Source organism: Choloepus didactylus, chromosome 14 (assembly GCF_015220235.1).
Source record: "Choloepus didactylus isolate mChoDid1 chromosome 14, mChoDid1.pri, whole genome shotgun sequence".
NCBI lineage: Eukaryota > Metazoa > Chordata > Mammalia > Pilosa > Megalonychidae > Choloepus > Choloepus didactylus.
The window spans coordinates 87,152,499-87,396,291 of record NC_051320.1 but is presented as its reverse complement, the minus strand read 5'-3'; the positions used below and the strand labels follow the sequence as shown (position 1 = coordinate 87,396,291).

The following is a 243,793-nucleotide window of genomic DNA, read 5'->3' as shown; positions in this document are numbered from 1 at the left end:
GTATGGGCTTTTTTTCATAGCTTTTTAGCTATCATAACCTTCTTCATAACTTCCATTCCAAGGTTATCGATTGGGGGGTGGCATTTTTCAGCACTAGCCTGAGCCTAACCACTTAATGGGCATTTACCTGCCAAAGTGGCCCCACGATGCCGTGGTGATGTATCGGTGTTTACCACTCCTTAGCCTGCCATCTTTGGGATGCTATAATTTGCACCCACTTCCATTCTTTCAAACTGTGTGCATAAATTGATTTGTCATTAATATTTCATTTTTCATATTGCACTATTCCAACTTTACATAATTCAAATTCATATAAAACATGACCACATTATAAAGATCTTCAAGTCCAACAAACCTGACTTAAAACTTTGCCTCTACCACAATGTCACCTTGTCAATGTGCTTAGCTCTCAGAGCCTCGCTTTTCTGTTGTGTAGAACGGAAATAATAAGCCCCACTCATTACAGGATGAGGGTGGGGTGTCATTCTAAGGATAGGGGGCAGTGGGGGCAAAAACCTAGAGGCCTACACCCTGTTGGTGGTGGCAGGAGCAGGGAGGGCAGAACGACAAGAAAGGGGGCTGCAGAGGGCAGAAGGGGCAAATGGCGCAGACCTTGAGCCCCACAGTAAGGGAAGCCAGGGAAGATTCTAGCAGGCACAGTGGCATGGGCAGGTGCAGTCGTGGGAATGTAGACCCCTTGTGGACTCGGTCTCCAGGGGAAGGGAACTGTCTGAAATCCCTCACGCCCTCAATCATCCACAGCGAATAAAAGCCTCCTCCTGGGACCTGGGGGTCCCCGCCTCTAAGCGAGGGTCCAAGGATGTTCACAAACCCTGCAGCCGTCTCTGCCCAGGGGGTCCTGGGAGGTCCCGGGCACTGGGAAAGAGTCAGAGGCAGGGTTAGAGGTCACACCCTCTTATATGTCAGCCGTGAGACTTCAGGCACGTTTTCCTCTTTGGGCCTCAGTTTGATCCTCTGGAAAATGGAGACTGGTTATACTTGCCCAGCAAGATGCTTGTGAACATAAAATGACCCTATGATAAACAATCATGACTTGTATAATTGCTGGCTCATAAATGATATCAACAAATATTTGTGGTCTCATTTTGTCCTCCACACTGAAGAAAAGAAAAAGCCACATCAGATCCAGCTGGAAGAGATCTGGAGTTTGTCCTTTCTGGCCTCCACTCTAGAGACGAGGCAACTGTAGGATGGTGACTTGGAGGCAGAGGGTGCGGGTGTCTGGGATTCCTGATTCCCAACCCAGGGTCTTCCTGCCGTCCCTCCGCTGAATCTACTGTTCCCTGCAGCCCCACACTTGTCCCGGCATCCACCTCTCCTTCCTCTGTTCTCCTTTTGTGGAACTGTCCTTCACTCATCCACCCAAGTCCTGCTTACCCATTAGACCAGCTCAAGGAAGCTTCCCCACTCATCCCAAGGCCAGTGAGCTCTTCCTTCTGTGAGCCTTTGGCTTTTACATGCACGGAGGGAAAAGCACGGGCTTTGGAGCGCACCAGACGCAGCTCCTCATCCCAGCTCAGTCACTTAGTTTAGTGAACAGGAGGAAAGTCCTGTGTCTCCCTGACTCTGGTCTCATCTGTAAAACAATTGTAATACCTACCTCACGGGGTATTTGAGAGATTCCAGGAAACAACAGGTGGACACTGGATGTATAAGATGACTGTAGGTATGCAGAAATGGCCATTTTTCAATACACCCATCCATTTATGTTTTCAATTTCTTTCTATTCATTCTAATCATAGCCATTTATAGTGGTTTTCCATTTATAAAAAAGAAGAGTTTCCTTTGAATGTATTTACGTTTTTAAAAGTAGACTTCAAAATGCATATTAAGAAACCATAGTGCAGGAACGCGCCAGTGACTGCAGTTTGAGAAGCCCTGTGACGACAGTCCCCAGCCGCGCCAGCCCTGTGCTGGTGGTGACAGATTCCGGCTCCCATCGATTTGTCCCCATTCCCCCAGGCTGCATCCTCACACCCCACATGGGGAAATGCTGATGGAAGGTGGGGGTAGCACTACCCTCTCATCTTTGTCACCCGAGCAACATTTTCAAAGTGAGGTGTCTAGACCACCAGCTTCAAAACTAGCCGAAGAGCTTATTAGAAGTGTCTGTTTCTGATCCACTCCAGAGCAGCTGACTCCAACTTGTGCGAAGGCATGAGACTGGCATGTTTAGTGGGCCTGTGTCCCACATGATTTTGGTGTCAGTAATCCAGGGAAAACCATGGTCCTGCATTAAAAACTCCTTGTGGTTGGGGTCCTTTCATTGTGAGTATTTATTTCTACTAGTTCCCCCATCTCAAGAAACTGCCAGCAAGCATGCAATCTAAATAAAAACAGCATGCATCGTGTGCAAAGACAGCCTCAAGACAAGTCCCCAAATCTCTCCTTTCCCATCTGGAATGGCACTCTTAAAGCTCATCCACATGAAATACAGGGACCACGACTGTCTCGCCCTTAATTTTTCCAAGAGCTACCACATAGATCTGGCACAAAGTAAGTCCTAGAAAAATATGCATTGAACAGAACTGAAGGACACCCCACTTGCTCCCTGGGTGCCTTGGCTCAGCGAATGGGGGTAGCAGGACTAGCACCAACCCTGCTCTCCTTCCATTTCTTCTCGCTTACAGGGGGCCACGCTCTGGACACCCCACAACTTCCACAGGACCTGCCTCCAGGACTCGCAAAAAATATCAGTAAGGATCTTTGAACTTTTCTTAGGAAATCTAGCTGGGCAGAATATTGTCCAGGATATTGGCAGAGAAGATTACCCCTTTGGAATATACCCAAGAGCCACTTACTGCTCTGGCATTTGTAAGTAATGTGATTTAATTGGGACTAAAAAGTCTCTCCCTCAAGAGCCTCCTGTGGAGGCTGAGATCCAACCATTGGTCTCGCCTTTGAGACAAAACACTCAAAGCTGCTGAAAAAAGGCAAAGGTCAGCTGAAAGGGGAAACCAGAAGGAAGTAGATGTGCTGATTATGAGAGTCGATGTGGTCACTGTATGGCTTCAAGTGGAGCACTGAGCTTCCTAGAAGGCAGGGCAGAAAGGGAAAGAAGATGTATGGCAGTACTCTAGTCATAGAAGGAGGACATTTGCTCCTTAGGGGAGGGAATATTTTTCTGGTGATGGACTAGAGAGATTTCTCAGGTGGTCCCTTATATGGGCATCACAGAAGACCACAATGGGTCATTACTAGCTGTTGATGTCAGCCCTGGATCAAGGGCTGATTTCCAACCCTGAAAGAGAGGTGAGCTGAGTCAAATAAAGTATCTGTCCATGAGCCCAGGAAAGTAGATGATCAGGCTCTGCCCAGACTCAAATAACAGTTGCCCTCTCTAAGTTTCCTTTTTCTTCTTCCCAGATATCACATTCTTCAATGGGGTATTTAAAAATGTGGAAAGCATGGCTGAAATTTTTGGTAAGTTACATATGAAATGGCTTTTACCCACCAAGTATCAGGCCAGGGAGAGTGTGTAGAAAATCTAGGGAAACTACTAGAACCTTGGCCACTGCCCTCTGAGCTCCTGCCCACAGCCTCCCTGGCCAGTTCCAAGGTGACCTGAGTTCATACGAGAGGCATGGTGCTTTTTATTAGAGGGTAAATCGGGAGGTACCAAGCACCTTCATGTTCCTTGCTGCCTTTGTCCTGACCACAAATTGTCCAGGAAGGAGATGTTATCCCCATTTTACAGGAAAAGAAGCTGAGTCAAAGGGAGTTGGATGGCTTGCCCATAACCACACAGCTCTAAGAGAGAAATTCTCTTCTGAGTTCAAAACTCAGTCCTCTGCACCAAAGTAGTTTTATTTTCCCTCCCTGGCTAGTAACTATACTGACAATCACAAAGGGGCATCAAGTATTCAGTTTATCGTTTCTCAGTTACATATCTGTGATGCAACTATCAATTACAGGATAGCATGATGGTTCTTATCATTGATTACAGAAAGCACCCCCAAATAAGACTAAAATATGATTGGGATGAGCAAGGAGACACAGCCCTGCAGTTGGATTAGACTGTGCTGGACATAGGGCACCATTTAAAATGTATATGTGGTTCAGCACAGATGTGCTGTAAGTTTTTGAAAGAAAATACAAATTTATATAAACACAGTGTAAACCCTAAAGCAGCTTATTCCATTAGCACAGGATCATTTCTTTATTTTTCTGATCAGGACTTGCAGAAGCAAAACACGGAAAAGGGAGGGATGAATAGGTTGGAAGAAGCTAGAAGAATAATAAGGGGCAAAAGTCCTTGCAAGCTGCTGTCTTCTCTGGCTCCCTCTCTCGACCGTGTGGATTTTAAATCAGCATAGTGGAATCAACCTGCTTTGCACTTACAGGTGTTCCAGTTGGAAAGGCAGAGGGTGGGGAACCCAGACATCAGGTTTAAAGTCAGAAATCCTGGGTATCATTTTTTCACCGATTTTGTTTGTTCTGTGCTTTGGGATAGAGTGTTATCCTCTCTTAACTTCAGTTTTCTCACCTGTAAAATAGAGAGGACAGAATAACACAGATGCCTTGCAGGATTAATATAAGGCTTATGGGATAACAGACCAAGTGAAAGCTTTTTAAAGCATCATATGTGCTCTCAGTCTAAGCTATTATGATAATTTAAAGCACATAGTATGTCCTCAAAAATGTGTCTGTAACCCTTCTTCTGCTTTGGCGTATAGTTCTCTAGCACCAGGACTGTATCCCTTAGGACACATTCATAAACTAATAGTGACTTAAATAATAAAGACACTCAATTATCCTGAAGGCACCAGGATTAGTGCAGTGGCTCAACACAAGTATCAAACTCACCAGGCTTCTTCTGACTTCCTTCACAGTTACCCTGAGACTTGGGGTCTCATGGTTGCAAGGTGGCTGCTACAATTCCAGCCAGCACATCCTCATCCACACTTAACAAAGAAGAAGAAAACAAATTAAAAGGCTCTTCTTCTTCCATGTCTTTCTATTTTTATTAGGGAAAAAATCTTTACCAGAAGCTCCTAGCAGACTTTCCCTCAAGTTTTATTGGCCAGATATGGGTCACATTCTCAGCCTTAGACCAATCTCTAGCAAAGAAGCATGGGATTACCGTGACCAGCTGATACGTCCCTAGGGACTTGGAGAAGGCTCACCTTCCTTGAGTACTCTTCAGTGTTGTTGGTAAGGAAGAAAAGACAAAATGGCTGTTAGGTGGACAACCAACAGAGACCATGGCTTATAAACTTGCTTCCCTCCGATTGTCTAGACCAGCCCTGAGTGCACAGTAGGTGCTTAATAGGTTGATGACAGGTGGCCTGTCAGGCCCTGTAAGGGCAAAATTAGCCTGAGGTGCCCACCAGTGCCCTGCTCTCTCCCCTCCCCACAGACTGCCTGGGCCCCCACTTCATCTGGCTGCAGGCCGTCTTCACCAACTTCCCAGTGCTGCTCCAGTTTGTGAGTGGTCTGCGGTGTGTGGCTGGCCTCTGCCCCCGGGACTTTGAGGACTATGGCTGTGCCTGCAGGTTTGAGATGGAGGGGCTGCCGGTGGACGCCTCTGACGGGTGAGCCCACGGGAGGCCTGGGGGATGGTCTGGGCAGAGCACAGACGTGGAAAGCACCCTGGGGTGGGGGAGATGTCTTAATCCTACCACTCATGACTGGGGTGCCTGGTTTCTTCCTGCTTCAAATGGAATGCACTCAGTGATGTGCTCACCTTCTAGGGCAGTATCAGCGTCCTCTGTCATGTCACATATGCAAAGCTTCATTTTAGTGTTTCTCAAAGTGTGTATCCACATCTATCAGAACCACTTGGACACTTGTTAAAATGCAGATTCTTGGGGGCCATTGCACATCTATTGATGCAGAATGCCTTTAGGTGGAAACTGGGAGGGCTGGAATTTAAACAAGCTCCGCAGGTGGTTCTTGAGCATAAAATTGGGGAATTATGTTTTCATTCAGAGCAGTCCTGGTCACCAGGGGTAAAGCAGCTGTGAAGTTTTTGTTACATTTTTAGCAGACATGTACCAAATACCAATAGGGCACTCTACCAAAGATAAACAGAACACTATTGCTGCACCAAAGAAATGCATGTCTGGTGGGAAATACAGAGAAATAGAGGTAAAATATAAGTGGTCAATAAAGATGTGCAACCTCCCTACATACAAGGGAAATGCAAGTTAAAAAAATTCCACTTTTCACCATCAGATTGGCAATACAATTTAAAAGCGTAGAAGTGTCAAGTGTTAGCAAGCAGACAGCATATGGTTACTGGTGGTAGGAGGCTTAAGTGGGAAATTCCCCGGTTAGGGAGATTGGTGGTATCCATTAAAATTCTTGACATATTTCCTATGATCCAGCCATTCCAATTCTCTGCTCCTTACTGACTCTGTGACCAAGGCAATTTATGTAACTTCTTTGTGCTCTCATTTCTTCATCTGTAAAATGGATGTAATAATACTTACCCCATGGACTTGCTGTTGAAGACTAGATAACCAGGATCGGGTCAAAGGGATGGGGACTTCGCCTGCCTTAGCAAGTATCCAGGCATAGCAGAAACGGGTACAACAGGAACATTGTAGTAGCTGTAGTAGTAGCACCAGCAGCCGAGGAGGAAGCACAAGTAACAGCAGCAGTAACACCTGTAGCAGCCGTGGCGGCCGTAGTAACAGTAGTGGTAGGACGGTAGTAATCGTGGTAGTAACAGTCATACCAGTAGTACAGCTGTAGTAACAGTGGCAGCAGCGCTAGGAATAGCTGTAGTAGGCCTGTAGGAGTAATAGTAATGGTCGCCAAAGTAACAGCAGCAGCAGCAGCTGCCATGGTAACAGCAGTTGTAGGTGGTAGTTGTAGCACTGATAGTAACAGTAGTAGTTGCCGTGGTAACAGCAGCAGCAGTAGTGGTAATAGTTGTAGTAGGGATGTAGTAGTAGTAGTAGGAAGAGTAAGAGTAGTCATAATAATAGCAGCAGTGGTGGAGACAGGTTACACCTTAAGAAGCCCTTGGCCTCCCTTCACTGGTCAGTCCAAGCAAATGGTAAAATTGTGCCCCCTCCACTGGCGAACAGGGCTGGAGAAATGAGGTCCGCTGTCACCTGCAGCCAGCTGGGAGGAAATGGCCGAGGTTGGCAGCTGCCACATGAGATGTGGTTTGCTGCACAAATGGCCTTGGGCAGTAGCAGGAAGCGGCCTGAGATTTGGTGTCTAGATGAAAGCAGTACCTGCCTGATCTTGATCTTTTCAGAGCCTCCCCAGGCTGAGAGCCAGGGCCGTGTTGCTGGCTGGGGCAGTGTGGAGATGCTGTCCAAAGCATGTGAAATGGCAGGTGGCGTGTGTGTGTGTGCGTGTGCGTGTGTGTGTGTGCATGTATGCGTGTGCATGTATGCCCCGTGTATTTGAAACAGACCACTGCCAGGAACCATCAAGACAGCAGGGTGTTCAGGGCTGCTGGCTTCCCTCCTAACCGTAACCCAAGTTCTCCCCCAACCTTCCCTGCCCTGCCCCAGATGCTGCTTCAAGCACCGCAGGTGCCACGAGGAGGCCGCGGAGATGGGCTGCCTCCAAGACCCCGCCAAGCTCTCCACAGACATCAACTGCACCAGCAGGAGTATCACATGTGGTGAGCTTCTCCTGACACCCCGGGGTTCTGGGCTGAGAGATGACAGTTCAGGGGCCACAGGCCTGGGCAGGCTGAGGGCTCCCCGGGTCCATGTGGCCATTGCTGGACAGGTGCCTGTCCACCTCGGTCCCTCTCCTGGAGATGCATAGCAAATGTTTCTTGAATTGAAACAATCATTGATCAGTGGATCATTTGATTTGCCGTTTGCTACTTGTAGCAATCCCAGGAGCTTGAGAAAGACCGTTCGCTTCTTACGCATGGTGTAACCGGGGGGAAATTACCGACCCTCTCTGAACCTCAAAATGGGGAGGAGGAAACCCGCTTCACAGATTCATTAAGAGAACTAAATTAAACAATGTGTGTCAACCAGTTCACACAGCGGCCAGCCTGTGCTAAGAAATCCATGATGGAAGTGGAGGTTGAAGTAGTGATGGATGAAGGGGGCGGTTATGGTTGTTATCCACAAGAATCAGACACACAAGTTCCAATCTCAGCTCTCTGCTTTACTAGCTGTGTGGCTCCAGGTTACTTATTTCGTGTCTCTGGGCATTCTTGGCAGAAGCAGCAGACTAGGCAGAGGCACAGAAGAAGGAGGGAGTGTGGCATGTCGGGGGTCTGAAACCACAGCCATGCTTCATGAGCACCTACTATGTGCCCGAGCTTTTATACACACCCCCTTGGATCTTCCTAACAGCCCTGTTAGATAGGGATCATTATTCACATTTTTCAGACAAGAAATGTTCAGAGAGGTTAAGTAACTTGCCCTAAGTTCACCGCTGCTAAGCAGCAGGGCCAGGTTCTGAACCCAGGTTTGACTGACACCAAAATCCAGGTGACCTGGACTGGTTGGAGAGAGGAACGGTTTTGGATGTGAACTACTAGGTTAGGGGACACTGAAAGCATCATTCATTCATTCATTCATTCAATAGGCATGTGTTGGATTCCTCTGCCATGTGCAGGATGATCACCTAGGCATTGGAGCTATCCTAACCTTCTGGAATTTTCTCATGGTTGTCAAACACCAAAAACATATCTCTTTTAATGCTGTAGTATGTTAAGATAGTGACATAGATAAGAGCTATGAAGGAAAGTAAAGCAGGGAGAAGGGATAGGGAAGGCTGGGGCATGGGTGTTATTTAAATAGGATGGTCATGTCAAGCCTCCCTGAGATGAGGGTTGAGCAAAGGTGTAATAAAGAAGAGGAGGGAAGCGAGCCTGTGGGTGTATCTGGAGGAGAGCAAGGCAGCCAGAGGAAACAGCAGGCGGATGGGCCCTGAGGCTTAAGGGTGCCTGGTGTGTGTGAGAGACAAGGGGCCAGCGGGAACCCGGAGCAATGAGGGGGCTTGGAAGGGGATGAGGTCTGAGAAGGAATGATGAAGTGGGGTGGGGAGGCTCATGGGATGTTTCCTAGGCCACAGTGAGACACTGTAGGTTTTGCTCCGAGTTGGGAAATCATTGGAGGGCTCTGTGCATTAAAAAGACATGAATTGACTTGTGTTTTGAGGGGGTCTCTCTGGTTACTCAATGAGAATAGAGTGGGCAGGAAGGCAAGACGCAGGGAGACTCGTTGGTTGGCCAGAGGAGATGGCAGCCAGGCCCAGTTGGCAGGCGGAGACAGGAGGAAGCCATCAGACTCTAGCTCTTTTAAAAGTAGAGCTGATAGGATTGCCTGATGGGTGGGGGTGTGAGTGTGAGAGATAAGGAGCGGATGTGACTCCCAAGTTTCATCCTAAGCAAATGAGTGAGCCTGAAATTTCCCCTAAGTTGGCATGACTGGGGAGAGCAAGACAGCCAGAGGGTGGGGTTTGGGTGGGCAGATCAGGAGCTGAGTTTTGGGGTTTGCATCACCCCTTAGGGTTCCAAGTGAGTTCTTCCAGCGTGTTCTGCCCCTGCTCTCTGCAGAGTCCAGGGACACGTGTGAGCACCTCCTGTGTACCTGCGACAAGGCGGCCATCGAGTGCTTGGCTCGGGCCACCATCGGCTCTTCCCTCAACCATCTGGACGCCTCGTTCTGTCAGGCTCGGACTCCAGGTGGGGAGAACCGGGCCCCGTGTCCTCGGTGGGGTGGATGTTCCGGGACAGCAGCTGGCCTGGCACTCGTCATTGCTGTGTATCTTTGGATGCCGAGTCCAGCACCTTCTAACTTGCTCCCACTGCTCTGAACAGACTTTCCCAATGTGTTTGCTTTTCAGAGACAACCAGCGGGGAAGAGCTGACGACCTTTCTGCCCGGAGGTGAGGCCTCTTGGGGCAGCTGCTCTTACTCGGACCACAGGGCCCAGACTGGTGACAGAGCCGGGGCACACCTGCTCACCCGGCCAGGCTCACAGCAGCTGGGGTGATCTGTGGCCCCAGAAGTGCTCCTTTCTGAACTCAGCAGTGTCCCTATCTCCCCCTGGCCAGGAGACACAAATTACTTCGGCCCAATTCAGACATCCACAGTCAAATGGCCCCAGTGCCACCCCCATCCCTTGCCATGCAGACCAGTGTGGATTGGAGTAGGTGGGATATGAGCCCAAATCTTTCTCTCTCCTTCCTTCCTCTATAGTCCCAGGCCGGTGTTCTCTGCAACAGGGTGCCCAGGACTGGCACACTGACCGATGTCCCCCCTGGCTGGGGGGCTCCCAGCAGCCGGTCCCCTCCCCCAATCCCCTCCCCCTGCACCCTCAGAGTCTGCAGCAAAAGGGGCGGCCGGGGTCTGGGTGGAGGCTGTGGAAGAGGAGGCCATTTGCATGTGATATGGGCAGTGACAACTACCCGCTGAACTAAGCAAGTGATCATTCTAACTCCAGAATGTGGGTCTTCTTATGAAAAAGGCAGAAGTGAAGTTTTGCCTGCCATTCCTTATGCTTGTCATGCCTTCCCACAAATGCTCACTCTCACCCTTTGGATGCCTGGAGATGGGGAATTTGAGGTGCACCTCAGCAGAACACCCCATCTCCTGAGGCTGGGGTCTCTTTCCCAGAACTTGTTCTGCTGTGTTTACTAAAGAGGAAGATGAGGTGGCTATGTGTGCATGTGTGTGTGTGGGAGTGTGTGCACATGTGTGTATGGCTGTGTTTGAAGGTGTTGTATGTGTGCATGTGTGTGTTTATGTAAGAGTATCGGTGCATGCACGTGTGTGTGTGTGCATGCGTGTTTTGTATATGAGTGTATTGTGTGTGTGGATGCGTGTGTGGCTGTGCATGGGTGTGTGCATATGTGCTGTGTATGGGTGCGTGTATGCACGCACCCATCTGTGTGTGCATGTGCATGTGTCTCCACGTCTCTTCTGAGTCTGGTGCTCTTTTTCCTCCGCTGTCTTCCTCCCTCTTGAACAGAGGTCTTCTCCAGTTGCCACATCATCCTCATGGCTTCAGAACCTTGGGGTTTGCAGCCCTTGCAGGGATCAGCTGGTGTCTGCTTGTGTCCACCTTGCTCCCTGGAGCCCAGCCCGGGATGTGGGTCCCTCGGGAGCTGGACCTTGCTGAGCACCCCATGCGTGGGGAGGTGTGAGAGAGCAGAGGAACCTCAGACAGGAGGCACAGCTCTTCTCTGGCCTCCTTCCTCCCTCGGTCCTGCCTTCTCCAGCCTGGTCTCCTTTTGAACCCTTGGTGCGTAGTTTTCACTGGTCCCTCGCCCATTGCTATCAGGGCCTCTCTTTTTCCAGTGGTTCTCAAGAAGTCCACGGACACCAGCCTGATGGCCCTTTCAGGAGAAGGTGAGCAGAAGGGAGTTGGGTATGTCCTGAATATCCATTTCTTGTCCGTCATCTGCCTCCTTGCTGGAATTAATGCACCTAAAATGCCCCCCACCCAGGTTCGTTAAGGAACTGCCTGGAATATATTCCAGCCCTACCCCACGCTTCTCTGCATGCTCAGCTGTCCTCTTCTCTTCCCACCTCAGTAGGATTGCCAGATAAAATACAGGACACCAGTTAAAGCTGAATTTCAGATAAATAGCAAATACCAGTTTAGTTTAAGTATGTCCCAAGTAATGCATGAGAAATATTTATTCTAAGAACTTATTCATTGTTCAACTGAAATTCAAACTCTATTGGGCGACCTGTATCTATATTTGCTAAATCTGGCCATCTTACACGTCAGAGGGAAGAGGTCACACCCCTTGCGCTAAGGGGAGAAACCTAACTTTCCTGATGGGGCCAGAATTCAGTCTCCTTGAGGATGAAGGTCCACAATCACCTCCCTAGTAGCGTGCTACTGTGTCTTTCTGCTGCGGCCACAGGATAGAAACTGAGGCTCAGGGTGCAGCTCGCCCCTGGCTCACCTCCACTGGTCAAGGGCAGCTCATCTCCAGTGGCTCCCGGACAGCCCAGCCCTTGGGCTCCAGGTCTAGAGAGAAGAGGAAACACCCTCCCCTGACCCAGGCTCCTCCACGTTTCCTGCCCAAGCATTAGCCATTCCCAGGCTGAATGACAGCAGCAGCTGCCGGCCATGCAGCATAAACCCTCAGCCCCAAACTGGGGACAGGGTGTGCACTTTTGGGCCTCACCAGACCAACAGAAAATAATCCAGAATTGGTTCATTTTCCAAGGTTTCTGTTGCAGGAAGAAATTTTAGCCTTTATCTCTGGGAAAGATGTAGAGGAAAAAAGTTTCCTTGAGGATTTTGGAGTCTACATGGAGGCAGAGAATAGATGCACACACACCTTCACCCCCAACACACACACACACACACACACACACACACACGCCCTCTGGAGAGGGAGGTGGCCTGCAGGTGGGGCCAAAAATCATTCGCACAAGTGCAGGCAGGGAAAATTTGGGTGAAAAAGATAATAAGGTCTGTAACTGTCCTCACCATCAAGGAAAAAAAAAACAATTATGTGTTTTAGAGTCAGGCAAAATTGAGATCAAATCCTGGGTCTCCCATTTTTCAGCCCTGTGGCTTTCTTCCAAAGAAAGTGGCTTAAACACAGGCTCCATTTGTATGAAGCAGGGCTTAGCAAACTTTTTCTGTAAAGGGCCAGGTCACCTGGTCCCCATCTGAAGTCTCAGCTCTGCAGTTGTAGCACAAAAGCAGCCTGGGAGAATGCAGACATGAACAACTGTGGCTGTGTCCCAATAAAACTTTATTTATAAAAACAGGCTGAGCATTGGGCCCCTGGAAAGATAAGCTCACACCTGTCTTTCAGGGTGGTTTAAGGATTAAATGAGCGCAAGAATGGGAGGAATCTGGACCTGCATCTTCTTCTAGGAATTCTGATGTGGCTGCAAAAATCAGCACCCACCACCAAAAGTGTAGGCAGGACACTGGACTTAAAATTTATAATCTCATTGAATGCCCACACAACCCCGGGATATAATTGTTAAAACCTCCATTTTAAGATGGTAAATTGAGACTCGGAGAAAAGTTGTCCAAGATCTAGAGCTGAGGGGCAGGGCTGGGATTTGAGGCCATTTCTGATGCACCCTGATATTCTAGCCTCAGCTCCCCCCTGAGCTGCCGGCCCACGGGGGCTGCTCCACCCTGGGACACACCAGCCCGTCACCCTCCAAGAGGTTACTCGCTGGCCTCTCTGCCTAAACACGGGCCTGGCCTCGCCTGGCCCCTTTCTACCAAACGGGACCCAGCCGAGCACCTCCCGGCTGCTGAGGCGATGCCCTGGGCCACCTCTCTCCTTCCTGCGCCCCACACCTGTTGCATTTGCAAGTGACCCCTGCTGGGCCCAGGCAGGGTCGGTCATCGGAGGTGGGCTGTTTCTCTCCGCAGTGGCAGCTGAGGCGCGAGCTGAGGGGCTGACCACTCTCCCCAGGACAGGTAAGCAGAGGGCATTTCGGAAGGGGACAGCGTGGAATCCATGGGCGAAGGCCATCTAACTGTTTTGGTTCCGTTCCAGTGACAGAACCGGGCCAAGCTCGGGAAGGCGTGGAAGCTTCTGGGCCCACACCCCCTCCAGGTAAATGTGTGCAGGCTTCTCCTGCCTTTGCATATATTTATGCACTTACAAATTTATGAAATCAAGTGTATTCCCAAAGATTGTTGGGGAAAAGATGCCGAAAACCAAAATGGAAGAAACCATTGAAGCCAATTTACCTTTACCAAAAAAAAAGAAAAAAAGTAGATGAATGAAATTACAAGATCCATTATTAATGGACGCTTATAGGTAAAGAGGTTCATTTAGAAAAATACTGAAAACTATATTTAGATTTTTATTTAAATCACCCAAAATTCTATAATTTAAAGATAACCACTGTAAATAGTTGAAGATACTTTCTTCTAGTTTTTATTTCCCTCAAGCATATCTGTGGACATAAATAAAATGAATTTTAGATCATTTGATATCTATGGTTTTGCAATTTGCATTGCATCGCTTATGATTATGTTCCTACACCATTAAACATTTCTCTGCAGCATGATTTTTAGTGGCTTATATGGAAGCACATAATTTATTTGACCAATTATTTCTAACATTTTGTTATTATGAATAATAGATATGAACTTTCCTTACGCCCGTCCACTTCAGAATAATTTGGTAGGATTACTGCCCAGAGGCTACATTGCTGGATAAAGGACATAATCATTTTAGGGCCATTGATATGATGCCAAATTGCCCTAGAGAAAAAGGGAACCAATTTGTACTCATTGTATATTTCCATAGCCGATCCTGGGTACTACTATTTAAAAACAAGCAAACAAAAGAAACCTCTGACCATTTCAATAGGAAAAAAAAAAATGTCATCTCCTTTTTGTTCCTCTTCTCCTCTGATGAAAATTGAAAGTGTGGCTCTCAGAGCCTGAGCCAGTCTGGCTGGTCCCTCACCTCGGGACGCTTAGGCCAGGCCTGGCCAGAATTCCCGAATCATAACCAAATCTACTGTGGTAGGTGATCAGGGCCAGAAGCAGAGGCTATTGGCATTTGGGCCAACCTTGCCCCAGATGTCCTGTGACTTTACCAGAGGGGGAGGGGAGGGGGCAAGGGGAACCCGAATTGGCTCCAGAGGAACTTTCCCAAGTGGGAGATGGGCCCAGGTGAGGAGATTAATGCCCAGTGCCCTCCTCTAAGGAGAGTGCGGGTATCTCAACTTTAATTAGCACCGAGAATCCAGAAAGGTTTTCTATTAGGTGAGGGCTTCTTGAAGGAGACTCAGACTCAGCAGGGAGCAGGCTGTGGGCTCCTGGGGTGCTGCACCTGCCTGGAGAGCCCTCCAACTGGAGATTATAGTGGTTATCTTTATAGAATTTACACTCAATTAGGTGTAAGGACATTTCCGTGTTCAGCGAGCGATTCTAATGGCTACTATCAGGGGCTTCCTATTTGCTAAGCATTTAGCTAGAAGGATGATTCTGAATCCTGAAAGAGGTATTAGTCATATAATTTTACAAATGGATAAATTCAGATTTGGAGAACTTAAGTGATTTGCCCAAGGTCATACATCTAGGCTGTGGCTGAGCTCAAAATTCAAACTCAGTTTTCTTTATCACTAAAACTGTTCTTTCCACTCTCCTATGCTGTCTCGGTGAGTTTCTAGTGGTCTGGAGCATGGTAGAAAGAAGCTGGTTAACTGGTTTCTGTTGGTAGGATTAGAGATCTGGGTAGGTGGTTAAACTTAGGAGCCTGAGGTTACAGCAGGGCAAGAGGAGGTTGAAGACCAGCTGGATGAAGCAAACCAACATGGCGGGTTTGGGTGAAGACTGAAATTTGGTGGGCAAAAAGGCCCAAGCCTCAGCCAGCACCCTGGGCACTGAGCCTGCATCACCAGATGGGAGGCGCTGAGCCTACTAATGCTCTCCTTGTCTGGACCAGGCTGGGTTGGGGGTGTGGGGGCAGGTGGGACTGACACATGCAGAGCAAAGGAACATCCAAGGAGAGCAGGGAGATGAGGGAGAGGGACACAAGCCCAGATCCACATCACAGCCGGCTTTGCAAGCCCTGGCGAGGATTTTGCACGTAATTGTATGATGGGAAACTGCTGCAGTGTTATGGGCAAGGAAGTAGAGGGGGCTAAGTAGGAGTTTGCTTGTCTATATTATCATGTACCATGGGTTGACAATTTCTCTACCATCCTTTTTCTCTCTTTCCGGTGAGCACCATGAAGCCCTTTGCCCTTCCCATGTAAACCCGACCCAAACATCAGCCTGAGAGCCTGAGACAGTTCTCACCCACAAGGTGCCATCCAGATGGTCTAGTGTAGGCTACTGTCCATTTCAAGGTTATCGCGGAAACTTTAGAAAACCTTCTGTAGAGTTCCTGGATCCATGAGTTCCTGGATCTTGACATCTGCCAACCCCAGTTTGAGACCCACCACCCCAGAGGTTTGGCCTTCTGAACTATGTGTGCATTTGGCCTTGGTCATCTGTCCACGTGCAAGTCTACCCTTGAGCCACTTTTTGAATGTGGACCATAAAGTTGTGTGTTTTCAGGATCTGCCGAGATGGCTGCCACAGCTAAAGGTGAAACCATTACCCCTGCTGGTGTTAAACCACTGGGACAGAATGTGTCACCCCTTGAAGGTGGTCCTGAGGAGACAACTGGATCAGGTGAGCAGAAGCAGTTGGGCAGAGAAAGGTCCCTACTCGCCCAGCCTCGGGAGCCTTGCTGAAGCTCCAGACCACCCTAGGGCACTGGGACCTGTGGGGGTGTGACCAGCAGGTACCATCCCCCTTACCAGAGGGGTTCATGGAGGCCCAGAAGGAAGTGACTGGCCTCTGGCCTCTCAGCTATGGAGAGACTGGGCCTGGGAAAGGAAGCAGGGTCTTTTGACCCCCTGACCTTGTGTTCTCACCCTTCTTGCTGGCCCAGAAGGAAAGAACTTAGCATCATCCACACCATAGTTTACTGGAAAGAATGAATCACTTTAGTTGTAAGAATCCTCCCACTTGTCTATCCTCCCTCTGGATGGTTATTTAAAGGACCTGCACCCACTAGGAACCACAGGCAGTTGGGAGACAGACGAGGGCTTTGTTAGTGTCTGGGCAAGGCCTCCACATCACCACTGCAGAGCTTTGGAGAAAGCTGGAGTTGAAAGGGACAGAGAGGCTGGGCCAGGAACCCTATACAAGAACTTTCCCCACTAAATCTAAGGTGGTGGGGGGCACACAGTGGGCTTCAGCTTAACTTACCTTCAGATACAGGTCAAAGAGGAAGAGAAGGAGGAGGAGGAGGAGAAGGAGGAGGAGGAAGAGGAGAAGGAGGAGGAAGAAGAGGAGGCAGAGGAGGAGGAGGAGGAAGAGGTGGGGGTGGGGAGAGAAAATCACAGACCGGGTCTGCTCTGGAAGCCGAGCCCTACCTTGGTGAGCTCACCTGCTGGAACCAGAAAACCAAAGACAGGGGCCAGGACACCCCCTGGGATGCCAGGCCCGGCTAGGGTCTTGGGCAGCGCACAGTTCCTCTAGTCACTAGTAAAACGTGGTCCCAAGAGCATCTTTGGTTCTGACAATCCCATCCCTTAGGAAGATTTAAGGCTTCTGGGAAGGAGGTAGACATGTGGTGAGGAGAGATTTGCTCTCTGCAAAACAACTCGTTCCAGACATGGGGGCCTCCCAAAAACCCGTTTTCCAAGAAGACGGGAGCTGCTTCCCCTCGTGGCGTCCCTCGTGGCTTCGGCGCTCACCTGGAGCACCAGGCTCCCCTGGTGAAAGCTGCCCCGGCCTTCCTTGCTCCCCTGACAGTCACTGTTTCTAATCAGCCTGTGACAGGTTCACTTTCCTGCACCGGGGAAGTGGGGACAGCCCGCAGGTGATGCCGCAGCTTGGGCAGATGCTCTTCTGTCTCACGTCCCGGTGCCCAGAGGAATTCGAATCGTACGGCTGTCACTGCGGGCAAGAAGGACGAGGGGACCCAAGAGATGCCCTGGACAGGTACGGGTGGGGGGTGGCAGGGTGCCAATGCCGCCTGCAGTGAGACAGAAGCGCCCGCCTCTCCTTTTACTCGCTGCAGGCTGCACAGGGTGCCTGTTGGCTGCAATATCCCCTGCACCATCACCTCTAACTAGTTGAGCAGTTTATGGCACACTTTAGAATCATAAACCTGCTGACACGGTGAGAAGTCAACAATCTGCCCTCTGCTCTCCCAGGTGGAGAACCATTTATTTAGTGTCGGGGTTCCTGAGTCCAGAGAACCCAATGAAGTAAGTCACAGGCAAAGGATAAAAGTCTGGGCAGCAGCGGGCACTGGGTTCTGTTGAATCCCCTGGAAAGAAAGTGAGGGTGAGTTTAAAGGGGTGTCCTGACCACGGGCAAAACCGTGAAATTTGACCAGGCAGGCGGGTGAACTTGAAGACCAGAATGGCTTCCTTGACATCCACAAGGAAGAAACTGAACCACAGAAAGCCATAGGAGGAAAACCCTGACTAAGGAAGCGTTAGTGGAACTGATGTAATTTCCTATAAGGATATAGTTTCAAATTATGTATACTGTATCTTACGGACAATTTACATGATTTCGAGAGTATTATGATTATATATGATTTTTAATTTGCTCACTGACTTTAGATTCTAACTATTAGCTGTACGCCCCGCCAACCCCTGCCAAATGCACATATGATACAGTGTTGCTCTATAATAGCAGCTGAGTGGGCACTGCCCTTTGTAGCAGATCTGCCTTCCAGCCATTGGCTAATGTGAGCATGTGATGTGCATTGCTTCTACAATTGCTGGCAACACATACTTGGGTGAGCACAAGCACTATCAAAAATCCACAAGAGCCTATGACTGACCCCTGCCCAACTGTGGTCTGCAGGATACAGGGAGAGAGAGAGAGAGAGAGAGTTATAAAGGAGGGGAAGCAGTCGAAAGGGAGGACGTAGACAGCAAGCGTAGTCCCTGTTCAGCCGGAGCCATCACATACTTCCTAAGGATGGCTGTCGGTCTGGGGGTTACACTGGAGGTTGCAAGTCCATATCAGGCCAGACGAGATGTTGATGGGTTTAAAAAGCAAGGTATTGATTCATTCCCATACATGAGTCATAGCACCCTGCCCTATGCTAGACGCAGTTTTTATTTATGCTAAAGATAAATTCTCAGCTCTCTCTTAAGACTGGGGAGGAAGGGGGTGTGCCCTGTGGATGAAGGGATTGACTGCTCTACGATGTAAAAGGTTGGAGGGAAGAGGCTGCTGCTAGCCCACATGGAGCCTTTGTGTAAATTCAAAAAAGGTACCCCTTCCTCAAGACTGTATTTCCATCTGTTGGGAAATTGTTTGTAACAAATATGCAAATCGCCCACTTTTGCCAACAAACTCATAATAAAAACACAAGTTTTTGTTTTAAAAATAAAGATGCCTGCAGTCTGTTGCCTCCTTAGATGTGGCCCCTCTGTGCAGTGCGCAACCTGAACAACCATACCTGGTAGTACCTGATGTGGGTGTGAGTTAGACATATACGTGCTGGAAAGGAGGCATTGGCTTCTCTCACTACTGGAGGGAGTGTGGAGAAGCAGGTGCTGAGGGGGTTCCAGGGGCAGCTGGGAGCTCTGGGCAGTAAAGGATTTTCCTTGGTCTTAGGTGCTGTTTGTCCCATCACTGCTGCCTGGAGCAGGTGAGAAGGCTGGGCTGCCTGCTGGAGAGGCTCCCACAGATGTCAGTGGTGTGCGTGGATCACACACCCACGTGTAAGTATGTCAGCCCACACCGTGAACTCCCATTTTAGCACAATGGGAGTAGCTACACTTGTGTGATGCTTTCCCAAGCACTTTCTCACCTATAATGAGTTCAGATTATTATTGTTGTCACATGATCTGATCATGCCAGCTGTGACCCATCCTCTACTCCTCCCAACATCACAGAATCCAGGAACACTGATTTGTAGCTTGAACTCCTATTTAACTCCTTTGCTTTGCTACTAAACTCACCCAACTTCACTGAGCTTCAGTTTACCAGTCCTGTCCCTCCGGTGGCTATGACAACGAAGTACTGTACCAGACGCCAGGCTTCGGTTAAGAGACGAGAGCCTGGTCTGTGCTGTTTGGATGCTGAGCACAGGGTGGAAGGACAGCGTTGCTCTGGGGAAACGGGGCCTGTGTGTCTCTGTGCTCTGCTTGTGAAGCCCTGTTTGCTTTCCCCTCTTCCCTTCCTGTTGAAATGCAGCGTGCATATCTGGGGCTGAAGTGGAGGCCAGTTTAGGAGCGTCAGAGGGTCTGTGTGTGTGGTGGAAGAGAAATCTGATTGATGAATATTTCAAGGAAGGAGCAGAAGGAAAAATAAAATGGGTCAAATAAGGTTTGAAAAATGCAGATAACAAGGGTCATATTTGCAGAAAACTTCTCTATGTCTAAGCATGTCAAACACATTATTTCATTCAAGTCACACAGGCACTGTCCACTCTCACCCCCACTGCAGGAAACTTAAACATGAAAGAATAGGGTCGGGTTGCAAGATTTAGCAAACAGAAATACGTGCTGCCCAGTTCAGTTTGATTTTCAGATAAACAACAAATAAAATTTCATTATAAGTATGTCCCATTTAACAACTAAAAAAAAAGTATTTATTGTTTATCTGAAATTCAGATTTAACTGGGGCATCCTGTATTTTATCTGGCAACTTTAAAATAAGGTGGGCAAAAAGTCTTATTTCCATTTGACAAGACAAACTGTGGCCCAGAGAACAGTTCGGTCCAACAAGTATTTCCTGAGTGCTGATTTGGGAAATATTTGTGGACGACTTAGCTAGGTGTTCAGGGTCCAAGGGCTTTGCCATCAAGGTTTGGGAAAGGCAAAAACAGAGCTAGACAACTACAGTACAGTGTCATTACCACGTCATCTGCTATGACAGAAAGAATCACAGGGTGAGATTCAATGGGTGCCCACAGGAAACTAATTGATTTAGCCTGAGACTCAGGAAGGCTTTCTGGAGGAGGTGAGGAAGAGGTGTCAAGGGTTAACTAACCAGGAGATGAAAGTTGAGCATATTCCCAGTAGAGAGAGCTGCGTGTGCAGGACACTAAGAGGTTACACGAGGCGGGTGGAAGAAGGGCTGGGGGGCGGCCAGGCTGGTCTTGGAGCCATCGTCTCCTGCCGTCCCATGAAGTCTCATGTCTGTCTGCTCTTGCCCTCCAAGGCATGGGGCGGAGCCTGTGCGAGAAGCTGCTGTGCGCCTGTGACCAGATAGCAGCTGAGTGCATGGCCTCTGCCTTCTTTAACCAAAGCCTCAAGTCACCAAGCAGACAAGAGTGCCAGGGCAGCCAGACACCGTGTGAGGACAGCAGGCGCGGAGAGCCCTCGGCTTCTCTCCTTGGCTCTAGCTCTGAGGAGAATAGCGAAGAAGACGGGCCTGGCCCAGAGGACCTCGGAAGAGCCAGGAGCTTTCTGGGGAAAGCCCTTGATCCCGAGGGGACCAGGCCACTCCATGGAAGAAGATAGCTTCCTGGAGAAAATGGCAAGCACACCCTGTAGTTCTGCTCCACCTCTATCTTAACCTCTTTGGGCCTCAGTCTCCTCATCTGTCCAGTGGGGCTTTAGTAGAGAGGTTCAAAGGATGCAGAGGCACTGAGACCCAGGAAAACTTCAGTGTGATATGTTTGTCAGCTCACATTTGAATGTGCATTTGGTGAAGGCAGATGATGGGTACCCCTATACTTCCTGTAGTACATATGGAAGCTCAATAAATTTTCTAATCAGTTGTGTAGTTGTTCCAGTTTGCTAATGCTGCCATTATGCAAAATACCAGAAATGGACTGGCTTTTATAAAGGGGGTTTATTTGGTTACAAATTTACAGTCTGAAGGTCATGAAAATGTCCAAATTAAGGTAACAGCACAAGTTTACCTTCACTGAAGAACACTGATGGTGTTTGGAAAACCTCTGTTAGCTGGGAAGGCATGTGGCTGGTGTCTGTTGATACCAGGTTGTGCTCTAGCTCCTCTCTCAGTTCCTGTGCATTCTTCAAAATGCTGCTCTTTGGGTGTTCTGTTCTTTCTTATCTTCTCAGGGGCAACGTGTCAGCAAAAGTCTGTTTTCAAAGGCCATCTCCAAAATGTCTCTCTTGGCTGCAGCAGTGAGCTCCTTCTGTCTGAGCTCTTATAGGGCTGCAGCAAACTAATCAAGACCCATGCTGAAGGGGTGGGGCCACACCGCCATAGAAATAATCTAATCAAAAGTATTACCCACAGCTGGATGGGTCACATCTCCCTGCAAACAACCTAATCCAAAGATTCCAACCTAATCAACACCAATATGTCTGCCCTCACAAGATTACATTAAAGAACATGGTGTTTTGGGGGACATAATACATCCAAATCGGCACAGCAGTGTTTTCTAAAAAAAATGTCATAGATACTCGTGTATAAATAGACTGCAAAAGTAAGATGACCCAGACAATGGAGGAATGAATTTCTCAATTCCTTAATCACTAAAAGCTGCTTTTCCTTCTATTAAAAAAAGCAGAAGAGTTCACTTAATCAATCCTATGGGAACACCTGTGGGTCACCGATAGCTCACCAATGATGGAAGCCAAGAACTGAGATGTAGCTCTTCTATATGTGCCCTAAAGATATACTTGTCACCTTAGTCATTGGGAAAGTGGCCTCATGGCACAACTACCACCATGAAGAATCACTGGCCAACTTGCACTGGATTTGATTTTTAAAAGAAATAGGCTTTATCTCTATGGCTAGAAGCTTAGGGAATGCAAATGCCCAATGTAACATAGGCGGATTAATATTTAGTAATTGCAAAACACTGAAAGTATATCCATCCATCCACCCGTCCATCCAATAGCTACTGAACTCTTACTATGCACCAGGCAAAAGGCACTTTGGTACCGGAATTACCCTCAATATGTGATAGGGACACCACGTCTTTGGTTCACATAACATTTTCGTCTTGTAGTGACATGATATTGCATTCCTGTCTTGGTGCTTAGGAAGATAGGAAAGCAGAGCCTCCAAAAGCCCAGCATTTGCTGACTTTTTCATGGCATGAAAATCTCCTGAGTTGGCAACACCTTAAGAAATCAAGTCATGGTGCTGAGTCAATAGCTGTCATCCTTCCTACCTTCCAGGGAAATCACTGATGAGCTCCTTTTCATGAATAGAACACATTGGCATCTTTTCGACAATGTGACCTTAACTGACAGCCTTTGTTGGGGTTTTCCCAGAAGTGAACCCTGAGACAAGAACTTGAACACAAGTAGGTTATTTGGGGGATGAAGACAACACAATGAGGGGAGTGAAGAAATAAGACAGGAAAGGATATGCACTGATGAAGGGTGCATTATTGACATGATTGCCACAGTGGGTGATGAGCCTATGCAACTGGGGGGCTCTGAGAGCCAGCATAGGACACATGTTTCAGAGTCATCCCATTTGAGAGGAAAGGGAACTGGCGTACACAACACAGAGGATGGACAGATACAGAGAGAGATAAAGATACAAAGTAACTCCCGTCAGTCATCAGTTGAGGATTTCCCCAGGGAGGAGATTTCCTCTGGCTTGCTTCACAGGGGTGCAAAATGGGCTCCAGTGGCCAGAGAAAGCCTAAAGGCAAAGAAATGCAGGTGCTGGCAGTTGGCAGCCAGGGTGTCCTAAAATAGCGAGTGAGGCATGCCACTGATGGCATTGGCTGCAACTAATAAATTGCTTGCTGACTGGTTGCACCTCCCTCCCTTCTTTGAAGACAGCAGGCATTTATAAGCACCCATCCTTCACGGAAGTCAGCATACCAGGCATAGGAAATACAATGGTGAACTTCTCAGTTCTTGGGCATGTTCCTTGTGCCTCCACAGTGGCTTTTAGTTCGGGGAGAGCCACAGACATTATTTTGCATTTAGAAGCATTTGTGAAGTGCTCATGGGCAAGAGAAGTGAACAGCTAAGTCTGGAGGTTTAGAGGACAGGTTGCAAAGGAGGCCATGGTTAACTTGAATCTTGATTGATAAATATCCTAGTTCACGTAATGGGGATAATTATAGCATTTTTGTGAGGAGGAACCGAAAATAATGACTAAAAAGGCTGAGTGCAATGTTGGGCACATAGTAAATGCTCAATAAATGCTAACTATGGGCATCGTCATCACAGAGAAGGAAAGAATTCCCATGCATTTTACGGAGAGGATTCATCAGGCACAAAGAAAGAAAAAATGTGGAAGGACATTTTGAAAGGAACACAGAAGGTGAGACTGAAAGCTTTAAGAATTCTCTGTCATTCTATCCACTTCCTTCTACCTGAGTTTGCTGTCCCCACCACCTCCCCAGATTCAGCCATAATGACTGGGCCACATTTAATAGTGATTCAACTGGTTACCACATGTTCAAAAGGGCTCCAAGTGTTACATTCTCTCCTGCTTGCCTTTGCTTCCACTGTTTTTTTTTTTCCTTATGACCCAGCCCCCTTGTTTCCTTTCCTATCCTTTGTACTCATTCATTCATTGAATCAGTATTTATTTAGAGCCCATTATAAGCCAGGCATTGTTCTATGTACAGGGAATACAGACAACCATGAATATTACTCTCTTGGGGCTTTCAGTCTATAGGAAGAAGATTCATTCATTCAAGAAAGAAACAAATGTTGACGGAGCATCCACTAGGTTTTAGACCATTTTCTACATACAGAGCATATGACAACGACCCACTGAGCTGACATTCTAGTGTGTGTGTGTTTGTGTGTGGGGGGCAAGATAAATATGCAAAATATAGATTAGATGGTAATAATGTTATGGAGAAAATTTAAGCAGGGGGCAGGTATCAAGTTTTGGAGTATAGCAGGAGGGAAGGGGAAGAGGGCACAGTGTAAACAGAGTGGCCAGGGAAGGCCCCACTGGGACGCTGGAATCTGAGCAGACTTGGAAGCCAGCAGCGATTGGTCTGGGGTCCTCTCTGAGCAATGGCTGTTGAAGCTCAGGCCTGAGCGAGCCAGCCCTGAGAAGACAAGGGAGGAAATCCTCCAGGTAGAGACAAGGACATTTGTGAAGTCTCCAAGATAGGAAAGGGTTCAATGAGCTGAAGTCATAGTTGGGAGAGTGGCTGGGGCAGTGGGCTAGGAGGGGAGGTCAGGGAGACAGGAACAGGCCAAGTCACTAGGGCACGAGCAGCTTGGATCCCATTCCCTGGGCAATGGAAGGACACTGAAGAGTTTCACTGGCTGCTAGCTATAAGGGCAGCGTGAAGATCAGTTAGAAGGTGACACAGATGGGTGTAAGGCCTGGGATGGTGCAGAGGTGCTGAGGAAAGCTCCGATGCCATGTGGATTTTGAAGGTAGGATTTCCCGAAGGTCGGATATGGGAATGATTTTTCTAACACCAAGATCTGATCCAGAAACTCACTCTCCTCCTTAAAAGACTTTAATAGTTCCCCATTTTCTGCCAAAGATTAAAGACCAAACTCATTAGCAGGACACATTCAAGATTCTTCTGATCTGAACCAAACCAAAGGTACATTTTGATAGAAAGGGAGGCAGTGAGTTTTGTTCTCTATGGAATTAAGATGGGATTAGGCCCAGGCATTCAGCAGTCCTGCAATAGCAAGCCCCAACAGTGCTCTTAGATTCCTGGCATCCCTGCTATGGGTTGCACGCCCACCTCTGGCTTCTAGGCGCTTTGCTTCTAATGGCTGGCGCCTGCAGTTTTCTTTGGAGGTCTGTCCTTGGGCTACCACAGCCACTTCTCCCAATGCCTGGAGAGAAAGAAGAGTCTGGACATCCAGGGCAGCACTTAGCCAATGGTTAACTGCGGCCAGAATATCAAAGTCCAGCTCCTCTGCCTCAAATCAGAACAAACTCTGAGGTGTAATTATATTGCACAGCTCAGGCTGTTGATCAGGCTGAGGCTGGGAGTTTGCCTGCAATCACACCCGTGCTTGGCTTTCTCTCCTTCCTGGTCCTGCTTCCTACCTCCCCCCTCCACCCACTGGTTTCTCCTGGGGGCCTTTCCGTAACAAATCACTTGCTCACAAATCCTCATCTTAGGATTGGCTTCTGGGGAACCTGGCACTTGCCTTGCCTCAGTCATCCATCTCAAGTAAGGTTCCCAAGGAAGCTACTTACAAGGAACAATAATAAATAAATAGCAAAGGACCCCTGCATGACTTCCTGATGCCCCATTCTAAAGGCTGACTCATAAAAGCTAACCCAGCAAAAATGCCTGGAAGAGGGACCATCTCCCCTAAGCCAGCCACAAATATGGTGACCATCTGCTGCAGCTGCATGTCCTGGAGGAAAAAAACACCACCGAGCTGACCCATTTCGAGTTTATAGCCACAAAACCCCAAACGGATGCTTGCCTTTTCCTTGATAAGTACACTTTTCTGCTCTCCAAGATAAGTGATCCCTTTTCTTCTTAAACCTCCCTCTCCTCACCCTCATTCTTAGCTGATGACTGTTGACAACTGTGAAGAGTCAGATGTGTTACATGCAAATTAACAAGTTAGCCTGCCAGTTTCACGGATGGTGGCAGAAGACAGGAGACTCTTGAGCCAGAGACACAGGACTTTTTACAGCAGTAGCAGAGCCTGAACATCAGTGTTTACACTGCTTCCCTGAGCCCAGAGGCAATGTGAAGAGGGCCAGGTGACACCCACACACAAAGTGGGTTTCCTTACACACAACCATGAGTTTACGGAAATTAGATCTTTTATAATGGGCTATAAACCTGTCTTTTAGTCGGAAGAAGTTATTTTCATTTTTCTTCACAAGGATGCTTGCTCCCGGTTCCAAAGGGCGAGGCCATCTCTAGCTTTCAAAGGCAGCCAGTGTTTCAGCTCATGAGATGTGCAGAAATACAAGAGAACCAAGGAGAACTGTCTGGCAACTATGACCTCACCTACTGTTCCATTTAAAAAACAGAAGCTACCCACTGGGAATGCCTTCATCTTTCCAACATCAAAGCTACCAAATGACCTGCAGGGTCTTCCTTCTCCTTTTTGTTGAAAGGCCAACCCCTCCTCCTGTGCTCTGGATACAATGCCCTCTTGCCTTCTCCAGGGTTTGATTCTTGAAAATATTTCCCCCCTTATCCTACATCAACTTCTCCATCTCTTCTTTTTTATCATCTAATCAGCATGCAAACATAACATAAAATCTTTTATCTTTAAAAATTCTTCCCTACATTCCGCTCTAGATATTAGCTCATTTCTTCACTTATCTTTTCAACACAATTTCTAAAAACACTGTCTACACTATCATCCTTTCAATCTGGTAAACACCATCACTCAACAGAAACTGCTCCTGTCAAGGTTGCAAATGACCTGATGTTGCTTTAACCATCAAAGACGACTGTTCTCATCTTTTTTATTAATTCAATTTTACTGAGATATATTCACGAACCATACAAATCATCCACAGTGTACAATTGTTCACAGTACCATTATATAGTTGTGCATTCATCACAACCAATTTTTGAATATTTTCATTAACACACACACAAAAAAGAATAATAAAAATTAAAGTAAAAAAGAACATCCAAAATATCCCATCCCTCCATCCCTCCCCATTGTTCATTTACTTTTTGTCCTCATTTTTCTACTCATCTGTCCATACACCAGACAAAAGGAGTGGGAGCAAAAAGTTTTCACAATCACATGGTCACAGTGTAAGCTATATAATTATACAATCATCTTCAAGAATAAAGGCTACTGGATTGCAGTTCAACAGTTTCAGGAATTTCCTTCTAGCTATTCCAATACACTAAAAACTAAAAAAGAGGTATCTATATAATGCATAAGAATAATCTCCAGAATGAACTCTTGACCCTATTTGAAATCTCTCAGCCACTGAAACTTTGTTTCATTTCTCCTCCCTCTTTTGGTCTAAGGAGGCTCTCTCAATCCTATGATACCAGGGCCAAGTTCATTCCCGCTAGTCATGTCCCATGTTGCCACGTAGATTTACACCCCGGGAGTCCAGTTCCACATAGGGGGGAAGGCAGTGAGTTTACCTGCCAACTTGGCTTAGAGAGAGAGGCCACATCTGAGCAACAAAAGAGGTTCTCTGGGGTGGCTCTTAGACACAATTTTAAGCAGGTTTAGCCCCTCTTTTGCAGTAACAAGCTTCATAAGGGCAAGGTAAAATATCGAGGACTTGGCTTTCTAAATTGGTAATCCCCAATGCTTGTGAGAATATCAGTAATTCCCCAGGTGGGGGAGTTTAATATTTCCACATTTTCCCCCAGTCCCTCAAGGGGGCTTTGCAAATACTTTTTATTCTTTGCCCAATTACTCTGGGATGTATGGGAGCTTCACACTAACTTGTACAAACCAACCAGATTTCACTCCCTAGTCAAAATTCCATGTAATTATGGTGTTTGAATAAAGTAACCTTACAAGTTAAATTAAATAGTGTGTTACAAAAAATATAGATTTTGCACCTAATAAACATCTCTTCCTTCGGTCTCACACAGAAGTCGAAGTCTAAGTCTGCTGTTGTTATGTCTCGATTATGTTTCACCTCTCTTCTATTATGCCTTTCATTCCCATAAGTTCTGCCATTTGTTTTTTCAAGCTTACAAATTCTTCCTTATGGTCACCCAGTGTCTTCTTTATATCCGTCATCTCTTGTCACATGTTCTTTCAACTTGTTGACTGCATTTAGAAGATTTGTATGAACATCTTTAGTTAGTTGTTTCAACTCTTGAATCTCAGTTGAGGTGTTAATTTGTTCCTTTGACTGGGCCATATCCTTGTGTTTCCTGGTGGGGCTTCTGAGTTTTTGCTGTCTAGGCATCTGGTTTTCTTGATTAGTTTATTCTAGAGGTTGTTTTCTCTCTTTTGCCTTGGATTTCCTTTGATCTCTTTATTTCTTTGTTTCTCTCGCTGGCCAGTTGTCAGTATTCCCTTGCACTTTCGACTGTCCAGCAGATGGCCATGTTCAGCAACTTAATTGTCCTCAGAAGCTGCTTTGCCTCTGTGCACAGGCTGTGTCTACACAGGTGAGCTGAAACTGTGGGATTCCTATGCCCTCATTTTGCCAGACAAAATCTGGCTCAATGTGGAGCTCCACCTGTGGCAAAGTATTCCCGCCATCCCCAAGGCAAGGAAATGGCTGCCAGCTGCTATTTCCCTCAAGGGTGGGGGAAGGGTTTTCAGACCCAGGGCTGGAAATGCAGTCTCTATCCACATTTTCTCAGTCTCTTTGTCCCTCATGGACCTGGGCCTTGAAACAGCCTCCCCTATCCCCCAGTCTTCAGACACTAGGGGTATGTCTCACTGCTGGGGAAGATTTTAAAATCTGTATCCCTGGTGGGAAGGTTCCCGTCTGCTGATTCGTACCTTTCCTGCACTGAGCCTGAGAGAGGGGGAGGGGAGAGGACAGGATGGTCTGGGATGGAAGATTCCTACCTGGTATTTCTTCTCTTTCAATTCAGCATTTGCAGGGTCATTCTCCAGTCTGTATCCTCCTCCACAGTTTCAAACAATTCAGAATTGTCTTTTTTTCATTGACTCTCTGGAGAGGAGTTTTCAGTAGCTATTTATGTTGCCATGTTGATGACATCACTTCTGTCCTCATCTTTATCTCAGTATCATTCCACAGCTGACCACTCCTTCCTTCTTGAACCCTTCCCTCATCTGCAATGACTACACATTCTATGGATTTCCCTTCTACCACTTTGGTGACTCTTCTTCAGTCTCCTTTGCTTTTTCCTCCTTATTTATTGACCCTCTAATATGCCTTAACACTTCTTTTTTTAACTCTCTTTCTACGACCTACTGACAAGTGCCATATTCATAGCTTAAACTCACACCTCTTCCCTGATTCCAGGCTCGTATCTCCAAACGGTTACTTGCTTCTTCACTTGATAGTCTTTTGGCATCTGAAACTTGGCCAAAACAAAACCTTCGATTTCTAGCTTTATACATACTCTACCACTATGAGCTTGTTTTTTCCCCACTCTTCATATCTCGGTAAGCAACATAACCAACCATCAACTTGATCCAGCAGAAAACCTAGGCAGCATCCTTAATTTTTCTCCTATCTCCCCAATCTAAGCCATCAATAAATTCTCTAGGCTCTTCCTCTCTTGGTCTGCCTCTCCCCAGCAACACTCAGTCGCTCAGGGGCTGTGCATGAAGTAGGTACACAGTCCTGTACCTCTGTCAAGGAGAGCAGTATTTAGGTTAGGCGAGCCTGTATGAGAGCACCTTTCAAAGGGGTGTCAGGTAGTCATGCAGCCTGTAATAAAGTGCCAGTTTGACTTCTATTTACTTTTGCTTCTTGTTAACAGTGTCTAAAGAATCTCACTCTGGTTGGGTCACTGGGCCAAGCAGGATTCAGGCATTTTGGATTCCTGGTAATGCTCTTATTATAAAAAATTTTGTATTTACTTTTAACAAACTGCAGATTAGTTTGGATTCCAAAGGGCCTTGAATGTCTTTGCAAAGAAGTATGTGCTCCACCCCCCACCCTGCCTGAGACAATGGGGAACCATTAAAGGTTTTGAAGGAGAAGTGATCATGTATGTTTTAAGAGATGACTCTGATAGTGCTTAACTAAATCCAAACCTAAAAATTCACATTATTGGTCATGCTATCTCTCTCAATCCAATCGTGTTTGTGTGCCTTGAGTAAGCAATGAATATCAATCCTGCTTAGTTTTTCCTTCCTGAATCACCATTTTGCATTTCACTTATCTTCTCTAGGCCCATCTTGCTGGCCACAAAACAAAGGTAGAAGACAGTCCTATTCTGTTCCAGATAGGCCACAGTGAGTGGGGTCAGACTTGCTGACCTCTAAGGATTCTTCCAGTTCTGACATTTTATGATTTGGTGAAAATATTCTTCACAGCATAACTATAATGTGGACTGAATTTACTGAATCATAAACAGCTAGAGCTGGAAAGAATTTAAAGATGATATACTCCCAAAGATCACAGGATTCTGATGACAATTTATATGTTGTCATGACTGTTAGCTATGGTTCCAGTACTTCTTATGTATGTGAGAATGAATCTACCTGACATGATTTTTACTGAAGCATTTAAAAGGAAAAAAAATTTGTAACATGTACAGTGTAAATTTTCCCATTTTAACTATTTTTAAGTGTATCATCCAGTGGTATTAATTACATTCACAATGTTATGCTATCATCCCCATCATCAAAACTTTTTCGTAACTAAAAACAAAAACTCTGTAGCCATTAAGCAATAATCCTGATTTCTCCCTTCTCCCAGCCTTTGATAACCACTAAGCTACTTTCTGTCTCCTTGAATTTGCTTATATTAGGTATTTCATGTAAGTGGAATCATTTTAATATTTGTCATTTTGTGTCTAGGTTGTTTCACTCAACATGGTGTCTTCAAGGTTCATCTGCGTTGTAGTGTGCATCAGAACTTCATTCTTTTTATGGCTGAATAATATCCCATTGTATATATGGATCACATGTTGTTTATCCATTCAACTTGGGTCATTTTCAGCTTTTGGCTATTATGAATAATGCTACTATCAACAACGGTGTACAAGTATAGGTTTGAGGCCCTGCTTTCAATTTTGGGGGGTATATACCTAGAAGTGGAGTTGCTGGATCATATGTTTAACTTACTGAGGAACCATCAAATGGTTTTCTGCAGCAGTTGCACAGTTTACAATCCCACCAACAATGCACCAGGGTTCTTACACTTCAATCCTCATCAGCACTTTTTCCTGTTTTTGAAAAACAGCCATCCTAGTGGGTGTAAAGTCATAGCTCACTGAAAAGTACTTAATTTTTAACTATAGTAAATAATGAATAAATTTAGCTCAAAAAATGTAGTAATAGTTACTATTAAAATATACTTATACTAGCATTAATATGATGTTTGTTTTATTGCTTACATATGAATTGCACAAAGAACTTTTACATTTCAAAAAACCTTACTTCGTTACATTCATTACATTTATCATCATAAATAAGAAAAATTAGTTTTGTTTTCAGATGAGAAGAGAAGAAACATTTTGGGGAGAGAGAAATTAACTGCTGGTAAAACGTACTACTATTCTAGAAGAAAATGAATTCAGAAATATTAAGGAAATAATTACATATATTTGTGTATATTCAGATAAACTCCAGTGAAAATCAAATTCTATTTAAGCAGTCACAGACAACACAAATATGGGAGGAAAATTTAAATGTGAACTATTCAAGGTTGAGAAAAAAGTGAATGATATATAATAAATTCTATACTGCGAAAAGAGAATGACTTACAGTTTATTAAGGATTTTAAATATCTACAAAAATAAAGCAATACAGTGAACTTAACAAATCCTAATCTTCCAATATCCAAACTGGTTAAAATACAGTATACCTGTCTTTTACCTGCAGAATTACCTGCACCATGGAAGGAACAAATCAAAGAAAAAGTCCAATTCTCAAGAATCATTGTTAACAAGACCAGTTCAGGATACATAGAAATCTTCTGTGATTTAAAAGAAAACAACAAACAAACAACAATAAACCCCACTAAGCCTAAATCAACAGTTTGCAAAGAGACCAACAGAAAGGGGCGATAAACATTAATTTCAATGATTTTCCTTTACATGCAATACATGCAGTTTTAAATCTCGGAGAAAGAAGAAATTTTGTAGAGCTAAGTTTGTGTTTTTCATGAGTGCAAATGAATATATACCTTCTTTTCTTATACTATTAAATTATATATTTTTTCATACAAAAGCACACAGTGTTAATCTATAAAATGACATCCAAGTGGATGATGATTGTTTTTGCATGTTCCCCTGCTTAGATTTCTTAAAATGCAGTTAAAATTTAATACCTGCTCTAAACATACAGAAGAAAAAAGGGAAAAGAAAAAAAACATAAAACTTGGCCTGTTAAATGGTAAAACATTTTACCTGATCAAGTGAAGCTACAGTGTCAGCTGCAATATGGTGAGTAAATCCTCCACTGGTGACTACACTATCACACTGAAACAAAGTCTTGCTCATCCACATTTAATGAGCAGTCCAGGGTGGTTGGTGTCCTTGTATAAATCTAAGTGACTAGAATCTTTTTCATTGTTCAAGGAATGAGGGCACTTTGATTTAAATATTCAAAAATTTTCACATATGCTTGTTCTATTTCCTTACTATTTTCTGTTTCTAATAAAGGTGCCCAATAATCATAAACACAAGGTGATAACATCCTATTCTTCACTGCAATTTTTCAAACAAAAACAAAAACAAAAATGGAATTGCTTTAAGCTATAGTTTGTGATACGTATATTGTTTTATGTAAAAAGAAATCTGATTGGAAAAGATAGCAGAATTATAAAAAGGTGATTTTATAAAAGTGTCCGAAGAGAATTTTATGATTTTCAAAGAAAGCTGTTATTTCTTATCATGTCATGGAATTCACTAAAATGTACATAATTTTAAGAAACCACTATGGGTCTGTCAATGCATATGTAAATGTGCATGAAATCTGTGTAGTTTAAAGCAATAGAAGCTTAAACTGACAATCCTTAGCACACTTGATTGCTAAAACTACAGGCACTCTTTTCAAGTGTAATATAACTAATCCTAAACAGAGCTGCATACAAGTTACGGTTCAAATCTTACAAATTAAGTCTATTGGGGAATTTTTGACTACAAGGGTACAAAACAATGCACAATGTAAAAATGCATTTTAATGTGCTCTTAATTGAAATGTACAGACTCCTCACAGGTGAACTAGTAGGTGTTTAAATGTCTCTTTTTTTCCTATACTAAATATATATCTCATTTAATTAATGGTGCCACAACAAAATACTACTATAATTTCAAAGCATAGCCTATAAACTAATACATCTTAAGATGTAAAAAAATATTGCACAGTTCGGTACTCCTAGAGTAAGCTCTAAGCCTCTCAAGTAGAATAGTGAAACTCTCGGCAGGAGACACAGTATTACAACTGGATGCCTCAAGTATGGCGATTTTTAGGATCGTATTCTAGGAATACTATTCAATAGATATCTTCTTACTGTAAACAAGTTGAGGAATGCCAGTCATGTCATTATAGTAAATAGATGCCTATCACAACTCATCTAAAGCATGGGGACAAAAAGCCACAGAATAGTTTTGCAGCCCCATGATTAGTAATATATTGTACGTATTTGCTTTTGCAGACCAAAAACAAAAGCAATTCTATTTCCAAGCAGTTGTGTAGATGCTGAAGAAATACAGTGGTCACTTCATACATTTTTAACCCTTGCAAGGCTTAAATTTTTAAAAAAAATTACATGTCTTTGGGAAGTTTAAAATATACTGTTTAACAGTGGACCAATACATGTTCAACTTTAAAAACAACAGGAATCCCCAAAGAAATTAACATGGCAGAAATCTATCTTGAAAAGTAGTCTAAATAATATACAGTTCTAAAATTTCTATTATGGTATGCCGAGCATTTGGTTAAAGATAAGTTCCATCACTATTTCCAATATGTATGTTAATATGCATCAAGTAAACCCTGAAAACTCAGCTTGGCCTTAATTTTTAGGCTTTAAAACACTATGCTGAGGTCTTCATGAGCCATTCAGTACACACACAGATCTGGAAACTTCATCTCATAAACCGGGACAGACTGGTATTGGGCATGTCCAGAAGTAATGGCCAGTGTTCCTGACGGACTTGGAGGAGGACTGTAAAAGAAGAACAAGATACAGTCAACATTGTTGAGCATTCTACCAAGTACCTGCAAATGGCGAAGTAAGACTCAACTGAAGAGATCAATGTGATGTAGTTGCTAGCCAGCTACCAGGCTGTATGGGAAATAGATCGCAGTGGATATAAATGTGCTGAGCTGTTTTTAAGTCTAAAACAGACATTTCCCTTGGAATATAGGAATATAAATTTTATATAATGGAATTACACTATATCCATTCTAGTAAATTTCTTTGTTTCACTGTAGAAGAATCTTTCACATATATATACTACCCTTTTCGAGACACTGTGGTATAAAATCTTCCACATACACATACTCTACCTTTTTTGATGACATTGTGGTATTTATATGGAAATAGCATAATTGATTTAATATTCCATGGTTATTTAATCCAGATGACAAATTCAGGTTCATGCCCATTTTTCATTATTATAAATAATGCTCACACGTCTATTCTTGTAATACCTTATTTTATCCTGACTGTCTAACTTGATTTACAATCTTACAAATAGAATTTATGGGTCAAAGTGTATTCACAATTTTGACCTTGGCACATGCTGCCAGAATACCTGCAATTTATACTTTCAGCATTTGAGTGTACCCATTTTCTTAAACATATACATTCATACAGTGTTTCTATGTATCTTTCTAAACAAAGAGTAAAATTTTTTCATTTTGGTAAATGTGAAGTAGGAGTTCTCCTTCTCTCCCTTACTGCTCAATAATTTTAAGCAGTTGTCCAAACAAGATTTACTGAATATTTGCTCTTTTCCCTGAAAAGCTGAATGTCATCTTTACCACATATGCTTTCTATTTCCGAATTCTCCTCTATGCTACTTATCTGTAAACAAGCCCAAAGCTCTATCAAGTTTTCCTACCTAGCAAGGCAAACACTCCCTTGTTTTATTTTTCCACAGCACCCCCCCCCCACCTGTTCTTGTTGTGCATTCCTCCCCATTGCCTTTAGCATCATTTGTTCTAATATAAAAAATATTTGGTGAAGATTTTGACTAAACTATAAAGATTCATCTACAGACTAATATATTAATATAGAATGTAGACTAATCTATGGAGAATTGTCTCTATATTGACTTCCATCCAATATGACTTCCCACTTAATAGAAGTATTCTTAAGCATCTTTCAGGAATTTATAGTTATTTCTTTTAAGTCCTATATAGTTCTTTGAGTATGCTAGTATTTTATTGCCATATAATGAAAAACATGGCTGCTGTTGTCCTCAGTTTCTGAGGAAGCAACCTCTGAGAACTTACCTGATAGTTCATTGCAAACGAGATGACAGGGAGGGCCAGCTTGCAGTTTTTAGGTGGGGGCCAGCCCCACTAGAAAGACCAACCATGTGAGGTTGAGGCTTTGAACTGCACACTTCCTATCTGCCCACCTTTCCCAACCTCTGGGATTGGCTGCTGACTGAATTCAACCACATGGGCAGAGATGTCATCAATCACACCTATGCAATGAGATGCCATACAAACTTGGGAACTCAAAACCACTATGAGTTTCCATGACTGAGAAAATACCCTAACTGCTGTACCAGGAGGGTGACATGTTCTGGTTAAATTACCTAACTTTTTATGTGCCTCTGTTTCTATACTTTTAACAGAAGAATAATAATCACTAAGGTCTGTTGTAAATAATAAAGGAAAGAATGCACCTACCATCATATGTAGCCTGTCTTAAGCATTTAATAAGTATTAACTAATAGTAATAAGTGTTCAATAAATGTTAAATATTAGTAGTTTTACATCAATAGAACAGAATGTTATAACACTTATTCTAAAATATGAAATCTACATAGTTATGTTAGTGTGGCTAAATGTAACATGAGATGGTCCCTAGCAACATGTCATTTAAGAGCATGGGTCATGGATCTGAATTTTGGCTTTGCCACTCACTAGCTATATGACCTTCAGCATGTTACATTACTTCTCTAAGCCTTGGTGTCTTTACCTGGAACGTGAAAAAAATAGCATCTACCTATCTTTCAGGGTTGTGGTGAGGATTAGTAATAATAATAGACATAAAGCACATAGTGTAATATCAGCACACAGCAGACATTTAATATTACAACTAATAGGCGCCCAAGAAGTAAATGCCCATACCCACCAATATAAAATATCACATAATGGTAGTAATGGTGGGGGAAGAGCCTAGAATGAGAGGTAATATTAATGAAAATGTGTCTTGCATATGAAGTCAGAAAAAAGGCTGAAATGAAAAAGCAAGGGGATCTGGGCATCTACTTGTCTCTTCTTAGTTAAAGGATACTGGCGCTGAAATAAAACAGATTCAGTTCGTCATGTTAAAAATATAAAAATTACGGCTGATATTAAAAAAAAATCCATAAACACAGCTATCTTTGGCTCTTCGACTGTGTTGTTTTATACAAATGCCTGTTTCCACAGTGAAGTCAAAGTATGGATATGTGGAAGGTTTTCCCTGGAGTTTGCTTCTCCCTCCTTCGTGTACTGCAATACTTAATAACAAATAGACACAGAATAACCAAAGTTATGTTAAACACTATGCTTTATGGGGCATAAAAAACAGGACTCAAATGGGTAGGACTTAGGAAAGCTCAAAAAAGTTCAATAATTCTCATTACGGCCTTGGAGAGAACTGTGAGTTAAGCCATATTAAATTGTGGTTTTGTAGTCAAAACGGTCAAATATGGGCAATTTCCTGGTTAAATATAATATTAGAATGTAGGTCTTCCAAATTACCCAGATTTCCTTAAAGGACCATTATAAAGTTAATGAACAGTCTAAGGGAAGCTAGAAAAACCAGAAGACACCTGGACAAGAAATGGTACCAGTCTCCAGCTAGTAAACAGAATGGCTACTGAGATTAAAAAAAATCACCTATATGAGATGGTGTTTACCCTTAAAATGCCTAAATGAAAAGCACAATCAATCGAACATAATCAGCCAGTGTCTAATAGAGTTCTAATTGTTTCTATTTTGTTGTTGTTGTGTCATTGCTGTTGTAGTAACAAAACCTTTACCGTATGGTGAGTTCCAAAATCTGAGCAAGTCTATCATGAAGCAAATTTGCCTGTGAAGGAGATCAAAAAAAAAAAAATAATAATAAGTTAAGAAAGGATTTATTATTTTCTAAATACCTATATGAAATTATAAAATGTAATTTTAAAGGCAAGGAATTACTGTAACTATTCAGCTAATAGTACAGAATGCTGTCTCATGTATTGGAATTTTATATATATTTTTCCTCTCCTAGAATTTCACTGCTAAAATTAAACCAACCTAACACACACACACAATACCCACAGCAAAACACTGAAAACTACTGCAAAAAGATATCGAAGCCACAACAATCATCATTTACTTTTTGATCTGCCATTTTCATTAGCTTACATTATGCAAAGAAACTAGTGAGACTTCATTAGCTATGCCTTCAGTTTTTTCCTGTCAGATACATTTCCTTGTGTTTCATTAATTTGTCTAAAGCTTGGATCCTACCAACCAATTATCAAGAGACAGTTTCCACAAAATCAAACGCCACTCCAACCCCCTCACCATTTGTTCACTTACCTTGGATTCACACTGTGCTGCTATTTCTTCGAAAGGTGCTTTCTGGAATTTCTCTATCACAAGACGCCTCTTTTCTTTCTCTTGTTCTTCCATTCCACTGGTGTCTAAACAAATGTTTATAAAGGCAGGTTAAAAAGGTATAAAGAATTTTATAGAACTCTACCAATGACCATAAGAGCAAATGATCTACAAATAAAAAATAAAGACATTTTGCAATGCTAATTTCATGAGGTAAAAAGCAAAATGCATAACTTCCTCGAAATGTCTCACTTAAGGCTAGAAAGTACACACACACAATCTAAAGAGGTAAAATGACCAGCACAAGACCCTCTTATAAACCATCTCTCTTCCCCAAAAAAGCACCAGCACGATTAACTTCTTGCAAGTCAAACATCTTCAAGGTCCTTCGTGAAGGATGATTATTTTATTAACACTGGTGCTCTTGCAGATACGAGGTATTAAATGTTTGCTAACTCCATTTGATACTGAATGGAATAACTAAAGTACAGACAAGACAATTTGGGGCCATATTGTCCTAACCTTTTCAATTTATTTGCCACAATTTGAAAAGGGTTATTTTATCCTAAGATGATGTGTGACCTGGCCAAAGCTTGCGAGACAGTAAAACAATAAATGTCTAATACCATTAATATAATAACTGTGTCTGGTCACTTAAGAATATTGAAAGAAGGCTAATTTATGGCTTGCCGATTGACGGCTTACTAACTATAAAAACTCAGTGACTCTTCATGGTTTTACTTTGCTAGTCAAAAATTTCAAAGGAGGAAATGTATTAACATTCAAGGTTCCATAAATAAAGCTCTTTCAGCTAGTTAAAATGTAGGTAACAATTAGCTAGGTTTAATAAGTGGAAACAGCATGCAGGAAGGAAACTGGAATGATATTTTTCATTCCTTTTGAAACCATGGTAGGTAACACAGTTGAAGATTTTGTATATTCTGAATGACTATAATGCAGAATTATGATCATCTCCCTGTTGTTTACAAGCTTAAACATGCCAGGGATCAGCTAGGAAATACAAATCAGGCCATGTAAAAGCAGTAGGAGTAAGGTGACTTGAACAAGCTGAGGTATACATCCCTAGTGTTTAGGTATTCAAATTCGATTTCTGAAATAATACTTCCACCTAAATTTGGCCTGCAGGTAGCAAATTTGCTTTCCATGCATTAGACAAGCAGTTTTCAGACTTTTTGGTTTCAAGACTCCCTTACATTCTAAGAAATTATCAAGAAAACCAAGAGCTTTTGTTTCTATGTTATATCTACTAATATTTTCCATATTAGAATATAAAACTGAGAAACTTAAAAAAAGTATTTAATTCACTTAAAAATACATATTAACATTACATATTAATATAAATAACATTTAAGTTATTTAATTAATGAAAAAAAATCACATATTCTCCAAAAGAAAAAAAATAGCAAAGAGAGGGGATAATCCTTTATAATTTTGCAAATTTCCTTAATGTCTGGCTTAATAGAAGGCAACTGGATTATCCCATCTGCAAATGCATTCCGTCTGCTGCTATACGTCATTTTGGTTGAAGTATGTAAAAAAACCCCAGCCTCACAGATACGTACTGGAAGAGGAAAAAATTATTCTAATAGCCTTTTCCCATAATTATGGATACCCTTTTTTGATTCTTTTGTGGTAGTTTCTTAAAAGTTAGTTACAATATGGTATCTGAAATATTATTAATTAACTTTTTGTATTCTGTTAATGTCAAAATCCATTGGCCTGTTTTACACTTCGAATATATCTTTCAGCATGCATGATTCAGTAACATCACGCAATGGTCACTTGAAATACTGGTTCACTGACATACACAGAACTTCCAAATGTGCACTTCCGTGTTTTTGTGTGTGTGTGTGTGTGTGTATGTGTTAGTGGTGGTGTTTGTATCACCATTGATCATATTAGAAAAGTTTTTAAATTTTGGGAAACGGTCAAATCCACAGTGGCGATATAAGTTCCAAAATTCCAATTTTTGTTCGAAATCATTAATTTTATCACTGACAGCAAACACTTTTTTTTTCTTTCTTGAAGTCACAGTCTCATTTAATTTTTGAGAAAATGTCTGCCAAATATCATAGGTTTTCCATTAATGCTTTTTTTAAAAAAAGTAAAAATGGCATTATATATAAAAAACGACAAGGTTAGCTTGTGGCTCAAGATAATCACAGGAGTGTTATATATGTACTTCCAATTTCATCACGCAGAATATTAAAGAGACTATGAGATGAGATTTAAGAAAATTAGTAAAATCATACTGCTTCATTAAGGACATTCTTAAGTAAAATTTTGTCTTAAACTGTGAGTTTGTTTTAAACAAATTAGAAGCATTAGCACAGTATGATGCCATTACCTAAATTCATTCTAATCAATACAGTAAAAAAGGCAAATGTCTTAATATGACAAAAATACTTTTTACTTCATGGACCCTCCAGGAGTCCACAGCCCACTTTGAGAACCACTGGCCTAGACTGTAAATTCTTCAACATATTTTATTAATCTTTAAATGCCTCAAAGCACCTTGCACGTAGTTTTAAAAAATGCTTACTGTCAGAATTAATTTTATCTTGGCAAACTTGATATTGTATTGCAATCAGAAAAAAGGTCTCTATTGGATTAAGCATTACTTGGTAAAAACGGCCAGAAAACATTTCATGTTACATACAATTTGAAAAAGTGCTACATATGTTAGATGGCATGATAGTTCATTCCCTTGATAATGATTTTCTTATCTTGGTACCTTTGATCAAATATAGGTCAATTTTTTTCCCCTGCCTGGACCATATATGAATCTGGAATTTGTTTCCCTTATTCATCAAAATAATTCCTAACTTTATTAATACTGAAAGTTGAACTTAATTCTAAATATATTTAGCATGAAGGATACTGATACTGTTTTACCAACTAGAAAAGAATTGAGACCAAGACATCCATTAGCCTAGTAATGATTAATACCAATATTTAATTGAAGGCATTATTTTTAAAAAAGTAAGAGACAAACGATATAAGATGAAATTTATTTACATAAAGGCCAAAGGAGAAAACAGTTAGGGTAATGTCTTATCAAAGATAAGCATTATGGAGTCTGTCAGACCTGAATTTGAAAGTAGGCTAGTTGTATGATCCCAGGAGAGTTATTTAACTTCTCTGCTTCAGTGATCTCATTGATAAAATGACACATCCTACAATGCCTGGTAACCATCTCAGCCAGCTCCTTTCTCTTATTCCATTATAAATACACTGTTAATTACACCACTCTGTGCCTATTAAAAACCAGTACATTGAGTTTCTCCGGATTTCTCAGAATTCTTATTCCTACAGCTCCTCCATAAAAGAAAATACACAGACTATTTCTCATAGGTTTTTAAATTTACTTCTAAATCCATGCCACCTATAAAGTCAAGAGTTCCTGAATCCTGGCTACCAAATAGGGATGGCATTAAAATACCCTGTGGTTATGTTATCACAACTTTAAGAATGCCAGTCTATCTGACAGAAAACACTTATTTATGATGAGACAAGACAAAGGCCTAAAGAACATAGTTTAGTCAATTATATATTTATATAAAAACCAACAGTATTTTCTTTTCTTTTTTCCTCTGCCATGTTGCCCCTATTTATTTTGGCATCTAAACAAAAACTATTAGGAATGCAAAAAGTACTAAAATATAAAAAAATCTCACCAATTGCTTTCTTCAGTGCTTCAAAGGTGATTTCCTCAGTGTTACTAACCTAGAGAAAATTGATTTTAAGTAAATTAAGAATTTAGAAATATCAATGTAAATAATACCTTCATCCAGTTACAAAGTCACCTAAGAACTTTTACAACTTCTTTTTTCTTCTTTGTGTTGGCTTGATTTGTAGATACTCCAGTGTCAAATAACTGCCAGTTTTTCACTGGTTGTTACAATGGCATACTGCAGGGTTCAGATCAGTGTTAGGCTGGCTGAATTAGGATCCCTGAGGCAGTCTAGCCACCCTTTGAGTTACAGAATTCAATTTCCAGTAACTCTGACTCCAATTTAATCCTACTCACTTTGAGTTATTCCGGACAGAGATTATATATAAATACATTTTTTTTAATCATGTGATAAATGAGAACTAAGTACTTTATAACCTCGATAATTTTGGTAACACAAACAGCATATAAATCAAAACATGAAATAACTAAGACTTTAAATGGCTTAAAAGTAAGAATTGCCACTTTGAGAAGTGTTCAATGAGTATAGTTAACATCTTAAAATAAGCATATTTTGGACTAAGATCAACCACCAAGTTTTATTTTTTTCAGAAATCCCCTTAACATAGGATTCTCAAATCACTTTTAAGTATGTAAAAAGTATGAAGTCAACTGCTTTATGTTAAGAGTCAATAATACTTTTTATGACACCAGCACATTTGTATAAGGAATATATCCAGTTACTACAGTTATCTCTGAATAAAAATTTAAAAATGATATATGAGTACTTGCCTGGAACTCTGGTCATCCCTAATTTTAGCTCATGGACTTCTTTTTCTAAGTCTAAGGCAGCAAGACTAATGAAAGCAAAATACTTCATGCTTTGCACCTTAGCTTCTCTGCAATACAAAGGCTTTAGCTGGAAATCAAGCGGCAAGAGTTCCACTACCTCGGTTTTTCTACTGAGGATTCATATCTCAAGAAGTCAGATTAAACTTGGGAATCTTCAGTTGCTTTGTTCTAGACATTTGGAGCAGACATACAAGATTAGGCTCTAGCTGGTCAATTATTTGTACCTAGAAGCAAACTAATACTTCAATGAAAAAAACAACCCACCATTATTCGGAGAATTGGCTAGGAGCTCTGGACTTTGCAAAGACAACTATAGTACAGAAGAAAGAACATGGGAGAAGAAAACCTGCATTTTTGTTATGAATAATTTTTACTTATTACCTTTCAATCCTGGATAAGTGAAAAGCGAAAATACCTTAGTTTCCTAACTCTTCCTATTTTTTGTTTTCCCTAGATCAGATAGTTATGATACAGTCTTCCAACATCAAAAATCTCCAAGTAATTTGTCCACCCCCTCTTTTATGACCTTCTTTGTGTAAACCCTTTGAAGTTGCTTGTTGGTGGTATCCATTCCACCTTTAGAACCAAGTACTCCTGCTACCATTGTCTCTCTTCCTACCTCCAGCCAGGCCACACTAGCTCAGGTCTTAGTTACTTCAAGCATGGACTATTATAAGCATCCCCTGACTGGCCTCTCTACTTCTAGTTTCTTCTTTCTTATTTAGCTTAGTCATGCTTCTGAGGGATTCCATTTATGAAAGCAGCTCTGATAATGACATTGTCCAACTTTCTACAGTTCTCATTTTGTACCAAATTACATGCCCTCAGCTTGGTCATAAAACTTTCTATGTAATGTGGCTCCAATCTTGCCTCCCACTCTTCCCTTTTATGACTCCTATTTTAAAAAAATAAAGGCAGATTGCTTTTGCTAGTTTTTAGTGATTCATATTTTGGTGCTCAACCAATCTACAATTTGTTCCAACTCTAGAGGAAAAACTGGTTGCACTAGACTTATGGAAAAATGGTGCACACGTCTCTAATGAGGCACATTCCTAAGGAATTTTCAAGTTCATTTTACTCTTTGTAACTTTTGCTTTAGAGCGATAATATAGATTGTAGAACATCCTTGGGCCTGCATAAATTCATTTTTTTTCCCCAATCAGAGTATTTGTTATGCCGTTGTCACTGACACCTTAGTAATTTTACAGCATCTAGCACAGCAGGTTCTTTCTTCAGTTGTATTTAGGAAAAGAGATAACAGTATGTATGTATAAAACAAAGATCTGCTATTTGTCCTAGAATGAACAACAATCCTGTTCAGCTACATAGTAACAATTTTGTGCAAAGAAAAATGTAATATGTATCCAAATTTACTATATATATATATACACATACATATACATATATATAAAATATCCTACCCATTTCCCCAAATAATCAAGCTCATTTCATGATAGTAAATGAATTTGAAACTCAAATGTGTTCAACTAAATCTGATACCAAATCGTACTTAATCTTCAGTGTGAGACATATTTTACTTGGGATTTAGAGTCATAGCAAACAGAAAACAACAGGACTGTTAAAAAGTTAACAAATATATTAACGGACTTAAAATATAAAATTCATGTTCAAGACCCCCCCCCCCCAATTATGAAAACGTTTCAGTTCATTTTATCAAAAGAGGTTGATGGTGTAACAGCTTCAAGTGTTCTCTATTTTTGTAAGACATTTTAAAAAGTTAACAAAAGGAGAATGGCACAGTATCAGTCCAAAAAATACACTGTACTCTTGACAAAACAAAGTCATCTATGGCTTTGGATGACTTTTTTCCCTCAAAAGGTAATAGCAGATCAATACAGAATCATTAAAAGAGTTATTAGCAAGATATCTATCTTACTAGTATGGAATACATACATTAAAATGGCTTTGAAGTATGAGGTGAATTTAGGAAGATGATTTTTCTTGCACCTTAAATTGGTAAGACACATTAAATCAGCCTTAATGCCCTAAGTTTCAAATTGAATATTAACTGCCTCTTAACTACTCTTGAAGTTCTGCTGAAAATTTGTTAAGAAAACTGATTCAATATAATGGAGAGTTGATCAACATGGAAGATATTTGGTGGTCAGCTGTACCCTTGGCCACCAAATAGCTTAAGTTTCTGAAGATAAATTAACTGGTGGGGATTAGAAGGAGGGAGGAGAAATGAAGCTTAGAAAGCATTGGATTCAGACAACTTCCACCCCCTTTTCTTTTATATGGATATTCTTTTAATTATTTATCTTGTGCCAATGAGAAATAATGAAAATCCTAGGAAAGCAAACAGCGGAAAAACCACAAGAAGGAGGCTGCCTTGACATGCTGGCATTTTGGCATTTTTACTTGACTATTACAATTCTCTGGTGATTTGTGTGGAATAAACCTGAGAGAATACTGGTTGCTTTTTCTTCCTATAACTCAGGAGAGTACTCTTGTGCTCTACTGAAATAGGATGAGAGCATTCAATTTATAATGTTACAAATAAGATACAGTCTTTAAAGAAATCACTGTTACAGTTTAAGCTACATTAAATTCATTATATTTACTATACTAAATGACAAAGTTTCCCTATTAAGTGAGTTTTGGAACTTGAAGGAAGCAGTAAGCTTTTGGCTGCCTGTGAGAGTTTATATTTCATTTCTTCCCATAATTTATGTTTCATAAACCTTTAAAAATATACAGGATCTAGAGGGCTTACTGATTTAATAACCTGCCTTATGTAACATTTCTTACTTATATATAAAAAAAATCTCACTTAGTAGTTATGTTCCACAGTTCCTTTATAAAGTTTTCCTGCTGAATTACAATGTGAAATCAATAGTATAACAATATTATTACACACAAGATCAAGTTTATGAATCTTTATCGATAGCTGAAATGAGTTCAGCAAAATAAATTATGACTATGCTTAGGGTTAACCCAAATTACTTTCTACTAACAACTTAGTTGATCTGGGAATAATTTAGGACTTGTGACTTTCCTGTGTGAAGGCGTGGAGGGGTAAAACATTACTTTAAATGTCTATCTCAAGACAATACCCCTCTGTAAATTTTCAGCAACTTACCACATCATCAGAAGGAACATTGCTGGGTAAAATATCCACCTGAATGGACACAGTGTCCACAATACTCTTTCTTCTAGAAAGCCGATCTTCATCTAAAATGAAAGTTGTTTTTCCTCATTATTTGCTTGATAGAAACAGTGTATTGATTTTCATTAATAAATCCTACGTATTTCAAATTTCACAAAATTTCAAAAATTAAGACAGTTTGTCTTTTTTTGCTCATTTCTAAGTATATAAAGATTTTAAATTTTATGAAGTGGATTAAAAAATAAAATTGATAGGGGTTATCTGAAGCAAGATTGACAGCTTTTATTTTCCAAAAAAGGACATTTGGAACAGCAACATCAACAACTGTTAACTAAGAGTTTAATTAAAAACAAATAGAAATCTGACACCAAAAGGAGGAAGCACTGAATCTAAACTGAATATATTTAGCCTAAATGAAAACTCAAAATATTGTCCTTATAGCTCTTAATTTTTCCACAAGACAGCAGAAGTTGTCAACTAACTCTGGTTATAAGGATGCTGGCATGGGAACCAATATCTAAAAAAGTGCTTTATAATTTGACTCTCTGTCTGGGAGAATTATCTTTTCACCTCAATGCTCTAGCTAATCAACTTCTCTCTCCTCTTTTGCAAACTTGTCTAAGTAGTCTGAATCAACTGCTCTGATGTTTTAACACTTACTCTTCTTAACTCTTACAATTATAACCCTACCTCCTGCTCTCCTCTGACAGTGCTTGTTTTTTTCCACAAAACTCCCACTGTCCTCTGATCAACTAAATTCATCTGCTATTCCTCAGCCCATGTTTTGCTTAACCAACTTTATGGAAATGTGAATTTGTTGATTAAAATCTCCTTCTATACATTCTTTTCTACTTCAGAATTCAATATTCAATAAATCTGAGTGATTACAGAAACCATGTTAGGTGTTAGGGACAGACTGTTGAATACATGGTCCATACCTGCAGAGAGTGTACAGTCTAACAAGAAGCCAGAAAATAAACAAATAATTACATAAACAATAAATTATGTCAGAGAAGTACAGGGACCATCTAACAATCATGGTTCTATCAGAAAAAAAGGAAGCCACTCTATGTATTCCTATACATGGAATTAGAGCCTTTATGCTACCACTGTTAGAGCTGAGTGAGTAAAAGTAAGATGAGCCATCAGAGACATCCTCAGCCTACAGTACAGAAGTGGGTAAGTCTCAATTCTTCTAGCCTGCTGTCTGTCTGCCCATTTGGCGACCTACATCAGCTTTTGAAGAATAATAGCTTCCCCTCGTCTACTTTCAAAATTTTGTTTGAGTGCTTTTCATTGTCAGTCTCTAACTTGAACCATGTGGGAAAGGGGATTACTAGGAAATATAGCTCCCAATTTTTCCTCTGTGGTGTATAGGAGAATTTAGAAGGGGTGACAACAATGCCAATCGGGCAACAGAAAATCCAGTCTCTTTTTTTTTTTGACTCCCATTCTACTCCTATCCTTAAACAGGGTAGTGGGGAATGTTCACCTGGGTCAGAGAATTCCCAAATGCTCTCAGGCCTTCAACTGGCACGTAAGAGACCCTCTCTAAATGCATAAATGACTAAGCATGAGCAGGAGTTCAGAGCTTCACTTTCTCTTCTGAGCTCCAGTTCAACCTTTCCAATTCTCTATTTTACATATTCTAAACCCAATGCTACCAGCTCTAATAAACCGTCTTTATCGCCATACTACCCTACTGATTTTCAAGAGTGCCATCATTCAAAAATCTTCATCTTTTCTTACTTAGACCCTCAGTGTGGTTTCCTAACTACTATTCCTAATAGCTCTCCCTTCCAATTTAGCTTCCATAGTGCCACCAGAGTTGTTTCTAAAATCTACCATTTTCAGTCATAAATACCAGTTTTAAACAAGTAGAGCCCACTAAAAAAATGCAGAGCCTACCAAGCTTTTTCACATGAAAAGCTTGCAGATATATAACAATATGGCAAATATACAACATTATGGCACAGAGATAAATGGAAGAGGCAGTTTACATATAGGCTACTTGAAGAGCTTAGGAGCTCAATACCAAGAAACACCTGTAATGTTTCCAATACCAGATGGGAAGCTCAGGTCTAGAATCTTAGTATAACAGCACAGATACCCCTCATAATCTGGCAACATTTCATCCTTCTAATCCCTTTTTGTGCACACTGTGATTTTATCCTACTGAACAGGTTAACAATGAGGAACTAAAAGGCCAGCACAAAGAAACTGGTTTTTCTCTTGCTTCTCCTATGTTCAAGTTGCCTTCCGTGATAGTACTTAATGCTGTTCAGTTCATCAACTACTGTAGTTTGCACCCTTTCTGGGCACATTGTAGTATGCAATTCCTGACTTCTTGGTGGTTAGGAGGAGCTATATAACTAATTCTGGCCAATAAAGTATGAGCAATGTTCCAGACCATGGCTGTTCTATCAGCTTGGACTCTAAAATTATATGGATTAGGTGATGCAGAACCACCAGCTGATCCCTGATGCACATGTAGTATGAGCAAAAAACAAATCTTTACTATTTTAAGCCACTAAGAATTTGGGGTTGGTTGTTACTACAGCATTACCTAACCCAGGGTTTCTAAACCTTGCCACTATTGACATTTTGGGTCAGATAATTCTTGTTTTGGGGGGCTGTCCTGTGCACTGTGGAATATTTGATAGCATCCCTGGCCTTCAGCCCTCGCCACTCTCAGCTGTGACAACGAAAAATGTCTCCACACATTGCTGAATGTTCCTTGGGGGAGGGGCAAATACCACTCCCAGTTGAAAACAGCCTATCCTGATTGATGATACACCTTTTTACAATTTTCTCTTTTTAAAATTCTAACCATATTACTCCTCAAACTCAATTAAAAAGGCATCTGGGCGGTAGCACTTACTGGGATTATAAGTAATAGTACTGAACTGTCTGTGAAAGTGGTTGAAAGGGGTTGTTTAGAGTTACGTATGCCACTAGAAGGAAAGCTAGAGGTTAAGATATGGGATTGCATAACACAGTGAACCTTATGGTGGGCGGTGTCTGTGATTAACACTACAAGTATAAATAAGTTCTTTCATGAACCAGAACAAATGTATGACTTTTAAAAAGAGTTAATAATAAAGGGGTATACGGGTAAAAATGTACCTATTGCAAACTATGGACTAGAGTTAACAGTAATATTTCAGTATTCTTTCATCAACAGTAACAAATGTACCACATCAATACTAGGGGTCAACAATAGGAGGGGAGGAGGGATGTGGAGAATTTGGGGTTTTCTTTTTCTTTTTGTCCATGAGTCATTTTTCTTTTTGGAGTAATGAAAACATTCTAAAATTGATTGTGGTGATGACTGCACAACTATGTGATGATACTGTGAGCCACTGATGGCATATTTTGGATGGATTATATGGTGTGTAAATTCATCTCAATAAAATTTGCATTTAAAAAAAAAAACGTGTCTGGGCTTTCTAGGCAGATCCTACCAACAGTAATTTCAACTGCTTCCCAATTTATCCCATGCTGAAGTCCAGTATGCCTGTCCTCCAATCTCTGAGCATGCTTTGTCTTATCTGCCTTTCAATGCTTTCCTATAAACAGAAACCCCATTTGGAGCACTTAATTTACCTGCCCTTCTTTACCTCCTCCCCGCAACAAAATTTTTACCTTTCAAAGCCTGGTTGAATATTACAATGCTTCCTTAAAGTGTTAAATATCACTCTAATTTCTGCTGATCCCTGACATGACTGAACTTCATGTCACCCTTCAAGCATTTACAGGGCCTTGTACTATGGTCACGAAAATTAATGTAGTATCTTCCCAGTCATACAAGAGATTCAGTGACAGGTTGTGTGTTTTGCATCTATCAGGCAGGAGTCACTTGTATACTACTGCATGAAGGCTGGAGATGCAAACCAAATATTTACATAGCTGTGCAGCTGTAACAAATTTCTATGTATTGTTTTGCTATAGTACTCAGGTTTAAAATATTTATCTCTTGCATAAAATTACTGAACTCATCTAGACAATGTATTCTTTTTATTTTTCCTTCACAATCATAAGCTTTGCTATAAATTACCAAATATAATGACATCAATGGAACTGCTACAAGACAGTATGTGACCATCACTGCTGACTTGCCTTTAGCCTCTAAGCAGGTCAACTTTCAAGATCTCACAAGAACCCAAAATGTGCAATAAATAATAGCCTGCTGCCTGCAACAGCCTTGAAAAGAATTTCTGGGTTAAGATACAAAAGCTGGTAACTTGCAGAGAAGAGAAATTGAAGCCTGAGATAGAAGTAAGAGACAAGAGAGGTATGGATATTGGAGAGGGATCACTGGATGGCAAAATCAATGAGGACAGAAAAGAAACACAGTGCATAGAGAACCACAAAATTTAAGAAGAAAAACAGAAAATACAAAAGGGAAACCCTACCACTGTATCCCAGAATATTTTCCCCTTCTGACCCATATAATCACCTGCTTACAGGTGACTGCAGAAAAGTCCAGGTACAACTATCATCAGACATCTTGTAAGCCTACACAAAAGATTTCTAAGGTAGAGCTTATGGAGGACACCACCACTGCCACCATGGGCCACTTAGGTCTGTTCCTGACTGGCTCTGCCAAGTCTAATGAAATGCAGCATCACTGCAGCCTCTGTGGAGTACTCTGTCCTGTTAGCTGTAGCGAATTACCAGGTCACCATCTCTCCAACTATCTGATACAAGTACCCCCGTGGTGAGACCTTTGCTTCTCTCAATTAAGTATGGCCAATATTCTCTGGATTGGGAGAGTCCAGGACACTACTTACCTTGCCCTTTCCATTTTTCCACTCTCATACTTCTCTGCTTCTTATACCTGTTGTCCACAATAGCAACCATCATTTCTTACCTTTGTTTTTAACTACACACAAGGATCTGAATTTTAGAAGCCATACCAGAGCACTATACCTAAATTTCTTCAGTGATACTTTGCTGCCACCTGCTGTATCTGTATATAATGCATATACCCACTGCATTCAGATGGCTAAAGAGTAAAGAAAACAGTCTGAATGCAAGCATGGCACAGAACTAAATTAAGTGACTCTCAACATAATTTTTTATGGCTATATATAGAAAATAAGATATAGGAATTGACTTAATTATACATAATACATCATAAATGTACTGGGAACTTTACGACTACTCAGATTCATTTAAAAAGCTAAAGGAGGCACAGTGAAACTTCACAGGTAAATTATCTACAAACAAAATTCAAACTGTCTTAGTTTAATGCTGATGGTATTCATATGAATATATGAGTAATAGCTATACTTGGATATAAAACCAAAATTCCACCTAAAGTTAAACATATATTTACAGAATAAAAACAAATCAAAAATAATTTTCACTAGACTATGGAATGCAAAGTCGGGGTAATAAAAGACAATCATTTTTTAAAACAAAGTTTAATAAAAATGGCCTCTACTCCCACCCTTCTAAAAAAGGAGAGATGGGACATACATACGAAAATATTTTTATAGTAGTGATTGGCTGGAAAATACAGAATGTTTCGATAAAGCGGATAAAGGTATTCATGTGTCAAATGTGCACTTAATCAACAGGACAAGTTGACAAAATTCAAAAAGTCAATTAGAAGATTAAGACACTGAAATAAATACTAATACCATTCTTAATATTTATATTGCATTTTGTAGTTTTTGAAGTACTTTCATGTCTATTTCCCCTTTGAGCTAAATGGCTTAGGAGGATAAGGGCTCCCTGAGAAATTAAGGGGGCAAACCAAAGATTACACACCTAGGGTAGAGCCAAGACCACAAACAACTTCTGAATTCAGGCTGACTTAAGACACAAGTTTACATTTCCTGGCTCAGAGAAAAACTCATAGTTTTTCTGTCAGTGACTCTTTCAAGCATACCAATTTACCTACTGCAAACTACAAATGGTTGGTTTGGAGATGATACGTAAATGGCTAGATTTTTAAATATAAGTGAACTTTGGCCTATTATTTGTATTAATTTATGAGATTTGCTTAGTTGTGAATTCACTGCAAAAGGACACACACATGCACACACGCATTCACCACACGTACATCCTTCCCTGTCCTGCTAGAAAACTTTTCAGAGACTAGGCTGTACCAGAGTCTTTATTCACCCTCAAGGGTAACAGCAAAGACAGAACAGCAACACAAAAAACTATGTGTGTAAGCTGCTATTCCTTTCCAGCTTGCCATCAAAACTGCTGTCTCAAAGGCCATCAATAATCCCCTTCTAGGAAAATCCAAAGGCCTTCATCAATTCTCAACCTCTCTGAAGCTTCAGCAATTTATCATGCCATCTTTTCCTTTTTGAAGCTTCTCCCTCCCCTTCCCCATCCCAAATCCTCCTAGGGATCTACAATATTTTTACACTCTAACTGGGAATTCTGGGTTTTAGGCTTTCAGGCTCCCCCCCCCCCCCGCCCCCGCAACATGCCCTCCCTAAAGGGAAAAGGAATTCTCCAAAGCCATCTATTATTTCTCTTTACTTCTCCACTTCTAGAAATCATCCTGCCCAAAGGTTATAACAAAATCCCCTGTCGCTGATTTCAAAATTCTCATTATAACCTCAAAACTCTTACACAAGACCCAGCCCTGACTCCTACAGTAGATACTCCACTGCCAAATATACTCAACATAAGGCTGAGCTCCAAAACTAGCCACTCTTTCTATTTATTTCTGGTAACAAAAATGCCATCCTTCTACCACTCCGAATTCAAAACTATGAATTGACATTTACATCTGAAGTGCATACTCCTTTATTCCTTCACTTAAACCTGGTCATATCACCCATCCTTCCCTACTCTCCCAAAAAGGGGGAAAAGTGGCAAGTAAACCCTGCTCTTCTGCTGACACTGCATCATCTACCCAAGTGCCCAAGACAGAAATCTAGGCAAAGTCTTTGAGTCTTCTCCCCAACCTCCATCATATCAATCAAATGCCTGCAGATACTCCTCTGTACATTTATTTAGAACCTACCAACTTTTCTATATCACTAGTACCTTTTTAGCATAGGCCACTGTCACCTTGCCTGGGGCTTACTAAAGAGCCTTGTAAATGGTTACCCCATGCCCAGTTTACCAAACTACAACCAGAGTCATATTTCTAAAACATAACTCTAATCATGTCATCCCTTGTTTAAACTCATTCAATGACTCCTCACTGCCTTCAGAATAAAGTTCCAACTATTTAACTTGGCTTCACAATTCCCAACCTCACTCTCTCAACTCACTCCTGTTGTACTAACTTTATATTAATTCCCTGAACAAAACATTCCTTCACAAATACTGTTACTTCCACAGGAAGTACAGTTTACTTGCCTAAACACTTGCTTCGGCTGGCTCCAGATATCCCTGGTCCACCAAACCTGGGTCTACAAAGTGCTTGTCTGAGAACCCCAAACTTCCCTGATCCTAGCTTTGTAGGCATATTGCAATTGCCTCGTTATTTGTTTTGTTAGTGAATTCAGACCTAATAACCAACATAAGGCATCATTGTATAATGAATTAACTTCTTTCCTATGTATCTGAAATGGTACTGGTTAAATGTAATCTTGGGAGAATTGAGACAACAGTCACTCAAATCATCTTCTGGATTTTGTGGTTCAGATGAGGAACACAGCTGAGAAAGGCTGTAAACTTTGTGAAGGGTGAGACCGCTATCTTGTTCATTCTTGCTTCTGTTCAACAGCAGCTGGCACACTAGAGGCACTCAATAAGAAAGACTTATAGGTTAAATAGCTCTGAAGTTTACTGAAAGGACTGGTACATCTGAATGCTCCAGCCGATGGGTATCACTGGACCTCTCACAGAGCGCATGCCTATTGGACTACTAGGTTGATTGGCGATAAAGGAAAAACGGAGTCATCAGTATAACATTTACTGACAACTTACTTACTGTATGTCAGGTACCAACAGTTCAAAAAACTTTGGGAAGCCCATTTCTTTCATGAGAACAAGTTATCACTGTATTTTAGGGACTCCAACATCTTTTTACCCCTCAAAGTAGCAACACTACCTGATATGCCTTTACCGAGTAGGCACACAGAAAAGGTATGGAGAATAAACGAAAAAATCATTCTGGAGGTTTGAACAATCTTTGAGTCTAAATAGTCCATGAAAAAAGAGTTAGCTAAATCAAATAATTTATTAAGCACCTAACTGAACAGTAAAGGCAGTTAATTCTAGCAGTGTCAACTAATCAAATTATTTAATTTCAAACTCACTATTCTCACTTGTAAACAAAGATACTACTACCTTCCTCACCAAAATATTTAAAAGATTAAATGAGAAAATGAATACAAAGTGTTTATCACAGAGTCTGGCACACAATTAGTGCATAATAAATGGCATCTAGTATTGCTATGAGGATGGGTGTATGCATTATACACACAAAAAATAAGTATGCTTTTCTTTTTCTTTTGACATACTGCTCTTAAATCACTCAATTTTTTAAATGAATGTCTGATGGTTATATAGAAAAAGGAAAATTTAATAATGGGATTGATTATTTAATTGACTGATTGTCCTAGAAAGTATCACTGTTTCTTCTGACTCCTGCATTAAGGCAAGATATACATGCCATAGATTGGCTCTAAACTATCAAGGTCATTGCAAATGAGAAAAATGTTATTCACACTTAAGGATTTCTATGCAGTTACATAAATAAGTATATATTGAAATGCTGAACATTCTCCGAGTCAATGAAAAAGAGGCATTAAAAAAGAGAATACATCTTTTCCAGGGATGGGAAGAAATGGTTTAAACCTAAGGTTCAAAAAAAAAAAAAAAGTACCAGAACTTTAAGAACTATTATGAATTCAAGAAAAAGGGTAAAAGGAAATAAGAAAGAGGTAAAAATAAACTACAGCTATGGGAACAGTAGAGGAAAAATAATAACTAAACATAACTATATGAAATATGTCAGCCACTGGTTCCATTTTCTAAAAGGCAAACTTTATTAAGCTATTTTCCTAGAGGACAGGTGAGGGAAAGGGTAGGCCACAATGACACTTGGATTTACCTTTGTACTTGTGCCTGGGTTTATGAGTGTTTTTGCCTAAAGGAAAGAAAGCTAAATCCAAATTATAAGAATGAAAATTTTAAAATATCTTTAAAAACATTTCTTATAAATTACAAAGCTAAGGAATTCATGAGGTATAGAACCTTTTATAGTATAGTGTTTAGAAGAAATTACAACCATTCGTTAACATCTCAATTATGAAAAATTATCATTCCAAAAATATATATATTTTGGATCCACATTATTAAAAAGATAGTTATTTACAGAGATTATATTACTTTCAGTGATTAATCCACACTAAACTGAAATCAATTATAGTTCTCTGATGGAAACATTATCTAATTAAAAATTTCTATATATTAAACTGATCTAAGATGAGTCAAAAATTAAAACATTACATTGTAAAACTTTATAGAACTTTATAGAACTTTATAGAAGAAAATCAAGGTACATATTTAAATAAAAGCAAAGATAACAGCTGAGGAGTATTATGCTGACATATAAAACAGGTTTAGGAAAATCTAAACTCTGTGTAATGTGTTTGGACACTTATCTTTTCTGTATGACAAAAAATGTATAGCAAAAAATTCCCTTTATTAATAAGGAGTAATTAAATATCACAACCCTAGTTTTCTCTTCTGGTCAAGAGCCATCATATAGTCAGCTCTGTGCACAGAGTATCTCCAAATGGAAGAACTAGTTCCACCACATTCAGTATTCATACAACTATCAAATGAAAATGAGGTGTAAGACAGAATTCCTTATTTTGGTTTTTAAAGTATAAATTGAATATAAGATGTCATGAAGTTTTGCCTTGAAACACAACAGAATTACTTCAGGCAATGGAAAGAACAGAAAGAAATACATAGTACATAAAGAAAAGAAAAATTCATAACTTAAAAAGTTTGCAGGTTTCCTTACATAGCAAAGTCTATACTCTTCCAAATGACAAACGCTGCCTAACTAAGCTCAGTAACAACAAATCACTAAGTAAATAATTTTCACCAGTTTTCATAAGTTAAATACGTTATTATTTAATGAGGAAAGATACCACTTTGCTCCTTTGTTTAAAGTATAATAATATACTAATAATATATTAAATATAATAATAAACACACAAGGACTCGAGCTACTCATGATAAAATCATATGTGCATCTTTAGAGATTTTCTATAGATGAATTTCAAGGGCAAAATTCAAAAACAGAAGTGAACACTCTTAAGCATTTGAAAACGGCTCTGATATAATAAGTATATAGACCAGAATTAACTTTTATTGTTAATCGGGCAACAATGGAAAAAGTGTTGCAACATAACCATTCACTAGAGTAATTAGCCTCCTCTTACCTGTTTCTTGTGGCACATATGGTACCGACAATCTCTCCACACTGTATCCACTTCCACCTAATGACTCTGCAATCTTGTTGGTCAGAAAGTACAAACTTTTGTCATGCTTCTCTAAAGACTTTGGAAGCCTGTCAGGTTGATCAAAACAACAATTATTCAGTATTATTTAAATTACTGAACAAAAATAAGTGAATACACAAAACATTTTAGAGCAAAAGCTTCAATGCTCTAAATATAAACACAACTTATATTGTAACTAATAATAGAAAAATCACTATATTTAGGTGACTAATTTGAGCTCTTTAAAAACACATGCTTTGTGGTCTCTTATATTAACTAGTCTGCTTTGATTCTTTTCCCAATAGTGAGTTATCTTTTATTACTCTGTTGGTACTCAAACATTAAATGATGAAACGCACTAAATTCAGCTTTAACTTTCATGCTAATTAAAAACCTACTGGGAGAAGAAAATACAAATGTAGCTCACTGATTGATAATAAAACATGGGCCTGCATTTGAAAGGAAACAATTTCTCAAGCACATAAAGTTTCACTTTCCTTTCAAATTGGCATTATCTTATACTGATTCTTTCAATACTAAACTGTTTTCAGAGCCCAAAGTTTAAATGAAGTATTATTATATGTATTTTTCTTTTGGGGAGCAAGAAAAAATGCAGTCTATAACTTACAGTTTTGTGAGTATTGTTATTACTGAAAATCTTCAACAGGATATTGTAATTGTATTCTCCTAAAGGAGTATTCCTTTATACATGAGAACATACAAAAATTGCAATATTTAAGGGCTGTAGCCTTATATTTAAAAAAAAGTTAAGATAAACTATCTTTGTTCATCAAAGGCTGATTCCACGGGTGCTGAGTCTACATTTTATAACGTGTCAGAACTTTTATAACAAGGGAAAAAATCTACGTGAATTAAATGAAAGACATACAAAACAGTGATTAGAAAGTACCAGAAAATTATTGTAACAATAGTTACTCCTAAATAATCACTACTGATTGTTGTCACAAGTCAGTGTCCCTTCCTTAAAATGTAAAGAATTAACATACGTGCACTTATCTCTGAAAATATGCTCTGGTAGAAAATAAGGGGCTTCCATAGTTCGAATTTCAATAATCTGAAAAATATCCAAAAACAAAACAAAACAAAATCAAAAACCTCACCTCTCAGAACCTTGCTGGGAAAATTTGGAAAACAAATTAAAAAACCAAAAACAAACTAAAACAAAACATTTTAACATTAATAAGCAATGCCTTCACTTCATTTTGGAATTTAAGCTAAGTTTACAGCCCAAATGCAGAGTTCATTTTGTTTTCACATTTATTTTTTAAAATTAGCAAATAACAAAATCACGACAAATAAATAAGGTAAAAAAAGTACCTCTCATTACATCTGATTAAACTTACTATAAAGGGGTAGGAATATATACTTTCTCAAATGCCAATATTTTGGAAATCCCTTTACAAAGCAACAGGTCCTCCCAATCCGCGCCCTCCCCCTCACCCCCCAACGCACTGAGGTCACAAAGCACTGTGAGGTCTAGCTCCACTATTAAACCATGAGCCACTTAAAGGGAGCACAACACTTCTGTAATAATTATATCTCTACTGGTTGGCAGCAAATACGCACACAAATGTTTGTTTAGGGAATGAAGGAGCTTTATTTCATAGGATGACTAAACCCTGACATTTTAGTAAGTACTGAAGGATGTGCTCTGACAATTTCATAAAAATGAGGTTCTTCCTGACATCTTTAAAGAATAAATATCATAGTGGACCTTTACTGCAGGTAAGCTAGGGGCTCTGAAAAGTACGTAACCATGCATGGTTTTATTTTTACAATCTTCTGAGAAGCATATTAATTATTCAACTTGTGAGATATACTTCAAGTTGACTGGTTTAAAAGAATAACAACAAAATAAACAAGAATAATAATTCAAGAAAATTTAGATACTAAGATTCATAATGGTTCAAAAGGAAAAAAATTACATAAGAAAATCACATGAACTATTTCAGAAGTTAAGAAAATTATGTACTCTATAAACACCAGATAAAATAATTCTATTAAAATAGGTATAAATGAAAACATAACACTAGCTGTAGTTTTAGTTGTATTTCCGATTTAGTCACTTTTGTATATTTTTATGGAATTATTTTGATAATTTGATATGTAATAACCAAACTTAAAATAATCATCCCTGGAAGGAAATTAGCCTTTTTTAGACAAAAGTCAAGAGACTTTACTATATACATTACCTTGCTAACATGCTGGCAAAACGCAGGGACAGCTATCATCTGACTTACAAAGTTGAGGTATGCTGCAACCAGTGCCATGATTCCACAGCGATGGAACATCGGCAAATTATCCTCATTGATAATTGCACTGTCCTTTAATAAGAACAAACACATCCAGCAGTTCAAGGTCATATGCTCCATTAGACTTTTCTGTATGATTACACTGAAAAACTGCAGGTAAGTTTGGAATGCTAATCATGTTATAAGAAGTAATTTCTTAAAAGAATCCTGAAAGGAGACTAAATGGCCATTTAACTTAAATATCTCTTCCTGAGGAAAGCCTTTCCTGCTTTCCCTGTTCATACACACAAACACACTCCCACTGCACACAGTTCTTTCACTGCATGGCACTTTCACAACACAAAGTAAACACTGTATATATCCAATTATTTAATGACCATCTTTCCCACTAGACTGAAAATATCGTATCTCTTTGTCATCACAGTATTCCCAAGGCCTTAAACGATATCAAGCACGCACAGTTAGTGCTTGATCAATACTTGTTAAAAGAATAAATGAATGTGATCCTTGTCTAGAGTATTTCAGACAGCCAACCAGACACCTCCCTTTTAAAATTCATGTCCATAGGCAAAGGCAAATCACTTGAAAGATGGTGCCTGTTTCATAAAACATTTTTCTTCAATGGAAAAGTTATGAAAGCATACCTGTAAAGCAATGGCTAATCGAATGAGATCAATAACCACTTCTTCATTGGCCAGTTCAATAGTTATTAGAGCAAGAGAAGTATAAAGTAGCTCATAGTTTTTCTGAACATTGTCTTCCTCTTTACAGCCCAAATATATGTGCCTGTATAGTTGTTGCCCATTCTGAAAATGGGAAGGACAGAGAAAGAGACATTTATATAAATAATCATTTATAGCCTTTCAGGGATGTAGGTCTGGGGGAGAAGCCCTGGCAGGTGAGGCACTATATACAGAGTTGATGTTGGGTAGACTGAGTGGGAGCGGGTGTTTTATCTGGAAGTGTAAGCTTTATTAGAAAATTACAGATGAAAAGACACCTCTCAATGTAAGATGTAAGAGCTTCCTGCCCTGAGACATTTTTTCAAACTTAGACCCAATGTCTAGGATGTCCCTCAGATGGAGTGGCTTTCGGCTGGGTAGTGAACTGAGACACAGCTGTCTGAATAGACAATGCTGACAAAGATGCCCAAGGTACCGTTCATGCTACACTGCAAGATTTTCTGCCAAAGGACAGCCATTGTCTCCTGGTTATAGAAACCCAATTTTTTTTTTTTTTAAATCTTTGTAGGGATTTCCATAAGTTGTCAACTAAAGTGCATATAAACCAAAGAACACTTTGACTGATAGAAGAAGTTGGAAGGTAAATGAAAAAGGGTGTCAAATTACAAAAATAAAATATGATGAAGGAAAAAATATAAAAGGATTCTCCAAAAGAACATTATCCTAAAAGAAATGGTTTATCCTAATGGTAACAAGTGCTTAGCTAGTAAGTTTTCTTATAAAACAAAGGAGTAATTAATTAAGAGAACAGTTTAGGGATTCAGAATTTAACATGGAATAGTCGTCCAGTCATTCAGTTATGTTATAGCCTTTCAACTTGGTTGGCTAGTAGAATTAAGCACAAAGGGTTATTTCTATCACTGATAAAATAAAATCCAGTCTCAATGTTCAGGATTCTTTAATGTTTTATATAATGTTAAAAAAACCACAAATTAGTTATCCATTGAATTTTCAAAATTCATTCTATTAATTATAATTTAAAATTCCTCATTTATGTGGAATGATTTCTTTCATTAGCTGGGTATACAAAAAAATCCTGGAAAAAAAAGTTGGAAAGAGTATAAGCCCTATTTAATACCTAGTTTTTTTTTTATATACACTACAGCAAACAATTATTTTAATTCAAGGGATCACATTAATTTAGGATTAGTGATATTCTGTAAATTCTTTTTCAAATGAAAATGTTAAACTGTACAGTCATTAAATCGAAATACAGCAATTAGCAGTAATGGATAGTGACAACAAAACTAAAGACGGTATGGAGAAAGCATGGTCTAGTTAAAGAATCAAAAAAGAACACGGATTATAGGTCTCTGCATGTATCTTCCTACAGGGCTCTACATCTATTGTTCTCTGTACCTCTAAAAATCAGGGCTCCCTTATCCACCAAGACTGTAAGCATACTAAGGGAAGTTAGCTTGTGCATCATGGTTATTGCTGTATCTCTCAGTACTGAACTCAGTGCCTGGCAAATACTAAGTGCTCAAGTTTTAAATGAAAAATTACTGCATAGAAATTTAACTCAATATGCTAAATAACTTTAGATGCCATGATTTTCTAAATCTAGCCGTCTGCCAATAGAACCTATAAAATTTAAATGATTATAATGAAAATAGCTAACTACAACTTATTAAGGGCAAGAATCTTTACATTCCAAACAGTGCAAAGAACAGTGTCTAATTCACAGTAAACACTCACTATACGTTTACTTAATAGTGGTAGTTGTTTTCAAAAACTTGAAGCTGTTTGTAAAAGAGGCCTCAAAAGTGGAATCAATATGTGTTTTTTTTGGGGGGGGGGGTGTGCAGGGCAAGAATTATTGGGAGACATTTTAACTCATAGGAAGAAATTTAGAACTATTCCAACACTCCAACAATGCAATATTTAAACACAGGCTGGAAGAGACACCATCAGTAATGCTATGGCAACTGGGGAGGCTAGAGGTAGCAGCTGGTGATCTTTTCAACTCCACAATTATTTTAAGGTCAGAGATCAATGTAAAACTATCTAAAAATTCAAATGGTTATATAACTTACATGAACATTATTTTTGAGATGACGATCTTACCTTTTTCATGAAACTTGTGTCTTGTCTACAAATTTTTTCTCTTTTAATCTTTAGGTCAGCTACATCTGGTATTATTCTAGAGACAATCAATTTTATTGAACAACACATTTACTATAAGACAGGGAAATTGTATTTAATCTTAGGAGTTTGAACTATTAAGTACTCATTTCATTTGACATTTTGAATAAACCTATATGTAATGACACTACTGAATTACCAAGTTTAATTAAGGGGAATTGCAAAACATAATCTTTACTTCTAATGTCATTCCTAAGTTTAAGGCAAAACTAAAATAAAACCAAAATTAAACTCACATAACTAGCCATTACTAGTAGATGAGATCCCTGAAGAGACTATTAAGAGGCCCCCAAACATTTGCTATCTTAAGATATATTAATAATTCAATAGTCATCATACCAATTAAATAAAATGCTGGTTTAAAAAATCTGAAAAACTTACATTAAAAGATTACACTATTAAATACATTAATTTAAAAATTTAAAAAACTTATCAAGCCCGCTTCAAAATGGCACATTACCTGATCCCGCGAAGTTTTGCTCTGTTGTCATGGCGATCCATAAGATTATGCATTACTTCCAAAACTAACTGTCTCAGTTCATAGTCTTCCATGAGAGAGGGTGATAACAAAGGATCCAGAAAAGACCCAGGTAGTGCAGTAACAATTGTTTTTGCTTTGTATCCAGAGGTCACCTGATTATAGGAGTTAAAACAAACAAAAAAACCTTTGTGATGAGTGCTTCTTTGGGGTAAAATTTACCATTGTTTTATAAGAACCAAAAACTTGGACTTTACTAGATTAACAAAAACATCATTCATAAGGAGAATAAAAGTAATAGTAGCACACATTTATCATATGCTTCCTATGTGCCAGGGATGATTCCAAGCACTGTCTGGGTATTAACTTCATCCTCATCACATCCCTGAGGGGGAGGTGGGGCTAGTGCATCCCCATTTTATAAGTGGAAACTGAGGCACAGAGAAGTTAAGAACATGATAGACAATCGTAATTACATGGAACCTTGAATAAGGAATGAGATCTGGTTGGTTTGTATGGGTTAGTGAAGCCCCGATACATCCCAGAGTAATCTGGGCAGAGAATATACATGTATTTGCAAAGCCCCATTGAGGGACTGGGGAAAAATATGGAAATATTAAACTTTCCCACCTGGAGAACTCCTGATATTCTCACAAGCATTGGAGACTACCAGTTTAGTAGACCGAGCCCTTGATCTTGGGGCTTGCCCTTATGAAGCTTGTTACTGCAAAGGAGAGGCTAAGCCTACTTATAGTTGTGCCTGAGAGTCACCCCAAGAGAACCTCTTTTGTTACTCTGATGTGGCCTCTCTCTCTAAGGGAACTTGGCAGGTGGACTTGCTGCCTTCCCCCTGCATGGGACATGACTCTCAGGGGTGTAGGTCTCCCTGGCAACATGGGACATGACTCCCAGGGATGAGCCTATATCTGGCATCATAGGATTAAGAAAGCCTTGTAGACCAAAAGGGGGAAGAAAAATGAAACAAAATAAAGTTTCAGTGGCTGAGAGATTTCAAATGGAGTTGAGAGGTCATCCTGGAGGTTATTCTTATGCATTGTATGGATATCTCCTTTTAGTTTTTAGTGTATTAGAATAGCTAGAAGGAAATACTTGAAACTGCTGAACAGCAATCCAGTATCCTTGATTCTTGAAGACTATCATATAATTATATAGCTTATACAGGGTGACCATGTGACTGTGAAAACCTTGTGGCTCACACTCCTTTTATCCATTATATGGACAGAAGAGTAGAAAAATAGGGACAAAAAATAAATGAGTAATAGGGGGGATGTGGGGTATGGGATGTTTTTAGTGTTCTTTTTTTCTGTTCTTTTTATTTTTATTCTTATATTTATTTTTTGGATTAATGACAATGTTCAAAAAATGACTGTGGTGATGACTGCACAACTATATGATGATATTGTGAACAATTAATTGTACACTTCGGACAATTATATGGGATTTGGATATATCTCAATAAAATTGCATTAAAAAAGAATATGATAGGCAATCAGTAAGCTGAAGAAAAATAAAGAGATTAGGTGGTCATTAGGAAAGATAAGACCTGCAAATTTTAAATTTAAATTTTTAAATTAGAAAATTATTCTTTCACTTTAAATGAAGTAAATGGCTAGTGCGAAAACATTTTCATTTTGGAAAGCTGAATTTATTAGTTATTGATTTGATATTTACAAGTACAGCTTTATCTTCTAAATAAAAAGCTTTTAAAGAACATTTTCTCAAATACTACAAAACATTTTAACCATACCAAATTCACTCAATTAGGTACAATTAGGTATCTAATTAGGATTAGAGGCAAGGCTTACACAGAGAATTCATTTAATATAAATACTTAGGACCAAATAAAATTTCAAGGGTTTTTTTTTCCATCTTATTTTTGAGATTAAAAGCAGATACGGAATATTTAACATTTACATTTGTGCACTTACTAAAGGATGACAGGGATTTTATAAATCAGCAAGGAAACTGGTGGGACAATGGATTACCCATTAAGGAAAATTAAAAATATTTCTGTGACTCACACCAAAAACAAAAATAAACTTCAGATTAAAGTTCAAAATGTGGAAAGCCAAAATTTAGAACTTTTATAAGAAAATAAAAGCAAATGTGCTTACATCATTAGAGCAGGCAAGGAGTTCTTAAGCAAGATAAAAAAAAACACACACAAAGCACAAAGCCCATAGGAAAGGACTGAAAAATCTGACTAAATACAATTTAAAACTTCTGCATGACAAGTACCATAAACAGAATTAGAAATGAAACCACAGAAGACACATTCTGTACTTACCACTATATGTAAAATGTTTCATTAAAAAATGGGATCATGTATAATAAAGATTTCTAGAATATATGTAACAGATAATGGGCTGGTTACAGAAAAGATACACTGTGATTATTACCCCCAAAACTAGCTCCTACTTTGTTCTTGACATTGTGCTAGGTGTAGGTGAATCAAAGATGAATGTAATCACTACAAAATAACTACAAGACCTCACATTTTGGATATGCTTTTCCTTTTCAGTTTTTCATACCCACTCCAAATTTTAAATGACAAAATCTCATTTTCCTTAACTCTTTTCGAAACTAAAAGCAAGTATTTGTTCAGTATCTAAAAGGAATAGTATGGTATGTAGCAAAGATATTAGATTTCGAGTCCAAGTTCTTATTCCTTAGCCTGATGAACTTGGTGAAACTCCTCAATTCCTTCCATTGAAAGTCTCTGAGGCCAAGCTTCATTAACTATAAAATGGCAATAGTTCTATCCTCTGTATGTTTTGATCATTGTGAGGATCAATCATAAAGAATGGAAAAGTGAGGAATAAGCTGTAAAAAGTATAGTACCAAAAGAAATGAAGAGCATAATATTTTACATCAACCACAGAAAAAAGAAACCATAAACAGCATCTTAGTATATAAGAAAATGAAGTTGATAATGTGAAGCTATTCTTTTAAATTTTTCAAAAATATAAAGCCATTGTGTCCTTCACTTGTCTTAAATACCTTACCATGAGTAAAGATCTCAGTAACATTATCTGAATCCGCCTGGTTCCCAAATCCCTAAAAAATACAAAATGCTGATATTATCTTTTTAACTCTAATTAATGTTTATATTGCTTCATTTATTTATATTACTCTTCACTGATTTAAAAGCTACCTTATTGGTTACATAGACTTTATTTACATTATAGCTAAAATCATGGTTCACTTTCTACTCTAGAATAAATTTCACACAAAATACAGTTAAATTTAAAAGAAAAAATCAAATTGAAAGCAAAAGAATTCAAGTTTTTGACTAAAAGGAAACAAACACATGCACATGATTATATGAAAATTAAATCACATGACCGCACAACTAAACAACTCAAATTAAAAGAAACTGTAAATTGGAGAAAATATTTACTGCAAATATAATGAACAAATTTAACATCTGTACAACATATCAATAAGGAGGTGAGAGCATACAATTCAAAGAGGAATTAACAAATGGATAAAAGGTTATCTAATTAACAGTTAAAGAAATATAAATCGAAGACTAAGACACTATCATTTCCTTATCAAATTAGCAAATCATACGAAATTATTCTCAAACTAAAGTGTTAGCATGTTGTAAAATCAAATCAAATCTGTAAAGTGAGGGGCCAGAACAGATGACCTTTCAAACAACTTTCAGTTTTATAATTCTAGGAGTAAGTGAACATTCTTTCTACAGTGATATTAACTTAAAATTTTTACAGGCAACTTCAAGCTTCACCCTAAATATGTATGCATATGCCCAAGGTCCAGGTTAAACAAATCTTCTACCTGGTCAATATGTTGTAAAAAATTTAAGAATATATATAAGAAGGTGTTCTAAAAGCATGCATATGTTGACTTAATTGCTTAGCAATCTAGTGCCAAAAATACTGTTTTCCTTAGGACATTTAGTACATGTGATTAAAAAACAAAACAGACACTTTCTATAATTCTTTAACGTGAAATTTAACCCAAGAGTAAGTTAAAATGTCTAGTTAAGAACATAGGAAAACTGCATACCCTAGTTGACTGATATCCAAATTATGGGTGGTTGTTCCAAAAACAGGTACTTTCCCCATAATGAACATCATGATTTCTGACCTCTGATAATCTGGTAGGTTACTTCCAAAAAATCCTACAAAAATATTAAGATAAATATCACAGATTTAAAAAAAGAGTTTATTTTTCCAAATACAATTATAATACATTTTTAAAACTCCAGTTTCATTGAGATATATTCACATACCCTACAATCATCCACAGTGCACAACTGTTCACAGTACCATCATACAGTTGTGCATTCATCAAAATTTTGAACATTTTATTACGCCAAAAAAAATAAAAGAATAAAAATACAAGTAAAAAAGAACACCCAAAACACCCCCCCCCATTATTCATTTAATTTTTGCCCCCATGTTTCTACTCATCTGCCCATACACTGGATAAAGGGAGTGTGAGCCACAAAGTTTTCACACTCACACAGTCACACCGTGTAAGCTGTAAAATTATATGATAATCTTCAAGAATCAAGGCTACTGGGTTGCAGTTCAAGTTTCAGGTAACCAGGCAAATGTCTATGAATGACCACAAAAGTGTTGTAAGTACTGATTTAGAGTTACAAACACATTTTAGCAAGGAGGTAAATTCACAAATAGGAAATCGGTGAATAATGAGGATCGACTGTGTATGTATGTAGGTAGTCACATATACACACACTGTAGAGAGACGGAGGTGGGGACAGAAAATGGAAAAGTAAATGTCGTAAAATAAATCTGGGTAAGGGGTATACAGTATTCTTTACCCTATTCTAATGCTTGTTTATTTTTCAAATAAAAAATTTTAAAACATAAGCTTATCATTCATCTCTGACAAATGTACTGTAAGAGTCAGGTACCTTAAGTAAGAGTTATTTATTTTTTAATCCCTGTTTTACATATAAGTTTTGAAAGTGAAATTTACTCACCTATTGTTTGGATAATAGCATTCTGCACAATCTTCTCATCATTGTCTTTGGAACTTGTGTTCAAGTTGGCACTGCCTACAGATCCTCCCTGTAAATCATTAGCTTCAAATTCAACACTGAGACGCAGATGCTTCAATAGGGTGTTGAAAACTTCCAGCACTGTGGGGCCTGTAAAGGTTGATTTTTGTAAGCAGATACTTTTCCAATTATTATATTCTCAAAATCAACTCTCGTATTTCTCAACAGGTACTTCTGGTTATTTTTCTAAATAGTTGGAAATACTTAATAACTTAAGAACTAACCAGTTTGAAGGACAAAAAGCAAATGAGAAAAACCTAAATAAGAAAGTCTCCTTGCTATAACAACAAACGTTTACTGAGCATCTATGAGTAACTCATTGTTTGAATCTCTGAAACAAACCATACAAAATGCATGTATGGATATAATAATTACCCCAAACTTCGCACCTATCTAATCTTGCCTACTCAAAATAATGTGTACCAGGACAAAATTTAACTTGATTATTGGGTCAGAATCCACAAAATTATAATAAAATAGCTCACTGCAACACAGAAAATTTATTTTGCAGCTTTTGAGACTGAAAAAGGAAGAAATTGCCTCAATTATTAGACAGAAACTAGCCAGTTTAACAGATCCAAGTAAATGGAATTTGCTTTCTTCTCTTAGTTCTATACTTTCCCATGTTTCTATCAATGCATCTATCACACTACATTTTAATTAGTGGATTTTATCTATGTCTCCTACTCTTGAAGCCATGTCCAAATGCTTCTTTGACTACACAGAGCCAAGTACAGAACCTAACACATAGCAGACCTTCAATAATAAATCTGATGATTCAATGCATCATCTGCATTTCATTTCATATTTCAAATTAGTAACTCTCCAATATCTCTTTGAGGTAAGTTACAAGATAAACAATGAAAAGTTTATATCCAAAATGCCCACTCCCATCTGATTCTGCATTCTCTACAAACATTATGATGGGTCAAAAGAAAGTAGAATATTTCATTAGCTGATACATTTCCCCATTTAATTTGAAGCAAAGAAATCATAACCAGATTCTCCTCCTAACTTCCATATTTCTCTTATGAACACTTCTATTCTTCTATTCACATACAGGTGAAATATCATATTAGACCTGTCCTTTCTCCTTGTTCCCTCTACAATCACTTATCAAATCCTGTTGACTTCACATTACCATTTCTACTGTTGACATCCAAAGTCAGTTCTTTTGGTAATGCCCACACAGGATTGCCACCTGCTACCTCTATCTAACTAACTGCACATTTCACTGCCAGATGAATTTTCCTATAGCACATCTCTGACAAACACTACAGTAAATCTTTAAAGAATGCCAATCAGCTACAGACTAAGTCCATGATCTAGAAAAAATTTAACTTTCAAGTCACGTCTTGACTTTTTCCACATAAACATCATACAGTCCAGCCAAAATGGGTTACATAATTTTTCCCACCCCTCTCTGAACCAAGTTTTCTTATGATACCTGATCAAATTCTGCTTTGTAATATAGCATTAGGTAAAGTTTTATAAACCCCCAAGTAAACTGTAAGTTTTTTAGACATGTATTCTCCCAAACACATAATTGGTATTCAAAACCTTTATTAGAAGAAAAGAAAGGGGTAAGAAGAGACTGACTTGGAGGAAAATGCTAAATCTGAACTAGACACTAAAGAAACCGAAGAATAGTCACATGACCCAAAGTTTCAAGAGAAATTATAGTACATTTAAAAATGTGTAGATACAGTCTCAGAGAAGAGTTTTCTATACAGTTATCCCTACTGATAAACACTTTGAAATAGACTGAGGCATTTAAATTTTTTTTTTTCAATTAGTACTCACCTATGGAACCCTTAGCAGCAATGGCGACAGCCTCTAACAGAACCTGAATAATACCTGCTCGAACTCGTGGAGAATCTTTTTTACGTGCATCAAGGTGTCCTAGAATCTCCTGGATCACATGGTGAGAATACTGAGCCTAAAGGCAACAAAACAGTACAAAGATGTATATATAAGTACATTTATCCAGGGAGTATTCATAAAAATAGAAAAACATGTGACACTTAAATGTCAGTTGTAGGCGACAGATTAAATATGTTATGGTACTCATATTAGGGGATAAAAGGTAGCCATTAAAAACCGTACTTTGAAGAATACATAGGGATACTTGAAAAATATTTGATATTTTGAGTGAAAAAAGTGCAAAGTGCAAAATATTACGTTCAATAAAATTTAATCTGTTTTTTTTTAAAGCTTATAAGACTAAAAGAAAAAGCTTAAGACTAGAATTACATACAACAAAATGTTAACACTGGCCACTTCTGAGAGATTTATGAGATATCTGCATTCTCCATACTTTTTTGTAATTTCTAACCGTTCAAAATGAACAGGTATGCACCCTTGTAATTTAATAACAGGACAAACTGCTGCTTAAAAATAAACAGATTATGTTATTTGTAGTACTTATCTCTTACCCCAACTAGATATTATTTCTTATTATGAATATCTAATATCACTAAACAGTCAAAACTTTAATCAAGAGCCACTGTCAAAATGAAAAGTTGATTAATGTGTTTCGGACAAAATTTAAATAAAGAAGATTTCAGAAGAGCCAGAATTTATAAAGAGTTTTATCGCATATAAATGAATTTGGTTAGTCACAGTGAATGATTACCAGGTCCTAATCAAAAAAGCAGAGCTAGACAAAATATTTATTTTTAACTCTAGTGAATATTCTTTGACTTTTTAAACACAGTAGTAAGGTTTTGTTTTCATAAACCTACACATATAACCTAGAGCGACATCTACCACCCTATTTCTCCCTTTGAAATGAATGGTTTTATATTAATAAGCAGTGTCCTACACATAATGGCTACTTTTGTCAAAATCAAAAAATTCCCTTCTATCTCTATCAATATAACAGAAATACCACCTCCAGCTGTTTCTTGCATTTCTGACCTAATACATCTACTTTTATAACAACACAAAGTAAAAACTAAGTTTACATTTCCATCTTTACTTGTTGCTCCACTTAAAGCTAAAGCCTCACTTAAAAACTGAGGCAAGTCATAACTCTGCAAATAAACTCACCACCCTCCCTCACGTCTCACCCACCCACATGTCCCTACGTGGGACATGACTCCCAGGGGTGTAAATCTCCCTGGCAACATGGGACATAACTCCCAAGGATTAGCCTGGTCCTGGCATTGCGGGATTGAGGAAGCCTTCTTGACCAAAAAGGGGAAAAGAAATGGAACAAAATAAGGTTTCAGTGGCTGAGAGATTTCAAATGGAGTCAAGAGGTCATTCTGGAGGTTATTCTTATGCATTATATACTCATTTTTAGTTTTTAGTGTATTAGAGTAGCTAGAAGGAAATACCTGAATCTGTTGAACTGTAATCCAGTAGACCTGATTCTTGATGATGATCGTATAACTAGATAGCTTTTATCGTGTGACCGAGTGATTGTGAAAACCTTGTGACACTCCCCTTACCCAGTGTATGAGTAATAAAATAATAAAAAAAAATATGTCTAAATAATAGAGGGTAATAAGAGGTATGAGATGGTTTGGGTATTTTTATTTTTGTCTTTATTTTGGAGAAATGAAAATGTTATAAAATTGACTGTGGTGACGAATGCACAATATGATGATACTGTGAGCCAATAATTGTATACCTTTGATGGATTATATGGTGTATGAATATATCTCAATAAAATTGCATTAAAAAAATTGAGGCAAGTCAGACAGACATCCGCACACAATGTGAAACTGAAAGTCTTGCCTAGGAAGCTGCATGCTTTTGATGTGTGTGAACCTTACGTAATTAGAATCTGCCTTACAAGTAGGGTAGCCATTTGCTTCACTGTCCACCCCAGAGCACATGGGAAAGTAACTGTGTTGTCGATAATTACATAAAGCAGGCCTATCCCAAGCAAACCAAAACACACATTTACTCTACTTTTAAGGAACAACTCAAGAATAAAATAAGGTATTACAAAAGAGCATGGAGTGAAAGGAATGAAAATGCAAAGATGTTATACTTTAGACTATATGGTTTTTAAGTCCGGTTTATTGCAGCCTCGTTAACATTCATTAAAATTCACCCTTATACTGAAGTTTAACGCAATGTTTTAACAGATAAATAGCTTGAAGAAGCAATATAAGGTAGTTGTCACATATGAAAGCTCTAGAGATGGATTTCCCCAAATTCAAATTCTGTTTCCATCACTTAATAGCTTAATAGGCCACAGTTCAAGAGAAATCCTTAGCCTCTCTGTCCTCACCTCCAATATTTAAAAAATAACAATCACCTCATAAGATCATTGTGACAATTAAATGAAGTAATTTGTGTAAAGCACCTAAACAGTGTCTTTATGAAAAGTGCACGATAAATAGCTATTATTACTAATACTCAATTGATGGCTCCAGGGATAATAGATAGTGTGAACTTATGATAAAAGGCCCTTCATTCAGAGGTAACCAGGTTACCCTCTATATACATTATCCCATTTCATCCACACAAACAGACCTATGAGGTAGGCTTATCTCAATCACTCCATGCACTTCACAATGAAAATAAGAAAGGTTTTCAAAAGTTAGGTAACCTGCCCCAGAGTCTAGTTCTTAAGCACAACATCTTATACCTTCAACAAGACGATTTAACACAAAAGATAAGGTTTAAACAAAATATTTTCCCTAAATCACAAATTTTGAAAACTATGTCTTTGAAACTATGTCTAAGTAATCCCTTAAAAATGTTAAATCCTGGTCAGAGCTACCAGGTTAATGTGTGCATTTATACAAAGAGGATGATATAATACTTAAAAGAATTATTATTATATCATTTTTATGGTAAATGGAAATTAAAACAATCAAATCCATCGATCAAATGTTGTTATTATCAGTTATATGCTGCTAAAAATAAATATGAAATCCAATGCCTTTTTATCAGGGAAATATGGTAGCACAATATTGCTCATACTGGATATCTCTTCCACATGGTAATAAGAAAACAGATGGTAAATGAAAATAAATGAGATAAAATAGTTAAATTAAGAACATGTTTTATACCCTACAGTGTTATGTATCTGTTTGATGACCTATATAAAAAACCAAAATTACTTATATAAGTATAAATATTTAGCCAAAACTTACCTGAATGGAATACATTATAATTTTAAAGCAGTGAACTGCAAATTCATTGGGATCCCATAGTTTATGATGATCTAGGTGTCTGTAAATAATAAAAAAATTACCTTGAGAATTCCCTATTTTTTTTTACACTTTCTTTCTCTAAAACTCTCAATAATATACAAAGTTGAACAGTCAAAAGACGTTATATAAAAGAAAGCCAAGGTTTCTATCTCCAAAAACATGATACATATTTGCCCCAACTGCCAAACCCTGGCATAAAACAAAAACAAAATGCTAGTGGGAAAATATATCTATATATATATATAATTGAAAAATACCTGATGAGCTGGCAAGAAAGAAAATCCCTCTGCCTAAATTCTACAAGAAGACAAGGATTTATGACTTAAACAATAGCAACCTCAGTGAATCAGTGGGAAACCTTCCACAGTTGAAGACTGTCGAGAAGCTTACCTGTCTCAGCCTTGGCTCTGAAGAAAACAATGAACAATAAGTTTCCCTAGATCAATCTATGATACCCAGGCTGTGACCAGGGTTTAAGATGGTATTCATACTAGGTGGCTCAAAAATCTAAGACAAGAATATAATTCAAGGTGGTGCCTGGATAACAGTGCACCAATGCCTCCAGTAGAAGCAAACATGAAAGCACCTTTAAAAAACACACCATAAATCCAGGAGTCAAAGAATTACTACAAATAAATTCACAATGAATGTGAGCTCAGCTCAGAATTAAAATTCACAGAACATACAAAGTAAAATAAGCCATAATGAGTGAATGGCAGCAGAATCCCATCCTTGAGGGCTGGTCTGGAGATATTCTTGGAATCAATTGATTCAACATTTAAAATGGGTTTATTTTTATGCTTAAAGAGAGAAAAAAACTGTTGAAAATATGACAATGGACTGAAAATATATCACAGATAGTGGAGTGGTGAGGTCTAGGTTGTAGTTACTCCTCCGGGGCAGTTGGCAGAAAGCCAGGAACTGTGTGGACCGGATACCACAGAGGAATCTGAGATTGGACAAACTTCATACAACACTCACGAATGTGTAGAACAGCTGAGATCAGCGAAATCTGTAAGCTCTCGCTGTCAGGTGGCCCGCGCCCCTCCCTGCCAGGCACAATACTAAGGGAGGAGGGGCTGTCCTTGCTGGGAACAAGGAGGGAGAACAAAAGCTGCAACCATAAACTGAGAGCAGACACTGGAAAATCTGGGAGCAGTCAGCCCAGCAAGAGGAGACGGGGCTAGCAAACAGCAAAAAAATAAAAAACAAAATAAAAACAGAGACTTTTTGGAGTCAGGTGAACATAATACTGAGAAGGGCAGGGCTCAAACAGAATCAGACACATATGCAAATCCAGGGAGGGAGAGGCCTTGTCTGAAAAACCAGCATCTCTGCTTTCTTGATTGCTCCTTAATCGCCCTCAACTCCTGGTCTTTTAGCATTTCAATAGCCCATTAGACCTGTAAGGACTGTAAATTAGTTCATACTGGGCCCTTCCTTTTTTTTAAATATTTTTCTGTTTTTCTAAAACAATTACTCTAAGAAACCCACTACAGAAAGCCTCAAAGACTTGCAATTTGGGCCCAGGCAAGAGCAAAGCTACGAAAGCTCTGAGAGACAAAGCAATGTCAAGTGGCAGAGAAAATTTGCTAAACACTATAACTTCCCAGCCCTTTTGGGAACTCAGATCCCAGGGGTTGGAATTCATTAACTAGCTTCAGTCAGCCACACCACCGACAGGGTCAGGGTCGGTCACCTAGAGAAATAAAGGCTCCCTGCCTCCTTACACTGATGGAGGAAATACAGGCTGGCAAGTGCCACCTGCTGGACAGCACAGGAGAAGTACAGAATCTAAAGGCCTCACAGGAAGGTCTCATTTTCAAGGAAACTCCATACGCTCCTCCTGAGACCTGGGCCTCTCTGGACTAGGAATACCTGACTGGGGCTGACCATATCTGAGGAGCTCACCACACAAAAAGGCTACACAGAGGCAGGGCAAGAAACAAAAAAACAAGAGGTGAAAAACTCTGATCAACTAAACAGAATCAAAGTTAAAGGTCTAGAATAAGCTGAACTAAACACCAAAGGTTAGAGAACAAAGCCAACCAACAAGAAAATCCTAGGTAAAAAAGTGAAAACAAGCTCCAGAATAAACTAATCAAGAAAGTCAGATGCCTAGACAGCTTAAGATAACAAGCCATACTAGGAAACATGAAAATATGGACCAGCTGAAGGAACAAACTAATAGTTCAACTGAGTTACAGGAGTTGAAGCAATTATTGCTAAATCATTTCAATGAGCTGAAGGAAGAACTAATTGGAGATGTTCAAACAAATCTAAATCAATTCAAAACTCAAGGCAATGAACTGAGGGAAGACATAGCAAAAGAGATGAAGGACATAAGAAGGACACTGGATGACCATAAGGAAGAATTCATAAACTTGAAAAAACAAATGACAAAACTTACAGAATGAAGGGAATAATGGAGAAGATAAAAAAGACAATGGAGGGATAAAACAGTAGATTTGAACAGGCAGAAGAAAGGATCAGTGAACTGGAAGACCAGACATCTGAATTCACACACATGAAAGAACAGATGGTGAAAAGAAAGAAAAAGTATGAGCAGGGTCTTAGGGAGCTGAGTGACAACAAACATATGTGTCATGGGTGTCCCAGAGGGAAAAGAGAGGGAGAAAGGGGCAGAAAGAATAATAGAAGAAATCATCACTGAAAATTTACCAACTCTTAAGAAAGACAGAAAATTAGAGATTCAAGAAGTACAGCGCACCCCAAATAGAACAGACCCCAACAGACGTACTCCAAGACACTTACTGATCAGACTGTCTAATGTCAAAGACGAGAGAGTTCTGAAAGCAGCAAGAGAAAAGCAATCCATCACACGCAAGGGAAGCTCAATAATACTATGCACAGATTTCTCTGCAAAAACCATGGAGGCAAGAAGACAGTAGTATGATATATTTAACACACTGAAAGAGAAGAACTGCCAACCAAGAATTCTATATCCAGCAAAACTGTCCTCCAAAAGCGAGGGAGAGATTAAAATATTTTCAGACAAACAGACACTGAGAGAGTGCATGAATATGAGACCGGCGCTACAGGAAATACTAAAGAGAGTGCTACAGGCTGATAGGAAAAGACAGGAGAAAGAGGTTTGGAGAAGAGTGTAGAAATGAAGATTATCATGTAAAAAGAGAGAGAGGAAAAAATAAGACATGGCATATAAAATCCAAAAGACAAAAACGATAGAAGAAAGTACTGCCCTTACAGTAATAACACTAAATGTTAATGGCTTAAACTCCTCAATAAAAAGACACAGACTGGCAGAATGGATTAAAAAACAGGACCCATCTATATGCCGTCTACAAGAAACTCACCTTAGACACAATCACAAAAACAGGTTGAAAGTGAAAGGTTGGAAAAAGATATTTCATGCAAACAGCAACCAGAAAAAAGAGTCAGTAAGCATATTAACACCAGACAAAGTAGACTTCAAAAATAAAACAATTAAAAGAGACAAAGATGGACACTATCTATTAATAAAGGGGTCAATTCATCAAGAAAACAATCATAAACATTTATGCACCAAGCCAGAGTGCCCCAAAATTTATGAGGCAGACACTGAGAATACTGAAAGGAGAAGTAGATAACTCCACAATAATAGTTGGAGATTTCAATACGCCACTCTCATCAAAGAATAGAAGATCTAGACAGAGGATCAACAAGGAAATGGAGATGTTGAATTGCATAATAAATGAACTAGACTTGACAGACATTTATAGAACATTACACCCAACAAAAGAGGGATACACATTCTTCTCGAGTGCTCATGGAACATTTTCTAGGATAGACCACATGCTGGGTCACAAAGCAAGCCTCAACAAATTTAAAACTATTGATATTATAAAAAAAACACTATCTCAGCTTATAACGGAATGAAGTTGGAAATAAATAACAGGCAGAAGATTGAAAAATTCACAAATATATGGAGACTAAACAATACGCTCTTAGAGAAACAGTGGGTAAAGAAAGAAATTACAAGAGAAATTAGTAAATACCTCGAGGCAAATGACAATGAAAACACAACATATCAACACTTATGGGATGCAGAAAAGGTGGTGCTGAGAGGGAAATTTATTGCCTTAAATGCCTATATTAAAAGAGAAGAGATAGCAAAAATTGAGGAATTAACTGTCTACCTGGAGGAACTAGAGAAAGAACAGCAAATAAACCCCAAAGCAAACAGAAAGAAGAAATAACAAAGATCAGAGCAGAAATATACAAAACTGAGAACAGGAAAACAATAGAGAGAATCAACAAAACCAGAAGCCAGTTATTCAAGAAAATCAACAAAACTGATGGATCCCTAGCTAGGCTAACAATAAATAAATAAATAAATAAATAAATAAATAAATAAATAAATAAATAAATAAATAAAGCACAAATGCAAATAAATGCAATCAGAAACGGGAAAGGAAACGTAACTACTGACCCTGCAGAAAGAAAGGCGATAAGAAGACGATACTATGAGCAACTATAGGCTAATAAACTGGACAACTTACACGAAATGGACAACTTCCTAGAAAAGCATAAACAACCAACACTGACCCGAGAAGAAATAGAGGACTTCAACAAACCAATCACAAATAAACAGATTGAGTCAGTCATCAAAAAGCTCCGAAAAAAGAAAAGCCCAGGACCAGATGGCTTCACATGTGAAGTCTACCAAACATTCAAGAAAGAATTAATACCAATCCTGCTCAAACTTGTGAAAAAAACTGAAGAGGAGGGAAAACTACCCAACTTATTCTATGAAGCCAACATCACCCTAATACCAAAAGCAGACAAAGATACTACAAAAAAAGAAAATTATAGACCAATCTCTTTAAAGAATCCAGATGCAAAAATCCTCAACAAAATACTCGCAAATCAAATCCAACAGCACATTAAAAGAATTATACACCACAACCAAGTGAGGTTTATTCCAGGTATGCAAGGCTGGTTCAACACAAGAAAATCAATTATTGTAATACACCACATCAATAAGTCAAAGCAAAAGAACCACATGATCATCTCAGTCGATGCACAAAAGGCATTTGACAAAATTCAACATCTTTTCTTGATGAAAACACTTCAAAGGTTAGGAATAGAAGGGAATTTTCTCAATATGATATAGGCAATATAAGAAAAACCCACAGCTAACATCATACTCAATGGGGAGAGACTGAAAGCTTTCCCTCTAAGATCTGGAACAAGACAGGGATGCCCACTATCACCATTGTTATTCAACATTGTGCTGGAAGTTCTAGCTACAGCAATCAGGCAAGAAAAAGAAACAAAAGTCATCCAAATTGGAGAGGAAGAAGTAAAACTTTCACTGTCTGCAGATTACACGATTCTATATGTAGAAAATCCAGAAAAATCTACAGCAAAGCTAATCAATGAATACAGCAAAGTGGCAGGCTACAAGATCAACATGCAAAAATCTGTAGTGTAGTGCAACAAGAGGAAGAGATAAAAAAAAATTCCATTTACAATAGCAACCAAAAGAATCAAATATTTAGGAATAAACTTAATGAAGGCCACAAAAGACCTATACAAAGAAAATTAGAAGAAACTTCTAAAAGAAATTGAATGGGATCTAAAAAAATGGAAGAACATACTGTGTTCATGGATTGGAAGACTAAATATAATTAAGACGTCAACTCTACCGAAACTGATTTACAGATTCAATGCAATACCAATTAAAATTCCAACAACCTACTTTGCAGAAATAGAAAAAACAATAAACAAATTTATTTGGAAGGGCAAGGTGCCCAGAATAGCAAAAAATATCTTAAGAGGAACAAAGTGGGAGGTCTCACACTACCTGACTTCGAAACATATTACAAAGCTACAGTATTCAAAACAGCATGGTACTGGCATAAGGACAGAGATACCAACCAATGGAATCAAATCAGAAACAGACTCTCACATCTATGGACAACTGATCTTTGATAAGGCAGTCAAGCCAAATTAACCGGGACAAAGCAGCCACTTCAATAAATGGCGTCTGGAGAACTGGATATCTATTTCCTAAAGAATGAAAGATGATGCCTACCTCACACCTTATACAAAATTAACTCTAACTGGATCAAAGACCTAAACATAGGCGTTAAGACCTTACGACTTTTAGAAGAAAACACAGGGCACTATCTTAAAGATCTTGTGATAGGAGATGGTTTCCTAGACCTTACATCCAAAGTGCGAGCAACCAAGGAACAAATAGACAAATGGGAGCGCCTCAAAATTAAACACTTTTGTACATCAAAGGACTTTGTTAGAAAAGTAAAAAATACAACCCAATTTAAAAATGGGCAAAAGACATGGACAGATACTTTTCTAAAGAGGAAGTACAAATGGCTCAAAAACATATGAAAAAATGCCCAACTTCACTGGCTATTAGGGAAATGCAAATCAAAACCACAATGACATACCATCTCACACCTACCAGAATAGCCATTATTCAAAAAACAGAAAATGACAAGTGCTGGAGAGGATGTGGAGAAAGAGGCACACTTATTCATTGCTGGTGGGAATGTAGAATGGTGGGAATGTACAATGGCGCAACCACTCTGGAAGACAGTGTGAAAGTTCTTCAGGAAGCTAAGTATAGATTTGCCATATGACCCAGCTATTCCATTGCTAAGTATGTACTCAAAGGAACTGAAAGCTAAGACACAAATGGACATTTGTAAACCGATGTTTATTGTGGCTTTATTCACGACTGCCAAGAGATAGAAGCAGCCCAAATGTCCATCAATGGATGAGTGGATAAACAAACTGTGGCATATACACATAATGGAATATTATTCAACTGTAAGACAGAACAAAGACTTGAAACATATAATAATGTGGATGAACCTTGAGGATACTATGTTGAGTGAAGTTAGCCAGAAACAAAAGGACAAATACTGTATCGTCTCACTAATATGAAATAACACTAACAAGCAAACTTTGAGAGTTAAAAGCTGATAACACAGGCGACCAGGAAATAGAAAGATGGTAGAGATCAGGCATTTGATGCTGAAGGACTACAGAAATTTTCAGCAGGATTAATTGTACAGATCCAGAAAAAGATAGCATAATACCCTGTTATGGTAGCACAATATTTTAAGTATGTGGAACAAAGATATCTGTGAGTAAAGCTGAAAGAGGTTGGATAGGGGAATGCATGACACCAGAGGTAAAGATAGATGAAGAAGACGGACTGTATAACTTGGCAAAAACTGGAGTGGCCAATGACTGTTATTAAATGTACAAATATAAAAATGTTCTCATATGTGGGAGAACAAATGAATGTCAATCATGCAGAGTGTTGAAAAAGGGATAGTATTTGGCAAAAAACATAATCAAAGCAAACTAGAGTCTATGGTCAACAGTAACATTCCAATATGCTTCCATTAAATGTAACAAAGGCAATATACCAAAGTTAAATGTGTATGAAAGGGGGGTATAAGGGAGGGATATGGGATTCTTGGTAATGCTATTGTTTTCTGTCCTTACTATTACATTGTATTGTATGGCAACTTTATTTTTCTTTTTATTATCTTCTTTATTATTCACCAAAAAAGAAAACACACTTTTTCATAATAATATGTTCAAGGGCTGACTGTGGTAATAAATGTACAACTATGTGATGATGCCATGAACAACTGATTGTACACTGTGGATGGCTGTATGTTATGTGAATATATCTCTATAAGACTGTAGGAAAAAATATAAATAGAGGTAAAAGTGCTGGAGAAACATGGAGAAAGGGATGTACCTATTTACTGTTGATGAGGAGGCAGAATGCTGTAGCCTTTCTGGAGGTCACTGTGGTAGCTCCACAAGAAGCTAAATATGGGGTGCCATAAGGTCCTACAACCTCATTATGGGGTATGTATTTGGAAGATCTGAAAGTAGAGACATGAATGGACATTTGCACATTGGTGTTTATGGAGGCAGTATTCATGATTTCCAATGGGTGGAAGTGGCTTAAGGGTACACTGACTGAGGAACAGAATGGTGAACTGTGGTGTATGTATACAAAGAAATACTGAGCAACTATGATGAGACACAAAACGAGGTGAATGGATCCTGTAGACAGCATGTTGAGTGAAGTACACCTGAAACCAAGGTAAACACTATAATGCCTCACCAATATGGACTAACTACAACACTTAAACTCAGAATTAAATCTTAGAGCACAGTCTAATATGTAAACTCAGAATTAAATCTTAGAGCACAGCCTAATATGTAAACTCAGAATTAAATCTTAGAGCACAGCCTAACAGAGAAATGATAATTGTAATGGTCCCTAGATTGTAAGCTCTTACAGCAGTCAAATCTATTCTGGAATTGTAGTGGCTATCTCCAAATTCTGAGATGTTGATCCCTTAATGTATAACCTGATTGGTCTCTGTAACATCGGGTATCTGTGTTACACCTGAAACTCAGAGCTAGAGCTTGGCAAATAAGAATATCAGTATTAATGCACACAGTAACTGTTTAAAAAAAAAAAAAAAAAAAAAAGCTGAAATACAGCCCAGACTTCAATAAGAGATATGAATAAAACAGATCTGGTTAAGACTAGAGCAAATCGGGCCAAAGGGTAAAGGTTGAAACTGACTGTGTTCAAATTTCAACTTCCATGTGAGACCAAGGGAAAAGATGTTTATTTGGTGTAGGATACATATTTTCTAAACAATATAACTTCTACAGTCAGTTTGTTCAAACACTACAATTACATGGAGCTTTGAAGAGGAAGTGAGCTATGGTAGGTCTGCATAGATTAGAATGAAATAGCAACACATCCTGAAGTAATTAGGGTGGAGAATAAAAATATATATGTGGTCCCCCCCCTGAAGAGCTGGGAGAGATGCAGAAGTGTTGGACTTCCTCACCTGGATTGTTGCTGATGTTCTCACAAACATTGGGGACTGACGGCTTGATGTGCTGAGCCCTCTGTCTTGGGGCTGGCCCCTATGAAGCTTGTTGCTGCAAGGAGAGGCTAAATCTGCTTATAATTGTGCCTGAGAGTCTCTCCCTGAGTGCCTTTTTGTTGCTCAGATGTGGCCCCCTCTCTCTAACTAAGCCACCTTGGCAGGTGATCTCACTGCCCTCCCCCCTACATGGGATCTGACTCCCAGGGGTGTAAATCTCCCTGGCAACGCAAGATGTGACTCCCAGGGATGAATCTGAACCCGGCATCGTGGGATTCAGAACATCTTCTTGACCAAAAGGGGGATGCGAAATGAAACGAAATAAAGCTTTAGTGGCTGAGAGACTTCAAATGGAGTCAGAGGTCACTCTTGGTGGACATTCTTACACACTATATAGATAACACTTTTTAGGTTTTAATATATTGGAATAGCTAGAAGTAAATACCTGAAACTACCAAACTCCAAACCAGTAGCCTTGACTCTTGAAGACGATTGTATAACAATGTAGCTTACAAGGGGTGACAGTGTGACTGTGAAAACCCTGTGGATCGCACTCCCTTTATCCAGTGTATGGATGGATGAGTAGAAAAATGGGGACAAAACCTAAATGAAAAATAGGGAGGGATGGGGGGGTGATTTGGGTGTTCTTTTTATATTTTTATTTTTTATTCTTATTCTGATTCTTTCTGATGTAAGGAAAATGTTCAAAAATGGATTGGGGCATAACTGTGGGATGGTGCCGTGGACAGTTGATTGTACACCATGGATGACTGTATGGTATGTGACTATATCTCAAAAAAACTGAATTAAAAAAAAAAAAATATATATATATATCATAGATGACGAGGTAGATTTAAAAAAAAACAGATACAACTTTCACATATGAAAACTGTAGTACTGAAACCAGAAATCTAAAACAGTTTAAACATCAATTTGGCAAAAATGATGAGAGAATTAGTGACTACCATCTGGAGAAATTTCCTAGAATGCCACTTAGAGAAGCAAAAAAAATGAACAACATGTAACTTAATGTAAGAGAATACTGAAACAAAGAGGTAGAAGGCCTAATAAACACTTTTAATCAGTTTCAGAAGGAGATCAAAGATAAAATGAGAAAAAGCCTTATTTGTTGAGCCAACATAAAACAAAACAAAAAAAAGCCCTAATCTTCAGATTTAGGAAATCCATAAAGATAAAGATCTCCACAGCAATCTAAGAAAAGTAATAGTTCACCCTTTCAAGGCAATATAACTAGACTGACACTTCCCAGTAGCAACAACAGAAAGCAGAGAAAAGCAAATAATATCTTCAAAGTATTGACTGAAAAAAAGTCTACAATGAGGATAAAATAGAGACATTGTATAAAGGAATTTCTGAAGGATTTATTTCATGAGAAGGGAAAAAAAAAAAGATTTGGGAAGAAATGACAGAAATGCCAAAAGGAACATTAAGCAAAGAAACTGAAAACTAGATAGGTTAATACATGGAAACACTGACTGAATAAAATAGTAATACTATCTAACTTGTGGAGTTAAAAAAAAAAAATTAACTAAAATACTAGCCAAAAACAGACTCTAAGATGGAAGAGTATAACCTGGTACTCCTAAAGAGAAATGAAAAAAGAAAATATTTAACTTTAAACTTTACATAAAAAATGAATGTTAAATTTTCTAAAAACCACACAAAAAAGAGAAACAGATGCAGAAAAAGCATGCAAAAAATTGCTTATGATTTTAAAAACGGACAGTAAACTACAAATACGAGAAATGTCTTAAACCAATAAAGGTCTTCTGTTAAAAAATAAATAATACAATTTCAACAAATATTTAACTCAGTGCAAAATGTTGAAAGTGATCCTGTCAAATCAGAACAAAACTAGATAACTATTACCATTTTACTTCACAATGTACTGAGGTCCTCATTAGTGCAATGTGATAAGAACTAAAAGGTTTAGGAAAAAATAAGTAAAAGATATAAGGATGGGGAAGATACAAGGCTATCATTAGTCACAAATGATTATATACACAGAAAATTCAAAAGAATCTTAAAACATGTTCTTAGAATTAATGAGAATTTGTACCAAAATCAATTAATATAAGCTCCATACATAAAAATCAACTTCATTTCTGTAAGTTAACAACCAAAAAATGCAATTTTTAAGACATTTTCTATAGCCAAAAAAAAAAAAAGCTTTAATAAAAGAACTTCATAAGATTATTGTAAAACTTCACCAGAAGACATTAAAGAGCACCTAAATAAATGAGAGAGGACCCAATACCATCAAGACGTCAATTTTCCCCATCTGGAAATAATGGACAACTTTAAAATAAAGGGCCTAGAAATAAAGTTTTGGGCTTAATCAAAATGCAGGTTAAGTTGTTACAATATTGAAAACAAAAGAAAGTTTAGAATGAGAAAAGAAGAAAGCTAAGGAGAAAAATATTAAGGGATTAAGTTGAAGGGGAGGCCAAGTTAAATAGAGTCAAGCCAGCAAGACAGGAAAAGGAGTGTAAAACATCAGAGGTCAAGTGTACTGGTTACCTTTGCAAGAAGAGTTGAACACATTGGTGGGGGTAGAAGCCACAACGCAGTGGAACCAGGAACATGGAAGGTAAGGATGCAGGGGCAACAACTAGATATTATTTTTTTCTATAGGTTTGGTAGTAAGGGGAAAGAGAGGAAAAGAATGTTCAAATAAAAATCGTCTCTCTGTAAAATAGAAGTCTCATCTCCCAAGGGACCATCCCACTAGTCCCTTGAAACCAGTAACTCTCAAATCATGCTCCTCAGACAACATGCATCAAAATCACATTGGGGAGGCGGGGCAAGATGGCAGACTGGTGAGCTGTATGTTTTAGTTACTCCTCCAGGAAAGTAGGTAGAAAGCCAGGAACTGCGTGGACTGGACACCACAGAGCAATCTGACTTTGGGCATACTTCATACAACACTCATGAAAACGTGGAACTGCTGAGATCAGCGAAATCTGTAAGTTTTTGCGGCCAGGGGACCCGCGCCCCTCCCTGCCAGGCTCAGTCCCGGGGGAGGAGGGGCTGTCAGCTCCGGGAAGGAGAAGGGAGAACTGCAGTGGCAGCCCTTATTGGAAACTCATTCTACTGATTCAAACTCCAACCATAGATAGACTGAGACCAGACACCAGAGAATCTGAGAGCAGCCAGCCCAGCAGACGAGGAGACAGGCATAGAAAAAAAAACTACACGAAAAACTCCAAAATAAAAGCAGGAGGATTTTTGGAGTTCTGGTGAACATAGAAAGGGGAAGGGTCCCTGAGGCGCATATGCAAATCCCGAAGAAAAGCTGATCTCTCTGCCCTGTGGACCTTTCCTTAATGGCCCTGGTTGCTTTGTCTCTTAGCATTTCAATAACCCATTAGATCTCTGAGGAGGGACCGTTTTTTTTTGTTGTTTTGTTTTGTTTTGTTTTGTTTTTTAATCCTTTTTTCTTTTTCTAAAACAATTACTCTAAGAAGACCAATACAGAAAACTTCAAAGACTTGCTATTTGGGCAGGTCAAGTCAAGAGCAGAACTAGGAGAGCTCTGAGTCAAAACGCAATAATCCAGTGGCTGAGAAAATTCACTAAACACCACAACTTCCCAAGAAAAGGGGGGTGTCCGCTCACAGCCATCATCCTGGTGGACAGGAAACACTCCTGCCCATCGCCAGCCCCATAGCCCAGAACTGCCCCAGACAACCCAGTGTGACGGAAGTGCTTCAAATAACAGGCACACACCACAAAACTGGGCGTGGACATTAGCCTTCCCTGCAACCTCAGCTGATTGTTCCAGAGTTGGGAAGGTGGAGCAGTGTGAATTAACAAAGCCCCATTCAGCCATCATTTCAGCAGACTGGGAGCCTCCCTACACAGCCCAGCAGCCCAGAACTGCCCTGTGACATAGCACAGTCATCCCTCAACAGAGGACCCGGGGTGCACGGCCTGGAAGAGGGGCCCACTTGCAAGTCTCAGGAGCCATACGCCAATACCAAGGACATGTGGGTCAGTGGAAGAGACAACCTGTGGCAGGACTGAACTGAAGGATTAGACTATTGCAGCAGCTTTAAAACTCTAGGATCACCAGGGAGATTTGATTGTTAGAGCCACCCCTCGTCCCTGACTGCCCAGAAACACGCCCCATATACAGGGCAGGCAACAACAACTACACACGCAAGCTTGGTACACCAATTGGACCCCACAAGACTCACTCCCCCACTCACCAAAAAGGCTAAGCAGGGGAGAACTGGCTTGTGGAGAACAGGTGGCTCGTGGACGCCACCTGCTGGTTAGTTAGAGAAAGTGTACTCCATGAAGCTGTAGATCTGATAAATTAGAGATAAGGACTTCAATTGGTCTACAAATCCTAAAAGAACCCTATCAAGTTCAGCAAATGCCACGAGGCCAAAAACAACGGAAAATTATAAAGCATATGAAAAAACCAGACGATATGGATAACCCAAGCCCAAGCACCCAAATCAAAAGACCAGAAGAGACACAGCACCTAGAGCAGCTACTCAAAGAACTAAAGATGAACAATGAGACCATAGTACGGGAGATAAAGGAAATCAAGAAGACCCTAGAAGAGCATAAAGAAGACATTGCAAGACTAAATAAAAAAATGGATGATCTTATGGAAATTAAAGAAACTGTTGACCAAATTAAAAAGATTCTGGACACTCATAGTACAAGACTAGAGGAAGTTGAACAACGAATCAGTGACCTGGAAGATGACAGAATGGAAAATGAAAGCATAAAAGAAAGAATGGGGAAAAAAATTGAAAAAATCGAAATGGACCTCAGGGATATGATAGATAATATGAAACATCCAAATATAAGACTCATTGGTGTCCCAGAAGGGGAAGAAAAGGGTAAAGATCTAGGAAGAGTATTCAAAGAAATTGTTGGGGAAAACTTCCCAAATCTTCTAAACAACATAAATACACAAATCATAAATGCTCAGCGAACTCCAAATAGAATAAATCCAAATAAACCCACTCCGAGACATATACTGATCACACTATCAAACACAGAAGAGAAGGAGCAAGTTCTGAAAGCAGCAAGAGAAAAGCAATTCACCACATACAAAGGAAACAGCATAAGACTAAGTAGTGACTACTCAGCAGCCACCATGGAGGCAAGAAGGCAGTGGCACGATATATCTAAAATTCTGAGTGAGAAAAATTTCCAGCCAAGAATACTTTATCCAGCAAAGCTCTCCTTCAAATTTGAGGGAGAGCTTAAATTTTTCACAGACAAACAAATGCTGAGAGAATTTGCTAACAAGAGACCTGCCCTACTGGAGATACTCAAGGGAGCCCTACAGACAGAGAAACAAAGAAAAGACAGAGAGACCTGGAGAAAGGTTCAGTACTAAAGAGATTCGGTATGGGTACAAAAAAGGATATTAATAGACAGAGGGGAAAAATATGACAAACATAAACCAAAGGATAAGATGGCTGATTCAAGAAATGCCTTCACGGTTATAATGTTGAATGTAAATGGATTAAACTCCCCAATTAAAAGATATAGATTCGCAGAATGGATCAAAAAAAATGAACCATCAATATGTTGCATACAAGAGACTCATCTTAGACACAGGGACGTAAAGAAATTGAAAGTGAAAGGATGGAAAAAAATATTTCATGCAAGCTACAGCCAAAAGAAAGCAGGTGTAGCAATATTAATCTCAGATAAAATAGACTTCAAATGCAGGGATGTTTTGAGAGACAAAGAAGGCCACTACGTACTAATAAAAGGGGCAATTCAGCAAGAAGAAATAACAATCGTAAATGTCTATGCACCCAACCAAGGTGCCACAAAATACATGAGAGAAACACTGGCAAAACTAAAGGAAGCAATTGATGTTTCCACAATAATTGTGGGAGACTTCAACACATCACTCTCTCCTATAGATAGATCAACCAGACAGAAGACCAATAAGGAAATTGAAAACCTAAACAATCTGATAAATGAATTAGATTTAACAGACATATACAGGACATTACATCCCAAATCACCAGGATACACATACTTTTCTACTGCTCACGGAACTTTCTCCAGAATAGATCATATGCTGGGACATAAAACAAGCCTCAGTAAATTTAAAAAGATTGAAATTATTCAAAGCACATTCTCTGACCACAATGGAATACAATTAGAAGTCAATAACCATCAGAGACTTAGAAAATTCACAAATACCTGGAGGTTAAACAACACACTCCTAAACAATCAGTGGGTTAAAGAAGAAATAGCAAGAGAAATTGCTAAATATATAGAGACGAATGAAAATGAGAACACAACATACCAAAACCTATGGGATGCAGCAAAAGCAGTGCTAAGGGGGAAATTTATAGCACTAAACGCATATATTAAAAAGGAAGAAAGAGCCAAAATCAAAGAACTAATGGATCAACTGAAGAAGCTAGAAAATGAACAGCAAACAAATCCTAAACCAAGTACAAGAAAAGAAATAACAAGGATTAAAGCAGAAATAAATGACATAGAGAACAAAAAAACAATAGAGAGGATAAATATCACCAAAAGTTGGTTCTTTGAGAAGATCAACAAGATTGACAAGCCCCTAGCTAGACTGACAAAATCAAAAAGAGAGAAGACCCATATAAACAAAATAATGAATGAAAAAGGTGACATAACTGCAGATCCTGAAGAAATTAAAAAAATTATAAGAGGATACTATGAACAACTGTATGGCAACAAACTGGATAATGTAGAGGAAATGGACAATTTCCTGGAAACATATGAACAACCTAGACTGACCAGAGAAGAAATAGAAGACCTCAACCAACCCATCACAAGCAAAGAGATCCAATCAGTCATCAAAAATCTTCCCACAAATAAATGCCCAGGGCCAGATGGCTTCACAGGGGAATTCTACCAAACTTTCCAGAAAGAACTGACACCAATCTTACTCAAACTCTTTCAAAACATTGAAGAAAATGGAACACTTCCTAACTCATTTTATGAAGCTAACATCAATCTAATACCAAAACCAGGCAAAGATGTTACAAAAAAGGAAAACTACCAGCCAATCTCACTAATGAATATAGATGCAAAAATCCTCAACAAAATACTTGCAAATCGAATCCAAAGACACATTAAAAAAATCATACACCATGACCAAGTGGGGTTCATTCCAGGCATGCAAGGATGGTTCAACATAAGAAAATCAATCAATGTATTACAACACATTAACAAGTCAAAAGGGAAAAATCAACTGATCATCACAATAGATGCTGAAAAAGCATTTGACAAAATCCAACATCCCTTTTTGATAAAAACACTTCAAAAGGTAGGAATTGAAGGAAACTTCCTCAACATGATAAAGAGCATATATGAAAAACCCACAGCCAGGATAGTACTCAATGGTGAGAGACTGAAAGCGTTCCCTCTAAGATCAGGAACAAGACAAGGATGCCCGCTATCACCACTGTTATTCAACATTGTGCTGGAAGTGCTAGCCAGGGCAATCCGGCAAGACAAAGAAATAAAAGGCATCCAAATTGGAAAAGAAGAAGTAAAACTGTCATTGTTTGCAGATGATATGATCTTATATCTAGAAAACCCTGAGAAATCGACGATACAGCTACTAGAGCTAATAAACAAATTTAGCAAAGTAGCGGGATACAAGGTTAATGCACATAAGTCAGTAATGTTTCTATATGCTAGAAATGAACAAACTGAAGAGACACTCAAGAAAAAGATACCATTTTCAATAGCAACTAAAAAAATCAAGTACCTAGGAATAAACTTAACCAAAGATGTAAAAGACCTATACAAAGAAAACTACATAACTCTACTAAAAGAAATAGAAGGGGACCTTAAAAGATGGAAAAATATTCCATGTTCATGGATAGGAAGACTAAATGTCATTAAGATGTCAATTCTACCCAAACTCATCTACAGATTCAATGCAATCCCAATCAAAATTCCAACAACCTACTTTGCAGACCTGGAAAAGCTAGTTATCAAATTTATTTGGAAAGGGAAGATGCCTCGAATTGCTAAAGACACTCTAAAAAAGAAAAACGAAGTGGGAGGACTTACACTCCCTGACTTTGAAGCTTATTATAAAGCCACAGTTGCCAAAACAGCATGGTACTGGCACAAAGATAGACATATAAATCAATGGAATCGAATTGAGAATTCGGAGACAGACCCTCAGATCTATGGCCGACTGATCTTTGATAAGGCCCCCAAAGTCACTGAACTGAGTCATAATGGTCTTTTCAACAAATGGGGCTGGGAGAGTTGGATATCCATATCCAAAAGAATGAAAGAGGACCCCTACCTCATCCCCTACACAAAAATTAACTCAAAATGGACCAAAGATCTCAATATAAAAGAAAGTACCATAAAACTCCTAGAAGATAATGTAGGAAAACATCTTCAAGACCTTGTATTAGGTGGCCACTTCCTAGACTTCACACCCAAAGCACAAGCAACAAAAGAGAAAATAGATAAATGGGAACTCCTCAAGCTTAGAAGTTTCTGCACCTCAAAGGAATTTCTCAAAAAGGTAAAGAGGCAGCCAACTCAATGGGAAAAAATTTTTGGAAACCATGTATCTGACAAAAGACTGATATCTTGCATATATAAAGAAATCCTACAACTCAATGACAATAGTACAGACGGCCCAATTATAAAATGGGCAAAAGATATGAAAAGACAGTTCTCTGAAGAGGAAATACAAATGGCCAAGAAACACATGAAAAAATGTTCAGCTTCACTAGCTATTAGAGAGATGCAAATTAAGACCACAATGAGATACCATCTAACACCGGTTAGAATGGCTGCCATTAAACAAACAGGAAACTACAAATGCTGGAGGGGATGTGGAGAAATTGGAACTCTTATTCACTGTTGGTGGGACTGTATAATGGTTCAGCCACTCTGGAAGTCAGTCTGGCAGTTCCTTAGAAAACTAGATATAGAGTTACCATTCGACCCAGCGACTGCACTTCTCGGTATATACCCGGAAGATCGGAAAGCAGTGACACGAACAGATATCTGCACGCCAATGTTCATAGCAGCATTATTCACAATTGCCAAAAGATGGAAACAACCCAAATGTCCTTCAACAGATGAGTGGATAAATAAAATGTGGTATATACACACGATGGAATACTACGCGGCAGTAAGAAGGAACGATCTCGTGAAACATATGACAACATGGATGAACCTTGAGGACATAATGCTAAGCAAAATAAGCCAGGCACAAAAAGAGAAATATTATATGCTACCACTAATGTGAACTTTGAAAAATGTAAAACAAATGGCTTATAATGTAGAATGTAGGGGAACTAGCAATAGAGAGCAATTAAGGAAGGGGGAACAATAATCCAAGAAGAACAGATAAGCTATTTAACGTTCTGGGGATGCCCACGAATGACTATGGTCTGTTAATTTCTGATGGATATAGTAGGAGCAAGTTCACAGAAATGTTGCTATATTAGGTAACTTTCTTGGGGTAAAGTAGGAACATGTTGGAAGTTAAGCAGTTATCTTAGGTTAGTTGTCTTTTTCTTACTCCCTTGTTATGGTCTCTTTGAAATGTTCTTTTATTGTATGTTTGTTTTCTTTTTAACTTTTTTTCCATATAGTTGATTTAAAAAAGAAGGGAAAGTTAAAAAAAAAAAAAAAAAAAAAAAAAAGATGTAGTGCCCCCTTGAGGAGCCTGTGGAGAATGCAGGGGTGTTCGCCTACCCCACCTCCATGGTTGCTAACATGACCACAGACATAGGGGACTGGTGGTTTGATGGGTTGGGCCCTCTACCACAGGTTTTACCCTTGGGAAGACGGTTGCTGCAAAGGAGAGGCTAGGCCTCCCTATGGTTGTGCCTAAGAGCCTCCTCCCGAATGCATCTTTGTTGCTCAGATGTGGCCCTGTCTCTCTAGCTAAGCCAACTTGAAAGGTGAAATCACTGCCCTCCCCCCTACGTGGGACCAGACACCCAGGGGAGTGAATCTCCCTGGCAACGTGGAATATGACTCCCGGGGAGGAATGTAGACCTGGCATCGTGGGACGGAGAACATCTTCTTGACCAAAAGGGGGATGTGAAAGGAAATGAAATAAGCTTCAGTGGCAGAGAGAATCCAAAAGGAGCCGAGAGGTCACTCTGGTGGGCACTCTTACGCACACTTTAGACTACCCTTTTTAGGTTCTAAAGAATTGGGGTAGCTGGTGGTGGATACCCGAAACTATCAAACTACAACCCAGAACCCATGAATCTCGAAGACAGTTGTAGAAAAATGTAGCTTATGAGGGGTGACAAGGGGATTGGGAAAACCATAAGGACCACACTCCACTTCGTCTAGCTTATGGATGGATGAGTAGAAAAATAGGGGAAGGAAACAAACAGACAGAGGTACCCAGTGTTCTTTTTTACTTCAATTGCTCTTTTTCACTTTAATTATTATTCTTGTTATTCTTGTGTGTGTGCTAATGAAGGTGTCAGGGATTGATTTGGGTGATGAATGTACAACTATGTAATGGTACTGTGAACAATCGAAAGTACGATTTGTTTTGTATGACTGCGTGGTATATTAATATATCTCAATAAAATTAATATTAAAAAAAAAAAAAAAAAAAAAAAAAGACATAATGCTGAGCAAAATAAGCCAGGCACAAAAAGAGAGATATTGTATGTTACCACTAATGTGAATTCTGTGAAAAATGTACAATGTTTTATACTGTAGAATGTAGGGGACCTAGAGATACCAATTAGTGGAGGGGGAATGATAATCTAATAAGAACAGATAAACTATGGAGGGTAATCTCAATGTTATGGGAATGCTCAGGAATGATTATGGTTTGTAAACTTTCTTGGATATAGTAAGATCATGTTGGAAGCAATAGAGTTATTTTAGGTTTTTTTTTTTCTCTTATTCCTTTGTTTTCTTAGGGGTTGTTAATTTTCTTGGGGTATGGTAGGAACATGTTGGAAACAATGTAGTTATTTTAGATTATTTGTTTTTCTTACTCCTCTGCTTGGACATGGTTTATTAATTTTCTTGGGGTATGGTAGGAACATATTGGAAGCAAAGTAGTTATTTTAGGTTATTTGTTTTCCTTAATCCATTGCTTTGTTTGAAATGTTGTGGGGTTTTTTTGGTTGTTGTTTGCCTGTTTGTTTTTAATTTTTTGATAAACAAAGTTAAAAAATTGAAAAAAAATCAGTAGAAAAATGGGAGTAAAAACTAAATGACAAATAGGGTGGGATGGGGGGATGGTTTGGGTATTCTCTTTTCACTTTTATTTTTTATTCTTATTCTGATTCTTTCTGATTTAAGGAAAATGTTCAGAAATAGATTGTGGTGATGAACGCATAACTATATGATCATACTGTGAACAGTTGATTGTATACCATGGATGACTGTATGGTTTGTGAATATATTTCAATAAAACTGAATTAAAAAAAAAAATCACATTGGGATTTGCTTAAAAACAACAACAAACACATTTCTAGACTCTCCACTCACCCTCTCCCACAACATACATAGGATTGGAGCCTAAGATCTTATACTTTAACAAACAACTCAAGGATGCTTAAGTATACTAAGTTCCGAGAACCACTGTCCTAGATTTATATAGACAATCTCTTACAATACCTTTCTAAACTAGGTAGGAAGTTTCATATTGAGGGCTCACTTATGCACAGCAGGGAAGAGAACAAGTAGAATCACAAAACAAGCTCAACTAGACAAGATATTTGCAAGTCAAAAAAACATGTGACATTCAGCTTAACTACTTCTAAAACAAGAACCGATCTCAAAATTTACCAGAGCAGTCTGAACAAAAAATATTTTAGTTTGACATTTTGGATACTAGAGGGAGATCTATAAGCAGGAGGACTAAGGTATCAAATGAGGTATAAGATTTTCACCTTATTATTTATTACTTTGGCTGGAACACCTTCACTCAGATTTCACCTCTATTTTTATATAAACAAAAATCATGAAGACACTATAAATGGTATGAAAAATTTCTAATAATTTGTAAAATAAAACAGTAGACTTTAAAGAAATTTACAGTTTCTTACTTTAAGATACTAATCTCAAGTCAAACATATCCAGTTTACCAATTTTGGTGGAAAAGTTTAAGCAGCATGACAAGCATGGAACTTTTATCACAGCTTTTTGACATTCTACCTCCAGTTGTCTTAATTTTATTTCCAAATGTTAAAGTTAAATTTCAACAGGATTTTATAAATGTTTAGGAATAAATTAGGCATCAGAATCTTCCTGTGAAAGAGTTAGAGGTAGAGCCAGAATCATTCAATGCAATGAACTTGAAGTTTAGAGCCTTTGTTAAGCTGTCTGCCTCAGTCTTCTCATTTGCAAAGGATGAAGAATACCCCTTTCTCAGAGGCTAACTACACTGTGAGGATTAAAAGAGATAAAGCAAGAGAAATCATTAGGCACAATGCCTGACACTGAAAAATGTTAACTCTAATCTCAATCTGACTTTTATTCCTCTTTTTCCCTGCTATCTTCCCCCCTCAAATTGTGCCCACTATTCAACAAATACTGATGTGATGCTTAGCCTTAAAAGTCAGGTTTATTTTTACAGGTTCTAAACATTCAAAAAATGATTTTTGATACTTAATTCTTGACTGTAGCCTACTATGATATACCTCTAACTCAAAAGTATTGCATTTTAATCCTATTCTATTAAGTTTCCCAAACTTAATATTCCTATTAAAAGTTCCAACCATAGTTTAGAAAATGCAAAATAGGCAGACTCCTGGGTCAAATGTTATTTAAGAAGAGAGTGGAAAGAAAGAAAAATTAAAAATGTTTTATATAGGAGATATATTATTAAAATCACATTTAATAGTTTTCTTTTCAATGTAAAATTAAGCTTTGATAATGCATGAAAAAATATGCAATAAGAATAGACTTTTTCAATGATATATGAAGCAATTTTTTCTTTTAGGTTAAAATAAAAATGTTAACTGTAGCATACCTTAAGAAATTAGTGCTATACAGAAATATTTTGTCATTTATAAGGATTAGTCTTAAAAGTATTTCACTTCTCATTAATGGATGACTCTAGAAAGTGGCTCTGAAGATGAGAAAAAATTGCTCTGGAAATTTTATTTTATTTACCAAAAATGTTTTAGTTCAATATTGAAGCAGGTTCTTTAATTCAACTGTTACTTAATCTAGTAAAGAAAATAACTGATTTACAGAAATTTGAGTATCACATTTTTTACAAACAGTGAGCACAGGATACATTTTCAGTATCTAAGAATATTATCGAAGGAAATTATTTGTTTCTTTTTTGTTTTTGTTTTTTCAGAGAAAACAGAACAGAGAAAACTGCAGAGTTAGGTGGAGTAAAAAAAATAACCTCCTGAAGTAAGATCTTGAGCACTAAAAGTGGTTGTAAAAATCCCTGAAATTAAAATGAATTACTACTTAATCCAGGAAGTTGAAAATCCACTCTGCTAAGAAGCAGAAAACTAAACTTTACTTACTTTCTCATGCATGCTACCAATTACTTTTTGTCATAGTTCAGGTTCTCACACCTTCTTGTCCAGAATTTTATTATAATACCTCCTAATATACTGACCCTGGTTCAAATCCATCCAATACAGCTCTATTTGATTAACTTTCACAAAGAACAATTCTGACCATTTCACAGCCTTGAGATGAAATCTTTAGTAACTGGCTACAGAAGTGAATATAAAATTTTAAGCTCTCTAAAATGTAGCCTACGCTTTCTTTCTCTTCTTATCTCACATTAACTCCATCTGTATTTTAACTCCTGCTAACAGTATCAACTAATTTCCACTCCTCCCACCAAGATCACACTTGTTCTCTGCCTCTAACTATCCGAAATCCTACTTACTCATCTAAGGCCACCTCAAAAGATGCCACCCCTAAATTCCCAAATCATACTTACTCTTTTAACTTCCATAGCACCTTTTGGCCTTTCCTTGTACCCATATATTATATAATTATTTGTGTATGACAATTACCCATCAAGTTTGTTAAGGAATAGGAAAATTTTATTCGTGTATGTATATAGTCCCAGAAAAACACTTTTTTTTTTTTTGCAGAGGCATTTAATATTTATTTAACTAATTACATGATCAAGATTTATGTCCATTAAGTTCTCTGTGGAAAAGAATACTGCCCATGTCAACTTACTCAAGTCCACTTAATTTGATAATTTCTTTCTTCCAGGTCAGCACTCTAGATTTTTAAGGCCTTATAGACTGCCTCTGGGTTAGTAAAAGTGTCAAGATAAAAACTAGAATCCTAATAGTAAACGTGCATGTAAGGAAATTAAAAATTAAGTCTGTCTTCAGTTATATCTGACACGATTCTGATTATTTCTTAGTAGTATTTTCGTGTAAGTCCACAGAGTCTTTAAATAGTAGATCTCAGGTAGGTTTTTAGGGGGATCACAGATCTCTTTGAAAATCTCACGATCCTCTAATTTCAAATATAATTCTGTAGTTTACAGATTCTCTTTAATTGAAGCTCAGCTTTGAACCCTAGGTTAAGAACATTTTCCCTAAATAAAGAAATATGTATGCCATATTTGGTGTAATTTATTCATGACATAAGGAAATTAAAATCATGAAGATAAAAAGACAGGGCAAATGATTAACAAATGGAAAATTAGGAAAAATGAGCAGAAATTATGCAGAAAATTATACAGAAGATCTAACACCTTCTGCTGTATAGAACACAAAGGTTTTGGCAAAGCTTGAGAGAGAATGTCTACAGGAGAAACTCAAAGTTCACAAATGAATTTTGCCTAGAGGGTAGCATATAAGTGCCAATGAGATATTTAATACCCTTTATTCTGATTAGTCACTAGGTATAAACTGAAGTGTACTCAGAAAAGCAAATATGATCTAAGGCAACCCAGATATGGCAAAAAGAAAATGGAAGAATAGAAGCCATGGAATGCAAGGAATTACCACAGTCAGTAAAACAAGACACAGCATACTTGTACACTGTTTTAGTATTTTACTGCACATATGCATTTCAAGATTTTCAGTAGAAATCCAAGTTGATGGATGGATATATGGTGTACATTATTGTATTTCATATTTAAAGGGGAATAAACCAGATAAATGGTTGAACCAGTAGGATGACTGACTCAATCCCCTAGTCCTCCACCATGCTTCACTGGTTCCATTAATAACTCCCTCATACAAGTAAAAAAGTATCTGTCCTCTATAGATAAGTCATAGAATTAATAGAGCAAAGGCACAACCAACCAGGAAAACACTCAGTACTTACGCAAAAACTGGTCTAACAGCATTATTCATATTCCCAAAAGTTGCTCGGCCCAGCAGTTCTCTAAAACAGTTTTCAGCCAGCACAGAAGGATTCTCTTCTTTCTCAGCTGTGGAAGGAGAAGAAGGAGGGCCTATTCGACTGAAAAAGAGACAAAGAGAAAAACTAATGCAAGAATCCTGACACCAGTTTTAATAGTCAAAAGAGAATAGATTTTATTCCTCAGAAATGTTAAAATGACATTTCTTTTATCCCAAAATAACTTCAAAACTTAATTCTAATTTCATGAACCACCACCAAAGTTATTCATATCATTTTTTCAAATAGGGAGAATTAAATTGAGTTGTGTAAGTTCTTTCTAATACAACATCCTTGACATAGGTAAAATACTTAGCAGCTTGCTATTTTGTTTACTTTCATACACCTTTTCTACATTTAAAGCAAAATCATAGTAAGCACAATGGTACCCAGTAGTCATCTTTAGGTATCCCTAGTTTAACTGCAGGTGGGAAGAAATAAAATGAAGTGAAAAACTTACGACACAGTTGCCAGTTTGAATATATTATGTCCCCAAAACACCATTATCTTTGATGCAGTCTTATGTGGGCAGATGTATTAGTGCTGATTAGATTGTAATTCTTTGATTGAGTGTTTCCATGGAGATGCGACCCACCCAACTATAGGTGATAGCTCTGATTGGATAATTTCCATGGAGGTGTGGCCCTGCTCATGCTTGATTAGTTTACTATATAAGCTCAGACAGAAGGAGCAAGCTTGCTACAGCCAAGCGGGACACTTTGAAGAATGCACAGGAGCTGAGAGAGGAACAACTGGGAGAAAGCCATTTTGAGACCAGAACTCTGGAACAGACACCAGCCACATGCCTTCCCAGCTAACAAAAGTTTTCTGGATGCCACTGGCCATCCTCCAGTGAAGGTACCAGATTGTTGACGACTTACCTTGGACACTTTATGGTCTTAAGACTGTAACTTTGTAACCAAATAAACCCCCTTTATAAAAGCCGATCCATTTCTGGTATTTTGCATAATGGCAGCATTAGCAAACCAGAACACACAACATGTGAATAACAAGGAAATTTTAAAAAGCTAATTAGAACCCTTGTATACATAGATGTCTTCAGCAGGCACTGTGATTTGTTCACATTTTGAAATCTTACTTTAGGCTAATGTATTCATGTGCAATAATTTTTTAAAAAAAAGCCCATCTGTGGCATTGGGATAACAACAAAAGAAAACACACTTTCTTAAGATTTGGCTACCAACAGTCTCTGTCCTTTGTATCTTACGTATGCTAATCTGGGACCTCAGGAGCCATAATTATGGGGAATGCCTTCCTAACTAGCAACTAGCTAAGGACCTTTTAAAGGAAAATATTTTAGATAGGAAAACTTCACTCTCAGCTAAGTGCCAAGAATAGGAAAAACATAGAAGGTGCTAAAATATCTTGTTTCACACTTTAGGAAAGATTTACAAGGCTGGAGAAACCCATATCTAAGGTTAAGCATAAATTCTTTCTGTATTTACCATAATTACCATAAATAGAGTAGTTAATTATGTAGAGTAGTTAATATCTTCTCACTTCTTCTAGACTATTATTTTGATAATGAACATAAAATCATCAAACTTATGAATACAGTTTAAGTTTTAGAACTACAGAATCATCAAGTGTCTTTTCAATAATATGATTCAGATTTTTCTCTTAAAAGTGAAATTATCAAGAAGGTCACAATAATAAGCTATATTGGACAATAATGGTTCTGAAACTTAATTATACACTGTCCCCAAGTATAGCAACAGAATGTGGGGGAAAGCATGCTCATGGCATATGAAAAAGTAGAATCAAGTACAGAATTCTGAGTACAACTGGATATTGCTGTACTCAGTATACATCCAAAAAATATAAGAAAAATCAGTAGATATCCAGAACTATTCTAGTCTGAAACACCTTAATATCATTAATCACAAATGAACAGTATATAAACAAACAAACAAAAAAATACTGAAGAACAATAACAGTTATTATTATTTTGGATTGTTCTAACTCCCCATGAAAAAACATGCTAGATTGCTACACAATAACAGTAATTTGGATATCATTTCTATTTCTAAAATTTACAACTTTAAGTAGTATTAACTCAAACTAATGTGGCTACTCAACAATAAGCAGCAAGTAAAGTGCAAATTAATTCTAAAAGAAAATAAAACATTAAGAGTACGAGTAAGAATTTGTGGCCTCCTAAGCTTAATGTGATCACCAAAGACTAATAATTTTTCCAGAAAGATACACACTTTAAAGCTCAGTCAACTTTAGTAGACTACTATTTACATAACATTAAAAGCAAAACTTTCTTATCCCAGTAAGCAACACGCATACATATCTACAAAATAGACACAACCCTAACATCCTTTAAAGCAATACCTGTCGACCTCTTCTATCTTTTGCATGTTAAACAGAAGAGATGGAACAATCTTATCCATATGCTGGGGTTCCCAAATGGTAGCCCGAAGTTCGTCATTAACTGTTTTGCGAACCACACCTTGAATACCCCTGATTCCAGCAATTCGGATTCTATAAAAGAGAAAAACCAAGTGTCCATCAACATATGAATGGATAAACAAAATGTGGCATATACATGCAATGGAATACTATTCAGACATAAAAAGGAATGAAGTTCTGATACACGCTACAACATGGATAAACCCTGAAAACATGCCAGGTATAAAAAGCCAGACACAGAAGGCCACATCTTATATGACTCCATTGATATGAAAATGTCTAGAATAGGCAAATCCATAGACACAGAGAGTAGATTAGAGGTTATCAGGGGCTAGAGGAAAAGCAGAATGGGGAGTTATTAAAAGGCATAAAGAGTTTCTGTCTGGGGAGATAATAATAAGTTTTGGAAAGAGATTGTGGTGGTGGTTATAGAACATTATGAATTTAATTAATATAACTGAATTGTACACTTAAGCATAGTTAAAATGGCAAGTTTTAGTGTTATATATATATATCTAAATTAAAAATAGGATTTTTTAAAAAGAGACAATAATTTGCATCAAGAAAAAGAAAGTTATTTAACAAGTCTGTTTGCCTACCTGGGTGTGAACCCATTATAAGATCTTTGATGAGGTTACCTCACTTAAGGTTTGGTATATCGCAGTCAGGATGGATCTTAACCCTATTACTGGAGATCTTTATAAGTAGAGTGAAATTCAGACAGACACAGGAAGTAAGAGAAAGCCACAGGGAGTAAGAAGTGGGAGACATGGCCATGTGCTAAGGACCAAGAATTGCCAGCAGTTGGCCTCAGAATGTCACAGTCTTCAGGAAGAAAGCATTGCCTTGATGATGACTTGAGTTGGACTTTTTCCCAGCCTCAAACAATTCCCATTGTTTAACCCAATCCATTTCATGGTATTTGCTTGAGCAGCCAAGGAAACTAAAGCAATAATGATAACTCAAACTAACATGAACTAGATTCTCTCCATTTCTTGTTGAGAACCCTCAGAAGCTGAGTAAAAAGAGGATTTCACTGTTCTTCCCCCACTCCCCAAGAGCCTTCCATCTCCCTTAGACCACCTAGGTTGAGACTGGAAGCAGGTGGTTCTTTTAAGGTATGACAAATGAGAACTACCAAAATAGAGTACAGATAACACACCACACATACATATGTGTGTGTGTGTGGGGGGGTGTACACAAACATATGCATATAAAATGACTTAAAATGTACCAACATAGTAAGAAAATGCTGCTCTATACTCCCATTCCAACATAGTCCTCAACTTCCTCAAGCCCTTCTACATCCTAAAAATATACATATTTGTGTGGTGTATGTGTATTCATATACATACACACACACACACAAAAGAACAGTAAGAAAAGAAACTTATGAAACCTGGGTGAAGAACAGCCTCTTAAGCAGCACTAACCTGGCAACCCATTTGGCCCCAAACACCTCTCTGGCTAAATTTGACTGTTTTTACTTCATTTATTTCTACTGCCTGAAATATTGACCAAAGAGAGATTTTTCAAGCATTGTCTTCCAAAAACTGCAAACAGGTTTAAAGAATGGAAGATACGAAGAATCCAATCCAGACCAAATGCCTGGCCTGATTGGCACATTTGAGCCATGACCTCCAGGAGAATTCAGTGTCCCCATCACTAAAATATAACAGTTAGGAATAGGAATGCTGTAAGGACTTAAATGAGTTAATTCATGCAATGTGCTTAAACAATAACTGACACTCAGTAATACTCAATAAATGTTAATTGCTCCTACTGTTCTTGTTAATCATTATTGTGATAATGATGATTTCTCTGATTTCTTTCCATCACAAATGAAGTTTCTTCAGAAGTTAGAGTAAGAGCATAAGATTGAGGTGTATGACTTTACAAGTGGGAACTGTTTTCTGCCAGGCAAACATTAAAAAAAAAAAAACAATCCCATCTCCTACCACCCACTTCCCCTCAAATTCTATTTGCTAGAGTTTTACTTAAAATAAAGGGATTGATAGTAAGTATCAAAGTAAAAACCTAAACGGGAATATAAATATACCTTAAGAAAACCAAAAGAGTTTTTATTTTAGGCAAAAAGGAAAAAAATCCTCTAAATATTTTCAAGTATTTACTCATTTATTTTACAGTGATTTAAACATGAAATGCTGGTGCTTTGGAATTTCAAATATTGCATTATAGAGAAAAGACCTTTAATTTAGAAAAAAGTACTATAAATCCCTTCATTGGTATATAGAAAATTTCAAGTTTCTTCTTTTTTTAAACAATATGAAAAATGTTACATAAAAAAATGTGAAAAGACAAGATCGTTCACTAGAGGACGCTAAATTCCTGGAATATGGCACATTATATAATGAATTTTTTAATGCCTTACAGGAATTCTTTCATAAATATTTATAGACACCATACACACTTTTCAACTACCTTGTTTTAGATGTGAAACACACTAACTAGAATTTGAGAAATGCCTATGTTAATCCTTATAATACTAAACAGAAAAGTATACTACATTCTGGGTAACTGTCCATATTTTAAAAGAAAACATAAATGTTAACATTTTTAAAAATTTGCCATTTTTCTTTATCTCATCTTTATCTTTGTGTTTTTTGCCTCAGGAAAAACAGATTCTGAGGGCAGGGAATAATCTTACAAAACATCCTTTAAAATAACCTTTAAGGAGGAAAAAAGAGGATTTAATGGATATTGGGAGATACAGGAAATTAATTATTATAAGGTAATTACAGTATCTTTACCTCTAAGCCCTTACATGTCATAATCGAAGCAGGACTTTGGTCTATACTATTATGCCCTAAACTGAGGAAAAATTATACTAACAGCATCACAGACAGAAACTAACTCTGCTATATATGAAAATGACTTATTAACCACCTTTCAGTTTCCTTTCTCCAAGTTAAAATAATGTCTACACTTATTTTCTTTTTTGGAAACCAACAGTGTAGCTTGCATACTCCAACTAAAAGCTAGCTATATTTCTGCACATTTCTTTATTTATTATAAAAAAAAATTACATAAGATGCTAAATCTTGACAATCGATAGCCCACGATAACTCTGCATACAGGTTTGTTTCTTTTTAGGTGTGTTACATTAATGCTCAAACTACTTTTTATATTACCAAGGTCATTTTGACTTTCACTCCTATCTTTAAAGTTTCTTATTTCTATACAGATATCAACCTATAGATTGTATTTCCAGATAAGTAGTTGATCCCAGATTATTACTAGTACAGATCTAGATTTGTTTTAAAGTGTGCAAATAATTTGTTGTGACAACCTCAGAATGACAGTAATTCACTAGTGTACATTCGTTACGTTTTTCTATTTATTCATTCAAAAAGTAGTTATTGAAAGCCTACAATGTTCAAAGTGCTAGTAAGACAGCAGTTCTTAAAACAAAGTCTTTGCCCTCATGGAGCTCATTCCATAGAGACTAATATCTCTGGATAAGTGCCACGGAGAAAAAAATATGCTAAGGGGGAAAAGAGCACTAGGGGTGGGATGCGGATGAGTTGGTAGTCAAAATAAATCAAGGGTGGCAGAGGGAAGACTCTCTTTATAAAGTGTCACCTGAAAAGAAATATGAACAAAATGAGGTAGTAAGCCATAGGGCTATCTGGGGAATTTTTCTAGGCAGAGAGACCTCTGAGGAGAAGTATCCCCAGAATGTTCAAGGGACAACAAGGAGACCCTTGTGTCTGGATTAGAGTGAAAGAGGAGGAAATGATAAAATGTCAGGTTCTGAGTCTGGGGCAGAGGGAGCATGAAGGGGCCTTCTAGGTTGTAGTAAAGACTTTGGATTTTATTCTGAGTGAATTGGGAAACTACTCTCAATCTTGCTTTTCCAATAGATTGTTATAACTTCTAAAGGTAATAGAAAGCTGTATTTCAGGAAGAAAGCGTATATGTCCCTGTTTCTTTTGGTAACAATTATGCAGTATCTAAACACAGTAATCATCAATAAATTACTCTATGACTATAAATCATAAAGTAAAATAATACATACTCTGTTCGTATTTCAGGATCACTATGACAGGAATGACACATGGCACTGAATCGAGATACAAAAAAGTCATAACGTCGATGATAGGAGGGTGTGTCCTCTTCAATATTTGCAAACTTAACAAACTAAAAAACAAATATAATGATGCAAATGTTTTATCACCTTCTCAAAATTGTGGAAAAAACACATTTACTTTCATTCATTACTTGCTACATTAACAAGAAATATAAGAATATACTAAGCAAATATATGAAATATCCTAAATACTGCACATATACAGGAGGAACTTTTTATTGAAGAACATTTTTAAAAATTAAGACTACAATAAATATTAAAGATAAACTTCTTAATCTAGTCCCTGTTGAGAGACTTAACCCCTAGAAGGAAAGTTCTTTCTCTAGGGCTCTTGAACATTTCTTACATGATGACAATGGTTCAGTGATAAACTCAGGCCACAACATCCAGGGAATTTTATTTCTTAATTAAGGGCAGGAAATCTTCCTTGAGAACTGTTATAACACATGAATGAATAATATTCATGCAAATAAGATGAGACAAGAAAAAGGGACATAAACCAAAGGAAACAGAACTTAAAATGAGTAGAAAAGAAAAGTAATGAGACAACAAAATTTATTTTACCTCCTTTCTTAAAAAAAAAAAATGAGATAGCCATGTCTAGGAAAAGTTTAAATATCCTATGTTTGTCAGAGACCTGACTCCTAGGACTCCATAATATGCACTCTTTTTTCTCATTAGCTTTCTCATTCATTCAGGGATTTATTACTCCTATATACTAAACAGCCTAAAACAAGCTACAAACTATTAACTTACTTACAATTTAAATATATATAAACACCTGCCAGGATACAGAATGATGATTTTAAAAAGCTATATCCAAAAGAATTATTCAACTAAATGTACTTACTGATACTCTGATGGCAACAAAACAGATATAAGCACAGAATAAATTTGAAAACCTGAAATTATGATATGAAAAAGGTATTTTAAATTCAGCAAGAGCTAAGTCACCTGTTTTAAAATTATAAATTTATATGATTCATGATATCTAGAAAAGGACCACCTGGTTCAGATTAACCTGACATTCACTATCCTTATCATACTGTGCTATGTATTTTCACGTGTTCTTGTTTAATTATACCAAGAACCTTGTACGGAATGTCATTATCTCCACTCTGCAGATGGGAACACTGAAACAGTTTAAACTCAAAGTGACACAGTAAGTAAAGGTGAAACAGGCGTTAAAATCCAGGTTCTTCCTCTCTTACTTTCAAGATTGCAATATTACATACTAACCATATGAACAGTGTTAGAAATACTAAACCAAACTATTCATAGTCTTCATAAAAAAAACAAGCCTTGACTATCATAGGGAAAATGCTCAAAAAATGTAAATGAAAAACTACTGCACAAAGCTCTATACACATATTGTCTCCAATTAAAGGCTACTTCTGAATGCTGGAATTACAGGGTGACTTCAACTTTTGTTTACTTTTATTTTTATTTTTTATTTTTTAGCATTTTCCCAATTTGCTACAATAAATTTCGAGTATTTTTTAAAAATTAGAAAAAAAAGAACAAGAAATTTTAAAAATTGGCCATTAAAATGTTAAATGTTCTGGGGGATTTTCTGAAGAAGGAAAAAACTTTCCTTTTTTGATTTATAGAAAGTTACAAGTACGAGTATAATTTAAGTGATCATTGGGTCATTTACAGAAGTAGCTCCTATTTTCCTTGAGTTTAAAGAAGGAGGATGACAAAGGGGCAGCTGCACTCCAGGGAAATGCACAAAACTCATCTTCCTTCTCAGTTTTATGGAAAAGCTTTTCTAATCCTCATAACTGGGAGCTAACGTATTCTAAACCTATATGGTCAATGCTAAAATAAATCAATAAAAAGGTAACATTACAGACTTCTTATATGTAGGAGTAGAAAAAAACTTAAGACACAGAACAGCGCAGAGATTATGAACAGATTCTGTTAGATGGATCTGGATTGGATTCTGGCTTTACTAAATTAGATATGTGACCAGTGAAATGGAATACTTAACTTGTAGGTTGTTGAGGGGTTCAAGAAAACAAATAAAAGTTAGTCCAGTGCCTGGCACATAGTATGTGCTCAATAAAAAATAAGTCATATACTCTTTCATTTAAAAAATTAAGTGAAGAATTAGCTATGTTTCAAAAGGCACAACAAAAGGCAGCAGCACTGCAATCCTTCAGTGCTGAGTTTCTCCCCTTTGGCACCATTAAAATTTTAGATCTGATAAATTCTTTGCTGTGGAGGGCTAACTTCCATATTATAGCATGTTTAGCAGCACCCTTGGCCTCTACCTAACTAGCACTCCTCAGCCTACCCACCACAGCCCTGTGGTATAGTCCCAAGACAATGACAAATGCCTACAAAGGGAGGAGGGGGCAGAACTGACCCTGGAAGCTGGAAAATAATCAACAGCTTAAAAACTGGTCTCTGAGAACAACTATCAACAATATTTAAAGAAAAAGATTAAGATTAGAAATCAGTTCTGAAAAAAGTGAAATACATCAACTTAATACAAGAGGAACAAAAAAGTAAAAATAATCCATACTTTCCCCTGAATTTTAATCTACAATAATGATAATATATCTATTGGAAAGAACAGACCCAGCTTTCAAGTAAGAAAGTCCCAGGATTGAATCCGTTATAGTGTTAGTTCATTGTCTTTGGACAAGTTATTTAGCCTCAATTCCTCATCTGTAAAATGGGGATACAATTTCCAAGTTCAAAGAGGTTTTCTGAGAATTAAACAACATAATATATGTGGAGTATCTAGTACATACCGTATTATTTCTTTAAAAAATCAGAATCAGTGTTGCATAATGTTAACATTTATCACCATTTAAAACAAAAATTATTGTATACCATTTATTAATATTATGTAAATTTTCTTTCCTGAATCAGTATGTATACAAGTGTGTTACCTTATGCTCTATACTTCTCAGTATTTGAAATAGTTTACAATAAAAAAAGGTAAAAAAAAAACAAAAAACAAAAAGTACCTAGCACAATTTCTGAAAAAAAGGAGGTCCTGAATAAACTGTTTCTATTTTTGTCACACTGGGTCTACTTCAGCAGTGAATAACATTTCTTCCAAAATAGTACAGAGGCAAATGTCAATAAATTAAATAAAATTTACAAAGAACATTAATAAATATAAAAATATTAAATCATTACCATCATGTTTGACAATATAGTACACTTTGCACCACTAAGAAATTAAAATTAGACTTGCAGGGAATACTAGATAAGTAACGATGGCTGAAGATAATATAGCATTTCACTTAATATAATTCATTCAAATCAAAATTGGTGCTAGGGACTAAATCATATCACCTACAAAAAGCATATTCTGGTCCCACCTCCTAGTCCCGTGGGTGTGAACTCATCTCTAAATAGGACCTTTGAAGACATAATTACTTAAGGTGTGTCCAAACTGAATGAAGGTGGCCTTAATCCAGTAAGGCTGAAGTCCTTAGAAGAAAAGGAAAATGGATATAGTAAGAGTAACCCATGGTTGTAGCTCGAAGCTGGAAGTCAATGGAAACAAGAAATTGGAACAGAAAGGAGAAGATGCTTCCATGTGCACTGCCATGTCACTAAAAAGTTAAAGACCAAGGATAAACTGCAGCCAGTCCCAGAACACCACAGTCTTCAGGGAGAAAACATCACCTTGCCGATGCTTCGATTTTGTACTTCTTCCAGCCTCAGAACCTTGAGCCAATAAATTCCCGTTTAAGCCAACCCACTGCATGAAACTTGTTCTAGCAGCTGGGAAACTAATACAGTATGTAACTGAAGAATTTGATCCTTTGCCCAAATGACTCATTAAGGGAATCCTAATGGCATCACTGGCTGAGAATAAAGAAACTTCTAGGAATTTACACTAAAACTTTCCCCATAGTTATTAAAACCATTTTAAAACCATTTTCCTAATAGTTATTAACAATTTTTCTCCTAAACTTTCCTTATCTAAGTGTTAAGGAAACAGGAAGAGGACCAACTAGCTTCCTTGTCTAAAACTGGGCCTTGTCACACCATCTAATCACATTAGGAAATATCCAAAAATTTCCCTCTGAAACAGAAAATATCACATATAAGGATTTCTTATAAGGATTTTGTTATACATTTTTTTTTAAACAAACATACTATTACCAATAAAATAACGGACATTACCAATGCAAAAGAATGATGTTAGAGCCCAATCATGAATCATATACAAAATTAACTCATAATGAATCGGTGCTCCTAAATGTAAGAGCTAAAACTATAAAGCACTTGGAAGAAAACAAGAGTAAATCTTTGTGACCTTAGATTAAGCATAGTTTCTTACATTGACACTAAATCACAAAAGAAAAAAAAAAGAAATAAAAGAAAAATAGATAAATGGACTTTCATCAAAACAAAAGTTTTGCTTTTCAAGGACATGAAAAGACAACGGAATGGGAGAAAATATTCTGTCCGCTCCTGGGGAAACAATCTCTGAGTCCTGAAATTCCCTTGTGATAGGAGTGTCTTTTGTTCTTCATGGTGGGCCCAAGACTACACCTGAGACAAGAGGTAGGGATCAGTCACACATGTAGTCTTAGGATGGGGGCTGCCCTAGCAGAAAGATCACACCATGTGATTAGAAGGTTGGAGTGCTGAACCACATCATATCTGCTCACCTCCCTGAGCTCTGAGATTGACTTCAACCAGGTAGAATTCACAAACAAGATACATGAAGACATTACAAGCTTCCATGACTGAGAAAACACACTGTTGCTGTCTAAGAAGTTGACGCATTCCAACCTCCATACAGCGAGGACCCAGAAGCTTGTGTTTTTGCCTCCCAGACCTCACCCTTAGTTGTCTCTTCTTTTTGTGTCTTCTTATTTGTATCTTTTCACTATAATAAAACTGTAAGTATAGCATTTTCAGTGAGTTTTGTGTATTGTGCTAGTGGATTATTGAGCTCGAGGGGGTTGGAAGGAACCCCCTAATGTTGTAGCCAATTGGTCAGAAGTGGGGGTAGCCTAGGCCCCCAAACCTTGCACCTGGTGCATGAATGATAATCTTGTAGAGGGTTGCCCATAACCTGTGGAATTCTGTCTAATTCTGGTAGTTAAGAGTCAGACTGAATTGGATTGAGTTCCTAAAATATTTGCAGTTTTAGTCAGAAACTGTGTTGTGGAAGTTGTGGAAGATTTTGATAAACCTTTACAAACATACCTCTAAGAGCCTTATATCCAGATACTATTTAAAAAAAACTCTAAACAAGCTCAATAAAATTTTGACTCTATTAAAAACTGGGGCAAAGGATTTGAATAGACATTTCTCCAAAGAAGACACAAATGGCCAATGAACCCATGAAAAGATGATCAACATCATTAGCCATTAGGGAAATGCAAATCAAAACCACAATAAGATACCAATTCACAACCACTAGGACGGCTATAATTAAAATGACAGACGTTAAGTATTGGTGATGATGTGCAAAAACTGGAACCCTCACACACAGCTGGTGGGAATGTAAAATGGTACAATGGCTTTGCAAACAAATGTGGTAGTGAAACACAGAGTTACCATACGGCCCAGGAATTCCACTCTTAGGTATATACCCAAGAGAAATGAAAATACATGTTCACACAAAAACTTGCATGCAAATATTCATTGCTGCATTACTCACAATAGCCAAAAGATGGAAACAATCCAAATGTCCATCAAGTGATGAATGGATAAACAAAATGTGATATATCCATATGTGGTGCTTAGGTTCATGTGTCAACTTGGTCAGGTGATGGTGCCCAGCTGTCTGGTCAAGCAAGCACTGGCCTCTCTGTTGCTGTGAGGACATTTCAAGGACTTAAATCATCAGTACACTGATTGTATCTGTGGCTAACGACATCTACAGTTGGCCAAGGGGAGTGTCTTCCACAGGATGTTTAATCTAATTACTGAAAGGTTTTTAAGGGGGAGGTGATAACTTCAACAGACAGAAGAGAGAACTTTTGTCTCTACTTCTGCCAGCCAGCAGAATTCATTGAAGACCTTCCTCAGAGTGCCAGCTCAATGGCTACCCTATGGAATTTGGACTTGTGCATACCCACAGGTGCGTGAGACACCTTTATAAAACCTCACACTGTTTACAGATACCTCCTGTTGGTTCTGTTTCCCTAGAGAACCCCAATACACCATACAATGGAGTATTATTCAGCCCTAAAAAGGAATGAAGTTCTGATACATGCTACATCATGGATGCACCTTGAAAACATTATGCTAGGTATAAGAAGCCAGACACAAAAGGCCACATCTTATATGATTCCATTGAAATGAAATGTCCAGAATAGGCAAATACATAGACACAGAAAATAGATTAGTGGTTGCCAGGGATGTGGGAGAACGAAGAATGGGGAGTGTGCCAGTTTGGATATACTAGGTTTCCCCCAAAAACAGTGTTTCTTTAATTCAATCTTATCAGGGCAGACTTATTAATCTTTTTGATTAGGGATGTTTCCATGGAGATTTGACCCCATCCATTTAGGGTAGGTCTTGATTAGTTTACTGGAGTCCTTTAAGGGAGCTCACACAGAGAGCAGGAAGATAAAAACGGGCTGGGATATATGCTAAGCCAGGACAAATACCCCAAGAGAAGCTGAGAGAGACAGTTTGGAGAGAAACTGGAGCAAGGGACCAGCAGATGCCAGCCACATGCCTTCCCAGCTGACAGAGGTGTCCGAGACACCACTAGCCATTCTTCAGTGAAGGTTATCTTCTAGTTGATGCCTTAGTTTGGACACTTTTATGGACTTCGGACTGTAAACTTGTAACCAAATAAACTCGCTTTACAAAACTCATTCCATTTCTGGTGTTTTGCATAATGGCAGCATTAGCAAACTAGAACAGATTTTGGTACCAGAGAAGCGGGGTGCTGCTGAGTTTGCAAATACCAAACATGCTGAACTGGAATGACTTTTTAAATGGATAAGGGGAAGATTCTGGAAGAACTGTGAGGAGCTTCATAGAAAAGGCCCAGACTGCTTTGAAGAGACTGTTGTAGAAATATGGACTCTAAAGATACATCCGATAAGGACTCAAACAAATGATAAATCTGTTGTTACAAACTGGAAGAAAGGCAATCCTTGTTTTAAAGTGGCAGAGAATTTGGCAAAATTGAGCCCTGGTGTTGGATGGAAGGCAGAATTTGAAAGAACCAAGCTGGGATGTTTAGCTGAAGAAGTCTCCAAATTAAATGTGGAAAATGTAGCCTGGCTTCTCCTTGCAGCTTATAGTAAAATGCAAGAGGAAAGAGATAAGCTGAGAAAATGAACTCTTGGGTACAAAGAAATCAGAAATTGATGGTCTGGAAAAACTCTGGGCTTCCAGAAAAGGAAACCCCACAGGCTACAGCCCCATCTGAGGATTTAACAAAACTTGGAACCAGCCAGCCATTTCAGTCCAATCCAGGACTGGAGATGGAGTTATCCAGAAAAGATTTGTGGAAAGTCCTACTGTCTGATGTTTTTGACCCCTGTAAGCTGCATGCCAAGTCAACAAATTTTTTGTGAGATCTGTAGAGATGGAAACACTGACAGTCTGGACTGGAGGTGGGACAGAGAAGGAACCAACTGAAAGAAAAATTCTTCAAGACAGAACCATAGAAGTTGAAGTCTGGAGTCAACAAATCTCACGCAAGGAGAGCAAAGCAACTATGCACGCAGAAAGGGTGAGTTTGCCCCAGAGGCAGAGGGCAAGGCTTTCCACCTAGATGCTTAGAGGAGTGCTGCCACCTCAGGCCTCAGAGAGGTGTGGAGCACATTCCCAGGAGACTGGGGGAGAGCCTGGCCACCACCCCAAGAGAGGGGAGAGTCTAGGCCCCACAGATGTAAGAGAGTCCATGTGCCACCTCAATGGTTGGAGGGAGAGTGGGGCTGAGAGAAGGTGGCTCTCCCCAATGTGTGGATATGTTGCAGCACTCACCCCAGCAATTGGAGAGAAAAGGGCTGCTACAACGGCCTTTGGAAAGGGTTGGACTCCTGCTCTCTGAAGCCCCAAGGATAAAACATCTTTCTATAAATGACTCCCAGACTTTGAAATCTAATGACCTATGCCCTGTGGGTTTCAGGAATTGTATTGGTCCTGTGAACTCTGTTTTCTTTTCAATTTCTCCCTACGGTAATGGGAACGTTTATCCTATGACTGTTCCTCCTTTGTATATTGGCAGCAGATAACTTGTTCTGAGTTTCACAGATCCACAGTCAGAGGAGAATGTTAGGACTTTGGACTTAGCTATACTGTGATGGAATGAATGTATTTTTGCATTTGGAAAGAAACATGCCTTTTTGGGGGTCCGGGGGTGTTGTAATAATGTGCCTTCCCCAATCCCACATGTGTTAAACAACTAGAGTTCTGGATAGTAGAAGGACAATGATTATAGTAAGGAGAAATAGTTCAGAAGTAGGCTAAAAGGCATGGAAAAATAAACTCTTATATTTTTGGTCAATTAATTTTTAACAAGGGTGCCAAGACCACCTAGTGGGGCGGAGAACAGTCTTTTCAATAATGGTAATGAATATGCTAAGCCCAGAACAAAACACCCCAAAGAGAAGCTGAGAGACAGTTTTGGAGAGAAGCTAGAACAAGAGACAAGCAGGTGCCAGCCACGTGCCTTCCCAGCTGACAGAGGTGTTCCGGATGCCATCGGCTGTTCTTCAGTGAAGGTATCTTCTTGTGATGCCTTAGTTTGGATACGTTTATGGTCTTCAGACTGTAAACTTGTAACCAAATAAATCCCCTTTATAAAAGCCAATCCATTTCTGGTGTTTTGCATAACGCAGCATTAGCAAACTAGGAAACAGGGCGTGACTGCTAATGGATGAAAGATTTCTTTTTTGGGGTTAGAAAGAAGTTCTAGAATTAGATAGTGGATGGTTGGCACAGCTCTGTGAATAATCTAAAAGTCCCTGAGAGTTTACATTTTAAAGGGTGATCTTCATGGAATGTAAATTATATACAGCTCAATAAAGCTGTTGTTTTGAGGAAAAAAAGGGCATGGGAACTCAAAGAAAGAGGGAGTATGCAAAGTTAGTGTTGTAATAAGTGACCAAGGAAAATAAAAATGACAGTATGGTGTTCATTTATAAGCTGCTATTCTATTTTGATTGACCAATAGCACAGATTTTACAAGGAACAACAGAAAAAATTAGAGACAAAGTATTGTAAGAACCTGTATCAATATTGCTTGTCCAAATGCCCTAACTCACTTCCTTTATCAATAAAAACATTCTAAGAGATTAATTCTCAATATGCTAATTAAGCTTTTAATTACCAAGAAAATTAAAATTGTTCTACTTACAGAATTTGTTCCAAGAACTTGAAGCTTTGGTTCCCCTGATTCCAGCAGCTTTGCTACCATATGAAGAAAGCTTTCTACAAATGGCTTGATGCTTTGAGAATGACAAGCCATAAGAAGTTGGTCCAATGCCTCCATAGCAATTAAAACATACCTAAATCCAAGGGAAAAGTAACGTCAAAGCATTTCTAGTTCTCATAATTCTCCTAATTGTTTTTCACTAAAACAATTAAGTTACCAATTATCAACTATAATATCTAAGTACTTAGAATTCTATGAAATATCTAGTCAAAAAATCCCTATTAAAAATGGTATAGGAATGAGATTTTCTTTGTACACAGATTTGACATGTAATTTAGGAATTCAGATTATTTAATCTTAAATCATAGGCTTAAGGTTCTTTTTTAAAACAGTAGTAAGAATCCAAATATAATTATCTGTTTATCAGTAAGATTAGGGTTGAAAACCAATTTTGTAGTAAAAAAATGATAGGAAAAAAAGGTTCATTAGTAGTGTCTAATAAAAATATGGATCAAATATGAATCAAATATCTTCAAGGTAAAATTAGATAGTCTAATAACAACAGAAGCTGTTTTATGAACATAAAGCTCACAAATTAGGCCAGATGTACCACAATTTCTCCTTTTGACTCTCCTTGGTCACAGTACAAGACACAAATTTTAAATAAAGAAGTGTGAAGTCTTTAATCCAAGGGGGAAAAGTACAGGAAAAATAAGTCTACTACTAAATGCATGTTTTAATAGTAGCAATTAGTTTCCTTACCCAGATCGATGTCTGACAACATCCCTGCTCAACCTTTCTGCCAGGTAAGAACCAATTCGATCCAGTTTTTCTGGGGCTGATACTGCATAAAATGTCAATTTCTCCATTTCAGCTTTAACAAGGCCATCCTAAAAAAAATATTAATATGGACAATATAAATAGGTTATCTATATTTTCATGCTTATTTCTACATTTTTAAGTGTTTCACCTTTTATATTTCCTCTCTTTGATTAGGGATTAGTTCATATAATACTGAATCTTTCTGGATAGAGTGCCTAGTGCCAATATCACCATATGGATTAAATAGTATTTTTTAAATGCACCACTTAGGCAAAGTATGTAAACATAACTTCACAATGGAATAGACTATAATAGTCTTCCTTCATCGAGATAAAGCTCAACTAACTAGAGTATATAGGGAATGGGATGTATTGTGGTGGAAAGAACTTTTTGAACAAAATTTATTTCAATTTCAAATTTTAAATGTTGTATTTTTAAGCCTATTTATACATACAACAGTGAACATGTTTTAAAAATTATTTGAAATTTGCTGATATCATTAAAAAGTTTTGCTGTAATTATTAAATAAGAAAATATTCAGAACTGTATGAATCTATGCTTAACCAACGTATTAAAAAAGCGACAACAAGTTCCTGATATGGAAATTATTTCACTGTCATTTTGCCTCTGCCCTCTAAAACATGATGTGCAACAGAGCTAATGATTCTCCCCACCATCATACAACCACGAGTAATCATCATACTAAATTTCCTGGGCTCATGTCCAAGAAATTAAACATTGGGAGTGGGGAGTTGGTGGGTAGGTAGGGAAACAACATTGGATGGTAATTTTACAAAGAAAAATTTATATATTGGTATTTCATCAACAGGCTCAACATTCTTCCGGCTATTGTGCTGTTTCCCTAGTGGAGGTCATTCTCTCATATTTTGAAACCTTTTCCATTCTCCTCAAAAACTTTTCCTGTGCCACTTCTCTTCCCTCTCTGACAGCAAATACATTCTCCTTCTGCTTCTCATAGAAGATAGAGTCATGAGATGAGAATTTACCTGCAAAAATACTCCTGACTCTCAGTGCCATCTAGGCCAATGGTTCTCAACCTGGGGCAATTTTTGTCCCCTAGGGCAATGTTTACAGATATTTTTGGTTGTCATAACTGGGGTGAGGGCTACTACTGACATCTAGTGGGTAGAAGCTAGGATGCTGCTAAGCATTCCAAAATATACAGGAGAGCCCTCACAACAAAGAATGATCTGGACCAAAATGTCAATAGAACCTAGGTTGAGAAACCCTGCCCTGGGCATAGTAAAACAGCCCTGCTCTTCCTGTCCAGCAGGAACTGATTAGCTTACACTGGAGCTGCCCTTCTCACATGGCCCTGGGATCTGGCTTCATCAGTCAGTCTCACTCACCCCTGATTCTTCACTCTCTCTACATGTATCAGTTCCTCTACATCAACATTTAAATATCATCCACTTTTGTTATTATCTCATTAATTTTACTGAGGAATAATTTAATTCAATAAGCTGCATCTATTTAAAGTATGTAATTTAAAGTTTGACACTTGTACATACTCATGAAACCAGGTACAAGCAAAGAACAGAACATCCTCATCATTTGCAAAAGATTCCTCAGGTCCTTTGCAATCCAACCCTCCCTCTATCTTGAGGCAACCACTGCCTTGCTATTTATCATTACAGAGCAGCATGCACCTTATATAAATGGAATCATATAGTATGCAACTCTTTTGTGTATGATTTCACTAAGCATAGTAATTCTGAAATTCATTCCTGTTGCATATACCATAGTATGTTCCTTTTTATTACTGAGTAGTATTCTATTGTATGGATACACAAAATTTGTTTATCCGTCACCCGTTTTTTAAAAAAAATACAAAATAAAAAACATCCAATTCTATGCTCTTATCTAACCACTACTACTCAGCCAAATTTTGAGAGTTGTCTCCAATTTTTTTACCTCCAGTTCAAGGCTCCAACTTTTCCACCAAAACTGTCTTGCCAACATCATTGACATCTAGTCACCAAGTCTTGTCAGTTCTATTTCATTCTTATTCCTTGAATCTGTTCTCTCCAGCATCATTGTTACTGTCCACTGAAAGGCCCCTCTTATTTCTTGTCCAATCACTGCCTCAGCCTAAGGGATTTCATTGCCTCTCGTCTTAGTCTCCACAATCTGTTCGAATGGAACACTCAATTCCCTAACGTGCCTTACAGGGCCTTTACCACCTCATCTATGCTTACTTTTCTAATGCCACTCTCATCACTCCCTATCTCACACACTATGCTTTTGTCAAACTACTTATGGCTCCCCCAAACTGACACATTTTCGCTCACCTCAGACTCTTTCTTGGCCTGGGAACTCACATAACTCCTTCTTGTCCATCAGATCTCAGCTTCCTCCAAACAGCCTTTACTGCATCCCATCAAAGTCCTCCTCCTAAGACAGAGTGGAGAATACTCCTCCCACATGTTCTTTTAACTCACAGCACTCTTCTCCACTGTTGTATATTACTACACTATCTTTCATCCATTAAACAAATACAACTATGTGCCAGGCACTGTGACCAGCACTAGGGAGGCAAAAGTGAACAAATAATTGTATTAGCTTATTTCATCCTCATGATTCTCATGAGGTTGGTACTATTTATCATTTCTGTTTTCACAATGAGCAACTAAGGACTTGCCCAAGATCACATGATTAGTAATTACAAGAAATTTGTTGTTAATTTCTCTCCCTTGAACTAGACTGTTCTTTGAGGAGAGGGACTATGACGTAAAAACCTCTGATTCCAGGCACCTACTGCCTGATGCATTCTGGATATACCACAACATTGTTTTCTTTCTCTTAAATTAAAAATAAGAAATATGGCCAATTGAATTATAGTCACCTAAATATGCAAGGCTCACATAAATCTCTTCTTTTTTAAATCTTATTTTAATGATGGCTATTAAATAACTCTTATGAGAATCCTGGCAAAATAATCTTTTTGTAATCATTCTCTATTTGCCTGTCATTACATCATTCCTATGATCCAAAATGTTTCAAAGCTCCCACTCTGCCATACAATCTGTCCTCTACCTTGATCTTCAGCGCAACCATATGTCCCAGATTCCTCAGGGAAGTGCTGGATTTGAATATTGCAGTCTATTAAATGAATATCTGAATTTTCAAACCAGAAATCATGGTCAACATGATTACCACCCATTATGCTCCCTAACATAAGGCTACATCAACCTTCATTTGGATCAACCTGCTGCAGAGCTCAAATGTATCTCTTGCTTTCCCATGCCTTTCTCTTGCTGTCCACTCTTCCCCCATCACTTGCCATGAAGAGACGAATCTTATCTACCCATTCAGATACTACACATACTTCAAAGTACGGCAAATCTTATTTCCTCTGACAATCCTTGCCAGAGAATGACACTCCACAGTGATATCTCCCCACTTTAAAGGCAAAAACATTACCATTGATTTTACTTAGCATTTTACTTACTGACTTATGCACTGTGATTTAATATTCAAAGTCAGTCAATGGATGTAAATCTCTTTAAAGGCAGGACCATATCTTAAGAGTTTTTTATATGCCACAAATTATCTAATGAACTTCTTCCCATACACCTTAGAAAGATATCCCATAGATAACAGTATGTAATCTACTAACCTCTTCTATAATAGTAAATGTTAAAATCAATTTGATAAAAAATAAGATACAGTAACATTAAATTAATGTAAGATAACCAAGAGATTTCTATAGTTGGCTACATTTTAAAATGAAGCAAATTCTGGAAATCAAACCCACATAACATTTTTAGTCTATATCCATTTAACACTAGAAAGGGAGTCTGTAGAAAGTTTAAGACAGTACCACACAAAATCATTCAAAGTCAGTTGCTTTAAAGCAAATAAATTCCCACAATAAAGCAATTTCCAAAAAAATCAAAAGGCATTTAAATAAAAAGAGAACAAACTTTGCCTGAAACATTCTTCCTTTACCTTTCAATTCTACTCTAAAAACTGAGTGGCTGACCCTCATTTATTCTTTGGCTCTTAGCTTAGATTTCATTTCCTCCAAGTCTTTCTAAATCCAAATTAGATATTACTTCTATGTACTTCCAGTAGCATGCTATGCTTCATTTCTCTATCACATCATTTTCCACACAATATTGTAATTATCATTTTATTTGTCTATGAGATTGGTGGGAGCATAAAGCTAAGTCTGTGTTCACAGTTGTACCCTTAGCATCTGGCATAAATAATCTAGCACAAGTTCATACCTTTTTGTCAAGTGGCTATTACTTAAATGTAGGTACTATATAGACTACAAAAGAACATGATTTAATTGTCTACTTTCCATCATTCCAGATTTAAGCCTAATCTATGAAAAGAATCTGAAAACTAGACAAGCAAGCTAACATGGATCACCTAAAAGTAAAAAAAGAAAAACACAGTAGTGTGCACATGATGAGATTCAGGAGTAAAAGTAGAGAAATGAAATTAGAGAAACCTCAGGGAGGTCAGCAGGGGGAAAGAATGGTTCAGCAAAGAGAGGAATCAGTAGATGTAGCTCAAATTACTTTGGGGTCTTCAGGAAAAATGTTGTCCACCAGGCGTTTGTAACGAGGACGCAAAGCAGAACAGCAGCAGCACACTCCTGTTGGAAAAAAAAGCAGAAGTACATAGATTGTTAATTTTGTAAAATGACCTATAAATCCAAGTTTCTGAACATGATTTAAAATAAAGGAAAAAAATTTCAAACTGCCATAAACAGCCTATTAAATTCATCCTATAAAGCAAATACATAATTCACACCACCTCCCAACCCCTGCTTTACTTCCTTTCTGCTCTCCTCTCCTACTACTCCCTGAAAACACCTATCCTGGCCCAATCCACTGCACTACAACCACAATGGCCTCCCCGCCAGCCCTCAAACATGCCAGGCCTCCTCATGCTTTAGAATCTTTGTTCCCTCTGCCTGGAACATGCCCAAATATCCATGTGACTAACTCCCCATCTCCTTTAAATCTTCACTTAAATTTTACCTTCTCAATGAGGCCTACTCTGACCACCCTTACTCTACTCTACTCTTTCTTTGTCCCATAGTACTTACACCTAATATATTAAATAATTTACCCCTTATGCTTATCGTTTATCATCTTTCTCCCCTCACTAGGACATAAGCTCAGATCAAGGCAGGATCTTTGTTTTGCTCAATGTTTCCTGCAACTAGAATAATACCTGGCACATAGTAGGCATCCAAATATTTGCTGAATGAATGCATGCATGCATGAATGAATCTTATTATTTCTATCTTAACAATGTCTTTCTTGCTATTCTTTCCTTTCCACTAGTTCAGACCTTATATCTTAGCTATACTGTTTCCACAGCTTCCTAATTGGCTTCCCAACCTCCTCCTGTGGCTCCTATATAGAGAAGGTATTTATTGCCCAGGTCTGGCAATTATTGCCTTGATGTTTCCAAAAGTTCATTTCTACTTTAAATTAAATGTGTACCAATGTCCTGACAACTTGTAACACCCTTTCAAACTTACAACCTTTCTGTTACAAACCTCTCTGTATAATTTACAAAAGTGATACATTCCAAGTAGCTATATTTTTTAATGAATATACTCTAGTCTGTGAAAACATGTCATAGAAAAAATTAAATAGGTACTTTTAAAACTAAAATTAAAATAAAAAGACTGGGGGATCTACAACAAACATGACAAAGGATATAAGTGTCTAATTTATAAACCTATAGAAAGAAGACCAATAAATAAATGGAAAAGGACACACAAAAAATTTACTAAACATATAAGCAACCTACTTAATAAAAATAATAAGTAAAAGAAATGAAAAGGACCATTTTGCACTTAACTAATAATGTCAGAATGGTTGGGCAGACTTAAAAATAACATGCCCCATACACTGCAAATGACCGTAGAAATTGGTACAACTACTTTGCAATGCAATTTAGCAATACATAAGAAGGGTCATAAAATGTTCCCATCTTTTGCTCCAGTGATTTCATACTTAAGACATTTCAGCTAAGGAAACTAAGACAAGGAGGCCAAAGAGCTATGTGTGAGTATGTTCTTTGCAGCGATTATATCTTCATTTTAAAAACAAACAAAAACCCCAACCATATACACTAAAATCTACACATAGCAGAATAAGGCAGAATACTATGCAGGATCCACATTTCTGTGGTCTAATCCCTTCAAAGATGTGTGATACATGGTACCTAAAGCACTTATTAAATGCCACACTATTTACCACATTAATTTACTTATCCTATCCTCAGTTCTCTCTTTGATCCCACAAGGTAAGTACTGTTATCTATTTTACAGATGAAGATGCTGAAGTTCAAAAGATTAAGAAACTTACTTAAAAGGTCACAAGGAATTGAATCCACTCCTGGATAACTATCTTTTAGAAAAAATCTATACTATGTATGAGTTGGACACAAAGATTTTGAAATAAGAATCAATGCACAGGAGAACCTAAGATGGCAGCTAGGTGAGACAGGGCAAAAAAAACACCTCCGTGAAAAATACTAGATAAAAACCAGAAGGTGACCCAGAACACCACTGCCAGCGATGCACCAGCTGGACAAGGTCTGCTAAACACACAGGGAAAGTGCATTTGGTGAAACCAGGAGCCTGCATTCTGAAACGAGTGAGTGAGTCGGCTAAAAGTACCGTGGCTGTGCTGCAGTGTGAGGAAATGGTGGGCCGGCGTTTGGAGACAGACTAGTTCTTTAAAAAAAAAAAAAAGCCCGGGAGTGGCTGCAGATACGACGAGAGAGAGCTGCGCAGTGAAGCACTGCAGGAGCGGGCTGAGCTAACGCCTCGGTGTCTGGAGCGCAGGATACCCCTTCCCACACCCACTGCTAATTGTCTCAGATCAGAGGAGCAGAGGGAGCCAAAAGGAGAAAAAGCCGCATTCCTTGCAGCCATCTCCCCAGCGGGTGGGGACGCTCCTGCCCGGGGCCAGAACCACAGCCCGGAGCTGTGCCAAGAAACCCAGTGTGACAGGGACTCTTTCCCACCACTACACCAAGCCACAATATTGGCCATGGACAGTGGCCTTAATACCCACAGCTGATTGTCCCGGAGCTGGGAGGGCAGAGCTATGCGAAAAGGGGAAGTTAACGTTTCCCATCTTTGAAGCGGGCTGGGAACGCCCCTGCATGGCCCAGTGACCCAGGGCTTCCCTGGTGGGCTGGCACGCACTAGTGACGTGGCGCAGCCCTCCCTCCCTCAGCAGAGGTCCTGGAAGAGCACAACTGGAAGGGGGAACCACTCGGAAGTCCCAGGGAACCTACGCCAATACCAAGGACTTGTGGGTCAGTGGCAGAGACAGCCTTAAATCTCTGGGAACACCTGAGAGTCTGATTATTAAAGCTGCCCTGCCTGCCTAAACCACCCAGACACATAACCCACACATCCAGGTGAACAGCACCAGCAAACACACCAAACTTGTTGCACCAATTGGACCCCACAAGAACCAGACCCCCCAACACCACACCAGATACAAATTGGGGAAACTGACTTGAGGGGAATAGGTGACTCACAGACGCCATCTGCTGGTTAGTTAGGAAAGTGTACACCACCAAGCTGCAGTTCTGTCAAACTAGGGATCAAGTAAAGCAAATGCCCAGAGGCCAAAAACAACAAAAATCTTAAAGCATATGATAAACCAGATGATATGGAGAACCCAAACCAAAACACCCAAATCAAAGATCAGAAGACACACAGTACTTGGCAAAATTAATCAAAGAATTACAGACAGGCAACAAGAGCATGGCTCAGGATATAAAGGACATGAAGATGGCACAGGATATAAAAGACATAAAGAAGACCCTAGAAGAGCATAAAGAAGAAATTGGAAGAGTAAATACAAAAATAGATGATCTTATGGAAATTAAAGAAAACTGTAGGCCAAATTAAAAGACTCTGGATACTCATAATACAAGATTAGAGGAAGCTGAACAACGACTCAGCCTCCTCGAGGACCACAGAACAGAAAATGAAAGAACAAAAGAAAGAATGGGGAAAAAAATCAAAAAAATAGAAATGGATCTCAGGATACCATAGATAAAATAAAATGTTCAAATTTAAGACTCATTGGTGTCCCAGAAGGGGAAGAGAAGGATAAAGGTCTAGAAAGACTATTCAAAGAAATGTTGGGGAAAACTTCCCAAACCTTCTATACAATAAAATACACAAAGCATAAATGCCCAGCAAACTCCAAATAGAATAAATCTAAATAAAGCCACTCCAAGACATATTCTGATCAGACTGTCAAATACTGAAGAGAAGGAGCAAGTTCTGAAAGCAGCAAGAGAAAACCAATTCACCACATACAAAGGAAGCAACATAAGACTAAGTAGTGACTACTCAGCAGCTACCATGGAGGTAAGAAGGCAGTGGCATGACATATTTAAAATTCTGAGAGAGAAAAATTTCCAACCAAGAATACTTTATCCAGCAAAACTCTCCTTCAAATTTGAGGGAGAGCTTAAATTTTTCACAGACAAACAAATGCTGAGAGATTTTGCTAATAAAAGATCTGCCCTACTTCAGATACTAAAGGGACCCCTACTGACAGAGAAACAAAGAAAGGAGAGAGAGACATGGAAAATTTTAACAGACATATACAGAATATTACATTCCAGGTCACCAGGACATACATTCTTCTCTATTGATCATGGATCTTTCTCCAGAATGGACCATATGCTGGGGCATAAAAACAAGCCTCAATAAATTAAAAAAAAAAAAATGAATTTGTTCAAAGCACATTCTCTGACCACAATGGAATACAAATAGAAGTCAATAACCATCAGAGACTTGGAGAATTCACAAACACGTGGAGGATAAAAATGAGGGGGAGATAAAAACATTCCCGGATAATCAAAAGCTGAGGGACTTCATCACCAGTAATCAGTCCTATAAGTAAAGGTCACATGGGAAATATAAATACCAATACTACTGCATTTTTTATTTATAACTCCACTATTTACTTCCTACAGGATCTAAAATACATAAACTGTAATGAAAAATCAGTGATTTTGGACTCAATGTAAAATAGGTAATCTTTTACAAGAACTACATAAAGGTGGGGGAATAAGGGAGTATAGGAACATAGTTTATGTGTCATACTGAAGTTAAGTTGGTATCAAAGAAAAACAAGATTGTTATAGATTGAAGATGTTAAATTTAAGCCCCACGGTAAACACAAAGAAAGTATCAGAGAATATGACCACAGAGATGAAAAGTAGAGTAGGGGTTCTGAGAAGTGGGGGAAGGGGCAATGGGGAGTTAAGAAATGAGAGTAGGGTTTCTGTTTGGGGTGAAGGGAAACTTCTAGGAATGGATGGTGGGAAGGTGACAGCACTGCAACACTCTAAATGTGATTAATCCCACTAATGGAATGCTACGGAGGGGGCGGGATGGGAAGATTTAGGCTATATATATGTTTCCACAATTAAAAAAAAAAAAGTCTAAACAGATGACAATTAAATGTCAAGGATGATCCTGGACGGGATCTGAGGATGGAGGAGAGGAGGCTCAAAGGGACACAGATGGGACACACACACACACACACACACAAAGGAAATATAGAATGTAAGCTTTGTATCAATGTTGAATTTCTTGAACTTCTTAGCTGCGCTTAATGAGATTGCATAAAAGAATGTTCATGTCCATGGGAAAGGTATATGTGAATTATATTGTTTGTTCAAAGATATGTGCAGCTTGCTCACATATGTTCAGAGGACAGAGCAATAGATGATGGATGATGGGAGGGAGAGAGGGAGGGAAAGAAAGAAATGGTGGTGTGACAGGATGTTAAAGGTGGTGGATCGGGGTATCAGGGGAGGGGGGTTGGGGTATGATGGAGTTCTATGTATGGGGTTTGTACTGTTTTTGCAACTCTTCCTGTAAGATTGAATTTATTTCAAAATAAAATCTATTGGGATTGATTTAGGTGATGAATGTACAACTATGTAATGGTACTGTAAACAATCGAAAGTACGATTTGTTTTGTATGACTGCGTGGTATGTGAATATATCTCAATAAAATGAAGATTAAAAAAATAAAATAAAATCTATTAACTTTAAAAAAAAAAAATCAATGCACAGTAAGTCTGAAAATGACAGCTCACTCCTAGCATAGCTAGTGAAAACAATTAAAACATTTATCTACATAATACATCATACAAGGAACTACATGAGAAGTGGAAAAGAACCTTAAAGGAGAGTCCAGTAATTTCAAAAACTGCTCAAAGGCTGTTCTACTTATTTTCAGTTTTTGGAATCTTAAAGAGAGCAATGGATTCTGATCCAAAAGACTTAGATTCATTCCAATTCTTTCACTTAAGTGGCTATATGCCCTTGAGTAAGGCACATCAGCTATCTGGAAAGAACTATTCAAGTAGGAGGGATCAGTTATCTTGTCCTTCAAACCCAAAGCTTAACAGGAATGCCTTGGGCCATTATAAAAGTATTCTGATGATTTAAGAAATTGAGATGTGTGTGTGTGTGTGTGTGTGTGTGTGTGTGTGTGTGTAAGCATTAAATGTGCATATGTATGTATTTAGTGCCAAAACACAGTATGCGAGAACATCGACCTCACTTCTAAGCAGACCTCTGCTATCTTATGGAGTAACATTATGCAAGAGACAATTTTTCCAGATCTCATTTTTTCCATTAAGTATGCATCATTCATTTACGCTGCCATACACCAGATGTTAACTGAGTGCCCAGCAAAGCCAAAAACAAATAAGACTCTACCTGCAGTCAGATGTGCAGTAGAGTAGAGCCATTAAAGTTGTGACTAAAAACAAGAGTTAAGATTTTTACTGCATCTTTAGTGAGCCTAAAGCACTGTGCATATATTACTCTGCCTTTCCAACAACCTTATGAGTTATTATTATATCACCACTTTACAGGAGCAGGAACTGTAGCAGAACTGAATCAACTGATTTAGTCAACAGAAATGGCTGGATGAGAGACTAGTGTCTAACACTAAAACTTCATGCTGAAGGATATCAGTGGACAAATAATCCATACCCAAGTTTTTCATTTTCAAATACTACAGCCTAATACTATGCTAGTTGTCACAGATACAGAAAGTATAAAAGAGACAAGATCCCTGTCCCTGAGGAGTTTATAAATGCTTGTCAAAAATAAAAATACAGTGAATAACTCAAAGGTATAAATTAGGCATTATATGCCTATAAAATAAGATGCTAACCATTGTTCAGGATGTTTTCTACATTAATAGAAGAAAAAAAAGATTCCGAAGTCCATTAGGAGATATTCATATTAACTTATACCAAAATAGATGAACTCTTCTTAGAGTAAAAAACAAAATCAAAGTCTGATTATTTGGAAGGGGGGAAGGGGAGGGGACAGCAGACAAGTTGGTAAAAGTCACATTTCTGTGGTTATATGCTATACCTAATAAAAATACTTTAGATAAATATTAATACACTGACATAAATTAAAAATCAAATATATGTTTAGCAGTTATACAGGACAAAAAGCTAGGTACCAGAATGATGAAAGAAACTTGTAATCTGACAGGAAGATTAAGATTAACTTTGCTAAGGCAAATGCAAGGCCAAATATAGCAAATTCAAATTTCTATCACGGCAGGGAGTGGCAAGGAGGCTGAAAAACAAGTCCTAATGGTTAGTTTCCTGTCAAAATGATAAATTTTATTATTTCCAATAAAAACAGCTACTTGACCACTTGGTATAAATGAAAAGCTACCAATGATACAGAAGGTACATTAAACTAGGTTAAAATTTTTCAACTTACTCAGGTTTCTATAAACAATAACATATTCAAGACAACATAGGTTAAAGGTTAAAATGACTGTGGCTATAATAATCACAAGAAATTATTCTGTAGACTATTTTAAATAAGAGAATACCACACATAAAAAACATCACAAACATAAGTAAAATAAAATAATTGGACCTACTCAAGCATAGAAATGTGGTTGAACCCCTTGCTGGAGTAAATTCATAAGGTTTTTCAAGTTCAGCTGCAGGTACCTGAACATAATCTTTCATGCTGTATGAGACTATTTTCTAGCCTATCTTCCTGCTTCTAGGACCTTTTACCTACTGCTCATTCAGGAAGCCCTAGTTCACTTTACTTGCAATTAATTAAAAAGTACTGTAACTTATCTAACTTGTTGTTGATATCAAATATAACATCAAGAACTTGATAATATCCATATCAAATTCAGCTAGCAGTGCCAAAGAGCTTAAATAAGATACTGTTAAAGTACTTGTATTGCCAGTAATAAAAGCAGATTTCCATACAGTTTAAATAAGAAAATAAACCTACTTATTTCTTTTTTCCTTAAAGCATTACTTTAATTCCTCCTCATCCTAGCTTCTGATCCTTTCCAACATACTCCTCACCTAAGCCCCAATGCCATCCTATTTTCGACTACTTCTCAACTTTCTCTCTCCCCAGAGGAAAAACGGGCTAAGTACGTCACAGAAGACCTCAAGCAATGGGTAAGTCTGAGCAACATGAGTTCTTCCTTTAAATTTAATCAATTACAGTACATAAAAGAGAAGATAATCCATTACTCTCGTATAGCATGTAGAATTCAGGACCCTGCGTATGACACACCAGGAGGAAGAGAAACAGGACGTCTCAAGAGAGATAACTAAAGTATGGGAAAATGGACCTCAGGCATAGCTGGAGAGAGAAATTATGACCAAATAAAAGTGCCATGCTGTCTATTATAGTAGTGAACAGACAAGCTCCTGGGGCAATCTGTTCAAAAAGCCTCTCTGAGCCTTAGAAAACAGGAAAATCCTACTACCTCCCTCTCAGGGTTAGGCTACTGAAGTAATAATAAAAAGTGCCTGGAATGTAGAAGCCACTTAAAAACATTTAATATGATCCATTTTTTTTTTTTTTTTTGGTATGTAAAATTAGCCATTTCTTCTTTAAAGACACCTAAGAAAATTTCTTCTCCTTGGCTTCACTGCCTTGTAGTCCTCACAGAGGAATGCTATGCAACAGCCTCTAGGAAAGGAAACATCCTCATTCTATGATGATGAGGCATTAGAAATTCATTTTCACCCATCATGACTCAAAGACACATACATAGAAGGGCCTGAGCACCCGCATGGAGCACCTCATGACAGTAGGGTGAATCAGGTATGTGACCCCAAATAAGCAGAATGTTCCCAAAAATGTTGGGAGCATTTTGCTTAATGGGAACCAATATCCTAAGCAGTTGGTCCACCAGTGAGTTCCTCTAGTTTGTGATGCAATCTGGCAAGTTTGGAGACTTGGGTAATTAATAAAAACCTCTTAAGTGACTTATTTAATGTTATTAAATCTAATGGAAATATTAATGTCTCTTTCATTAGACTAAATACGACCACTTGTGTTTAGGTACTTTGGATAAAGTGCATTGGTACTTGGGATAAAAGCATCTTCCAAAACCAAAGTGCTACATTAATAACACTTTGAGTGGAGGTGAAGAATGCTTAGATCCCATCATATAAACTGGGTCCTTGGGATAAAAGCATCTTCCAAAACCAAAGTGCTACATTAATAACACTTTGAGTGGAGGTGAAGAATGCTTAGATCCTATCATATAAACTGGGTCCTCTGCTCACTGACCAGATGACTCTGGATCAGGTTTGTTTCACCATCTATAAAAGGAGTAATGCAGAATCTGCACTTAATATGTAGCAATTATATTACCTCATTTAATTCATAAATGCAATGTACTGGGAATTCGCTGACATATTTAGTTTCACTAAATTCATGCTTTTCAATGGGAATGGCTACAATGACTGGATTTTAGTCCTTTAGGCTCTCACTGTGTATTTCTGTGAATATTTCTATCACAGCACCTGAAAGAATTTATTGCACTTCTTTGTATACCTATCTGCCTTTACCACCAGAACGTTAGTCCCTCAAACCCAGTCCATATATTTTATTCATCACTGGACACACCTGGCATATAATAGACATTTACAAAAACATTTTTTCACTAAATGAATGAGGACCCAACGTTCACCAATACATAAAATGACTATCATCTGGTAAAGAAAGTACATGTACACTGCAGAAAACTAAATTAATGTGAGAACAATATGATTTCTCTGACAAAAAGATGACATTGTCAATCAACTCACCTTAAAGAATTCATGTTTTATTTTTAGGTCTAGTGAAGGCCACCAGTAATAAAGGTGAAAAGGGACAGACTGTTCTACTACTAGAAGATTTTAAAAATTCATCACTCTAAGAACTCTAGCTCTGCGCTGCCAAAAATCCTTTAAGAGTATTCCTCACATACATTCCCTTCAAGGTTAAAATTAAGTCAGTGTCAGAACAAGGTGTTTATTTCATACAATTAAAAAGATTTAGTAATATTACAGTTCCACTCACACATACACCTTCCAAGGACCAACACACACATACACTCATCTCTCTTCTCGCTCCCTATAATATGGATGTTATTCTTATACTTCAAGACATGTGTACAGGGTACTGTGCTAAGAAGAACTAGAGGGGATTAAAAAGGTAACTCTCTACTAGGAAAGACAAAAGTTTAAAAATACTTGGACAACATTTGAAGACAAGAGATACCCAATGTCCAATGGACTACTTGATGATAAAGGTCACAGACGTTCCGAGGAGAGAGCAAGCACTTTTGGCTCAAGAAAAGAGGGGCTTCTACAAAGGACGTGGTACTTGAGCTGGAACTCTGAGGACTCCCCTAAGGGATGAGCAGGACTGAACTACAAGGAAAAAGTGGGGACAGCAAAGAACAGCTGTAATCAGATGAAACAATGCAAGCATCTTTGTGGAGGATGGCACATGAAAAAACCAAAATGGAGATTCTAAGGAGACCCAGAACTTAGAAGGGAAGGAAGTTGGTAGATGTTACAAAGGAAGCATCAAAAGGGTTTGATGACTAATTAGATAAAGGGTCAAAGGAAAGGGAACAAAATAGAGTTTATCTTCAGGAATGTGTTCTTTTTAAAAGGATTTTAATCCATTAGAGGAGTATTTTATTACGTGATTCTTTCCACATGTAATTCTATCCCTTCTCTCCTTTCACTCTCAATTTCACTGTTTGTTTTTTATTCCCAAGCACAGAAACCTCATGGAACAGAGAACGGCAATAAATGGAAATACAGCTCAAATTTCTGTTCTAAAAAATGGACTTCACTCTTGTGGTGCAATACCATGTTCCACAATAGGTGTAACACAGTCAAAACTCTGGTACATTTCTCCACACTATTCTGAGATAATGTCTGTAGAAAAAACAACAGCTTTTTTCATGAGTCAACTAGTGATTGGTCCACACTCAACATCTGATTTTTTCCCCTATTATTGTAATTTTTAATAGAAAAAAAAAGTATTTTACTTATTTTCCTACTTACAAGTAATTTACAGATTTATACCTAGATTTACCTTTACTGTATACTATCATACTTAGCTGAAAAAAATTACATAAATATTACCCAGCAGTTAACCAAGGATAAAAGCATTAATATATAGAATAATCCTGGTTTTTATAAATAGCATTCTGAAAGATTTCACTTGAAAAGCTTCTGAAATCATCACTTGGAAAAAAATCTGCAAATATTAAAATCAGAAAACGTCATTCTCTATTCTTTTACTTGATGCTGGTTTAGTTTGCAAAACAAATAAGAAGTGATACAACAGAAGACACAGAAACCAGAGCTGCAACAAGGAAAGAAAAGTACTAGAGCCTCTCCCTGCCACCACTGGACCTAGCAAGTAGGGTTCATCTCTACTTCTAAGACCATGTTCCTGGACTCCACCATTCCAAAGTCCTTCAAAATGAGAAGCATATACCACTGCTGTGTTCCAATCTCTGGAGGTAAGTGCAACTCGTAAGGCTGAACTGAAAACTGACATAGTATGTGATTCCCTTTTATACTATATAAAATATTGATTAATGTCCTCTACAATAATGTCAGTAGTGCTAGGTTAGAATTACAAAATAAATCACATTTTTCCTGTATATTACTTAAAAGAGAGAGAGAGAGAGCGAGAGAAAGCACAACTTTCCTCCTGAATCCAAACAATGGTACTATCATACTTATACTGAATATTTTATTGATATATTTCCTTTGCAAAATTAACATATTGGGAGGGGGCGGGTTATGTATTGGTCTAAGACAAATGTTAGGGATCATGACTAAGGCGAAAAGTAGCAGAAAGGTAAAAGGTAAATCAGAATTTATAGCGAAACTGGAAAAGTAAAATACTCAGACTAAAACACAGTCTCATAGTAATCAGTAGGATTACTGATTAGTTGAAATATACCCCAGAGATGAAAACTGTCAAACCCTGAATGACTTTGACAACTGTTATGCATTATGAGATGTGTGAATAATTCATGAAACTTTTTGACATCAATATCTTCCAAATATATCAAATTTGAATATACATCAAATATATATAGTAAGAAATCAAATATTACAGAAAACAAGACAAGTGTTACTTTACTAAAAGTAAAGGAAAAATTTTTCAAAGTGAATTAAAAAAAAAAACAGATTAGTGTATATCCAATAACTAGTGACAGTTTCCTTAAATTTGAAAGAAGACAAAAGAAACCAAACTTACAACTTTCCCTTTAGATATCCTGCTTATAAATTAAGAAATTCCTGGAAATGACTCAAACAATCTGAACACAGTTTCAGGGAACATCACAGAATATTGTTCTTTAAATGTCTTTTTGAAAGGGAAGATTCCCATTTGCACTTAATATTTTTGTTATATAAATGCCTGAACCTAAGTTAATGGCCCAGAAATTCTCACCCTTTGGTTCAAAACCATTTCAAAGAGCAAAAACTTCTTGAGACAACCGAAACCTTCCATAGCTCAAAAATAAGATTAAAGCAAGTTAAAAATTCCACATTCAAAACACAAAAATTCTCACCAAAAATAAAGAAGCTATTAGTGCTCCTTGGTAGGCAAGCTTGAGGGTCTACGAAATACTCACATTAGAACTCAAAATACAGAAAGTGCTGTTGTGGGAACCTGGGGCCCAGGGCCTTCCTCAAGGGCCTTGAAGACTGTGCACATGTCACCTAGGTCAGTTAAGGTTTGACCTACTCTTCTTGTAGAATTAGGCCTTCAGCACTAAACATAATGATAGCTTACCTCTTCCCTGAAACTCCCTGAGATACTATTATCTACAAGATAATTTACAATCCTCCCCTCTTCCCTGTTGACTACAATCAGTCCCTCCTTATGTCACAAGACCCCACTCTTGGCTCCTGGCTCCCCTGCTTATGCTCTCAATACCCATTTGAATGTCCTTGTCCTGACCCTTATAAACCACTCCCTGACACCCCCTGCTTTTGTGGAGTACCTGCAAACCAAGCTCTGAACTTGCTGCCCTTCAGAGCAGCTGACTTCCATTTCCTTGTAAGTAAGCCCTGAATAAAAGCTCATGCCTCAGAACATGGCTGGCATCTTCTTGAGTCCTTTGGCTGAAAAAGCCCCCTTGGGCCATGACAGCTGTTAACATTAATTCAAGAAAAGATGAGCCTGTAGAGCCTGTGATGGACCCCTGAGGACAAGTGAAGGTCAGAACTCCATTTGTGAATCACTGATTTAGGGAGTCCCAAGATCCAGGGGTATTAATATAACTTAGTATCTTGAGAGTGCTTGAGGGAACCAGTAATAATTATGCCAGGACCAATGGCACAAACCTTGACTGTACCAGGCAAACCAGGGAGTATGATTACCCTGTTTCTTTAACGACATATTGGGACATGTCTCAAGGCATTAAACAAAGCAGTCAAATGTTCAGTGACAGCTAAAAATAAGAAAAATAGTTATAATCCAACCAGGGCAGATAAAGAGAAAGGTAAGGAAAAAAAGAAACATAGAAGACTGGTTAAAAAAAGTAGTAAGAGTTTACCTAGCTTTCATTTTTCTGGTCACTACAACCTTAATGTATCAAATAATGAAATAATTTTTGTAGAAAACTCATTATCTGATAAAATTCCCTGAATATTTGATTAAAATGCTCAAAAAAATGCCTACTACATTCAAAGTACTAAGCTAGGCATTATGAGATGTGTGAATAATTCATGAAACTTTTTGACATCAATATCTTCCAAATATATCAAATTTGAATATACATCAAATATATATAGTAAGAAATCAAATATTACAGAAAACAAGACAAGTATTACTTTACTAAGAACAAAAGACAGATACAAACAAAATCATGACAAGTGATTGAATTCACCCTCTGCCTCTAGGTAGAATTATATCTATACCTGCTTTTTCTACCATACTCTTTAACACATCTCTTGGAAACTATTACCACCACCTACAACTTCTCTAACAAAATCAACACACAAAAAAATCTTCTACTGTTTGATTATATTTATTCTCCTAGATGGCAAATGGTCACCTCAGAATAAATCCTACCTAAGTGTTTCCACAGTAAAATGCCTCTCCAAGTGTGGTTTTATGAGCCACCTGAAGAAGATTCCCCTGGAATACATTTAAGATTGAATATTCCTTGGCCCCACTAAGGACTTTCAGAATCAATCTCTGAGAGTGGGACACCAGAATTCCTATTTATAAAAAACACATCCCTCCCCACAGTCACCCTCATGCACACCACATTTGGGAGCCAGTGCCCCAGAGAACTACTCACTTTGTATAGCGATTTAAAGAATGAAGTAGATGATATTTTTCTTATTGTTCATTTCAGGTATTCAGAACACTGTCCTTATCTAAGTTATGCAATGGATAAAAAGTTATACATTATAGGCTCTAACTATAAGATCATCATATACATTTGTATTAGTTAGGGTTCTTTAGGGAAACAGAATCAACATGAGAGATATGCAAATAAGAGATTTTATAAAAGTGACTCACCCAACTGTGGGTGAGACCTCTGATTAGATCACTTCCATGGAGGTGTGGACCCTGCCCATTCAGGTTGTGTCTTGATTGGTTCACTGGAGTATTTAGGGAGCTCAAGAGCTGACACAAATGCTGATGCTTAGAGATGCTTGGAGATGCAGACAGAAGGATGTCTGGAGATGCTAAGCTAAGAGATGAAGCCCAGAGTTTGCCCCAGAGAAGCTAAGAGAGGAACCCCAGATGCTTAGAGAGAAACGCCTTGGGAGAAAGAAGCAAGGATGCACAGGAGCTGAGAGAGAGGAGTAAAGACAGAAGCCCAGAGACATTCTGGAGAAAGCCATTTTGAAACACAACCTGGGAGCAAAGTACCAGCAGACGCCAGCTGCATGCCTTCCCAGCTGACAAAGGTGTTTCAGATGCCACTGGCCATTCTTCAATGAAGCATATAGTAAAATCCAAGAGGAAATAGATAAACTGAGAATCGAACTCCTGGGTACCAAGAAACTAGAAATTGATGGTCTGGAAATTCTGGGCTTCCAGAAACTGAGACCCAAGAGGATAGTACCCCATGTGAAGATTTAATGAAACCTGGAACAAGCCAGCCATTTCAGTACAAGCCAGGATTGAAGATGGAGTTACCCAGAAAGGATCTATAGAAAGTACTATTGTCTGATGGTTTCGACACCTGTATGCTGCATGCCAAGCCAAAAAATCTTTTGTGAGATCTGTATAAATGGAACCAGTGCCAGTCTAGACTAAAAGGGACAGAAAAGGGACAGACTGGAGGAAAAATTTCTTCAAAAGCGGAACCATGGAAGCTTAAGTCTGGAGCCAAGAAATCTAGGGCCAGGAGAGTGAACTTATCCATGCATGTGGAAAGGGTGAGTTTGCCCTAGATGCAGAGTGCAGGCCTTCCACCTTGATGCTCACTAAGAGTGCTGCCACCTCAGGCCTCAGAGAGGGTGGAGTACATTTCCCAGAGAATGGGGAGAGCCTGGCCACCACCCCACTGTTCTGAAGGGGTTGAACATGTGCCCCGGAGATGGACAAGTCTGGGTGTCACCACGATGCTTGAGGAGGGTTGGGCCGAGAAGAAGGTGGTCTCCTCAATGTGTGGGTATGTCGGAGCCCTCACTCTAGCGTTTTGAGAGAAAAAGGGCTGCCACAAAGGCCCTTGGAAAAGGTGGGACTGCCGCTCTCTCATGCTCTGAGGATAAAACGTCATTTGATAAACTACTCCCACTTTGAAATCTAATGAAGTTTGCCCTGCAGGTTTTAGGAATTTAGTCCCATGAACCCTGTTTTCCTTCCAATTTCTCCCTACAGCAATGGGAAGGAACACTTATCCTATGACTGTCCCTCTATATACTGGAAGCAGATTAACTTGTTCTGAGTTTCACAGGTCCATAACCAGAGGAGAATGTTAAGATTTTGTACTTAGCTATATTGTGATGGAATGAATGTATTTTTGCATTTGGAAAGAACATGTCTTTCTGGGGTCCAGGGAGTGGAATGTACTGGTTTGAAACTGTTTTGGACTCCAGAAGAACCATGATCTTTTAACCCAATCTTTTTGAGTGAAACCTTCTGATCAAGTGTTTCCATGGATCAGGACAGCTGAGTATTGTTAGGTGAAACACATGTTCGTTATTGTGTTCTATTTAGAATTAGGTTTGGTTTAAGGTAATGTGTATAGCTGCCAAATTGACAAGGAGTGGACTGTGATGGTTAGGTTCATGTGTCAACTTGGCCAGGTGATGGTGCCCAGTTGTCCAGTCAAGCAAACACTTGCCTAACCATTACTGCAAGGACATTTGCGGCTGGTAATAAATCAGAAGGCTGGTTAATTAAATCATCAGTCAATTGATTACATCTGCGGCTGATTACATGAACTAAGGGAGTGTCTTCCGCAACGAGAGAATTCAATCGGCTGGATTTAAGCCAATCAGTTGAAGACTTTTAAGGGAGAAGAGAAAGAACTTCTATTTGTTCTTCAGCCAGCTAGCCTCTCCAGGGGAGTTCATCGAAGACCTTCGTTGGAGTTGCCAGCTTGCTGCCTGCCCTACAGAATTTGGACTCATGCATCCAGCCCTGTGGAATCTGGACTCGCGCACACCAACAGTTGTGTGAGTCACATTTCTATGGAAACACTCAGTCAAAAGGTTCCACCCAAACAGATTGGGTAAAAAGATCATGGCTCTTCTGGGGTCCATAACAGTTTCAACATAGCACAACATTACTGCTACAACCCAGCTTAGCCCTAGGACCAAGAACATGCCAGGCACAGAGACATAAGTTTAACAGGACTTTACAGGAGATTATTTGTTCCACAGCAGCGGCAGGCTGGGAAAGATGGAAGTTAGTGCTCCGCAAAAGTAGGGGGCGCTAGGGGTGGTTTATAAGGGTTAAGACAAGGAGGGTGTAAGAACAGAGTTTCAGCAGGATCTTGTGACACAAGGGTATGGAGATTTGTTATCAACAGTGATCAGGGGAGGGGAGTTTCAATGCTTCATTTACAATACATTTTTTTTTTCTCTCCTTGGGAGGTCTGATGACTTTTTGGGTCTGTCTAGGTCAAGTAGGTGGCTACATGAAATCACTAGGGAGGGAAGGGGGCCTGGGCCCTGGGTCCCCGCATTTACAATATCTGAATCATATAAAGTACTATATACAACACCAAATGAATGACAGAAATGATGTTGACGTGATAAAGACCTATCACTGCCAACAATGTGCACATGTTCATACTTGAGATCTCTAGAGCTTCTCCATTACTTATAAATGCTGCCACCATATCTCCCTGTGGATTAGATTTTTTAAGCAATCTTTATAAATGAATTCTTGGCAGAGCTATGCTGGAAATAAACCTGGGTAAGGTACTAAATAGCATATAAAATCCTAAGCCAAGCCCTGCAAGCAGAGGAAAGGAAAACAGAAATTATCATGTTCAAAGTTTTCACCTTTTTTTTAAAACATGACCACACCCTTGAAATCTTCCCTTTTCCTAAAAGATTGCTTTGTTGTGATTATCTGTATTTCATACATTGTGTCCTTAAAATTATCATAGCTCAGGATTTATTTTACATGTAACGGCTAGAGAAAGGGCTATTCTCTTGTCCCTATCTTCCCTTGAAAAGATTTCTCCTGCAGTATAAGAGAGGAAGACTGACATATTTTACTGTTGAGTCTGGAAGAAGGAACAGAGCATGCCCTAAAATGTAAGCACCAGATCTGTATTGTTCACCTCCATATCCTCAACACCTACATAGTACCTGGCACATAGCAGGACTGCAAATCTTGTGTTAAATGAATGCATGAACAAACGAATGAACAAACGAATGAACAAAGGAAGGCAGGCTTTTGAACTCTCAAGGGTTTCTCTTTCAGATTTGCATTCTGTGATTCACTCTTCCTGCTTCTATGCAATAAGCATATTTAGGACTAGAAGCCTGTCACTCCAGACAACTTCCATGGGTTAACCAAGAATATGGAGGCAGCATACCTTCCTTTCAAAAGTCTGGATAATTGTATTTGCTCTGAAGACCTGGGGCATCCTTTATACAAATTGTCACAAGGTCTAGATTTGGAGGGAAAATAGAAGGATATCTGATGATGGACAAAAGTCAAGACACATTCCCCTACTCAGCTTAATTAGTAATAAAGCTGATATTATGGACTGCATCAGACTGACTTTTATATTTCTCTTAATTGGTCCTAAATCAGGTGGGAACATGGGTGCATTTACCACCCTCTTAATACCAACATATGCATGCATTTCAGAAATATATTCTGATTGGGAAAAACATTTATATCCAATCTCATCCATCCTTTTAACAAGCATTTAGTGCTATGCTAATACAGGGACTACAAACACAGGGCACAATCCCTGGCCTTCAGTAGCTCATAATCTGGTAGAAGGAGATAAATCACATATAAAGATGATCATAACTGTTCAATAACATCATCATTCAACAGGTTGCTATGAGAGAACAGTAGTGGGATACATAACCTTTCTGGAAGAAGTAATGACTAAATGAAGTCTTTGAAGAAAAGTAGGAATTAGGCAAATGGAGGAGGATTATCATTCCAGGCAGATAGCCACAATGAATTCTGTTTTTCAGGAGGCAACACCTGACAGTTGGTCATCCTGTAGTAGGAAAGTGATCTTGATGAGAAACATAAACTTAAGAAACAAAAGCATATACATGATAGAGAAGGAAAACGAAGTGTGAGAGAAACTCCCAGGGAACAGCAACATTTAAGGGATGATTAACGGAATAAGAGGTGAGAGAAACTATGAGACATCTAGGCTAATATAAAAGAAGAAAACTATAAAAGAGCATTAGATAGTGCCCCCTTGAGGAGCCTGTGGAGAATGCAGGGGTATTTGCCTACCCCACCTCCATGGTTGCTAACATGACCACAGACATAGGGGACTGGTGGTTTGATGGGTTGAGCCCTCTACCATAAGTTTTACCCTTGGGAAGACGGTTGCTGCAAAGGAGAGGCTAGGCCTCCCTGTATTTGTGCCTAAGAGTCTCCTCCTGAATGCCTCTTTGTTGCTCAGATGTGGCCCTCTCTCTCTGGCTAAGCCAACTTGAAAGGTGAAATCACTGCCCTCCCCCCTACGTGGGATCAGACACCCAGGGAAGTGAATCTCCCTGGCAACGTGGAATATGACTCCCGGGGAGGAATGTAGACCCGGCATCGTGGGATGGAGAACATCTTCTTGACCAAAAGGGGGATGTGAAAGGAAATGAAATAAGCTTCAGTGGCAGAGAGATTCCAAAACGAGCCGAGAGATCACTCTGGTGGGCACTCTTACGCACACTTTAGACAACCTTTTTTAGGTTCTAAAGAATTGGGGTAGCTGGTGGTGGATACCTGAAACTATTAAACTACAACCCAGAACCCATGAATCTCGAAGACAGTTGTATAAAAATGTAGCTTATGAGGGGTGACAGTGGGATTGGGAACGCCATAAGGACCAAACTCCACTTTGTGTAGTTTATGGATGGATGTGTAGAAAAGTAGGGGAAGCAAACAAACAGACAAAGGTACCCAGTGTTCTTTTTTACTTCAATTGCTCTTTTTCACTCTAATTATTATTCTTGTTATTTTTGTGTGTGTGCTAATGAAGGTGTCAGGGATTGATTTAGGTGATGAATGTACAACTATGTAATGGTACTGTAAACAATCGAAAGTACAATTTGTTTTGTATGACTGCGTGGTATGTGAATATATCTCAATAAAATGATGATTAAAAAAAAAAAAAGAGCATTAGAGAAAACAAAGGAGAGTCTCTCAAATCCTGTAACTTCTACAAAAGCATGAATTACATGGATTTTTCTTTAAAACAAAAATTAAAGGACACTCCAAAAATAAGGAAACAGCATAAAAAGAAATTAAGAGCACAGTTTCTGAGAGCAAAGCAATGATACAAGAAGTGGTGAAAACATTAATAGTCAGCAGAAGTAAAGTTACGATGGGTCCTAACTTCTCCAATAAAAAAGATTAAAAAATGCAAGCAAACATTAAAATCTCAGAACTTACAGCAACACAAAATAAAATTTCAAGAGATTAAATATTTTGTCCACAAACAAATCCAAGTGATGGCACTTTCAGAATATGCTTTTTCAAACAAACTTCTCCATCCAGACTGAAAATCACTGTTCTTTAGATGCTCTATTTGATAGAGAAAAAAAGAGACTGATAGCATAGTTTAAAACAAAAATCATAGCCTCGGTGGCAGTGGAGATGGCAGCAGTTGTCCCTACCTCTCCACCACCTCCTCCTAGCTTGCTTTGTGGCAGGCGGCGTTGGCGGGGAGGGGAACAGTAGTTTGTAGAAGCCTGCCCCTGCCTTGGAGAAGTTATACAATCATTATCAACAAAGGTTACTGGATTACCCTTCAACAATTTCAGATACTACGTTGATTGAACTTTTTATAGATGCCTTTGTAAAGCATATGGAATAGTACTACAGTTTGAATAACAAAGGATTTCACATTATGAGGTGAATGGGAGTGGAATACTGGACAAAAACAGTATTTTGTAATCTCTGCATCATGATTTTTGGCTTCCCGGGTTGTGGCAAAATCTCGGTATGTGGGAAAAGTTCATGCTAAGCAATTGAAGCACTTAATGGGCGAATACGATCAAATTTCTCCAAGTTTTCATCCTGATAAGGAGAATCCCTTGTTGTCAATCTAATGAAGCATTCAAAGAAAACATATGACTCTCTTCAAGACAAACCTGAAGATTATATCAAAGTGTAGAACGCCAGAGGCTTAGAGCCAAAGACTTGTTTCAGAAAGATGAGAGGACCATTTAGAAACTATGTGTACAACAAAACTATGGGTACAAAGAAGAGGTTAACTCCAGACCCAGATAAAGAATGTTTGAACAAAGACCCCCTATCTGAAACTGTCCAGGCTTACCAACGATCATACAGTATTTCACAAACAGTGGAAAATCGGTTACCTCAGCGGCTACCAGCTCATGACAGCAGACTGAGACCAGACCTCTGAGCTACTGTCAACTCCCCACGGACTCCTCAAAAAAACAGTACTCCTGAACGTTCGTCAGCAAGAATCTAATTGTGGCTCCTACACTGTAAAATCTGGAGTTTACAAGCACCTCTCCTTAGAAAACAGTACCAGTTCCCATCAAGGCAGTCATAGACATATCAGAAGAGAAAAAGGCACCAGGAGGAAAAAGGAGAAAAACCAGAGGAGGAGCAGCCCAAGCACAAGAGGAAAAAAAGTTACAAGGAAATGGATTCAGACAAACACAAGAGTATCCAAAGAGAGAAAGCTGAGATGGAAAACAGTGTCAGTACAGAAAAGCTTAAGAATGAAAAGGAAAAAAAAAAAACCTGAGATGTAGCCTCTAAGAAAGAGGAATGTAAGCATAGAAAAAAAAAAAAAAAAAAAAAGGAGCAAGGCCAAAAAAGGACAGAGGAGGAAACACTTTGGGACCAGTCTATCCTCAGATTTTGAAACTATTTATTTGGTTCTCCCAAAGTTGAACTGAAAAACAGTAGTTGAGGGAGTTGGTTTCACGAAGTTTGTGTTCTTATCACTTTTCTTATATGACCAGGTACGTCGACCTCCAACAAAGGCTGAGTGAACGGAAAGTATTTAGTATGCCTGCTTCCCAACACAGAAATTACTTTTCCTCCTTTTCTAGAAGAATTATTACTACATTTTTCTTACATTATAATGTAATTTCCCTTAATGAGAGTGGCTCTGCTTTTATTCATCAAATTGCTATGATATTGGAATTGTTTCCCTTGGGAGGTCATTTACTATAAATTAACAGGCTTTGCAGAATCTATTTCTTGATTGGGTTTGACTTAGTTTTAGTGGGGTATTTTTATGTTTCTTGGTTTTGTATATGAAGCAATTTAGATAGATTTTTTTCTCTTTGTTAGATCTAACTTGCAGTGTATATTTTAGTTTGGAAAGTGGAAAATGAGATACATCATAATATTAAGCTTAGATTACATATAGTTTTAAAAGTTATCAAAGAGTCCTGATACAAAATCAGTTTTTATTCTGGAACTGTTTATAATAAAGTTCTGATTTCTAAAAAAAAAAATTATAGCTTCTTATGAAAAAGAATGGATAATAGGAAATTTCTCTTATGATGTGTTAGACTGAATTATGTACCCTAATTTATACATGTTCTTAATCTTAATCTGCATTCCTGTGGGTGTGAACCCACTGTAAATAGGATCTCTTGAAAACGTTACTTTTAGTTAAGGTGTGGCCCAACTGAATAAGGCTGAGTCTAAATCCAGATTACTGGAATCCTTTATAAGCAGAAGAAATTCAGACATAGTCAGAGAAAGCCACTTGAAGGAACGAGAAGCCAGAAATCAATTGTACCTGGAAGAGAACAGAGAGAACGTCACCATGAGATGTCAGGCAGGGACACAAGCCAAGGACCCCAAGGACTGCCGGCAGCCAGCAACAGAACACCACAATCTTGCTGACACCTCGATTTTGGGATTCTCCTAGTCTCAAACCCATGAGCAAATAAATTCCCATTGTTTAAACCAAAACAAATTTGTGGTATTTGTCATAGCAGCCTGGAAAACTACGACAATGATCTAACATTTTTTTTATTAATGTTTAGTTGTTTAGCTAGATAGAAGTCTTCTATCTAAAATACAGAACCTTAGAGTATGTTCTGTAATTTCAAGATGCTTAAATGATAAAATTAAACAACTGATCAGAATAAGAAAACAAAAGGAAAGTTCCACTAAGTAAAAATCTGAAGTCCCCCCCCCAAAAATAGAAAAGAAAAAGGAAATTACAATGTCTGCAGAATCCCCACCCTTCACTTGACATTAGGTGTTGAACATATGATAAAAGGAGAAATTTCTTCTAAAAGGATCAAGAGTTGAGCACTGATATTATTCTAATAGATACAGTAACAGAAGTTCCACATCCGAGAAGCTCTTCCAAGACAGATTTTCGAAAAACTTTTTATTTATTTCATATGACTAATTAACCAATTGAAATAGATTTATGAGGTGTCTTCTACATGAAAGGTATCAGAAATACAAGATGTTTGTCTTCAAGAAGTTCCTAATCTAGAAAGTTAAAACATTCAAAAAATTCTAATAATCATATTTTATTTTTCATTGTCAAAAGACAACTTTAAGATTATGGTTACAGAATTACTGTCAGTAATATCTGGGAAATCATGATGAACAGGAAGCTCTATATGGTTGGAAATTTACAAGGCTTTTATAGCTTGTAATCTCACATCTATATCTGTTCTTTAACTTGTTTCCACGTATTACCCATAAGCTTGAGTTTCGTAAAGTCAGGGCCAAGTTTTACTCTACTCTAAACATCCACCTACCTAACAGTATTCTTTTGATTTTTCATGAATGAATAAATGAACAAATACTGACTAGATTTTCAATAACAGGAGAGATAAAAGGTGTGTTTGGAAAGTACGAATCAGTAAGCTTAACACCAACCACTAAGAAAATAAAAGAACAAAATAACTGATGATTTGCAAGCTCTTAGAAACCCATTCTGGTTCTTTAGAATATGACTTGCAAAAACCATTTTGGTTTCTGTACGACTATAGGCATGACTACCTCATAACCAAGTAATGACACACTGATTTCAGTGTCCATATTTGCTTTTGCATTTTCAACCATAGTGGCAGCAAGTAACCACCTAAAATAACAGTAACATTTCATGCAGTATTTTCCGATCTAGGGTGTGAGAACACGTTCAGGGTTAAAGTTCTCAAGTTTGCGAAATACTAGCCAAGAAGATTTCCTGTCAATGACAAAAAGTTTGGAATTAAGCCCTTTTATTAAACAATCCTCCAACTTGGATAAAGAACAAAAAGGCAATGTTCTGAATGTCACATTTTAAAAAGGCATCGGCAATAGTGTATATGAAGAAGAGGACAGGCTTCTGCTCATGCTGTTCCTTTCAGTCCCTCCTTTCTCCAATTAACTTACTCATCTTCCAGCCTCAGCCAGCATCATTCCTCAAGGAAGTTTTCCACAATCATCACCCTGAAGCTGGACAGGTGCCACTCTTCTCTACCACTACAACAGCCACCATCTATGTAAATGATCTATTTTTCTACTTCTCTCAGGAGTCTCTAAACTCCTCAGAGCAGGGCTATCATTTATTCATTTTTGAAAGACCTAAAGCGTGAAAGATGCCGAAAGGCTAAGGATCCAGCAAAGTCTAGAAAGAAAGTCTACAGATACATACATTATTCCTTTCTGTGAAGGAAACTGAGACTTTGAAATTTTGGAGTCCTCTTTGAAATATTAGATTTAAACAATTGTTTTCAATCAGTTAAACTCAAAATGTTACAATAAAAAAGAAAAAGAAAACACACAGCATTGACTCCCATACTTAAAGCGAAATACAGAAAAGTTTAAACTTTTAAATGCTATCACAAAAGCTGTAGTTTTGTTTCTTGAGCAATAAAGAAAATAAACTTTCAGCAGTCAGTAGGTATACAGCTTAAAATCTAATTTTTAGTATTAGACACCACATGTATGCCATTTTATTTCATTTTGCATTACTGTGACACAATAAAACTTTAAAGCCTTGATTTCATAATCACACAAAAATATAAGATACAAACTCATTTTTTTCTTTCTTAAATTTCATCATTGTTCATGTGGTTCTTGTGTCTAAAATGTGCTATCTTAACACTAATAAAAAGAGCAATATTGCAGTTCTGGTGACCTCATCTATACAGTACAATATATACATTTTACAAGAAGTTAAATAGAGATAAACATGAAATCATAGGAGACGCAAAAGGCTTGAAAATCAGCAAAATACATTCTGAAACCTTGTGACTAATACACTGCATCTGCGATCAATGAATTAAGCCTATGAAACAGCCATGGACCAGTAATACTAATATTTGAACTAATCCTCATATAGTTCATAATTTTTAAAACATATAACTAAATATATATATGGTATTGCTCTTCCTTTCATTCTTACATGCACGTACCCATTTACAAACACACACAAACAAGCTAATAATCTTCTATAACCCCATACAAGATTTCAACTGTTTATTCACTTATTAGTCTGGCTCCAACCTTGAGAGGGTGATTACTGCCCTTGTTGCATTTATTATTAAAACTCAAAAAAAAAATTTTTTTTTGATCATGCTGAATACTAATATTCACTGTTGCATGCATTAATGTTCTCTGTATTTTTGCCTTATTAGCAAAATTTGGGGACAGGGGAAACTTTGTTCTCTTAAAAAAAAAAAAGGAAGTTACTTCCTCCCTTCTGCCACAGGAAACAAACATTACTTGATCTTGAGAACTAAGAACTTCTCCACCAAGATTTTCATATAAGCAGATATTTTGGATTTGGAATGATTTCTTATATGTTTGTATATACTTTCAAATTTTACTTTGCAATCAAAGTTATTTCTTTATAATCATTTTTAGATAATTCTCTGGATGTTATTCATCATATATTAGTGGTCAGAAATAGGGTCCAATGCATTACCTGCCAGCAAGAACTAAGTAGGTTTCTTACTCTTAATTGAAGGGAGTTTTGCCGTAATTCATGACAAAGTTATTGGGTTTGACTAATAGGCAGAATGCAGCATGGTATATTTGAAGGCTACTAAATGCTAATTGAATTTAAATATTTAACAAAAAAAATTCTGGAAAAAAACTTAGAATAATCACATAGACATTTATGAGAAAAAATGCAAAATCAAGAACAAAGTAAGCTACTGGAGACCTTTCAATTAAAACTGGTTTAAGACAACTGTATTTAATATAATTTAAATGCATATAACACGGCATAAAGAGCAAACTTCTAGAAACAATCAGATTTTCAGATTTCTATTAAAATAGCTGAAGTTTAATTGGATGTTTATTAATGTTACTTCTGAGTGTTATTTCTTATTTATGTGCTGTTTCACGTAAAATTATGAGGGGTGGGTTGGAAATGATTCTTATGGTATAAAAGTTAATAATCATACTTCGGTAATAAATAACCTTTATGCTGATCCTTAGTTCTCATAAGAAACAATCCAATAATAATAATAATAAAACATTATGACCTATAAAGGGGTATCTGAACAGCAGTCCTTAGCATTAGTAGGATACAACAATTAGAGTAAAGTAAATCAACAGAGACTCAGAACACAGGTTAAATGCCAAAAATACTAATCTCTGTGAGGCAGGCTTTGCATTTTTAATTACTCAAAGAAAGAATAAACCTACTAAATCTAACAATGCCAACTTCTAAATCTGTTTCATTTATCTACACTTACTGTGGTGGTTTGGAGCTGTATGTACCCCAGAAAAATATGTTCTTACAGTTAATCCATTCCTATGGGTTTGGATTCACTGTAAATAGGATCTTTTGATGAGACTACTTCAGTTAAGATGTGACCCACCTCATTCAGGATGGCTCTTAATACTCTTAATGGAGTCCTTCATGAACAGAATGAAATCAGAGAGAGTGAGAAAGCCAGGGAAGCAAGAAGCTGAAATTAATAAAACCCTGAAGAGAAGGGATAGACAAGCAGATGCCATCATGTGCCTTGCCATGTGGCAGAGGAGCCAAGCATCACTGGCAGTAAGTCTTCAGGAAGAGAGCACTGACTTCATGATGCCTTGATTTGGACCTTTTCCTGGACTCTAACTGTAAGTGAATAAATTCCCATTGTTTAAGGTGAACCGTTTCACGGTATTGCTTTGAGCAGCCTAGGAAACTAAATACTACCACTAACAACCACCACTTCTTTATAAGTCATAGGACCCTGCTTCCTAAACAAAGCTGAAGGTGCTGATACTTTGTGAGAAGTTCTTCCCACACTGTACATTGCCAAAGAAAGTTAAGTACTGAGCTGTTACCTCAGTTAGCTAACGTAGGTTTTCAGCTTTTCCTCATTTTTATGCTTTAATTTCCCCTTCTGAATTAACTTGTCAGGCAGATAACAAGAAAGTCTACTGGAGTTCTTGGTAAAACCAGATGAATGTTTAAAGTTCAAACCTAGACTCACGATAATAGCCTTTTACTCTTCCTCAGAAGTCTGAATGTGGTATTTCCAATTTCTCAAGAAAAACAAATTGGCATTTTCCCAGATGCCTTTATAAAGGCTGTGAAGCTTACATGTAAGAGAAAATGAACACGCCAGAAGAAATTGAGTACTAAACATTTTATTGTATGCCACAAATATACTGAAAATATAATGGAAAAGATGATTAATCTAGTATGTACAATTACATAATTTGTAAGATGGTTCATTCAGAATATACCTACAAAAACCTAAATCAGTATATGTAAATGCACATGATTAAATTAATAGCTTATTTTAGCTCCATACACACATGCACACACACATGTTCATGGCACAGTCACATGCATTTATTTTAAAATTGGAAAAGTTAAGTCAGCTATATTTTTGCCAAAATAAAGATCTCTCCAACTTGTTTCATTGATAGGCTGGTCGTTGAGGTAAACCTGGCCACAATCTCTACCTTTTCAGCTTTATCTCCAAATAAAACATCCTTCACAATAGAAATTGGGAAAATGCACAGCTCTCAAATCAAGCCCTAAATCTAATCATTCTAATATATTTGCTCATACCATTCTATCGAAATATAACACCTTTGTCTTTACAAAACCTGATACAGATAATATGCATTCATTAGTGAAATAATATGCACTCCAATTACATCTGGAGTAAATGCTATTCGGGAGGTGAAAGCTATTCTAAATTATAAAATACAAGGTTCAACAATTTCAAACATAACTCACCTAACACTGAATTGACAAAGAAAGCAAAGGCAAAAGAAACTTAAAGAAGAATTTGCAACAAACTGTTGAAAAAGGAGGACAAAGTAAAAAAAAAAAAAAAAAAATCATAATTCTGTACCTGGAAAATCAATGCAACTGGTTAATAACCAGGACAAGTGGGAGAGTTCAGTGTATCAGACTCAGGGACATTAATTTGTAGAAATACAGCTGTCTGTTTTTTAGTCAGGAATAAATGGAGGACTAAAGAGAGAGGTTAAGAGTAAAGCTAACTTTTACAAACAATGGCAAAGTGTTCACTGAACTGTGTATCCCCCAACAAGATATATTCAAGTCCTACTCCCAGTACCTGTGAATGCGACCTTATTCGGAAAGAGGGTCTCTGTGGATGCAATAAAGTTAAAATGAGGTCATATTGCATTACAGTGGGCCTTAAATCCAACGACTGGATTTAAGAAGGAAAGAGAGACTTGGAGACACACAGACATGCAGGGAAAAAGCCATGTGATGAAGGAAGAAGATATTGGAGCTATGCTGCTACAAACCAAAGAATACCAAGGATTGCTGGCAATTATCAGAAACTACAAGAGATAAGGAAGGATTCTTCCCTAGAGCCTTCACAGGGAGCACAGCCCTGCTGACACCTTGATTTCAGACTTCTGGCCTCCAAAACTGTGAGAGAATAAATTCCTGTGGTTTTCAGTTGCCCAGTGTATGGTACCTTGTTATAGGAGACCTAGTAAACGTAATACAACAAGTATGATTCCACCTATCATGTAGATCAGTACATTCTAAATTGAATAGATATCTACCATTCCTGAACTCAAATGTCAAACTGACTTTAATTCAGCCACAGAGAATTTAACTGATTCCTTCATATCCCAATAACTCAAATTCAAATATTCCTTCTCCATCCCAATGGCAGAACACAAAATCACTGAGACAAGAAGGAATTTTTGCTCAGTTCTAACCATTTTCTTCAAGTGCTAAATTAAATAGACTTTACTTAAGTAAATGAATCTTTGCTCTTAGTAAAAGAAAAAGTGTCTATTTATACCATCAGCTTACATTAAAGTTTAATAAGTATTTTAGTTTGCCATGCTGCCTAAACAACGTGTAATGTAATGTGTTAGCTTTAACAATGGGAACTTATTAGCTTACAGTTTTGAGGCTGAGGAAAAAAAGTCCAAATTAAGGCATCACCAAGTGACGCTTTCTTCCCAAAGACTAGCTGCTGGCAATCCTTAGCTCTTCTGCTGGTCTCTTTTCTGGGTTCCGTTGCTTTCAGCTTCTTGCTTCCCTGACTTTCTCACTCTCTCTCTGTATTCATTCTGCTTATAAAGGACTCCAATAAGAGGATTAAGACCTGCCCTGGGCCATGCCTTAATTGAAGCAACCTAATCAAAAGGTCCTACTTACAATAGATTTACACTCACGGGAATAGATTAGCTTTAAGAACATGATTTTCTGGGGTATATATACCTCCAATCCACCACAATAAGTAAGCACAATTTTTTAAATGGAAATATCATAAGTAAATCTATTTCACTTTCATGTCTCAAATACACCAAATATTACATACAAGTACTCCACAGACTTGTACAAATTTTGAGCACAAATTCCGGTTTTATAGCCTACAATGCAAAACAGTGGAAACCGAGAAGACCTAAAGTGACTACAACTACCGGGCCCAGCAATTCCCTTCCCTCATCCATCCTTCATCTGGCAGTCTGATTCCATCAGAATGCATTCAACAAATGTTTGCGTGCCTACTATATTCCAGATTTTATCTTATTTAATCCTCATAACAACCCTAAGAGGTTAAGTATTAACATTTACACTTTACAAATGGAACCAGAAAGGTAAAAGTAATTCGTCCAAAGTCATACAGCTAGAAGTAGTAGATCCAGTTATGAGCGTGTACTCTTTAACAGCTCCTATACTTATACTGTCTTCCAGAGATAGCTTTTTAAAGTTCTTTTTTAAATAATCTGAACTGTTTAACTTGGAGACCAAAGCAACACGGTCTAAATATTTTGTAGCTGCCAAAAGATAATATAATTGTTACCACAATTCTCCAAAGATAGAAAAATCGGATTAGATGGCAGAGAATGGAAAGGTGACTCCCTGGCTGAGAATGTGTCATATGACAGAACTTTCTACTTCTGGAAATTATCTTCTTTTCCTATAACAGGTTACTCTGAGCTCTAAAAGGTCACTAAGAATACAGGATTATACATGAAAGAAAAAATGAGAAGCCTTTATTAAGCTGTTAGAGTGCCTCCACAAAGTTACTGGTAAACTCCCAAGTTATGAGACCACACTAGCAAAGCTACACAGAGCACTGAGCCATTGTCACTAGAGGCACCTTTCAGGAAAAAAGGGGAGAAAATGGTCACCTCACAAACTAACAGCCAGATAAATGATCGCTGTCCAGGATTTCTTAAAGCTTTCTCATCAACAGTGCCCTGTGAGTTTCAGCTTATACAGCAACAAAATGTTGATGACACATGTCTGGGCAAAAGTGTCCCAAAACTAACAAGGAAAAGAATGGAAACTTTTCTCAACACCCTTCAAAAAATTCTACAAAATCCAAACTTGAGTATGCTCAGCTTTGAAGCTACAGCCCATTTGCACTTTGAACAATAAGGAAGAAATCCTTTTTTATTACAATTTGTGCCTGCAATGGGAAGTCCAGTTAATTCTTCCTTCCACAAATTAAAATGCTTATAATCTGATAATGTAATGTAATACTAGATGCTTTCAAAATTTTAAACTTAAAAATATATTCTGTAAGTTTAAAACTCCAGAGTTAAAAATATCTTCTTTCCAAGTAAGAAGTTAAAAAGAACTGGAATTTCAGAATCTTCCCATTCAGGATCTTTATTTTTGGAAAGGCTCTTAATATTTATGGAAGAGTGAGTATACTGAACCATATCTGGGGAGAAATGAAAGATGGAGCATCTGTGAATTCACAATTGTAATTTGTAAAAATTGCCCAGGTAATTCCTAGGGTTTTTAACATAAAAATCAAAGTTTTTCATACACTTTTAAATAAAGCCAGATAACTGATTGCTGTCCAGGATTTCTTAAAGCTTAAGAGGTAAATTTAAAAGTAATTTTACGGTATGTAAATTATATCTTAATAAAGCTGTGTTTTTTAAAAAAAATAAAATCTTTTCTTCTGTATACTTATTATGACCTTAATAGGTATTTGTAATACTAAGGTCACAGCTTAAGATCCTACTCCTACCCTACTGTCCACAACGAAAATCTAGGTATATTAAAAAAGGTAAGAGTGAAGGTTTTCTATAGCTTTTAAGCTAAACTTTTTAAAAAGCTCTGAAAAATACACTTTCTGCTTAAACAAACTAAGGCACCAACTATACCTTAGGAAAACAAACCCTTAAACCAAAAGATATTAATTTGTCATGTTCATGAGCATAAACAATCTATTATAGGGAATAGGAAGTTAAGGCTATTTGGGACAATGGAAAAAGTTTTGGTAATGGGTGGTGATGATGGTAGTACAACATTGTGAATGTAATTAACAACATTGACATATATTTGAGTGTGGTTAAAAAGGGAAATTTTAGGTTGTATATGTTAATGGAATAAAAAGTTTAAAAAAATCCATGGAGGAGGCGGGGCAAGATGGCAGACTGGTGAGCTGTAACTTTTAGTTACTCCTCCAGGAAAGTAGGTAAAAAGCCAGGAACTGCGTGGACTGGACACCACAGAGCAATCTGTCTTTGGGCATACTTCATACAACACTCATGAAAACGTGGAACTGCTGAGATCAGCGAAATCTGTAAGTTTTTGCAGCCAGGGGACCCGCGCCCCTCCCTGCCAGGCTCAGTCCCGGGGGAGGAGGGGCTGTCAGCTCCGGGAAGGAGAAGGGAGAATTGCAGTGGCTGCTCTTATCGGAAACTCATTCTACTGATTCAAACTCCAACCATAGATAGACTGAGACCAGACACCAGAGACTCTGAGAGCAGCCAGCCCAGCAGAGAGGAGACAGGCATAGAAAAACAACAACACGAAAAACTCCAAAATAAAAGCAGAGGATTTTTGGAGTTCTGGTGAACACAGAAAGGGGAAGGGCGGAGCTCAGGCCTTGAGGCACATATGCAAATCCCGAAGAAAAGCTGATCTCTCTGCCCTGTGGACCTTTCCTTAATGGCCCTGGTTGCTTTGTCTATTAGCATTTCAATAACCCATTAGATCTCTGAGGAGGGCCGTTTTTTTTTTTTTTTTTTTTTTTAAATCCTTTTTTCTTTTTCTAAAACAATTACTCTAAGAAGCCCAATACAGAAAGCTTCAAAGAATTGCAATTTGGGCACTTCAAGTCAAGAACAGAACTAAGAGAGCTCTGAGACAAAAGGCAATAATCCAGTGGCTGAGAAAATTCACTAAACAACACAACTTCCCAAGAAAAGGGGGGTGTCCGCTCACAGCCACCATCCTGGTGGACAGGAAACACTCCTGCCCATCGCCAGCCCCATAGCCCAGAGCTGCCCCAGACAACCCAGTGTGACGGAAGTGCTTCAAATAACAGGCACACACCACAAAACTGGGCGTGGACATTAGCCTTCCCTGCAACCTCAGCTGAATGTCCCAGAGCTGGGAAGGCGGAGCAGTGTGAATTAACAAAGCCCCATTCAGCCATCATTTGAGCAGACTGGGAGCCTCCCTACACAGCCCAGCAGCCCAGAACTGCCCTGGGGGAACGGCACTCACCTGTGACATAGCAGTCATCCCTCAACAGAGGACCCGGGGTGCACAGCCTGGAAGAGGGGCCCACTTGCAAGTCTCAGGAGCCATACGCCAATACCAAAGACTTGTGGGTCAGTGGCAGAGACAAACTGTGGCAGGACTGAACTGAAGGATTAGACTATTGCAGCAGCTTTAAAACTCTAGGATCATCAGGGAGATTTGATTGTTAGGGCCACCCCCCCTCCCCGACTGCCCAGAAACACGCCCCACATACAGGGCAGGCAACACCAACTACACACGCAAGCTTGGTACACCAATTGGGCCCCACAAGACTCACTCCCCCACTCACCAAAAAGGCTAAGCAGGGGAGAACTGGCTTGTGGAGAACAGGTGGCTCGTGGACGCCACCTGCTGGTTAGTTAGAGAAAGTGTACTCCACGAAGCTGTAGATCTGATAAATTAGAGATAAGGACTTCAATAGGTCTACAAACCCTAAAAGAACCCTATCAAGTTCAGCAAATGCCACGAGGCCAAAAACAACAGAAAATTATAAAGCATATGAAAAAACCAGACGATATGGATAACCCAAGCCCAAGCACTCAAATCAAAAGACCAGAAGAGACACAGCACCTAGAGCAGCTACTCAAAGAACTAAAGATGAACAATGAGACCATAGTACGGGATATGAAGGAAATCAAGAAGACCCTAGAAGAGCATAAAGAAGACATTGCAAGACTAAATAAAAAAATGGATGATCTTATGGAAATTAAAGAAACTGCTGACCAAATTAAAAAGATTCTGGACACTCACAGTACAAGACTAGAGGAAGTTGAACAACGAATCAGTGACCTGGAAGATGACAGAATGGAAAATGAAAGCATAAAAGAAAGAATGGGGAAAAAAATTGAAAAAATCGAAATGGACCTCAGGGATATGATAGATAATATGAAACGTCCGAATATAAGACTCATTGGTGTCCCAGAAGGGGAAGAAAAGGGTAAAGGTCTAGGAAGAGTATTCAAAGAAATTGTTGGGGAAAACTTCCCAAATCTTCTAAACAACATAAATACACAAATCATAAATGCTCAGCGAACTCCAAATAGAATAAATCCAAAAAAACCCACTCCGAGACATATACTGATCACACTGTCAAACATAGAAGAGAAGGAGCAAGTTCTGAAAGCAGCAAGAGAAAAGCAATTCACCACATACAAAGGAAACAGCATAAGACTAAGTAGTGACTACTCAGCAGCCACCATGGAGGCAAGAAGGCAGTGGCACGATATATTTAAAATTCTGAGTGAGAAAAATTTCCAGCCAAGAATACTTTATCCAGCAAAGCTCTCCTTCAAATTTGAGGGAGAGCTTAAATTTTTCACAGACAAAGAAATGCTGAGAGAATTTGCTAACAAGAGACCTGCCCTACTGGAGATACTAAAGGGAGCCCTACAGACAGAGAAACAAAGACAGGACAGAGAGACTTGAAGAAAGGTTCAGTACTAAAGAGATTCGGTATGGGTACAATAAAGGATATTAATAGAGAGAGGGAAAAATATGGCAAACATAAACCAAAGGATAAGACGGCCGATTCAAGAAATGCCTTCACGGTTTTAACGTTGAATGTAAATGGACTAAACTCCCCAATTAAAAGATATAGATTCGCAGAATGGATCAGAAAAAATGAACCATCAATATGTTGCATACAAGAGACTCATCTTAGACACAGGGACACAAAGAAACTGAAAGTGAAAGGATGGAAAAAAACATTTCATGCAAGCTACAGCCAAAAGAAAGCAGGTGTAGCAATATTAATCTCAGATAAAATAGACTTCAAATGCAGGGATGTTTTGAGAGACAAAGAAGGCCACTACATACTAATAAAAGGGGCAATTCAGCAAGAAGAAATAACAATCGTAAATGTCTATGCACCCAATCAAGGTGCCACAAAATACATGAGAGAAACACTGGCAAAACTAAAGGAAGCAATTGATGTTTCCACAATAATTGTGGGAGACTTCAACACATCACTCTCTCCTATAGATAGATCAACCAGACAGAAGACCAATAAGGAAATTGAAAACCTAAACAATCTGATAAATGAATTAGATTTAACAAACATCTACAGGACATTACATCCCAAATCACCAGGATACACATACTTTTCTAGTGCTCACGGAACTTTCTCCAGAATAGATCATATGCTAGGACATAAAACAAGCCTCAGTAAATTTAAAAAGATTGAAATTATTCAAAGCACATTCTCTGACCACAATGGAATACAATTAGAAGTCAATAACCATCAGAGACTTAGAAAATTCACAAATACCTGGAGGTTAAACAACACACTCCTAAACAATCAGTGGGTTAAAGAAGAAATAGCAAGAGAAATTGCTAAATATATAGAGACGAATGAAAATGAGAACACAACATACCAAAACCTATGGGATGCAGCAAAAGCAGTGCTAAGGGGGAAATTTATAGCACTAAACGCATATATTAAAAAGGAAGAAAGAGCCAAAATCAAAGAACTAATGGATCAACTGAAGAAGCTAGAAAATGAACAGCAAACCAATCCTAAACCAAGTAGAAGAAAAGAAATAACAAGGATTAAAGCAGAAATAAATGACATAGAGAACAAAAAAACAATAGAGAGGATAAATATCACCAAAAGTTGGTTCTTTGAGAAGATCAACAAGATTGACAAGCCCCTAGCTAGACTGACAAAATCAAAAAGAGAGAAGACCCATATCAACAAAATAATGAATGAAAAAGGTGACATAACTGCAGATCCTGAAGAAATTAAAAAAATTATAAGAGGATATTATGAACAACTGTATGACAGCAAACTGGATAATGTAGAAGAAATGGACAATTTCCTGGAAACATATGAACAACCTAGACTGACCAGAGAAGAAATAGAAGACCTCAACCAACCCATCACAAGCAAAGAGATCCAATCAGTCATCAAAAATCTTCCCACAAATAAATGCCCAGGGCCAGATGGCTTCACAGGGGAATTCTACCAAACTTTCCAGAAAGAACTGACACCAATCTTACTCAAACTCTTTCAAAACATTGAAAAAAATGGAACACTACCTAACTCATTTTATGAAGCTAACATCAATCTAATACCAAAACCAGGCAAAGATGCCACAAAAAAGGAAAACTACCGGCCAATCTCCCTAATGAATATAGATGCAAAAATCCTCAACAAAATACTTGCAAATTGAATCCAAAGACACATTAAAAAAATCATACACCATGACCAAGTGGGGTTCATTCCAGGCATGCAAGGATGGTTCAACATAAGAAGAACAATCAATGTATTACAACACATTAAAAACTCGAAAGGGAAAAATCAATTGATCATCTCAATAGATGCTGAAAAAGCATTTGACAAAATCCAACATCCCTTTTTGATAAAAACACTTCAAAAGGTAGGAATTGAAGGAAACTTCCTCAACATGATAAAGAGCATATATGAAAAACCCACAGCCAGCATAGTACTCAATGGTGAGAGACTGAAAGCCTTCCCTCTAAGATCAGGAACAAGACAAGGATGCCCGCTGTCACCACTGTTATTCAACATTGTGCTGGAAGTGCTAGCCAGGGCAATCCGGCAAGACAAAGAAATAAAAGGCATCCAAATTGGAAAAGAAGAAGTAAAACTGTCATTGTTTGCAGATGATATGATCTTATATCTAGAAAACCCTGAGAAATCGACGATACACCTACTAGAGCTAATAAACAAATTTAGCAAAGTAGCGGGATACAAGATTAATGCACATAAGTCAGTAATATTTCTATATGCTAGAAATGAACAAACGGAAGTGACACTCAAGAAAAAGATACCATTTTCAATAGCAACTAAAAAAATCAAGTACCTAGGAATAAACTTAACCAAAGATGTAAAAGACCTATACAAAGAAAACTACATAACTCTACTAAAAGAAATAGAAGGGGACCTTAAAAGATGGAAAAATATTCCATGTTCATGGATAGGAAGGCTAAATGTCATTAAGATGTCAATTCTACCCAAACTCATCTACAGATTCAATGCAATCCCAATCAAAATTCCAACAACCTACTTTGCAGACTTGGAAAAGCTAGTTATCAAATTTATTTGGAAAGGGAAGATGCCTCGAATTGCTAAAGACACTCTAAAAAAGAAAAACGAAGTGGGAGGACTTACACTCCCTGACTTTGAAGCTTATTATAAAGCCACAGTTGCCAAAACAGCATGGTACTGGCACAAAGATAGACATATAGATCAATGGAATCGAATTGAGAATTCAGAGATAGACCCTCAGATCTATGGCCGACTGATCTTTGATAAGGCCCCCAAAGCCACCGAACTGAGCCATAATGGTCTTTTCAACAAATGGGGCTGGGAGAGTTGGATATCCATATCCAAAAGAATGAAAGAGGACCCCTACCTCACCCCCTACACAAAAATTAACTCAAAATGGACCAAAGATCTCAATATAAAAGAAAGTACCATAAAACTCCTAGAAGATAATGTAGGAAACATCTTCAAGACCTTGTATTAGGAGGCCACTTCCTAGACTTTACACCCAAAGCACAAGCAACAAAAGAGAAAATAGATAAATGGGAACTCCTCAAGCTTAGAAGTTTCTGCACCTCAAAGGAATTTCTCAAAAAGGTAAAGAGGCAGCCAACTCAATGGGAAAAAAATTTTTGGAAACCATGTATCTGACAAAAGACTGATATCTTGCATATACAAAGAAATCCTACAACTCAATGACAATAGTACAGACAGCCCAATTACAAAATGGCCAAAAGATATGAAAAGACAGTTCTCTGAAGAGGAAATACAAATGGCCAAGAAACACATGAAAAAATGTTCAGCTTCACTAGCTATTAGAGAGATGCAAATTAAGACCACAATGAGATACCATCTAACACCGGTTAGAATGGCTGCCATTAAACAAACAGGAAACTACAAATGCTGGAGGGGATGTGGAGAAATTGGAACACTTATTCATTGTTGGTGGGACTGTATAATGGTTCAGCCACTCTGGAAGTCAGTCTGGCAGTTCCTTAGAAAACTAGATATAGAGCTACCATTCGATCCAGCGATTGCACTTCTCGGTATATACCCGGAAGATCGGAAAGCAGTGACACGAACAGATATCTGCACGCCAATGTTCATAGCAGCATTATTCACAATTGCCAAGAGATGGAAACAACCCAAATGTCCTTCAACAGATGAGTGGATAAATAAAATGTGGTATATACACACGATGGAATACTACGCGGCAGTAAGAAGGAACGATCTGGTGAAACATATGACAACATGGATGAACCTTGAAGACATAATGCTGAGCGAAATAAGCCAGGCACAAAAAGAGAAATATTATATGCTACCACTAATGTGAACTTTGAAAAATGTAAAACAAATGGTTTATAATGTAGAATGTAGGGGAACTAGCAGTAGAGAGCAATTAAGGAAGGGGGAACAATAATCCAAGAAGAACAGATAAGCTATTTAACGTTCTGGGGATGCCCAGAAATGACTATGGTCTGTTAATTTCTGATGGATGTAGTAGGAACAAGTTCACTGAAATGTTGCTATATTATGTAACTTTCTTGGGGTAAAGTAGGAACATGTTGGAAGTTAAGCAGTTATCTTAGGTTAGTTGTCTTTTTCTTACTCCCTTGTTATGGTCTCTTTGAAATGTTCTTTTATTGTATGTTTGTTTTCTTTTTAACTTTTTTTTTTCATACAGTTGATTTGAAAAAGAAGGGAAAGTTAAAAAAAAAAAAAAAGAAAGAAAAAAGACAAAGAAGGAAAAAAAAAAAAGATGTAGTGCCCCCTTGAGGAGCCTGTGGAGAATGCAGGGGTATTCGCCTACCCCACCTCCATGGTTGCTAACATGACCACAGACATAGGGGACTGGTGGTTTGATGGGTTGAGCCCTCTACCATAAGTTTTACCCTTGGGAAGACGGTTGCTGCAAAGGAGAGGCTAGGCCTCCCTATATTTGTGCCTAAGAGTCTCCTCCTGAATGCCTCTTTGTTGCTCAGATGTGGCCCTCTCTCTCTGGCTAAGCCAACTTGAAAGGTGAAATCACTGCCCTCCCCACTACGTGGGACCAGACACCCAGGGGAGTGAATCTCCCTGGCAACGTGGAATATGACTCCCGGAGAGGAATGTAGACCCGGCATCGTGGGATGGAGAACATCTGCTTGACCAAAAGGGGGATGTGAAAGGAAATGAAATAAGCTTCAGTGGCAGAGAGATTCCAAAACGAGCCGAGAGATCACTCTGGTGGGCACTCTTACGCACACTTTAGACAACCTTTTTTAGGTTCTAAAGAATTGGGGTAGCTGGTGGTGGATACCTGAAACTATTAAACTACAACCCAGAACCCATGAATCTCGAAGACAGTTGTATAAAAATGTAGCTTATGAGGGGGGACAATGGGATTGGGAATGCCATAAGGACCAAACTCCACTTTGTCTAGTTTATGGATGGATGTGTAGAAAAGTAGGGGAAGGAAACAAACAGACAAAGGTACCCAGTGTTCTTTTTTACTTCAATTGCTCTTTTTCACTCTAATTATTATTCTTGTTATTTTTGTGTGTGTGCTAATGAAGGTGTCAGGGATTGATTTAGGTGATGAATGTACAACTATGTAATGGTACTGTAAACAATCGAAATAACAATTTGTTTTGTAAAAAAAAAAAAAAAAAAAATCCATGGAACTGCCCAACACAGTGAACTGTAAGTTAAACCATGGACTATAGTGAATAGTACAATTATAAAAATGTGCTTTCATCAATTTTAACAAATGTACAACACCAATGCAAGATGGTAATAATAAGGTGGTATACGAGAATCTTGTATTTTATGCATGATTGTTTTGTAAACCCACAACTTCTCTAATAAAAAAGGAGAAGAAGGGGGGAGGGGAAGGGGAAGAAAAAGAAATAATGTCAACTTTGATAGTTCTCAGTACTACACCTATTGGGGAAGGAGTCTCTCAGGACAACTGCTCTTATACTTAGTTTCCTGATTCTGTATTATATAGAAACACAAAACACACACATACTCCTATGGCTATAATAATGATTCCTTAATGAGTACCTGACATTTAATCCTCACAACCATGAAGTGGTGACTATTATTATCTTCACTTTACAGATAAGGAAACTGGCAAAGAGAAATCAAGCAAACTGCTCGAGCTCACCCAAGCTCACATAGGCAACATCCTCTTAAAAAAAAAAAAATCTATCATAGGCATTATAGGCAATGATGTGGACCTCGCTCAGTTAACTACGTTGGTGTGGACTGTTTTTAATTAAAAAATCTTCTAAACATTTTACAAATAGGATGTGAGGTATTTCAGGCAAAATTCAAAAGAGCCTTAACATTCCCCAACTACTTACATTTTAATACAATAAACTTTTATTTCCTCCTTAGTCAAAGAATAACAAAAGTGTTAAGTCTGTGGGGATGTTTCCAACTTCCAAAATTATTTTTAGAAAATTTAATATACCAACAGCATTGATTCTTCTTATAGATTTCACAACACCCACAGCTTCAATGCCGTATGTTAAAGATTTTCATTTGAATTGGGATGACTAAATTTCCTGATTAAACAGCAAACCAAAAGATATGTAGCGATCTAATTCTGTATCTAAATAAAACGTGTATTTTAAGTATTTCTCTATCCAAAGTGTGAAGATAGCAAAATATAACATAGGACTTGTTGAGCAGACCTAGCTAAGTAAAAATTTTAATAAAGAAATATTACTCTACTAATTTAAGCATTCAGAGTTCAAAGCTTGATATACTCTCCCCAAAATTCCAATTAAAACATAGAACCTATAAACATTTTGTATTCATTCCATACATGACATTTTGGTAACATAAAGACTTCTTTAAATGTGCATGTATTCTTTTAATTTATATAAATATATACTATATGACACAGTTAATATACAGAAGGAATTGATTTTTATGTTTATCAAAATTGAAGAAGGTATTTTTAAGGTAGTTATGAAAAATCCTTTCTAAATCAGTATTTTTAAATGGATCATAAATCAAATCTGTTGTCATCATAGGATTTCAATACATTAATACATTTTCCTTAAGTTAAAAGTTAGGCTTATTATTAGGGGTGGCATGAAAAAAAAGTCACTTTCTGTGGCATTATAGTCTGAGAACCTGGAAATCTGTATACATTGTACTATTCATTTTATTACTGCAACAATAAAAAGAAACTACCATTACCCTTGAAAATTAATAAGTATGAACAGAAAAGTATCTCACTTCTACACAAATACTCAGAGAGAGTTTAGCAAGGTTGAATTACAGTGCAATCTTAAATAAAAAATTAAGAATGTCTGGATCAATGGCCAATCTGACAAATGCACAGCAGCCAAAGCACACTTAATTAAACCCATGTGTGCCATACTAATCTGGTCCCTAATATTCTCTGAACCACTGGACATAGGGCTTTTATTTTATTTTATTTTATTTCTTATTTTTTCAGCCCTTAATCATCATGTTGCTGAACCCTATCACTGAAAGCTCAAAAAAGACTGGCGATAGTTCTATGTTGCTAGAGAGAGTAAATACACAGAAACAAATAGAAAGGAAGGGAAAGAAGAGCAGCATTAGCTGTATAAGGGGAGAAAATTGAGCTGAAAACTCAAACAGCTAACTTATGCTCTTAAGTGACAGCACAAGACTCTAAATGCCCCTCAGTTCTAAAGAAAGCAATTTCCCAGCAAGTTTACCTAAGCATTGTTTCTGCCACCAGCAAATACATTCTTCTTTCACAAATACACATGATGAGGCTCAAACAAGATGGCAACAGGATGAAAAGTTGCTAACTGTCAAGTTCCATATGATTTATTTGAAATTACATTTGTGGGGTTGCCCTAATTTCTACCTGAAAACTATACAATTAAGCACATCTATTCAAGAGTTATAGAACAGGTTTACAACCTCTCACCCAAGTATACTTTGACAATCTCTTCCCCCCAACTAGGAAGCAGTGACAAGACAGTTAAGGACATAAGTACAGTATAGTACATACCATGATTAAGATACAATTGTCTTTAAGTCCCAAAGCTCTAAAAAAAGGTTTTTCTTAACATTGTGAATTATCATTATTATCACAGATAGCATCAGATCAAACAGTAAGACACTATCCATTTTTTTCTTTTTTCTTTTTTGCTATACCAGAATACGTCAAATGCTACTATAACTAAATGGACTGTCATTTGGGTCTTACATGGTTCTTCTTATCATGCAAACAGTTGTTGCAATGGCATTTATTTTAATAATGTCTCACCTGGTCTTTTTTTGCTTCCTCTGGCTCATTCCATCCTTGAACAGACATGTTCCCTGATGATCTGACTTCAGCCTCTTTTTTCTCTTTCATAATCTCATCCATTGTTATTTCTACATACGTCACCTGAATGTCCCAAAGGTACCTCACACTCATCACATCCTAAAATGGACTCACCTCCCATCTCAATTCCCCCAAATTGCTCCTCCTTCAAAAAAATCTCTTTATCAAACTAGAGTATAATCATTCATTCAAATGATCAAACCTAAAACCTGGGAGTTAACTCCTGACTCCTTTTCCCTCAACCCCTACATCCAATTAATCCTACCAACTGTACTTCCTCAACAGTGTTCAATTTGTCCACTGAAATCCAACCCCACTTCCACCATCCAAAACCACTCAGAACACTGTATTTTAATAACCTCTAACTGGTCTCCCTCTAACCTCTCTTATATATTTCCATAGCAGCCAGTGTTTCTCCTTCAGTAATGTCCATTACATTCCTTTAATCCACTCTGCCACTACACTGAGTGTGCAGTATGTGCCAGGCACTGTACCAAAAGCTATGTATAACAGCAGTGAAGGAAACAGGTATATGCCTTCAGAAAGGTCACTTGGGTCAGTAATTGCTTGCCCAGCACCCATCTTTCCCACCAGGTTGGGATTCATGACAGCAGGGACGATGTCCACCTTGCTGCTGTACACTCAGTGTCTAGCATAGTAACTAACACATAATAGGTGTTTAAGAATATGTACTGGATAAAATACATAATTACCAAATCTACACATATGCAGCCTTTAAGTCTCTATCCTCCCCAGTACCAGTAAGGCAGGCTAGAATAGGACCCTCTGGGCAGGCCAGGGGCGATGGTTTGTTCAAATGGACAGGAAGCACCAAGCCACGGATAGTAAGATGGAAAGCAAGAAGGAGGGGCTGAGCAAAAAGAGGACCAAACTCTACTTCTCAAAACCAGCTGAGAAAGGCAGAGAGCGAAAGGAGGGGCTGTGTGGAAGGAGAACCAAACCTCAGTTCTCAGAATCAGCTAAGATAGCCAGAAGGAGGAAAAGGAGGGGTTAAGCCAGGGTGGGGGGAGAATGGGAATTTCCACCCCTAATCCTGGCCTAAAGCATAGCAACAGGCTAACATATAAAACCTGGACATAGCTTAACCAGGTGCAGCCCCTCTCTTGGGGCCTGCCTGCACTGACCTCTCCAGTGGGTATTCCTTCTTACCAACCTTTGCTATATCCCTGTGTGTGCTGGCCTTTCAAATAAACTTGACTGCTTGCTACTGTTCCTCTTGTCCCTGAATTCTTTCTTGAGGCAAGAAAACAAACCTGCACCGGAGCCCACCTCAGGTGCCAACCAAGCTCCGGCAACACCAGTGTTTCACTTCAACTGCCTGCTGGTTATTTCCCCCAGTATGACTCACCTCAAACACGTTCCCCAAAACAGCACATCTCCTATGATCACTATTTCTGAGTATCTTTTAAGTCACTGAGGCTTATGAGGTCATCTTTCAGTCTTCTCCCCTTGTCCCCCTCTTCCAGTTTGTGGTAGTCTCTCTTCTGAACCTGCTTCAGCACCATTCGTATGGTGTTTGCCATTTCCTTCTTTGTCATAGCAGTCTATACACCTTTCTATAAAGTGGATAAACATTTTCAAGATAGGGATTGCTTTATTTGCTGAATGAATGAATCCCTACGAGAGATCCAAAAGGGAAATAACAAAGGTTGAAAGAGAACATTTCCAACTCCAAGAGCAAACTGACAGTGCCTATGACTGAAACAACAACAGGAGAGGTTATAAAATCTCCAGTCCTGGAAATGACCAGAGGAAATAAGTGAGACACCATCAGCTACAGGGCTTTGGTTTTTGTCTCTAGGTTCCTGAGTGTCTGATTCTAAAACATCGTATGTAACTGTCCAAGGGCATATCCTAAGGTATAAGACTATAAATTTCAACTTTTTAAAAGTGACCGATATTTCCGTACTGATATCTAATGCAAAATCTCAAAATTAAAACAGATAAAAAATAAAGGAGCTACTCCAGTTGAAGCTCGGTCGGGCAGAGAGACCCACCTGCTCCACATATACTCTGCAAACAACAGTCCCCATTACATTCCTTCCAATGGAAGACATTTTGAAAACTTTGGTTCTGAAAGCAGCTCAGATTACCCTTGTGAAACCTCCAGTGTGGGTCAAGAACATGACATGCTCAGGAACTAACAATGAGAGCCCCGTGCCAGAGGATGGAGTGTTTGCAAAGGTAATATAAATAGACAGTCATGAACTGGGGCAGATATACATCCTTCTTCCATCACTCTCTTGGACCAGAACTGTTCCATTTAATAAGTTGGTACAGTAAGACAAAGCTGGAACAACTTCCTGAAGGTGCCCCCATCCTTGGAAGATCAAGCAAGGAAACAGGATGGAACCAAGGGAAAGGTGCTAGGGAGTAGACAAGCTACTTAAATCTGTTTCTAACCTGGGCTTCAAACTGAAGAAGAAACTGGACCTCTGAAATTCACATACTACAGCCCAGCTAAGAGAAAAGTAGAATCTATAGGAACTTAGACCTGAAATTTTAGCTATTATGTGCTTGCATGGTATGGCCTCCCCTCTGCAGATGCCCTTCTATAGAATCAAGTATCCAAGAATCCAGAAAACATGCTGATATTAAGAAACTTTTCATCAAGTATTTCTTCCTTTAAATCACAATCACAAAAATTCAATTGCATACAAATATCCCTGGAAGGAATTATCTTTTCCCATTTGGATCAAATAGCTGGTTAAAACAAACAAACAAACAAAAACCCAAAAAAGCTTTTAACTGACTGAGATCGTAAAACAAATAAGTCAGATATTCTGCATGGGACACTCTCTCAACTTTCAGGACACTCCTTTAGCACTGGCACAGCACCTTCTGCAAAGTTTATGAGGTCCTAGTAATTTACAATGGCAAACTTGGACACCTTAAATTTCATTTTCTTTGCCCAGCTGGAGTGAGATCCATTTAAAGTTAAGTGCAATCAAAGCATAGAGAACTCTGTAGCAAATTGCCAAGACAGCTGCTCAAAAAAAGCCAATTAAATGGCAGGGGTATGAAGAACACAGCCTTATACAGAAAACTACTGCAGCAGAAATATCCTGGAGTTCAGGTAATAAAAGAAAAGAGCACATCTGAATAACTCACCAACTAAGAATGAAAACAAAAATAATGACATTTAGGAAGACAGAGCTCCTCTTGAAGACTGCAGAGCAAAAGGTTTTAGGACACGGCCAACTCAAGATTTGGAGGAACAAGGGAAAAATCCTGGGTAGTGATTCCTTCTTTAATAAAAATGAGAATCATACTATTTAATAACACATAAAGTTAGCAGTAAATAAATATGTAAAATGGAGAATATGATCCCCTAAATGGAAAGAGGAAAAATAATATTAGTTCCTGTTTGCTTGAGAACCTAAGCAAGAGCTGGTTCATTCCAAGAACTGAATGAATATGGCAAATATAAATGATGAGAAATTTTGACAGGTTTGACATATTAGTCATAGGAGGAATTGCCAACATTCATTTTGTGATTATATTTCCCTAAAACTGTGTTCACTCCACAATGCACAATCATTCCCCACCCCAGCCCCCAAAAACCTACAAGCTTCAATAAACTGAACCCACACATAATGAATCATCCCAACCTTTCAGGTTTTCATGACTGAAACCACCACTTAATAAAACAAAAACTACTTCTTCCTTTCAAAAAAAAAAAAAAAAACATGACGGTGAGGAGAAAAAGGAATACCTCCTATTCAGGAACAACTTCATCCACCAACTATCCCTTAAAGTCATTCACAGAATTTTACATTTCCTAGCATATGGTAGCAATCAAACAGCAAATGAACTGTTTTTCCCAAGTAAGTATATAATACAAACACTATTTGATTGGTTACTCAAAATCCCTTTTTACAGGCTAAAGGAAGGCCATTTTAGTACAATACTTGAATGTTTCATATCATGTTTCTGAAAAACTAAAAAAATTATGAAGAGCTTAAAAAATTATGTTAAAACTGTAAAAAGATTTTAAGCATCTTCTGATTGCACAATATATGCTAACTGTAGAAAATCTGGAAAACACAAATTATAGACAAAATAAAAATAATCCATAATGCCAGCACCAGTTAACTGATTGTATAGTTTCTTCCTCCTACATACATTTTGGCATTAGGTCAGATATCCTGTTTTTCATGTAACATTTTTCATAAGAATGTTCCCCTGCCATTAAAAACCTTCATCCATATCATTTTTAATGCTTGCATCCTATTTCATTGTAAAGATCTTCTATACTTAATTCCACCACTTTCCTATTATTAGATAATGAAGTTTCTGGGTTTTCACTATTTTACAAGTATTGGTGAGACAAATATCTTGGTGCAGAAACCTTTGGCTATATTTTTTAATCATTTCTTAAGGATAGATATCCAAAAGTGAAATTACTGGGTGAGTTGTTATTAATAAACATTACTCAAGCACTTCATAATATACTGCCAAATAACTTTCAAAAAAAGCTGTACAAATTTAAACTTCTCCCTTTCCTACTGTATCTCATGACTTTTGCGTGTTATTGTTAAAAACTCTTTGGTAATCTGACAGTCCAAAAGTGATTTCAGCTTTTAAATAGCCTTCCTTTATTAAGAAAATTCAACCAATTCCCCTCAAATCTTTATCAAGCTTTTGTGCTTGAAATTCTATGAAATGTCTTTGCATGTACTTTAACCACGCAGAGTTCAGCCCTCCTATCAAGGTCAATCTGAGGCAAATGCAAATGCAGGTTCCTCCCTGTTTCTTCTGAGCCTGTGTCTTATCCTGGGCGTCTCCTTCTCTGAAGGAGAACATCAGCAAACGCAAAGGCCAATGTGCAACAGAGGGGTATAGAACAGGGAAGGTGTATGCAATTGAAGCTGTTGGTACCAATGAAACATGTCATAAATCTACTATGCTAAACTTTAGTTCCATGGTAAACACAAAGGGGAAAAAAAAATATATATATATATATATATATATATATATATATATATGCAGAGAGAAATAAGAAAAGAATCAAAAGTACACACACAAAAAATCAAATAAATATGAAAGTATGCAAACAGAAGAACTGATGCTCAAAAATAGTGTAAAACTTACAAAGACCATGTAACAAAATGGCAGACAGCCTTGCCTTATCACTACTTACTTTAAATGCAAACTCTCCAGTCCAAATGCAGAGATTGGCAGAATGCATTAAAAAAAAAAAAAAAAAAAAAATGACCCAACTACATGCTGCTTATAAGAGACTCACCTTAAATTCAAAGATACAGGTAGGCTGAAAGTGAAAGGATGAAAAAAATATAAACCATACAAACAGTAGCCAAAAAGAGCTGGAGTAGTTATACTAATATCAGGTAAAATAGACTTAAAGTCAAAAACAGTTACAAGGGACAAAGGAGGTCACTATATGCTGATAAAGGGGTTACTTCAATAAGAAGATACAACAACTATATATATATATATATGTATTTATACATACATATATATATATATATATATATATGTATTTATACATACACACACACACACACACACACACACACACACACCCCTAAAGTCAGAGCCCTAAAATATATGAAGGAAATACTGACAAATTTGAAGGTAGAAAAAGACAGTTCTACACTAATAGTAAGAGACTTCAATATACCACTTTCAATAGTGGATAAAACATCTAGAAAAAAAGATCAATAAGGAAATAGGAAACTTGAACAATACTCTATGCCCACTAGACATAACAGACATACATAGAACACTTCATCCAACAGCAATAGAATACATATTCTTCTCTAGTGCACATGGATAATTCTCCAGGACACACCACAGATTAGGTCACAGGTGAATTTTACCAAATATTCCAAAAAGAATTAACACCAATACTGCTCAAATGCTTCCAAAAAACTGAAGAGAAGGGAACACGTCTCACCTCATTCTATAAGGCCAGCATCACCCTAATAGCAAAATAAGATAAGATACCCCAAGTAAAGAAAACTACATACCAATATCCCTTCTGAAAATAGATGCAAAAATCCTCAACGACGCAAAAATCCTCAACAAAGGACTGGCAAACTAAATCCAATGCACACTACAAAATTATACATCACAATTAAGCAGGTTTATCCTAGGCATGCAAAGATGGTTCAACCTAAGATAATTAATGTACTACACAGTATTATAACACAGAAAAAAAATAACATGATCATCTCAATTGATACAGAAAAGGCATTCGATAAAATCTAGCACCCTACTTGATAAACAGTTAGATAACTAAGAATTGAAGGAAACTTTCTCAACATAATAAAAGCATATATCAAAACCCCAAAGCTAACATCATACTCAATCCTATAAGACTAAAAGCTTCCTAAGATCAGGAACGAGACATGGATGTCCACTGTCACTGTTATTTGACATTATATCGGAAGTTTTAACCAGAGCAATTAGGAAAGGGAAAAAAAATAAGACATCCAAATTGAAAAGGAAAAAAGAAAACTTATTTGCAGATGACATGGTCCTACATAAAGAAATCCAAAATATCTACAAAAAAGCTACTAGAGCTAAAAAACAAATTCAGCAATGTGGTGGGGTTAAAAAAAATTCGACACACAAAAATAAGTAGTATTTCTATACACTAGTAATGAACAATCTGAAGAGGAAATCAAGAAAAAGTTCCATTTGCAATAGTGACTAAAAGAATCAAATATCTAGGAATAAATGTAATCAGGGATGTAAAGAACTAATATATGGAAAACTACAAAACATTACTAAAAGGAATTGAAGGACTCCTAAATAAATGGAAGGACTTATCACGCTCATGGATTGGAAGCCTAAATATTGTCAAGATGTCAATTCTACACAAATTGATTTACAGATTCATTGCAATCCCAATCAAAATTGCAACAAGCTACTTTCAAGAAATGGAAAAGCTAATCATCAAATTACATGAAAGACTAAGGGGCCTTGAATAGCCAGAGCCATATTGAAAAAGAAGAGTGAAGTTGGAGAACTCACACCTTCAGGCTTTAAAACTTACTACAAAGCTACAGTAGTCAAAACAAAATAGTACTGTTACAAAGGCAGACTTATACACCAATGTCCAGAATTGAGAATGTAGAAATAGACACATCTATGGCTAACTGATGTTTAACAAGCACGTCAATTTCACTCAATTAGGAAAGAACAGTCTCTTCAACAATTGGTGCTGAGAGAACTGATGTCCATATGCAAAAGAATGAAGGTGGACACTTACCTCATCCAATATACAAAAAAATCAACTCAAATGGATGAAAGACCTAAATATAAGAACCAGGACTATCAACTCCTAGAAGAAAACATAGGGAAGCTTCTTCAGGACCTTGTGTTAGGCTATGGTTTCTTAGACTTTACACCCAAAGCACAAGAAACAAAAGAAAAAAAAAATAGATAAATGGGACCTTATAAAAATTAAAAACTTTTGCACCTTAAAGAACTTTATCATGAAAGTACAACAACCACCTACACAATGGGAGAAAACATTTGGAAACCATATAACCAATAAAGGTTTAATATCCAGAATATATAAAGAAATCCTTCAACTTAACAAAAAGACAAACAACATGGGCCAAAGACTTAAGGGGATAGCTCTCCAAGGAAGATAAACAAATGGCCAAATAGCACATGAAAAGATGCTCAACATCATTATTAGGGAAACACAAATGAAAATCACAACATTTATCATTTCACTCCCACTAGAATGGCTACTATTAAAAAACAAAAAATAAGTGTTGGAGAGGATGTGGATAAATAGTAATACTTTCTCATTGTTGCTGGGAATGTAAAATGGTGTAACCACTGTGAAAAACAGTAGGCGGTTCCCCAGAAAGTTAAGCACAGAATTACCACAGGACCCAGCAATCCCACTTCTAGGTATATACCCAAAAGAACTGAAAGCAGGGACTCAACGGATATTCGCACACTGATGTCCATAGCAGCATTATTCACAACTGCGAAAAGATGGAAGCTACCCAAGGGTTCATTGACTGATGAACGGACAAATAAAATAAAATGTGGTACATACATACAATGGAATATTATTCAGCTTTGAAAAGGAATGAAGTTGTGATACATGCAACAACATAGATAAACCCTGAAGATATCGTGTTAAGCAAACAATAAGGCATACACAAGGGACAAACACTGTATCATCTCACAGATATGAAATAATTAGAGTAAGCAAATTCATAGAGTCAAAAAATAGAATACAGGTTAATAGGGACTGGAGTGATGGTAGGTAATGGGGAGTTAATTCTTAATTGGTACAGAGTTTCTGTTTGGGACAATGGAAAAGTCTTGATAATGTATAGTAGTGATGATAACACAACATTGTGAATATAATTAACACCACTGAATTATATATCTAAATGTGGTTAAAAGTGGAAATTTCAGGTGGCATACATAAAATAAAAATTAACAACAAAAAAAAGTAGGACTGTGCAACACAAAGTGAACCCCAACGTTAACTATGGACTACAGTTAATAGTACAATTATAATAAATTGGCTCATTAATTTTAACAAAGGAACCACACTAATGTAAAATATTAAAAAATGGGGGCAGGTATCGGGAACTCTGAATATTCTGCATGATCTTTCTGTAAACCTACAACTTCTCTAACTAAAAAAAAAATCAATCATGCATTTATTGAATATTTACCAAGCACCTCTTATTACCAGGCACAGTGCTAAGCACAAGTAACAGGGTCAAAAAAACAGACAGGATCTGATAACTGTAGATTCAACTCTGACCTGTCTGAGAGCAGAGGAGTACTGAGAACAGAACTGGGACTTGGAAGCCAGACCTATCTAGTTCCAATCTCAACTGTACCAAATATTTACTGTTGTTAGGCTTGTTACTTAACTTCCCTGAATCTCAATCTCTCCATCTCTAAAACAGGTTAAATAGGGCCTCCTTCAAAGTGTGACAGTTAAATAAGATAATATAAGTAAAGCACACAGTATACTGTCTGTTATACAATAACGGGTTCCTACCACTATTAACTAAAGTTTTCATAAAGTAACCAATAAGGTGGAAACTGCCAATATGCCTATAAAATAAACAGTAACTGAATGTTAACTGTAACAGCTTGAACACACTTTCAGTCAAGTAAGTGCTTCTCTTCAGGGCATCTAAAGCCCTCAAAATTCTTGCTCCCATCTCTAGCTGGAGCCTTATCTTATTGAAGCCCTACGTCCCCAGGAGCCCAAGTGGATATAGAAAAAACGGTAAAATCTAGGCAGCAACTAAAGCAGTGTCAAGTAAAGGTCACTGTGGGAAAGTAGTTTCTTCAGCTGCAACCCTGGCAATATACTCTGGTGCTGGTGGAGGAAGAACATAAGCACACCCCCCCCCCACACACACACACACAAGGCAGGGGGTGAGGGGGCAGACAACCCAGAAAGGCTCACAAGCCAGTAGTATGAATATCAAGCTGAGTCATTTTTAGGTTAAGTGTTCGTAAGTCTGGTTGTGATGTGTTTCTAAAAGCACTATTTCAACCAGCACCAACTTTCACACACAATTCATCAACAGTCTGTATTTCTTTCATAAGAATAGATTGAAAATGTGTTAAATCTAATCAGCCTCATTAGAGGAAAAAATAAATGTGGAGTAACCACATTACCACAGCCTAACAAATTTGTCCCGATATCAATGGCAATATCTAAATGAGAAAATAAAGCATTAGCCACAAATAATTACTAAAAGCATAGTTAAAAAGTAAACAATGGTTCAGAGTTGTAATTTCCCCTAGCTGAAACACAAATAATAAAATACAATAAAATATAATAAATATAATAAAATAATAAAAGAGCATATTTGACTGGGCCTGCTTTGAAGCAAATTATCTGTGAACTAAGGAGCCCTCTTCCTATGTGTAGTCGTCTGAGTATTTTAAGTCAGTGCTTATACATAACCAATCATCTTAGCTAGCACACCAGTGGAATCCAAAGCCTTTTCCCCCCCAGATTCCGGTGATAAGACACAAGAAAAGGCAAAATGTTAACCTTTCTTGTAAACTCACAGTCTGATTTATGTTTTGACTAAGCCTACATTTGTGCTAGTTTAACTCCAGGGGGTGGGGGATAAGGCTAGGGCTAAGCTATTAACAACTTATTGCTAGAGACAAATAAACAGTATCTATGCTCACTGCAGTCACTGATTAAAGGGGCTAGATCTGTGTTCTAGTCCTGATTCTACTCCATGTGAAGTGGCCTTGGCCAAATCACTGAAACTCATTGAGTCTCAGTCTCCTACTATGCAAAATAAAATGACTGGATTAGGAAGCTTTAACATTCCTTCCAACTCAAATTCTAATTCAAGGTTTGACCATCTTTAAGATCAAAGGGCTTCTTCATGTTACTTCTGAATGACAGATGAAATAAAAGACTTTAGAGAAATGATGTCTCAAATGATAGGATTATAGGTTTTTAGGTTTGAAAAAAAAGCATTCAGTGAAACAGTCTTGAAATCTGTACCTAGTGACTGTTGCAAAGTACATACTGAAAATAGAGTAACCTAACTACAGAATTGTTCCTGGGTCCAGCAGCTTCCTGTCAGGCATTCTTCCAGGTAGTTGCTTTCTCAGAAAGCATCCATGGAGCTCCAAAATAGCTCCACAGACACTGCTATCAACAGTCATAGACACGGAATTGCTTATCTTTCAAGTGTATACTATGATTGATTGGATTCTACTTATCAACACCTGTTTCAAGGACTGATTACCAATATTTCAAATAAGAAACTATACGTTTAAAATAGCAATAGTAGAGTAATTTCAAAATCTGAGAGACCCTACTGACCATCTCCAAACCCTTCATTTTACAGGAAAGCATTACTTTTTTTTTAAATGCAATTTTATTGAAATACATTCACACACCATACAATCATCCAAAGTGTACAACAATTGTTCACAGCACCATCACACAGTTGTGTACCCACCACCACAATCAATTTTTGAACATTTTCATTAGTTCAAAAAATAAAAATAAGAATAAAAATGAAAGTAAAAAAGAACACCCAAAACATCCTATACCCCCCTCCCTTCTCCATCGTTCATCTACTCCCTGTCCCCATTTTTCCACTCATCTCTCCATACACTGGATACAGGGAGTGTGAGCCACAAGGCCCTCACAATCACATGGTCACACCATATAAGCTATAGTCACAAAATCGTCTTCAAGAATCAAGGATACTGGATTGCAATTCAACAGTTTCAGATAGGAAAGCATTACTTTCATTCAACTAAACCCTTTAGGATTAACTGGCTGAGCTTGTAAACAAGCTTCTCATCTCATTTAATTTGACATTCAAAAAATGAAAAATTTAGTTTAACTGAAGAGGGTTTTCTTCCTTAAAATATACCTAAAAACAATAATAATGTTGTCTTCTCTGGTTATGTACCTAATATGTTGGAAATGTATTCTCCACACAGAATTTCTGAGAAGTACTACTGTTCGCTGCATTATTCCAGCAATTTTGGTGACTGGCCACCAACAGACAGAAGAGGCAAAATGAACACTACTGTTGCACAGCGGTACCAATTGGTACCACACTTTTATTCAATCAGAGAATAAAAAGCATGACAATACAACATTGATAGATAACGCAAACATTTCATTTGTCTCCAGACATGCATGAAATCTGCATTAACCATAAAAAATACAAAGTAGCTCATTCTGGTTGAACACTCATTTTAAAAGAAACAAGTTTTCTATATCCACTCCATGAAGCTAGATAACCCTAAAACATAACTTTTTTTTTAAATTTCATAGACTGCTTACATTACCCATTTCACCATTAAATTCCAAATATTACACCCTAACTTTCAATAAGAGGTGTTTAGCGCCTTCTCTCTGCTTTCTCAAAAAGTAAAAGACTAGCAAAGTGCTAATCATAAACATTCACTGAATTAAATGAACATGAATTTAGAAATAATAATGATGATGGTGGCAACATTCCTCCAGTGTACAGGAATAAAATTAAAACATAAACTGCTGACATATTTATTGGATGCAAAGTCTGAGACATTAATTAGATACACAGTACAGTGTAAAGAAAACAAAAATCCACCTTGCACATACACATAAGGAAGCAAAAGTAATCTTTACATACAGACTATTTCAAGATTCTTCCATAGGATTACATCAACCTTTCTAATAATTCCTCCCCACCCACCACTAGACAAAACACGCATTTGAGCCAGACCTGGGAATTCAGTGTCCCATATGTCCACAAAAATAAGGACAGTACAAATGAGAAGTTAGTTGGGAATTCTAAGTATCATCAGCTAATTAAGAACACATCTGCAAGTGTATAAAACGTCTACAGTAAGGAATACTTAATCAAAAGAGCTCTTACTTTAAAAGAATCTCACATCAAGCATCAACATGCTGCTTTCCAAGATCAGAAGCTTCCCTAGTTTGCACACATCCATATTGGGCCCTGAGTTTTAAGTCACACTGCGACTATCTGGGTCGTTTAAAAATGGGTCATTAGGAGTACTGTAGTATCTCGAATTGTTCAGAGTGTAAAAAAGCTTCCACTACTCAGATCCAGTGATTCTGAACTTCATTGAGATCTACCGGTAGTAATACCTGGGGCGCTTGTTCAACACACGAAGGACGGAACCCTACCTCGGCATTTTTAACAAACCGCCCAAGTGAATCTGAAGCAGGTGGCCCAACAGCCACACTCTGAAGCAGCCACGCCTCACAAGTTCCCCCAGAGCCTCCTCTCTTACCAAGAGCACCTACTTCAACCACCCCGGACGTGTTACAGACGTCGAGTGAGTCAAGCCGGCTGCGGACTTCGACTGCCACGGGGAAGGACCCTGGGCCGCGCTCGGACCCCGGGGCCAGCACCATCCACCAAGGATGCCTGGCCCCTGAGCGGGAGCCCGCGGTCAGTTTCAGCATTTCCAGCAAGCCCCACTAAGCTATGTAACGTACTGGGAAAACAGCTTGGACTCTGCAGTCTCACAGGTCTAGGTTGCCACCGGATCTGCCACTTACTAGCCCTGCGTACTTCGCTTTTAACCGTTCGGGCCTCAGTTTCCCCGCCTGTGCAACGAGTCTCACGCCACCCCACACCCCCGCCCCTGTGCCAGCGAAGCCGAAACGAAACTAACCCGGCGGGTCGCGGGGGCACTTCCTGGCTCTCCTCAGCCCACCCGGCCTCCCCCGTCGCCCCGGGCGCTCGACCCACGGAGGGCGCGCCGAGCTCGCCGCCGCCTCCCACCGCCCTCGGCGGGCCACTCACGGGTAGGCATGGTGATCCCGAGCCGCGCTCGCCGCCGCGGAGGCTCAGCGGGGCCACGCAGGGCGCGCCGACCGCACCATGCCCAGCCGGCGTCGGGCCGCGAAGGCCGGGACGAGACGAAGGGCGAAGGGCGGAGGGAGCGACGGCGGACCCCGCGGCTCAAGCAGCGATCCCCGCGACAGCCGCCACCGACGGCCCAGCCGCGCGCCGGACGATGCGCTGGGCGTCCACACGTCCGTGACGTCAGCACGCCCCCGACGTCCCGGCCCCGCCCCCACCGGGCGGCCGAGCTCGGCCCGGGAGCCGAAGTCTCGGGTTTTGGGGCAGGGCGTGGCGGAGCTGGGGTGGCCTGGGGACAGTCACTGGGAACGACTTTGGGTTTCGTTTTATTTTCAAACCCTAGGGATTTGAGTGATGTTCATTTTTATTAATCCCTGTGTGGAGTGTGTGAGAGATATTTGTGTCTTACGGTTGCATCATTTTGTGATGTTTGTGAGTGAAAGCGTGATTGCTTTCGGTGCAATATCTGTAGGCGTTTCCTTTTATAAGCCTTTTAACTTGCAGTGTGTTCCATACGCTCTGAGAGCTTGATATATTTGAGACGCACTAAGGTCACTTGGTATTAATAGCCGCGCGCATTTTTGAGAGGTCAAAAAATGTGATTTCCTCTTGCTCTGCTGGTGACTTTCAGAGGGATTTTACGCCTCAGGAGTTCGTCTCCTCTGGAGAGGGAGGTTCTGTCTACTACCTTGGCTGAGTCACTTTGGTTGACCCTCTGGGTACCGTTAATAATTGACGTATTTAGTAGTCACCGAGCAGACACTTGGACTTTCGAGCATTCATCAAAGAGATACACTTTCCTGTGGGCAGCCTGTAAGGAAATAGAAAGAAGCCACGTTTGTCTAAAACAGTGTTTCTCAAAGTGGTTCCGGGCCCCCAGAGTCACCTGGGGGGTTGTTATAAAGTGCAGAGTCCTCAGACCCCTGCTCAACCTACTGAGGTACATTAAGTGAGGGTCATTCAATTACATATTTAAGAACTTCTGCCCTAGAGAGTGGTGCCAGGGTTCTGGTTAAGAAATGATGTCATGCAGTTCTGAAAGAAGAAGCTAAAGAAGATAAAGATAAATGGCAAGGAAAGCTTGGGGGAAATTAGTTTAAGGTGGACTTGGAAGGAGGCAGAATTTCAATTAGCAAAAACCTGGGAGTCCTTAAGGCGGCTGGTGAGAAGGTGGGGAGCAGTTTAGAGTGCATCTCAGAAGCCAGAGAGAGGAGAATGTGTGCTGTGAAGCACAAATCACCAAGTGCTTCAATGCACTGTTGAATATTTTCATCATCTATAAAATCTTTCCTGGTTTTCTCCCCAAGACACCCATAGTGCCTTATTTGCCTCTACTGTAGCACTTTTCACATTGAATCCTAATTAAATTGATCAGTGCTTGTATCTCCATCACTAGACTACAAAATTTTCAGAATATGGCAAAAATCTATTCATAGTATATCTCCTTTGCCTGGCACATAGTAGGGGGCTAGAACATAGTCATTTAATAACAATATAAATAAAATACAAATTTATTCAATGAGTATGAAAACAAAACAGGTAAAAATATAACTAGTTAGGGATGAGCTTTGCCTGTGAACTTGGAATCCATTATTTAAGAACTCATTCCAGGTTCATTATCAGGACAGTAGCATTAGATCATCAGAAGCAAGACTCTGCAAGGGTGGACAGCATGGTGGGGAGACCATGGAGGGAAGTAGCCCATTGGAAGTTCTCTTTGCTGATACAGAAGTGGGTATAAGGTGCCTGGTTTTGGTGGTGACTGTGGAAAAACAAAGAGCTGAATCTTAGTGCAGAAAAAGAATCTCTGGGATTTGTTGGCAGCTGATTGGAAGCAGAAGAGAGGCGTCTGTTAGTTATATAACTCCAAGATTGGAACAAGGAAACCAGTAGTACTGGGGACAGCAGTAGCCAAGTTGGGAAGGAATGTTGGTTTAGGGAGGGGGTGTGAAGAGAGGGTGTGAGTTTCTCTTTGAATGTGGAGCCTAAGGTGACATCAAGAGAGACCTCTGAGTGAATAGCTCTGAAGGTAGCTGGGCATCCCAGTCTGGAGGCTGGGTGAGGGAATCTCAGGGTAAGACATGAGTGAATCTTTAGCCCAGAGACAGAAGCTGAAGCCTGGAGCAGAAAGAACTCTCTGGAAGAGGGTGTATAATGCTGTAGAGCATGAGGTCAAAAATAGAGGAACCAGTAAAGGGAGACAGAGGAAATCCAAGGGACACAGTGCCTGGAAGCCAGATGAAGACACAATTCCAAAAGATAGACATCCCTGTTTACATTAGTCAGAAAATATGCAAATACCACGGGCTCTGAGATAGTTTAGCCCAGAATAGTTTTGTTTGTTTCTTTGTTTTAATCCGCTTGGTCTAATGGTTTTGTATTGTTGCCAGGAATAAAATCAGCAGCCAAAGAATCTGAGGGAGGGCAGCTGGAATTCGGGAATAATAGTATACATCTTGGATCACACAGAGCACACCTGTTTTCATAGTTTGTACACATAGGATTTTGGCTACACTGTTACCAAATGGACCCTCTTTTCCTATCAAATCCTCTAGATCGGAATTCTGCCCCAGCATCTTTGGGATTTAATCTGAGAGCACTCATCTCTCCTGGACCACTTCGGTCACCTCTTACTAAAGCTCTTCCCTCCCTCATCCCCTCTGTGCCAGTGTTCCTCATTTGACGTCCAGTTTGGATGGGTAGAAACAAGGCTTCACCTGTTTCCATCAGTCCCCACATGTAGCAGAAGCAGAGATGTGCTGCTAGATCCCTCTTCCAGAAAGGATGCTGTCCAGGCACAGGAGGGTGTCTTGCCTTGGCGTTTGAGCCACTTCAGTATTTGAGCTGAGGTCATCCTTTTGTCAGGGTGGCCCCCAGTCAGTTAGTGAGCAGGGGTTATCATAAGAGCCTGGCTCCTTTAACTCCTCTAATGGGCAAGCTTTGCTTCTGAGCTCCCTGATGAGCTCATAGAGGCGTTGTCAACTCTGCATGGTTGTCTGATGGCTCCCATGGCCCAATCCTGCTTCCTCCCCTTCTCTTACACAATGTTACTCCCCAACAGACCATTTGCACTCCAAAATCTGTCTTAGTATTTGCTTCCTGGGGAGCCCAATCTGTGATGCTCTGGGAACTCAATACTTATATTTTGAATTTAATTGGCCCAAACCCATATAAGAAGAACTAGATTCTAGCCCAGTTCAGGCTTATCCTTAACTAGCTCTGTGGCTTTAAGCAAATAACTTAAACTCTCTGAGCCTTAGTTTCCTGATATGGCAAAATGTTTTGGAGCTACGTAGGCATCTATAAAGATCACATTAAATAATGTATTTGAAAATACTTTGGGGACTATAATCTCCCTCTTCCCACTTATGTCCACACATTTCATCCTCTTCCCTCAGTTTCCAGGCCTATCACTTAGCTCTAGCCCCCATCACCTTTTTGCATCTGAATCCTAACTGTTCTGACTTTTCCCAGCCAATTTCTGGTCATCCTTCCAAAATCCTTGCAAGTATTTAGTGTAATTAAATATAACCTATGACCCAGCAATTACCATCCTGGAAGTACAGTCTGGAGAGTTTCTCACAAGGGCCCAAAAGGGAACATGCATCAGGAGGTTCACAGCAGCATTGTTCAAAGTATTGGGGACTTAGAGGCAACCTAGGTGTCCCTCACATGTAAAATGTGTTGGATGCATGTTACAGATGCGTATCAGCAGCGTGGCTAGCTCTTAAAAACATAGAGTGTGAAACAAGTAAGAAATGCTGATATTTATAGCATAGTACCATTTATGCAAATTAAAAACATACATACACATAAAACAACATGGAATTTTACAAGGATACATTAAAAGGAAGTGGGATGTGGAACATGACTTCTAGGGGTATAAGTCTCCCTGGCAACATGGGACATGACTCCCAGGGATGAGCCTGGTCCTGGTATTGTGGGCTTGACAAACCCTTCTTGACCAAAAGAGGGGAAAGAAATGAAATAAAATAAAGCTTCATTGGCTAAGTGTTTCCATTTGTTAAAGCTGCTGGAATACAATATATCAGAAATGGATTGGCTTTTACAATAGGGATTTATTAGTTTATGAATTTATAGTTCTGTGGCTATGGAAATGTCCTACTTAAGGAATCAACAGGACAATACCATCTCTGAAGAAAGGCTGATGGCATCCAGGGTTCCACTGTCAGATAGCAAGGCCATTGACTGGCAGTTGCTGGTCCTTTGCTCCCTGGTTTTGTTGCTTTCAACTCGAGATTTCAGTGGCTCTCTCAGCTCCTCCGGAGGCTTTTCTCTACGCTTCTCTGGGTGTTTTTCTCTTTTCTTTCTCTGCATTTCTCTCAGGTTTTTCCTCTCATAAAGGACTCTGGTAAAGGATTAAGATCCACCTTGAATTGGGTGGGTCACATCTCAATTGAAACAACCTGAACAAGAAGTCACCCCCACAATAGGTGTACACCCACAGGGATGGATTAAAAGAATGTGGCGTTTTCAGGGGTACTTAACAGCTCCAAAACAGCACATAAGAGTTTCCAAATGGAGTCAATAGATCATTCTGGAGGTTACTCTTATGCAAGCTTCAGCCAGATATTACAAATTGCCACAGAATGCCGAGCCCCAACCAATAGTGTTCCTGAAATCCCTAAAGAATACCCTGGGCTGTATCTAGAAGTTTTACTTATTAGGTTTATTTTTTCAGAAGCTTAAAGCCTGCAGATTGTTCCTATGCCAGATAAGCCCTGAAACCCAGAGGTCCCAGTCTCTCCAAGAATATCAACCAGTTTCATTCCTCTACCACATAATGTCAACATCCCTTTTCAGCATGAAGACATTAGAATGGTCATGGCTCAGATATCCCTGAAGATTGAGAGAATGATCAAGTGAGAGGGAGGAGTTGTAACTGAGAAGTTAGGATTTAACAATTGATTATGATTATAAATCATTATATAGATATTTCTTTTTAGTTCCTAGTGTATTAGAATAGCCAGAAGGAAATATCTGAAATTGTTGAACTGTAATACAGTAGCCTTGATCTTTGATAAACCCAAAGATACCTCTCTAGGCCATTTCTGTTCCCAGTTAAAATCCTATGTTTGAATTCTAGGGTAATTTTCTCACTTAGTGCTTGCCAAAGCAGTTGGAAATACACATGAGAACCAATGAAAAGAATAAGCCGTTAACCCAGAAGGCCCTTCCCAATCCTTTCTGTGCAGGCCACACACTCTTATCATCTAGGAAACAAATGTCACAATCATCTGCACTTACAAAGAGAAGGCAAATGGTTAGGGAGCATAATCCTGAGATAATAAGGTTAAGAGTCCCTGATTAAATCAGACAAAACAGCTGGAAACCCTTCCTTAGAAACACTATCATTTTGAACAATTAGAGGAAAGCATTCTCCCTGTTATTTAGTAAAATGCTAGCTAGCATTAACATTTAACACTGGGTGTGGCAGAGCTGCTTAAAAGGAAGAAAAAACACTCTTAAATATGGTGGCATTCTACACAGTGAGGTCCTTTGCAAGACTTTTATGACAACTGGAATCCAATCTTATTTACTACTGTATCCCCTATACATAGAACATGTTAGGTGCTTAGTAAGTATTTGAGAAAAGAAGAGAGAAAGAGAAGGAGGGAGGGAGGAAGAAAGGGAGAGAAGAGATAAAGGACATAAAGACTAGAACAAAAATAGGTAAATCAAAGTATCGGGCGAGGCTCTTTGTGGTAGATCAGAAGAATGTTTTTAGTTTCTTCCTCTAGCAATATAAGCACCATTGCAGTTGACTTTGTGGCTCCTTACGTAAAAGAGGCAAAATCTTTCACCACCCTTGAATCCGGGTTGGCCTTGTGACTTGTCAAGAGGACAGTGACAAACATTGTATAAGCAGAGACTTAGAAAGTATTTGTGAAGAAGCCTGGGCTAGTCTGTTCAAGGAGAGCAGCCCCAGTTATCCCAACAATCCAAAATTAAGCTGTCATAACTAACCAGCCCCAGCTGACCTACTAGCTGAGCAGAGATTCAAGAGGGATCCTAGCTAAGGCCGGCAGAAGTGCCCAACTTAGGCCAGTCCAAATTGTTAACACACAGGAACGTGAGCTAAAGAAATAGTTGTTGTTTTAAGCCATTAATTTTGGGGGTAGTTATGCATTCCCTAACCACTATTACTAGTTATTGTTATAGCCATAGCTAACTGATCACTACTGTATAAAAATAATCATGGGAGATATAGTTTATCAAGATCTTGGTATGTACCAAGTACAATGCTAAGTGCTTTCCATGCCATTTTCTGATATAATCCTCACAACAGCTCTTGAGTAGATGAGTATCCTGCTGTTTTAATATGAGAAAACAGAAATGGGAGAGATTAAATAGGCTCCCAAAGTTATACAATTAAGTAGTGGCCCTGGATTTGAACCTAGGTTGGTCTACCCCAAAACCCAAGCTCTTAACTACAGATAATATGTGGAGTCAGTTGAACAGCAAATCAGAGGGTCCAACAGGAAATGCATATTTAGACTGTGTGGATTTAGAGTCAATTGTCTGTCTTCCAATTTGTCTTGCAAAAAGAACTGTTACGCTCTGCAGAGGAAGTCTCCTGGTCTTTAATGTAGCTACTGAAAGAGAGAGAGGAGAAAGAAGAGAGAGGGAAAAGGTGGGAGTGGGGGTGGGGGCAGGGGGAGGGGAGAGAGAGAAAGAGAGAGAATCCTGTCTGATAAATTTTCCTCAAGTGAGTTAATGGAGTTATGGTTAGATGATACCACTACTAGTCATATTTACTTTGAATTGGGAGGAGGGTAGTTATTTAGAAATAAAGCCAGAACATTTTATGCCTTTGGAGCAGACACCCAGTTGCAGCCAAAATCTATTTATACCCAGTAAAATGGGGAAGGGGGGCTGGAAAACCTGCTTAGAATTATGAGCAAAAAAAAAAAAAAAAGAATTCATGAGCAGAGAGCGGAAACCAGTTTGGGTAATTCTGGATGTTGCGTAACCTTGTTTTAATTAGAGAGTAACAGGGAACTATTATGATAACCCTTTGGGTATCTGCAGGTCTTTAAGTGCCCTGGTTTTTCTTCTACATTATTTGTTTCAAAAGAACAAGAATTAGGCCTAACCCTGAGAAAGGAATCCATGTTTTTGGCAACTGCATGGCTCAAACTGCTTTGCTACATCCAGAGTTGTACCCTAAATTAATACAGGAGTACTGGGAGGTCAGAGAGAGCAAATGTATCATACCATGCTCAGAGCTTTAAGGGTTAAGCTATAAAATCAAAATATCAGATTTGCTCAATTCTAAGAGGTATGTTTTTTCTCCTTTAAGTGTTTCTGGAATTAGGATACACGTGACATTTGATGTCACCAGAAACTTGCCAGCAGTGGAAGGAAATGTGTAAGTTTCTGCACATTAGTAGCTGTCATTTTTGCCTTAACCATGTCTAGACTCAACCAATTGCCTAAAGAGTTATTTTCACATAATGAAAAATGGTTGAATTTTAACATAAATTGAGATCTAGTTGTTGCTTAAATGGCTTCAAAAAGACCACACTATACTGCACCATTAAAACAAAAAGTTTTTGTGTATATGGGCAATGAGACTAAAAACAGTAGAAATGGCCAACTTCCTAGAGTAGATCACAGATCGATTTAGATTATAGGTAATAGTTAGTAATAATAGATAATAGACTATTTTCAAAGCTGGAAGAATTGATGTGAAGGATTCATGCAGCAAGCTATCATTCAAATTCCAGAAATCTATTTGTAAATGCTTCCAAGTGATTTTTGCCATATATTTTTTTGCTTCCAGTAACATGTGATTAAATAAAACAAAGTGAAACAAAACAAAACCAAAACCATGATGCAATTAGCTTAATCAAGTAGAAAATGTAGATAAAACCCTCATGAGTTAGTTTTCCAGGGCTGCCATGACAAATGACCACAAACTTGGTGGCTTAAAACAACAGAAATGTATTCTTTTACAGTTCTGGAGGACAGAAGCCCAAAATCAAGGTATTGTCAGGGTTGATTCCTTCGGGAGGGTCTGAGGGAGAATCTGTTTCATGCCTCTTTCCTGGCTTTCTTTCTGGTGGCTTCTGGTAATCCTTTTTCCTTGACTTTTAGATGCATCACTCCAATCTCTGCTTCTGTATTTGCGTGGCCTCCTCTCCTGTGTGTCTCAAACCTCCCTCTCCTTTCTCTTTAAAGGACACCAGTCACTGGATTTAAAGTCCAGCCTAAATCCAGGGTGATCTCATCTCAAGACTTACCTATTACTTAGGGGCATCAGGGAAGGCCTCTTGTAACTGAGCAGTTAGGATTTGAGGACTGATTATGATTATTGAATCATTATATAGATAGTTCTTTTTACTTTCTGGTATATTAGAGCAGACAGAGGGAAATACCTGAAACCTGAACTGTAATCCAGCTGCCTTGATCTCTGATAATGATTGTATAGCCTTTATCTTGTGTCCTTGTGATTGTAAAACCTTGTGACTAACCTACACTTATACCCATTTATCCAGTTTTTTGACTTCACAGTGTTATGATCACTAAAGACAGCCCCTAATGTTTATTAATGAAGGGTCTTGGGTCAGCCCAGAACTAACCCACTCCAAGTCCAAAGTTATCTTGATAACGGAAGCTGGATCTAACCAAAATGGGCCCGCCTGACATGCACAGTAGCTTAGACTTTAACCTTACAAGTCACCTATACCGTATTATAATACTAAAAATCATGCCCATCATCATATTAAGGCCGCCATTTTCTTACACACATTCTGTGACTAAGCAGGTAATCAATCTCCACTTGCTCAATAATTAGATCATCTCTAATTACATCATCTAGGGCCACTGTATTACATCATCTAGGGCCATCTTTCTATATTATAAACTATCAGAATTATTGCAGTTCAGGGAGACAAATTTCGGACCAATTGGTCATCTATTCTCCTGTTTCATGCCTAGCAATACAACTTGTTCTCTCTTTGAAACCCCAGTGTGTCAGGAATTGGTCATTTGAATGCATTGGGGGAAAAAAAAAAAGAATGAATAATACGGCCAGAAGAAACCCCAATGATGCCTGAAATATGACAAATGGAATTCCTATTTTGCTATTAAATTTAGTTCCACACTAATTGTCCAAAACCACAATGACGTTTACACACATTTAAACGGCACCACAAAATGCAAGTTTGGTGGGATGCAAAAGTCTGAACATAAGGTAGCATCAGATGACTCAGATAAACAAACACAGCATGAAGAATGAGCTGTGGGGGGAAAGGAGGTAGAAAAATGCCACCAATTTTTGTTGATATGAATGTTCACTCACCATGGAGGGAAAATAATACAATTTTACATAAGTAGGCAGGTGCCAGAGCATAGACATTCAGTAAGCCAGTTTTAAAATTGCCTAATTTAATTGCAAATCTTTTAAGAATAGTTTTCCCCCATGGTTATTTATTCTAATATTCAATAAAAGTGTTCTTATCATAGTCTGGCTTGCCTTTCTTGTTTATAACTGTTCTAACAGTAAAATAAAGCACATCTTCCAAATCATATTAAGGCATAATATATTCATAAGTTTAATATAATCTCACATAAACCAACTACATTTTCCAACTGCTGTTATAATGATGCAGGCTAGTGGAAAATGGTTTTTGATTACATTAACCAAAAAGCTTTATAAGTTCCAATGATTCCAGCTGGAGAATAACGTACAATCTATTTAATAGAAAGGGTATGTTTTTAAAAGGCATACGTGCCAATTACAGAGAATTTGGAAAATGAAGAAAAGTATAAAGAAGAAATCAGCAGTGTATTAGTTAGGGTTCTCTAGGAAAACAGAATCAACAAGAGATATCTGTAAATATAAGATTTTATAAAATGGTCTCACGCAACTATGGGTATGCACAAGTCCAAATTCCATAAGGCAGGCAGCAAATTGGCAACTCCTATGAAGGTGTTTGATGAACTCCTCAGGAAATGCTTGGCTGGCTAGCCAAAAAAGAAGTGAAGGCCCTCTCTCTTTCTTGCTGAAAAGTCTTCAACTGATTGGATTAAATCCAGCTGACTGAATTCTCTCATTGTGGAAGACATGCCCTTAATTGATGTAATCAGTCACAGCTGCAACCAATTGACTGATGATTTAATAAACCAGCCTTCTGGTTTATTAACCAGCCACAAATGTCCTTGCAGTAATAGGCCAGTGCTTGCTTGACTAGATACCTGGAAACCATCACCTGGCCAAGTTGACACATGAACCTAACCATCACAGTCCACCCCTTGTCAACTTGGCAGTTATACACATCACCTTAAACTATACTTTATCTCTAAGTAGACAACAATAACAGATATATATTTTGCTTAACAATACTCAGCTGTCCTGCGTACAACTGGAAGCGCAATAAATCTCTCCAGAATAGGGTGCAAGTCCTTGGGTGACATTAACTCTTAAAATTGATTTCCTTTCACTTAAATAATGCAGAATGAACAATACAGCTTATGTCATATGATAAGGGGATAAGATAGAGAAGAAAACAAAGATATTTGCTTTAGTTCATATTTATCACTATCTTCTTCCACTACCCATTCCATGTTCCCTTTACCCTCAACAAGCACTTCAGCTGGCCTGGTAGGGTGACACAAACCTTTATTCCTGAAGTTTCTTGGCCATTGGTTGTCCTGCCTGGATTGCGTTGTTGCCGTTTTCCATTGACTTTAATCACAGGGCATGGAAGTCCTAAGAGATGCTCTAGGAGATCTCCTGTATTCCAGGAAAACTCTTCTTTACCTCCATTGTGTAGTTGCAGTGCTATTTCCCCTTGAAAGTCAGGATCAATCACCCCAGCCAGTATAGTAATCCCCTTCCTTGCCTGTTGATTCAGAGGCATAAGAAGCCCAAAGTGGCCAGGTAGCAGTCTTAACTTCCAGTTCAATGTGATTATTGTGTTTCCTGGTGGAAGCACTCCTCCATTTGGAACAAAGACTTGTAGACCAGCAGAGCTTAAGCTTGCAGGGACAGGAAGCAAAAATTTACCTAGTGGATCACTAGGAGTGATAGTGAGTAGTGCCACTCCTGTTTCCACCCCTTGATTCCTGGACCCAGAATCCTGGCTATGGGAGAAACAGCACCAGAGAGTGGACACTGATTCAGAGCATACACAGCCTCCTGTAGAACACTGCCCCAACCCTGCAAGGTATTGCCACCTAGTTGGTGCCATAATTGAGTCTTCAACAGGCCATTCCACCGTTCTATCAACCCAGCTGCCTCTGGATGATGGGGAACATGGTAAGACCAGAGAATTCCATGAGCATGTGCCCATTCCCTCACTTCATTTGCTATGAAGTGGGTTCCTTGATCAGAAGCAATGCTGTGCAGAATACCATGATGGTGGATGAGGCATTCTGTAAGTCCATGTATGGTAGTTTTGGCAGAAGCATTGTGTTCAGGGAAGGCAAAACTATATCTGGAGTATGTGTCCATTCCAGTGAGAAAAAATCACTTCCCCTTCCATGATGGAAGTGGTCCAATGTAATCAATCCACCACCAGGTAGCAGGCTGATCACCTTGAGGAATGGTGCCATATTGGGGACTGAGTGTGAGTCTCTGCTGCTGGCAGATTGGACACTCAGCAGTGGCTGTGGCCAGGTTGGCCTTGGTGAGTGGAAGTCCGTGTTGCTGAGCTCATGCATAAGCTCCATCCCTACCTTCATGACTACTTTGTTCTTGAGCCCATTGGGCAATGACAGGAGTTGCTGGGGAAAGAGGCTGACTGGTATCCACAGAAGAGGTCATCTTATCCACTTGATTATTAAAATCTTCCTCTGCTAAAGTCACCCTCTGATGAGCATTCACATGGGACACAAATATCTTCTTTTTTTGCCCACTTTGAAAGTCTATCCACATACCTCTTCCCCAGATTTCTTTGTCACCAATTTTCCAGTCATGTTCCTTCAAAGTCCCTGACCATCCATCCAAACCATTCGTGACAGTCCATGAATCAGTATACAAATGTACCTCAGGCCAGTTCTCCTTCCAAGCAAAATGAACAACCAGGTGCACTGCTTGAAGTTCTGCCCACTGGAAGGATTTCCCCTCACCACTGTCCTTCAGGGACATCCCAGAAAGGGGCTGCAGTGCTGCAGCTGTCCACTTTCAGGTGGTGCCTGCATATCGTGCAGAGCCATCTGTAAACCAGGCTCGAGTTTTCTCTTCCTCAGTCAACTGATTGTAAGAAACTCCCCAAGATGCCATAGCTGTGGGCTGGGAAAGAGAAGGTTAGGTGGAAGGAGTAGGAGCCATGGGCATTTGGGCCACTTCCTCATGTAACTTGTGCTTTCAGGACCGCTTGAGCTCTCTCTCGTATATACCATTTCCATTTTATGATGGAGTGCTTCTGCGCACACCCAACTTTATGGCTTGGTGGGTCAGACAACACCCAGCTCATGATAGGTAACTCAGATCTCATGGTTATTTGGTGGCACGTGGTTAAGCATTCTGTCTGTACTAAGGCCCAATAGCAGGCCAAAAGCTGTTTCTCTCTTGGAGAGTAGTTATCTGCAGAGGATGATAAGGCTTTACTCCAAAAATCCTAATGGCCTGCATTGTGATTCTCCTATAGGAGCCCACTAAAGGCTCCAAACAGCACCCCTATTTGCCACCGACACTTCCAACACCATTGGATCAACTGGATCATATGGTCCAAATGGCAGAGCAGCTTGCACAGCAGCCTGGACCTGTTGAGAGCCTCATCTTGCTCTGGTCCCCACTCAAAACTGGTCACTCAGTAAATGGGCTGGAGTAGCACACCCAAATGAGGAATATGTTGTCTCCAAAATCCAAAGAGTCTAGCTAGCTATTTTGCCTCTTTTTTTGGTCATGGGGGGGCCAGATACAACAGCTTATCCTTCACCTTAGAAGGGATATTGTGATATGCCCCATACCACTGGATACCTAGAAATTTTACTGAGGTGGAAGGCCCCTGTATTTTTGTTGGATTTATTTCCCATCCTCCGCCATGCAAATACCTTACCAACAAATCTAGAGTAGTTGCTACTTCTTGCTCACTGGGTCCAATCAACATGATATCATCAATATAATGGACCAGTGTGATGTCTTGTGGGAGGGAGAAATGATCAAGATCCCTGTGGACAATATTATGACATGGGGCTGGAGACTTAATATACCCCTGGGGTAGGACAGTGAATGTAAACTGCTGGCCTTGCCAGCTAAATGCAAACTGTTTCTGGTGATCTTTACTAAAAGCTATTCAGAAAAAGGCATTTACCAGATCAATAGCTGCATACCAGGTACCAGGGGATATGTTGATTTTCTCAAGCAATGATACCACATCTGGAACAGCAGTTGCAGCTGGAGTCACCAACTGGTTAAGCTTACGATAATCCATTGTCATCCTCCAAGACCCACCTGTTTTCTGAACAGGCCAAATAGGAGAGTTGAAGGGGGATGTGGTGGGAATTACCACTCCTGCATCCTTCAAGTCCTTAAGAGTGGCATTAATCTCTGCAATCACTCCAGGAATCCAGTATTGATTCTGATTTACTATTTTGCTAGGCAGGGGCAGTTCTAGCAGCTTCCACTTGGCCTTTCCTACCATAATATCCCTCACTCCATGAGTCAGGGAACCAATGTGAGGATTCTGCCAGTTGCTGAGTATGTCTGTTCCAATTATACATTATGGAACTGGTGAAATAACCACAGAATGGTCCGGGGACCCAGTGGACCCACTGTGAGATGAACCTGAGCTAAAATTCCATTGATTATCTGACCTCCATAAGCCCCAACTCTAACTGATGGACCAGAGTGACATTTTGGGTCTCCTGGAATTGTCACTTCTGAACCAGTGTCTAATAATCCCCCAAATATCTGATCATTTCCTTTTACCCAATGCACAGTTACCCTGGTAAAAGGCTGTAGGTCACCTCAAGGAAGGCTGGGAGGAAGATTAACAGTACAAATTTTTGGCAGTGTAACAGAGTCCTTTTTCTTTTTCTTTCTTTTTTTTTTTTATCTTCATTTTATTGAGATATATTCACATACCACGCAGTCATACAAAACAAATCGTACATTCGATTGTTCACAGTACCATTACATAGTTGTACATTCATCACCTAAATCAATCCCTGACACCTTCATTAGCACACACACAAAAATAACAAGAATAATAATTAAAGTGAAAAAGAGCAATTGAAGTAAAAAAGAACACTGGGTACCTTTGTCTGTTTGTTTCCTTCCCCTATTTTTCTACTCATCCATCCATAAACTAGACAAAGTGGAGTGTGGTCCTTATGGCTTTCCCAATCACATTGTCACCCCTCACAAGCTACATTTTTATACAACTGTCTTCGAGATTCATGGGTTCTGGGTTGTAGTTTGATAGTTTCAGGTATCCACCACCAGCTACCCCAATTCTTTAGAACCTAAAAAGGGTTGTCTAAAGTGTGCGTAAGAGTGCCCACCAGAGTGACCTCTCGGCTCCTTTTGGATTCTCTCTGCCACTGAAGCTTATTTCATCTCCTTTCACATCCCCCTTTTGGTCAAGAAGATGTTCTCCGTCCCATGATGCCAGGTCTACATTCCTCCCCGGGTGTCATATTCCACGTTGCCAGGGAGATTCACTCCCCTGGGTGTCTGATCCCACGTAGGGGGGAGGGCAGTGATTTCACCTTTCAAGTTGGCTTAGCTAGAGAGAGAGGGCCACATCTGAACAACAAAGAGGCATTCGGGAGGGGGCTCTTAGGCACAATTATAGGGAGGCCTAGCCTCTCCTTTGCAGCAACTGTCTTCCCAAGGGTAAAACCTATGGTAGAGGGCTCAACCCATCAAACCACCAGTCCCCTATGTCTGTGGTAATGTTAGCAACCATGGAGGTGGGGTAGGCCAATACCCCTGCATTCTCCACAGGCTCCTCAAGGGGGCACTACATATTTTTTTCCTTGTTTTTCTTTCTTTTTTTTTTTTTTTAACTTTCCTTTCTTTTTTAAATCAACTGTATGCAAAAAAAATTAAAAAAAAAAAAAAAAAACATACAATAAAAGAACATTTCAAAGAGACCATAACAAGGGAGTAAGAAAAAGACAACTAACCTAAGATAACTGCTTAACTTCCAACCTGGTCCTACTTTACCCCAAGAAAGTTACCTAATATAGCAACATTTCTGTGAACTTGTTCCTACTCTATCCATCAGGAATTAACAGACCATAGTCATTCCTGGGCATCCCCAGAACTTTAAATAGCTTATCTGTTCTTGGATTATTGTTCCCCCTTCCTTAATTGCTCTCTATTGCTAGTTCCCCTACATTCTACATTATAAACCATTTGTTTTACATTTTTCAAAGTTCACATTAGTGGTAGCATATAATATTTCTCTTTTTGTGCCTGGCTTATTTCGCTTAGCATTATGTCTTCAAGGTTCATCCATGTTGTCATATGTTTCACGAGATCGTTCCTTCTTACTGCCGTGTAGTATTCCATCGTATGTATATACCACATTTTATTTATCCACTCATCTGCTGAAGGACATTTGGGTTGTTTCCATCTCTTGGCAATTGTGAATAATGCTGCTGTGAACATTGGCGTGCAGATATCTGTTCATGTCACTGCTTTCCGATCTTCCGGGTATATACCGAGAAGTGCAATCGCTGAATCGAATGGTAACTCTATACCTAGTTTTCTAAGGAACTGCCAGACTGACTTCCAGAGTGGCTGAACCATTATACAGTCCCACCAACAATGAATAAGAGTTCCAATTTCTCCACATCCCCTCCAGCATTTGTAGTTTCCTGTTTGTTTAATGGCAGCCATTCTAATCGGTGTTAGATGGTATCTCATTGTGGTCTTAATTTGCATCTCTCTAATAGCTAGTGAAGCTGAACATTTTTTCATGTGTTTCTTGGCCATTTGTACTTCCTCTTCAGAGAACTGTCTTTTCATATCTTTTGCCCATTTTATAATTGGGCTGTCTGTACTATTGTCATTGAGTTGTAGGATTTCTTTATATATGCAAGATATCAGTCTTTTGTCAGATACATGGCTTCCAAAACTTTTTTCCCATTGAGTTGGCTGCCTCTTTACCTTTTTGAGAAATTCCTTTGAGGTGCAGAAACTTCTAAGCTTGAGGAGTTCCCAATTATCTATTTTTTCTTTTGTTGCTTGTGCTTTGGGTGTAAAGTCTAGGAAGTGGCCGCCTAATACAAGGTCTTGAAGATGATTTCCTACATTATCTTCTAGGAGTTTTATGGTACTTTCTTTTATATTGAGATCTTTCATCCATTTTGAGTTAATTTTTGGGTAGGGGGTAAGGTAGGGGTCCTCTTTCATTCTTTTGGATATGGATATCCAACTCTCCCAGCCCCATTTGTTGAAAAGACCATTATGACTCAGTTCAGTGACTTTGGGGGCCTTATCAAAGATCAGTCAGCCATAGATCTGAGGGTCTATCTCTGAATTCTCAATTCGATTCCATTGATCTATATGTCTATCTTTGTGCCAGTACCATGCTGTTTTGAAGCTTTATAATAAGCTTCAAAGTCAGGGAGTGTAAGTCCTCCCACTTCGTTTTTCTTTTTTAGAGTGTCTTTAGCAATTCAAGGCATCTTCCCTTTCCAAATAAATTTGACAACTAGCTTTTCCAAGTCTACAAAGTAGGTTGTTGGAATTTTGATTGGGATTGCATTGAATCTGTAGATGAGTTTGGGTAGAATTGACATCTTAATGACATTTAGCCTTCCTATCCATGAACATGGAATATTTTTCCATCTTTTAAGGTCCCCTTCTATTTCTTTTAGTAGAGTTATGTAGTTTTCTTTGTATAGGTCTTTTACATCTTTGGTTAAGATGTACTTGATTTTTTTAGTTGCTATTGAAAATGGTATCTTTTTCTTGAGTGTCTCTTCAGTTTGTTCATTTCTAGCATATAGAAACATTACTGACTTATGTGCATTAATCTTGTATCCCGCTACTTTGCTAAATTTGTTTATTAGCTCTAGTAGCTGTATCATCGATTTCTCAGGGTTTTCTAGATATAAGATCATATCATCTGCAAACAATGACAGTTTTACTTCTTCTTTTCCAATTTGGATGCCTTTTATTTCTTTGTCTTGCCGGATTGCCCTGGCTAGCACTTCCAGCACAATGTTGAATAACAGTGGTGACAGCGGGCATCCTTGTCTTGTTCCTGATCTTAGAGGGAAGGCTTTCAGTCTCTCACCATTGAGTACTATGCTGGCTGTGGGTTTTTCATATATGCTCTTTATCATATTGAGGAAGTTTCCTTCAATTCCTACCTTTTGAAGTGTTTTTATCAAAAATGGATGTTGGATTTTGTTGAATGCTTTTTCAGCATCTATTGAGTTGATCATTTAATTTTTCCCTTTCAAATTGTTAATGTGTTGTAATACATTGATTGATTTTCTTATGTTAAATCATCCTTGCATGCCTGGAATGAACCCCAGTTGGTCATGGTGTATGATTTTTTTAATGTGTCTTTGGATTCAATTTGCAAGTATTTTGTTGAGGATTTTTGCATCTATATTCATTAGGGAGATTGGCTGGTAGTTTTCTTTTTTTGTAGCATCTTTGCCTGGTTTTGGTATTAGATTGATGTTAGCTTCATAAAATGAGTTAGGTAGTGTTCCATTTTCTTCAAATGTTTTGAAAGAGTTTGAGTAAGATTGGTGTCAGTTCTTTCTGGAAAGTTTGGTAGAATTCCCCTGTGAAGCCATCTGGCCCTGGGCATTTATTTCTGGGAAGATTTTTGATGACTGATTGGATCTCTTTGCTTGTGATGGGTTGTTTGAGGTCTTCTATTTCTTCTCTGGTCAGTGTAGGTTGTTCACATGTTTCCAGGAAATTGTCCATTTCCTCTACATTATCCAGTTTGTTGCCATACAGTTGTTCATAATATCCTCTTAAATTTTTTTTAATTTCTTCAGGATCTGCAGTTATGTCACCTTTTTCATTCATTATTTTGTTTATATGGGTCTTCTCTCTTTTTGATTTTGTCAGTCTAGCTAGGGGCTTGTCAATCTTGTTGATCTTCTCAAAGAACCAACTTTTGGTGATATTTATCCTCTCTATTGTTTTTTTTGTTCTCTATGTCATTTATTTCTGCTTTAATCCTTGTTATTTCTTTTCTTCTACTTGGTTTAGGATTGATTTGCTGTTCATTTTCTAGCTTCTTCAGTTGATCCATTAGTTCTTTGATTTTGGCTCTTTCTTCCTTTTTAATATATGTGTTTAGTGCCATAAATTTCCCCCTCAGCACTGCTTTTGCTGCATCCCATAGGTTTTGGTATGTTGTGTTCTCATTTTCATTCGTCTCTATATATTTAGCAATTTCTCTTGCTATTTCTTCTTTAACCCACTGATTGTTTAGGAGTGTGTTGTTTAACCTCCAGGTATTTGTGAATTTTCTAAGTCTCTGATGGTTATTGACTTCTAATTGTATTCCATTGTGGTCAGAGAATGTGCTTTGAATAATTTCAATCTTTTTAAATTTATTGAGGCTTGTTTTATGTCCCAGCATATGATCTATTCTGGAGAATGTTCTGTGAGCACTAGAAAAGTATGTGTATCCTGGTGATTTGGGATGTAATGTCCTGTATATGTCTGTTAAATCTAATTCATTTATCAGATTGTTTAGGTTTTCAGTTTCCTTATTGGTCTTCTGTCTGGTTGATCTATCTATAGGAGAGAGTGCTGTGTTGAAGTCTCCCACAATTATTGTGGAAACATCAATTGCTTCCTTTAGTTTTGCCAGTGTTTCTCTCATGTATTTTGTGGCACCTTGATTGGGTGCATAGACATTTACGATTGTTATTTCTTCTTGTTGAATTGCCCCTTTTACTAGTATGTAGTGGCCTTCTTTGTCTCTCAAAACATGCCTGCATTTAAAGTCTATTTTATCTGAGATTAATATTGCTACACCTGCTTTCTTTTGGCTGTAGCTTGCATGAAATTTTTTTTCCCATCCTTTCACTTTCAATTTCTTTGTGTCCCTGTGTCTAAGATGAGTCTCTTGTATGCAACATATTGATGGTTCATTTTTTTTTATCCATTCTGCAAATCTATATCTTTTAATTGGGGAGTTTAATCCATTTACATTCAATGTTATAACCGTGAAGGCATTTCTTGAATCAGCCATCTTACATCTTATCCTTTGGTTTATGTTTGTCATATTTTTCCCCTCTGTCTATTAATATCCTTTATTGTACCCATACCGAATCTCTTTAGTACTGAACCTTTCTCCAAGTCTCTCTGTCCTTTCTTTGTTTCTCTGTCTGTAGGGCTCCCTTTAGTATCTCCAGTAGGGCAGGTCTCTTGTTAGCAAATTCTCTCAGCATTTGTTTGTCTGTGAAAAATTTAAGCTCTCCCTCAAATTTGAAGGAGAGCTTTGCTGGATAAAGTATTCTTGGTTGGAAATTTTTCTCACTCAGAATTTTAAATATATCGTGCCACTGCCTTCTCGCCTCCATGGTGGCTACTGAGTAGTCACTACTTAGTCTTATGCTATTTCCTTTGTATGTGGTGAATTGCTTTTCTCTTGCTGCTTTCAGAACTTGCTCCTTCTCTTCCGTGTATGACAGTGTGATCAGAATATGTCTTGGGGTGGGTTTATTTGGATTTATTCTATTTGGAGTTCGCTGAGCATTTATGATTTGTGTCTTTATGTTGTTTAGAAGATTTGGGAAGTCTTCCCCAACAATTTCTTTGAATACTCTTCCTAGACCTTTACCCTTTTTCCTCTCCTTCTGGAACACCAATGAGTCTTATATTTGGACGTTTTATATTATCTATCATATCCCTGAGGTCCGTTTAGATTTTTTCAATTTTTTTCCCCATTCTTTCTTTTATGCTTTCATTTTCCATTCTGTCATCTTCGAGGTCACTGATTCATTGTTCAACTTCCTCTAGTCTTGTACTATGAGTGTCCAGAATCTTTTTAATTTGGTCAACAGTTTCTTTAATTTCCATAAGATCATCTATTTTTTTTTATTTAGTCTTGCGATGTCTTCTTTATGCTCTTCTAGGGTCTTCTTGATATCCTTTGTATCCCGTACTATGGTCTCATTGTTCATCTTTAGTTCTTTGAGTAGCTGCTCTAAGTGCTGTGTCTCTTCTGATCTTTTGATTTGGGTGCTTGGGCTTGGGTTATCCATATCGTCTGGTTTTTTCATATGCTTTATAATTTTCTGTTGTTTTTGGCCTCTTGGCATTTGCTGAACTTGATAGGGTTCTTTTAGGATTTGTAGACTAATTGAAGTCCTTATCTCTAATTTATCAGATCTACAGCTTCGTGGAGCACACTTTCTCTAACTAACCAGCAGGTGGTGTCCACGAGCCACCTGTTTTCCACAAGTCAGTTCTCCCCTGCTTAGCCTTTTTGGTGAGTGGGGGAGTGAGTCTTGTGGGGTCCAATTGGTGTACCAAGCTTGCGTGTGTAGTTGGTGTTGCCTGCCCTGTATATGGGGCGTGTTTCTGGGCAGTCAGGGACGAGCGGTGGCTCTAACAATCAAATCTCCCTAGTGATCCTAGAGTTTTAAAGCTGCTGCAATAGTCTAATCCTTCAGTTCAGTCCTGCCACAGTTTATCTCTGCCACTGACCCACAAGTCCTTGGTATTGGCGTATGGCTCCTGAGACTTGCAAGTGGTCCCCTCTTCCAGGCTGTGCACCCCCTGGTCCTCTGTTGAGGGATGACTGTGCTATGTCACAGGTGAGTGCCGTCCCCCCAGGGCAATTCTGGGCTGCTGGGCTGTGTAGGGAGGCTCCCAGTCTGCTGCAATGATGGCTGAATGGGGCTTTGTTAATTCACACTGCTCCACCTTCCCAACTCTGGGGCAATCAGCTGAGGTTGCAGGGAAGGCTAATGTCCACACCCAGTTTTGTGGTGTCTGCCTGTTATCTGAAGCACTTCTGTCACACTGGGTTGTCTGGGGCAGCTCTGGGCTATGGGGCTGGCAATGGGCAGGAGTGTTTCCTGTCCACCAGGATGATGGCTGTGAGCAGACACCCCCCTTTTCTTGGGAAGTTGTGGTGTTTAGTGAATTTTCTCAGCCACTGGAGTATTGCATTTTGTCTCAGAGCTCTCTTAGTTCTGCTCTTGTCTTGACCTGCCCAATTTGCAAGTCTTTGAAGCTTTCTGTATTGGGCTTCTTAGAGTAATTGTTTTAGAAAAAGAAAAAAGGATTAAAAAAAAAAAAAAAAGAAAGAAAAAAGGGCCCTCCTCAGAGATCTAATGGGTTATTGAAATGCTAAGAGACAAAGCAACCAGGGCCATTAAGGAAAGGTCCACAGGGCAGAGAGATCAGCTTTTCTTCGGGATTTGCATATGAGCCTCAGGGCCTGAGCTCTGCCCTTCCCCTTTCTATGTTCACCAGAACTCCAAAAATCTTCCGCTTTTATTTTGGAGTTTTTCGTGTTGTTTTTTTCTATGCCTGTCTCCTCTCTGCTGGGCTGGCTGCTCTCAGATTCTCTGGTGTCTGGTCTCAGTCTATCTATGGTTGGAGTTTGGATCAGTAGAATGAGTTTCCGATAAGGGCTGCCACTGCAGTTCTCCCTTCTCCTTGCCAGAGCTGACAGCCCCTCCTTGTACGGGACTGAGCCTGGCAGGGAGGGGCGCGGGTCCCCTGGCCACAAAAACTTACAGATTTCGCTGATCTCAGCAGTTCCACGTTTTCATGAGTGTTGTATGAAGTATGCCCAAAGTCAGATTGCTCTGTGGTGTCCAGTCCATGCAGTTCCTGGCTTTCTACCTACTTTCCTGGAGGAGTAACTAAAACATACAGCTCACCAGTCCGCCATCTTGCCACGCCTCCTCCCAGAGTCCTTTTTCAAGGGTACCTGGCCTTCCCCTCTTCAAGGGGCTCTGGATCTATAAACTGTCTCAAGTCTGGGAATTGATCAAGGGGTCATGACTGTCTGTTTTGTAATTCAATATAGACTTTTGTTCACTTGCCCTAGAATTCTTCTGCTTAACAGATCAAAGAAGAATTCAATAGACTGCCCATCAATTTTACTTCTAGGTACTCCATGATCTACTAGCCAATGCCATAAGTCTCTGGGAGTCAGATTATTTTGACTGCTCCTTTGGGCCTGTTTTCCATTATAGTAGCCACACCCACCTTGTCTTTGGAGATTTACTGCTGCCACTTGGCTTCTGCCAACTCAGGATCTGATTATTCCCATTGTATTTATGGATTCCAGCTCAGTGACAGCAGTTCCCACAGCAATATCTGACCTACAGAGAAGGGTGACTACAGAGCTAGTCTCCACATATTTATTCCTCACAGTCCTGGTAAAAGGTGTATCCTCTGGTCATTCCAGGAGTGTGTGAGCAGATCTTCCATGATAAATCCATTCTAACTTTCCAATATCTCTAAGCCTTTGAATCCCTTCCTGCACATTATAGCAAGGCAGCTCTGGCATTTCAACCTCAGATAATGTTGGCCACCTTTTGATCCACATTTCAGCCAACCACCCAAACAAATTGCTGAGACCCTTTGTAACCCTGCAAGCCACAACATTGAATGCAGAATCTCTGCTTAGTGGGCCGGTATCAATAAATTCAGCCTGAAGTAACTTTATATTCCTTCCACCATTATCCCACACACTTGATATCCATTCCCACACATATTCCTCTGCTTTCTGTCTATATGAATTTGAAATCTCAGACAGTTCTTTTGGAGTATAGCGTACTTCCTCATGGGTCACACTTTGTACCTCACCCTTTGGGGACTGTTGGGACTTTAGTCTAGTTATAGGTCTTGAAGCAAAGGCTTCTGGTGGGTGTGGGTTATGAAAAGAATTAGAAGTATCCCTCAAGCCATTTACCTCAGGACATTCTGGATTAGTTTCTCCAGAGGAGTGAGGGATGCTGCCTCAGGGTAGGTGATTATAGGTTTAGCAGGCACTGAAGGGTTAATCTCTTTAGGTGGAGGTAGGATGGCAGGCTCCTGAGGGCTGACTGGAGATCAGGAAGCTGTTTCCTCAAAGCAGACTGGAGGTCATGTACCTGTCTCCTCAGGGCAGACTGGAGGTGGGGGGGCTGTTTTCTCAAGAGAGACCACTACAGGTATATCTAACAAAGACTCAGCAGAATCCAGGGTTCCAGTGTCCTCACTGCCATTACTATCAATCCATCTGTCCCCATCCCAAGTTTCTGGATCCCATTCTTTTCTAATCAAGGCCTTTACTTTAATAGCAGACACCCTATGAGGTTGAGATTTTAGTTTGCATTGTAAATCTGCTACTCGCACAATGAGACTCTGAGTGTGGTTTTCAGAAATCTCAAGTCTGTGGCTACAGGAAATAAGATTTTCTTTCAGGGTACACATAAAAATCTTTACATCTGTCATATGGCACTTAATTCAAATTTGAAGACTTTATCTCATCTCTTTCTCTTATAACTTTATCCAGTGTATCCAAGAGCAACCAGCCAACATCGTTATACCTCTTAACTCTGAAAAACTTGTGAAGGTGTCAAAAACACTATCACCCAGAGCCTTTCTTTGTACAAGAGTATGATTAGGAGAATCAAATGGTGATACTTTATGTATCTCCATTGCCAACTCATGCCATGGACTGTCAGTGCCATCTTGATTATTGGAAATGGAGTCATTAGTGCCTTTGAATCTAATCAGAGTAGAAAACCAATTGTAAAAGCCCATTTTAAGATTATGTTTCTCAAGAACCACTTCTGGTACCAAGCTGTATTAGTTAGGGTTCTTTAGGCAAACAGAATCAACAAAAGATATTTGTAAATATAAGATTCTATAAAAGTGTCTCACACAACTGTAGGGATATACAAGTCCAAATTCCCTAGGGCAGGCAGCAAATTGGCAACTCCAATGAAGGTATTCGATGAACTCCTCAGGCAGTGAACTGGCAACTCTGTTGAAGGTGTTTGATGAATCCTCAGGAAACACTTTGCTGGCTAGCTGAAGAAGTGAAGGTCCTCTCTCTTTCTTGCTGAAAAGTCTTCAACTGATTGGATTAAATCCAGCTGATTGAATTCTCTCATTGCGGAAGACATGCCCTTCATTGATGTAATCAGTCACAGCTGCAGCCAATTGACTGATGATTTAATAAATCAATGTTCTAGTTTGCTAATGCTGCTGGAATGCAAAACACCAGAGATGGATTGGCTTTTATAAAAAGGGGTTTATTTGGTTACAAAGTTACAGTCTTAAGGCCATAAAGTGTCCAAGGTAACACATCAGCAATTGGGTACCTTCACTGGAGGATGGTCAATGGCGTCCGGAAAACCTCTGTTAGCTGGGAAGGCACATGGCTGGAGTCTGCTCCAAAGTTCTGGTTTCAAAATGCTTTCTCCCAGGATGTTCCTCTTTAGGCTGCAGTTTCTCAAAAATGCCACTCTTAGTCGCACTTAGGATATTTGTCCTCTCTCAGCTTCTCTGGAGCAAGAGTCTGCTTTCAACGGCTGTCTTCAAGCTGTCTCTCATCTGCAGCTCCTGTGCTTTCTTCAAAGTGTCCCTCTTGGCTGTAGCTCCTCTTCAAAAGTTCACTCTCAGCTGCACTGAGTTCCTTCTGTTATGTCAGCTCATTTATATGGCTCCAGTGATCAACTTAGACCCACCCCAAATGGGCGGAGCAACATTTCCATGGCAATTATCCAATCAGAGTCATCACCCACAGCTGGGTGGGGTGCATCTCCACAGAAACACTCAAAGAATTACAATCTAATCAACACTGATAACATCTGCCCACACAAGATTACATCAAAGATAATGGCCTTTGGGGGACATAATACATTCAAACCGGCACAACCAGCCTTCTGGTTTATTAACCAGCCACAAATGTCCTTGCAGTAACAGGCCAGTGCTTGCTTGACCAGGTAGCTGGGTAGCATCACCTGATGAAGTTGACACATGAACCTAACCATCACAAGCAGTTAAATCTAATTTACCCCACATATGGATAAAATTTTGTCACATTTCTTTTCAATCTAAATATTTTTGATTTAGTATCAAGAGAAAGTAATCTCATGGAGTCTAACGGGCTATGAATACGGAAAAGAGAGCAGAATAAATATCAAATGGATTTTTATTATTATGTAGTTAATGTCTCCCTCTTAGACTGTACGCTCCATGCAGGCAGGAACCATATCTGCATTTACTCACTATTGTATCCATGGTTTCTAGTATCACCTGGTTCAGTGCCTGGCTCATGGCAGGAGTTCAATTAATTTACATTGAATGGTTGTATGTATTAGGGTTCTAAGTTGCAATCAACAGAAACTAACTATGGCTGATTAAAGCAGAAAATGAATTCTTTAATAAGCCAGACACAAAAAGACAAATATTGTATGATTCTACTTATATAAGATATCTAGAATAGGAAAATACATAGACAGAAAGTAGAATAGAGGTTATCAAGGGCTAGAGGGGTGGGGAGAATGGAGCATTATTGCTTAATGAGTGCAGATTTTCTGTTTGGAATGATGGAAAATTTCTGGAAATAGAAGAGATAGTTGTGCATCATTATGAATGTACTTAATGCCAGAGTTGTGCACTAAAAAATGGTTAAAAATGGTAAATTTTATGTATATAAACTTTAATACAACAATAAAAGGGAAAAGAAAAAGGTAATTGGGTAACTCACGGAATAGTTAGGAAAGCCAGAAGTTTCATTGCAGAGGCTACAGCCAGGAACCCTGCCCCAAATCACATCAAACTAGCCGTGGTGGAGCATCATGAGCTGCTGATTGCAACACTGACACACTGTCTCGCTGGACATTGCTGATGCTGGACATTGCTGCTACGGCCTCTGGCAACTCAGGGTGGCTGCTGAGAGTCAATGAGGTTCCTGCCATTTTTTCAAAAAAGTTTCATCACTACCTTCCAATTCAAAGTTTGAGGTGAGTGTACCTTGTAGGCAGGGTCAAGATCAAGTACCTAGCTGCAAGAGGGAATGGGGAAACAAATATGTGGCATTTTTAGATTCTAATTGGAGGCAGGGTTTTGCCTTACCAGGGGCGAATTCTCCAACTTTGGGAAGGAGCTTTAGAAGGTGGCTAGCTAAAAATAATAACAAATAATGACAAATGCTCACCATTTTGCTGCTCAACATTTCCAAGCCCATCTTTCCCCCATACTTACAGTGTCAAAAAAAAAAAAAAAGAAAACCAATCAACCGGTCAAAACTTCCCCTAATATAATGCAAATATCCTTCATAAAATTGAAAATATTTTCATCTCCTCCCCCAAAGAAGCCAACACACAGTCGTTTCAGTTGCACAAACCAGCTCCAGGTCAAGAGTCTCTGAGTCTGATCACAATCCCATCTCAATATTCCATATTTTATGGACTGAATGTTAAAATGAACTATAACCAACACATCTTATAAATCACAGCAGGAGAGAGAAGAAAGGTGAAAATTAGTGAGTATCCTTGCATACATGAAGGCACAGTAAGGAAGAAAGGACCTTGGGTGCTTAATCCTACTAATTGAAGCTATTCATAAGGCCACCAATGGTAATTATGAATTATGCCTTCTTTACTACCTGTTTCCTATTTGTTTTGACTACAGTCAACTCCTCAGCTGTTTGGGGCTCTCTACTGGAGGAGCAGGAGCCCTTTGTGTTCAGCCTGCTTGCATTGCTGTTATCTTATGCTAACTTTTACCATAAGATGAGACAACAATACTAAAAGGCATCACAGGAGAGCCTCTGGGTTTCAACCTTACCCTTCCTTGCCCCCACTGTGGGATAAGCAACCCAGATAAAGGTTTTCCTCTCCTAGCAGGTCAGAATGAATCACCCCAACCAACACAGTAACTCTCATTTCTCCCTGTCCTTCTAATGGAGGAGCCTGACAAAGTGGGTGGCAGGTTCAGCTTCCAATTCAAAGAAAATAGTGCTTATGTGTCCTAGAGGAAGCATTCTTCTCTTGGACACTAAATTTTCTAAACCATCGAAGTCCAAAATTGTGGGAATGGAAAACAACATATTCTGGCAGTAGAAGAAATAGCCTATATATTACTATCTGCCTCAGATCGTATACCATATTTTTGTACATAACTGTAACTCAGCCTTGTAAGGTAGTCCAACTGGCATGAAAACTGAGTTTTCAAAAGCCTTTCCACTCTTCCAGAAGGCCAGGATGCCTCGCATGAAGGGATATATGAGATTAGTAAATCCTAAGGGCTTAAACCTCTTAGCTTTCTGCTTTCACTGTAAAATGAGATTCTTTTTCTGAAGCAACGTAGAGAGTGATATCCTGATGATGAAGAAGGCATTTAGGAATTCCATGGAGCTGCTGGCAAAAACTTTATGGTCAGGGAAAACTGTAAGTCTGGAGTGGGGTTGACCCTCTTGTTGCAGGGAAGAGTGGGAAGGCAAATGTGTGGCATTTCCCATCCATAGCGGGAGGAAATTCTGCCTCGTCTGTGGGGAGAGCAAATGCTGGATGGGCAGAGACTGAAGACTCTCCTCTGTGGAATGAGGAATTTAAAAATGCAAAGCAACAGAGAAGCAAAGGAGGGTGAGAACTGAAAAGTTAGATCCAGATTCCTTACGATGTTCCCTCCACCCTCCCCTGGCCAGGTATCCTCTTCCTACCGCACCCCAGCTCTCTGCACTCAGAAGCTGTATGGACTACTTAAGAGGGCTGAGTAGAGGGAGAGGAACAATTGCAGCCATTTCTGCAAATAATCTACCATATAGACTTACCCTCCTAGACACAGTGGAAGCTGGAAGCCTGTAGCTCCCCCCTACAGGGTCATGATCCTTTTTACCAAAACATAGAAGTGAAGCAAAACATCCACTCTCTGCAGGCAAACCAGAATGTAAGAGAAAAGGGGAGCTAAAAGGGCTGGACTATGCATTTCCAATCTTCCAAACTCACCCAAATGCACTTTTCCTTTGGGAAGAGTGACTGGAGGTTGGGAGAAGCCAGATGTGTCACTCTTGTGATGCTCTCTTCACTTGCAAGGAAACACCAGGGGTGGAGCAGAAATGTCCCCCCTTTGGCAATAATAGCAAGCCAGAGTCTTCTCTTTTGAATGAATAGGCTAAAAGAATCCAGAGGCTGATGAGCCACTTCTCCTATGGCTTTGTCTGGCCAAGTCCTTCCACACTTGAAAACGTAATTCAAGTCTTCTTTGATCTACCTCAGCAAGCATCAGTTTATTCCTCCTCCTCCAGGTGAGAATAGGAAGAAAAACAGCACAGAAGCATGGAGATAAAGGAGGGCATTATAAGTTATTCCGTATTGCTGAAACGAAGAGGGAGGAAACCGAGGAGAGGGGCAAAGCTGAGGTAAGGAATTAGAGTTTTATCCAGTAGTCCAAGAGTGGTGGATCTAAACGCCTGCCAAGCCAGGCAGGTAACAAACATACTCAAGAGAAGTGGGTCTTGGGGCCTGTGGCAAAGCAAAGGGCAGAAACCTTGCCCAGGACGGCAGCTGTTACTCAGTCCCAGCCAACTGTTGCCATATGGAACTGTGAGAGGAGTCACCAGATTTTCCAGTTTTTCAAGAGAAGCCAGGAATAGAAATTTCCTGTGACATCTTCCAATTTTTGAACATTGCCATCCCAGTTTTTTTTAATTTTTATTTTATTTTTCTTTTTTTTTATTTAAGGCACTGACTAAAACATGTCAGTGAGGTTATTTTGCCTCCCAAACCATGGGAAGTCATCAAGCACTTCGACTTACCCAGTGTTAGTTTGTGCTGGGTAGTTATTGATGGGCCCTTGGGCAGGTTACCTGACCAATTTCCTCCCAAGTAAAATGAGGTTTGAGACTCCCTGTCAGACTCCACAAGCACTCGGTATGATGGAACAGTTCCTGGCATGTGGTAAGTCCTAAGAGGCATCTCATTGCCTGGCTGCCCACATTTTACTTTTGCTGTGGTCGAGGCTGCCCTTGTAGCCCCCACTTCCACAGAGCCCAGTGGGCCTCACGGGACTGGGTCACAGAAGCTACAGAAGTCTGACAAAATCCCATGTTTGCTTCACCAGGATGTGTCAGAGGCCCTTATGATAGGAAGCTAAGGTTGGGTTTTGGGGCCCTAGAGATCTAAAAATCAATCATTACGCTGCATTAGATACAGACTCCCAACACTTGGCTCTTCCTAATCTACCCTACAGATGGGAGAAGACCTGGCAGGGAGCCTGGAGGGCAGAAGCATCCTAATTCGTAGTGCTTGTCATTCTCCCTTCCTGTACTTTGCCAGAGGGAGAATTGTGGAAGGTCATCATATGATATCTTCATATGGAAATATGGAAATTGATTGTTATTTCCCACCTTTTGCTGCTTTTCCTCTTTATCTTCAAAGGTGTGTGCTCGCTTTCAGAACGAATGGTACAGCTAGCCCAATATGAAATGCTCAACAAATGCTGGCTGCCATTGGGACTTATTATCATTATATTATTATATATATTATCAACATAGTTATCAATATAACATTATGTATCTCATCATAGTAGCCTAACGCTATGCATCTGGCCTGTAAGATCCAATAGTTGGGTCTGGGGAATCGACTTATGCTTTTGTGGATCAGCCACAGCTTATGCTCAGCCTTGACCAGAGTAGGGTTCAGGAAACATCCATGGAGAGACTATAGGAATTCTAGTTAAACAGAGCAGTCGGGAAAGGCCTCTCTGGGAAGGTAGCATCTGAACAGACAACTGGGTGAAGTGAGGAGAGGGCTCTGGGAGGTCTGGGGGAACATTTGTCCTTCCATAGACGGAGAATTGTAAGTTTGAAGACCCCATGGTGAGAACCAGTCCGTGCACTTGAGTTCTGGGGAGACCGGAGCCGAGAGAGTAAAGCAGAAGGGGGAGATGGGATCTGAGAGATAGGCAGGCTTGGGGAGGTCCCACTTTGGAAGCCCTGGTCATAAGACCCCCCTCCTCCTCATATTAATGATATCAAAGTGAGAAAACCCCTTATCAGTAAAGTAAATATAATTTGGAATAAACAACCATAGTCTAGCAAGGTCTGCCTTGGGAGAAAGTCAAAAGGAGGGATTCCACACACGTGTTTGTAACGGACAAAGGATGAATAAATGAGGATGGACTTGGATCATATATAAAACGGACAGTGTGGAGCCTATGAACCCAAGAATTTCTTGGGTACATCACCCCTCCAGCACCACACTTTGGTGTAAATAAATTGAGTGGAGTTCCTGGTTTGGGAAGGATTTTGGTTACCAGCATTTGTGGTGGCCTTGGATCCTGGAGTAATTTCCTGCCCTTTGCTGATTGCAAGGAAAGTGGATCCTACACAAAGGGAAGGGAATAAGTAGAAGGAAAGCACCAGTGTGTGGACTTGTGTTTAGTCTTTCATTGCTAGTTCCCAGTTTTCACTCATATTCTCAGATGGGATTGGAGACCCCATCCTTTTCCTAGTCATTCTAAGGCTCTTGCCATGGTGCTCAGCTTCTGCCCCACCCTTGAAGCAATTTTTGCTTGTGTATAACGTCGTTATGGTGAGTAATCTCATTTAACTCCTGTGGTTATGATGGAGGTATAACCTCATTTCAGATCTGAGGCTTGGAAATGTTAATTAACTTGTACTGCCTGTCATTAGATTGTTATCCCAGGGTCTATGGATGACAGGGGTAAGTCAGGGAATTCAACAGGCCAGACACGAGGTGCTTGCTCAGAGCAGACTTTGCAGTCTGGTTTTCACTCACTGTTTCTCCTTTATAATGATTTTTTCTCTTTAAATGGATGGTTCACTGACGCTGGTCATATGAGTCTTTTAAAAAATGCATGGAAAAAGAAGGATGGGAAATTGATGCTGCGAGCCCATGTTTCCTGAGCTCTAGTTGAAGACTAATTGCATCAGAAAGGGTCCAGATCAACAAAGGAAAGCAACTTTAAGTTTCCCTTTAAATTGCAGCTAAGAGGTGTTTATCAATCCTGGAAAAAAACCATGAAGACAGTGACTGGATTACTTTTGCCTCCAAACCTGCAAGATAGTAACTGTCAGAGGTATGGGGAAGTCAAATTGCAGGAGACAGCACACATCTACAGAAACATGATCTGATAATTGTCACCCGCACAGGCTGGTGCTGCAGGGAAATGGAACAGTGGCTCCCTCCGGACAGCATTATTTTGTGCGTAATCATTTGGGTTCAGTCTTTACAATGTTCCATGGAAACTTACGAAAGAAGTCCCTAAGGTCAACAAATAGGGAGCTTTTAATCATATCGTTAAAGTGGGAGAAGGATAGGCACAGAAATCCAAAATAGTGTCTCCTGAAGTGAACCAAGGACAGGGAGCAAAATGCCCAATGGACCAAGGACAGAGCTAAAAAAAAAAATGGTTTTGATAAAATGAAACAGTCCTGGTACTCCCTAAACATAATTTCCTGTGTATGGGCTTTAAACTGTAGGGAAATTAGCTGTGGAGTTTGTAAACAAACCGAAGCAAATGCTTTTTAGAAGCAGTTGTTAGATATAAATATTCAATTCAGTTCGACTGACATGTATTGCATCCAATTCGTTGTTTTTATTTTATTTAAATCCCAATCTGTCCAAAAAGAGATTTAAAAAGGAAAACGTATTAACAATTACTCTGTGCAGAAAATAATACCGGTTGCAAGTGAGGGATCCAGAGATGAGAAAGACCCTGTCTCCCAGGATACTCAGCACCTAGGAGGAGAGAAAAGGTTATGTGTATCAGTCAGAGTTGTTAGTGGCAAGACCAAAAATCTTTTGTTTTGGTTATCTCTTGCTGTATAATAAACCACCCCAATACACAGTGGCTTAAAACAACAATTGATTGTTTTAGGTCTCATGGCTGTCAGGGTTGACCAGGCTTACTCAGTTGGGTGGTCCTGGCTTGGAGGCTCTCACTTGGTTGTGGTCAGATATTGGTTGTACCTGCAGTCACCTGAGGGCTGGATGTCCAGGATGGCTCATGCCCAAGGCTGGCATTTGGTCCTGATTTTTGCCTCGGACCTCAGCTGGGGTGACAATGGGAACGCCAGCTTCTCCATGTGGTTCAGGCTTCTCACGGCTCCTTAACCCAAGCACAAGCAATCTAAGAGGTGCAGGTAGATGCCGCAAGGCTTTTTATGACTTAGCCTTAAGAGTCACAACATGCTGTTGAGGGCGAGTCACAGGGCCAGCCCAGATTTGAGGGGTTGTGGGCACTTGGGTGGTAAGGCTCATGGGAGCCATTTTTGGAGATGAGCTACCATTCCACTCTAGCAGGTGTGAATTGAAAAGGAGTCTGTTAGAGTTTCTCCAGGAAGGCAAAAGAGTCAGGCTTGGATGTTTGCAGTCAGGAACAGTGCTCTCTGCCATGGAAGACCTATCTGGAAGTCTCATGCACATCCCACCTGGGCACTAACACAGAATTCTGGCCTGTGTAAGTGTGAACCTCTGCTATGGGTACTGCTACTCTTCAAAGTACCTTCACTCCTAACCTCTCTAGAAAAATGCATTCCATGGATTGGTTGCTTCCTCTCACTGCTTGCTTCTGAATAGACATCTTGTGTCTGATTTGTGGAACTCAAGTCACCTGGCTGAGTTTCAGCTGAAAAGTAGACTGGGAAATGAGACCCTGCCTTTTTCCTTGAGCTGACAGAACTCACAAGGTGTTTACCTAATCACCCACGTCATAACAATTCCACTGAAACTAAAAGTCCCTGGAAGCCACTCATCCTCCTCAACCAGACTGCAACAATCTTATGCAAAGATGAAACACATTTCAGAAGAGGCTGGTAGAATTTATTTAAAGTATTTTAAATAATTTGCTAATTTATTCAATTGTTTTAACAACTGAAAGTATAAAAGGCTCCTGGCCATCTTGTTGATCCATTCTATTTATCTCTTACCATTACATATTGAACTTGGGCAAACCCTTCTTTGCTTCAATATCCCCATTGTTTCAAAACAGGAGATGGACTGTGTATCCTCTGGGATTTTTTCCCCTTGTATCAATGACAAGATTTTTTTTTTTGAAACAACAAAAGAGATTGGAAAAAGACAGGAACTGTGTCGGTGTCCCAGTATACCAGAAGGATCATGAGCTCTTGCATGCAGAAGTTATAGGTATTAGCCAAGTACTTAATCCCTTTTACCTAGAGACTGGAACCAGATCGACTTCTCCCCACTACCTAATGCCATGTCTTTCTTGTGCTTTGCAGTAAATCAGTATGGTCAGAATTTATGATTACCAAACCTCCCCAAACAGAAACTCATTATTCTCTTCCCATTCCAGGCTCAATAAAATTGAGTCTGATTAAAACTTTATAGGAAAGAGGGAGAGCCTTTAGCAATTTGTATCTCCCCCCACTTTTTACTCTGTTTTCCTTCTTAAAAGTTTTTGAACATATGAGAGCTATTTTTTTCTGTATTCCTTAAAATGCAGCTTGCATATGTCATGGGAAATGCTGGGAATATTAAAAAGATGTTGTAAATTCTTTATTTTCCTAGTCTGCTACAGGAAGTTAAACAACAAAATGTCTCATAATGATTCACTGAAAGTTGTTGAATTCAATGAGAATGTCTTTGTAGAAGTACAAAAGCCTGAGGGCATGTTTGTCATCAATATGTTCTCACCTACATGTGAATAATAATAAAACTACACTAATGAGCATGCAGCCCTATAGCATTTTCACTCTTGAGGACATCTCAAAGGATGTTCTTGAAGACATCTCTCATAATCATGTACAAAGGTATTTTTACTACAATATTGTTGCACTATAAACAACAAAAATAAAATTTGACCACAATTCAACAGTGGAAACCATCAAAAATTTAGTAAAAGAATAAAGACAATTTGCACATTATGTTGTTGGGATTTCAAGGATAGTTTTTAAATGTTTCTTCCGTTCTCTTATGGGAGAGGTGGAATTGGTGATAGGGATGAGACTGGTGGGAAGAAGGCATCCAGGAAACCCAGAGGCAGTATCTGGTGCTTACAGTATAAGTTAGGATTTTATATGTCTGTCCTTGTGCCAGTACTGTGCTGTTTTGATTGCTATGGCTTTGTAATAAGTTTTAAGACTAGGAAGCATGAGTCCTCCAACTTTGTTCTTCTTTTTCAAGATGGCATGTATGATGAGTAGAAAAATGGGGACAAAAACTAAATGAAAAATAGGGTGGGATGGGGGCATGGAATGATTTGGGTGTTCTTTTTTACTTTTATTCTTTATTCTTATATTTATTCTTTTTGGAATAAGGATAATGTTCCAAAATTGATTGGGGTAGTGAATGCACAACTATATCATGGTACTATGAAGAGTTAATTGTACACTGTGCATTGCATGATTGTATGGTAGGTGAATATATCTCAATAAAACTGAATTTAATAAAAAAATAAAAAAGATGGCATGAATGATTACATTTATATAAAATTATATTCATGTGTATTTATTTGCATTAAGAAATTGAAAACAGATATAACTGGTCTTGAATGAACTTAACAATATCCATGTTTTTTTGAAGAAGATTATAGAATAATGAGTATAGCATGACTCTATTTTTTTAAATTAAATTTGTTTGCATGAGAGTATTTGTAGTTTTACAGAAAAAGCATGCAGAAATTATAGAGTTCCCATATAGTGAGACTCTATTTTCATAAAAACAGTAAGAACTCATGCTTACCTGTAGATATGTTGTGGGTGTATATGAGAGTGAGGGGAAAGGTTGAAAATATACACATCCATCTGTTAATACTGGATATTTCAGAAGATGAGATGGGAGGGGATATGGGAGAGGGTGATTAGTTTTGTCTTATGTTTCTTTTTATTAATTACCATGTTTCAGAAAGCATGTATTACTTTTATAGCTTGAAAAATATAAAACTAGTTTAATCCAAAAGGGAAGTTTACTGGCTCACAATACGGGAAAGACTGCAGGCACAGTTTGTTCCTGAGGGTCACGATAGCATCAGGGCAATTCTCTGGACTCGGCCTTTCTCTCTATATTGCTTTCTGCTCCACTTCCAACTTGTTTTATTAACCCCGTAGCTTGTGGCAGCAATATTAGCTGCAGCAGTTCTAGAACACACTGCTTCAACCATGCTGCCTGTAGGAAGAGGGACTTCTTTACCTTTTCTCCCATGGAAAGAACGTCTTTCTCAGGGACTCTAACAAATGTCTCCTCGTGCCTACTGATATGAATTGGGTCACACGTTCCCCTGAAAACCAGTGTTGGTGGCCAAGTGGTCACATGCTGATGATGCAGGCCAGTCCAGCCCAACCTGAGAGCACAGGGTGGCTGTCGATCCTGTCCAAATTGTTTTGCTGAAAATGAGAGAAAGGTAGTTCTCCAAAAGAAAATCCTCATTCTGTTGGTGGGAGAGGGGGCGTAGATGCTGGGAAAGACCAACCAAAGCCTTCTCCAACTCCCCAGGCCCCCTGCGGTGGTCTCTAAACTCAGCTCCCATCTCAGTCTTCAGGCCCAGGTGCTTCCACACAGACTCCATCTGTTTCTCATCTCTGAGTCTGTTCCATTCACAGTCAACAGAATCTCCCATTAGAATGTAGACTCCAGGAGGGAACATAAAGCCCCCACACCTGGAACAGTGGCTGGCATTTAAAAGGCATTTGTGGAATAAATGAACACATTCACTGAGTGCCAACTATATGCAAGACTGTCCTAAATACTGAGGATACAGTGATAAAAACACAATGTTCCTATTCTCCTGGAGTTTACATTCCAGACGGGTCGCTAGATAATAAATAGGTAAATATATATCAGGCTAGCCATCTGTGCTATGAAGAAAAGCAAAGTATGGGTAGGAACAGCGTATGCTTGGTGGGGGGTGCTATTTTAGACAGTGTGGTCAAAGGAGACCTCCGTGATGCAGTAACACTTGAACAGAGACCTCCGTGAAACAAGAGAGCGACCTTTAGGAATACATGGGGGAGAGTATTCCAGGTAGAGAAAGCTCAAAGGCTATTCGCCCATTATATTAGTTAGGGCTTTTTAGTTGGTAAATATAACAAACAAGAGCTAGTGCTATTCTAGGCAACAAAACACAAATTTCCTATATGGATACAAAGGTATGTTCTGAGATGTATTTCTCAGAACCCAACGGTAGGCATGTGGCAGGCATCGAGAAGAGACTAGAATTAGGAACTAGAAAAGCATCAGGGCTCAGAAAGAGCTCTCTCCCTGCCTCCTCTCAGTGCACACATCTATTCCACTAACATGAATAAGCTAATTAGTTCATTAAATGAGGATGGGAGGTAGAGAGGGGTCAAAGAGGGGCAGTAAGCAAAATAAATAATGAAAATATATAGTTCATCAGGTTGTGATAAGTTCTATGGAGAAAGAGAAAGCGTGGACAGGGGATAGGGATGTTGGCAGAGTGTTTCAACTTTAAATTGAGTTTTCACACAAGGCCTCACCGAAGAGGTGACATCTGAGCAAATCCCAAAGGGGATAAGGGAGTGAGTTCCATGGTTCTCTGGAGAAAGGGTGAGGAAACAGCAAATGCAAAGGCCCTGAGGCGGCAAGTTTGAGGAAGAACAGGGAGGCCAGGAAGACTGGAGCTGAGTGGAAAAGGGAGAGCCCAGTTAGTAGAAGATTGGATCAGAGACGGAACGGGGGCAGGGGTAGGTCATGTAGGTTTTTGTGAACTATTTTGAGTACTCTGGGTTTTACTCTGAGATCAAAAGCCAGAAGATAGTTTAGCAGAGGAGAGACATGATACAACTAAAGTTTTCACAGAATCACCCCTATGCTGAATGTAAAATAGACCAATAAGGAGGCTCTTTCAAGAACCCAAGCCAGTGATGATGGCAGTACCAGAGAGGTGGTGAAAAGGAGTTGGATCAACTCTTTCTCCTGCAGACATTATTCCTTTACTGCTTTCTGTGCTCAGTGAATTGTGGCTGCTCCACAGCTCCCTAAATCCCACATCCCCTTTCTGCCTCTGCAGAGAAGCCAGGAGCAGGATGGGTAAGGTGCTCACTCATAATCCATTTGGTCATGGCCGTGTCATGGGGCGCAGATATAGTAAACTGTGCAGCTTGGGCTCCCACCCCATCAGGGAATGGCAGCTCCCAGACAACCCCAGTTTGGTTGACACCCCTAATTTTATGTACTAAAGCCCTAAATGGGAAATACTTCTTCACTTTACTCTTTTCACCGTCACCTGGTTAGCTTATAAGAGTCAAGTCGGCAATTCCCCTGACTCTACTTTCAGGATCTCATGGGTGGGTCTTCATGCCCGCTTGGTTCACTCTTTATATCTCAATCCCATACCTAATCATTCTCTGTTTTAATTGTCTGCTTTGAATTCTGGCTCTTTGAAGGCAAAATCTGTGTCCTCTTCAATGCTGCTTTATTTCCAGCACCTAGCCACGCTAAACTCATTGAACATTATTATTATTTTCATAGTGAAGTAAATTTAATTGTGACGTACTCACCAGTTTATTCCTCTGCTCTGATGTCTCTCCTACCCACCTAACTGGAACAAAACTCCTCTTACGTTAAATGTGTCACTTTCACCTCTTCTGGCATATTCCAGTGCCTAGAACAGTGCTGATCCCTATTTTTATTGATTGCCAAATTTAAGGCAAATCAGCATCCATTTCCTGACTACCAATGGAAACGTTATCTTCTAGGTAGGGAAGTATTTGCTTCGGAACTCTAGGTGGTGCTGTAAGCGAGGAATAGAGACAGCCCCGCGTGTTTATCACTTAGCTGAGTGTACGGAAAGGGGCCTTTTAATTTTCACAACAGCTATCTATTTGCTCTCACCTGCAGCATTGCTGTGATTGTTGTTCAGGATTTGGAAGAGTCTGCAAATTCCAGGGTTAGAGCTGAGAAATATTTAAACAAGCATTGCCCACCAGCCAGGAAAACAGAGGCGTTTCTGAGAATCAGCATCTCCAGAACAGGATAAGCCGAATCTTCTTCAGTAACAGAGCTTTGTAAACCCATTAGAGCAGAAAAGCAGCGGGTCACCCTCATAAAGTACAAGGGTGACTTTTCCCGCTGTCATTTACAAATACTTCCCTGACCTGCAGTTTCCAGCCACGGCCTGTCGGTCTGTAGAGGGCAGGAAAAATAGTGTCAAACTGCAGTTCTGCAGGAAAGGGAAGAGGGGGTTCTCTCTACTTTTACTTTCTCTTCCAACTGATAACCCATGCATCCTTTGGGCTACCTGGGTGGCCTGCCTGGACAGCCACATCTGCTGACCCGTTGCAATGTGTCATTTGACCTGGTGGCTGGAGGGATGGCTGCCTCCATCCTCACTGCTCCATGTGCATCTAGCTTGAGCTCTTCCCTCACTTAAGGAGGAGATGGGTTCTCCGGCCATGAAAACGAAAGTCTTAGATCTTCAGTGTGTCTAGCTCAAAAGTCACCCTCCCAATGAAACCTTCCCTGAAATAATAAGAAACCACATTCAGTGAATATTTGTAGATGCCAGGCATTGTGTGAGTCTTTTTCAAATACGTTAGGTTATTTTCTCCCTGCAGTGTGGTGTGGTCATTATTACCATCCCCATTTTCACAGAGGAGACTGAGCCTAGGAGAGATTTAAGAGAACTTGCCTAAGGACCCACAGTGAGGAGTGGTAGAGCTGGGAATACGACTCAGCCCTCACTTTTGTGATGCGCTCTGTGTGTTGACAGCTGCCCCTTGCAGTCTCTGCAGGGCTGTGTCCTTGTCCATAAAAGAAACCTCTAATACCCTCTCTTCTTTTCTTTTCTAATTTGTCCTCCCTTTCTCGAAGCATGAAATGACAGACTGCATCATTTGTACTTGGCAATGCACCAACTGGTTTTACTTTTGTCCAAAGTATGTTTTAACACAGAGAGATTCTCAAATTCTTTCAGTCATAAAAAATGATACAGGCAGGTGCAAGCTTTAGCACACTGGGTGGCGCTGTTCCTCCTTCAATCACGACATTCAGAACTACTTATAGAGCCCCTCTTTAGCACTGTGCTAAGACCTGAGACCTGCCTGGTTTGTTCATCTCCTAAGAACAGGCATTTCCTCTGGAACAAAGGGCCCTCCCTGGCACATGGGCACCCCCTGCTGCCCTTCGTGCAATGAACGACGCCCTGTGCTCTTTCCTGGGGATCTAACGTCCGTGGAGCGTTTAGTCTTCTCTCAGCATATACCGTCCTTGCTCTACAATACTTGCCAATTCCAAGCAGATAATTTGCTGATGTCATGAGGGATGAGAGGGCATTTTTTCACTTCTTTTCTCCTTTTTGCCTTCTCCATTTTCCTTTCTTCTGACAAATTTTCTTGTTTTTGCCATGGAGTCCTCCCGATGCCTCCCAGTGCTTGTCCCCGTGAGTCTTGTAAGGGTTTCGCAATTTAGTTGGTCTTTAAATTCTGTTCTTCCCCACGGCACAGTCTTGGTGATCAATTATACTAAAGTGGTCAGTCATAATAAGGATATGTAGAAAGCATCAGGCACTGTCTGGAGGAGCAAGTAAAGCCTCCTCAGAGATGACGGTGTGGAGCTGGGGCTCAAGGAATGAGCACAGGTGATTCTTTGGCCTGTAGCTTTTTTCCTTGCAAAACTATTTTTTGTGCCCTTTTTATAGATGACAATACTAAGGCCTAAAGAGGTGTAAGTCCTGATTTCAAATGGTGCAATTGAGAGTGAAAAACCTCTACTGATTATAAATTTAGGGAGTTCTTTCGGCCATTCATCCATTCATTCAGGACACCTTCTATGAGCTACTGCTATAGCCCACGCTGGATATGTAACAGTGAACAAAAGAACACTAAGTCTTTACCCTCGAGGGAGTTTCACTCTAGTTGGGGCAGGACAGACAACAAGCAAACAAAATGCATAGTATATCAGGGAAGATGATGCCACACTTGGATGTGATTGTGTTTGGACTCACATGTGTGCGCTTGTGTGTGTTTTCTGGGCAGATGTCAAGGAGGTTAGAGTAGGAAGGACTAATAATTATAATATCAAAATTTTCCTTGTTGTCATGATGTGTTGGTTGAACTACTTTCCCTCTTTTTTCCTGTCCCCTCCCCTCCAGAAAGGTAAGCAGGAAATGTGCAATTGTCAAGCTGTGGAAGGGCATTTTCCTGTGACTGTGTGCTGGGAGGTAGAATCCAGAGAGATCTGGGGAGACAGAGCCCTGCAGTGGTAGTAAATTGTTTAACCTGAACTGCTCTTAGAGAATAACCTGGAAATTACTTATTGAAAGTGCTTTTCCTGATGTGGGCTTGCCCATATCCATTTTCTCCCCTTTTGCTTTGGAATAAAGCAGAAAACATTCCAAGGATCGAGGTTTCCGTCAGTGGTTTCCCATTAAGATTTCACTGCACCTTGCCAAGAACTTTCCTTCATAAATGACCACATTACAGAGTGATGGAAGTGGGGGCAAAGGGTGATGCTGGCAAAGGAAACAAGTATGTGGAAAATGAGTTAGTGTAGCTAGAAGAAGGGCTACAGGTATCCAAGCAGTAGGAGAGAAGCCTGGAAGTGCTGTGGCAGCAAAATTGCAAAGGCCTCACGGCATTCTAAGACAATTAGGAATCATCGGTTGTTTTACAATTGGGCAGTGGCCTGTTCTATAGATGGTTGATAATGAAGTTGTCATGGAGGATGGGTTGGAAGAGGACAGGAAGGAAGGAAATATGAAGGTGTGGATGCGGAAGATGGGATACGTTTAGAAGATTGTTAAGAAGCATGGTTAGTAGTTTGATCACTGATTAGGTGAATAGCTTGTATTTACTGAGAAATTATGGTGTGCTGGGCACTGCTTAAAGTGCTTTCCACATATTAACGCATATAATCCTTGGGACAATCCCATAAGATAGGTACTATTCCAAACTACGCTTAGAGATGTGGAAGCAGGGGTTCAGAGAAGGTAAATAAATTGCCCAAGAATTCACAGCTAGGAGGTGGCAGACTTGGGAATCAAACCCAGGGAGCTGGGTCCACAGTCTATTCACTTAACAACTTCTGCTCTTTTGTCTTCCAGTTTGTGATGTGGTGGTGAGATGAGTTGGGAAAGAATCCGGGATCTCTAAGGTCAACAATTCTACATCATTAGGGTGATCACCTGATGTCCTACACTTTGGATCCTAATTGACAGCTAAAATAAAGTCAGCTTTAACATAAAAGATCCTCTACCTTCCTCCTGAAGGCTGAGGTGCTCTATTAGTTATCTCAAGCCCCTATCTCAATCTGTGATCACTTCTGTGCTTCCCTCAAATTTCTGGCTAATTTCTAGAGACCTATATTTTGTCCTATAACTTCTGCCTCTGAGGCTTTATTCCTGGTGGACTCTTGGCTTCCAAATTAGTGTTTCACCTTCGGTGGTTGTTCTTTCCTCTCTGCCCCATGCTGACTCAGATTTCCATAAAAATGCACCCTGGTCACTGTTCATTTGTGTGACTTTGGAGGATGAAGACTGCTCCAGTTGCTATTGCTGCAAAACAAGCCACCGCAGTGGTGGAGAGCAGTGATCAATGTTTCTATGCTCACTGGGTTTTTGGTCAAGAATTCAGACAGCACACTGTGGAGCTGGTGTCTCTACTCCCCTATATCTGGGGCCTCATCTAGGGGGTGACTCAATCAGCTGGGGGCTGAACCTTCTAGAGGCATCTTCACTCATGACTTACTCAAAGGGACTGCTCATGGGGACACCCACAGGAGGCCTCTCCTGCGGCGTGGGGCTTCTCACAGTACGGCAGCTGGATTTTAAGAAGGGGCATATCCACAGCAACTCTCCAAGTTTGCTCCCTCCAAGAGGGAATATTCAAGAGAACCAGCTGGAACCTGCAAGTCCGTTTCTGACTCAGCCTCAGAAGTCATATAGGATCACTTCTGCCAAAATTTATTGGCAGAGGAAGTCACTCCTGCACAGACTGAAGCAGAAGAAACATGGACCCCACCTCTCACTGTGAGAAGTATTCAAGAACTTGTGGCCATTTCTTAAAATTCACCTGTGCTGAGAGTCAAATGACAGAAAATTTAATCTTCTATACCGTTGTTCTTAAAAGTCTTTTGGTCTCACTACTGCCAAGAATTTCTCAATGCTATTGCCTTTATTCACAAATTTCTGTTTATTTTCATTTATGCATCTGTGAGCTTATTCTTGCATTTAACAAATGTTTATTGAATACCTTATATATGCCAAGCATATATTCTAAGCACAGTTCTAAGTACTTGGGATATATCAGTGAACAAAACATACTAAAATACTTGTTCCTTTGGAGCTTAAACTCCAGTGGGTGAGAGACAAAATAAATAATAAACGTAAGTAATAAATTTTACAAAATAGTAGGTGATAGTGCTACAGGAAAAAGAAAACATGTTTCTCATTTGAGATATGGGAATAAGGGAGTTACCATTACTGAGATAAAAAAGGCTATGAGTGGGAGCAAGGTTTTTAGGAATTATGTTTTAGGCGTATCAAATTGAGAATCTATTAGACAACCCAGTAGAAAGTTTAATTGGATATATAAGCCTGGTGTTGAGAGGTCTGGATGAACATATAAACTTGGGGGCTGGTGACATACAGTTGGCACTTAAAGCCACAAGATAGGATGGGATCACCATGGTAGTGACTGTAGATAGAGAAGCAAAGAGGATTAAGGCTCCAGCACAAGGACATTCCAATAATAAGAGGTTGGGAGCCATAAGCAAAGAAGACTAAGAGGAAGTGATCAGCAAGAAGCCAAATGAAGAAAGAGGCATCAAGGTCAAGGAAGAAGCAGTAGCCATCTGTGTCAAATAATGCTGATGGGTCCATGTGCAGAGGACCAAGAACTGACCATTGGCTTTAGAAATGCAGTTGTCTTTGTGTAACCTTGATATGAGCGGTTCTGAAGGGTGGTAGATGTGAAATCCTGATTGTAATGGATTTGCGAGGAAATGAGAGGAGAGAAAATTGAGGCAGCAAGTATAGACAACTTTTTTAAAACTGGTTTATGCACACATCATACAATCGATCCTAAGTGTACAATCAATGGCTCTTGGTATAATCACATAATTATGCATTCACCACTACAGGCAATATGAGACCATTATCATTTCTTCTGAAGAAAAAATCCCATACCCTTTATATCCCCCTATTACTGACATTTAGCTTTGGTATAGTGCCTTTGTTATGATAATGAAAGAGTGTTACATGTTACTGTTAACTTCAGACCTTAGTTTACATAAACTGTATTTTTTCCCATATACCACCCTATTATTAACACCTTGCAATGTGATGTACATTTGTTCTAGTTCATGTAAGAACTTTCTTATATTTATACAATTAACCACCATCATCGTCTACTCTAGGTTTCGCTAAGTTATACAATCCCGGTTTTTATTCTGGTGACATACATGACCCCAGCCTTCCTCTTTCAACCATACTCACATTCAGCTTTGTTAATTACATGGACAACTTTTTAAAGAGACTTTCTGTAAAAGAAAGAGAAGAAATAGAGGATCAGCTATCAGGGGATGTTTTATCTAAAGAAGATTTATTTACTTAATTTTTAAATAGATACAAATGGAATAGGGACTGTCATGGTTGAATGCTGGTGGGAGTAGGCCAGGATCAAGGGAGAAATTGTCATAGGAGAGAGAAGAGAGGATTTCTGGAGCAATGTTTTTGAACAGGTAAGAGGGATGGGTCTAAATCACAAAATGAAGAATTGTCTTTTGATAGGACCATGGGATCATGGAAAGTCCATCTATGGTAGCAAACAAGGAGATTTAGATGGTGGGGAAGGTGTGGGAGTTCTCATCTGATTACTTCCATTTTCTCAACACAGGAATCCAGGTCATTCACTGAAAATGAGCTTGGAAGAAGTTGGCAGTGAAGGTTTGGTGAGAGAGGAGATGGTTTGCAAGTCATCCAGGGTGTGTAAAACTGAATGTGTTATAGTTGCTGAGCAGCATTAAGGGCCTTCTTGCATTCCTGGGCATATATTTAAAGTGATATTGGTCACAATGGTTGGGTGTTTATTTCCAGGCATGCTCTGCTCTACAAGGGAAAGCATGGGTGCTTGGAGAGTTGACTTTACCAGGTTGTGGTTTTTCTAGTGAGTAAGATGAAGTGAGGGAGGGACAAGGGAGTCAAGCATCTATACAAGGGAATGAATATGACGGTTAATCCTGGCATTTAAGTTGGGTTAGGAAGGGAGAGAGAGAAAATCAAGGGGATAAATGTCAGAGGATTAGTGGGGTGGAGATTGTTGGATTGGGGGTGTGAAGAGAGTGAGCAGAAGTTAGAAGATGGAGGTCAGAGAGTGGAAGACATGAAAGAAATAGAGTTGCAGTTAGGGGTCATGAAGTCTAGGTATGATTATGTGAATGAGCAACTGATGTGGTTTGAGGGACACAGTGATTGAAGGAGAGGATTTAAAGGAACTGAGAGGCCAGTATGTTGGAAGGATCATCTAGATATATACTGAAAGTGCCAAGAATTAAGTTCCATATCCTCTAGCCATATCTATCACCACTATTCATCTTAATGATAAATTCCCTAGGTATGTAATGTCTTGCTTTTCTATTTCTCTAGGGACTTGATACATGTTTGTTGAGTTGAAGGAATTGAACTGCAATTGATCTTAATAGTGTCTGCCTTTCTCAGCCTTGCATATGCGTAATTACTATGGCTGTCACCATAGGGTACACTTTGCTTGTTGGAGTCAATTCCTTGCCTCTGTTCCTCTGTGAGTTCTAACAAGTGAAGAAGAGACATGAGGTATCCAATGATAATCTTACCATGAAATGCACTTATAAAGGCCAAATAACTCCCTTGTAAAGGATTAGAGATTGTGGCTGGAAGTTGAGATAAAAAAGGAGGTGTCCTTGTACTTCCCTCCAAATCTAGACTTCGGGACCTGCCCCTGTGATGTGTCTGCATCATTATCCATCCAGGTATATGGAAAATTGTCAATTTTGTCTCACAACCTAGTTTCAGGCAGAGAAAAGAAGAAGGAGGGTGAAAGAAAAAGTTAGAAAATAGATGGTTGTGTTCTAAAGTATGTCAGGCTCTTTCTAATCTAACAACCTCCCGTGGAGTATAGCAAGACATGTAGAGAAAGACCAGATCACATGTGCTCCCTCCAACATTTCTGAACCTGGGATAGAAGTGAAAACAATAAGTTTTATCCCTGCATGTGGGCTGAGGTAGTAAAGTGAGTAGAGAAGTATTCAAAGTCCTTTTTGTCTAAGAAAGGAAGGACAGTGAAAACCTCCTCTCCATCTTCAGATAGAGTATGGATGGATCTTGATGGCTAGCCTCAGTCTATCAGCATGATCACCATGTTATTACAGCATCCTTCCCTCACCACATTGGACCAGTTCATGTAGTGAAATAGTCTGGTGACTCTAGTCAGAATTTCAGTGTCTTAATCCAGGGGCCCTCAGCCAGAGGGAGGAGAAAGAGCTTCCTTTTAATGCCTCTGTGACTTCAAGAACAGACAAAGGGCAGATATTAAGGTTATTAACCTGTACAGACTACAGCATAAAACTAGAATGTCAGAGACAGGACTAGGGGTTGCCAGACTAATTCTAGATTGCATTCATTGATGGAGATGGGTCTTCTGTTTATTGGGCCATAGCGACTCAGACATTGGATGAAATTGAGGTCTTGAGTAAAGAATTGCAATATTCTTCCCAAAGGGAAGTGCTAAGGTCAGGAGGGTGGGCAGACTTCAAGGAATAAATTATACTTTCCCAATCAACCCAAGAGCTAAGACGCTGAGTTCTCTTTTTTTTTTGTGACTTTCTCCTTGGTAGAAATAGCTCTTTAAAAACATAAAACATCCCAGGAAGGGCCCAATGATATAAGAGCAGCATAAATCAGAGCAACAACTCTTGATGACAGGGGTCATAGAGGAGCCACCATATGTCATCACAATAAGTTTTATCCTTAAAAAGAAGAATGAATTTACAAGTAATAAAAAATGATCCATTTAAAGAGCATTCAGCACAAAACATGCAGACAGGTTTATGAGAACTTTGTGAAAAGGATCCTCAAACTGGGGTGTTTTTTTTTGGTGGTTTCTTCCTTTTTAAAACCCTGAAGGCTGGGGCATCAAGAAATCTCTTTGACAAATAATAAATTAAAGAGATCCTGTAGGCCAAAATGAGTGCTAAGTCAGGATCAGTTAAGACAGTTTTATCTTTTGAACTCATGATGGCTTTCAATTTCCTTTGGGTGAATAAAAATGATATGGCAGCTTGAAAAAAATGTAACAGCTTTATTGAGATATAATTCATATAACATACAATTCACCCACTTAAAGTATACAATTCAATAATTTTTAGTACATTCACAGTTATGCAACCATCACAACAGTCAACTTTAAAATACTTTCATCACCTCAAATCACTGCACCCAAAAGAGTTACTTCCCAATTGTTCCCAGTGCCCCAAACTCTAGGCAACCACTAATTTACTTTCTGTCTCTCTGATTTGCCTATTCTGGACATTTCATATAAATTGAATCATACAATATGTAGTTCTTTGACTGGCTTCTTTCACTTAGCATAATGTTCTCAATGTTCTTCCATGTTATAGCATATAGCAATACTTCACTTTTAATGGCCAAATAATATTCCAATCCATTGCATGGATATGTCACATTTTGTTTATCCATTCATCAAGCGATAGACATTGAAATTGTTTCCACTTTTTTGCTATTATGAATAATGCAGCTATGAACATTTGTGCACAGATCTTTGTGTGAATATGTCTTTTTATTTTTGGGGGTATATATTCAGGAGTGGAATTCCTGATCCATATGGTAACTCTATGTTCAATCAATTGAGGAACTGCCAGGCTGTTTTCCAAAGAAGCTGCACCATTTTACACTCCCATCAGCAGTGTGTGTGAGGGTTCCCATTTCCCTACATCATCCTACAACTCTTGTTACAATTTTTTTGATTATAACCATCCTAGTAGGTGTGAAGTGGCATGTTATAGTGGCTTTGATTGGCATTTCCCTAATGGCTAATGATGTTGAGCTTCTTTTCATGAGCTTATTGATCATTCATATATTTTCTTTGGAGAAATGTATATCCAGACCTTTTCTCCATTTTTGGTTAGTTTTTCTTTTAATTATTGAGTTGTAAGAGTTATTTATATATTCTAGCTACAAGTCTATTATCAGATGTATGATTTGAAAATATATTTTCCCCATTCTGTGGGTTGTCTTTATACTTTCTTGATAGTATTCTTTGAAACACAGAACTAATTTTGATGTAGTTCAATTTATCTATTTTTTCTTTTCTTGATTGTGATTTTAGTGTCATATTTAAGAAACATTTACCTAATCTCAGGTCATTAAGGTTTATGCTTATGTTGACTTCTAAGCATTTTATAGTTTTAGCTCTTACATTTAGGTCTCTGATCCATTTTTAGTTAATTTTTGTATATAGTGTGAGGTAAGAGCCCATTATTCTTTTCATTGTGGATCTCCAATTGTCCCAGTGCCATTTGTTGAAAAGACTATTCTTTTCCCCATTGAATTGTCTTGGCATCCTTGTCAAAAAGCGATTGACTGTAAATAGGGATTCCAATCCTAGTCTATTGATCTATATGTCTATTCTCGTGGTAATACCATGCTATTTTGATTACTGTAGCCCTGTAGTAAGTTTTGAAATTGGGAAATGTGGGTCCTTCCATTTTTTTTTCTTTTTCAAGATTGTTTTGGCTATTCTGGGTCCCTTGTATTTCCATATGTGGTGTGGCATTTTGCTTTTTATACTTTCCTTACTTGTGATCATTCATTTCTATCTGGTTAGAGAGGAATGAAGATGAAGAATAGATTTTGAGCCTAACTTTAACTCATGTTTGGGAATGGGGAATGGAGACAAGGTCACAAAACAAAACAAATAATTTGTGAAGCTTATGTGTCTTAATTTTACTTTGAAAATAAATATGAAGAGATATGTAGAAAGGTCTAAAGAGTGAGCTATTGGGGACTATCAGGGAAGGATTTGTAGCTGACTGATTGAGGGTATGAAAGGAATATGAGGAATTTGAATTGTGCCAAAACACTCTGTGAGTATAAAGCTTCTTCTAGGTTAGACTCATCATTTGAATTTATTTCTGTGCATCAAGGTATCACATACAAATGATCTGTCTCCATTAAAATGCACATTATTGACTGAATGAAACGTGGAAGAGAAGGACATTATTGAAGCAGAGATTGAGAAAACCATGAGGTCAACGTAACAAATGGAACAGCAGGGTAAATACTGAATTGGCTGACATTGTTGGCAGAGATGGGGTGAGGTCCACATGTGTTCTGAATAATGGCAATGAGGATATGGAAGATATGGTGAAGAGGTTCTAAGAAGCTGATATAAACCTCCAGAAGAAAGGTATTTAGTGTTGACTGCAAAATGAGAGCACAATGCCTGACACACACTAGGCCCTCCTTAATCCATTTAAAAAAAATTCGGTTTTATTGAGATATATTCATGTATCATACAATCATCTGTGGTGTACAATCAACTGTTCATAGCACCATCATATAGTTGTGCATTCATCACTCCAATCTATTTTTTTGAACACTTTCTTTACAACAAGAAAAGTAAAAATAAGAATAAAAAATAAAAGTAAAAAATACACTCAAATCATCACCCCATCTCACCCTATTTTTCATTTAGTTTTTGTCCCCATTTTTCCACTCATCCATCCATACACTAGATAAAGGGAGTGTGATCCACAAGGCTTTCACAATCACACTGTCATCCCTTGTAAGCTACATTTTTATAGAATCGTCTTCAAGATCTTTAATCCATTTTTGATGGAAAGATCTGGAAGTAGCTCCGGAGAATCAGAGCTACTAGAGCCCTAGAACTTGGTTAGAAGGAGATTCAGTTATCTAGTCCAACTTATTCTTCCAATCTTCCCCACTCCTCCTGAATCTTAGAGTTGAGGAGAGTGAAGCCAAGACTCTAATTGAAGAGTTCCGTTTGATCATTTGGAATAAGTCTTCCATGGTTCTTTTCTGATGATTGGATTTTATCCTCATAAATTTCCTCTTACCCTTAACTCTGTCCAACTCAGTCTCATGACTTATCTGATCTGTCTTTCTATTAGCTGACCCTGTTTTGCCCCCTGAAACATGCATTTAATAGACACACATTATCCTCAAGCTTTTTCATAACTGCTCATTTCCTTTTAAAAATGGACCTCCTGAAGTTGTTCTCTGTTCCCTTTCTCAAATGAATTCACCTCAAATGAATTTAACTTGAAGTTGTCATTTGTACATGAGAAGAAGAGCTACTGGTTTGGTGATCCAAGGGAAAACCTGCTGATATCTAACAAGATTTTGAGGAAGCACTTGCTTTTCCCACTTATTCCTTCTTCCATTGGAACACAACTCACTTTGCATGCTTTTTATTGCCTTATCAAATCTGCTCTAAACCACTAAAGCTATCAAAAGTTCTTGAGATTATTTTTATTACCTCAGTGTACTGGCTAATGTGTAATACGAACACTTTTCATGCTTTACAACCTCTCTGATTAACAGTCCTAATTAGGATTTAGTCAAAGGTGAGATGGAGCATTTTTAAAATTACACTAATATTTTTATGAGCACCTCCTATGCATTCAACACTAACCCAAGAGTCATCCTCAGGAGAACACAGCCTAATGTGGGATAGGGGGCGCAGAAATGATATCTGCCATTTGTGTCTGCCCATCTCCTTTTGAAAACTGCTGCTTTCCCAGCCTATGTGATTCTGTTGGGGCTGCCAATTCAGGAGCCCAACTCCCCTGCCATAGGCGTGGATGGGCCAGTTACTAAGGCTGAGTAATCGAGTGTTCACATTCCCCTGGATCCCCCGGACATAGTGATTCATCCAGGAAGACCAATTAGAATTCTTCTTGAGAGATCAAAAATCTCTGATTGAGAATGAATCTCTCCATCTTAGACTAAGAGCTGAGAGATTGTGTTAGCTTGGACCCAATGGGCTTCATTTCCTATCAGAAAGAGAGAGCCTGCCAGAAAGAAAATGTCTCAGAGTAAGCAGAACTGGAGATGAGAGAGGAGGAGGAAGGGAGCTAGAGCTAGAGCTAGAGCTAGAGCTAGAGCAAGAGCAAGAGCTAGAGCTAGAGCTAGAGCTAGAGACAGAGATACAGAAGGGATAGATAGAGAGATAGATAGAGAAATGCTTTAGCCATATAATTAGAGCACATGAATTTAGCTTTTCTTGAAGCCTATTCTTACAGACTTTTCAGGTTGAGTGCTAATACATTCATTTGATCTTAAACTAATTTATACCTATCACAGAGCCCTGACTACATGACAGATAAACAGAGTCCAAGGGGTAAGACTGTCATGGAGGAAAGCACAAAGGGCAGTGGAGAGAGGGTCACATCCTGCATAAGACCAAGTGCTAATAACAGCTTCTAATGAATTACTACTTCTGTAATTATTATATATCATTATTTGATATATAATATTTATAAGGGTCAAATATATATACAATTTGATCCTTATGCCAACACTGTAAGAAAGCCATTTGTATTATCCTCATTGTTAAAATAACATTAATGATTTTAAGTACCTAAAGGGTGGAAGAAGGAGGGCAGAAAGGGAAAGAAAGTTGAGACCCCAAAGTCCCTACACAAAATGACAATGACTATGAGTTTTAACACCATTCCCCAACCAGCATTATAGAGGGATTTTCTGAGATAGAATGCCTTTCTAAGAACTAGTCTATTTCTTTATATTCCTATATAATATCTGGTGCTTGGTAAAAAGATGCTTAGTGAATTTTTTGTAGGTCTTAAAGAAAAAAATCTCCACAAAATACAGAGAGGCAGTGAAGCAATAAACATAAAAAATGTAGCATTAGCTCAAAAGTCTGTGAAGCTTTGGAAGGAACTGATGTAATAAACCCAAATGACCTTCCTCATTTTCTATCATTTCTCTCAAGATGCTAATATTTTAGATCTATGTGTAAATGTTACATGGGCTCTGTCATTAGGTAGATATTTGCTCCTCAATGATAAAAAGGTACACTTTTTTCCCCAAAGTTAATTTGATTTTATCGCCGCCATGGCCAATGAGGAATAGTCCTTGGAGGCAGGCATTACCAAATGTTCCTATGAATGTGACATCTTGTTATATGGAAAAAAAATTTCCAACCAGCTTTAAAGAATAGATTCAGGAAGGAAAGTGTTAAGGGTCATTTCTCTGACAACAATATTCATTAGCAAAACTCACAGACATGTAGAACTTAGAATATTCCATAGTCTCTACTCTGGTCCTCTCTTGTAGCTTGCAAGGCCTCTTTCAAACATTCAGCTCACACACAGGCAAAAATACAAAGTTTGTCATCTACCAATTCCCATGCCTAGGATGGTATGTCCATCCTGACTTTATCGCCAAGAAATTGCCTACTGTTCAATACAAAGACATAATGTGCTGATAACTCCATGTGTTCTCTCTGTCCTCTTGTGTCAGTGATCAGTACTCCAAAAGGCAGCAGTCAAGCCTAGTTCTTCCTTCTTCCTTAATGTGTCTGAGACAATGCTATGTGTTACCTAAACTGTTTCTTTCTCTTCTTGGGCACACATGAAGAATGTATATCTCAGGTTCCCTTGAAACTATATTGAACTCATGTGATTGAGTTCCAACCATTGGAGAGTGGGGAGAAATAATGTATGCCATGCCTACTCAGCTACCCCTCTCTCCTTGGAATCCCCCATGCTCTTGCTTTCCCTTTATGAAATCTTAACGACCTTGTTGAAGATGGTGGTGCCACAAGATGGGTGAAGCCTACACCTGAATGACTCTGTGGGGCAGAGACCCTGTCTTTACATTGGACTGTGAGGTGAGCAAGCAAAAAGAATTATCATGTTAAGGCCCTGAATTGTATTTTGTTACCATGTTTTGTCTAACTTAATATATTTAATATTGCTATCCCTCTTGCCTGTATTATTGGGAGGCAAAAGTTACTGCATGTTTGGACTAACAAATTAACAAGTGGCCAAAGGCCGCTCTGAGTGAGAGTCTTCCAATTTTAAAAACTTGAAAAAGATGACCAAACATGAAAGCTATTGGAGTCACCTGGGTCAGAGACTGTAGATTGGCATATTTACTCACTGAGAAAGTACAAGCCTCTGAATTTCCTTTCTTGGTAGAATTCTGGGGCACAGATTCTGAATCATCAGTGACCTAAAGCAGTGGTTAAAAAAAAAAAAAAAAAAAGAGCTTGTAAGGTGGGTCACCAGTGGCTGAAGACATCACAGCAGGAAGCTATTGTTGAAAAGTTTAGATATCCTTTGTTACAGACATTTTCCTACATGAAAGACTTATTTCTTCTTCTATCTAAGTAACAGGTGGTTAGAATTTTTACATTTTCTTTTGGCAAACCCCATAGAGAAGATGCTAAACCTCATGGTCTGGAGCTGGGAAATAAGTTAAATATAAAGATTAGCAGCCACAAATAGATATAACCTCCCACCACTACCCTTCCCTAATTCTTCACCTTATGGTACACTAACATCTAATTACCTGGAGTTTCCTCAAGAACACCATGGGCTAATGGCTCAGCATCTTGGCTCATGATGTTTTCCCTGCCATCAGCATCCTCTGTCCTGGCCCATCTGCTGGTGCCTATTTGTCCTTCATTCAGCTTGGCCATTAACCCCTTCTGGAAGCTTCTCTGATCTCCAGATTAACAAAGATTCTGCCCCTTTGGGCTTCCATAGCACTGGTACTTAATCATTATCATAGAGATTATCGATCTGCATGTTATATTTATTTATGTCTTCTCATTAGGTTGTAAAATCTTTGAGTGTAGGCTTCCTGTTTTTTTAACCTGGCATCCCTATAGCTGATAAATTCCTGACATATTGTAGGTGCTTAATAAATTCTTGTTGAATTTAATTGAACTGACCAAGATACAGAAGCCCCAAAAACAGAAGAAAAAAATTTAAATGTGATCTAGAATCTATGGATAGGGCAACATAAGGGATGGGAGAAAAGGGTGATAACACCAGAGAGGATGCAATGTGAAATAAAAAATGTTTAGAGGAAGGAAGGCCCAAGTTTGACCCTGAAGTATATGTACCCTAAGACTCAGATATAATCTGACTTGTCTAAATACCACCCCGTTAAACATGCCCACAAGCATTCTATTTTCATGACAGACTTGGAGTCTCCAGGGGAAGATACCATTCTGAGAGAAGACAGAGCTTAGACAGTTTGCATAGGAGAGCAGGGTCATACTGAAGAGGACCCAGTGACTGCCCCTCGGCTGGTTCACAGCCTAACCTCCACACACCTGTGCCTGGTCCCAGGGAGAGGATGCTGAAGGTAAAACCTGGAAAACCTGTTTCAGCAAAAGCTACGTAAGATGCCGAGTCCGCGTGGTGGGGCAGCTTTGTGGCTGCTGCGACAGAGAATTGCCCAGGGATTGAAATTCTTCCAACTTGAGTTACCCCAGAGCACCTCACAGACTCAGCTACCTGGGGAGCTTACTGGAACTAGCTCCATCTCAGTTGGAGTCATGGTAGCAGATGTCACTCTTTGGTGGTTGTCAACAGAACCACAGAGACTGCAGGCAGCCTCAAGATGATTTCAAGGCCGGCAACGGCAGGACGCATCAGAGCAAGAGAGCAGGAGAGGAGGAACATCGCGGACCCCACACGGCAGCCCAGAGGATTTGTTTGCAAATATCTGAGACTTCCTTGGTGATGCCAAGGAAGACCATTTGGGAGGAATTTGAATTAGACAATAGTTTGTGTAGAGGAAGCAGAAACCAACTACTTTATTAGTGTTAGAACAACTAGGCTGGTATGACCTGGGGAGATCTTTGTTATTTTAAAAGTAAGTGGAATGTATTTTAATCTGCAAAACCACTTTACCCAAGGTCGAGTTGGGGCATTACAACTGCTGGCAAGGATCATAAATGATTCATGAAGACTGGTGGAGGTGGTAACATTGTATGAAAGGCACAATTTAAAGTCCATTCTCACGAAAGGAGAGTAAGATCAGATAGGAGGGCATGTTATGGATCTATTAGTGTAAGTGGCATGCTGTGAAACAAACAAACCAACCAGATATCTTGCCAGAAATCAATTCCTAAGCAGCCACAAGAGCAGAGGGTTTGGGTGGAAAACAGCAGGGCTTCGCAGAGAATCAATACCATCAAACTAGTCTGTTTTCTTACTGTGACAGAGTGATAGGAAAATTGACCCACTGTATTTTGACTTTGCTAAGCCCTTGGCTTTTTCTCTATAGGAATTTCTGTTCCATGAGAAGGATAATTCAACAGATACTTTTGGAATGCCTGCTGCATATGCTTGGAAGAGTTATGCTGTAATAACTATTTCCCATCCATGAGAGATGGAGGATGTTGTATAGGCAGAAAGGCATATGGGTAGATAACTAAAAAGTCAGGGTTAACAGACTTTAATCCAATTATGTGCAAAGTACTTTAGGAACACAAAGTCTAGGGCCCCTAGAACTTTCTGAGGTGGACTGGAAGAGCTCTCTCAAAGAAGAAAAAGTTTGAGTAATAGGAATTTGATCAGAGAACAAGAGAATAGGGCCTGAGGATTAGGAGAAAAACATTGTCTCTTAACAAGCTCACACGAACATGCAAAAGCCACCAAACACTCCTGTTAGCATGGCCATCCTCCTCGTCTAATGAGTTCATTGTTATAATTAGAGAAACGGTAATAGTTCTCAGTCCAAGAAAATAAAGCGGGGAGGGTTAATAAAAGACAAAACAAAGAAACACACATACACACCAGAAGGCAGCATTATCCTGGACCTGTTTGATTCTTTGATTACTACTTTAATTTTACAAGTCCACATCAGATACCAATCAACTCTGCAAATGAGAGCTGCCAATACAAGTCTTCCTCTGCTGGTCTGATTGATTACCCCTTCCTTATTTGCAAACAAATGGAAGAAAATGATATCACCTCTTTTGGGTGATCAAGGAATAATTGGCCAGGGGTCACTTCATGTGACAGCTGTCAGATAAGAAGTGTTTACCACTTCTGCAGAAATGACACAAAGGACATAGATAAATACGTGGCTGGGGATACTGGTGTTGGAGGATGTAAATGCATATGTCCCCCTGCCCCCAGAGCTCTGGGCTCTGCGTCTCCTTTCATGCTGCATTTAGGGGGAATGGATGGTGGACATATTCACCCCTGTGCTGTAAAGTAAGAAAAGGGTGGTGTGGGCAAGACACCACCAGTCTAGAATCATAGTGAGGACATGTCTTTGCTGTGGGTTTAATATTTTTGTTGTAGCAGCAGTCTTTAGTTAAAAAATAATTCAGTGCCATAGTGTAAGTGTTAGGTGGTTGGAGTTCTTTTGTTTCTTGATATAGGTGTAAGAAGAAAAGTGAATTCACATGATCTGAAAGGAAGGAAATGGGTAAAAAACCAAGATTTGTACCTAATCCGTTAGCAGGTGTATTCTAAATGGATTCAGCATCTTAGACCAAAGGATCATTGTATGGCAAGGTAATCAAGGCTTAAGAAAATTGCCTGCTTAGGGCACCCTGAATAATTAGATCTGCCTGGGAACAGTGCACTGCAGAGATGAGGTTAGGGAAGTGGGAAACATCCACTTATGAAGCGTCCCATGTATGCATTTCTTGATCTATTCAAATTCCTCACCTCTATGGAAACTCATTTGTACTGTGTCCCATTATTTTTGATGTCTTCATTCATTCATTTCTTTAAAACCTTTTGGTGATGTAAAACAACAAAGTGTGAGTAATGCTAGATGGATTTTCACAAATGAAATAGACCCATGCGAACAACACCAAGCAGAAAAAATAGAGTGTGACTAGTGCCCCAAAGTCCCTTTTAGCACCCTGCTAGCCAACACTCACTCCCAAAGGGATAACTGTGATCCTGGCTTCTAACGCTGTAGATTAGTTTTATCTGTTTATGAACGTTATAGACATATAATTGTACAGTACGGGTATTTTGTGCTTGGTTTCTCTTGATCAACATTATGTTTGTGAGTTTTATCCATTGACTGCATTTAGTCATAGTACATTTATTCTCATTGTCAGATAATGTTCAATTGCATAAATACACTATGGTTTATTTATTGCTTCAGTTGCATAAATATATCATGTTTTATTTATTGATTCAACCATAAATGGGCATTTCATTTGTTTTTAGCTATTATACATAGTGCTTCCAGGGTATATTTTTTGTCGTGTATATGTAGGCATTCCTGTTACACATTCTCCTAGAAATGGAAATGCTGGGTCATTATATGTTCAATGCCAGGTGATACTGCTAAATCATTTTCCAAAATGGGTGTGCAACTTATAGTTCTAGGAGCAAGCAGTGTATGAAAGGACAATTCATTCTTTAGTTAATTCATCACATATCTGTCGAGAATCTACTCTGTGTGATATTAACTGAGAACTGTGGGGGTAAAGAAAATGAGGTGTCTTCCCTCAAGGAGCTTACAGTTTAGTCAAGCAATTAATGCACATGATGGGAGGACAGAACTAAGTGCTCAAAATGAGATAATACAATATGGAGGGGAGAGCAGGGTGAAGAAACTAGGGGGCAGCACAGAGGTGAAAATAGTAACTCACATACAGGTGCCTTGCTATTTAAATAGCACTTTTCGTATGTGGTATTCTATTTAATATTTACAGCTCTCAATACAAGCATCACTCTGATTCTTTTTTAAACAAAGATGCAGCTTCAGAGAAGTCAAATGGCTTCTCATGGTTGAGCTGTTGGGGGGTGGAGCCCGTATGAACCACCAGGTCCACTGAAGGCAGCTCTCATACTCTTGCCCTATGTTCTGTTGTCTCAAAAAGGCAGCTTTTGAGAATAATATTGAAGGGTATGTAAGACAGCCATATTATGAGGTGGAAGGAGCCTAGGAGATGAATCAGCAAAGCTGGATTCCTCGCAATAGATTTGTGATCTGTTAGTTTTGTAATTTCCCAGAGGCTTTGTTTTCTCACCCATAAAAAGGGAACTGTAATAATGACCACTTCACAGAGTGTTGTGAAGAGTAAATGAGTTAGTAGCTGTTAAAGCATGTAGCCTATTGACTGATTACAAGAATGCTAACAAATGGTTTCCCAATCCAAATTTGTTGAACCTGACCAATGATAGAATAGATGGTAGGAAAGTACTGAGCTTTTTTTGGACTTAGAGCTAAAAATATTTTCACACTGAATTATTGTTTAACTAGAAAAAAAAGAAAAATGCTCTGTAATTCTAGTCTTATAAAATATGGGAAAATAGTGTTTAGGACTTCTTAAATGTGTTCCCCTTCATGCCCATCCATCCTTCTTCTGTCTCCAAAGCAGAAAATCAGTATTGCCACAATGTTTAGGGCTTACATTTCAGTCCCATGGTCCTTTCGACCTATCTGACAGCTCTTGAGAGCATTAAGAGTGAGTTAAGTATCATAGGATGCTGAGTGGATTGGCAGCTGGGTCCTAATCTAAGAACAAAGACAAATATAAAGAGACAACACCAGCCATTGTTCTCACACCCCCCCCCACCCCCATCCTCTTCCCATTCTATAAATCAAGATGGGTGACAAAAGGAGGGAGTTCTCCTTTTGTAATCTCTACAGGAGGTCAGAGATTAAGATGAAATGATTTTTGCCTCCCTTCCTCTGAGTGGAGGATTGGAATTATTATACACTCCATTTCCCTTCCCATATCAAAGTGATATGGGGCTCCTGCAAGTCCTCGTAGAAACAGACACTGGCCAGAGAGGAAGAGTATGTAGCTCATTTCCTGGTTAGCTGTCTGCTTAGGCAGTGGACTTGTTGATCTGGCCCGAGCCTACCTGAGCAGGTGGAAAGAGAGTTGAACAGAACTGCCAAACAGAGAGTTGGTGGAGCAGCCTTCTCTTTCCACTCTTTGGTCGGCAAGCATGCGCCTTTCCATAACCAAATCTGAGTTGCCCCATCTTAGGAGGCAGGCAACCAGGCAAACAGCCAGCAGGAGCAAGAGGCTTTGAGGTGCACCAGTGGTGGTAAGAACTGAGGACAGGGGAAAAGACAGTGGGGGAAGGAAGAGAAAAACTTGTTCAGGTTTATATTCAACCAAGTTGAGACAGTTCAATAAATCAATTACATGGAATTACAGCTGAAGCTTTGGATAGAGCAAGGGATTCTCAAGACTTACTCAGAACTTCACAGTAAATGAAATACTTTCAACAATAACAGTAACTCATGTACTGACATTGCCCACCATATTATGTAAATTATCTCTGATTTTCACAACAGCCCTTTGTGGTACTTTGCTTATTCATTTTCCAGATGAGGAAACTGAAGCTTAGGATTAGTAAGACACTTGACAAAATCACACAGATAATAAAAGGGAAAAGCTATTTCTAAATTCTGATCAAGTCTGTCTGATTGCAGAGTCCATGTAATCCTTTCATCAACCATGTGAAGAAGGTAATATTTTATACCAGTTTTACTGATGAAAGAAGGGAGGCAAATAAAATGATAAAAGATGGGAACAGCAAGAACGAAGCCTGAGAACCTTCTAGGCTGAAGTCCCAGAATTCCTTTCTCTCCAGCCTGAGCATGCCATGGCAAAAACAATTTTATTCCTTTTAATATATATTGAACCAGGTGCTAAATAAGTGCTCAATGAATATTGACTCAGTGACTCACTGACTGGCAGCACTATCAAGGGAGAATGAAATGCTTTCTTTTCTGGAGTCTTATGGAAAAGAACAGACAAGGATTTTCCTGGTTTGTGCTGGGGGATGACAAAATGATCTCTTGTGACTCTTCTATAGCCACCAGACTTGATGAATCAGAGCCATTTCAGGGAAATATGATTCCATGTTAGCTGCTTTCTTTAATTAGTAATTAGCCTTCTGTGTATCTTCCCTGAAATTATGTTTCTATACTGGGGAACTTCAGATTACACAGCACTTTCAGAAACTTTATTGAGTTTTTAATTGAATTTTTACAGAATTTTTTGGTTCACACACATAAAACCAAGCAATGAAGTGCTATTTTTCTTCTGTTTTTAATCTTCACCAAGCATTGAAAAGGAAAGAAAAAAATATTTTATGAAAGTAATAAGCTTTCCTGGCCTTGCTAAGGATTTATTTTTCTGCTGTTCCAGAGAAAAGGCAAAGTTCCCCTTAATATAACTGTCCACCTGACTGTTCACTCCAAAGCCAGACTTGTAGAGCTTTATTGTACCTTCTCCAAGAACTTCAGGGGAACCTATATGATATGAATCTGTTTATCCTACCTGCTAGTGAGCCCTTGCTCCCCAGGCATGGTGGTGGTCCACACTTCCTCTGCCCAGTTTCCAGACTTCATGCTGATAGAAACCACAGACTGGGGCTTTGACTTGGAGTATCTGTGTCCATTCATGGGACCATGGGGTAGATGCTCCCAGCAAAATCCCAGGTGCTGGACTCAGAGGCAAGAGGTTTTAAGACATCCTTTGTGAGCGTGTAGAGAGGGGCTGCTGAGGTCAGTTTTTCTGACTCAAGCATAAGACTTTACCACCTATCCTGGGTTGCATAGCGTCCTCTCCAAATCCATGTCTACTGGAACCTCAGAATGTGAAGTTATTTGGAAATAGGATCTTTGCAGATGTGGTTAATTTCATTCAGATGAGGTGATACTGGATTAGGGTGGCCCTTAAACACAATGTGACTTGTGTCCTTAAAAGAAGAAGGAAACTTGGACACAGAAACAGACACAGGGAAGGAGGCTATGTGAAGGCAGAAGCAGAGATTGGAGTGATGCATCTGAAAGCCAAGGAACACCACTGTTTGCTGGCAACCAAAAGCTAGGAAGGAGGCATAAACCAGGTTGTTCTTCAGAGGAATCATGGCCTTGCCAACAAGTTGATTTAGAATTTTTAGCCTCCAGAACTGAAACAGATTTCTGCTGTTTTAAGCCACCCAGTTTGTGGTATCTGGTTACAGCAGCTCTAGGAAAATAATGCATCTCCCAACCTGTTTTTGCCAGATTCAGGCTCTCATCTTTACGTGAGAAGAAAGTTAATATGGTAAAGTGCAGGTTGGGTAAAGTCTCCAGGGAACAGGCTCAGAATTGTGTGCTGTCAAGGAAAGAATCTTTGACTCTTCTCAGGAAGGAACTCGAAGATTCTCAATGGTGATTAGGTCCTTGGAGATCAAGCTTCAAGGGAGGATTTCGTCCAACAACATGGATCCAGTGATGACAACTTCATTTGTTTTCTTCTCTTCTATGATTTAAGGTTATCATATTTTTCAGGTGAGCCTGAGGCTGATGAGAGTGAACTGGACCTGCAAAATTTTCCTATCAGGACAATAAAAGAAATAACTCATTAAAACTAAAAGTAGAGTTAAATTAATGTTTTCTTAAAAGTTTGTATTTTAAAAACACATGTACTGACTTGTGCTCAAAGAACTTCCAGGGAAAATGGCAAAGTAGGGAGCTCCAGGACTCATCCAAAACAGCTAGGAAACAGACAGGAACTGTCTGAAACAACTGCTCTGGGGCTCCAGAAGCTAGAAGAACACTGTGCAGCATCTGGGGAAGAATGGGAGGAAGAGGCTAAGACACTGTGGTAAGGAGCTGTGAGTAGCTTCCTATGCAGTGGCTGCTGATGCCCATCCCCCACTCTCAAGGCAAGCTGACTTGGGGTCCAGTCCCCTGCTAGCTGCTACAGACAAAAAGGGACATAAAAAACTTCTTCCCTAAGAACAAGGATGGGCAAAGCCAGGCATTGAAAACGGCTTTTGATTAGTGAATTTAGATTGCTGGGTTCTGGCTCTGAGCTGCTGTTTCAATCCACCCCATACCTGCGCAGACAAAGATGGCCACAGCTATTGTTTCAACCCTGCCCCCAACAGGGGCAGAGGCAGTGGAGGTTTAAAGACACAGTGCCTCCTCAGGGCTGTGGGGAACAGTTTGCTGAAGGGCACAATTTGCTGTGCAGGCTGAGAAAGCACAGATTTGGGGAGCCATCAAAAAGGCTTTTTGGTGTCTTTCCTAACCCTTTCCCCAAGGCTTTCTGGAGCTGGTCTGCACCCTCTTTGTGGGTTCCTGGCCCTGTTTTGGCTGGGAAATACTGACTTGGGAAAATCCTCTCCGAGGTGACTCTCTTCCCAAAACACTATAGAGGCAAAACAACACAGAACAAGATTCCCAGAGAAGAAATAGAGAAAGGAAGTTTCCTCCTGGGGGTGAAATAATTGCACAAATAGTGCAACCTTAAAAATTTTACTATGTATCCAGGGCATGAATCAGATGAAGAAGAGTGAAAAAAAAATCAGACTGTTAAACTGGGCATTTCTAAATATCTACAATAAGTTGAACTAAATGTCAAAGAAGAGCCTTAACACAAAGCCAATCAACAAGAAAACACTAGGCAAGAGAGAGGAACTGAACTTCAGATTAAACTCACCGAGAAAATCAGATGCTTAGACATCAGCAAAGAATTACATGCCATACTAAGAAACAGGAAGATATGTCCCAGTCAGAGGAACAAATTAAAACTTCAGAGGAGACAGAATTTAGGACAACTAATCAAAGATGTTCAAACAAATCTCCTAAATCAATTCAAGGAGTTGAAGGAAAATATGGCTAAAGAAATAAAGGATATTAAGGAGACAGTGTGTGAGCATAAAGAAGAATTTTAAAGTATAAAAAGAAACATAACAGAAATTATGGGAATGAAAGGCACAATAGAAGAGATTAAAAATAATAGAGGTATACAACACCAGATTTGAAGGCAGAAGAATCAGAGAACTAGAAGACAGGACAATCAAAATCTTACAGACAGAAGAACTGATAGAAAAAAGAATGGAAAATGTTGAGCAGGGTCTCAGGGATTTGAAAGACAGCACAAAATGCACAAACATATATATCATGGGTATCTCAGAAGGAGAGGAGAAGGGAAAACGGGCAGAAAGAATATTTGAGGAAATAATGGCCCCAAATTTCCCACATATGCATACACATATGTGTGTGTGTGTGTGTATGTATATATCCAAGAAGTGCAATGTACTCCAAACAGAATAAATCCTATTTTGAGACAAATACTAATCAGAATATCAAATGCCAAAGACAAAGAGAGAATCCTGAAATCAGCAAGAGAAAAACTAATCATTACATACAAGGGAAGAGCAATAAGTACAGATTTCTCATCAGAAACCATGGAAGCAAGAAGGCAGTGGTATGCTATATTTAAGGTATTGAAAGAGAAAAAACTGCCAGTCAGGAATTCTTTATCCAGCAAAACTGTCCTTCAAAAATGAGGGACAGTTTAAAATATTCACAGGTAAACAAAATGAGAGAGTTTGTGAACAAGAGACCTACCCTACCAGAAATACTAAAGGGACTGAGACAGGGTGAAAGGAAATGACAGGAGAGAGAGGCTTGGAGAAGAGCATAGAAATGAAGAATATCAGCAAAAGTAACAAAAAAGGTTAAAAAAGAGTGAGAGACAAAAATAATATATGACATATAAAAGCCAAGGGATAAAATGGTTGAAGGAAGTGCTGCCTTTACAGTAATAAAACATTGAATGTTAATGGATTAAACTCCCCAATCAAAAGACACACAATGGCAGAATGGATAAGAAAATATGATCCATCAACATCCTCATCTACAAGAGATTCACTGTACACCCAAGGACACAAATAGGTTGAAAGTGAAAGGCTGGAAACAGATATTCCATGCAAATAGTAACCAGAAAAGAGCGGGGGTAGCTATACTAATATTGGACAAAATAGACTTCAAATGCAAAGCTGTTAAAAGAGACAAAGAAGGACATTATATATTAATAAATGGAGCAATCCACCACAAAGAAATAAGAATCATAAATATATTTATGCTCCTAACAATGTGCCCAAAATGCATGAGGCAAACACTGGTAAAACTGAAGGGAGGGATAGACATCTCTACCATAATAGTTGGAGAGTATTCAATACACCCCTCTTATCAATAGATAGACTAGTTAGTTCAAGAATCAATAAGGAAATAGTGTTCTTGAATATTATGATTTATGAACTAGACCTAACAGACATAAACAGAACATTGCCCCCCCCCCTCCACAAACAGCGGGCTATACATTCTTCTCAAGTGCTCATGAATCATTTTCCAAGATAGACGACAAGTTGATCACAAAACAAGTCTCAGTAAATTTAAAATGATTGAAAATTATACAAAGCACTTTCTCTGACCATAATGGAATGAAGCTGGGAATCAATAATAGGTGGAGAACTGGAAAATTCACAAATATATGGAAGTTAAACAATGCACTCTTAAGAAATCAGTGGATCAAAGAAGAAATTGCAGGTGAAATCAGTAAATATCTTGAGATGAATGAGAATGAGAATACAACAAAACTTATGGGATGCAATGAAGGTAGCACTGAGAAAAAAGAGATCAGATATCACTTTGAGATATGAATGAAACGGACTTGGTTAGGACTAAGATAAATCAGACTAAAGGGTAAACAATGATATTGACTGTGTTTTAAATCTTCAACTTCTGTGTGAGACCAAAGGAAGTGGTATTTATTTGGTGGAAAATCTGTATTTTCTGTAGCATGCTATATAATTTAACTTGTATGGTAAGTTTATTCAAATACCATAATTACATGGGACTTTGAATAGGGAGTGATTTCTGGTTGGTTTGTACAGGTTAGTGTGAAGCCCTGATATATCACAGAGCAATTTGGGAACAGATAAAAAAGTATTTGAAATGTCTTCTTGAGGGACTGGGTAAAAAGGTAGAAATATTAAAATTACCCAACTGGGGAATTCTTTATATCCTTGCAAGCATAGGGGACTACCAGTTTAGTAGGCTGAGCCCTTGATTGTGGGACTTCCCTTATGAAGCTTGTTACTGCAAAGGAGAGGCTAAGCTACTTATAATTATGCCTAAGAGTCACCCGCAGAGAACCTCTCTGTTGTTCACACGTGGCCTGTCTCTCTCTAAGCCAACTTGGAAGGTGAACTCACTGCCCCCCCCCCCCAACATGGGACATGACCCCCAGGGCTGTAAATCTCCCTGGCAACATAGGATATGACTCCCAGGGATGAGTCTGGACCTGGCATCATGGGATTGAGAAAGCTTTCTTGACCTAAAGGGGGAAGAGAAATGAAACAAAATAAAATTTCAGTGGCTGAGAGATTTCAAATGGAGTCAAGAGGTCAGTCTGGAGGTTATTCTTATGCATTGCATAGATATCTCTTTTCAGTTTTTAATGTATTAGAATAGCTAGAAGTAAATACCTGAAACTGTTGACCTGCAAAATAGTAGCCTTAATTCTTGAAGATGATTGTATAACTATATAGCTTGTATGGTGTTGCTGTGTGATTCTGAAAACCTTGTGACTCACACTCCCCTCACCCAGTGTATGAACAGATGAATAGGAAATTGGGGACAAAAAAGGTAAATGAATAATAGGGCGTACTGGGGCGTGGGTAGGATGTTTCAGGTGTTCTTCTTTACTTTTATTTTTATTCTTATTTTTATTTTTGAGTAATGAAAATGTCCAAAAAATGCTGGACTGAGATGAGGGAGATTATGGGAAAGTCTTCACCCTGAATACTGAGACCTCAGGCCACTCCCCACTTAGTTTGGAGACTGGGGGGATTTACATCTGGCAAAAATGGTCTCTCCTCCGCAAAGACCTACAGACAGTAGGCTTGGTCTCTCCTTTGCAATAACAACTGAGGCTTGCAAAATGGAAAACCCAGGCCCCTGCTTTGTCAACCTTGAAGACCACCACACAATAAGCTCTGCCCACCTAGCTTTTCAGTACCTCTCTCTTAATATGACTGGGACCACCAGGCTTCTGAGGAAACCATGGTCTGAAAAAAATGAGACAAACAGAAAAGTTAAACTTGGTGGAAACAGTCAATTTAGGTAATGGAGGAAAATTAAAAAAGCAAAGCAAAGCTAATAACTAATATTCCCAGACAAATAGGTAAAATAATGCATCCATGTAATAAGAACAGAATGTGTAGAAAAAGAACAAAAATAAGAAGAACGATCTCTTAATACAAAATCTAAATTAAAAAGTTCAGAAACAGGGTTGTAAAATAAAGTCGAAGGGTTCTCTCAAAAGATAGAGAAAAAGGATAATGAGATGGAAATAGAAAGCTAAATAAACAAAAAGGTTAAACTAGAAAGTCCCAAATCTAAACAATAGGAATTTTAGAAAAAAAGAGAGGAGAGGAATTTATACAGGAAAAAGTGTAACAGATTTCCCAAAGATGATAAATAAGCATTTCTTGTTTGAAAGAGATCACCAAAATAAAAAGAACCTAAAAGCTTCCAAAGATAAAACAGACAAACAAATAAACAAATAAAAGCCCCCAAAATATTTTGTACAAAAAGGCTTAGGAGTCAGAATGGTGTCGGATTTTTCAATAGCAGTAACAAGAGTTGGTAAGCAATGGGATATTTTTAAAAATTCTCAATGAGTCTTAATTTTGATTTAGATTTTTTACTCACAAACATGCTAACTAAGAGGAAAAATGGGAAAAGACATTTTAGACATTCAAAGTCTAAAAAATTTACCTCCTATGCATCCTTTCGCAGGATATGACTGGAGAATATCCTGCCCCCCAATGAAGGAGTAACTAAAGAAAGAGTGGGAAATGCAGGTGAGCAAGCAGGATTCCCACAAAAGAGAAGCAAAGAGAATCCCCTGGTTGACCGTGGGGGGATATTCAGGATGACTGTGGTACAGGAGGCATAGAAAGCAATTTCTCTAGGTTGGAACAGGGAGGAAACAGGGCTCTTAGAGAGGTGATTCCAAGGAAAAAAGAAATGGCTAGATGACTGATGTCAGATATGTCAAAAAGAATTATATTTTTGTCATAGTGCTTAGGCCTGAATCATTAGACATAAAACAACACATATGAAAGCATGAGAAAACTAAATGTTAGATAATATTATGTGGGTCAGCAGGGAAAAAAAATCCTTGCATTGGCATTCTAATATGAACATAGCATTGATTCATCCAGAAGTGGCGGCATGGATGGTACAACATGGAGGAGCGAGCATCCCTGCATTTGGGGGTGGTGTCGAGGGTGTGTCAAGGAAGAGGAGGCTGAAGATAGAAGGGAGAGAGATTCTCATCTTCCATAGTAGGAAGTCTATAGATAATTTACCAGATAGAAGGTTGAAGAACTTTCTATGTGGTCTGTCATTTCAAAATATGGACGCAAATGCCAGAGTCATCAGTAAAAGAGTTGGAAGTTGTTTCTGCAGGGAATAGAATTGGGGAATAGAGAGACTGGACAGTGGACTCGTGTAAAGCTGTGTGAGACTATCTATTGGACTTTAAAAATGATGTTCATGCATTATTTGGATTAAAGACAAGTAAATATTTTTTAAACATCTGAGGAGCAGAGAGGTTAAGTCTTTAAACCAAGGTCCTAGGTAGTAAGTGGCAGAACATGGTCTGAATTGAGGTGTAACTGGTTTCACAAACCCAAATTTTTAACCTCTTCCTGCCCCCCATTAACCCTCTCTCCTTTCTTGCCTTTTTTCCACCCTTCTCCCATAACCTGTTACCTCGCTCTCCCTTCCCATTCTCCTCCGTTCTCTCCTTTTTCTCTCTTCCGACTTCTCTCCCACCTTCTCCCATATTCTTTTCCCTGGTCCCTAGTGTGCCTCAGCTCCTGACCCTTTGCAAGGCTTTCAGCTCAGCTTTCCTGGTGTGTTCAGCAACCTCTCCAGCTATTGCTTTAGACTCTCTGGCTCCTCTTCCCCCCCAACACCTGGTACAATCTGCTCCTGTGACATTTTCACAACCTGATGATTTTTCTTCTTAAATTTAAGGTTGGCATTTCTCGCATATGGAGTCTGAACTCTGCGGGGTATTATTTTTAGACCTATCATTTGGAGAAAGCAAAAGCCCTGCTTCCTTTGGGCGGATTTCATGAATCCCCAGGAGTATCTGAAATGCAAAGCACTAAAAGATAATTCCCCTCTTGAGTGATTTCATGGTTTCTCAGCTCAGCAGGTGCATTATTGTCATAAATTAGGGGAGAAAACTCCTTTTCTGATACAGAAGTAATAATTCTTTCTTGTGAAAATATAGAAAATATAGAGAAGCACAGGAAGAAGATGGAAACATATGTAATACCACCTTCTGGAGATAGCTACTCTTAACTAATTGGCGCTTATCCTTAGAAGATTTTTTGTTTTTTGGCTTAAGAAACAAAAACATATTGTCTCATGGTTTTGAAAGCTAGAAGTCCAACATCAGGTTATTGTCAAGGCTTGCATTCTCTCAGAGTCTGTAGCTTTCTGGTGCTGGCTTGCCACCATCCTTGGGGTTCCTGAACCTGCATCTCTGTATCCATCACATGGTGATATCCTTGGTCTCCTCATGACGATTTCTCTGACTTCTGGCTCCTTTTTATAAGACCTCCAGTAATATGAATTAAGACCTACCCTGATTCAGTTGGTCATACCTAAATAGGATCCTTATATTTTAACTTCTTATTTTGAAATAAATTAAAACTTACAGGACAGTTGCAAAAATAATACAGAGAAATCCAATATATCCTCACCCCAACACCCACATGCCTAGATCCATCAATTTTGACATTTTTACACCATTGCCATATCATTCTATCTATCTATCTATCTATCTATCTATCTATCTATCTATCTATCTATCTATCTATCATGTATCTTCAGAACATTCAAGTGCATGTTGCAGACATCACACTCCTCGAGTACATAATACTTCCATATACATTTCCAATAAACAAGGCTATTCCTTTATGTGATCACATTAAATGCAGTAATCAAGCTCAAAAAACTTAACACTGATAAAAAGTTTACATTCTATATTCTAGTTCTTTCTTATGTCCTAGTAATATCCATTTGAACATTTTCTCCTCCATTCTTAGATCCCATCTGGGATCATGTATTGCATTTAATTGTTATCAATTCTTTAGTTTATCTTTCTATCTTTTTTTTAAATTGTGGAAATATATATGCAACATAAATCTTCCCATCCCAACCCTTCCCACACATACCATTCAGTGGGATTAATCACAGTCACAGTGTTGCAGTACCCTTCCCACCATTCATTACTAGAACTTTCCCTTCACCTCAACAGAAACCTTATACTCATTTTGCATTAACTCCCTATTACCCTACCTCTGCTCCTGGTTACCTGTATTCTACTTTCTGTCTCTATGAGTTTGTACATTCTATGATTTTTTTCATGGTTACCATGAGACTTAAATTTAACATCTTAAATCTATGACGATCTTGTTTAGTTTTATACTAATCTAATTTCAGTATCATATATAAACTATGTTCCTATGCCTCTTCAGCCCCCACCTTTATGTAGTTCTTGCCACATGTTACATATTTACATATGATATGTCTAAAACCACTGATTTATAATTACATTTTATGCATTTGCATTTTAGATCCAGCAGGAAGTGAAAAGTGGAGTTAAAAACTAGAAATACAATAGTACTGGTATTTGTATTTACCCATCTTTACCAGGGATCTTTATTTGTTCATGTGGCTTCAGTCAGTTGTCTAATGTCCTTTCATTCAATCTACAAAACTCCCTGTAAAGTTTCTTGTAGGGCTGGTTTGGTGGAGTATCTTTTGTTTTTCTAGGAATATCTTAATCCATCCTGCCTTTTTGAAAGTCAGTTTTGCAGGATTTAGAACTATCTTTTGGCAAGTTTTTGCTTTCAGCATTTTAAATATGCCATCCTACTGCCTTCTTGCCACGATGGTTTCTGATGAGAAATCAGCACTAAATCTTAGTAAGGCTTTCTTATATGTGACATGTTGCTTTTCTCTTGCAGCTTTCAGAATTCTCTATCTTTGGCATTTGGCAGTTTGATTATAACATGGTGTGGTGATGGTCTGTTTGGGTTTATCACATTTGGAATTCATTGAGCACCTTAGATACATTTATTCATGTCTTCTGTTAAATTTGGGAAGTTTTCAGCTATTATTTCTTTGAATATTCTCTCTGCCCCTTTCTCTCTTTCTTCTCCTTCTGGGATTCCCACAATACATGTACTGGTATGCTTGATGGTGTCCCACAGGTTTCTCAGACTCTGTTCACTTTTCTTCATTCTTTCCTCTTTCTGCTCCTCAGATTGGATTATTTCAATTGTCTTATCTTCATATTCACTGATTCTTCTTTCTGCCAGCTCAAATCTACTGTGAACCCCTCTAGGAAATTTTATATTTCTCTCATTGTTGTCTTTGGCTCTTTTTGGTCCCTTTTCATAAATTTAATCTCTCTATTGATATTCTCTGTTTTCATGTGTCAGTTTCCTGATTTCCTTTCTTTCCCCATGTTTTCCTTTAGATCTTTGAGCATATTTAGGACCATTTTTGAAAAGTCTTTGGACTGTCCTAGGTTTGATCCTCCTAGTTAATGATTTCTAGTGCTTTAATCTTCTTTGCCTGGGTCATCACTTCTTGTTTATTTGTATATTTTATAATCTTTTGTTGAAACCTGGAAACTTTGATATTTTATTGTGTTGTAGCTGGAATTTAGTCTCTAAGGCATCTATTCTATTCCTTACACTTGTGTCCAGCTAATGTTTTGTCAGAGCTTCCTTGAATACCAGGAGCTAACACATAAACAAACCCAAAAAACAAATCAAAACAAAACAAAAACAAGAAGAAGGAGAAGGAGGAAAAGAAAACAGTTTTCTCAGTCTTTGCAGAGTCACCTGTGCAAGTGCTCTCCTCCAGAGCTTAGCCATACATTGAGTTTAGAGAGTAGCTCCAGGCCAAAGCATGGGGGCTTGCCTGATCCATTCTGTGCATGTGTCTTGTGTTGGGCATGTGCATTTAGCCCTAGGAATCCCCCCACTTACACAGGTACTAATGTTCCCTCTTCCCTAGGAAATATGGTACCTGGGACTGTCCTGTATGTCCTACAGCCAACAATCCCTTGCTCAGGCAGCCACTTGATGCCCTTTTGCAGTTTTCTGTAGGAGAACTTGGTGAACTGCCTTCTACACACAGGACATGTTCTGGGACATTGAGTGCCTCAAGCCTCTGACTGGAATGGCCATATGTGCTACCTGTATGTGCATAATGGTTACTCTGTTCCCTCTGAAACTGAGACCAGGGACCCACACTGGAAACATGGGCCAGCTCTGTGCTGAGCAGGAGAGGGATAGGGGATGGGCCAGCTGGTTTGTGACAAGAGCCTACTGCTTTTAAGTAACCTTTCTCTTGATTCAGCACTTGCCCTGTTAGCTACAATCCTTTGACTGTTTTCTGGTGCTTTGAGATAGAAATTTCTGCCAGTTCTTGATGATTGTTCAAAGCTTCTGTGGGTGGACAGGGCCCTGAAGTTTTTCACTCTGTTATCTTGATGGGGCTGGACCCTAAATTCCTCCTAGACTTTTTTTAATGCATATGTTTTCATGCATATATTATTCTTTGGCAAAATTGTAAGCATACCATATAAATTATTTTATAATATTTTTGCATTAATATTTTGTGAACTTTTTCTTTAACATAACTTTTAATTGCTACATAATATTTAGCTTTCTGGATATACTATAATTTGCATAAAATTCAGTACATACTTTAAATGATTAAGAATTTATTTTTGTAGGATGATATAATTAATGGCACTCTAAAAAAGATTTTTATAATAACATCTCAATGCCATGTGGCAGACATGATATATATTCAATAAATCCTGCTTTATATTCTCCCTTTTGGTCATATGGAAAACCATACTGCCCAACTCTTTTTGAGGTTAGATGGGTCCATAGAACCAGTTATAACCAGCAATGTGAATGGAATCCAGCTGTGTCATTTCTGATCCAGGCAGCGAAAAGCCCCTTTGAGATTTTCCAGTATTTCTTTTGCTGCAGTGGAGAACGTGCAAATCCTGAATTGGGATGGTGGGGTCACAACACGAAGCAGCCTTGACTGCTGAGTCACAGTGTGGAGCACAGGTGCCCTAGAAAGTTACCTGAATGATAGGAAATTTGCGATGAGTGAGAATGAAGTTCTATGCATTAACCCTTGAAATTTTAGGATGTGTATTACTCAGCATAGGCCTAGCCCATCCAGACTGATACAGACCATATATAGAAACTATCTAATATGAGTTAGAAGCACTTCTTCTCAATGTTCTCAGGACATAACAATTTAATGAATATCGTTCAGCACTCATGGATTGAGGATTGTATGTGCAAGGAGGATTTCAGGCTCCAAAAGGACACAAAAGTGAATGAGACACAGTACTGGACCTCAATGCAGTCAAACGCGGATGATGTAGATGATAAAATTAAAACAATGGAAGGGTTCTCAAAGAGTGTGCACAACTTGCTATAGGGCCAAGAGCAAGGAATACCTTTAAAGAAGGGACCTGAGAACTTCAAACTTTGACCAGGAGATGGCCATGCAAACGTGGTGAGGAAAATCTTTCTCAGCAGACGAAAACACATGTTCAAAGAAATGTGAAATGGCATCATGTATTTGGAAGAAGAGTATGTCCATGTGGCAGGGAATGGAAGGCAATGAAACTGTGTTATTTTCAATAATAGGAAGCTCATGACACATCAAA

The 243,793-nt window shown here is 38.9% G+C and overlaps 2 protein-coding genes and 1 pseudogene across 3 annotated transcripts; 2 read left to right on the top strand and 1 right to left on the bottom strand.

Moving 5' to 3' along the window:
• Positions 1-2,423: 2,423 nt before the first annotated feature.
• On the top strand, positions 2,424-20,902 carry OC90 (otoconin 90). Its single transcript, XM_037802617.1, has 14 exons — positions 2,424-2,517; positions 2,652-2,717; positions 3,388-3,444; positions 5,381-5,555; positions 7,497-7,609; positions 9,512-9,640; positions 9,802-9,843; positions 11,258-11,308; positions 13,320-13,367; positions 13,453-13,506; positions 15,972-16,088; positions 17,237-17,408; positions 19,050-19,156; positions 20,601-20,902. The coding sequence occupies exons 1-14, from the start codon at positions 2,424-2,426 to the stop codon at positions 20,900-20,902; spliced, it is 1,527 nt and encodes a 508-aa protein (XP_037658545.1).
• Positions 20,903-31,631: 10,729 nt separating this feature from the next.
• EFR3A (EFR3 homolog A) lies at positions 31,632-172,498 on the bottom strand. Of its 2 annotated transcripts, XM_037802375.1 has the most exons (23): positions 172,275-172,498; positions 117,221-117,297; positions 112,608-112,735; positions 111,828-111,978; positions 102,443-102,564; positions 98,326-98,475; positions 95,890-96,027; positions 71,609-71,687; positions 68,295-68,430; positions 66,414-66,581; positions 65,471-65,585; positions 64,444-64,495; positions 61,400-61,572; positions 60,862-60,937; positions 58,696-58,857; positions 57,992-58,123; positions 56,786-56,853; positions 55,719-55,846; positions 45,307-45,398; positions 41,356-41,404; positions 37,640-37,743; positions 37,093-37,142; positions 31,632-34,049 (listed from the first exon to the last, which is right to left on the bottom strand). In XM_037802375.1, exons 1-23 carry the CDS (start codon positions 172,282-172,284, stop codon positions 33,944-33,946), a joined length of 2,466 nt encoding a protein of 821 aa, XP_037658303.1. In that variant the 5' UTR covers positions 172,285-172,498; the 3' UTR covers positions 31,632-33,943. The 2 variants fall into 2 exon arrangements, with proteins under 2 accessions (XP_037658303.1, XP_037658304.1); XM_037802376.1 differs by lacking the exons at positions 31,632-34,049; positions 37,093-37,142; positions 37,640-37,743; positions 41,356-41,404 and adding an exon at positions 42,144-42,371.
• Positions 137,777-138,565, top strand: LOC119508701 (annotated as a pseudogene).
• Positions 172,499-243,793: the final 71,295 nt, after the last annotated feature.

What these genes read in the sequence shown, in the direction of transcription:
- OC90 (XM_037802617.1), top strand. Translation starts at nt 2,424, where the DNA reads ATGGCACTCTTAAAGCTCATCCACATGAAATACAGGGACCACGACTGT. An exon ending in GACGACCTTTCTGCCCGGAG is followed by an intron (nt 9,844 to 11,257) that starts GTGAGGCCTCTT and finishes CTCTTTTTCCAG; the next exon opens with TGGTTCTCAAGAAGTCCACG. An exon ending in GATGGCCCTTTCAGGAGAAG is followed by an intron (nt 11,309 to 13,319) that starts GTGAGCAGAAGG and finishes TTCTCTCCGCAG; the next exon opens with TGGCAGCTGAGGCGCGAGCT.
- EFR3A (XM_037802375.1), bottom strand. An exon ending in TGCTATTATCCAAACAATAG is followed by an intron (nt 65,586 to 66,413) that starts GTGAGTAAATTT and finishes ATATTTTTGTAG; the next exon opens with GATTTTTTGGAAGTAACCTA. An exon ending in ATTTTGGAACTCACCATACG is followed by an intron (nt 34,050 to 37,092) that starts GTAAAGGTTTTG and finishes CTTCTTTTACAG; the next exon opens with TCCTCCTCCAAGTCCGTCAG.